We start from the raw sequence: 236,544 nt of genomic DNA on the forward strand, positions 1-236,544 counted from the left end.
GCCGGTGCCAACCCCATTAACCTAATTGGCGAGGCGCTCGGCCGCCCCGGGCGGCGGCGGCAGTGGGACCCCGGGGCCCGGGCAGATCCCAGACCTGACGGGCAGGGGGGGACGGTGCCCCTGAGGACCCGATTGTCCGGTAATTGGCGCGGGCAGCCGAGCCCGGCCGGCAGCTCCGCGGGGCGGGGATGCGGGCACGGGCGGGAGCTGTACCGGAGTTCCCGGGGGTGCCCGACTGTTGGCCACCTGGGGGTAGGGGACAGGGGGCGCGTGGCGATGCAGGGGCGTGTTTTGGGGTACGGGGAGGAGTGGAGAGAGTTCGGAGACCGCGAGTGGGGGGGACAGTGCCGGGTACCAGACTGGGGAGACCCCGGAAGGGCGGAGGGTTGGAGGTGTGGACTGATTCGGGCGGGGAAGTCATTGTGGGGTGCTGGGGTGGGGCTTGGGGGGCGGTGGAGGGGACCAATATGGGAGAGCATTTTGGGACAGAGGCCGTGACAAGGGCGGGGGTCTGTGGGCGGGGCCTCGATGGTGGGCACGACGGGGCGGGGCCTATCAATGGGGCGGGGCTTATCGGAGGGGCGCGGTCACGGGGCGTGACCCAAGTGGAGGGTCGTGGGCGGGATCGTGTGTGGGGCGGGGCCCGGCGGGTCGGGACCGGGTCGGCGGGCGGGGCCGCCGGGGCCGGGGCCGGGAGCGGCCGCGGGCGATTTTCGGGGCCGGCGGGGCCCGAGCCGAGCCGGGCCGGGCCATGGCGAGCTCAGAGCGGAGCGCGCTGCTCACGTACCGCCTGTGCGGCGGCTCGGCCGAGGAGGAGCGGGGCCGGGAGCGCGGCCGGGCCGCCGCCGCCGCCGCCCCCCGCAAGCTGCCCACATTCCTGGGCGTTGTGGTACCCACGCTGCTCTCCATGTTCAGCGTCGTTCTCTTCCTGCGCCTCGGTGAGTGCCGCCGCCCCCGGGGCGCCCCCTGCTCCCGGCCGCGGCCCGGGGCCCCCCGAGAGTCACCAGCTCTACCTGGTGCCCCCAGCCCGGCCCCCGTCTAATCCCGGGGCCTCCGCCTCTGGAGCCCCGAGCCACCCAGTCTGGGTCACCGGTGCCCTCCCAGTGCCCTCTCCTGAGCCTGCGTCTCTGCTGCAGTGCTAGTGTTCCACTCCAGTGCGTACCCCAGTGCTCACAGTCTGGGGCCCCGTGCCCTTCCCCTTCCTGCTCAGTTCCACCCTGGGCGGGGGCCCCAGTGCTGTGTGCCCCCACCTGACCCCACTAGGCTGGGGGCTCGGGTCTCAGGACCCAGAGACAGGAACCTGCAGGACAGAAACGCAGTTACGACCTTTGGGACCCCCGTAAGGGTCCCTAGTTCAAAACCCTGGTGTTCCTGGAGTAGGACCTCTGTGTCTTCCCAGTGCCTTCCCTAAACGGGATTCTAGTGCCCCCATGTGCACCTGTCCCCTAGTGTTGGAACTCCGCTGCTTCCCAGGCATCCTCCAGTGCCAGGCTCCATCACCCCAGTTCTCTCCAGCACCCCAGCCAGCGTCCCAAGGGCAGAACCCTGGTGTCCCCCAGCAGACGGAACTCAGCTGTCCCTCTATATGTGTGCAAAGGACACGTATTGTTTCCCAGTCTGCCCCCACTTTGGGTTATGAGTCTGTTACTGTGACCCCCGGGAGAGGTAGGGGGCAGGATGGGCATGGACCAGGGCAGCTGGCAGCCTTTGGGGAAGCCCTGAACGGGGTAAGTGCCCCAACATGGCCCGGGGCAGGCGGGGGCGGGCAATGTTTGCCCCGGTCCGGGAACGGGAAAAGCTTTTCCTCTTTCGCTTTCCGCCCACGGAAAGCCCAGGGCGGGAGTTGGCTGCATGCCCGGGGTGCCTCGCTGGCCCATGGAGGTGGTCCTGGGACATTCCCCTGTCATCATTCGCTCCTTTCCCACAGCCCTGCTTGGGGTCTTTACACAGGCTCGGACTCTCCCAGCCCCACAGCCGGCACCGGCGTCTCCCTGGCAGACCTGGCCCCCCTGCCCGGGGCTGTTATCCCGGGACCACGGAGCAGTAGGGGAGGAGTCGGGTGGAGGGAAAGGAACGCTGCCAAGAAGAGGAACTTTCCCACTCTGAGGGGCCAAGGCTCTCTCTGTCCGCTCTCCCCTTGCCTCACACTCCACACGTCCCCCAGATCTCCTGGGTTAGCAGCCCCTCCTACTTATGCTTTTTGGGCATCCCTTTATTTCCACCAACACCCCCACCCATCCTGCGGGTCTCTGGGTACCACAGCGGGTGCCCCCAAACCCAGTCTGTCGCCTCAAGGGCTCCTTGCGGTGCCGGTGCCCCGGTCACCCCTCCTTGCCTCTCCCGCGGGCACATCCGTGGCCTGGCTTGTGGCTGAGATAGGGCATCGCCCACAGCCGCGGGCATCCCCTTCCTGCCCGCAGTGTCGCCAGCCGGGACCGCTCCCTTCAGTCCGGGCAGGGCGGGGGGGCTCTGGGCTCCCTTTCTTCGGGAACACCCATCCACCCTCCCCGGGAGCGGTTCCGTGGCTGGCAGGGACATCCGGACTGCTTCTGCTTCCTGCTGTGTTGTAGGGCAGCCACGGGATCCCTGTGGGGAGCTCCTGACTCCACACTCTGGGGAGCAAGAGAGGCAGCAGGGCACGGGGGTCCCGGCAGCAGAGCCCCTTCCCTGTTTGTTTGGTTTTTGCGCACACCTGGGTCAGACATGGGTGGAAGATGGAGATAACCCTGAGGGAGGGGGACACTTGTGTGTGCTGCTGTGGATGGGGGGTGGGAGCATCCTCACCCTGGAATGGAGGGGCTGGCAGGTCCTGGGGGAAGCTGTGGGCACAGGGATGGGAGTGGCTGTGTGCCTTAGTGGGGTGAGGTCTGTGTGGTGGCAGTGCCCAGGGGCTCTGTCCTGCAAGTTGTCCATGCTCAGCTGATGGGCATACTGGCCTCTCCCATCCTTGGCAGGGTTCGTGGTGGGTCATGCTGGGTTGTACCAGGCCCTGGCCATGTTTGCAGTGGCATATTTCATCATTGGCATGACGGTGCTGTCTGTGTGTGCCATTGCCACCAACGGCGCACTGGATGCTGGAGGAGCCTATTGTATCCTTTGCTGTGGGTGACAAAACTGTGGCTACCTAGTGGCCTTGGGGTGCCATGCTGAGGCTGGGGCCCTCTTGGCCTGGAAGAGATGGGTGGGAGCATCTGATGGTGGTTCATGCTGCTGACATCTTCCCTTGACTCAAGCAAGATATGATCAGCCGTGCCTTGGGCCCAGAGTTTGGGGGCAGCATCGGGATCATGTTTTTTCTGGCCAATGTGTGTGGCAGTGCCCTCTATGTGCTGGGGCTGGTGGAGGCAGTGGTGGACAGCTTTGGGATCCCTCCTGGTGAGTACCGCCCTGCCTGGTGGCATGGGACAGCAGGTGTCCCTTAACTGAGCAGCCCTAGTGCTGTGCCAGGCATGCCAAGCACCATGCCAGCAGAGCCAGCCATGGCTCACCCAGCCCTCTGGCCAGCCAGTTGGTGCCCATCATGCCTGACACGATGCTGGTAGCTCTCAGCTCCCAGTGATGCCTCCTCCATGCCTTGCTGATCCTGACTTGTCTCTGCCTAGGGCAAGAAACAGGCTCAGGAGTCCACGTCCTGCCCCAGAGCTACTGGTACGAGCTGCTCTACGGCACCCTGCTGCTGGCACTGTGCCTCCTCGTGTGCCTCGTGGGTGCCTCCATCTACGCCAAGGCCACCTTCCTCATCTTCCTCATCGTCGCAGCTGTCCTGGGCACCATCCTTGTCAGCTTCTTCGCCACACGGCCCCTGAAGGTGCCCATCCACCTGCCCAATGTCAGTGACAATGAGACCGATAACGGCGTCTTCACCGGCTTCTCCCTCGAAACCCTGCGACACAACCTGGGCGGTGAGGAGAGGCTTCCCCCACCCTGTGCTCACCATGCCCCTGGCACTGCCACATCACATGGGGCTTGCTGGAGGGTGGGGACAGCTTGTGGGCACAGAGCAGGTGCTGTGGGGTGGTTTCTCCTGTGGTTTGTGTGTGGAGACATGGATGAGAGGGCCTGTGGTGGGGCTGTGCCACCCTGGACATTCCATGACAGCCCCTGCCTGCGTGTCCTGCAGGTCACTATGATGTGGACTACACCACCGGGCAGATGATGAGCTTCAGCTCCGTGTTTGCAGTGATGTTCAATGGCTGCACAGGCATCATGGCAGGCTCCAACATGTCAGGTATGGACACCCTGGCAGGGTGGCACTGGGAACAGGAGCTGAGGCTGGGACAGATCAGGGGTGTGCTGTGCCTGTGGGCACTAATGCTGCCTGCATCTGCCCACAGGAGACCTGAAGCGCCCAAGCTACTCCATCCCACGGGGCACCATCTCTGCTGTGCTCTTCACCTACCTCGTCTACAACCTGCTGGCTTTCCTCATGTGTGCCACCTGCAACAGGTATGGCCACCTATCTGCATGCCAGGGTGTGCCTGGTGCTAGGGTGTGCTGGTCTGGGCTGAGACAGATGCCAGTGTGTCTGTGTCTCTCTCCAGGATCCTCCTGCAGAAAGACTATGGCTTCTTGCGTGATATCAGTATCTTCCCACCTCTGGTCACTGTGGGCATCTATGCTGCCACTCTCTCCGCAGCCATGAGCAACCTCATTGGGGCATCCCGCATCCTGTATGCTCTGGCCCGGGATGATCTCTTTGGTGAGTGCCCAGAGTGCATGGGCACTCGTTGGAGCCCACTCAGCAGGTTGTCCCTGCTGGGGATCAGCCCTGACACCAGAAAACTCCCTTCTTGGTGTGGAGGTGATAGTTTGTGGGTGGGTGTGTGCCCATTTGGGTCACCTGCATGCCCTGGAATTTGCCCCCGCCCCAGCACTCAGGGTGGGGATGGGACTCCTGGCTGATGGTTGAACCTGTGGCTGCCTGCTGGGGTGTCCCAGCCCAACCTCCCTGCTCTGCCTTGCAGGCCGGGCACTGGCGCTGGCCAAGAAGACATCTGCCAGTGGGAACCCAGTGATGGCAGTGATCCTCTCCTGGCTGATGGTGCAGGTGAGTTTGTCAGCGATGCTTCTTTCCAGGCCTCACTGGGTGAAGGTTGGCTGTCCCCTGGGCTGGGTGTTGTGGAGCCTAGCACATCCTCCTACCCCTCAGGATTCTTCCCCCAGTTCCCCTGCCCTGGGTGTCCTGCTGCAGTTGTGCTCTTCCCTCCCTGAGGTGGGAGGTATCCCATAAATTAAATTACAAAAAGGGAAAAGGACTCCTTTCTGTATGCTTACCCATCATATCCCTAGGACACACCCCAAGTGGATGGGGATGGCTTGGCCTGACGTGCCATCCCAGGGTATGCATTCAGCCTGTGCTCTCTGCAGGTTGTGCTCTTTTCTGGGAAGCTCAACACCATTGCAAGTGTCGTGACAATCTTCTTCCTCCTGGTTTATGCCACTGTCAACCTGGCCTGCCTGGCACTGGAATGGGCCTCGGCCCCTAACTTCAGGTACCCACTGGCACAGGGGAGAAGAGAGGCTGTGCTGAGATGCTTGGCAAATACCCATCCCTCCATTCTGTCTGTGATTCCCCTGACATCCCTGTGCCTGAGATTTATGATGAGATAGTGGTGAGAGATGCTGAACACCCCTCTCCTGGCCATTAGAGGGGCAGAGGCACCCCTATCCCTGGGGAGGGAGAAGGGGACAGGTCCTGGAATGGCACTGGCTTGGCTCGGTTCTCATGCACTGGCACTGCTTTGCTGAGTGGGTACAGATAAATCCAACACCACTGGGTACCACCCACCCCCTCCCCTTAGGCTTTCCAGAGGTAATTTATAGCCTGTGCCCGGCCGGCATCCCCCGGGCAGTTTGCCAAGCAGTGATGGAGCCCACTTTCCATTAGCACTAATTAAACTAACAGAGAAGGGGGAGGGAGGAAGGGGAATTCTGGGTGGAAGGAGGAGAAAATATCTTCCAGGAAGAAGGACTATGTGTGGCAGACAGCCTGAGTCTGGGGTGCAGGGTACTCTGGTGTGAGGCTGAGCTGGTGCCGCTGCCCAAATCTGAGGTGCAGGGAATAGCCGGGGGGAGCCTGATCTCCCTGCTGGGAGATGCCCACTGCCCTCAGTGCAGGATGCTGAGTCCACAGCAGGGAGAGTCCCCCAGGTGGGCAGAGGTGTTGCACGAGTAGGGCTGGGCAGCACTGCCTGGGAATCTCCATTCACAAGGCAGAGATGATGCCTGTGCCAGGCTGTAGCTTGGTAGCATCCACCCTGCCCAGCTGCTTCCTTGGCTTGGCACAGAGTGGGGCAGGATCAGTGCCTGGGAGGAGCCTGCTGGGATGGGTAGCAACACACCCCTTGCCCACCCCACATCTGCTGCCTCCTCCCTCCCCTCACTGAGGTCTCCATCAAGCACAGCGGAAAAGGATTTTAATTACCTTTCAGGAAAAACAGCAATTAGAGAAAATAACAGCTTCTCGACTCCCTGCCTCTGCCTCCCTGTGCGAGAATGAGCGGGCACCATGGCTGCCAGCACTGCCATGCACTGCCAATGCTACCTGGGTGTGCCAGGGCAATGCCAGCCCCATGGCCATCATTGCCCTGTCTGCCCAGGGCTGGCAGCAACAGGCTGCTCAGTGCCCTGGGAGATAGAATCTCCTCTCCATAACTTCTCCTTCAGTGCATGGGGTGCCCAACGTGCCCTGGGCTGGCACAGCGGAATCACTGGGGGTGGGTGATGTGGGCCTTTGGCACAGCACCCCTTGCTGTGCCCTACAGGCAGCATGGGCGCCACTGACAGCAGGTGTCTCCTCCTTGCTGCAGGCCCACTTTCCAGTACTTCACGTGGCACACGTGCCTGCTGGGCATCGCAGGCTGCTGCGTCATGATGTTCCTCATCAGCCCCGTGTCGGCCTCGGCGAGCCTGGGCTTCCTCCTCCTCCTCCTCCTTGCCCTTCACTACCTCTCACCCAGCAGCACCTGGGGCTACATCAGCCAGGCCCTCATCTTTCATCAGGTAAGCTCTGTCCTCTTGTTGTCTCCTTACAAGGTGAAAACCTGGTGTCCCCGTGGCAGCTCAGCTGTGTCCTGGGCAGCATGTCCTCAGGACTGGCATCCCCAGGGGCTGGTTTGGTGAAACGAGAAGGGTTCCTCACCTGTTTCTCTGTCTCCATGCTCCAGGTGCGGAAGTACCTGCTCATGCTGGATGTGCGGAAGGACCACGTCAAGTTCTGGCGCCCGCAGATGCTGCTGATGGTGCAGAACCCGCGAGGCAGCGCCCGCCTCATCGACTTTGTCAATGACCTCAAGAAGAGCGGCCTCTACGTCCTGGGCCATGTGGAGCTGCAGGACTTGGGTGAGGAGCTGCACTGTCTCCTGTGCCTCTGCACTTTGCTGTGGTGCCAGGCTGCTCCCAGGCTTCTTGTGTTGACAACTGCTGCACAGTTGATGGCTGGGGAATGTCAGTGTTCTGAGCACATGTGGCACATTGGACTTGGCTGCTGTAGGGGACATCAGTGAGTTGTATTTGTCCCATGCCTCCTGTTCACACACACTTATCCAGTGTGTGCACAGGGGTCCATCCCTACATGTGCACACGAGGCTCCTGAGTGTGTCAGTGTTGGCATGCACGTGGGGCATGTGCTGGCCAGGTTAGCACCTGCACACACCCAGCATACACATGGGCACACACTTGGCACAGCCTTGCACACGTGTGCCTGTGTCTATCCTCACCCCTTGCCTGCAGATGTGTGTCCAGGTGCCTTGGGGGTGTTTGCACCCTCTGGTGTGTTGGTTTGCACACACGTGCGCTCCCTGGCACACATCATGGCTGATGTACAGGCTCTGTTCCCCCTTCCCTGCTGTTGCTGTGGTGACTAATGGCCTGAAACTGGGGAGTGGGGATGGGGCTGCTATTTTTTTTAATACATTTATGTATAATTTTATATTTCTCTCTGTGAGCACTTGCATCCCCCTCTCCATCTCATGGGTGCTGGGGTAGGCACAGGGTTTTACAGTAGGGATGGAGACCAGGGTTAGCCCCACTATGGGATATCTGTCCCACTGATGCTGGTTTTGCCCCCCACCCAGACATGCTGCCCTCGGACCCACTGCAGCCCCAGCAGGACTCGTGGCTGAGCTTGGTGGACAAACTGAATGTCAAAGCCTTTGTCAGCCTCACCCTTGCACCCTCAGTGCGGCACGGCGTCCGGCAGCTCCTCTTCACCTCTGGCCTTGGTAAGTGGTGCCTGATCCGAACATAGGCGAGGGTCCATCCTGCTGCCCCTGTGGGCTGAGAAGTGCCAAGGGGTTTGGAGGCAGCTGGGTGGTCGAGGCCAGAGCCAAATTTGCTCTTGGGGGCGTCTGGGGTGAGCAGTGCTATAGGCAAGTTGGGGTTTGGAAGCATCACTGTTGGGAGTGTTGCGGTGCTTGAAGACACCTGGATGAAATATTGCCAGGGGGTTTGGAAGCACCCTGTATGGGCAGTCCCAAAGCTAAGTGGGAGAGGTATTGGGTGGGCAGTGCAAAAATAGAGTCAGGTCTTGGAGATACCTAGGTGTGATCCTGAGGGGTCTGAAATCGGCAGGGTGGGCAATGCCAAAGTCAAGCTGTGGCTTGTTGACACCTGCAGTGCCAGGAGGGCTGGTGGAGCCCTCTGCCTCTGCTTAGCTGGGCTGCCACCATCTCTCTGGCAGGCGGGATGCGCCCCAACACTCTGGTGCTGGGCTTCTACGACGATGAGGCACCGCAGGATGGTCTAGCCCGGCACCCTGCCTTCACCAGCGCCCGTGAGGAGGTGCCCCTGGGCTTCCCCCCGCTGCGGGCACCCGCCAGCCCCAAACTGCTGTCTGCCCGGGAGTACGTGGGCATTGTGGCCGACGCCCTGAAGATGCTGCGCAACGTCCTGCTGGCCCGGCAGCTGGAGAGCCTGGACAAGGCCTGGGAGCTGCGGCGGGCCGCCAGCCCCCCGCCCACCATCCACGTCTGGCCCGTCAACCTGCTGCGGCCCGACAGCGCCCGCTACGCCGACACCTGCAGCCTGTTCCTGCTGCAGATGGCCTGCGTCCTCAACATGGCGCGGGCCTGGCGCCGCGCCCGCCTGCGCCTCTTCCTCTGCGTGGAGGCGGGCACCATGCCCCACGCCCAGGAGGAGAAGCTGCGCCAGCTGCTCAAGGACCTGCGCATCCAGGCCCAGATCCAGCTGGTGCCCTGGGATGCCATCACCCACCTGCACTGGCAAACCTGCCAGAGGCCTCCGGGAGGGCCGGCGGAGGAGGAGGAAGAGGAGGAAGGGGTTGTGAACTTCCCGACCAACACCACCCAAGTGTCAGATGAGTACGTGCGTGCTGCCAACAAACTGGTCCTGGAGCAGAGCCCCGCGCCGACCGTGCGCTTCCTGTACTTGCCGCGGCCGCCGGCCGACACCAGCCTCTACCCGCTGTACCTGCACCAGCTGGAGCTGCTCACCCGCGGGCTGGGCCCCACCGTGCTGGTGCACGGGGTGAGTGCTGTCACCAGCACCCAGCTCTAGGTGACCCCCAGCTCCCCCCCTGGCTCCCTGCACACTCCTTTGCCCAGTGCCTTCAGCAGCCTGAGCCTGAGGATGGTCCCAGTGTCTCCATACTGGTGGGCAAAGAGGGTGGTCCACAGAGAGAGGTGGGTGCAGGTAGGGGGTTTGGTTTTTGGGGATGTCTCCTGCAGAGGGTTAAAGCTGCCTTGGCAGGATCCCAGCACAGCTCTGGGGCTGGACGGGCAGCATGGTGCATTCACGGTGCCTTTTCTTTGGGATAGGGCATAGCAGGGTCCTGGGGGGGCAAGCACTGGGTGCCCCAGTTGGCTGCTGGGAGCCCCTTAGTTGCACCCTGCAAACCCCTCTGTCCTTCCTCCCCTGCCGCAGCCCCCATCCTCTCCTCCGGCAGCTCCTCCGGGCACCCAGCCAGCAGCGGGGATTGATTAAAGGCAGCCTCGACCTTGGTGCCCCAGCTCCCCGCCATCCTCCTGCCTTTCATTAGGAAAAATTAAATGGGAAAGGCTGGGGGAGGGGAGCTTGGAGGCCTGGGTTCCCTGTGTGAGGCTGGGTGGGTGGGGGAAGCAGCCGGGTGCTGGCCCTAATGGCTGCAGTGTATGGCACCCTGGATCTTGCTCAGTCCCCCCAGTGCTGTTGGATGGGGGCCAGCCAGATGCTTTCATCTGTGGTCCCCTATTCCGATGGGTGCTGACCCCTGGTCCTGGCAGGAAATGGGGAAATGATTTGTGGGATCCATACCCACACACCTGGGTCTCCTGACCTGTTTCTTGGGGCATTGTTATTTCCCCACACACATCATAACCTGCAGGGGGGAAGCTGGCCTTGCCCCCTGCCCTCTCTTATTGATTAGAGGAGGGCAGGAAATTGCCTGGGTGCTGGACGATAAATCCACTGGGTGCCTGGCGGGTGGGCAGTGTGCCCAGTGCTGCCTGATGGATTGCTTCCTATTAGCCCCAGCACAGGGGGCTGCTCCTGGCCAGGCTGGGCTCCAGGAGGGAGCCTGCTCTCAACCAAACTTGGCGCTGCTGGCTGGCAGCTCAGGTCAGCCAGAGGGCTGGAAAAGTCCAGCTGGTTGGGTGCAGGTGGGGGGAAAATGGTGGAGACCCACATTTTGCAGTGTGCCCTGGCTGGGGAGGAGGGGGCTGGGGCTGGCTTTGCTCCCTGCAGCAGGAGCTGGGTGCCCTGGGATGTGCACTGTGCATCCCGTGGGATTTATTTACAAACAGTTGGAAGCTGGCACAGGGCAGCCTGGCACCAGCAGGACCCGGAGGCCTATAATGTTAATTATCACCACGTAATTAAAAGCCCATAAAAAGCCTCACACTTCATTAAATTAAATCTTCCCCTCACTGTGCCCATGGGCTCCAGCAGAGTTAACCTTGGCCATGCCAGGCACCAGCACCTCTACAGATGGGGACCCGGGGCTGGGGGTATATGGGGCCCCAGGTTCAAGACCCTGCAGCCCCCCACAGCATTGCAAGGGGTTGCAGCATTGCACATGCCTGGGCACCCTGCAACACCATTCATGTCACGCCTGGGCCACATGGGCCTGGGCACAGTCAGGGCTGCTGTCCCAGTCAGATGTGGACACATGCCCATGGCACAGCTGCAGACACTTCATCATGGCATGGGCAGGAGCTGACACGGGCACACACATGCCCAGCCAGGTGAGTACAGGCACAGCCAGGTGTCTACACGTACAACAGATGTGTGCAGGCATGGCCAGATGTGTACATGCACAACAGGTGAGTACACACACAGCCAGGTGTGTACCTGCCCAGCCAGGTGTGCACACACAGAGCCAGGTGTGCACACGCCCAGCCAGGTGTGTACCTGCTCAGCCAGGTGTGCACACGCACAGCCACGTGTGCACACACACAGCCAGGTGTGTACCTGCCCAGCCAGGTGTGCACACACACAGCCAGGTGTGCACACACACAGCCAGGTGTGTACCTGCCCAGCCAGGTGTGCACACACACAGCCAGGTGTGTACCTGCCCAGCCAGGTGTGTACCTGCCCAGCCAGGTGTGCACACACACAGCCAGGTGTGTACCTGCCCAGCCAGGTGTGCACACACACAGCCAGGTGTGTACCTGCCCAGCCAGGTGTGTACCTGCCCAGCCAGGTGTGCACGCGCACAGCCAGGTGTGCACGCGCAGCATCACGGCCACTGCAAAGGCAGCACCGCACGCTCACAGCGCGGCTCCAGCAAACCAGCTCTGGCACGCAACACCCACGCAGAACACACCTACACAAACAGCATTTTTCCTCTTTCCCAACAGCCAGAGGTGCAGATAAACCATCACACTCACCCCTGCATCTCCTCCAGACTCCCACCCCTCACTGTGCCCAGAGGGAAGGGGCTGTGTAGAGCACCCCTCTGTGCCTGCCCCTCTGTGCCTTGATTTCCCTGAGCACTGGGCTGTGCTGGGGTAGAGCGGGGTGAATGGGGGACCCCCAAACCCTCAGGCTGGCTGAGCTCTGGATCAGGAGTGCTATGCCAAGATCTGGGGGGGATACAAAGTGGGGAGGGGGCACACTAGCACACAAAAGGGGTGTGTGTGTGTGTGTACATGGTCAGGCAGGGGTATACATAAACTAGGAGAGAGATGTGTGTGTGCATGTGCACATGGAGGGGGTGCTGTGCTGGGGGCTGTGCACATGCACAAGGAGTGTCTGTATGTGCACACACCTTGGTGTGGGTGTGTATACCCACCCCTAGGTGTGACAATCTCGTGCACACAGGGCTCCAGGCAGGGGGAACTTGGGGTGTGCAGACTGGCACACCAGAACCCCAGGACTCCGTTGCCAAGCGGGGCCGTGGGCAGGGGGCTGCGGGGGTGGGTGCCCGTGCCCCGGCCCTGCGGGGGTGGGCAGCCAACAGGGCCTCGGCTATTTCTTGGAAATTTTGCAGCATTCATTTCAGTGCAAATAAAAGCTGTCATTGCCGGAGAAATGATACTGATCGGGGTCTGAAAAGACAGCAAATTACCCGCCTGAAAATGCACCGCTGGAAAAAAATGCATATTAAACACACAAAAAGGCACTTTGCCATCAGCCGCGCTTCCCCCGCCGCTCCAGAATAACCACACTTTACATAATTCTCCCTCTCCACCTCCGAATTAATTTCGCAGACAGAGGCAGAGGCAACCCTCTGACAATAGCGGAGGGGAGACGCGGCGGCATCCGGGGGGAGTGGGGCTGGGGGCTGCTGGGGGAGTGCCTTGCTCTGGGCTGGGGGCACCGCAGTAATGGGGTACCAGTTTGGAGATGGGGGGAACCGAGGGTTTTTTGGGAGGTGGAGGGGGACTGAGGGGTTTGGGAAAGGTAAGTCCATGGGTGAGGGTTGTGGGTACTGGGTGGGTGTACCCAGGCTGACCCTCCCAAACCGGCACCCCTCTAAGAACCCCCCGGGAACCTGCCCTGTTTTATTGGGTGTGAAGGCACCGTGCCCTGCACCCCCGCACTGCCGAGGGAGCACGGCGATGGAGCGGGGGTCCAGCGGTGATGGTGGGGGGGTTCATCTGGCTGTGTGCTCAGCACTGAGGGGCTGACAGAGGTGAGAGCGGGTGGCGGAGGTTGGCACCGCGCTGCTTTGCATTTTCAATGACAGACCCATGCCGGGTGCTCGGGAGAGTGGAAAAATCTTATTTGTCACCTGCTGGCGATGCGCGGAGGCTCCCGCGCCGCGGCTAATCTTGGGGAAAATGAGGATGCCGGCGGGGTGGCCCGCGGGATGGGCAGGGCAGAGTGGGGCTGGCGAGCTGGGTGCTGCCCGGGGCCTGTTCGGGGCCAGATGAGCTTTGGGCCACGGGATTGTCACACCCACCTGGTCATCTCTGGGTGTGTTGGCCTGATGGCAGGGATCCTGCCGCTGGGCGTGCGTGGGCTGAGCATCCAGCAGCAGCTGCCCTGTCCCCCAGCCCAGCCTGCAAAGGGGTAAACTCTTCCATCCCAGCTCCAGCAGCAGCTTCTTGCCTCGCAGTTCCAGAGGTTGGCACTGCCTGCACATCCTCTCAGGGCACTCAGTGAAGTTGTTTTGGGAAAGTCAGCATTTGGAAGCGGGTGCAGGCCCTGCCTGATGCCCCATATTTACACACAGGTGCCCATCCCGCACCTGCTGTACCCTGGCTTTTTGAGATGCCAACACCTGCGGGACACGACAGCGCTCTGCAGCCAGCTCAGATTTATCCATTATTTTATATCCACACGCCTTTAATTTTTACAGCCCTGTTGGAGCAATACCCAGGGCTGTGAATATCACCAGGTCTTTCCCCACCCCCCATGTGCATCCATCATACTCTAACCAAGGTATGAAGTGTATCTCAGGGCTGGGTAAGTGCAGGCATGGGGAGGCTGGGGAATGCACCCAGTCCCATGCCCCTATCTTCCAGCCAACACCCTCATGGGCAGCAGGGTTGGATTCCCTGTGCCCACCCGTGAAGCAGCCTGACTGGGTGCCCTTGCATCCCACTGGGGTTGGTGATACCTGGCTGGTTGGGATGCCCAAACCTGGGGTGTCTCTCTTGTGGGATTCATGATTCTCTCTGCCTTGGCGTGTGCCCCGTGAAATCTGAGCTGCAACACCTGAGTTTCTATTCAGTGTGCCAAGGTATGTGTGGATGGCAGTGAATGCTTGAGTGTGAGAATGTGTGTGGAGGCAGAGTGTATGTCTGTGCTGGTGCATGTCAGTGTGTGTGGGTGTACATGTGATGTACATGTGTGCCACTGCCTGTGCCTGTGGTGCTGTGTCTTGCTGCTGCAGAAGGCACTGTGCCCAGGCCATGCCCAGCACCCCAGCACAGGAAAGCTGAGCCTCAGCAGCCCCAGGCATCGAGAGCTGCACCTGGGGCCAGCCCACAGTGCCCACAGGACAAGACAGTAGGTGCCACATCCCTGAGCCACCTGTGCCATGACATGCAGGGCCCCATGCCACAGCACAGCACCCAGTATATGCTGTCCCTCCCCAGCACCCAGGAGGCCCAGAGCCCTCTCTGAGCACCCAGGGATGGGCTGGCATGGGAGGGTGAGCGTAGCAGGGCACCCCAGAGCACGATGGGCAGAACCAGAGTAGCCAGGCACTGCAGGGGGCCACCATGGGAATTGCTGGGCTATAAATCTCCTTGCTGGGCCCCCCCGTGGCAGAGCAGCTCACGATATTTATGTTGGGGATTTATCTGCAATGCAGTTTAATATTCCCGGACCTTCGCGTGTGTTTGAATGCACGGCTTTCTCCTCGTGCCACCCCCGTGCCCACCCTCTCACCCGGAGCCTTCCAGGCTCTGTCTCCTGCCCACCCACAGTCCTGTCCCCTTGCACCACCCTGGCAGAACGGCACCGGGACGGGACGGGCGCCCCAGGGTGCCCAGGCAGGGAGGGGGTGCCGCGCCGCCGGGATGCTCCCGGCACAGCCGTCGGCCGTGCCCACCCGTGCCTCTCCTGGGTGTCCGGCTGCCGGGGGGTGGCGGCAGGGTCCCCGGACGGGGAATGCCAGGCGGAGTGGCACTGCCAGCCCTGTGCCAGCCCTCCGGGTAAAGGGGCCCAGGGACCCCCCCGCCCTACCTCCCCGCCGGCAGGGATGAGGTAAGGCTGGCGGGTGGCACTGGGCTGCTTCTTTTGCATAATAATCTCGTTAATGGAGCCTGGCCTGCGGGAGAGCCGGGCTGGAGACACCACCCCCTCCCCGCCCCGCCGCCTCCCTCCGGCCCCGCCGTCCGCCAGCCGCGGCGCGGGGCGCGGAGCGGAGCGCGGGGCGCGCAGCCGGACGGGTGGCGCGGGGCCGGCCAGCCCCCGGCAGCTTCCTGACACTCCCCGAGAGAGCCGGGGAGAGCCCCCAGGGCCCCCCGAGCATCCTGGACAGCATCCCCCAGCATCCCGGCAGTGTCGCCTCAGCATCCCGGGAGCATCCTCCAAGTATCTCGGTGAGCAAACGACGAGCGACCCCCGAGCACCCGCGTACTTCCCGGGCTGCAGAACGAAGATCATCCCCCCAGCATCCCTCGAGTACCTCGGTGAGTACCCCGCGAGAAGCTCAGGAAGCAATCCCCGTGCCTGCCGGCGAGCATTCCGCGAGCATCCCCCGAATATCCTGAGCATCATCCCGGCGAGCACTTCCCGAGCATCCCTCGAGCAACCCTCAAGAATGCCCCCGAGCACCAAAGCCATCATCCCGGTCGGCATCTCCCTAGCACCACCCGAGCATTTCCCTACCATCCCGGTAAGCACCTTCCCGAGCTTCCTGGGCAGGCAGAGTCCTCCGAGCATCGCGGGCAGCATCCCCCGCGAACCTCTGAGCATCCCCTGAGCATCTCGGGCAGAGTACTGAGCAGCATCCCTCGAGCTTCCTGGGCAGCCCCCTGGTCCCCCACGCCTTGCCGTGCCGGCTGCCGTCCCCTCTAACTTTCCGACAGCAGCATCTCCCTGGCACGGGCAATGCCGGGCTGCTGCGCGGGGCACAACTTTGCCCAAGTTGAGGAAGGAACGGGGGCGCGGGGAGCCCCGCTGTGAGGATACTGGCCACCTCCCGAGCGGCTCTTTGTCCCCAGCGCATCCTCTCCCACCTGCAAATCCGGATACCGTTCTGCACCAAGCAAGAAGCAGGGTTTCCTTCTGAAGCCCCCCGCCCCCAGCCCATCTATGTCCCCACCCTCCTTTCTCCATGGACAGACCCCCTCCTCCCCAGCATGTCACCCTTGACAGGCACCCCTGCTGTCGGGCACCAGCCAGCAGAGAGGGGTTGGGTGATGGTGGTGGTGATTGTGGGGGAATGCTGTGAGGTGTCCACGGGGTCCAAGGCTCCCCCCAGACTGGAATTAACTTTGTTCACACATCACGCACCACGCCATAATTTGACACAACGCAATGCAACACGGCGCACCACCACCCCACACAGCACAATGCAACACCACCCGCCATGGCGCAGCAGCCGCCATGCAACCCAACGCGGGCCACACCACCTGAGCCAGCCCACAGCACCCCAACCCAGCTCCTTCTCTCACAAACCTCCCCAAACCCTCCCTTCCCCAAGATGCTCACCCCATCCACACCCCACCCAGAGGGGCTGACAGCTCTGTGCTCCTCCTGGTTGGGAAAGATTCTCATGGTGCTGAGTTTGGCTTCACTGGAACACCCTGGACATGCACCCAGCATGGGTGGAGCACTGTGTGGATGGGGGGTGTGAGATTGGGACTGAAACCTGCCATCATGCAGGCAGGACCCTGCCCTGTCACCAAAGGAACTGGCAGAGGGGACAGCCATGGGGTAGAGGTGCCACCAAGCTCCTGGCACTATGGTCAGTCCCAGTGCCAGCAGTGGGACATACATGGGGATGGATACACAGGTAGCAATGACGACAAGAAGCAACCCCCCCGGCCTTGCTCCTCCCAACCTCCCCTCATCCATCTCCTCTGCCTTTCCCAGGAGCTTCCTGACTCACCAGGATATCAGCACTTCCTCGTGGCAGGCACGGCTCCAGCATGACCTGCGGGCTGCCTGAGCCTGCCCTCCACCTGCCCTGAGCCCCCTGCACCCGTGCTGCTGCTGGGGAGCCCCATCGCGGCCATGGAGAAGACCTACTCGTTGACAGCGCACTACGATGAGTTTCAGGAGGTGAAGTACGTGAGCAAGTACCAGAGCGGGACCCTGCCCAATGGCTTGGCCCTGCAGCTGGGCGCAGGGGCCAAGAAGCGCCGTGGGGGGCTGCCCCGCTGGAGCCGCCGCGAGGTCTGTCTGCTCTCAGGGCTGGTCTTTGCCGCGGGGCTCTGCGTCATCCTGACGTGCATGTTGGTCCTCAAGTACCTGGCGGCCGAAGGGGACAGCTACTGCCTGGAGGGCTGCCAGGAGAAGAAGGCCTTCCTGCGGGCATCCCGCTTCCTGAGCGCCAACATGGATGCTTCTATCGACCCTTGCCAGGACTTCTACTCCTTCGCCTGTGGCGGCTGGCTGCGGCGGCACGGCATCCCGGAGGACAAGCTGGTGTACGGCACCATCGGGGCCATGGCCGAGCAGAACGAGGCCAAGCTGCGGGCGCTGCTGAGCCGCCCCGTGCGCCGCCGGGCCCGCGCCTCGGCAGAGAGGAAGGTCAAGGAGTTTTTCCGCTCGTGCCTGGACCGGGCTGAGATCGACCGGCTGGGCCCCCGGCCCATGCTGGAGGTGATCGGGGAGTGCGGTGGCTGGGACGCCCCGCCGGAGCGCAGGGACATCAACGAGCTGCTCTACAAGACGCAGGGGGTGTACAGCGCTGCCGTGCTCTTCTCGCTCACCGTCAGCCTGGACGAGAGGAACACGTCCCGCTACGTCATCCGGGTGAGGGCACGGTGGCCCTGTGGCTGCCCCTGCCCCAGCCGCCGCCGGGACCGCTGGCACCCGCCTGCTGTCACTGTCCTCGCTGCAGTGGCACCGGGTGCCTGCGCAGTGCGTGGGCTTGGCAATAGCAGATGGCTGGGGTGGGGACCCCTCCTGGCCCTGGGACCCTCCTGTCCTCCCAGCATGGGCCCCCTGTGCCAGGCTGCCCTGGGGTGAGGGTGGCACCTCCAGGACAGGGCTGGGGACAGCGGCGGGGGATGTACAGAGTGAGGCGGTGATGCCTGCCTGGGTGCTGAGGACAGCCCAGCAGGGCACCAGGGTCTCCAGAGTGCTGGCAGCCAAGCCCCTCACCTTGGCATTGTGGTTGCCATCTGTACACAGGGGGCAAGCCCCAGGCAGAGGAAGGGAGATGCCCACCACCCCCCAGCCCTGTGCCAAGGCATTTTTCCATGGCTTTGTCAGTCTTTCCCACCCCTGCCGGACCATGTCCCTCATCCTGTGGTGCCACCAGAGTATAGGGGGACTTTTTTCGGCTGGCCAAATCTCTTGGTGGGTGCGGGGGTGCCGTGGTGGGCTGGCGATGGGCACGGAGGTGGGCATAGAAGGGGCAGAGAGGGCACGGGTGTGCATGGGGATGGCGGGGTGGGGAGGAGGTGGTGATGGTGGCGAGGGCAGTGGGGGGACACAGTGGTGGGGACGAGTAGCCCCGTTCCCTGTGTGATAGGGGCGTGAGTGGGTGTGCGGGCACGGGCGGCGCGCTGGCGGCTCCGTGTGTGACACTAGAGGGAGCGTCTGTCCCAGGGAAAGGGTGGGCGGGCTGAGCGGGGACCGGGAGCGCCCGGGGTGGGACACCGTGGGCGTGGGGGGGAGATGGGTTTGACAGCCAGGGCTGGGGGTCAGGGTTTGGGGTGTGGGGGGTGTGATTGGGGTGAGTGAGTGATGGGTGTGAGTGCACAGGGTGTATGAGAGGGCTGAGGGTGTGTGTGAAGGCTGCGGGTTTCAGCACCCGTCTGGGGAAGCAAAGGGGACAGGGGTGATGAGGGAGGTGGGGGAAGAAGGTTGGAGGTGCCCGTGGGTGTGCTGTGTGAGTGGAGGGGCTCTGGAGAAGTGAGTTGAGGGAAGCTGAGACAGAGAGAGAGGAGGGCGTGCGTGTGTTTGTGTGTGTGTGCATAGAGCAGGGTAAAACGGATAAAGCGTGTCTAGGGATGTGAGCATCCGTAGGTGTGTGTCCAGAGGGGCGAGTTACCTGGGTGCTTGTGTGCACATCCGTGCAAGTGTGCTCAGGTGTGTGAATGGGTTGGAGGCTGTGCCTGTGGTTACAGCACAGCAGGGTGTGTGTGAAGAGCCAGGCTGTCCATGCAGCTCACCATGCAGGCTGCAGCACAGGAGGGGGGCTGGCCATGGGCAGGTTGGGGGACACTGGGGAGCAGGGATGGGGCAGAGAGTGGTGGCAGCATAGGGCAGACCCTGAGGCAGGCCATGGAGCAGGGGCCTGCTTTCTGCCCAGCACTCCCAGCCTGTTGCATGCTGCCTGTTGCAGCTCCAGCAGCCTCTAGCAGGAGGGAAACTGAGGCACCAATGTGCCCATGGCCGGGGCTGTCCCAACACACTGCCATCCTTTGGCTCCAGGGACACCAGGGCACTCTGTGACATGGGGAAGGTGAAGGGTCAGCACAACCCCCCTCCCTCCACTCACCCCATCCCTGTCTTTTGCCCCCAGATCGACCAGGACGGGCTGACCCTGCCCGAACGGACCCTTTACCTGGGGCAGGATGAGGAGAGCGAGAAGGTGAGGGGAGCACAACAATGCCTTGGGGACACCAGGAGAGGGAGCAGCACCCAGCATGGTTGGCATACAGAGGGCACCCCACTGCCAGCAGTGCTGGGGACTGGGCACACAGGACAGTGCAGGGGACACTGAGCATCCCTTCCCTCTGAACAGATCCTGGCTGCATACCGAGTGTTCATGGAGCGACTGCTCACCCTCCTGGGGGCTGAGCATGTGGAGCAGAAAGCCCAGGAGATCCTGCAGTTGGAGCAGCACCTCGCCAATGTGAGGGGATGTGTGCCATGACCTTTGGGGTGTACAGCCTTTGGATAGCCCAGTCACAGATTTTTGGGGATGTCCATATCTGCTCCTGAGCAATTCCATTCTAATCCCTTCATGGGGACTTCCACTCCCAGACAGCCCTTGGGGACCTTCATACCTGGAATTTGGGGATCTCATGGTCCTCTCTGGAGGACCTCATGGTAGAGCTTCAGGGACCCAGTTCCACATCCTAAGAAACCCGAGTCCCAGCCCTTGGGACACCACTCTAGCCCCACTCATCTCCTTGAGGCCACTCTGGGCCCTTGTAGACTCCATATCCAGTTCTTGGGGACCTCAGTATGGACCTTGGGGGGGACATGTGTGCCCATTCCTCAGATAACCCAATTCCTTGGGGACCTTTTGATCAGCCCTCAGGGTCCCACTGGCAGCAGAGGGTTCTTGTGGCAGGGAGTGGGAAGGATGTCGGTCGGTACCCGCACCAGAGATGCCCTGTTGCCCCAGAGCTGTGCCCCATCCCAGTGCACTGTCCCTGTGCCACCCTCAGGGTGGGCAGGGGAATGGTGATAGCCATGCCCACCCTGTACAGATCACAGTCTCTGAGTATGATGACGTGAGGAGGGACGTTGGCAGCATGTACCACAAAGTGACCCTGGCCGAGCTGCAGCGCATCACCCCCACAGTGAGTACCCCTGGTGCCACCTGTCACCCTGTCCCCCACCTGCCTGTGCCCCCTGCTCCATGCCCACCGCCTGTCCCAGTTAAATCCACCTGAGGAAAATGTACTGCTCTGGTTTGGGGCTGGAAAGCCTGGAGAGGGTTCCCTCCAGGGTGGTGTGGAGTGGGGGTCCCCATGCCCCTCTGACAGTGCCTGCCCTGGCAGCTCAAGTGGAAGCGCTTGCTGGACCGCATCTTCCATGACAACTTCTCAGAGGAGGAGGAGGTGGTGCTGCTGGCCTCTGACTACATGCACAAGGTGTCTGACCTCATCCGTGTGACACCCAGCAGGTGAGGGGGCTGGCACCCCCTGTGCCCCTGCACCTTTCCCAGCCTGCCAGTGGGCACAGGACAGCTGTGGTTGGAACTTCCCAACTTGACCCTCCTCCTGGGAAGGTCGGACTGGGCACAGAAAATCTAGGAGAGCTTGTGGGAAAAGACACTGTTGTGAGCTCCACAGCATCCTGGTTGTGCCTGGGCACCTGGTGAGCTACTCATACTAGAGGTCACCAGACTCATCACACATCAGGGAGGGACATGGTGCCAGACTGTCCCTGTGCTCCCACCAGCCATGGCCTCCCTGTGTCCCTGAGCAGAGGTGTCCCTGAGCATGGGTGTCCCCATCCTGGCACATGCTCCCACCCTCCCCTGTGCCTGGGGACAAGCTGAGGACTGATGCTGTCCCTGTCACAGGATCCTTCACAACTACATGCTGTGGCGCATCGTGGTGGTGCTGAGTGAGCACCTCTCCACCCCCTTCCGTGATGCCATCCACGAGCTCTCCAAGGAGATGGAGGGCAATGAGAAGCAGCTCGAGCTGGGTAAGATCTGCCTGAGCCAGGCCAACAAGCACTTCGGCATGGCCCTGGGAGCTCTCTTTGTCGAGGAGCACTTCTCCTCTGCCAGCAAAGCCAAGGTAGGTGATGCTGCCTATGGGCATGAAGCCACCATGATCTCCCATCACCTTGCCGAAGTGCCTACTGCCCCCACTGAGGGCTGTCTGGCTGGTGATGGATGGTGGGGATGCCATGTCATCATGGTGATCCACCATAGGTGCAGCAGCTGGTGGAGGACATCAAATACATCCTTGACCAGCGTCTGGATGAGCTGGACTGGATGGATGAGGAGACACGGAGAGCAGCCAGGGCCAAGGTAGTGGCCCCCCTGCATGCTCTCCTGTCTTTGGCCCTATCACAGCACAGGGGCACATGGGATAAGGGCCTGAACCCACCACTCATTTTGCCCACAGCTCCGGTATATGATGGTGATGATTGGGTATCCTGATTTCCTCCTGAAGCCAGAGGCCATCGACAAGGAGTATGAGGCAAGGGATAGCCCAGGAGCATGTGAAGGCATGGGCACATGGTGGGGGAAGATGGTCACCACATCTGCATCAGGGTCTGTGGAGATACTCCCCCAAAACAAGCCCCATGCTGGTGTTCACTGTGCTCCCTGCTGGCAGGGGGCTTCACACTGGCAGTGCCACACAGTCCCCGGGGTCTGCGATGGTGTCTCCTTCCCCACATTGCAGCTTCCAGAGCTCAGTTTTGGCAAGGGCTGGGGGTGCCAGCATGGCCCAGGGACCTCACAGAGAAGCAGCTGACGCTGTGGGCACACAGCAATGGGATATGAGCACACACTTGGGACACATCCACACAGTCACCAAGGCTCACAGGGGTGGGAGGACACCACAGGCTTGCCCTCCACACTCTTGGGGCTGGCATTTCTTCTGATGTGGCTGTGCCCTCCCAGTTTGAGGTGGATGAGAAGACCTACTTCAAGAACATCCTCAACAGCATCGCCTTTGGCATCAGGCTCTCGGTGAAGAAGATCCGGCAGGAGGTGGACAAGTCTGCGTGGGTATCCCCGTGCCCTGGGGGACATGGAGGGGTCCAGCATGGTGCCACCAGTGTCCCCTGTCCCCATGCCCGGATGCACCCCATAGGGTGTAGGCAGAAGGGCACAGGAATGTGCAGTGTCCCCAGCTGTGCAAAGGGATGGCACTTCCGTGTCTCTGGGTGTCCTGCAGCCCAGCACTGCTGTCCCTCCTTGCAGGTGGCTGCTGCCTCCCCAGGCACTGAACGCCTACTACCTGCCCAACAAGAACCAGATGGGTAAGCACTGCCCACCCCCGATCCACCCCCAGGGTGGGAGCAGGAAGAATCTGGGATGGGGACAAAGCCCAGGGTCCCCTGGTGCTGTGTGATGCTGTGGGTGGGTACAGGGCAGGGTGACACCCAACTGCAGTGTTCTCCTGTGTCCCCAGTGTTCCCTGCTGGCATCCTGCAGCCCACCCTCTACGACCCCGAGTTCCCACAGTGAGTGGGGGACTGGGGGATGGCTGGGGGGGTTGCCATGTTATGGGGTCACCCCCGTGCCTGCCACCCTCTCAGCTCTGCTCCCAACCCAACAGGTCACTGAACTATGGTGGGATTGGCACCATCATTGGGCATGAGCTGACCCATGGCTACGATGACTGGGGTGAGTGTCCTTCCCGTATCCTGCCTGGTGTGAGGATGGCGTGAGGCAGCCAGGCAGGTGCCTGGGGCCCCTGGGGCTACTGGAGGTGGTGGTGCCTTGGCAGGGGGACAATACGACCGGCACGGGAACCTGGTGCACTGGTGGACAGAGAGGTCGTACAGCAAGTTCCTGAAGAAGGCACAGTGCATTGTCAACCTCTACGACAACTTCACTGTCTACAACCAGAGGGTGAGACCCCTCTCTCCTGCCAGGCAGTGCCCAGCAGGGCACAACTGTCCCACAGTGGGGTCCCTGCTGCTCCATCTCTTAGGGCTGGGTGCCTGCAGGAGAACTGACCCTGTCCTGCCCAGCCCTGAGACCCAACAATTCATCACACCTTAGCCTGGAGATTCCTCAGGGCACTGGGTGCAGCAGGGTGGGGATGGGGACACCTGTGTTCATGCTGTCGTTTCTCCTCTCTTGGCAGGTGAATGGCAAACACACACTGGGAGAGAACATTGCTGACATGGGGGGGCTCAAACTCGCCTACTACGTAAGTGTCCCCCCACCCTGGGTGTCACAGCCTGGGGCAGCTGCTTATGCCATCCCTATTGAGTGGCAGGAGAGCCCCCAGCCCTGGGCGTGATCCTGATTGCTGGCTGCTGGGGCCTGGGGGTGGGTTTGGGGGAGTGCCCAGGCCATGCTGAGGACACCCCTTGTTCTCCAGGCCTACCAGAAGTGGGTGAGGGAGCACGGCCCCGAGCACCCCCTGCACCACATGAAATACACACACGACCAGCTCTTCTTCATCGCCTTTGCCCAGGTGAGCCCCTGTCCTCCTCACATGTAACATGTACTGGGGCAGGGGGGTCACCTTGTATGGCCCAAAGGGAGGGGGAGAGAGGCCTGGGGGACCCAGGGCCCATGGCCAGGAGCTGGGCTTAGCTGCATCAGCAGGGCCTGGGCTCAGGGTACAGAGCTCAGCCCTGAATGAGCACCCCACACTGTCCCGTTGCTCCTGTGGACCCTATAATAATAAATTTGTGTGTCCCCAATGACTTCCAGAGGCTCCACAATAACAAATACATATGATCCCAAAATTTTAGGGAACCCTGCAGTCAGGCATCTTACAACCCCGGAGAGCCTACAATAACAAACATGACTCCACGCTCTCCCAACCCACTTATACAATGTACACAAGCTCCTGGGAGACCCTACAATAACAAATTCAACCAGGGCACCACTGCCCTCAATCCCTGGCAGCCAGAAGGGCCATCATGCCCTGGTGGTTGCCAGGACCCAGAGTGCCCCATGAGGCTTGTCCATGGAACCTTTCTCCCCTGCAGAACTGGTGCATCAAGCGGCGATCCCAGTCCATCTACCTGCAGGTGCTGACAGACAAGCACGCCCCGGAGCACTACAGGTACTGCGGGCTCCCAAAATGGGGCAGGCTAGGGGCAGGGTGGGTGCCAGCCTTCCCCACAGCTGGCAGTGCTGTGCAAAGTGGGATGAGCACCCTTTGGAGTGCTGTGCCAGCAGGCTTTGGGCATATCCCTGCTGCAGGGGTCAGGGTGAGCATGTGCCCTGAGTGGGGTGCACAGCAGCCATGCAGGGGGCAGGGGGTGCCCAGCTCTGAGGTCCTGCCCTCTCCTGTCAGGGTCCTGGGCAGTGTCTCACAGTTTGAGGAGTTTGGACGGGTCTTCCACTGCCCCAAGAACTCGCCCATGAACCCGGTGCACAAGTGCTCGGTGTGGTGAGGCTGATCCCCCTCCAGCAGGCTGGGACCTTCCATCCCCACCTCTGCCTAAGTGACACCCTGTGCCCACTCCCCAACTTCCCATCTCCCCTTCCTATTCTTCAGGTAAAGGGGGCACCCTCGGGTGTCACAGGGGGTGCCCCAAAAGCTGCCATAGGGGTGTGGGCAGCAGAGACACTTGGGTTGGGCAGCTGCCTCCTGCCTATTGCCCTCCTACACACTGCCCTGTGCACTGCAGGCATGAAGGTTCCCCATGGAGGAATGACGGCACGCCCAGACACCCCTGTACCCCCTTTCCTGTCCACCCATCCCAAACCTTCACCCTGGCCTACCACACCCATCCCATCATCAGTCAAGGCAGGGGGAGGACTCCAGAGTTACCATGGGGTTGCCCCATGCCAAAAGCCTCCCCTGCACAGTGCCCTCCTTGGCATTCCCTGTGCCAGCCCCACCCTGCCGGGGTGGGGCACAGTGGTGGAGCAGGGCTGGGCAATGCCAGCCTGCATGGGGGTGTGGGCACACGGACACTGCTGTATTTTTCGCTGCTGTTTCTGGTCAATAAAGCACTGGATATGCTGGGTGGTTGCCAGGGGCTGTGGCCAGGGGATGGGAGCAGTGGGCAGCCCCCCCAGCCCTGCCCACATGGCACAGGCACCCCCACTCCACGATCACACCTGTCCCACCATTGTCACCTGTGTTTATTTAGCACCCCACTGCCATGGCTTCTGCATCCAGACCAGAGATGCTTTAGAAAGCTGCCATCTGTCCCGTGGGGTGCCCTAGGGACATGGGATCAGTGGAAGAGGGGCAGAAGGAGGGCAGGCAGGAGCAGGGCCAGGGGGGTGGCACGGATGCCAGGGGCAGCGTCCCGCTGGCGGCAGTTGGTGTAGGGCTCGATGCAGGCGGCGTAGGCCATGACATGGGCCACATAGGTCTGCTCCTGCACCCCGTGGAAGAGGTGGGCCATGGGGCCCTTGGCCAGGATGGCCACATCCTCACCGCCATGGGTCTCTGAGTCGAGGGGCACAGCTGCCTGCGGCAAGTACTCGAAGTCGACTGGGGAGGGGAGAGAAAGGGGTGAGGGGGGGGCAGTGATGGCCCCCAGCCCCACCCCACCACCCAGACATGGTCTCTGTGCCCTCACTGGCTGTGTCCAGATCCACGTCGGGTCTCTCAGGGCCTTTGTATCCTGGCCCATTCCCGTAGAGGATGGATGTGTAGTTCTTCCCATCAAGGGCTCTCTTGGGGGCCAGACCTGGGGAGGGGGCAATGGAGGAGGATCAGCCAAGGAATACCCGTATCACCCCTCTGGCCACAGCAGGGTGCCACAGGGCTGGCAGTACCCAGAACAGGGCAGAGCCCCACCGAAGATGGAGGAGCCACGCAGGGTGTAGCCCCCGAAGGAGAAGACGTGCGAGTGGTCAGCAGTGACGACAGTGAGGGTCTCATCCTCGTCTGTCAGGGCGCCCGCCCGCTCGATGGCCCGGTCAAACTCCACTGCCTCCGTCAGTGCCTTATGGGCTGCACCATCGTGGTGGCCGTGGTCGATTCTGCCACCTGCAGATGGGCACACACAGTGGGCTGGGGACCGACAGCAGCACGTCCAACTCCTACCCCTACCCTACACCCCCTCCCACTGGCTCCAGGGGCATGAGCCCCAACTTATCTTCCACAAAGAGGTAGAAGCCATTGGGGTTCCTGCTCAGGATGGTGATGGCTGCCTCCATCATCTCGGTGAGTGATGGGTCCATAGTGGTGTTACGCACCAGGCTGTACTTCATGTCCCCAGGTTCAAAGAGACCTGTGAGGGAATGTGTTGGGGACAGCATCAGTGTCCGGGTGTCCCAACGCCTGTTGGATCCTGCCGCAGGGGCCATTTGTTACCCATCAAGTAATTCACGCTGGAGTTGGCAGCAGCAGCCAGCATCTCTGTCCTGTTCCAGACATAGCGGGCACCCTGTGGGCAAACCCCTCAGGGGGTTAGTGGGTGCCTGTCCCTGTTCCAGGGGCAGTGGGCAGAGGAGTGTCCCTGATGCGTCACCCACCGGCCGTTTCTCCAGCCACATGTCGATGAGGTTTTGCCCATCCTTGCGTATCCCATCCTGCTGGCTGTTGGTGGGGTACTCAGGGTCCGACGTCCCCACCGGGGTCATGTATTTCCGACCACCACCCAGGATCACCTGGAGGGGACGAGGAGGATGAAGCCTTAGTGGGGGTTCCCTGAGAGGTCTGTCCCTGCTCTGCTCCTCCCATGCCCGCTCACGTTGATGTCGACGTTGTGGACCAGCTGCCAGGCGATGTCCTTGCAGCCCTGCTGCCGCGCCTCCTGGGGCATGCTGGCGTCCGCGTACCAGTCCCGGTCCACCACGTGCGCGTACGTCCCCGAGGGCGACGCGTGCTGCACCCGCGTCGAGGTCACCACGCCCACCGCCTTCCCTGCCAAACCCCGCTCGTCAGAACGCACAGGGGCAACGAAGGGTCCCCACCACCGAGCTACGGGATGGTTGTGGGGGGAAAGCCCCCACTGTGGCACCCCAGCCCTGCATCCCCTGTTACCGGCTTTGCGGGCTCGCTCCAGCACTGAGATCACCTCGTTGCCGGCCGTGGTGTTGCACTGCGAGTGGCGGGCGGCCGCGCTCAGCCCCACGGTCTGGTAGTTGCCCTTCACCCCACAGAGATAGGCTGTGGCTGTCCCTGCGCTGTCAGGGACCTGCCTGTCCACATTGTAGGTCTGCCGAGGAGACAGGGGCTCAGGGCAGGGGTCCCCAGTGGGGTGTCCCCTCAGCACCCCCTGCCATGCTCATCCACTCACCCATGGACACATGTGGGATCGGGAGGCTCCCCATGCACAACATATGTGCAGCCCTGGGGTGCCAGCAGCCCCAAGCCTGGGATAACCGTGGCCACATGCCCAGGATCACCATGGCCTCTTACCAGCATGCTGGAATTTACCTTAGAGAGTGCCACGTAGGGGAAAGCATCCAGAGCAAGAGGGGTCTCAGGGCCTGTTTTGTTCTGCTGCTGCCCCTTTAGGATGCGGGTGGCTGTGATGGTGGGGACCCCAAATCCTGGGCAGAGAGAGGGTCGTGGTCACCCTCTGGACCAGGTGCCCTCCACACATCCCACTCAGCAGAGTACAGGCCATGTCAGCCTGCCTGCTAGAAATGCCAGTGCGACTCACCATCCCCAAGGAAAAGGATGAGGTTTTTGGCTTGGCGTATCTTGGGCTGGATTTTGAAGGAGGCTTCTATGGCTGCAGCTGCCTGTGCGTTCCAGAAGGATGGTTTCTCCTCCTCCTCTGGGACTGTGCAAACATCCATCAGTCCCAGCTCACCAGCACCTGCATCCCTGGGGTACCCCTGCTGGGTCCTCACACCCCAGAGATATTTGTTCCCTGGGCATTCCCATGCTGGACCCTCCTCTCACATGGACCAAGTGGTTCAGGGGGCTATTTGGGGTGCAGGCTTGCACCGACTGCCTGGCCCCAGGGTCCTGGGGCAGGGAACAAGGGGGGACAGCAAAACCAGACATTATGTAGTTATCTGGCAAGTGGGATGGGGCCACAACCATGGTAGGGAGTGGTGGTAGAGGATACAGGCACTTTCTCCAGACCAGCCACCAGAAGAGAAGCAAGTGAAAACCTGAGAGAAAACTGGTTCAAAAACACCACAAGGGCAGAGGTGACTAACCCCCATTAATCCTTGTCCAGCTGGGCAGCCGCAGCTCCCCTCCCCAAGCCCTCCTTCTGGCCAGCCAGGCTTACCCCCTGCTTCCCTGGACACCCACTGCCACCACCCTTCCAGACACCCCTCTCCATCCTTGTCCCCACCTGGGATGACAGTGGTGGTGCTGAGCCCGGCACAGAGGCAGAGGGTGAGGGATGCCAGGAGCTGCATGGTGAGATCTGACAGCCCAACGCTGCTGGCAGTGTCTATAAATCCTGGGAAGGGACTTTGGACAGGGAACAGTCCTAGCAGGGTGCGTGAAGGGGATCAGCAGGTCAGGCCATGGGGCTGGGCTGATAGCACCTCCTCGCCCAACATCCTATGCCTGCTGGGCACAGATGGGCTTGGGGCACAGAGAGCTGCAGGGACAAGAGGATGTGCAGCGCTGGCAGGAAATCCTGCCCTGACCATGGAACTGTGTTGCCCTGTCCCAGGGTGCCATGGGCAGCTCTGAGCACTGGACCTGGGGTTACAATGGGTATGGGGAGCACCTGGGGTCATTTGTGCACTGAGCACCCTGCTCTCTGCCCAGGCTTTCTTGAGCAATAAATCCACAGAAGAGGACGAAAACTCTGCTCCTTGCTCAGCCCTCGACAGGAATGTACCAACCCTTGTGTACTGTGCCCCAACCGGGCAAAGCTGGGGAGGACATTGCCTCTCCTCACCACATTTCATCATTTCCTTCAGCCCAGTGCCTCCAGTGCTGGTCCCAGGGGAGAACCAGGAGCTAAAGCCAACAGGGAAGGCTGGCATGGGGCAGAACCTCAGGAGGTAACCACCCCTGTGACCCTTTGCACAGCGGATGGAGACAAACAGCCTGTGCTTTATTGCATCCCTTGGTCCTGTCCACAGAGCCAGAGCCTCTCAGCCCCTCACTGTGAGGGCAGCCATGCAGAGGGCCAGGAGGGCGAGCAGGGGCTGTGGGGAGCACTGTGTGCCACGGGAGGCCCTGCGGGCTGCCCTGCACCCAGGCTCTGTGGCGTAGGGCTCCAGGCAGGCAGCGTAGGCCATGGCATGGGCGATGTAGTGCTGCTCCTGCACCCCGTGGAAGAGGTGGGCCATGGGGCCCTGGGCCAGCACCACCACGTCTTCCCCACTGTGAGTCTCTGTCTCCAGGGGCACAGCTGCCTGCTGTCTGTAGTCCTTGTCCTCTGCAGGGGGGAGAGGAGAGATGAGGCTGGGGGTCTGGCTCCCTAACATGCCACACCTTCCATCATTTCTGCATCAGTGTGATTTGTGCCCAAGTGACTCCTGAGCTGCACAGTGGCACCAGGACCTTATGTGGCACCCATGGCTATGCCAGCAGGACGCTGTCCCCACCCACCCTGTGCCTCCACCCAATCCCCAGCAGACTCACTGGGAATCTGTCCCCAGACACCTGGTGGCTCTGCCACACCCCCAGCACTCGCACCTGCAGCAGGGAGGCTGGCAGCTGGACGAGCCCCATCACGGATGCTGTAGCCAGGACCATTGCCATAGAGGATGCTGGTGTAGGCTCGCTTGTCCTTGGCTTTCTTGGGGGCCAGCCCTGGCACAGGGAAGACACTGTCACCCCCTGTCCCAGCTGGGTACTTCTCCCCAGCTCCCTGCCTGGGCATGCTCAGCCTTCCATGGAAGCTACAGGGTGAGGTGGAAAGAGGGATGCTCACTGCCCCTCTCCAGGACCCACCAAAGATGGAGTTGCCACGTGGTGTGCTGCCCCCAAAAGTGAAGACGTGGGAGTGATCGGCCGTCACCACGGTCAGGGTGTCAGCGGGGGAGGTGAGCTCGCCCGCCCGCGCCACCGCCCGGTCCAGCATCACCGCCTCCATCAGCGCCTGCTTGGCCCGCCCGCTGTGGTGGCCATGGTCGATTCTGCCACCTGCGCGGGGAACGCGGCTGTCACCCTCTTCCTGGTCCCCCCGGATGGCCACCTGCTCCCAGGAAACACATCCCACCTCAGCCCCAGCCACACTGCCCGCCTGGTGCTACTCATCTTCCACAAAGAGGAAGAAGCCGTTGGGGTTCCTGCGCAGGATGCGGATGGCCTTTTCCGTCATCTCCACGATGGAGGGGTCCGTGGATGTGTTGCGGTTCAGCTCGTACCTCATGTCCTTGGGCTCAAAGAGGCCTGGGGGAGGAGGGTGCAGGGGTCCATGCTGGGACTGCCTTGTGCCCTTGCCGACACACCCAAAGAAGGGAAGAGGAGGAGGAAGCACTGCCATTGGTGCAGGCAGTGATGCTCCTACCCATAAGGTGGCTCACAGAGTCATCTTCGACCGCATCCAGGCCCTTCTTGTCCCAGACATAGCGGGCACCCTGCCAACAAGAGCAGAGCCAGTGCCGATGGCACACACCCTGTGCCTGGAGCCACATCCCCTCTTCCCTGCACGCTACCTGCTTGGCACTCAGCCACTCAACAATCAAATCCCGGCCGTCCTTCCTGGTGCCATTTTGCTCCGGGTCCTCCGGGTACTCGGGGTCTGGAGTGCGCTTGGGGGTCATGTACATCCTCCCGCCGCCCAGGATCACCTGCCGGGGAGCTCAGCAGACCCGCCCGTGCTGCTGGTGCCCCTCCCTCCCTCCCGCTCCCGCTCCCCAGCTCACGTTGATGTCAGTGTTGTGCACCAGCTGGTCGGCGATGTCCTTGCAGCCATCACGCAGAGCCTCCCTGGGCATGTTGGCGTCGGCGTACCAGCCCCGGCTGGCCGAGTGCGCGTACGCCGCCGCGGGGGACGCGTGCTGCACGCGCGTGGTCGTCACGATGCCCACAGCCTTGCCTGCAGCGTGGGCGAGGGTTTACAGGGAGTTTGCCCAGCTCTGCACGGCACTGGACGGCCGTGCCTGCTTTCCCACAGGGTTTCCTGCAGCCCCGTACCCGCCAGCCTGGCCCGGTGCAGGACAGAGTCCACCTCGTTGCCAAAGGTGCTGTGGCATTTTCCATAGACGGCCGCCCCGCTCAGTCCCAGAGTCTTGGCGTTGGCCTTCACCCCACAGAGGTAGGCGGTGCCCGTGCCAGCGCTGTCGGGCACCTGCCGGTCGATGGTGTAGGTCTGGAAGCGCGAGGGGTGCAGTGGGGTTTCGAGCAGGGCAGCAGGAGTGTCCCCCCCATGGCTGTCCACTCACCTTGGCCAGGGCCATGTGGGGAAAGGTCTCCATGGCCAAGACGCTCTCCTCGCCCGAGCCACCGGCCAGCTGCCCCTTGTAGATCCGAGCCGCTGACATGGTGGACAGCCCCATGCCTGTGGGCATGTCCGAGTCACTGGGTGACCAGGGACAGCCCTGCCCTCCCCAGGCACTGCCCAAGGGCTTGCCCCAGCCCCATCTTCTCATCAGCCATGTCCCCTGGCTGCTGGGGAGCTGCAGGGCCTGGCAGTGACCCGGGCACTCACCGTCACCCATGAACAGGATGATGTTTTTGGCCCGCTGTGCTGCTGGCTGCAAGGCCATGGCCAACTCCAGCCTCCTCCTGGCACCTTTATTCCAGTAGCCCGGGGTCTTCTCAGCATCTGGAGGTGAGAGCAGAGCTGGGAGCCCCCAGGTGCACCCCCAGGGATCCAGTGTGGCCATCTCTACCCGAGGTGAATTTAGCTCCTTTAAGCCACCCACCACGGAGGACCAGGAAACCCTTGGAGATCAGCATGGTCTTCTGCAGACCAGTATTGCTCAGAAAACACCTGCAGAGGGAAACTGAGGCACAGTTTGGCAGGGAAGTCCCTTGTGGCTCTTGGCAGATGAGGAGCCTGAGGATCAGCCACAGCAAGCGTGCAATGGCTGGGTAACCACGGCTGGCTGTGGCTATTGGGCCACTTTATCCAAAGTCAGGGATGGGGTTGGGAACAGCAGGGATGGGGGGACAGGGCCTGCTTTGAAGGGGGGCTGAGACCAACCCATTCAAAGGTTGAGGTGTCAGAGCACCCTGAGGTGGCCGAGAGGGTTCCCCTTTGCTGGTATCCCAAGGGGAGGGGACATGGAGATCCCTGGGGAGGTGACACCAGCCCCAGCATCCCCCACCAGAGGCTCTTACCCCACTGTCCCACACGTCCCCTGTCTCCAGAGGCTGCAGCAGCGAGCTGGGCGAGGAAGCAGAGGAGAAGGCAGGTTCCAGGAGAAAGCAGCTGCCCCATGCTGCCCACCCTGGCTCCCTCCTGGAATGCTGCCTAAGTCCAGGGTGAGGGGACAGCCCTTTATGGCTCTTCCCTGTCCCGTGAGACGATGGGCTGATAACATTCACAGACTATCTCCCAGCCCTCCTGGGGCCCTCTCAATGCCCTCGCCCCCCCTGGAGACATCCCTGCCTCCAGCAGCAAGGCAGGACCTCCAGCCTGTCCCTGAGGACCGGGGCACCTCTGGGCCCCAGCCCCCTTGGGGGCGGCTGCCTGCAGGACCCTGGGGAGTGGGAGGGAGAGCAGAGGGCAAAGGGCTGTTTCTGCAGACAGGCTGAGCTGGGCCAGGCTGGATTTGCCTGGTTTTGCCTGAGACAAACCCAAGGAGGGGGACACTGGGCGAGAAGTAGGGGGGTGGACATCCTGGCTTTGGTGTCATTGTCCTCTGGTCCCCTCTCCCAGCAGTCACACACTGCCTGTCAGTGCCTGGGACAGCTGGTGCCTGATACACTGGATGCCCTGGGGCAGCCCATGCCAGCACAGCTGCACCTGCAGGCTACCTGCTCTGGGCAGGGAACAGCCCCATGTCACCAGCACCAGGTGACATCCATCTGTGATCGCTTCATCTGGAAGGATGCTGCAGGAGCACAAGTTCTGGGCACCCCAGGTGTCCTTGATGGCTTCACCACCTCCTAGGAAGTGTGCTGTACCCACTCCTGATCCAGGCAGTCACGGTTTGGCCAGCTCCTGGCTCCTGCAGAGGGCTGATGTGCTTGTGCCAGGGCCATGGCTGTCACAACTGATGGAGCAGAGTGATGCAGGGCTCCCTCCCTGCCTGGCACAATGGATCCATTCCTTCTTGCCAGAGTCAAACTCTTCACCAGCCACTGCCTGTGATGATGTGGAGGCTGCCAGAGCAGCCCAAGCCCCAACACATCCTCACAATGTCGGTGGGGACATGGATATGGGGATGGACAGTAGGCAGAGGTGGCTGCAGATGGCAGAGGTCATCTGGTCAGTGAGGTGCTGGATGCAAGGACATGGTGCCAAAGGGTCCCTGAGCTGGGTTAGGCTGGAGGCCAAGGTGTGAGAGACTGCAGCAGACACACAGGGACTCCTGGTGAAGTCAGAGGGACCTGCTGGATCACGAGCTGTAACACCTGCCTTGATCTCACATCTTCTGGCCAAGGATATCTGAGGCTGGGACAGGCAGTGAAGCTGCTTGGATTTCATAATGCCTGGGAAGTGGCAGGCAGGGGAAGGCAGGGGGTTTAACACAGATGAGTTACTGCTGGGATCCCCCAGCTGGGGGAACACAGAGGGCACAAAATAAAACCTGCAGGAACTCCACACACAGCTGCTGTCCCGGCTTTTATTACACGACACACAACCCTGAAAGAAGCCCTCCTGCATGACCCCATGGCTGCATCCCACTGCATCCACATCCCACCTGGGATGGTGAAGCCAGCTCCTCTCCACTCCCAGGGACACATATCCCCTCTCAGCCCTCACCACAGGCACTGAAGGTGCAGATGGACACCACTGCCTTAAAAAACGTTAAGAAAGCATCATGCTAAAAATACCCGAGAGTAGAAATGTTCTGCCTGGAGCCGGCTCAAGCCCTAAGCCCTGCTCCCAGGTGGAGTTAAAATCCAAACAAGAAATAAAACCACAATGGTTTTAAAACTCAAAACCCCAAAGTCCTTGTGGGTCCCTTCTGTCTCCAGCAGGTGCTGGAGTGGGGCCTGGGAGGTGAGGGAGCAGCAGCAGTGGGGAGCCCACAGAGCCAGGGCTCTCACTTGTCCAAGCTTGGCCTCTTGAGCAGGGCACTGTACTTGAGGGGGCCACTATCCGCCGTCAGCACCACCTCCACCAGCGTGAAAATGGTGATCACCTTCATCAAGGGAGAGAAAGAAAAGAGAGTTTTCAGGCACCTTGGAATCACACCAAGATTTGCTTAGAGCTGTGCTGGCTTTTGCTAACTCCATCAGTGCACCAATGAGGAACCAAGGAATGGGGCAGGATGGTTTCAGATAGCTCTGCTGGGGTCCAGGGTGTTCTCAAGGCTGGAGGCAGCATCCTCAAGGGCAACACCATGAGCTCCCAACCAGGGCACCCAAACCAACCTGAATGAGCCTCCCAAAACATTTTCACCTATCCCAGCCTGATCATGGCCCACTCTTGCTCTCCACACAGCCAGGGAAGAATTGTGGGCATTTGTGCCTTGGCTTGGGTCCCAAGCTCCCCTCAAGGGCAGCCGTGCCTTCCCTCTGCAGCCGCAGCACCACGTCATCCCTAACGGAGCCTGGCCCAGAGCCAACGCCGGGCTGCAGCCACAGGGGTTTTCCACATGACATGGAGCATTTCATCAGCATCCCACGGGGAGGGAACAATCTGCCTGTGCTCCCACAGTGAGAGGAGACCCAGGGAGGGAGCACAATAGGTAAGAGATGCAAGGGAATGAGGACGCCAGAAAATCAATCCCTCCTGTTGAGGAGCTGTGCTGCTGCTGCCACCTCCCCGCTCCTCTGACCCCAGCTCTTCCTGTGATTGGATTACAAGTGGAAAGTATTGATCTGGTCTGTCCTTGAGGCACAGTTAAGGGGCTGGCTGGGACATTGGGAAGGGTTGTCCTGGGGTGATGCCCAGGCATTTGGGGACTTTGCTTGCTGGAGCCTGTCCCCAAGCCCTGTGCTGTAGCAGGGCTCGATGGGGCCATCTGCTCAGGGCTGGCTCCAGGAGAAGCAGGCACAGAGCTATCAGTGTAACCTTGTCCAACCCCTCCCAGCTCATCCAGTGCCAGCTGCTCCAGAATAATCATTCAGAACAGGAAAATCTCATTGAGACTTAAAGGTACCAAAGTAGCCAGTGAGGAGCAACCTACAGGAAAATCCTATCACAACTGGCTGCCAGAGAGCTGAGAGTTACTGAGCACCAGCCCCTGCCCACCCCAGCTGGCTGCAGTGCAGAGGGTGGTGCTCATGGGGAAGCCCCCCACATATTGGGGAGTCAAAGGAGGAGTATCAGGATTCTCCCTTGAAATCCTGCCTCATCCCTTTGCTGAACTGCCGTGAAACAGCACAATTTCACATCACATCCCCTGAGTCTTAGATCCACTTCTTATCCACCCCCGAGTGATGTCCACTGAGGCCCTGGTCATCTCCTGGAGATCAGAGATAAATGGGGGCAACATCTCCCTTCTGAGGCAGGGCCAAACAAACAGCCCAGACCCTGCAACAGCTTCTCACTAACAGCCTTCCCTGATGCTCCCACTGCCTGGCCAGGCTCAGCTAAACCAGGAACCAGGAAGTGCTGGGGCCAGGTGGGGAGCTGGGTGCTTGGTGCTGTGGGGTGTCCAGGTGACATCTACCAGACCAGCACGGCTCACAGTAATCTGGCTGATCCCAGAACTGGAGATTTATAAACTCAGGGATCTGCTGGCTTGGAGGATAGCTCACAGGCACTGCAGAAACTGATCCCATGGGAGAGCTACGGTGTTTTGTTAGGAGGTGTGGAAGGTTTGTGGAGGAGTTTCCTCTACCAACTGTTTGCTTAACCAAAATGGGCCCTGCTCACACTGGGGCATCATTTTTCATCAGCTCCCTGCTAGGGTGTAAGTGATCCCTGCTCCTGTAGGAAAGGGGGAACTGAGGCCACTCCAGGCTGCATCCATGGGGCTTCTCTGAGCCAAGCTGAGAGAGGAAAGCTCAGATTCAGAGAGATGTCTACAGAAATGTTTGCAGAGCCAGATTCTGCTCTGATCACAACATCCACCCTGGGAAGGGAAGGACTCTCCAGCACATGCATCACCCCAGCTGGGAGGGTCAGCCCACTCTGGGCCAGGATCCCTAAGTGGGCAAGGATGGGATGTGCTGGGCTTGGGTGGAATTGGGGTTCAAGTGCAGAGCCCCTGGAGTGGTGCAGGGAGAGGCTGGGATTCAGCCCTTCAGGCAGGGATCACAGCAGACAACACAGCTGGGGTTTTACAGCCATGCCAGACAAAAGCTGGCAAAGAAGCACCACTTAATCAAGCCAGACAAACATGATTGCTCCCTTTGATTGAGTTACCAAGTTAATAGATGACAGGGACACAAGAGAGAGATTTCTAGATGCTGTTAAACCATTTGACACTGCGTCTCATGAAGTCTGAATTTTTAAAAATTTCTTCTAATTGAGGCTCAACCCTGTCACAAGACAGAAACTCCAGGAAAAAGCCATGTCAGGGGCAAAGAGTGCCAGGATGGGGGAAGGGTCTAGACAGAAGTTGCCTTAGGCCTGATGTTACTCAACATCCTAACTGATGATCTGGAAGGAGGAAGTGAACAACATGTTAATTCAATTCCTGGAAGAAAATGAATTGGCAGGCAGGGCACACAGCAGGCAGGGCAAAGACTGAGGGCTGGAGGGGTCAGATTGCGAGGGCAGTGATGGGACTGGTCTGGATGGCAAAGGAAGATGAGGCTGAAGTTGGGCTCACTGGGAAAGGGACACAGAGGGGCAGGAGGACCTGACACCCTGTGAGGCAAGTCCTGCCTCCCAGACCTGTCCCTGCAGACATCACAGGATCCACATGTTGCCCACAGCTTCCATGCTAGTCCCATGGTATTGTGAGTCTGTCCCACGTTGTGGGGGTCTTACCTGTGGCACAGATTCCTCCTCCAGCTCCTCTGGTTCCCACAGGAGTGTCAGCTCTGGCTTCTTCCCTGCCTTCTGGAAGCGGAAGTCCACCAAGGGCAGCGCCTGCAGGCAGGGAGACTGTTGGGAATGTGTCTCCCCAGCTCTCCTCCACCTCACCTGAGGATGGGGCTGAGGCTGCTTTGCCCAGCATTCTGCCTCTGCAGCCTTTTAACAACTGGGATGCAGCAGCCCCTGAGCTGAGCCTAGCACGTAAATCAAGGGCTGCTGCGATACACCACCAGCCCATATATCACACTCTATGTCCTGTTTAAAGATGTCATTGCCAGCCATATAACCAGGTTATTAAGAGAGGATGCTGTCACCAACTGCAGGTGCTGGCCCACAGTGCTGCTGTCACAGCCCCAAATAAACTGTCTGATTAAATGAAATGAAAACCAGCCACGCTCCCTGTCCTCGCTTCAGATCCATGCTTATCTCTGCTCCCCTGAATATGGCTTTATTCCCTTTTACCTAGGCTTGATCAACCCCAGCACATCACAGGGAGAAGCTGGTCCTCAGAGACTGGGCTGATCCAGACCCCCCAGTCTCTTGTGCTTGCCTGGGCTGAGGGATGGAAGGCAAACTCCGGGAAGGTTCCCTCCCCTCTGGCTGGCCCAGCTTGGGCACAGCTCCTCCTGTTGCAGGGCTGGCACAAAAGGGCACCAGGACAGCCACTGCCTGCAGTGATGCCAGGCTGCTCTGGCAAGGCAGCATTGGCACTGTCTCACACTGGTGAGGTACTTACATTGCAGTAGATGCGCTTCTGGACTCCAAACTTCAGCACCAGGACATCAAAGGCCTTGCTCAGGACACCCATCACCATGGCTTCTGACTCCAGAGGACCACATTCCTGTGAAGAGACAGGGCTGTCACTACACAGCAGATCTCATTCAGCAATCCCCAACGGGAAGACAGTGTTTCCAGGTCCTGGAATCCAGCACTGGTGGTTGCTGTGTCTGTCCTCTCACTGTTTGCCATCCCTAAAGCCAAGTGGGCAGACACAGCCCCCTGCCCAGTAGCACATAGGCTGGGCCTTCACAGAGAAATCCAGAGATGCCTTGGGAGAAGATAGCCTTGGGTCTTACCCTGACAAAGATGGAGAAGAAGAGGTCAGCACTGAGCTCCTGCACCCTCTTGGAAGCCATCTTCCGGTCATTGCAGTGATCTGCCTGTTTCTGGATGGCCTCTTTCTCCATCTTGATGGGGGATGTGGCTCCTGCAAAGGGGAAGAGTGACAATAGTGTGCCCATGCCCCTGCTGCGGGAGCGGTGGGCCGGCAGCGGCTCGGCTCCGCACGCACCGAGCGAGGCGCAGAGCAGGCGGTGCACCACGATGTCGGCGTAGCGGCGGATGGGAGACGTGAAGTGCGTGTAGAAGGGCACGTTCAGGGCGTAGTGGTGAAACAGGGTCTCATCCTTCAGGACGCCGGTGCAGAAGTAGAGAGCCATCTGAGAGGGGGGAGAAACAAGGGAAGGGTGTGAGCAAGGGTGGTGCCACGAGGATGGAGACACAGCCAGCCAGCAGCCAATGGCCCTTCTGAAGGTACCCTGTCTGCTGGTGGTCCTTCACCTGCTGCTCAGTTTGGGCTGCACAGGCACTGCAGAAACTGAGCACAGAATAAAATGGGCAAAACCCTGCTGGCTGCCAGCTGTCCCTACCTGGCCCCAAGGACTGCATCAACTTTCAAATCACCATGGGTCTAAGCAGCTTCCTGCTTCTGCTCAGGTCCTGGGGCTCATCTACCATCCTCTCACATTTCAGGGGAGAGCCCACCTGGTTCTGTGCCCACCTCAGATGCTCTCTCACCATGGGGCCTCACAGAACAGCTTCCATGCTGGCTCTTTGGTTCTGGATCTGGCTGCAGGCTTTACACATCCATTGTGCATGCCTGGAGAGCACTGGGGGCAGGTATCAGTGGTTTCCATGAAGGAGAGACAGCCCTGCTGTGATCACTGCTGCTCCATCCCACCAAAACAGCTGAGGAGCTGAGTGGCTGAACTGCCCATCTAAACCAACACCAGGGCAACAGCGGCACCACTGCTCAGCAGCCTCTTCAGCAGGAACCTCTCCAGTGTCACCCCTGTTATTCCACAGGTTACAGCTTTTATTTTTACATCTGTGAAACACCAGCTCTTGGGGCTGGGAAAACACTGGGGGCTGGGCCCAGGCGGGGAGGGGAGGCTGTGCAGGTCAGGGGGGTGGTGGCGGGGTCACAGCACAGTGGCGATTGAGTGAACCCATTTAAAAATAAGAGCAAGTGATTTAAAAAAAACAGGAGTATCCAGCTCTGATTACAGAGCCGTCCTGGGATCCTTGGTTTGGGCAGCTGTATCCTCTGCTCTCCAGGCCAGTGGCGCAGCCAGCTCCTGCTGAGCAGCAACGCACTGATCCGGGCAAGTAAACAGAGCAGGTTAAAAAAAGCAGCATCAGTCCCAGCCTTATTATGAGACCCAAGAGCTAGGATAGGAGCTGTGCTGGCTGCCAATTTCCACAACCCAGAATTAAATTGTTTCTGATGGACTCCACAAAGTACGGTCTCCACTCAATTAGCTCAGCTCCCACCGAATGAGGCTGGGCACAGAGACACGCCGAGCTCCAGAGGCTGCTGCAGCAGGGGATGAGAGCTCTTGTACTGACAGACAGCATGGAATCACAGGGAGCTTCCAGGCACTTGTGCCAGCCTTCTGGGCAGAAGGCAGGAAGGTCTCTATAATGCCAGCCAGGCAGAAAGCAGAGTCAAAATTCCTGCTCTGAGAAAGACACTGGGAAAGGCCCATCCCTGCCCTATGCCAGCAGTGTTTCAAGTTATACCCCACATTGTTTAAAGTTAGAAAAGATACTGAAGGTTCTGTGCTGGTTGCTGTTGTCTGGGGCATTTTGTCTTGATTGATAAGCTGTGGGGTCCAGCACCATTTTGGACACTCTTTTTGCAGCCCATGACCCTCATTAACATTTGCAGCAGCTTGAGTATCACAGCACAAATATTCCCCTAGGTTGCACCCTGCAGAGAGCCCAGTCTAATATGTATCTGACACCCATCCTCACCACTGTGACAGCACAACCCAGTGACATCAGCCTGGCATGAAGCAGATGTTTTCTCCTTAACAGATCTGACTCACAAGAGGTCTCAAATCCCCAAAGTTTGCAATCCCTGGAGAACTGCAAATAAATTAGCCCCAGCCAACCAGGGGCAGCTTTGCTTTCACGGACAGATTGAATCCCTGAGTGACTGAGCCCCTGAAAAATGGTGTGTCGCTGCTCCTTCATCTGTTACAAGGCTCCTGGCATGCCAATCCAGGCATTCCCTCAGGTACACACATTACCAGTTCCTTCCCATCTCCCTCCTCCTCAGAGAGGCTGATGTCTTGACCACCAGCATGCAGTGAAAAGGGAGGATACAAGGCTTGTCACAACCAAGGGTTAAACCTGTGGACAGGCTGTTTAGGCTGATTTAGCTGCAGCCTTGTCCCTGAAACATCAGCTTTATCACTGGGAGCTGCAACGTGAGCAGGGATACAGGTGACTCTCAGAGGCCTGACCAGACAGCCTCGCTGCACCATCTGTCAGAGCAATGGCCCAGCCCTCTTCACCAGCCTGGGCCCCTCAGTGGCTGTGCTCTGCAGCTGCCAACCTCAAATCTGTCCTCTCCCCATGAGGGACCATGACATCCAGCAGGATGGGGCTGGTTCTTCCATCTGCTCTCATGCTGGTGGCAGACAGCAAAAAAAAAAATACTCCTTGCAGTGGAAAGCTCTTTCCTCCTGGAAGCTGCTTGCCCTTTTCCAAAGTGTTTTGCCTATAATGGGAGTGTGCAACAGGTTTGCCATGCATGAGTGGATTGCACAGCACACTTGAACATACAGGCACCTTTGTCTTCTGATGATGGAATGAGACTAGTTCCTATCAAAATCATGTCTTGTGGAATATCTCCATTAAAAGTGCCTCTTTCTCTGTCTGGTACCTACTCTGCAGAAGACTTCATCCCCAAAACCTTGATAACTCTCTCATGTAATGATCTAATGTATCCACAAGGCTAAATCATAATGAGAGCCACTGTGTGGTATCTGAAAGCACTGCCACCACTTCTCCAACCACAATCTCAGGACAACACAGTGGCAAGATCTCAGCAAGTCAGTGGGTCCCCAAAAGCCAATCCCCTCCTTGCTGCCACTGCAGAACCTTCTCCTTGTTCATCCATCCTGGCCAGTAGCTAGGCCTGGTCCATGTGCTGCTACTGGAAAAGCTCAGTCTTGTTCCACAGTCAGCAGGACCAGAGAGGGACTCAAAGGAAATCATGTCACCAGTGCACCTTCCACCAGAAAAGAAGGATGTGGGGAAGGAACCAGGATAACCCAAAGCAGGACATGGGATCTGAGACAACACACCCAGCTCCAGAGGACACTTCCTGCTCTTTCCAAAGCAGCCCTCCTGAGCTGGACATACATGAGAGGGTGATTTACTAAATGGCCTCAAAGCCCAGTCCCAGTTGCAAACAAGCATTAAGTCCCGGAAATACAAAAGGACTTCAGGCAATTGCTAATGAGTAAATGAAGCAAATAAGCTAATTAGAAGAGTGACAGTCAAATGAGTGATGTTGGAAAGCTGATTCATTCCTGCAGTGATAAGCAGGCCACAGCAGAGAGATCATTTCAGGAACATGCCCTTCTCCCCATGGAGTAGACTTTCCTCAGAAGAGATTTTGTGATGCCCAGCTGCAAAAGGAGCTGATGCCTTACAAAAACTTTTTATGATGGTGATAAATACCCAAATAAGTGTCCTGAGCTACAGATGCACCAGACAATTTGTGTGAGCAGCACAGCCTCCATTGCAGAGACTGTTAAAGAAAGCCACCTGGGGAGAAGGGAGACTGAAGGGTTTCTAGAACTTTCTTTCTTCCAAGAGCAGGCACCGGGCTGTGCTTATGACCAGTTTCACACCCCCAGTCTTAATTCCTTCTTTGGACCAGTTGGGACACCACAGTGTGAAGAAATGGCAGAAACATGAAGCATGGAGCCCACCACCAGCTCTTCACAGGGCTGGGTCCTTGAGAGTCTGCTAACAGCCCTCATGCAACTTCAAGGGTGAAATATCCCAAGCAGTGATAACAGGGACAGTGTGGGCAGTGAGGAAAGACTCAGCCTGACCTTGTTATCCAGTGGAGCTTTTGTTGCTCAAGGGACACTCCCACTACCAGCTGTACAGGAAGCTGCTGGCAGCCCTGGAACACCATGTTCAGTATTCATTCACTCCCTCTGTGTGCAACAACCAGCTTGGTAACACAGAAGGGGCGAGGGCTGAAGATGAGCCACAGCAGAAAGCTACAAGCAGACATGCCTGACAGCACAGCATTGTTCTCACCTGCATGGGCCTGGAGAACATGTAGGTCAGCACTTCTTTCCTTGCTCTGGAATATTTGTCAGCACCAAATATTTCCCTTAAGCTTTTCTGGAGGAGAAAAGAGAGAGCATTCAGTGTTGGCATGTTATGGTGGTAAAGGGACCCAGGCAGACCTTACTGGTGCTAACAGAAGCTTGTCAAAGCCAAACTCCCCTTTTTCCTGAAAATCCCCTTGTAAACCAAAAGGTGCACATGAAATTGGTCTTTGCTGTGGTTTCAGCAGCCCCAGTAGGATTGCATACACAATCCTGAGCACTGGCTCTCCTCCTGGGGTCAGTGGCAGATAGCACTCAGAGCATGGGGACTGCTGGCTCTGTCCCTAGCTGTGCTGTGTGAGAGAGAGCCTGTAAACCCTCTCTCAACCTGTGCCTGGCTCCCATCCAGCTTCTGAGAGCTTCAGCACACAGACTAATGGGACTCTGGGGAGACATGGATATGGGAGGTCATGCCTGGGGGTAGCAGTGAGGAGGGGCTGGAGGGTTCAAAGTGCAGGAGGGGAGCTGATTGAGCAGCCCTGCATCTGCTGACATAGGCTGGGCACAGCCAGCAAGCAGGGAAAGCAGTCCCAGCTGATGCAGGGGCTTGCAGGAGGCCAGCAGGGATGGGATTAACAGAGGATTATCCACAGTCCAGTTGTGGTGAGTAAAGAAAATCCTGGAACCTGCGCTGTGCTGTTCAGCTGGAGTTCAGCCTCAGGACATGCTCAGAGAGGAGTGGTTGGATACTTCTCAGGCTGGCTGCATCTGACCTTTCCCAGCACTGCTCTCATGTCCTTCCCAGTCACCCCACTCCCCACCCTGCCCTCCCTGAGACCTGCAGCAGACCAGACACAAACAGCCCCTTGCAGAGCTGCTTTCTTTGTGGTATGGAGCAAATTCTCTGCCCAGAGAACGAAATCTGGGTGGCTCAGGGATTGCTCCTGCACTGAAATGTCCTTCCCATTGCAGAGAGGGCAGTGCAGGGTCACTGGCAAAGTCTTTCCCACCCTGCTCTAACCTCTGAGCACAACATGGCTGACCAGGACAGGCTGGGCCACCCCTGCTCAGCACCAAAGGGATCAATAGTGAGAGAGGGAGTGCTTTGTTTTGGCATGGCACAGTTGTCAGCTTTGCTTGGGACAGGGAATAAAGCACAGGCTGCCACAAACACACATCACCCAGAGCACTCACGTGCAGGGTCCCCGCGCTGCTGAAGTCGATGTCCAGCCCCACTTGGCTGCAGAAGTCCATGAGGTCTTTGAGCAGCTTGTTTTGGGGCGGGGGGTGGCGGCGGAGGAAGGCCTGCTCGGGGAAGCAGCGGTAGATCCGATGGGCCACGGCCATGTTCGCCAGCAGCATGAACTCCTCCACCAGCCTGAGGCACGAGGAAAACAAGCCCAGGGCCCAGTTACACAGGGGAGGCCCCTGGGAAGCCAAGCCAGTCCACAGTGATGGGAACTAATATGACACAGGGGACAGGGGAGCAGCTTGCAGTTGCTGTCATAAGCACAGATTAGCTGTGAGACTGCACCAAATCCCCCCCAAATTCTCACTTTCTAGCTGAGGCTTCCCCAGGGACTCAGAGTAAGCTGTCCTGCTGGCGCAGACAAGCAGAAGTCAGTGATAAATTGACAGCTTAAATTAGGATAAAATAATCTTCCTTTAGGTCATTTTATCTCCTGAAACGCTTGACAAGCAAAACAAACGCCGTGCGAAAGATAGCACGGAAAACAAACACACACATCTGTCTTCCTGGGCCAGAGCAAACAGCGCTCGCCCGCTCCCCCAGCCTGAGCTCCACATGTGTGGTCAGGCCCAGGCACTGAGCCCTGCCCCACCAGCTCCCAGCACAGCACAGCACAGCACAGCACAGCACAGCACAGCACAGCACTGTCCCCGGGCAGGAGAAGCCACCAGGCAGGGCTGCCTTTGGCATCCAGGAGATGTAGGGACTCTACAGACTCCTCCAGACAACCTCCAGAATGAGGGAGATGATGGGATAAGCACTTCCCATCTCTCAATGTACCTGCACTGAATGGAAACCTCTGGAGTCACACAGTGCTCAGGAAAGCAGCCCCAGCATGAGAAATCATCTTTGGTGTGTGTATGGGTTGTGCTACCAGTAGCAGGGCTGTCACAGGGGACTTGTTTAACTGGGCTTGATAAGCAAGAGACGTGCTTAACTGGGCTTCCTGCATGTATTCCCAGGGCTCCTTACTGGTGCTAATTGCCAAAAAAGATAATAGATTTACAGAAGTAACCTCATCCTCCCAGCAATGCCTGAGTGAGCTATTGCTGATTATGCCAGCTCAGCCTTGCTGCAGGCAAAGCAGTGATTTTGCAGGGCTGGCTGGAGGATCAGGGCTGGAGCCACTGTTCCTGCAGCTCCCAACCCTGGCCACTGCTGGGGAGCCTGGCCAGGTGAGATGTGCAGGGCTCTGCAGTTCTACAGCAGTCACACATTCCCAGCCTGGGAGTACTTGCCAAGAACTCGAAAGAGAAAGGAAATTAAGAGAAGCCCAGAGGAGGAATAAGCACCTGACAGTGACCATCAGCAGTAGAAATATCGGTCTTTAATGGGGAGGAGCTCCCTTATTAAGAGCCCTGTGGATTCTCACAGAGGGTTTTGTGCCAGAGGCCAACACTTCAGGCCCCACAGGGAGGGCAGGGGGGATATCCTGGCCCAGGGGCAGAGCGGGCAGGGCAGGGCAGGAACAGCACGGTCCAAATGGGAATGGGCTGCTTGCTCTGTCTCCTGGAAAACCTGCCCATGGGTCATGGCTACCAGAGACCAAGGGCTGGCTCATGGGTGGGCAATGCCCTGTGAACCCAGCAGGATCAGAACACACTCCTGAGGGGACTCTTCCAAGAGGGCTGAGCCAGGCTCTTGGTGTTCCTGTGCAGCAGAACCGGCAGATGGCAACCTCGGTCCCTCTATGGCCACGGGCGCCAGGGGGTGCGGGACAGCGCGGCCGGGGGCACTGGGCACCCCGTGGGGCAGCCAGGGACAGCCAGCGGGCTAGGGCATGGCCATGCCCATCTCCTGACCCTGGGAGACACGCCACTGTCACCGAGCAGCACGGGGGGAACAGGGGCCTGAGGACAGGGGTGAGCTGGGCCAGCCCATGCTCACCTGGGAAGCCCTTCCTGCCCCAGCCAGGTCACAGCCAAGCATAGAAAACAGGGCAGACTGCAAAAGGCAGCACCTCCCCTCCCCATGGGCTTTGGTGCAGGGGAAGAGGGAATTAGCCTGAGCTAGACAGATGCACACCTGGACTAAGGTTGGCCATGGAGGCCCCCGTGCATCTGCCTCAAACTGCAGCTTCTACAGATGCAAGCCCGTTTTCAAGGACAAAGCAAAACACCTGTGAACAAAATCTCCTCTTTGTCACAGGCACGTGTTCATTGCAGAATGAACACTATGAGCAAATGCTGCAGCAGACCCTGCCATTCCTGTTCCTGCTGAGCACTGGAGTGTAAAACCTTCCTATCTCATCTACAGTGACACTTTTGGCTGGATGCAATTTCCACCTGATTATTAAGTTCTGCCTTTTGTTTTACCATTCTGTGGTTTGGGCTTTTACAGTTTCCTGGAGATATCCTTGTTCTGATGTTGGAGGTACTGAATGGAAGCTCATATCTGAGCATCTTCCTTTCAGGGATGCTTTTATTCTTGAAGTAAAACTAACAGCACATACTACCCACTTTGCTCTGCAAAATCCCATCCTGGGAAGCACCCAGGAACTTTGCACCCATAACAGGGTGTGCAGGATGTGATCATGGACATTCAGAATTGAAATGCTACTCTTGTTCTCTCACCCAAAGGCAGAGGCAGGCTCTGGGAGATGCATCTGCAGTTCAGGCTATCAAGGATCAGGTAACACAGGTAAGGTTGGACACTCTCTTGTATCTGGGGGGAAAAGAAGCCCCAAGATCTGATGGGTTGGTTTGTGTTAGCTCAGGGTAATGAACCAGAGTGCCCTGGGAAGGCTGCAGTGCCCTGTGGGCTGATGCCAAAACTTGCAAGGACAGAGGTTCCTTCCCAACTCTGTACCACTGGGGGGTCATGGAGCTGTTCCCCAAACGCACCCTGCTGCAGCAGTCCTGCAAGTTTGAGAGGAAAGAAGAGTGTGTAGCTGCTCTATAACTCCTAGTTAGATTTGTTCTAAACATCAGGAGTTCAGGGAGAGAAAAGCAGCTTCCAGAAGGCACAAGTCACAGCTGGGGTAATCCAGAGCAAGTGAGAGCTTGCTATGGTCAGAGGGAACATGCTGGGGACAGTGAAGGAGCTGACACCTGTGCCTGGAGTTAAGCCATGTTACCTCTTCCAGCAAAGCAATGGAGTCTGGGGCTCAGGACACAAGGAGGAAGACAAGATCTGCATGGAATATCTTAATGTGACCTCCTTGCACCTGAAAGGAAAACCTTATTCCCAAGAGGAACTCATGCTGAGATTGCAACTGCATGGGGTACTGGTGACTCAGGAGGATGAGCTAGGACTGCCCATGAAGTCAGCAAGGCTTCAGGTGCTGAGGAGCTGGAGGGCACAGCCAAGCTGCTGCCTTCCTGCCCTCCCCACGTGGCCTCTCAGTTGCACTTTTAGCTCATGTTCTCACCAGGGCTTCAACTAAGCAAGCACCACACTGGGGCTTGGAGAAAAGCACTGGATGCTGAGGCTGGTGGGAGCAGAGGGTGGCTGGCAGAGCATGGACCCAGCCCAGTGCTGGTGCTGATGCTGCTGGGAGCTGTGCTGAAGCCCTGCTAACTTGTCGGCAGGTCAAACGACAAGAGATTTTGGGGTTTCTGTGGGTTTTTTTCTTAAAACAGCCTAGCTTGGAGTCTGGCTCAGTGCATCTGGCAGACAGGAGTACAAAGAAAAATATTTCATGGCTAAAAAAACGGAGACAGAAAGACTGGTCCATCTGAACGCGCGCTGAATGAATCCCATGTGAAATGCATTCTAACGCCATCGCTACAGTTTCCTCTGGATTAGCTGAGCTATCCTTGGCTCCTGGCTCCATAAAATCCCATAAACAATCTGATCTGAACTTTTGCCCTTTCTGTGCTGATGTGAGGCTTCCTCTGCTGTCTCACAGACAGGGCTAGGGTCAACAGGTGGCTGTCCCTCCCATAGGTGCTTGCAGGTCCCAGCCATCCTGATAACCACACTGCAGGAGGGAGCATTTCCAGACCTGTTCCATGCATCACTTAACATGTGCACATGTGAGGGGAGAGGGAGTGATGGGAGGGCTTCTGAGCTCTGTAACATGTACATCTCCTGTCAGCTTTTTCAATGCCCAGATCTTGCTTACGAGTTATGTGGATGAAATTCATCCTCAGCCTGCCTTATGCAAGAGGTCAGCTGGAGTGTATGGCTTACACTTGCTTCCGAGTTTCAAATGTGACCAAGGCATGCCAGTGCCTAAATGTCACAAACTTCTGGAGAGATTTCAAGCTCCTGAGATGCTCTTAAACACAAATCTTGGTGCTTTTCAAAGTATCTTTGATAGTCACGGCTTCTGTAGGGCAACAGTCACCTATGAAACCATCCAGCTGAAGAGGACTGATGACACCTCGACTATAGCATCAAACTCAAGCTAGTGGGCTGTAATTCCTCTCAGACAGCTCCTGCCAGTGCCAAACATCTGTGGGATGTGGGAAGAGAAGCTTCACATTTAGACCCTTGACCTGCTTTAGTATCAGCATTATTATTTGCTCCATTAAATGTTAGGTCGACACTTTGCAATCTCTGGATAGCAACCTTGAAAAACTACCGATGTTTTCAGAAAGTTGGTTGGTCAAGGCAAATAAAATTATGGTTTCTCATGGCAAATTGCAAAGAAAGGCAGGGCAAGTAAAATGCCTGTTTGGCTGCTTGTCACCATGGTAATGCAGCTAGGCTGCACAGCAGCCATCAAAGTACCCACTCTCCCTGATTAACTTGACAAATGACATTAGCTAAGAAGGGTTCACTGAAAGAGAGAGACAAGGGGTACTTTGTGTGCAATCCAGTAAGTGCAGGAAGGAGGCAGGCAGCTTCCTTAAAGCAAAAGGACACTAAAACACCTGCTGTTCCAGCAGGGTAAGACCCAGGGGCTTCAGAGCAAATGGCAGTGAGGTGGGGCTGGACAGATGAGCACAGCTGTTCCCCTGTAACACCTTCTGCACCTCCATCCCCTCCTACAAGATGTAACTGATGGGTACAGCCAGGTGTTGGAACAGTTACCACAGCTGAGGTGTGATAATCCCAAAGCACCACACAGCTCTTCCATGGCAGGGTTCTTTGCTTTTGACAGGCTGGAGAAGTTGGTCTTTTCTTCACGTGTAGCTGATTGTGGAAACCTGTCCTAAAAGGACAGGGCTGAACTGTTCTGAGCTGGAGTCTGAGCTCCCCCTTCCAACAGTGGTTCCTCTGGCTGGCTGAGATGCCACCAAGTAATTCCCCAGCACTTTTCCAGCAGTTCACATTAGCGCCAAATGTGACCAACCTCTTCTACAAGGGTTACCAAACTTCTTTCTCCTAACCCATTACAATATCTCATCTGCTCCTCTCCATCTTGTCTCTCCCTCCCAGCATTTAATCCCTCCTGCAAAGGGAACAAAACTTCTGCTGCTCAAATTTCTTCCCATCCCACATCAGCATGGGTTAGTGCTTCAGCCTGCAGTCACAGGCTCTGGTTTCTCAGCCCGTATCTATAGGTGTGTCCAGCTCTGTGCTGGGTCCAAGCATGGTTAGCAGCTTTGTCAGCATCATGCTTGAACCAAACAGTGTCACCAAAGCTTGGTGCTGAAAAAGGCAGCCCTGATGTGTCTGTGTGTGTGTCTGAGAGACCTCTGAAGACATGATGGATTTATGTCCCCTTGCTAAGGGCAGGACACTGCTGAGAGCCCTTGCTCTCTGCTGGTTTGGAGGGGATTATTGTTACAGCAAAATCTCATACCAAACAGGAGATCTACAGCCACCTCCTGCAAATGGGACTCTAAATCCTGATGCATTCACCCACAAAGTCACCTTCCACAAAAGGCTGCAAATAGTCATGCTCACATCCAAGAGGAGCAGCATCAGCTGAAGGAAAACAGTAAAGAAACAGACCACAGCTCAAACAACAAACCCTCTCCAAGGTGTTAAATCCAAAGATACTGGATGTGGTATGACTTTTTCTTCTTTAAATCTTGTTTATTAGTTTATTTTTGATTACAGCTCTTCCACGAAGCAGAGAAACTTGAGAGGCTTCTATAAAAGCTCTTCTAAAACCAACATTAGCTAATCCCACATCTCCTGAGAGCACAGCCAATGACAGAATCATGTTCTTTGGTGAGTAGCTAGGCTGGCACTTGCAACGGCTCTTCTCCATGCAAAATTATGCAAGAATAGTGTGCTATTTTCTTAGTGACACTCTACCTATCAAACAAACATGAGCATCTTCAGCCATCCACTCTGGGACAGCACTGCTGCCTGAAGACACATGAAAATCAAATCCCCTATTATAAAAAAAAATTGGACTGCAGTGTTACATATGAGCCTTGAAATATTGGTGTGGAGCTCCTGTTGCCAATGACAGTTGCCAAAAGACCAAAAGACCTATTTTTTTTTTTTGAAAGCAAAAGTAGTAAAAGGCAAGAATGCTGGCGGTTCCTGGCTTGATGAAAGTCATTTGTGCTCCTCTCACAGCTAGCAGTAGCCTTGTACAAAGCATAGCTGAATAGTGGAATTACTCCACTTTCTGAGATTGCTCAATTAGCTCTTGGTTAAAACTGCTAACATTGAAACTTGATGAGAATAGCAGCTCTGAGGCAGTTTTAGATTCATTTCTTACTAAGCTAGAATGGCTTTTCCCTATAATGAACTCCCTTTCTGGGGTATAAAGAATGCCCTTTATATTAGCTATGGTGCCTTCCCAGTAATAGATGCCTACAACACAAATGCATGGGAGGGCTCTCTGAATACAAATGTCACTTACAGACCACTCTCACACCTTGAGGCTGGAAATGCCACAGGACTGCTCTCTTTGCTTTATCCAAATTATCAGTGGTACAGTGGAAAACCGTTTTTAAGTTCTCAGTACTGACGCTGGGCTCCTGAAGGTATTTGGCATGATTAGGAATTAATTGCTTAAAGCCTGATGTACTGGTTTGCACACAGGGATTTAGACTGCTGGAAAAACCTCAGCCATTTGCTGGAGCTTCTTTGAAATTATCAACACCACTTTGCAGCCCTGTTAAATGAAATTGCTGACTACATCTGGCAGCACAACGTCAGGCCAGACGTCGCAGCGCTGGACGGCACAAGCGGCCACAGGGCCTTTGGGATCTCTTGGCTCTCAGCTGTGTGGGTGGAAAACACACCCTGCCCAGCCTGGAGCTCCTCACCCTCCTCCTGGTTCATATGGAAGGGACAGACTCAACACCTGCCCATCCTGCCCATCCTGCCATCCTGCCTCCTGCCTCCTGCCTTGATTCCAATGGCAAAGGAGGCACCATTGGACTGACGTGTTGGTGTTGCAGAGGACGCAGTCACTGCAGGCTGCACCTCTTCATTAAAGGTTAATATGACTGCAGTCTGCTCCTTTTTATGCAAACTGGTGACAACCTTCAGATTCCTGGCATGCTGCTGAAGTTCCCCTCTGTGCCAAAACACAGTCTTCAGCTGCTGTGGGCCAGGGGTGAAAGCTCAGACCTGCATGCAGGTGCTGGGTCACACAGGATGTGGAGGCACAACCTCAGCAGGCTCCCTCAGTCTCAGCTCCACTGTTCTCCACAATTTTCTCATGAGAAAATTCTCATTCTGGGAATGCACTAGGATGCTCCCAAGCAAGGGTGCTGCCCAGCCACCTGGGCACAGCAGGGACCTGAGACCTGCGTTTTCTCCAGCCTATGGTAATTCTTGGTGGGTAAATGAGCTCAGGCTGGGGCTGGAATGGGGAAGAGGAGAAGGGAGACACCTCACAGCCAGTGTCCAAGCTGGACTGGCAGTCCACATTCCTGAGACGTGCAGTCTGATACGCCACTGGCTCCAGAAGCACAGCTTATGACAAGACACATAATATTAATGTCATCCAGAGTCTGGCTAAGAGGAGAATGGAAAGAATTCCTGAATGAATGCAGACAGCCCCTCTGCTGACGGGAAAGTCTCCAGCCCCACACATCAGGCCAGCACCGCCTGTTATCAGACTGCCTTTCCCACTGGAAGGAGGAAGCAGGAATGAAAGGCACTTTTCCTCACCATTGAAAGTTTATGCAAGTGATTTATGGGTCAGAAAAATTAGCAAGCACATTGCTGAGTGCTCCATACAGCAGCGTGTGTTACGTGGCTGCTGACCAGAAATTCCAAGACCCATTAGGTGGAAGCAAAGGGCAGCATGATGGAAAGTTAAAGATGCTTTTTGTCGATTTAATTAATTAGCTAGGTATTTTCTCCATCCCCTGCAGCCTTTATTAATGCAATGTTGGAGTGAAGAAATATTAACAATTTAGACAACACATTAATATTAACACAACACCTGCAAAATGCAAGTGTAAGTCCATTAGGTAAACATGATCTTAAGGCATTGAGGCAGAAATAATATTCTGATGTTTCCTAGCACAAGTATCCTGCAGATACTGTCCATCACTTATGCTCCATTTTAAGTCATGGCCCCTGGTACATGGGGGACTCTTCACCTGTTACTAGTCCCTGAAATCCTGAGAAAAACTTACATTTCCATTAAGACATTTACCCATTTCATATGGAAAGTGTCTTACTAAAGCCATGTCATGAACCAGGAAGATCAAAAGGGATTTTTAAAAGGATTTTATCTCTGTGCTAGCAAGGGATGGAGATAAAACCTGAACCTGATAGCTTGTAAATATTAACCTACACTTGGGAATGCTCCATAACATCAGCTTTCTATTATGGTGGTTTCATCTGAGACAAGTTTTCATTAAGGGAAAAACAAACAGTTAATCACCCAGAGAACTGATAGTGCTGCAGGGAGTCACAGACTGCTAGAACCAGCCTTCCTGTTCCACATTCCCCATCAGCTAATGTTCCCCCTGACATTTCTGCTGAGGAGACATTCACACCCTGTGTGTGATACACTCTTCAGCCTTTGGACTTGCTTTTTCCCAGTTTACCTGGAATTAAATAATTGATTACTTCCAAAGCAGGAGACAATCTGATGAACAAGGGGGAAATGAAGAGTACTGGATGAACATTCCAGACTAGAAGCATACTCTGAGATGGTCAATGACTGGGAGAGCATACATCTACCAACCAGGACCTGACCCAGGGACAAACAAGGAGTCAGCAAAAACTCATGAAGAGATGAACAACAAAAGATAATGAGAAAAAAAAAAAAAAGTTTAAAATACCAAAACCATGCAAAGCAATCTACATAATCTGGTAGCCAAAGGCAGTGGTGGCATGACAACATAAATCCCTGATGTTCATGAAGTGGAAGTCAGGCAATGACTTGCTAAGTAATGCCCTCTTTCTGCTGCAAGTCTCTGGTCCAAGCAATGCAGAGTAACTTCAAAGTTGGATTAGGATGGCACTTTCCAGCTCAGTTCTAGCAATCTCCAGCTTCAACTTTCTCAAAGCCTCTCTGGGTGTGCCTGTTCTTAACCATGCTCAAAAGTGTTGTTTGGGCTCATGGGAAGAGACCTCTGGGAGAAGCAATCACCAAGACTGGCCAGCCTTCAGCAAGGGCCTTGCCAGAGGAGAACCCTCAGGAGAAACTGGCTGCAGATCAAGGGACTCAAAATGACCACTGGGACCACTGGTTCTGAGAGGATCTGTGTCAGAAAAACACATATAATACAGAAGGTTCCCAAGGACCCCAGCAGACAAAACCCAAAGGCAGCTGCTCCCTGGCCATGGGATGCTCTGCTGGGGCTGCTGCTTTCCAGACAGGACCATGGATCAGGGCTCACACCACTGCCCAGCACTGCTCTGGTTCAACCTCAGATTTGCAGTTGTAGCACTGAGTGTGGGCAGGTTCAGGAGAACAGTTGTATCAATACAGAGTGAGGGATCCAGCTGGCTCTGGCTGTATTATTCTTGGTCTGAAACAATTGCAAAGCAATCATGAACCTTCTGGTTACCAGGACTTTCAAAGACATGGAAACCTGAGGGGGAGGGAAGCAAGGTACAGAGGACACTGATAGCAGATCAGGGTTAAAACAACCAATGAAAGTTGGCAGGGAGATGAAAGGGAAATGGGCAACACAGAATTTGGGGATGATGTTTTCTAAGTATGCTACTGAAATACTCTGGATAACTTCTGCTTTCAAGCAGCCTCTTGGCAGATTAAAATGTCCCAGAAGGTTTTATATCCAGCTCCTATGATCTTAAACTAAATATTAGGTGAGAAAAACATGCTTCTAAGGAAAAGTCAAACATAGCCCTGAGTGAAAAACAATGATCAGGAGAATGAACATATTGGGTTTGTTGAATATACAACCAACATCAGTTTTCTTGCCCAAAAAATAAAGCCAAGGGAATAAAATGCAGAGATGAGCAGAATGGAAAAGCTGCAGGAAATTTAGGCAGTCTCCCCCCACCCCACATATTTCCCCAGGCAGGACTCTCACCCTGCCTGGCCTCAGCCAGCAGGCTTGGAGCTTTGCCTTGAATTCCTAAGAGAGCCTTCCCCTTCTGCAGCAGGACAGGCTCAAGGCAATGGGTCTTTTCCATCTGTAGCTTCTCTCCCTTGACTTTTATGTGCATCGATTCAAAAGCTGTTTGATTTACTGGTGCAGGGGCTGTGAAGAGTCTAGTTTGGTCTAAGGACAGCCTGAGGTCAAAGGCAGCAATGCAATTTCACCACCCCGTCCTTTACAAGAAAATGTTCAGATCTGGATTTACAGTCACATTCCAGTGAGCCCACACATCATGGCAGGCTGAAATGAGCCTAATTTACACAATGGGATTGAGGAAAAGCAGATAAACATCCCAGTGGAGGTGGAGAAAGCTGATCAGTGTAGGAGTGGGTCCTGAACAGCATCTTGGAGGGTGTGTGGCTGTGTGTGACACAGAGCTGCTTGTCTCTAGATGGAGCTACTGCCAGCCAGATGGCAGATGAGAATAGATGAGGCAGTTTCAATGAGACCATAACAGGAGAGGATGAGTGACATGGGACCTATCACTTTAAGCAAAAGAGAACTGCATCCTTCAAGTCCAGAGATGGGTATGATGACTCTCCAGGGCTGCAGTGTAAGAAAGGACTTTGTTTCATATCCAGCTCCCCTACTGAGATTGTACAGAAGTGAGAACAAGCTCTCTCGATGCCAAGGTCTGCAAAACCTCACATGCTGCTGGGTGAATTTAGCAAATACCTCTGTCCCTGATTGTCACAGTCATAACCTGGTTACTCCAGCTAGTTCCTTCATGGACTTATATGGATCACTCAGTTCCATCTAAAAACAGAGAAACCAAAGATAGATCTGTGACAGTACCCTTAAACTGCTCCTTTGAGCCAGGGTTTTACTAGACTAAAGGAAGCTTGGTTAAAATTAAGACCCAGGTGTGATGAAGAACTCTTGCAATGTTACCTTCCAACTCATCCAGAGTTCAGTAGCACAGATCAACCTCCTGAAAAAATCTACCATCTCCAGAAAAGCACACACACAGATCTGTCAGCACATTTGTGTTGCTGAAACCTACAGATCTCAGCACTGGATCATGGTAAGATTTGCAAGAGTGTCATCTGCAAAGCCTTGGCAATGCCTTTTAATCCTTGGAAAAGGAGCACTTCAGGCATCAGTTCCTGACTTTGCATTTGAATGTTGCAAAGCCAAAACAACATCTCTTGGAGCACAGGGTATATCCTAAGATGCCCTGGAGCTTTCTTGTCCTACAGACATTGAGTAGCAATCTCCAAATGACAAAACAGAAATAAAACCATATATCCTCATGCTTTGGTGAGCCTCCAATCCAAGCCTGACAGATACCTGGCTATGAGTGCTGCGTCTCTCATACTGCTTAACCCTTGAATAAACAGAGGAAATATACATTTAGATGAAGCCTGGTTTTATCCCTTTCCCCCCTTCAAATCTAGTTTAAAGCTCTTTCAATGAGCCCTACTAACTCTTGGGCAAAAATTCTTCTTCCCCTTTGAGACTCATGTACCCTGTTTGTCACCAGCAGGCCTGGTGTTGTGTAAAGCAATCCAGTCTTCTGTGACCTCAGGCCTGGAGCCAGGTATTGACCTGTTGGTTCTTTCTGTTTCTTGCCTTATAATTTCCTATAATTGGAAGAATAGGGAGGACACTGCTTGTTCTCCTGATCCCTTAATCATCCCAAAGTATTGAAGTATCTCTTGAATGTTCTTGGACTTCTTGTTGCACCATCATTGCTGCCTACCTGAAAAATCAGTAATGGATAATATCTGAGGGCCATACCAGGGTGGGAAGTTTTCACATCTATAACTTGGCCCCAGGGAGGCAGCAGACTTCCCTAAGGAGTGGGTCCAATCTATGTATTGGTCCATCAGCTCTCTCCCAAGGGTTACTCAGTAACATCCAAGTAAAAGCTTTGGCAGCTTCCTCCAGCTGATCAACCTGTTGAATCTGGACAGCTGAGAAGGACAGTGAAGCTCCATCAGATACCCTTCAGTGGCCAGTTTCAAGGGGACAAACCCACACAGAACCACTGCCTGCAGCAGCAATGTGACTGTGCCAAGAGGTATTAAGAGAAAGGGGACACAAAATAATTAAAACAGACAATCCAAGTACCTGGAAAAGGATAGGGATTACAAAAACCTGGTAACCCAGCACAGGGGATACAACAGCTTCTGTAACTACCCACACTTCATGTGCTAACTTACTGCTGTCTGAACAGGATAGACACCAGCAATTTCTGTGGATGCTTGTGGGAGTGTGCCCCTCCACAGCAAGAGAGGCACCAACCCCATTTCAGCCTGGGCTTGCTCCATATCACACCAAGACAGATCCCATAGGGAAAGGAAACAGCTCGGGAGTGAAGCATGGACAGGCTGAACGTCAAAGCATGGGAAACAGAGCTTAGGGTACGTGCAATCCAGGCACATTATACCCTCTTTGAAACTCACTCTCCCATTGTTATTTAACATCCTGCAGGTTCCAGCCAGAGACTCCCATCCGCGCCCCAAACTGGCCTGGGTATGGCTGGGAAGAAGAAAGGGAGCTTGAAATGAACTGTGGAAAGATTTAAGTGCTCTAACTGCTGCTTTCCAATACAATTTTCCACTTGGGGCAGGGGAAGGGAAGGAGGAAAGCCTGACAGTAGTTTAGAGCCAGTCACAACTGTGACAGGTTCTTCTTTTCCATTTCCAACCAGCTCACAGGCAGAAGGAGCACTTTAACTTCCATTAATTATCACAGCCTTATTCCAGCCCAGGGATTCAGAGCAGCAGTGGCAAACTCTTAAGACCTGTTAGGAGCAGGTCCTGCCTCAAATTGTGCTACACTGCTCAGTGCAGTAAAACTCTATAATTAATGGAACCAAGAGGTACTGCAACTCTTCCTAGAATATCTCAGTTTGCAGCTAAGGGCATCTCCTGTAGGCAGTACCAGTTCTGTCAGAGAATAGGATCACACAAACAACTTCTTGCACTCCAGACTCTGAGAACAGGTTAACAGACATTTAACAGATGGATCTCTTGCACACTCAAGCTGTACACACAGAAAAAAAAGGAGATTAACAGAGCAGTGCATTACTTGTGTCTCCTCCCTGACTACCAGAGATTCCTGTTGTGTTGTAACTCTACCACCATGTGAAGTTAGTTTATGGCATTTATCAGTACTGATCACTGGATGTGCAGCTTCAAAGTGTGCACGTGGTGTTTAGGGAGATGCAGACAGCTCAAACACACAGTCCTCACACAACTGGAACAAACCTATTATGAAATACTGCTACATGGTTTTTCCCACTTTTTGGCTTCATTACAAACTATCAATGAACATTATTTAAAAATAGCTGTAACTGAGATGTCCTAGCTCAGCATTTCAGTCTATGGTGCCCCATGTCCCTTCCTGCTCTTCTGCCAACAGGGCTGATCCACCCTCAGCTGGTCTCCCCTGCTGAGACCCAGACCCAGGCCCTGCTTCCACTCACTCCCAGCTCCTAGCTGCAGGTACCATCCCTTCATGCTCACTGATGACAAGATGTGCCATTCTCCCTTCCCCAGTTGATACCAGACCTTTCCAGAACTGACCCCTCTGACACTCATGGCTTGCAAAACACTCCCAGGTATTTTTGGCACTGAGTAATGAAAGCAGGGACATGCTGCTGCTGCTGCTGGATGCAGACAGATCTGCTTCCCAGGGACCCCCCAGCAGATGCTGATGAGCTGTCTTGGGATTCAGGTACTTCATGGCTCTGAGTGTAAAATGAGCCCAGCCACAAGCATTGTTTCCCTCCCTGCACCACTTGGAACAGCTGATGCCTCCAGCTGTGGCAAATTTACCAGACTAGAGCAGGTGAGCAGTGAGCCTGTGTCTGCATGGACACATCCAAAAGGAGTAAGGAGGACTGACTATGAATTCAAATTCAGAGTGACTGGAACATACTGTGCCAGGCTGCTGAGGTTCACACAGCAGCTCCACATTCAGTTCTGAGTCACTCAGGAACTATCCTGGGGAGCAATTACTGGTGCACAAAAGCTCTTGAGCTGCCACAAAAGAATGGAGTTTCTCATTGAAACCCCTTGAAATCTTTATCTTGCCCACTTAGGCCTGGGAGGATACTTCCTTCTACTTAGACAAGTGAAGCCTCAGCAGAGCATTTGGGATGCTGGAGAGGAAACACTCAGTGATGTGAATCAAGGGTGAGCAGCAGTCACAGCAGCAAGGAGAGCCCTGACAACATCACCCCATTCCCATGCCAGCATTTGGGACTGCAGGAACTACTCCATTAGGAACAAGCTGTTCCACTAATCCAGTCCTCCTGACTCCTCTGTTAAAAGATTTTCCTGAAATTGTGTAGGGCTTTGACTAGCCAAATGTACTTTGACATCTGACTTCAGCCCTCTAGCTGCCAGTGCATCATCCCCTGCAAGCCCAGCCTGGGCTACTGAGAGCCACAGGACAAGAGGAAATCCCCACACCACAGCCTGCTCCCAAATCACGTCTGCAGCATCAACAAGCTCCCCACATTTCCATCATCCTCCCTGTATCCTCACATACAGATGATCTTTTTATTCTAGAAACCTCACAGACTACTCTAGGACTGAAAGGGAATTATATTAGAGCAAGCACACGCCCAGTTGTTCATTTTGCATGTGCTGACAGTCTCGTTTTGACTCTACTTTCTACATTTAAGGTGTTAATGGGAACCTTGATGCATTTCAGAGGGAACGTGCACAGATAGAAGACAGATGCATGAGTCTAAAACCTGGCTCCCAGATTTCATATCAAGTGCTGGATTTGTTTATATCCATATGATGCAATCTCCATAAAAGCAATCAACCACCACCAAAAGGAGATGTTTCAATATCTGCACAGCCTTCATGGACTAGGCATTAGGTTTGCTTTTATGATGCAGAATAATATAATGGATTTCTTCCACAAGTTCCCAAATGTTGTTATTAAGTGTTGCTTCTCTAATAAAATATGCTGCAACATACAGCAGTACATGATGTGGCATTTACACGAGTCTTTTCTCCATATAGGACTTGCTGGCTTTTAAACAAATCTGTCTCTTCTATACACTACAGAAGCACAAGATGAGTAATTATATTCTCTGCTTAATAATGTTTTTGCACTGGCCAATTTAACAGCTAATCTCCACAAACCTTTGAGATAGTCCCCCAGCAGCTACATTTGCATGTTGTAATCAAGTCTTGCTATTAAATCATACTTTGCAACAATAGCTGAGCTGTCAACGACAAGCAGCAGCTCTCAGCTCTTGCACTGGCACCGTGCAGGAGAAAGCCCTGGATAAACATGCACAAAGCCTCACTGCTCTGCCAGCTAGGAGAGCATCCCTTTGCCCTTTTGGGAGCTTGGAAATGGCTACACCCATGATGGATCTCAGGACAAGCATCCTTTGTCTCACTCAGCTCTCTGGTCACTCAGCTTGCAAGCTGTTTTCTCCCAGCCTGCCTGCTGTTCTCTGCAGTGATGCAAAGCCAAACTGGTTTGGCTGTGGTGTGCTCTGTCGTACTTCTCTGACTGCTTTTTATGGTCTCCTTAAAATTTGAGCATACTGAGTGCAACAGAGAGATACAGCCCTTTGTGACAAAGGTCCTGCCTTGGCTGCATGGGCAGAACAGCCTGTGTAGCCACGCTGTGATCACAGCCCTGCTACATTCAGGGTTAACCACACTCCTTGAAAATGCCTTGATCAGTTTTCCAGTTTCTTTGCTGTCTTTGATCACAGTGCAGCAAGAAGATGTGGCTGAGAGAGAGGGCAGATCAGACCCAGCTCAGTTAAGTGTCCCTGATAATGTCATCACAGTTTGGCTGTGGAACCCTGAATAGCTGGGCTGACACACAGCATTAAGTAGATGCTTGATCTTGCTCCACTGGCTTCAATCAGGGACTGATCCCCTGCTCTGCACTTCCCATTTGCCCTCCCAAAATCTCATCCCCAAAGAGACCCACTTAAAATAAACTCCAGCTTAGTTCCACACCACATTCCTGCTCCTGAACATTCACTGAAGCAATGTACCCCTTCTCTGCTTTCCCACAACCTTGGTTTTCTCTCAGTGATATAAATATCTGAGTGACCTGAGTGCATCTGTCAAAGAACAGCACCAAGGGGCAATTCCTCTGAATTCCCTGCAGCAAACATCACTGCTTCTGTCCAGGCTGTTACTGGTGCCAAAAACTCTTGCTCTGAACCAGATTCTGACTCTCTGCAAAATGCTGCAAATGTGCAATAAATAGCAGAGTCCTTTTGAATCCTGCCTTTTGCAGCAGCCTTACCAGAGACAGAGTTTCAACACAAAAATGTGGATCAGCCCCAGCCTGGCCACATAGATGATGTCTTTCTGTCCTAATGATTCTTCCTACACATTAGCACAACATTTATTTCTACCTTGCCCTGTTCTTCCCATTTATCCAGAAATCTGACAAGGTCTCCTTCCTTTTAATGCAGAAATACAGGGAAAGGAGAATTTCTAGCTGGAATTGGCTCACTCTGTGAAAGTAGACAGATCAATCTAGATTCAATCTGTCTCACTAATTGTTGAAGGCTGGAGCTGACCTGGGGCTGGCCCGGCTGGAAGTGAGCACAGGCAGCCTGCTCCAGCTCCTGCTGCTTTATGCTGCAAACGAGTCACACCAGCCTTCTCTGTGCATGGTGGAGCCTGTCTGCTCCTGTCACCTGGACACTTGTGCCCAGCCACACGTCACCAGGCAGTGCCTGGCTGTCAGCAAGATTGCAAATGAGCACTGAGCTTAAATAAAACATGAAAAACTCATTAATGATGACTTCTCCTCACCTCACTTTAGGTCTATTAATACTATTTTACCACAAAGTCCCTTCCCAGGAGTACTTCCAGAGGGACTAAGCCAGTGTGGTCTTTTTTGAAAGCCAGGACAACTGCACTTGTAGTTGATCACTAAATTGATTATGTTGAGATGAGCAGTGTTTGCATCAACTCTTTTACTACATCAGACTGTTTAACCTGAACTGTCTCAGCAAAATGGGATTATGCCAGAGATGCAATATGTACAAGAGCTCTGCCAGGGCTGGTTTTCACCACAGGGATGGTGTGATGAGCAGTCGAGATGTCGGTCTCTGCTCAGCTCAGTGGAGACAGAAGGAAATATCTACAAGCAGCCCAGAGGCAGGCAAGAGCTCTGCTGTACAAGGCAGGAGTGAGCTGTGAACTGATCAGGGAGAGATGTACAGCAACTCTTAATCACTGCTGTGTTCAAGTGTCAAAGTTACTGGAGGAGCTCAAGGGCAGAGAGTAAGGACAGCAGGAGGGGAAGTGAGGGATCCCATGTTGCTCAGCTCAGTGCCCAGAACAGTGTGGCCCTGCAGAAGCAGGAAAGCCAAACAAAACCTGAGTCAGGCTAAAACCCAGGCTGGGCTCTGCACCTGCCTGTACCAGCCAAATGCCATGTGCAGGTAATTGTGCCCACAGTAGCAGAGCTTTGCAGAAACTGAGAGTTGAGTCGCCATGATAAAAGATCACTATTTTCTATTCCCTTCTGTTTGATGATGGCAAAGTGCTTTATAAATGCTAACAAAAAAGTCCCTGAGGATTCTTGCTCTTTTTTGCTCCACAGATGGTGGTGGAGCAGAAACAGATGACATGACCTGCTAGAGACCACAATGAAGGAACAGCCTCTGAGCTGAGAGCTGACCATGGAGTTCCTACCCCACGTGTGGTGAGCTGGTGAGGGGACCAGTGGGATCAACAGAGAACAGGACATTCCCAGAGGCAGAAAAAGCCTTGCAGAACATCTTGGCCAGTAATGAGGCTGCTCATTTGAGAGTGCTGCATTTCAGATGAGACAGGTGAAGGACACAAAATTTAAGATGTTCAAAGCTGATCTGAGGAATTTCAAACAAGTTTCCATTAAAATTAATGGAAACATTAATGCAAAGTACACTCAGATCCTCAAGCAGGTTCTTTCCAAGCAAGATCTTTCCATTAACTTGAAAGCAAGTTGTGCCCAAATCCTCTTACATCGCTGGGAACATCTGAGACCAGCAAAGTCAGGTTACAAACCCATTAGGCTCCAGACTGACTAATACATGGCCAATTGAAAGAGGTGAAAGTGCTATGCTGTAAGAGGAACCCCATTTGAGGGTCACCTTGAGTGAGGAGCTGAACACAAAAAACATGCATGTAACTTGGAGTTCCTTTTTTGATGGAGAAGAAGTAGGGAGGTGTGGAGAGAGTGGAACCCATTGCCAGACTGATGTGGCTGCTCTGAACTGTGGAAAAAAAACCACTGAAAAAGCAGCAGGACCAAGAACAATGCACAGCAAGAGCTGGAAAACAGAACTGGGACCTTAGTTGCTCAGGAGAGGGCAAGAAGAGATAGTTCTACTCTCACCCTCTAATTTGTGAGGACTAATTTCAATAATGTCTGTGGAATACCCAACTCAGCAGAGTATATGGAGAGAGGAGTGGTGTCAGTGCAAAACTGGTCTTCTACATTAACACAGAGCAATGTGTCAGGGATTTAAGACTGGGAAGATGATTTCACCAGCTGATGCCTGTTCCTGGAGGCCTTCAGGTAGCTACTACTCTGTTAAAAAAGACTTGCAGGATCTAAAACACATTCCAGAAGTGCATTTGTCCTTGAAAGAGAATTCCCTGTTCTTCTCTTGGCCCAGTTTCCCAGTTAATCTCTCTTGCCTTTCAAATGCGTGCTTTATTTCCAATCTGAATGCTTCAGCTTTCAGCCAGTAGCTCTTTATGAGAGAGCAATCCCAGCTGGCTGACAATCCACCCAGTAACTGCAGCTCAGCTGCCATGCCCTGGGGGATTGGGGTACTTAGTGCTGCACAGACCACAGAGACCCTGCCTGTGGCAAACCCAAACCCTGGCTCCCTCTGGGCAGACAGCACAGATCCAACAGCAGGATGTTGAGCAGGAATGGCAGGTTTATCCCCAAGCACAGCATCCCTCATCACAGCCAGCTCAAGTACTCAGGCTTCCCTTCATCACCTTTGGTCTTACCCCACTGTCTGTCCTGGCAAGCAACTCTCCATCCTTAGTTTGTACCCAAAGCACCTCCTGACAAAGCAAAAGAAGGTGGCACATCCTCTCACCCACTGTCCCAGCATCCCTGCTTGCAACATCCCAGGATGACCAGCAAAACCTGCTACTGGCACAGAAGTCACTTTGCACTATGCCAACACATTCAACAACACAGAGATGAAACCAAACTTTCCCCTATTTATTAAGATAAAGATATGCCTAGAAATCCAGCTGGGAGAGGGATAGCTAGGGGGTCTGGTGATTTTTCTAGTCATATCCCAGCCCAGGAGAGGGCCTTCCTTGACACAAAATCAATTCAGCAACTTGGGTTCAGGATGAAATTGAGAGGTGCTTCTTGTGAAGGGACAATTATTCATTCTTTCTCACATTGGATCTGTCCTCTTCCATATTCCTAAGGGCTAATCACAGACTCACCTAATTCAGGGCTGCTAAGAAACCCATATCCACAGGTTAGCAATTCCAGTCCAGATATAGCACACTGCCTTGAGCATTAGTCAGACACATGCAGGCCAGGGAAATGGTGCCCAAATGCTGCTGAGGGCTTTCAAACATATTGTTAAACAAACGAATATGTAAACAGATCTCTGGGATGACACATGGAGACAAGCATCTCCAGCTCAATTACAACTGCAGCTGATTTTCTCACCTACCTGATTGTCAGCAAATACCCAGACACCTAACACTGACACAAGGAGGTTTTACAGCTCCTTCTCAAGCAAACACTGAAACAAGTAAGATTACAAACTCCTTTGATTTCAGTCTAGGGAGAGAAGTGCCACACTCACTGGGATTTAAGACCCCAGTCCTTCCTACCTCTTGTGAGTGGGAGCACACACTGACTTCTCTGAAACCTTGCTGAGGATTTAAAGAGAGCCACTGGTCACTGTGGGATACTGTGTAAGTCACCAAAGAAAGCTTCAAACATTTGTTTGGAAGGGATAAGGTTATGTTCAAATCCCTTCAAGGAGAAGGTAGGTTTCCTTGATCACCTTTTCCATTTGCATCCCCCTCATTGCACCGACATTCCAAGGATTTGGCAGTTACTATTTCTACAGTTCTGATGGACTGGAAACCTATTATTAAGCAGCAGGATGGCAGGAGGAGACAAGTCTGTGTCAAGAAAAGCAGCTATGTAGTACCTGGGCAGAGCCTTTTGCAATAGGCCTTTTACCTCAGCTAGGAATGGCCATATGGGCCCCTCTGGAAGGAAAGAACAACTCTCTGCTCCTTAAAGTCCCAAGTGACAAAGGCTGTTTTGCAGCTTATGTCCCAACAGCCTTTGGGGGTGCAAGACAGAAAGCCGAGCTCATGCCTTAGGCAGGAAGGATTACACATCTTTCAAAGTTTTAAAGGTCAACATCCAGACTTACTCTCCTGGACAATTTACCCTTCAGTGAACCAATGCCAAAAGCAGGAGGGCTGCTTTATCTCCATGCACAGTGACAAAATAATTCACCAGCCTTGCTGGCCAACTCCAACGCTTACCTTTAGCAGGTGAAGGGTGCACTTGTGTAAAGTTTAGTGTCAACAGTGAAAAAACAGCATATGGTATAAAAAGAAAAATTCCAATGCACTATCTTATCTTTCGGGTTTTTCCTCTAATAATTGCATTAATTTTATTTTGTTCTGAAATCTAAACAAAGCATTTCACAAGTTTCAGGTGAGTAACTGTTGCAAGAAAGCATCTGTTCAAGCCTGTGATGTCAAGGGACATGTACATGGATTTCCCTCGTGAAATTCCAGTTTATCAGATGAGATAAGCAGGAGCAGATGCCACTTTCAGAGACTTCCCTTGCAGGTTGGGGGGGGGTAGAGCATGAACACTAACTAGGAAATCAGACACCATCAGGAGAGTTCCCTTACACCAATAGGAGCAGTGCTGCTTCACTGGGATGTGTACCATGAAACAACCATGTAATAGGGCAGGTCAGGCAGCCAGGGACTGTGTGAGCTGTGCAGCAGCTCCTTGTGCAAACAACTCACTCTGCAAGCTTCGGTTTCTCAAAAGGAACAAAACACCTTATGGTAAACCTGCCAGCTCACTGCAGAACAACCAGGCCCATGCTAAAGTCCAACACATGAGCTGTACACCTGGGAAGTATCACTGAAAACAAATCAGCAGCTGTGTCAGCTGCTTTACATATTTTCTTCCAAGCACTGCCAGTCAACAGCTTATCTAGTAAAAAAGAATAAACTCCAAACAATTCTGCTTTGCTCTTTTTCAGAAAAACAAACCCTCCCAAACCTCCACCCAAACTCTGTTTACACCAAAACTGCAGCAGTTCTGAATGGAAGCAATAAATGGAGTGAGCTAATGTGTTACTGACAAATAACCCATTCAAACAATTCCAGCATAATTATAGGTTAGCTCTCTTGATGTAACATTGGGTACATCACTGCAGATATTACATTCACCTTATGAAAAGATTGCAGAGAGAGCTTGGTTGGTAACCCAAACAGCATTATGTATCATGAGCCTGTCAGCATCAGAAGTGCATGCACCCTGGCATTTGAAGTCCTGGGGTTTTAAGTGATAATCCAATGTACCAGACATCACTGATCTCTATATAAAAGGGGGCACCACTTTTCCTTTCAACTGGAGCTGTTTTTCACTTCTCATTCTGAAGAGTTGTGTGGTGCTGCCCGCAAGTGGCTACACTGCACAGCAGCTCAATCTGCAGCACTCTGGGTCCCCAGAGAGAAAAAGTGATCAATACTCCAATGCTGCTTTTCTAAGAGGTCTCTAAGTGCTTCCATGCAAGATGCTGCTCCTCTGGGTTTTGAAATTACTCTAAAGAGAACATAAAACCCCCCACTACAAATTCCTAAACCAGACACAAACCGCAGCTGCAGCACAGAATTAAAATGAAATTCATTGGTGAGCTGCAAGCTGGTCTGTCAGCAAAGGTGGAATCTGGGATGTGGGGAAGTGGCCTCAAAAACAGACCAAAATCTGAACACTGAGGGAGCAGGAAAACCATATTAGAGAAGTACCAGCTGGGGACAAGAAAGTGTCATGCTTGACAGGGATTTACACCTCCCTGGTGGGTCTGGCATGGCAGAGACCCTGAGCACTGCATCATCTGAGAAAGGTGGCAGTTATCAGAGAGCCTTGGGAGGGAAGACAAAGGCATTTGAAGGATCAGACTTGCTGCGGGTAGCTGGGCAGAGCCTAGGAGATCTCCAGAGAAGCATCTGGATAGTGATGGTGAGTGTAGAGAACAGATTGCATTTTCTATTTCTTGGATACAGCCAAAAGACACTGGACTCCTTGCAATTAATTTCTTCCAGGGGGATCTTGAATTGGCTTTGGCTCTTCCTGCACACAGGCTGGAAGAAGTCTTTCATGCTGAGCCATAACCTTTATGAATCTCATCCTTCCTGCTGCCTGGCAGCCCACAGGAGCAGCACCAGTCATGCCAGGGTGGCCTCAGAGTGGGCAGCTGGTGCTTCCTCAGCACAGCCCGTATCACATTCCTGGAGCAGGGACTTGGTGAGTGCATCTTGTAAGACAAGATTCATGAGCCATGGTGGATGTGAATGAACTTGATGGTCTTTTACTGCCTGGCTGGGTTTTGCAATTGGATCCTGTGCAGGATCTGAGAAATTCAGCCAGTGTCAAGGAGCAGTGAAAGAAAGCCAGTCCCACTGTCAACACCTGACATGTGCTGTGTCAACACCTGACAGGATATCTGGCAGGCTGTCCCCTCCCTGTCACTGTTCTAGGGCCATCTGAAGGTGGACAGTATGCTCCTGTTCCAAGTGTCACCCAGCACCCATCATTGTGTGTCCCTGTGTCACAGCACAGTGCTCCCCTGGCAGGACAGCAACCCAGCTCAGGGCACCATCCTGGGGCTCTGCCCATTACTGACTGATCTCCATCAGGGAGAATTTAAGCAAGATGATTTAAAAATGGGAAAGCACACTGCTTGCTTCTGTCAGGTCAAGCCACTTCCCCTGGGGCCAGGAAGGACTGACAGGCTGGGAAGGACTGGTAGCCTAGGGGCTGAAAATGCCCAGGTCTGAGCAGGAAGAAGAGAAGTGATGTCCCCTGGTCACCCCAGTGACTGCAGGAGCAGTGACAGCCCTGCTCCTCCACACAGCTCCAAGCTGCCACTGGGACTACCAAGTGCTACTGGATACCTATCTATTATAGCAGGGGTTGGAAGGGCAGAGCAAGCAGCTGCTTGCCCTCTTCTGCTCTCAATCCAAAGCTTCCAAGACTTCCAAGGTTCTGCTGAGTCCAGTCCACCCAAAGTGCTCAGCACTGAGGGTGCAAGAGTGGAGAGGGCGAGTGCTGTGCCCATGAATGTTCCTGCAGACAGGCACGCAGGCAGGCTACAGAAAGCTGTCAGCAGCAACAACATTTCCTTGGAAAAGTTTTATCATTTTAAAGGGAACAAATTCCAATTGATTGCCCTTGTAAGAGCCTGCATGGTACTTGCACTTCTAGCCTAAGCAATAGAAATTTTAATTGCTCTGGTAATTACACTTTCAGCAATGCTGCAGTCCTTTGTTCTCCAAGTGAGAGACCAATATCCGCTGTTCTCCGGTGGCCCCATCTGGCTGCAGCTTGGAACAGCATTTGCCACTTGGAGGGGAAGGGACATTCCTTCAGTGACCAGGGTGACACTGAGCCCTGAGCCTGGCTCATGCAGGTCTCTGGGGCACTGGCTGCACTCCCCAGGTCAGAATGGGTTTCTGCCAGCCAGAATCACCTCAGCTTCCTCCTGTTAAAGCTGCTGCTCAAGAGCTTCTCACACCTGCACGCCTGCCACATCTCTTTACCTGGAGCAGCTCCCAGGTGTGATGCTTTGCTGAGAGCTGGGATCTGGGATGCACATTTCCAGTCTTTCCCACACATGAGCTTGGAGTGCGTCACCAGTACTTCTTCTCTGGGCTAGAAATGGTTCACAAATACAATGTAGACACCAAGGTCATGCTGCTTCTGGCTACATCTTTAGGAGGCAGAAGAGCTGTTGTCCCCTGAGTCCTGATGGGTACTCTCAAAGCCTGACAACACTTGGGAGAACACAAGCCCTAGAAGTTACCCTAGAAAATTACTATAAGGAAAAACTATTGTGACAAGTGCCACGTTACTGTGTGGACATCAGATTAACCCTATGACAGACCCAGTGCTTGAGAAGAACAATCTCTGCTTGGCTGAACTAAGCTGCAGCACATATGAGCTCCTCCACAATCACCCAGGGCACTACCAGAGGCAAGCACATGTTTGGCTCAAGGGCATTTTACCTGCAAGAATGCGTCAGCTGTAGCACAGACCTTCACGCTTCAGCTCACCAGCCAAGGACTGTCAGAAGTGCTGGCCTGCACACACTGGGTTTAGGGGGAGAAGCATGTGTGCAAACCTAGAAAGGCTCTCCCTGGGAAATGGGATCCTGCTCTCCCCAGGTTGGTCAAGCAAGCTATGAAATTCAAAGTATTTCATTCATCCACGGAGGTGTAATTGCTGTTTGGATTTGTCAGGCACACACACAAAGTCTGGATGTACTTGGAATTGCACTCATCCTGCCCACAATGCATTTTTTCAAGCCATGATCCTGGCTGGCATGGCCAAGGGTGGCTCAGCTCCCCTGCTTACCAGAAACACAGGACAGAGCCATACATCTCTCAATCAACAGCTGTTAACGTGACACAGCTATGTTGTCACACACTGAACCTCTCACAGCCAACAAGGCTTCCAAGAGGAATTGCTACTGGCCTTAGCATTTAAACAAAATAGCTCTACTCATGTCCCTGGAGTTTCCTTAAACAATGGCAGAAAATACCCACTGGAGCCTGGGGAGAGTCTATGGCAGAAAAAACACAGCTGCTGATTTTTGAGATATACATCACACAATTAGAAACACTGGTCTATAAACATCCTTAACAAAGCCCAGCAGGTCTGGGGGGTTTCTTTTCCTCGCTGTCCATTGTGTGCCACTGCCTTTAAAACCCTCAAAAACAAATGCTCTTCCCTTGCTGATTTTATCCTTTGGCGCTGAACTGCACGTTGCCCTGTGAGCTTGGTGGTGCTGGAGGAACCAACTCTGCTCACACAAGGCTCTGGGGCTGGGATACTTGGGATGGCACCACATGCTAATCATCTACCCACAGGCAGGAAGGAATCTGCCACAAATGATCTCCCTTCTTGTTTAAATATTAAGATTTCTCAGCTAAGACACTGCTCTGTGCATTTGCAGATGTCCCTCTTCCTTGCTGGGACTGCCCTTGGTGTTTCTGAGCAGATCTAATTACAGACTGTTCTGTTCATTGACAATTTCATATACTCTCATTTTTTAGGTTAACTTGAATAACTGGCAAGAAAGCAGAACTACATGGGTGGAGTAACAGGCCATGGATTTATGACATGCTGGTATTCAGGGCAAACACAGAAATATCCTGAACTCTGCTGCTGCTGTCAATTTGATAATGAGAATGTGATTTGAAATAAAAACATCTTGGGTGCCAATTCACTACAGCAGCTAGTAAAAATAGGCAGAATACCTAGAAATAGAGGACTCTGTGCTCCGAACACATCCAAAGCTTGAATATCATATAGTACCTTACAAAAACAGAGCACGTGGCTGCACTGGGGCTCTGGTACCACAAAGGCCACTCAGTGAACCCATGCATGAGCTTTAGCAGAGAGAATGGGGTGCTGTGTGGGTCTAGCTAAGCACAGGCGAGGGCTCTGCTTTCAAGCAGAGCAGTTTTTTGGGTGCTTGCCCCCAGGCCATGCTCTCAGAGTCACCCCAGCACCAACAGGGTGTAAATTGCAAACATCCCTGGGCAAAGCCTGGGTGAGCTCTGCCAGAGCCTGGGGTACCCAAGAGTAGGCCTTTTAGACAAATAAAAGCAGCTTTTAAAAGCTAGAGAAAAGGAAAAAAAGGGGGCTGCAGGGCCTTGTGCATTTTGAAGAAACTGGCCTTTACAGGAGCTGTTTCCAGTTTCAGGTCAAGCCTGAGGCCTTCTTTAATCTACTTTTAAGTGGTGCAAGCAGTGGTGATCCCTTTGCCAGAAGGCAGGGCAGTGTCTTTTCACTGCAGCTCCCTGTGTTTGCTGTGTGGAACCTTCCACAGGACTTACTTGTTGCTGTCCCGGTACTGATAGATATAACAGCCCTGAGGCATCCCACTCTCCTGGTCCAAGGTAAACGACAGCTTCATCTGCACAGAGGACAAGGGGTGTGGGACAACGAAAAGAGAGAGAGAGAAAGAAAAAAAACCAAAACATTTTAGTCTCTCAGTCATTAGAACAACTTCAAGCAAGGCTTGTGGGAGAAAGCTTAACACACCAAGGCTGACACGCAAACACCGTGGCCTGGAACATACTGTGGGGTTCCAAACCTCAGGGAAAAGTCACATGCATTGCAGAAACCTCTTGCTTTTTCCACCCTTTGTTACTATAAAGTGTTCGTGGTTCCTCTGAAATGCACGGGTCGTAAGAGCTCAGCCCTCCAAACCCACCCACACACTCCACCCTCCCCAGGGCTGCGGTTCCCCTCAGGCGCTGCGGGAGCGACTTTCTCCAGCGGCAGCTGCAGTTCCCACGAGTCTTTCTCTGAAAACTTTCCCGGCTCCATCTCGTTCCTCCAGTGCATTAGAACAGAGGAGAAACCACAGAGGGAAAGGTGACAGATTTTTCCTTCTGTGCAGAGTTATTAAAGAGCTGTTAGAAGGGTTTGCAGTTTGGATCCGCCTGCGGCAGCGGGCTGTGATGGGACCTGGAAGCTGCTCTGATTGCAGCTCCAAGAAGGCATTCAGCAAGGGTTTTTGGATTTCAAAACCAGCTTGCTTTATTAAGGGGGAAAAATTAATCCTCTTTCAACAAGCAACAGAATGGTTCTGTGGGGAGGCTTTTTTTTGCTGAGAATGTCTTCGGTGATTTTATACACTGCACTGCCTAGAAAACAGCACAGAAGTGAGTTCTGCAACAGCCCTGCAGATGCAAGCAGCTTCTCATTAGCCCGGGGAATGCTGAATCCCCAGGTCACCACTCTCACAGCCATGAGATGCAACCCCTGGGCTGAGCTAAAGAGCTGCAGACCCTGACCAGAAGCCAGCAGGGAGGGCAAGAGGTGCAGCATCCTTTAGAGGAGGTAGCTGCTAGTCTTTGTGCAATTTTTGTGGTCATGGAGATTACTATCAGCAGGGCTATTGCTGGTGCTGGATTGTGCAGGACTCTTGAAATGGTCTGGGAAGATCACCATAAGGGCTAAAGTCAAAGGAGGTTTCTAATGATGAGCCTCAACCATTTTAAGCAAGGAAAGGAGGAGAGAGCAGTGTTGAGCCACTGCATTTGATGACAGACTTCTCTCCTCTGGGCTCCAAGAAAATTGCTAACTCAAATTAATGGCTTGCTCAGGAACAAACAGAATTAAAACATCTTTCTCCTGTAGGCTGTAAGAAAACCCTGTGTGCTGAATCACTAGATGATGCACTGATTTTCCCTTCCCTAAAGAGTGGCAAAGTCATACACTGTGCTCTCACTGACCCAAATAAAACTGCATGCCATGAAATCATTGAGAAATTCACTGCCTCGAATACTGAGTTAAGAACCAAGTACTAGGCTGAGGCCAAATTCAGCTGAGCTCCCTTGATTTCTACACTCCTACCAGTGTAAGCCATTCTAAAACACAAGCTTGTGCAACACCACAAAATGTAAGTGTCCACATATCACAGTTCATACCAATGACCTCTTAACACTCTCCACACTCCCCTTCTCGCAAGCCCTGACCTTGCACTAGCTTAGCAGATCACTCAGATCCACTTTGAAGAGCAGTGTCCATGGCAGGACTAGCAGGGCTGGCTGGGGATGCTTCTGGCCAAGATCCATGAAGCCCCTGGCTGTGGATCCCACAGATCTCATCATAGCCTCTCCTGATGCTATGATGGCACATGGGAGCAGGAGGTCAGCAGGAAACAAAGGAACCTCCCCAGGGGAGACAAGCAAACACCTTGCTGGTCATATGTGCTCCACAAGCAGAGTCCTCCCAGGAGAGCTGCCCTGGTTTGGGGAATTGAAGGAGGAATTGGGAACTGCTTAAAGTCATGTTTTCTGGGTGAGGTTTTCTACAGCTTTCCTGCTAGAACATCAGGAAGCACCTCTGAGGCCAAAGGAACAGCAATTATAGCAGACACAGATCCAGGAGGTCCTTTTCTTTATGGAAAAGGCACTGCAGAACAGAATCACTGGAGATGAAGCACAAAAGAAAGTGCAATATTTGGCAAAATTGTGGCTTTGGAAACTTTCAACAACAATTTTGATCAGGACAAACTCACGAGTGCCTGAAGCTCTTGTTTGCAGCTCTCAGCTAAGTGGGCTTTGGGGTTGCATTAACTGAGCATTTCTGGTTATAGCTCACCTGGGCTCTGGGTGCCCAGCACAGCTCAAGGGTGGAACCACCTCTGTGCAAGGACACAAGTCCAGGGGGAGGGAAGAAAGGAAGGAAAAGGGCTGGGAAGGAAAACAGCCTTGTTTTTACAGGCTGCCAGGGAAAGCCTTGGGGCAACCAGGTATGGGAAGGTGACCTTTCCACTCTCTGGGGGGGCGAGGTCCCATGGAACTTGCCTACCCCAAAAGGAAAGATTACAGTTCCCAAAGATTATGGGTTTTCAATTTTCTGTTATTTTAATCCTTCTCTATCTGCTCATGGTATTCCACACAAATAAAACACACCCTGCTTGGCATGCTCAGCCATCTCTGCATCATCTGCCAGCTCCAGCAAGACCTGGCAAATGGGGTCTATACACAGTTTGACCATCTGGGTCAATGCTGTCAGGCCAAGAGGATGTTGCCATCACCCACAGTGACAAGAGCACCACACTCAGAGAAAGGTCAGGTCAGGCTGTGACACAGAGAGATGTGTAACTAAAGGTCTGTCCCAGCAACCAAAGCTCAAGGCAGCTGTGCTTTCACTGATTCACAAGCCATGCAGATCTGAAGATCTGCCCTCCTGATGCACTGTCATCGTCAGCCAGGAGGGGGAAGAGGGGACCTGTGCTTGCCACCAGGAGTCATTCCAGCCCTCAAATGAGCAGTCAAGCTCTGACTGTGCAGCCACCGGCAGTGGCCTGCCTGCCTTTGCTCCTTTGGTGGCATTTGGCTCTGCAGAGAGCACAAAGCCCTCAAGCAAAACTCCTAGTGGGGTGGAAAGACAGCAGGTACGGCAGCTGGGGAAGGACTAGCTGTGCAGGGAGCACGCTGGGAATGTAGAGACCACTTCCTACTAAGCTTAACAAGGTTGCCCACACCCACTCAACGTCTTGCAGTGGATCCTCTCTGCCACTGGAGCCTCAGGAGAGCTCCACTGACCAGACTCTGTCACTTCTGCACTGCCCTGCTCACTGCAAAGGCACTCATGCCTCCCAGCACCTCAGTGCTTTGGAAGGTCAGCACAGATTTATTTCTCTCATGCTAAAGCTAATCTAAGAAGTGCCTGCTGCCACAGACCTGCAAAAACAGAACCCAAATGTCCTTTCCCAGCTCTCTGCACCCCTACAGCACTGCTTCTCCCTGGGCCTATCTCCTCCAGCAGATGCCCTTCCCTTTTGCCTTCATTCTACCACACACAAAACCTCTGGTTACTTCTGAATCACAGAAGGCTGCAGGGCAAGGCTGGGACAGATGTTAGGAGTGAACAACCACTTCATCATTCTTCTATCTGACTTCTGCTGCAGCAATGTCAGAACCTCCTGCATACACAAAGCCCTACAAAAGTAGCAGCCTTTTGCAATCACCCCTCTGGCACAGCTTTAACTCTTAACCAATTTGACAACATTGCTCCAACACCACATTGCTGCTTTGAAGCTCCTTTTTGTGTGTGTCAGTGTTCCTTGTCAGAAGGAGCTTGCTGTAAAACCAGCAAACAAATACCACAGCACAGGGCAAGGTACTGCTCCCCAAAATACTGCATTTTATACCTGCAAGGCAATGGGGGGTTTCTTAGAGAAATGCAAGTGCAGGGTGACCCCCATCACAAGGGAGGTTCATCAGATCAAAGGATCTTCACCATTAAACATATGAAATAATTTCATTTTACAAGACTCTGCTGGGCTTCTCTGGGAGAGGAGGGGGAGAGAAAATTTCCCAGTGCCAAACTGCAGTGTGATTTGGCTTGCACTGCCCCCTTTGGTTGTGTAGCCCTGGAGCTCACATGCTAATAAAGATCCCTTTCCACTTGAGTGGCTCTGCACATAAAGAAACGCTCGGCGCGGTGTGCGCGTGAACTCAATGGGAACGGGAGCTGGAACACAGCCATGCTGAGAACAGAGGGCTGCCTACCAGGAGAGCCCCATCAATAATTGAGATGTCAGAGGCACAGAGAGGTGTGTGAATAAGAGCTGTCAAAAGGAGTAATTTGGATCTCTTTGGATACAGTGATGGATAGGCTCACTCATCACCAGACACAACTGCAATACTCCCGAACAGAACAGGAGCAGAGCACTGAAATTCAAAGGGGCTGGGGCAGATTGTTTGATGGGCAGGATGCTGTTGACTCCATGGATGAAAGTATCTCATTTAAGGCACCAAGCAGGTGTGAGCAAACTATCCTGTAACTGGTTAATGCTGCAAGAAATGTACTCACAGCACACAGAAGCCGTCACAGATCCTTGGTGAGGTTTGGTGCAAGCTCAAGGTGAAGGTAATGCCTGCCACTCCTCAAGGAAAGCCACCTCAAAGAAAGTCATCTCCTGAGCCCACAGTACTGAGGGCTTGTACATAATTGTACAAACATAACACCTGTTTGTACAATTACTCTACTCTTTGGATTAGTAACATGCTCTCACTCTCTTTCTTACATCCTTAAATCCAGCAGAGGATGCAGCTGGCTTATTGCAGGATCCTTCTTGTTCCCCCATCTGCCAGACACTGACATGCTTCATCTGCACCCAAAGCTCTCACCCCACCCTCAGCAGAGGTGAGCAGACACTAAACCAGTGCACAGGTAGGAGACACAGATCGGAGTGAAGCAGAAGAAGCAGCTGCCCCTCAGCTTCCACTGCCATGGTGGGGGTGTCGGGGAAGCTCCCTATATCCTGGGGCTTGTTCCACCAAGGCTAAAAAGAGATTTTCAGAAAGAACAAACAGTGCTTCACATTGTCATGGACCTCCAGACTTGTCTGGGTTTCAGTGCAGGCAGCAGCCATCCTCATTGTAGAGAATGTTTTAGAACTGCAGCAGTTAGGGGCTCAGTCATGTGATAAAGCCTGGTAGCTCCAAGGACAGAGGATGGAGAGCACTCTTCTGGCTGCTGAAACGCTGCCAGTCCCTACATTGACCTGACTGGACAAATTCTGCATGCCCCTTCAGTAAATGGCTTGGCTTGGATTCTCTGTTCCAGCCTTGGCTCTGAGCATCAAACCTTTGTCATGAGATGAAAAGTTTTCTCTCCCCATGCACTGTGTCAGAGGGGTATTATGGGTTCAGCCCAGGAACCAGGTCACAGATTTGAGCTGTCCCACTTGTAGGGCAACGTAAGGGCAGCCTCGGTTGGAACCGGTCAAGGTAATTCCACTGATGTGGGGGGTATTCAAGCAGAAGAAGTTCATCCGGGGCAGGGAGGCAAGGCAGAATACCAGCCTCCAAAACTAAAAACAGGGAACTGCATCTAAAGATCACATTGAAATACTCTCCTCAAAGGCAGGGCTTCTTTTTCATCCTGGGCACTTAATCATTTTTTAACCCCATTTGCATGGAAGTTCAAAAAGACTGGTATCTGCTCTGGGTTGGAATAAAGACTCCCCTCCCCAGCAAGCTCTAGAAAGCTTTTTAAGAATAAACTTAGTCATCAAGCAGGTTTTTATGCCCCGCCCAAACTTCAGTTTTGACCCGAATAAGAAATAGTCCTGAAGTCCTGACACTCACTTTTAAAACCACAAAAAACGAGCCATGCTCCAGTAACGTAATCACTGAGTTTTCTGGCACCTCATCCCTTAAAAATACATCCATCTGCCTCCACGCAGGCCATCAAACTCAATCTTGTTCACAATGGATTTCCCAATTCCTGCGTGCTGGCAGCGCTGCAGCGGTGCTGGCTGTGCCGGCTGGATGAGCCCTTACAGCAGCACAGGCTGCAAACCTCACAGCTGTGTTTTCACTTAAAGAAGCTGCTCTGGAGACCAAAGCACTTCTTCCATGAGCTTTTCTATTTGTGCTGCAGCTCAAAATTGCTGGAGAAAGACCCTGAGTAGTGGATAAAGAACATGTGGTAAGGACAGGATGGGGGTAATAAAGGACAAACTAAAAGTCCTACAGTGGAAAAAAGAGGAAAGACAAGGAAACTTGCTACCAGCTCAAAAAGTTACTTCTCCCACTGGGTTGGAGCAGTCCTTTCTTTCTGGCTTTGTAGACAGCAAATGTTTGGCCAATCTCAGCACCTGATTATGGGACTACTGTTGCTACTGGTTGTAAGTCATGAATAGGTCCTAAACTGGTACATCACACCTACTGCCTCCTCACTGAGGCTCCTTTCCCCACCCCTAAGAGCAAAACTTCCAGGTGAAGGTTTGAATTCTCTTGGAGGTTCCTGAAGCTGTCCCTGCTGCCCCATGCCCTCAGCACATTAGCCAGCAAACTGCCTCCATGCAGTGATCCATGCATGTGGCTAAGGACAATGTCAAATCAAACCCCAATCCAGCCTAGGAGAAGGAGCTAAAACACATTTTGGGTATTATCCTGGTCTGAATCCTCTGCTTTACTTTTAAATATAAATCCTATCACCTACTTAGCTGCTGCCTGCATTATACAGCTGCATAAAACATGGGAAATACCAGTGAATTCCTGACATGGCAGATGGAAGAGTAAGCTCTTCCCCCTTAAATTAATGTGGAAACCCAAAGGTTCCCAGCCTGGGACCCAAAGCCACAATAAACTACTACTAAATTATCCCACAGGCTGCAACAACCCTTGCTCTCCAAACATCAGCCCTGGGATGCAGTGAGGGGGTCTCCCTGCCACAGAAAAAGCAAAGTCATCAGCAGATAAAAGGGCTGTCCTGTTGATGGCCTCTGCTATGGGTGGTGGGGCAGCACAGCAAAACCAGGAAAACTGTGGCTGGATCCTTTGCAAAGACAGGCAGATGCTGACACCAAAATAACAGGCTGGCATCATACCCTTGGCTTTTATGCCACAGCTACAAGTCAAAAGTGAAGAGCCTTTCTATAAAGAAAGGGTACGAGACAACTTTCACCACTTGGCAAAAATATAAACTGCAAATGAGTTTATTTTTAAGCACTCACACTTGCCTGCATCGGAGGTTTCAGATGTAGTCCATGAAGAAATGGATCCAGATTCATTTAGAAAGAAGAGCTGAATACTTCCGTTCATTTTATAAACTGGATGAGCTCATTCTCTGCATGCATGATTAGGAAACCACAAAACTAAAATACAGATTATACAATTGTGAAGAGTTTAAATTTGTGGATTAAAAATACCTTCTTCAGAAGCTAACAAATTATGACACTGCACTGCATGCCCTAGACCACTAGGGAACTGTCAATGAAGTTAAAAGAATTTTCTACACAACTTGAAAATAGAAGCAAAACATCCCTAGGAAATGCCACATTAAAAAAATGTGACACTAACAAGACATATGCCAAGTTTCACTGCTTGGCTGTTTCATTTTCTATTACTCAGAGCTTGTCTCCCAGCCTCCCTTTAAAGCATTCCCAGCTCTTTTGTCCCAGTCCCATCCATGCTCTGACAAAAAACAGTTTCACTGATTTCACCTTGTGCAGTAAGAAAACCTTCATAAGCTGGGCTTTGCCAGCTTCAATTGAGACAGGAGATTTTGGGCTGCAGAAAATTCTTGCATTTTGAAAATGATGATGATGACAGGCTTAGAAGAAAACAGCTAACAGGGGAGCAATTTCATCTTGCCCAGCCTCAATGGTCTCTTCTTTACTTGAGAGATATGGAAATTCTCTTGGGAAACCAGGAATTTGGGAGAGGAAGATGATCAAGACTCTAGTAAGAAGGTAGTTTGCAATGAGGAATTTGAAACAACCCCAGAGACTCCTGGGGAGGTAAGACTGCCCCTTCTCAAACAATTAAGAGTTGATAGCAAGTAAAGTTTCTCTGTCCATTAAGCAGTTGAAGGCTGGAGGGCAGCACTCAGATTCATGTACTTATCAGAGGGTTAAAATTCCCTAGGAGAGAGCAGAAGCCAACAGCCAGAGGCCAGGGAGCAGCACAGGGACCTGTAACTGGTGTGAACAGGAACAGGCAAGACCTGGGTCTGCTGCATGAGGAGAGAGGTGGGAATGGAGCTGCTGACACTACAGCTCCAAAGCCCACAGGCACCTGCAGTTGGTGCAGAGCCTAGAGGAGAGAATGACACCAGCAGCATCCATTGATATCCAGGACTGACACAGATCCTGGGCCTCAGAATCCCTGGCTCATCCACCAGGGGCTGGCAGAACAGAAAATACATTGACTGCTCTGAAAATCAGCAAACAGATCAACCACAAGTTAAAGTAGCTACACGAAAAAAAAAGGAAGTATTTCTCACCATTAACAAGGAGAGGAACCTTGGGGGCACATAAAATTTCCCCTAAGGTGACCAGTGCCAGCAGGCACAGAAAGGCATTTCTGTGCAGCCATGGAACCTGTGGCCCATTGGTCAGCCACAGCCAGGACTGGAGGGGTCTGTGGGACCAACACCAGCTTTGTCCTAGGTTGGGTGGTGTTGAAGTCCATATATCAGTCCTTGATATGACAGAGAAAAACAAAACCTGATCAGAGAGAGATCCCTAAAGCGTTTCTGTCCCAAAATGGTATATGAGAGCTTGAAAGAAAAGCAATTGGTGTGTTCCACATTTGCTTTAGATGAAAAGTGACAAAACCAAGTAGAAACCCACTCTAAACTTGCTGCTTGGTATGCTGTTATTGGAGGGTACTACAAGGTAACAGGTTATTATCCAAACTGCTATTATTTCAGACACCTGACAGCCATGCCTGAAAACATAGTGACTTAACATAGTGACCCCAGGTTTAAGCAGCCTGAAGTTTAACTTCATGCTTGGCCCTGCTGCTTTGCCAGGGCCTGCAGTCAGTAGAGAAGAGCCTGGCAGAAATCAGCAGCTCCCAAAGAGAGATCCAGCTCCTGATGGATGCACAGCTCTGCTGAGGCACACACACACAAGGGAAACATGATGGTGCCCCACAGGCAGTTTCTTTAATGGAAAACAGATCAAGAACACCAGCAACATTGGATGAAATGTGAGGGGGAAAACAGCCCTTCCCAAAGCACCACGTGGTTTCTGAGAGCTGCCCCAGCCTCACACCAGCAACAGAGCAGATGGCAGTGGTTTCCTGGAGGAGGATGTGACACTATGCTGTCTTCAAATGGCTCAAGTCACAGGAAAAGGCAAGGTAAGAGCTGTGGGTGCAGATGTGTCTGGGAATGTGGCAGGAGGAAAGAAAGGTTTGGTGGCTTTTACTGAACCTGACTATAGCACAACTTCCCCTCAACCCATGAGCTCTGGAGGATGCTGATGCATGTTTTACAAATCAGCCTATTTTGTGTCTTCTCTATGACTATTTTGTACCTTTCCGTAACGTGCTCAGTCTTTGTCATTGCTATTGGGAGGATACAGGGAACTGAGGGCAGATCAAACACAGCAAATCCTATTTTCTTAAGTTTGTTAATGCAAACTGCTTCCTCTGCTAAGCCTCTAATGGAGCTGTGAGAATCCAGGAGCACAGATAAATTCAGCACCCAGGTACTGCCTCACGCCTGGAGGGATTTCCGTAGAGTCTCACTGGAAGACATGAAAGCTTGTAATACCCTCCATACAAGAGATAAACCCATTAAAATATGAACAGCCCCTGTGCTGACATGGTAAAAGCTCTACCAGGTAACAAGTGCAATCACAACAGTAATTCTAGGTTTAGTTATATCTGCAACCCATTAAATTGGGACTATGAAGAGCAGAATTCCCTGATTACACCACACTCATCTCAGTTTGATAGACACACCATTCTCCCCCATCCCTTGGGCTGCTGCTGTGACAGACCTGCTGAAGTCCAGACCTAGTGCTGCTGACTCAAGCTTTGCTCAGTCTCTGGGGACAACCTGGACTTTCTTGCAGCATGTTACAATCTGCCAGGACTGCAGGCAGCTGCATTGTGTCCTTGGTCAAACTTTTTCCCCCTGACACTGCTACAGCTTGGGGATGGGAAGACATCTCCTGCCACAAACACTCAGATCTGCAGAGCATCTTCTCCTGAGGCTGCATCCCACAGAACACCAAACCTCATCCCACACAGCAGTGCTGGCACTCTCCTCCCTGGGCACAGGTCAGCCATGTGCCATGACCTCCTTTCCATGACTTCACCAAAATCCTGTGGTATGTCTAAGCACAGCTGCTCAGTGCATGAATAGGAGATCCAAAGCTTTCCAAAGACATCCCTCTCCATTCCCAGGGAAACAAAAGCTGCTGCTGTTAGCACAACTGCCAGGCTCCCCTGGGAAGAGACTGGTTGTGGCATGGTTGAATTCTTCTGGCAGCAACCTGCTCCTGCCCACATTTTTCTAGAAACTCCAGGCTCCTTTGTCACAGGAAAAGAAGGAATCAGGAGAGGACAGTGGCCAGGATACTTGTCCCAGGCACCTTGCTCTCCAGCTAACCCATGGCCAGCTGTCCTCTGGCTCCCACACAGCTGTGCTTCAGCTGAGAGGCAAATTCTGCATGTAGGCACTTCAAAAAGGGCTCTGGCAAGGTTCACACTGAAAAGGTGTAAATTCTGTACCATTTTTGTGGGGCCAAATTGATGTCAGAACCTGTGATGCTGCTGTGGATCCCTGAGTTGGAGTGTAGGGGGCAGGATCAGGGAATCTTCTTCCAGTCTTAATGCACAGCAGGCTGTTACATCCTTTGTTTTGCACTGTGACTAAATCTATGTTAAGGGGCTCAATGTGGTTTATGTTCAGTAGCTGTGGTTTCCAAGCAGTATTGCATTTCTTTAAAATGAATATACATAATATATTAAAACTGTTTTTAAAACCAGCCACAAATCTGCAACCTTTTATGTCATCACTCCCTCCTCCCATCAAACCTAAAACATAGCAGAGTCAGAGAAGCTCAGCAAGATGTGTGAGAGCCTGGCTGCAGGGATCTCACATGTGCCTGTGCACACTCACACACAGAGCAAAACTCAAAGCTGTAATTCAGGTGCAATCTCTGTTTAAGGTTTCAAAGACATCCAGGATGCATTCCACTGCTCAGAGGTGTGGGTACCAGCATGCTGAATGTGCAGCAGGAGAATCTAAAAGCTGAACCAAAGAATGAGGTTGTTTATTTAACAATCTGCCTCAGCAAGTGTAAGGTTTCCTGCCCACCTGAGAGTTCAGCATACAAGCAACCTGACTGTGTACCACCCTAAAATCTCATCACAGCCTTCCCTTGCCAGGACTGCTCCCATCCACGCCTAGAGCAAGTCACAATACAACTGAATCTCAAATTCCTATTTTTAACATACCCCTCCACAATGCAGCATCAGCTGGAGCAGGGAAATCTTACCAAAACATTTAGAAATTATCCTTATGACATTCTGCAAAGGTCTGCTCTCTAGAACTGCCTGTCTGCTATGGAGCACAGCAGCTCTTTTGCAGAGCTTTCTGAGTTTTGCAGTAATCTTGCATAAATCAGGCTTTCCAGTTTTCCCAGCTTGATGGACTTGGGTCTTTGTTGGGTTAATTTTGTCCAGTCAGCCCTGGAACAGGAGTTGTCCATACCAAAGCAGTACATTTTAAAGGCAGAAACCAACACCATATTTTACAGAGACACTCAAGTTCTTAAAATCAGTTATTTATTCCAACAATATTAAAAGGAGACACACCGCTTTTTCAGTCATTTTTCCATTCGTAGTATTTTTATTTTTTTAAACCCATGAGCCTAATCCCTAATTTCTCTATGGAAAAGCTGGAAGGAAAAGATCACAGGGAAAAAGGATCAGCCTGCTATAGCATCCACTGTGCTTGCTCTCCCTTCGGAGAGGCTGTTTGGCTTATAGTTGAGATTATATTTTTAAATACTTTCTGAAACTAACTAACTAAATAAATAAAAATATCTCCAGGCATCAGAATTAGCTTATGAAGGAGACCCAAACAATTCACAGGAGGCTAGAAAGAAGCCAGTAAATTCTAAGGGTGTAGAACAGGAGAGGGGATTAAGGCTGGTGATTAAATTAGGCGATGCATGAATACATTCCAATGCACAACATCATTCAAGCACTGGACAAAACATATGGCAACAATGGAGAGCGCTGCCCACGAGGTCACCTTTAATATGATTAGCCATGGAGGGCTGAAAGGAGATCTCCCAAGTACCAGCGTGGTAACCCTGCTTTGTGCAGGCTGGAGCAGCTCCCTGTGAAAGCCTTTGAGGCTCCCTGCACCCGCACAAACGGCTGCTGTGCTCAGGGATGTGCCCGAGCCCATTGTGCGCAGGACACAGACAGAATAAGAGCCTCGAGGCCAGGCGAGCGTGCTGAGAGTGGGTTTTGTTCCCCCCTCCCAGGACAGCAGTGGGAGCTGTCCCCAGGGTGTCCTGCCTGACAGCTGGGTCACCACACGGGCTCCCCTGTTCCGCCTGGACTTTTCAACTCGGCCGCCCCGCATTCAGCGGCACCGCTCGCGCTTTGAACGGGGAGAAAGCGCCTCATCCATCACTGACACCAAGGCACTTAATTCACTGCTTTACAACTGGAAAGGCTTTTGCTGTGAGCAGGAGGGAGTGCAGGAAGAGTAATGAAATCCAAAAGGGAGCCAAATGATGCTTTCCTCTGCTAGACGCCAGCGCTGGCAGCGCTTGCTGCTGGCACCGTCCGTGGTGGGTGAAAGGAGACTCTTTTGTGGTATGCCATTAGCTACTTCCAAGGCCCCAGTTCATGTTTACCACAGCCACTGTGTTACTTCACTTGGTATTTTTTTCCAGTCCTGTTGATCATACTGCAGAACTGACCGAGTCCGTTTGGAAGCCTTGCTCACAGAAAGCAGAAACAAATTACTTTTTGAAAAGACTATTTTTTTTTCCTTCTGTAAAACAAACCTCACGCTGCTTTCCATAAACCCAACCTAAAGCTGAAATCCTCACTTAAAAATGAGGAACAAAAGTCCATGCTAGTCTTTGTCCACACTGGTGGGCTCAGCTGTGCCACTTGCCCATGGAGATGCCACAAGCCATAGGAGCATCCAGCTGTGCTGTCCAGACTGCACAAGAGGGCATCTCACACTCTGGCACTGCTCTGCAGCCCCATCACAACTGCAGCCAGCAGGTTGTCACAGGATCACAGAATATTCCAAGCTGGAAGAGATCGACAAGGATCACCAAGTCCAGCACTGAAGTGAATGGCCCATAGGGGGCTCAAACCCACATTATTACCATGCTCTGACCAACTGTCCTGTCAATGTAATGGGAAAAAAACACACCATGACATCAAAGATAATCTCGAGTGAGTCACTCTGCGTGACAACCTTGCTGTAAACAGGTGAGCCCTTCAGACTGCTGAACTCTACCCCAGAGGACCTTGGCACACTCAGCTGAGCTCCCTGCAAGGTTTCTGCAGGCTTTCAGCATTTCAGATTCCAGGCAATGACTAATTGGGGACACGTGAGGGACAGGTCCAACAGCAACTTCCTTCACACACTTTGTATCTGCACGGTTGGAAGGTGCAAGTCATGGAGACAACCCCAAGAGCAACTTGCTCTGGCTACAGAGGTCACAGCAGCTACAAAGGCTCAGTGACACAGCAGCAACAAACATGGAACAGGACACCAGCTGAGCTCCTGCTACTGCCAGGAAAAGGAAAGGATCATCTCCTAAAGCCCTTTCCAGTTTTACATTTCCAGCATGCCATAACTGCAGAGCCTTAACACAACACATGCCAGGCACTGCACTGTCACAGCTGACATTCAATAATCTGGGAGATTCCTACTCTCATACCACAGAGTCACCTTTGATCCTTCTAACAGATCTCTTAGACTCTTGTGGAATCTGCCAAGGCTGAAGATCAAGCCAGTTTCTAATGAGACAAGGCAGACTGTACAGCCGCACGCTAGTTCTAAAAACATTTGGGGAAACAGGTACATGAAAGGTTTGGGGCTTTTTTTTTTCAGACAAACAAAAAAAAACCATCTCCAAACCCTTCCCTCTTTCACAATGAAAATTAATGAGGGAGAAAAGCCTGAGGTAGCATCCATTTCTTGGCCATTCAAGCTCTTTTCAGTAAATCTTCCTCTTCTGAACTGTTTTGTGGCCATCATTGTGGCTTTATCATCACTATGACAAAGGCACTGATCCTCAGTGCTGAGTCTAAAGTAAGTTACAGACAATTTTCCTGAAGGGATGATGCCCAGGTGATGTTACTTTGTTCAACTGCTTGGGGTTGTGGCAAGTCCTGCGTCCCCTGCAGAGCTCAGCTGCAGGTGACAGCTGTGAACTCTGAAGAAAGAAGATTATCCACTTCACTCCTGAGCAGAATCCATCTCTCCCTATGGAGTGGGCACACAAGGACAGGTTAAACACACCTCTGTCTGCTGGATTTCTCCATCTCAAGAAAAATGTACAACACCTTGTTGGTCCTGGCATGTAGAGACCAACTGGCTTTTGTGCTGGGCCTGCTCTGTGGAAACTCCATTCAGATCCCATATTTCTATCTGGCATCTCCCAGTGCTCATTGTCTGCTCTAGTCTTTATCTGAGAACTCCTGGGATTCTGAGCAATAGCATTCTTCCAGCATGGAGAACCTCAGAGTACTTTCTTGTACTTTAAAAAAAAAACACACCTGTTCACTATCTCAGCAGGTTGCAACAGCACCATGTTCATGGTCTTTAAACTACAAATGCTTGAGAATCTGAAAAGAGATGACCACACTACCAAAGGATTTCAAGGCTGACCCCCTGGGTAAAGGATATTTGTCAGGAGCTTTTCCTGGAACAGTGTTATGGATCCATCACTATACCTACCTTTTACTCCTATCTAAACATGAGAAACCAACTCCCCAACTCATTTAACCACCTATATATTGCCCACTGTATTATTTAAAAAAAAATAACACAACAACTAAACAGCAAGGCAATGTGAGCACAGCATTTACTTTCAGTAATGTTTGGAAATTAAAAAAAAACAGGGAGCTGAAGTGAGAATTCAAAACCTCAAAGTAATTTCAACCATACATACAAGAGTAGGGAAAAGTTTATACATGATGCAACAGAAAAAATGACTTACTTTCTGAAATGCCAAAGCCTGTTTTAGCTCATTTTGTCTTCTATACCTGCTAAACACATCAATGACCAAGAAATCATGTAATAAATTCTATTTTTTAAAATCTCATTTCAGCTATTTAAGCATTTTATTTCCCAGTATTGTGGGTCAGGTTCTACTCTAAAATGCTAATCAGCAATAAGGTGCAAGCTGGATCAAGGCGCTTGTTCCTCAGAAAAGCAAGTATAGTCTTGAGATTAAAACAGAGACCTTGAAACTGAGGTGAAACTATAACCCTAAAGTTAATGCAAAACCTCCTGCTGACTCACAGGACTGTGAATTTTTCAGCATTGCCATGAGACACTCAGTAAGTGACAGCTCTGCAGCCCCCCAGTTCTGCAGGATCAGACAGATCAAATCCATGACAGGGCAGGTTCACTTCAACTGTCAAGGATGGCACAAATTAAATTCTGCTGTACTCAGGCTAGGCTGGTTTGTAAAAAAAAAAAAACAACCAAAAAACCAAGCAAGAGCAACTGCTTATATTTCTGTGACAGAAACAAGTTTTTCAAGCCCAGTTAAAGGAATTACCCACAAAAACCCCTCCACAGTGATTTTGCATGGCTGGTTTCTTCCATGTGTCTCAAGTCCCTCATGCCACTCGAGTCCAACACTTTCTCACTGCCTCTTGCTTAGTTTTCAAGTGACCACCAATTTAATGGCAGCCCATCACATACATGCAATATGGACTGTGGCCAGCTTGGTTGGCAATTAATTAGCACAAATGCAAGATATTAGCTATCAGATGAGATCCAAAATAGAAATATTCCTTCAGAGGGCAAAGTTTAGTAGTGCTGGCAGGTTTAAGGTGTTGACAATGCAGTGACTTGTGAATACACAACTTTGGGGAGAGATGGGTGTTTGTGTCTCAAGATGGAAGCAGGAAAGGACAAAGAATGTGTCTCCCACAAGTGAATGCAAACTGCACAAAGAAGGAGCACACTCAGGGATGAGGTCTTCCTTAAATCCCACCTAAGGAAAGAAGTCCAACATGGACCAAAATCCTTATCTGAGATGTCATGCTTTATGCTCCCATTTTACACAATTCCATATTCACTGAAATCCATACTCTGAATTATGTTTGTTTGCTTAAACAACTTCTCTGTTACCACATGAAGATGCAGAAAAGGGCAAGATAAATGATCCAGACTACTCAAGACAGATTCAAAGCTACTTGCTTTCAAAACAAACCCAAGAGGTTGCTCAACAAAATGTTCCAAATGAATCACTGCAAACTTTAACAGGACATATAACTTCAGAAGATGTGGGCTTGGACTTGGAACTTTTAAAGATAAACCCAAAAGTGGACTTCAGCAGGCACTGGTGTCCTCAGATGGGGCAAGACCAGCTCTGTCCTCAGCTCAGCTGCTGAGATCTTGGCTAAGGCTCCTGTAGTCTCATTTCAGAGGGCTATGAAAACCACAGGTGCTCCCTGAGCTTCTTTGTACTTCAGCATCCATACGCTATAAATGAGAAAAGATGAAATATCCAGGACTCAGAAGGAGTGATCATGCCCAGAAACACCTGATAAAATGAGTTGTGGCCATGAATTTTTTCCCTTCTCACTTTGGAGTTGAAAGGAAAAATCACAGAACTGTAATGTCAGAATCTTTCATCTCTTTCCAAACTTTGTCTTTTGCCATTATACAATTAGCCTTTCTTCTATATACTGTTGGGTGAAACTGAAATGGCTCTGACAAAAAGCTGCAACATCTTCACCTATGGCAGACTGATCACATTTACAGTTATATCAGTCAACAACCAGTGACTCCATCTAAAGAGGATGATGGATTAGCCATGCAGTCAACTATAATTAATACCTGAAAAAAAAACCCTTGTCAAGTCTTTGTTCAAATACGTGATAAACAGAATCTGGAACAGCAAGAGACTTTCTGATGACGTCTGTTCATCACCAGAGAAGAAAAACACCATCAAGTGGAGGGCAAGACTCTCAGAGCAAGGATTGTTCCCTCAGCAGAAAATGTAATATAAGAATTTCCTCCCAGTACTCACCCCACATGCACCTCTACACAAACATGTGTTTTCCTGGGTTTTATTTATCTTGCTATCAGAGACACTGAAGAACCAGTTTGTTTCTGCTTCATTAAGAACCAGTTTTTCCATTGTGAACCTTTTTCAATATAGCCAGCAGAAGCCACTACTCTCCTTATCAACCTCAAAAATACCAGTGAGCAGCTTGCTCAGCTGGATCAAGCACTGAATCCTCTGTTCACCTCATCTACCATCATCACATTTGGTACACATTCCACCACAGTAAGCCAACACAGATGCCCTCTATTTCCCCTGGACATGCTATTTGGCACTGTCTGAGGTCCCCATGAGCAGATGACACCAGGCTGTCTATCACAAGGCAAGGGCAAGACCCATCTGTGAGCAGCTAATCACGGAACCAAGAGATTTATACTTCATGTGTGAATTTGGAGTGCTTGCAAACACCTTCACCTTGCTTGCAGGTCAGCATGTGATGACATCCAGCTCACCCCTATTCTACAATGGCTGATCACCAACTGGATTCAATCAACAGAAAAAGCCAAGCAATTTGGAAGGTCTGATAATGTACTGTCCACTGTCCCAGGTAAGCAGGAGGGACTTCCATGGGATAGCACTGGCTCAGTCATGGCACATACAGGCAAGCCCAAGAACTGAAAAGAATGGGGAGAGAGGCTACTTGTGAAACACACCAATTGCTTCTGCACTGCAGAGATGTGCTGGCTACAGTTCAGCCCTCCTGGGCTGAATTGTGAGACATATCTGATGGGGAACCTGGATAAAAACCCCCTGTTCTTAACTGGGCCAGCAATACACTGCAGAAACAAAGCACCACCAGTTCTTATTCAACAGCAGTCATAAACATGAGATTAAGAGAACAGTCAGCACTGGCCCAGGGCACTGAATTGGCAGAGGAACCAGATGAAGTCCTGCCAGCTCTGCCACCAAGTCACCATGTGAGCTTGGGCAACTGCTTCACCTCCAAACCATTCCCATTGTCTGAGGAAGGAGCCAGCCTCCCCTCTGATACTTGCTCTGAGGCCAGCAGGTGAAAGAACAACACTTTTGCTGTGTCACACAGCATCTCAAAATTAAAGCAAAATACCTGTTTTTCCAGAGAAGTTTCTCAGCTTACACATCTCTGATAGATTTAATAAAATTCAAAGGTTAAGCTGTGTTTGTTTAGAAGAAAACCACTCGTACATCACCGAAGGTCTTGAATATCTGAGCTAGTGGCTGGAATACTTTCTCCAGGAAGAAAAAAGTCATAACCCACTCTTGCATTACTGATGGTAAATTAATGCCAGAGCACCACTGTGTGGGGAGCTCCTTCCTGGCTGTGTTTGCCCAGACATCTGGCTGCAGTGGCTCCCAGCACAGCGCTCCAGCATCCAACCCTCCCCTCCTGCCGGAGCCGGCTCGAGCACTTGAGCACCTGCTCCTGCTGGGACACAGCTGCTGGCTCGGAAAGAGCCACCGGGAACGGCGGGACACGGGCAGGAACATCAATCCTGCTCACACCCCTGGGAAGACTTCATTAAAATCCCAGGGCAAAAGACTAGATTCAGACAGCTTTCCACTCAAAATCCTAATTTAATCAAATTATTTTAAAACCTCCTGGCAATGCAAACATCTCCAGCAAGCAGAGAGATGCTCAGCCAACAACATCCCCTCCATAATGTGATCCCATAGCACCTCCATCCCATGTGGATCCTTGGCCTGTGTGCAAACATCCTGACCTAAGCTGTAGCTGCTCCTGACCACAGTGGTGACATCTCATATTTCCTGCCAAGCACCATGTTCCTCAGTGGTATTGCAGGAAGACATGCTGAAAATCCTCCCTCCTTTTCTGACCCACCTTTGCACATGCATTTTGGGTACTCCTGCAGGGAAGAGCAGCATTCCCCAGGAAGAAGCTGCAGCCTCAGATGCTCGTTTTGATGAATTAACTGGGGCTATGCAAAAGACATAAAATCCCCAAAGGAAATTAATCTCCAAGTACATCCAACATTCCCCCAGCTGCCTTATGTATCACACAGTATAAGCAACTGTCCATAATGATCATACAGCACCTGCTGCCCCCATTCTGGGTTTCAGTGATGTCTCTTTAACCAGACATCAAAGAGAAGGAGCAGACAATGGTGGAATTGTGATAGGAAGTGAATAGTGAAAGCTCCTTGTCAGTCTGAGTTTCCATTTATCTCACAGCCCTGTACATACATCCCACCCTGCTACTGCTGTCATGTTCATGCACTGTTGCTGTAAGAGCCTCTTTAGGGAGGTATCATAGGAGTTCTCAGGCTTTTATAGATGGGCCTTTTGGATTCTCTCTTGTGCCAAAGACAGGTATCTATGTCTCAACCTTGATAGAACCAAATCTGAGATGAATTTGGTACCAAGGTCACACGCCATGCAATGAGCACCACAACTTTCTTTCTGAGACTGACCAAGAGATACAGCTCCTGCTCCAGTGAGGGGCTGGAGCAAAGCCATTTACTCCTCCCTTAAATACTCCATGCACTCAGTGTGTAGGGGTAGCACATACAGCAACCTTGGACAGAAACCTAAGGATCACTCCAGGGAATAGTCATGTCAGGATGAACCTTTCTGCCCCACAGCATTTTAGCACAAAAATTCAGAACATGCTATTATAGGAAACACCTCAGACTGAAGCCTGTGAAACATTATAGTCCTTTTCTGTCCCATCTAAATATTTATTCCAACCCTAAGTCTTCCATTTGTAGACTAATTAACTGTATTTTGCACACAATGACTGTTTAACGAGGGTAGAAATATTTATTACTTTCACAAAGCAAGAATAAAAGACCTCAATTCTTACTATACAGATATGAAGCAGGAAATATGACAAAACAATTTCCCATAATTATTTCCAGTAGTTGGTCATATTGGAAAAATTTAATAATGAGAGTAATTCATTTGTGGTTCTTGAGATTTACAATTAAACAGGACAACTGTTTAAAAATACATATTTCTGTCCTATCCCATTAGTCACAAACAAAAACAGAATTTCCCAAACTACAGTGTGACATCCAGCACATGCAGTGTCCTTCATCCTCCTCCTCACTTTCCATGTGAGTGGCTTGAGCCAACTTCTCAAAGCCATTTGCATCAAGCAGGCAGACTAGGTTCTGAGGGCTTCAAAAACTGCACAGAGCTGGCTACTAAATCCTGTATGTCACATACCTGGGTGGTTTGGAGCTGGCATTCTGCACACATCTTGGTGTTTGGGACCTTGGTGCTTGTTTCCCTAGGTTTTCTGAAGCTCTGTTAAATGTTCTCTTACTTTAGCAATACCACCAGACTTAAATAAACAAAGCTACTCTCAAAGATCACAGTTTTCATTATCCCCAGCAACCATGGGACAAGACCATAGATCCCCTCTGTAGTGTGCTACAGAGCTACAACAATACAATTTTTACTACCTTTAAGTTACTCAAAACAATACAGACCTGCAGGGAACAGCAACCCTTGCTCACATGACAAGACCATGGCAACATAACAAGCTGGGAGCAAGCAGAAGTGACACCATTTCACTACCAATTCAACACTTACATTTGTGTAACACTCATCTCTGTTAGTTTTGTCCTTTTTTTTCCTTCCCTTTTCTCACACACCTGCAAAGCTGAGTGTCTGTTTTGCAGAATACAAGGAGAGAAGATATCCTAGCAAACAATTCAGTGCCATTAACTAGCACAATACAAATGCTCTTGGGGTTGTTCTCATAAAGAACTTTGGTCAATGCTGATGTTTTGAGCACCCAGGTGTAAGTGTGCTGGTAAAGACAGAATCACTGCACAACAAAAGGAAACACTCAGCTCACAGACAGTTGTCATAGAGACAGATCAGGATCCTGGGGTATTCTCATTTTAAAAAGGCACAGAAATCCTTTTTAACCTGTCTTCCCGTAGGCATCTGTCCTCGTGATTCATTTCTAAACTGCTGAGGCCAAAAGAGAACCATTTATCAGCATGTCTCCTCTAGGCAGGCTGGAGCTAAGGAGCTTTTCTGCAAACTTGATGGTTTTTGTTGAAAGCAAGTTTCTATCTGATTCTCTGGCTACTATTTCTAAAAGCTGTGGGCTGGGGAAGTGATCCAGCTTCAAAGTAACCTGGCCAGGAAAAAAAAAGGAAAGCTGTGGGTTGTGCTCACTTTGCTTTTTAAACCAGGTCAGATCTCTGCTCCAATTTTTGGACTGGGTACAATAGGAGCTGTGAGAGGACAGCCCAGGGGTGGCATTTCATGGGTCTGTGGAGGAAGGAGGTGTTGGGGGGACAAGACAATACTGTAAACACATGAACATTTTTTCTTAGTCACATTTAATACTTCTTGCCTTTGCACCTAAAAGCTGCAGCTCTGAAGGGGAAGGAAAAGAAATACATTAATCTCTGTCTGTGTAGACAAAGTTTCATAAGCTTCTTAGCTGTTGAAGGTGCAAAGTCTTTAAACCTTTAAAACTCAGTTCACCTCCTTTTTGGAACTGGGAAGCTGGCAGGCAGCACAGGAAACCATATTCTAGGGGAAAAAAAACCCCAAAAGGGGCCTATAGGGACAGCTGGATCCCTATGGAATGACTGATGTGTGGCTCTGGTTGCAAAGATGATCCTCAGAGCCAAGGTCCAGTGCAGCAGGATTCCCTGCAATCCCACCAGGATTCCCAGACTTCTGCAGAGGCATGAAAGGAGCTGGGGAGTAGGGGAAAGAGTGGAACACAGGTATGTAGGTTAAAGTCATGGCCAGGATTAAACTAGAGCAGGAATTCAAACTTACACAGCCCCAAGAGACACACATATACTGACATTGAACCCACAAATCCTAAGCTTTCCAGACTGTGTACTATCTCTGCAATGTCTCATGGTCTTCTGTGTGATCCAGATATGTAATTCCTAAATTATATATATATATATATATATAAATATATATATATGTATATTCTTCATCCGTTGAGCTATGGAGATATGCCCATGAATGGCTTCATCTGAGAAATGTTTGTATGTTGGGGGATAAATCCTAAACCACATGGATACTGTGGGACAGATGAGTATCATTCCAAAAAGAACACTGAGGCAGACAGGGAGAGAACCTGCCCAAGGCCACTACAGCCAGTGGCAAAGGAGGATGGGAGATTCTTTCCCCCAGGATTTCATTAAACACCAACAGAAAGCACAGGAACACTTCCCACTGAAAAATGGCAGGGTGGAAGTAAGCAAGAAAAGTCATCACTGTTCAATCAGGAGTTACCCCATGGTAGAACTCTCAAACATAACACAATGTGTAGGAAGAGGGCTCACATCCTTTGGAAAAAAAGGCACAGGAGTCATCCATGCCCAGCCACTCCCTCCCTAAGACTGTGAGATGATTGTTTCCTTCGCTCACATATTTATTTGGAATGTGATAATTCACTGCCCCAAGCTTCCTGCTGGAGTTTGTCTTCCATTGTTCAGGATTTACATTACTCAATGGGAAATCAGTGAGAGGTCCAGTGATTAGAAAGGTGTGTTTCCCATTTGGACCCACCCTTGCTTGCTCACTTGGGGCTGGAAGTGGGACATGGCACACAACTGTGCCCATGGGAACCCAGGGAACTGGGGAAGCAAGTAGAGCAATTTGTCTCCTTTTATTAAAAGACACAGATTGCTTTGTTCTGCCATATGTCACTGGCCATGTCCACAAACCTGGCCTCACACACTGTTCATACTCAGGCCTTGGAGCAACCACTTCCTCCATGGGCTGGGGAGGGTGTAGTTTATCAAAATAAAGCTATCAGGGCAGTACTTGACTCGACTAAGTGTGGTGAAAGTGTCCCTTGATTTAAAATACAATTCCTTCTCAAAGACCATTACTTCGACATTCTTGCCAGGGGAGAGAGATTCTGCACAGTGTAAAGTGCCACTTGTGAGATATAACTCAGTTTATCATGATGGTTAGGAACTAAGCTGAGCAGGAATCAGCTGCCTCTGGTCCTCTTAGCTGTGGCTTTTAATCCCAATCTCACAAATGATGCTCCAATATGTTCTCTTTAATGGCTCCTCCTAGGAGCACAGAGCAAAACAAAACACAGCTAATCTTTTATGGGCTATCACTGGAACAGGATGTTTCCCAGGCCAAATCCTCCCATTGAAAATGTCACAGATGGTTTAAAACATATTTCCCCTGAGGTTGATTTGATAACAGGTAACTCAACTCAGGGGCACACAGTGAACACTCAGCACTATACTGTAACTGTGACTTGTGGAAGGCAGCTGGTGACCTTTCTGGGCCACAGCTCCCAGTCACCATGGACTCTTTTTCCAAGCCAGATACCTCCAAGGCTTCCCAGGTGGCTGATCTTGTGCAAAAGCAGTGATTTGTATGTTTCTCTAGCATTCTTGGTGTGCTTGGGAACAAAGGCCCAGTTTATTAGCCACTGTATGCTAAATCTCAAAGAAGAAAGTCACTGTTCCAGAAGATGTTTTAAAAAAACTTCAAAGTGGAAGCTTGATTTCCAATAATTATTTTAATATAATTTAAAAATTAATTTAAGGGGGCATTAAGCAAATGCCCTTGCTCCAGGCTCACTTATGTGTGCTGAACCAGTCCTGTGAGAGCTCCTACAACAGATGTAGGCAGGATAGCCTCAGACACCACACTGCCTACAGCAGAAGGTCTACCCTAAAATAAAAACTCATCTGCTGAAACTCAAGATACAAATTTGTCATTCTGTCCATCTCAGACATGGGGGAAAGCACATTGCCTCCTCTCCACAGCAGCTTAACCAGAAGAAGCCGTGTGCTCTGTTGGGGAAGGTCAGAGACTACAGACACTTCTTGCTCCTGTTGCTCTGCTATGATTTCTCTAAAATTAGACTTTCCTGCAACTGCAGGCAACACTATAATGCTGAGTAAAATGGAAGGGTAACAACATATATCTTATATACAATAGCCCTGTTTACACCACTCCTAGCTTCTTTCTCAGCAATATCCTTATGTTCCTTATGACTCATAATCATTTTGCAAAACTAAACAATAGAGCTTCCTTATAGTAAGAGATTATTTTGTCTTCTGCTCAGGAAGACCACTGGGTTCTACAAATTACTGGAACCTCCCATCCACAAAAACTATCAGAAGCCACCTCAGAGCAGTTGATTATCATGCAAAAGTATTTTTTGCTGTGATAGCCTAATATCTGGATCTCCTTGTAAAATAGAAATGACACATACCACCACTGATACAAGATTATTTAAATCACCCCATACAGAAAACCTCCTCACTAGCATTTTTTCCTCTGAAACACACCCAACACTTACAGTATTAGCTTAGATAACATTTAGCCATTTTCCCAGCACAGAAAACTGCTATGAAAGCCATAGAAAACAAGAATATTGCAAGCACAGAAAGAAATGTGGAGGATGAACCTTTCCCAGTGAAATGTGCACTAATATCTGAACTGCATGATAATGAACGACACTGTCATGATTTGTTTCACTGTATGAATTACTTACCCAGTCCAACAGGGTTTTAGGATTTTGAAAAATGTTGGAAAATGGATCACTCCTTAAAAAACAGATTTTTTTCTTTTCATCCCACTTAATGCTTCTGGTACATAATTTGATGCCGCTCTTAAGAAGACATTGGCACTCAAACTCGCATTTCTGTTCCAGCCTTGATTTTACCCTTTGAGTTTTTAGACTGGCCAGGAAATTCTTAGAGAGCAGAAGGTGAAATAGCTTTGGTGAGGCCTGAAGGGGCTGGACTCACTCACCTGGTCCAAGTGCAGGGCGCCCTCGGTGAAGCGCTGCTTGCGCAGGTGCTGCGCCACTCGGTGCAGGTTCAGCACAGCCCCCTGGATCTCAGCTATGGAGTGCTCAGGTGAGACAGGGGGGAGCTCTGCAGGACACAGCACCTTCCCAGGGCTGTCAATCATGCTCTGTGCATGGTCATAGCTGAGCTTCACGCAGGAGCAGATGACCGTCCGTCCAAACCACTCATCCAGGATCTGCAAAATTGCAAAGTGTAAACGGATCTGAGGATTCATTCTTCTGGTGCACAAAAGCTTGGGAAGTTGTACAAACACTGGGAGGAATTACTGCAGACTTCCCCACTACCTGTGATCTTCAAGTGAAGATCTTCTCCTACTGACACCTTCAGTCAGGCCTTTTGCCCATATAGATTCTCCAGCATCTAGTAATGTGGATATGCAAGTAACAGACAACAATACACTGTGCATATACATAGGAGACTGCCTGGATCTTCCTCTTCTACCTGATTTCCCTCCTTCACAGAGCTCAAAGAACTGCAATCCACCTGGGAGTTGAAACCAATCTGTTGACTTGCAGGTTACCAGGTGCAGGAATGACAGCAGGCAGATACACACATGCCAGAGAGGTTCTCCTGCTCAAAACACATCAGAATGACTTAAAGTGTGGCCACCAGGGCACGAGGGGTTGGCCTTAAAATACTGTTTTCAGGAGCACTGCATGAATCCCAATATCTGACTAGCACTTGTGAAAGTGCCTGAGCAGGACTTTGGTGGGTCTGGAGGAGAGATGGACCCTGAGGAGTCCCTGACCCCTTGTTTCTCTGATCATGTCCATGGTACTAGGTCCAAACTCAAGCCAGGAACTTTTCTGGGCTTACAAATTACTTTGGAATTGAAAGGAAAATATTCAATAAATTGGTTATAAAATTAATTTATTTCAATCAGAAGCCACTTCCATTTTAAACTCCCTAAAAGAATACTGGTGCAAAAGTAGGAATTCAGAATTATTTCCTAAAGCAGACAGGAAAACCTATTTTCAGCTGAGATATATAAGAGAATCTGACAGCTCATCAAGGCAGTGACAAAGCACCGAGGGACATGGGCAGAAGGCTCTTCACAAAAGTGAAGAGCATTGGCATGAGGACTCTGGAGACAGATGCAGTTTGTGATAAACCATTCAAAGCACAAGTGCTCAGAGAATGATTGGAGAATTGCAATTCTGCCTTACCTACCAATGCCACCTTAGCCCTTCATCAGCCCAATAGGACAAGGTAAATTCTGAAAGCGACAGTGTCCAGGGAGAAGAGTGAGCTCTCTATGACAGCCTCATCAAGGGCACTGCTTCAGAGACAAACCTTCTTCTTAATAGGAAAGGACTGATTCCCAAAATACCTTTGCTGCCTCCCTCCCTAATGCATCACAAAACGTATGTGCTGTATAACTCAGCAACTCAGAGCTCTGACAGTCACAAGGCTTTTAAGTTTTTTCCTAATTTGAAAGTGCTTTAACTGCAGAGATGCAGCAAGTAGCATCTTGCAATGTAAAGTGCTCTGACCAAGAGTACTTGCTTATTTTCTGTGTGTCTCTTCCTCTGTGCTGTAGAGAAAGGAAGGAAGAGAAAGCCACAAAGCTGGACAGAGATGCTGTGACAGTTCTGCTGCTCTGCTGCATCTGTTCAGTGCAGTTCAGCTTCTTGTGGTGATGGGGGATGCCTGTCCAGTAGGTCAGTAGCCCCTGCTTTGGAAATCCCACCAGAGGAATGGGCAAGCTCCCGTGGGCTGGCCAAGGCACAGTGGAGGAGCAACATTTGGGGGCTGTGAGCTGGGACTTGGAGATCACAATGAGTATGCCATAAAATCAGTCTGCAAGATCTCCCTCATCACAGCAAACCTGGTGCACCCAGAGTCCACGCAGAGCACCAGCACCTAAATAATTTCTGAAGTTATGATAAAGCTTCCCCAGTTCTGCATGCATTTGAGAAAAATCCATAGTCCTGAGCACCATCCTGTCCTCACTGCCAGTGCTCTCATGGCTCTCCACCAACAGCTGAGGTTCAAGGGCTGTGCTGAGGCCTTTGACTCACCCCCCTTTCACCCAGCTGAGTGTGAGGGAGCATGTGAACCTGTTTGCACTGAGATACAGGTACAGTAACACCTAGAAATACCAGCTTTTAGAAGAATTTCCTCCTGGGCAAAAGCCCTACAACCACTTTTCCTCTTGGAAAGAGTAAATTCTTCTCCAGCCTTCACCTGTCATCCACATCAAGGGACCTCGAGTAAGACTGTAATCCTAAAAGGCCTTGTAGGAAAAACCAGTTTGCTGAGATGGCCACAGGCAGTCTGCTCTCCCAGGGACATCATGGCCATGGCCCAGACCATTCCAGAGGTCTGCTCCCTGAGCTGAATGCTGCATCTCCTTTATTTTCTCACTGATCAGACAGGGTTGCACTGGGCACATCTCTTTGAAACACAATGGATAGATTGCATGGGACAAGAGACAAGATTCAATTAAAGACATTTTAATTAGGACTTGACTTTCAGCTGTTCAAAGACAACTCAGAGTCAATAAAAGCTCCACCTAGTAGCTACTGTTAGAAGGCCTAATGAGCAATCATGCTGTTGCTATAGGAAGGGGAAGACTTTTCACAATGGAAAATACAACCCACCTCAGTGCCTGAGCAGGGACTCACTGCAGAAATACAGAATCAGGGCTGCAACTGTATTTTGCTAAAGCACAAAGATAGATTCAGCATCCTTCAGAGCAGCTGAGACAATAATAAGGAGGTGAATCTTTGTGAAAAATTACCAAATTGGCACAATAAATACTGTCTATAGAAAGAACTGTATATAAGCACAACAATGGGTAAAAAAAATAAATCTGAGTACAAAAAGTGTATTTTACACAGACTAAAGAGTGTTCTGGTACTGCCAGTCTTCAGCCCTCCTTGATTAGTAAGGGGACCCTGCAATCACCAAAGAGATTTTAAGGTAACAAAGAATGTGGAAGAGGAACAGGGACAGAAACACCTGTGGAGTGGTGGCAGGCAGCTGAGTGCACCAACAGACAGCCTCCACAACTGCTCCCTGGAAACAACATATGCAGAGGATGGAGCCATGTCCTTGCTGAAGGGCTATAATGCTTTATTTGGATGTAATTTGCAGCTCTGAAGAGGAATTAAACTGTCTGTTTAGCAGAGAGGCCACAGAGGCATTCTCAGCAGCCGCCGCATTGCACAGGTGCCTGCGAGCACGAGGCAGGGCTGGGGGAGAGGGCACATCTCAGCCCACCCAAGGAATGAGCTCTAAACTGCTGCTGGAGAGAAGACATGAAATGGTTGGGTGACCTGGCAAGGAGCAGGACATTCTCAATTTCTGAGATTCATATAAATATTCATCCTTTCCCAACCATGTTGAGAGATTATTCCAGTTAGAAATTCCGCAGTATGTCACTGGCAAAACAAAACACAGGGACAGTTCTACATCCTCCAGTATTGTTCACATTTGCTCTCCAGCTGAGTGTTAAGGGAGGACATTTTTACCACTACAAGAGTAGGGGCTGGCCACAAGGGAGGACTGACTGAGGTACCTTGCCTTCTGGAGTCAACTTCCAAATCACAGAGAATGTCAGTCTGTCTTGCATGGGATTGAGACTGCAGAGCTCCTCACAGAGCAGTCTGGGAAGCATTGGGATCACCTGGAAGAGAAGAGAGCCTTGGTGAGATACAAGATTTTAGTGTGGACTAGCTTTCCTGACCAGCTGGTAAAGACAAAATGTGTTAAGCTGTCAGCATCATGTTCTCTGTGGCAGGACCATGTCACAGCTCTGTGCATCACCCCTGCCAGAGCTGCATCACATGGCAGACAGTACACTGGCATGGAAAGAGGAAATAAATCAAATCCTCTGAAATGAGAGGAGTTCAGACATGGCTAAGTCCACCAACATCCACATCAGCCCCATCCTTTGATGAAACCAGAGGCAGTTGTAAGTCTCCAACCTGGGAATCATTCCCAGTGCTCCCCTGTGAAGAATGGGGTAAGCATCCTGGAGTAATCTGCATCCTTGGTTATGCAAACACTCACACTGCAACTTCTAAGGTCACAAAGTTTGCTCTGTTTTCCATTCTTTCCCACTGCCACTTTGGCACTGGGAAGAATGAGGAAGGCAGGACACACCAGGAAATTTAATGTTGAAGAAACACAGTCCTGGCAGTGAGGAGCTGAAGAGGATGGATTTGGGAGCTGTGGTTCTTGCTTTCTCACTGAATGTAACCAATAAGTAAATGCAAGTAAATCTCTGCAAAGCATAAATGAAGCTTCTCCCATGCAACACAAGAGCCATGCTTGGCTTCAATACAGATTGAATCATGCTTTACAGAACAGACAAGAACTTGCAGATGTAGGTGAGATAAACAAAAATATCTGTTTCATGACTATTGACCATGCTGTTTGCAAATGAAGAACAATTACTTCATTATACTCAAAATTTGAACAAAATGTCAGCCAACATAAATTTCTGGCAGGATTTTTTAACCCATGTCCTAATTCCTTACAACTAATCAATATTTCTGCTGCTAAACACTGAATTAACAAATCACAAATTACTCACCTGACTACACCAATGAAACTAAAGCTTTTGAGCATATTCATGCTAGAGCAAACCTAAGTAGCTCCAAGTGTTTCCACCATCCCTGAGTTATTTTCTAAGTGAAGTCTGTATTAAAGATAATCTTTAGCAGCTGCTTAATGAAGCAAAACTCATTATTTGAGTTTCACTTCTGACTTCCCTTCTCATTGTTTACCTTTGTGAAGAAGCAATAACTGCCCTCAAAGAACCACCACGTTATTCCTCTAGTTTATTTTGAGTGGCAACATGGAATGGTGCTTTTCAGAAAAACAGAGAGAAACTCTCTACTTGTGTGCCATAAAGTCATTTAGCTATTTAATTTAGTTTCCGTTTTGACTGCTCTGTGCCAGCCTGTAAATATAGGACCAGAGGAAACTGACTGGCATACAAATCCCAGCTCTTCCAAACTCTGACACCTATTTAGTGATTTCAAAGATAACTTTTTCTGCCTGGAGGCAGGAGAACCACTGTTCTTCAAAACAATATTCAGGTGCCCATTTTCTCCTCAAGTGCAGACACTTTACATTTACCTTTTGCTTTGAAGGAAAGACTTAAAATATTTAATCACATTTGTGGCTTGGCACCAGAAAATGGCTATAAATCCTTTCTAACTGCAGTACACAAGTGCCAGAAGGTTAACTGGATGGTCTGGGGCTGTCAGGGAGTCACACCATGAATCAGCAGCCCTGCTTCTCCTGGAAGGTCACAAGGGCACAGCCCATGATAAGCTGCTTCCCCCAACACAAAGGCTGCCAGCTCTGTTATTCCATTTGTGAACAGAATGTTAACAATACTGCTACATTCATAACTCACTGAGCCAGTACGTGAGCTTGGCCATGCTGCCTGGAAGGACCCACACCACAGGGGCAGAAGTTTAGTGTAAGTGATGCCAACCCAGAGACAGAAAATAGCTTTATAGACTCTTGGAAATCCCTGCCTACCTAAGATCAACCATGACCACCTAAGGACCCCGAAGTTCAGGTCACAGTGAACAAAGGGCTAGTAATTTAATAAAAGCTCCCATGCCCTTTCCCACCCAAATTAAAAGCTGCTTTTATCTCTCTCCAACTCTGACTGATCATCTGATAATGGCCTGTACCTACTAAATATTTGTGTATCTTTGCACATCCTCTTTCCCTTCATATCTCCTGGAGCAATACCAGTTTGCTAGAAAAATGCCTACATGGAACACAAAACCCCACGCTCGCTTTAAGTGTACTTGAGCAGGATTAATATCCAATTCAAGAGGCTGTAATTCAGTGGAAGGGCTTTCAACGATGTGAAACACAAGCAAAGCTTTATCTCAGATCATAATTACAGCACTAAACAGTCACAAAGCAATTAGCTGTAACAAATCTACTGTTAGGGAAGCATCAGCCTGTGTTACCTTTGTTTTACAGGAGAGAAACTTTAGGCAAAGTAACTTAACTTAATCCATGGAAGAAGTCTCATGAGAGAGTAAGAATGCAATCAACCTTTTCCTGGGCTCAGCAAACACGTACATACCATAACATGACCTTGCACTGAAGGTATTTCAGTTTATTCTACCTTACTGAATTAAAAGAAACCTGTTTCCCACACCACAACAGTCTTGGCTGACTGCCTCCTGCTTTAATATCATGATTCCTCTTCACCCTCTACATGGAGAATAAGGCAACTGTCACAAGGCACAGGAGTTTAAGTTATAAATACACATTTCCTTTTCTTTAACATGATATGGTCTCAGCCTGAAAGGATTCCCAGTAATTGCAAGCCCAGCATTTAACACACAAAGATGTCACAACTGTGTCACACTCAGAGAGTGAGATGATCCAGGAGTGATCCCAGGGGCTGCCCAGAGGAACTCTGGCAACAGGATTATCTCCATCTCTTTCTGACAGACACACAGGATGAGAGGAGATTTCCCTAAGCACATCTTTAATGTCCAGATTTGCAAAATATCAGAGTTGTGTAGAATTGCCTTGAATAATCCAGAGGTTGCCCGGCACATTTAAATGCTTTGCCCTTCCCATGACTGTCTGCCAAGAGGCAGCAGTGTCTGCCAGCTGTCCCCTGGAGTGCCAGGGCAGGCAGGAATGCAGGAGCTGAAATGCTGTCGAGGGACAGCACCTCCAGTGGGAAGTGGTTTCCTTGGCAAATTGCTACGGATGTGCCTATGCTGGGGATCACATCATTCAGCTTGATTTTACTGCAGATGGAAATAAAGTCACCTGGGCTTATACAGGGGTCATAAACCTGGAATAAGGACTTTATAAATGTAGCTGAATCCAGAAATGCAGTTGGAGAGACACAGCAAGGCCAAGGAAAAAAAAAAAAATGTTACAATGTAAAAAAAGAGCTACACCCCCAGGAAATCCTTTCTAATAAATGTGTCATAGAAACCAGGGTTTGGGTGGTGAGAGCTTGTCTGGTTTTAATGCCCCTCTATCAGTCAGGCTAATAAAAGACATCACCTCTCCCCACAAGCCTAGCAGTGCCCAAGAGATACTGGAAAGAGCACTTCTTTGTGTGAAAGGCTGATACTCACAATGCTGGCAGCTGTAGGTCTGCATTTTCAATCAAACCACAGACAGAGGATTTCTCTCTCCCCATTACCAAGTCCTAAATGCAAAATCTTCAGCACTACCCTCAAGACTCAGTTGTCCAGCACTGTCTGACAGCCTGCTCCGGCTATGGTTCTCCCTGCAGGCAGCCACAATCCCAGAAAGCCAAATGGCACCACTGGAAAACCAAAGTGAGATATGGCACTTCTGGGGCTGGGGGTTGTCCTACAGACTGTCATGCTGGCATCATAAAACAGGTGGGCCTGTGACCATGGCTGGTCACACTGCTTAGCAGCAGTACTCTGCACAGAAAGATCTAAATCCCTGCTTGTGAGAGCCCTGGGGTCTGTTTTGTTTTGCCTCTGCAACTAATAAAGTGCTTCCAGAAAGCAAATGTGAGTTTCCAGTCTCAGACTCATTCCTAGGGAGCTGGGCAGTGGGAGGGAGCAAACACATGCATGTTGGCATGATAAAAATCCTTGTTTCCTATAAAGTCAGAAACATCTGCAGGCAAGACTAACTCACTGGCCAGGTTCAGAGCAGGTTAGCCCAGAGCAGCTCTGGGCTCAATGGTAGCAGCTTTTCAAGGAACAGAAGGGGAAAACTGGTCAGGAAACCAAAGGGAAAAAGAGAACAAACCCCAGTCAAGCACTGTCCTTTATATTCACAAAGTTACATGAGCAGTTTTGCTCCCTTCAAACAACTTCATTCTGCTGGCATCCTGCTTTGGCTGTCCCTTAATTCTTGGTTCAGGTTGGTTATGATCACCACTGACTCCCAAGGTGATCCTTCTCCCACAGTCAATCCAATGGGGAGGGATTGTATTAACCAAGACTTTGCACTAGAGCTGGTAGGAGGGTGCTGAAGTCTAACAAAGGAGTGGACTCAGCAAATCTCTTGCTTATACACTACAAGACACTCAAAGGAAATAGGCAATTTGTTTATGAGCCAAGATTTCTCCTCAGGAGTTGTATCAACACTTCCTTGAATTCAGATTTCGAGCAACTCTTTGTTACTCAGCCTGAAATTATCAAAATACCAACACCCTGACAACCTGCTGGTGTCAAAAGTGAATGTCTTGAAATCTTTGGACTCAACATGAATACAGGCTTACAGTTCTGATCTTTGATCTCCAGTGTAAAATAGGACCAGTAAAATATTACAGGGATTTATAGCTGAACTCTTACTCGAGCTGCTTCACACCTAAAATAACACTGTGAGATGTGCCAAAAAAGAGGAAACTGTTTAGGTTTTCTTGATTCTTAAAACCTGATACATTCTTATTTCAAAAACTTTTGACTTGTATTAAATAGACCACTAGCAATTACACAATAACTCCCTTTCTGGGTCAGAAAAATTAAATATGTGGCTTTATTTAACTTCTTTGGGAGGATTAGCATGGTGCAAACCTCTCACAGAATCACAGCTGTCTTAGGAAACAGTTTCATCAAAAGAAAGCATATTTTCTAAAAGAGTCATGCTACCATCTTGTTTCAGACAACCTTTGTTGTTCCTTTGCCCATCCCCTCGCTCCTTTTCATCTCTTGCAATTAAAATATTGAAAAATTCATAATCTAACCTGATTTGTTTTTTCTAAAATGTGTTTTCACCAGGGAAGAAGTGTGGGTAAAACACTAATCCTGACTGTTGGGCCACAGTAGTTGAAGATTAATTGAAGATTAGGGGCAGCAGGTAACTTATGCTGGCATTGCATAGGACTGGCAGTGCTGAGGGGTAAAAGCACTTTAAAAGAAAATTCAATTAGCTTCAGCATCCAACTAGATTTTCATGAAAAATGTCTCCTTTCTTTATAAAAATCTTCCTTCTCCCTTGACTAAAAGAATCACATGGCCTCAAATCACAGTATTTTGACTTGGAAATACTGCCACAACATCCTCCTGGAGTGCAGCTTTGCTGCCCCAGTGGCATCCCCCCTAGGCCAACCCACACCTCCCATCATCAGCTCATCCATCAGAGGAGGAAGCAGAGCACTGCAGAAGCCAAGGGCTTATCAATGGGAAGACTGGTGCCAGAACTGCTGCTTCCAGGAGATACAATTGCTTCCCACTGATGGAGAACAGCAAGCACAGGGAGCTGGGGTCTCCCAGCACAGAGCAGCTGTGTGCTCTTGGTGTCACCACCACTGAGCCAGCAGGGACACTTTGGCATTGCTGTCACAGTGGTTCCACAGGGAGCTAAATCCCACCAGATTCCCTGAGCCCCCCAAAGCTGTGTCTTGCTGCTTCTACCCAAAGAAAGCTACAGAACAGCTGCTAAAGGTAAACAGCTTGATATCAAACCACTAATTGGATTCCATTAGTGTAACATAAATCATTTTCTCATCCAGAAAGTGTAGAGAAGACACAGGAAGCTACTGGAACAAGCATCATTACAAAAACCTCCCCAGATAACAGTCCTGAAAACATCCAGGAAGGGAAGGGACAGGAAGAATCACTCCTAATCCTAAGTAGTAAGTAGGATATGTCTATTTATCATAGGAAAGATGTTCTGTCATTCCAGAAGGGGCTGTGGAGAAAAGCCCTTGGAGTGTGGGGAAAGGCAGATAAATCTGGTCCATGAGAATGCTTCAACACTCATCTTCATGCAGCTGCCTCAAGCCTGCATAGGACACTGACAGCCAAGTTCTCCAGCTTCACTATGAGCACAGTGCCAATGCTATCTGATGGTCTATGAAGTGTTTCTGCACATTCAACTGAAAATGAGACAGCCACAGACAAAGCCTACACGTTTCCTTTCCAACAATGTTAAACCTGAACCTGTTCAATTGTAAAACTTAAAAGTCAACTTGAAACTTGACCTTAACATTTGATTCTGATAAGCTAAAATCTGTATAATTTCAAGCATCTTTTCATTGCATGATGAAGGAACACTATTCTTCCATTATTTGGGATACCCAGATAAAGTAAGTGTGTGAATCTTTTGTTTTACCTCATGATCATTTGTTTGTTTGTTAGGATGTTTTACATCCTACTCTGACACAAATCCATTTCTGGGAGGGATTAGTTGGACTCTTGCATCAAAGGCAAGACAAAATCCTCCACATCTGCCAATCTGAAGTCCCCAGGAGCAAAGCAGAGGAGCCAGCTTGGGTGTGTTGGGCTTAGCTCAGGTCAGCACTGAGCTGGTGAGCCCTGGCACATGTGGGGTATTCCCTGAACACAGACACAGGGTCACAAGCTGCTGCTCCATCCCATCCTCTCTCCATAAGCTCCAAGGTAGTGAGCAGATATGTCAGCTTCTGTGTTTCCATCAACCTACTCATTTTTGTAGGTGTTCTGCAATAACAGGACCTTGATTGGGGTTTTGATTTTGATTTTGAGATTCTGAAAATGAACCCTGAAAATGAATTTATGGTAAATGGAAGGCACAATTATCAGACAGACAAAGGAAAAGCTGTCCTTACCTTCTGCACCAGATAGACACTGGTGGCCCTTTCGCTTGCTACTTTATCCAGTGCTGTTTCTTCCAGTACAAAGTAGCTCACATCTGCAATGTGGACTCCCACTTCCAGGTTCCCTGGAATTGCACAAGAAAGTCAGCAGGCTGTGAGTAGAAATGAACTGCTGACATATTTAACTCTGATTCTTCTCCCCCTCCCCCAGTGCTACAGAAACCTTGTTGCTTTATGCCAGAATCTCACAAAACTGATACTTATTTCCATTTCTTCCACCTGGGATGAAAACCGTGGTCTCTGAGGACACTCAAACTCACCACCACATGGTTACAAAATATGAGTGAATATACATAGAATGAATCCTCAAGTACAGAGGGGGAAGTGTGAAAACCCTTCAAAATCATGTGGATGTATCTTTCCAATTAGAAGCTTGTAAGAATGAGGCCAGTCCTCATCCCTTTGCTGCCATAAAATTTCTTTGCATGAAAGAAAGATGGAACCTCACGTCCCAAGCACACAGGCAATGCAGGATGACATTTCCCTGGTATGGAGCAGTCAGTCACACATACTTTTGGGTTATCAAATCTGCACCAACCTGGTTGAACCCCATTTGCTACTGAGGACATGGGAAGTCTTCATTTACTTTGGTTCAGCCTATGCAGAACTGCAGCTTTCCACTAGAAGAGTATTTCCACTGTTACCCTGCATTTCCTTCAGGTTTGGCTTTTTATCCTTTAATTAGAGTCCGGTTTAAAAGCATCTTAAGTCAAAAGTTAGGCTAGAGAGGAGTACTACTGAGGTTTATCATGAGGTTTTGGCAGCAACTCGGATTTGGAAGTAGTGATCATCCTCAGCTTTGGAAGTAATTAGTACCTGAGTCCAAGAAATTCTGGTTTGCTAATCCTCAAAGCAGCCTATTGACCTTTGTTTTCTCTGGAAGGACTAGGCTGGATTTGAGGTGCTTATTTGTAGAATACTTCTAAGTGCAGCGGGTTCCTAATTATAACACTTGGTTCTTTAGAGGAATTCACTAACCTCTTGGTATCTATAAATATTTTTTCTTTCCTTAATTTTTTTAAAAGAAAAAAAGTAATAAGATCTCACGCTGGTGATAATCCTGTTTATTTATACACCTTGCAAAGAACATTATCAAAGCCTTTCTCTCGAGTGTCACGTTTTTGAAGGATAAATGGTTTGTGGCTGTTGTCATTAAGCAATACATTAAGCAAGCCTTCTGATGGATACCAGCACAGGATTTCAGCAGAGTAGGAGTGGAAACAGATGAAGAGGAAGTATGAGAAGGTTCAGTCTCCTATTAGTGGGAGACACCCAGCCCACTGTGCCCCAGCTGGGAGCTCAGGGAAATGAGTACCAGCCCAGCCTGCAGAGCTGCCTGACTTCATAACAATTTAACTTCATTAAGCCATGTTTGCACAGCACTGTATGTACAGTGTAATCTTGCTTTTTGAGCAGCTTTTGTGCACTTGACAGAGCACAGATGTAAAGGTGGCAGACATGCACACAGAAGGCAGGAGGGATGGGGTTTAGATGTGCCCACAGAACCTCCAGTCACTGGAAGGGCCTGCAGAGACTAAACATGATGGCAGCAGGGAGAGAGGGCAATAATCCCATGGCACACCAAGGGACAGATTCCACCACTTGTCAGGAAGCTGGGAGCAAAGACAGCAGATTAAATGGTTCACCTCAGAAAGCTGCCTACAGCTGTGTTGTGATATTATCACATGCCTTGAAAGCTGCTCTACATGGATTAGGCATCCAAGCCTGAAACTACTTAGACAGTAAGTCTTAGACCAACAGTTCAACCAACAGGTTTAATATTACACACACTTAAAGCCAACACACTCAGAAGGTAAAAAAATACTGAATACTTTGAAGTCAATATTGTAATGTATTGACCCTGCAGGCAAATATTGACTAAAGGAAAAGGAGAGGGGGTCATTACATCATGCCTTTAATCACACTTTAATTCAATATGTGCACTGTTACATACATGAACTTTCTGTCCTCAACAGAAAATCGACAAACCAAGAAAGATCTCATTGCATGAGATAATAAAACATGGAGTCAGCCAATGAAAACACACTGAGCAGAGTTAAATTTCATTCAGGTTTCCCACCAGAGCTTCTAAAAGCCAGGGTCAGAGTGAGCCCCTTGCTTTTGAACTTTTAATGGAAATTCTATCAAAATATTTTCTTACATACATTGACATAATGCAAACTGGCAGCTCTTGGGTTTGTCTTGCTCATGTATGAATCACCCTATCTCCCTCACCCCCAAAATATTCAGATCAAGGCAACTTGAAGATACAGCACAGTGATCAACCAATCTGATTTCTCTCAATCATTTTGAATGTGTTAGACAAAATACCAACCTAAGCTTGCACAGAAATACCTGTCTGCTGCTCTCTCCTGGTTTATTTGCTGATTAAAATGAAAGAGCATTGTGGATAGAGAAATACTATTCACTAGAATTCTGTTCCAGGTCCACAAACTGTTTTTCTACTCTCATTAATTTTTATGACAAAGACACAAAAGGAACATTTCACATTGTAAGTCTCATGTTATTTCCCAAGGAAAAAAAGAAGAAAAAAGAGAAAAAGTGGCCAGAAAGGGAAAGAGAATTTAACCAGCAGTCATGGAGTAAAAAAGTCTTGTCGAAGAGATCAGGGAAAGGGTAGAGGGTGGACACCACATGGACTACACACCACAGCCTACTACTGCACATTGTCTATTTGACCTCCATTTTGTTTTTAAAAATCTACTTTTCCAGCAAAGAGAGACTTCAAACCTTGCCATGCAGCTCTCTATTATGATAGACTTTTTATATCCTAAATTTCTTGGGTAAATAAGTACTTTAACAAACTACATATTTGTTTCATCCCAAATTCTCTAACTTACAGCGAATTTAAAGCTGCACAACAACCCCTTAAGCTAGGTATACACTACCAGTTTAAGGTTAGGGTTTTTTAAAAGGAATTTACATTAAAATGCACAGAAGATTAAGCCAGCATTTCACATGCTGCTATTAAAGCAGGAGCTGCAGGGGGCAGCTATTGCAATGAAAAATGCTGAAGGCACTTGGATGGCTTCTTTCATTTAGGATCTCTGGGACTCTTTCATTTAAAATCATTTCATATTAAAGTGGATGCCAAACTGTTGTGCCATTCAAACTCTAGCACTGCAAATCTGCTCTTGGGAGATGTTTAGCAACAGGGAATGCAGTTAGAACCAAGCAAGGCGTGTTTTATTAACCAGCTGAACCCCATTAGCTGCTCTCTGCAGCTACAGAGATGCAGCGACACGGATGGATGGGAGACAGGAGCATTGTCTGAAATCACACCACAGCACTGAAAACCCAGAAAAGAGGCCCTTTGCAATGAGGAGCTCTCCTGAGGTCTGCAAGCAGAAAGGGGAAAGGCTGGGTTGTCTGAACCCACCCCAGAATCTGTGCATCAATATGATGCTAAAATCGAAGGAGAGCAGTGGCACCTTGCAGAAGAACAAAGAACAGGCTGATCCTTTTGTTGTTGTTCTTGTTGATGATGATCTCATTCTCTTTGACAAAACAGTTCAGAGAATTTCTTTTCTTCTTTTTTGAAAACAATTATAAACAAAAAGGGATTATTAAGAAGGAGTTTGAAGAGAAGGAAATGCATTTTCAGCCTGCAAATGCTTCATAAGAACCCAGGAGGTCATATCAAGTATTTGCCCCTGGAATTAAAAAAGTTGAGTTGAATGTATTTGAACAGTATGTGAAAGAACACACTGGAAGCAAATCCCTCTTCCCTGTCTTCAGCAACCCTACTCAGTCACAGCACAAATCCAGAGATGAAGCAATTCCAGTTCCTACCCTGGCATATGTGAATTTTAGGGCCATATAACTTAAAAACACAGCTCTCCAAGGATAAAACATCAGAAAGTATTTCTCTACCATGCAAACACACTCCCATTCATTTCCATCTCTTCAAGCATCATCATTCTCAGGAGGGATGTCAAAAGTCATCTTTAAATCAAATACCAGGGGTTTTGTATCAATCTCTGTTTCCCACACTGTCTTCACCCTTCAGTGAGACACCAGAAGAGTTCAAAGAAAATTGCAAAGTGTTGCTCTATCCAGGAAACAGCAAACTGCCAGCAGTTCAAGGCAGTCCCAAGCTATTTCCTGGTTAGACCAAACTCTTGCAGCAAATAATTACACATCTTTCCCATTCCATAGCCCTGGGGGTATCATGCTGTTACTCTTATCTACTAAGCAATATTTAGCACCTTGCAAAAGTATGAAAAACTTGCATAAAGAGAGAGAAATGAGGCCTTTAACTTACATGCACATTTTGGTGCTATTGGCAGTGCTACAGAACATCAGGAGTCTTCATCAAGGGGGAGGACAGTGTCTGCCACAGAGGGTCACAGTCAGAGGGGCTGCAGACCATAAAGGGGTGGAGATAAACCCAATGAAAGCTGCACTGAAGCAGGAATTGGCACCAAAACTTGGGGAAGCTGCTGGAACCAGGTAGGAGCCATCACAGACCTTTAACACACCTTTAAATGAACAATATGACCCAAATATTTCTGCTTCTCTTTGGCATGTCTATGAACACATACAGCTCAAAGGTTATTGAAGTGACCACCTTGTGATAGAGGGAGAAGAAAAGAAAGAAAAGAGAATGACTGCTTAAGAGAGAAAAGCAAGTGAGAAAGCAAAGAAAGCACAAGATGGAGAAGGGGAGGAGAAGAGTTTAATAAAAAATAATAGTTGAACCAAGGAACGAGAAAGTTTTTTGTCTGCTCTGGAGTCTTTTTGAAGACAAAAGTGGGTGGCTTTAATTCTCAGCTGAGGTTACTTTTCCACCAAAGGAAGCCAAGCTGTTGTTCAAAAAATCAGACAGTGTGTTTTACTTATTTTAAAATAACAAGGAAAGTGCTTAAATTTTAGTTGTGTGCCCTAGGGCCATTCTGCTTTTTGAAGACACTGTGCAACTGATCCATTAACTTGTTTACCAAGAAACCAAATTTTTAAATTATCACATGATGTCTCTTTAGCCAACTGACATGCAACTAATTGCACCCTTTTTCTGAGCAAGTAATAGCTTTTTCCTTCTCTAAAGGTCTCTTCCTTGACAAAGCCTCATGAGAAGACTCTGGCAAAAGGATCAGATCCTGTATCTTGAGAGCAGGACAAGTCCCCAGGACACAGAGCAGCAACTTTTCCATCCAAACATTTCCATCCACTTAGTAAATGTTGCAACAATTTCAAAAAGGAAAAAAAAAAAAACTGTCTGCCCAATCAACCAACAAATACCTTTAAAGAACAACAATAAAAAAAATGCTGTTTTACTCTGGTCAGCTACCCTGACCTTTGGCCATTTTATCCCTTGCATCAACTGAATGTTACAGTGACCACTACAAGTTTACAAACCAATATGAGACTGGCTCTAGGTGAGGTCCAAACTAAAACTCATCTGTTCATTAAGTGCAGCAAAGGACAAGAGAAGATGAAAAGCAGAGATATTTTCTAGATTTTTCCATAAGCCATCAGCAATCCTTAAAATAGTTTCAGAATTATGAGGAACTCTATCACTAAATTAAATTCTGGAAGCAGGTCTTTCATGTGAATTGATAAAATTTTTGTCTGCAACAGCTAATAAATTCAGTAATATCCAAAAATTACTCAATAGAATTTATACCTCAAAACAAAGCCAAGACACTTTCAAAAGTTGGCACTTCATGCACTGTGCATTACAGAGCCCTGAGTTTCACACACAAACCAGCACAAGCCCCTGCAGGAAAGGTGACCCCCCACATCTGAAGGGGATGCTGAGGTGGCTCTTGGTCAGCAGGAGGCTCTCTCAGGCTCTCAAGAGAGCAGGAAGGTCAATCCTCCCATGGGAACACAGGGCAGATCTTTGTGCTGGGGATGTTCTCCCAGCTTCCAAACTCCCATGAGCTGGAGACTATGCTGGCATGACCTAGGTCTCCAGACCTCACAGATGATATCACACCACTGAGGCAGAGTAACAAAACAAGTTTCCTGTCCTGAATGAATCCAAATCAGCTCTTCATCACCTTGTGACAGAAGATGCTGTCACCCAGATGGCAACTACTACCTACACCTGTCCTGAAAACTCCCTTAAAACCTGATGCAATACCTCTGGAGAGGAATGAAAGAGCTCTTCTGTGCAAGTGCTACTACTGAACCATTAAGATGGGCACTTAGATGAAGAAGAAATTCTCCTGCGAGAAAACACTAAATACTCAGGACAGAATTCACACAGCATGTACAAGATAAAACATTTAATTTCAGACTGAAGGACACAGGCAATGCTATCCAACAGAATAAGCACACTAAATAAGGATTTTTTCACACTGCTGAGCAAGATACAAGCAGAAAAATGCAGATACAAGCGGGGCACAAATATTGCAAAAGTAAAAAACAAGAAAGAGCACAGAACAACTGGGGACAGACAGTATAATGATGGAAAATGAAGGGAATGTGACATTTCTTTGATATATCAAAGGTGTCCATTGGAAGATGGAGACCAGACACAGGGGTTCCTTATGCAGCAATGCCTGTGTCCCACCTTCTGACCATGCAGGTTTTGTCCCCATTCCTCTGCTGGTACCTGCTTCACTGCAGAGGTTCACAGCAGAGCTGGTTTCCTCTGTGCCAGCATGAGTGCTTAGCAGAACTTGGGAGGTGCCAGAACAGAAAGTTCCACTCGGAGGTATTGTAAATTGTATTGATTTCTTTGTAAGACTCAAGGAATGAGCAACTTATGAGGAGCTATAAACCCCAAACATCAGATTTATCCACTGAATGCCATGAGTTATTATATAGTCACATCTGGGAGAACCTCTAGATGACTACTTACAACTTAGACCCAGCATTTTTGTCCTGCAGATTCAAATGCAGCACTTGGTGGATGGATCTTCCCACCCTTCATCAAGACAAGATGTCAAGCAGGACACAGAGGCAATGGCTGTGCTGCTGTGACTTGGATTCCTGGCAAAGAAAGCAATCTCTGCTGATGGGGAAGAGTTACCAAGGCAGACTGCCCTGAAGAGTGAGGTTTGCAGCCAACATGATGAAGGCAGAAGGATAATTTCTGGTATTTACATCATCAATTATTTGTATTCCAAAACTGACTCAAGAGGCTCTATCAGGAAATCAGCAATCTTTGAATTTATAGAGATGGGAAGTGACACCCAGCAGCTTTCAAGATGAATTATAGTATTCTTGGGTGTAGGATGTCATCCTGTTCCTGAAATGAAGGTTTCAAGTGGGGAGGGACCTAGGTCAGTCCCTTTTGTGATATCTCTACTGTACACAGTAGTCCAAGGCTGAGTGAGCATTCCCAGGCATTCAGAGAGACCTTGGGATGCAGTGCTAGGCCAAACACACACAATGTACTTCCATGGAACAGCCCTGACATTTCTTCAACTCCTTTGGAAATAGAAGGAAGTCGTTGAGATTTCACTTTTAGCCATCCAGCTGCTTTGTTTATTTTTGGAAAGATTTCCAAAACACTTTCATTTGCACCTGGTTTTACTCTTTATGTGTATCTAGCATAATAGTCAATTATCAAGAAATACTGAAATGAATTACAGTGTAAGATGCTTTTCCTGTTCATCTGGGTTCTGAAACCCTGCACTGCAATAAATAACAAGTTAAAACAATAACTCAGTGATTCTGAGGGATCCTGCCCTAGGTCTGTCTGGTCATCCCTTATCATTTGTGGTTCTTCTTCAAAGACTCTCCTGGTCTTTGGGGTCCTTTTTCATAAATGGAAATCGTAGGCAAAGTGCTTTTAGATCTGTTTGCATAAGAATTTCTAGATCTTCTTTCCATTATCCAGCTACTTAAAGGCATTCTCTCTTTTTCTTTTTCCTTCAATACAAAATCAGACACTCTCTTTTTTAAGTTTGTATCCACAAATACCAGTGAGACCCACCAGGACACAAAATCCTGTGCCTCTACATCTTTGGGGAATTGTCCCAGGTCCTGAATTCATGAACTGAAATGATCTGGAAGGCAACTTTGCCCAAAGCATCCCTCCTCCCTGCAGAAAAGTAAACTCACTTGTATGAGCAATTCCAGTGGTATTTGCACATCTGTTTGCATGTTCTGCAGCCACAGCCTTTGTTACCTTAGTCCTTCTCACACAATGTACCTTCTGTTTTAATCCCACGTCTCTTTGCCACAAGGCTTTCTTTGCATTGAGTAAAAAAAAAAAACCACAAACAACTTTTGGGATAAGGCTGAAATATTTATAAAATACTTATACCTGACATAAAAGTCCAGTACAATAAATATGGATTACTAATCACAAACCCTAATTTTTACTAATCACAAAGCCTAATTTTGCTTAACCAAGCTTTTAATCAACCTTCTCACAAGCAGCTTCCAAATATATGCAAAAAAATGTTTCAACAAATTATGTTCTAGCAATCAATGTTTTAACTAAATCCAAACTTCCTTAACCACCCCAGTACCTCAACAGCCAGTTTAATGCACTTGTCTGGGGATTTGGCTCAGTCTATCTTCCTTTCAGCCACCAGCAGTTTGGAGCAACCTGCCCCATATCATCAAGTTGTCCCACCAATTTCAAGAGAGATGTTTGGTGGAGGAAAGCTGACTCAATTCAGCCCTCTGATTCCATTCAACCCTGCACTTGGAAATTGGAAGTGAAGTGTGTGTTCTGCACACAACCTCACATTACCTCAAAAGAAGAGACAAAATATCCTGTGCACGCTGCATTTCCCAGCATTGCACAGGAGCACACTGTGGGGCACAGCAGGGATCTGGATTTGGCAGAGATATGACAGCATTCTGCATATTTCAATGAAGCCCTCAATCAGAAGAAAGAACATGTACCTCTTTCTAATCACTGCAATGTGTCTTTTTCACTCTCCTAGGGACACAACAAAACATCCCCAGATTAACCAGCAGGTAAAAGGAGAGACAAGCTAATTATGACTGATACTAAAGCAAAATTTGACCAAATGTTACCCACAATCTAACTCCTTGTAGATCTTATTTTCCCCTTATTTGACTCCTGCAGTAATCTAAGCAAATTGCAGTTTATGATCATTTGACATTTGAATCAGATGTCAATGTGTTTCCGTCATTTTCTCTGCAGGTCTGGTGTCTGTTCATCTTAAATGGCTTACAAAGAAGGAAGCATAGTAATTTCATAAATCATTTTTGATAAATAAGTCCATACTCATTTCAAAAGTAACTTTTGATCCAACACTAGTTCATTCTTCAGTGTTTATCTTAAGCAAGTCTGCACAGCAAGACTCCAGTTACAAACTCTCCTGATACTCTGTCCTGCAGGGACCAAAGGGATTTGCTGAAGGGTCCTGTACCACGTTTTGCTAGAGCAAATTTCATCCTGCGGTGGTCAGGGAGACAAAGTTGAATGGAAGAGGGAATATTTACATCTTAAATAGCAAAATAAAGGTGTACAAAACTTTGCAAAATTAAAACATCCTAAGTGTTTGCAAACTACACCAGGAAAGAATGCAGGTCAAAGGAGAGGAAGACCAGGTGGTCACCTGAGATGGCAGAGAACATCTCGAGGCTACCAGGGCTCTACAGGCGTTTTTAGGCACAAAATTCTGGAGCTCACACACCAGGGGATGTCTACTAAGCTGTCCAGGTCTAAGAAAAGCAGCCCCAGAGCCTGGATACTCGCAGTGGACAAGAGAGAGTTTCATCAACATTTGGCAAAACATTAGTTGGCCCTACCAAAATGTGTGAAACAGGCTCCTTCAAAAAAGAGATCTAAGCCTCTGCAGATCTGTTCCCAAAAACTGCAGCTCACAAGAAACTCTGTGCTAAGCAGAAAGGTCATGCTGCACTCTTCCCAGATGTGGGTCACAAAAAGAAAAGTTCTCTTCTTTGCTTATACCCCATTTTTACCACACTTTTAGAAACACAATGTGTTTGACTCTTTTATCCCATTGCCTTTAAGTACATTTGATTAAAATTCACCAACAGATTGAATGGATTTAAGGGAAACAGAAAAAAACAGGGAATGCAGAAGCATCATTTGTTTAGGTCATTGGGCCAACACTGGCAAGAGCCAATGGTTGTATCTACCTATGGCTCACTCCAAAATGCAGACAAGCAGAGTCACTAAGGACATGGAAACCAGAGCAAACAGTCTGCAGAATGTATTTTTATTCTGCAATACAACAATTCCTCCTAAAAAAATATAAGATGTAAATTACTTGAACTCGAATTACTTTGTAAAAGACTGTAAGAATACAGAAATGAAAGAAAAACACAACTGAGAACCATATTAGTTATTTATATACAATAAAAGATGTACAGAAGCTCTGTCAGTATGGCCCAAAGCACTGTTTTGAGATCAGCATCAAAAGACAACCCCTCAGAAATACTTCCCCATAATTTCTGCTTCATCTTTTCCCATCATAGTCTAACCTTTCACTAGAAGGAATTGTCTGCCTTGAAATGTGCCAAATTCCACTTCTACCATTAAGCAGCTTTCAAACACAACTGCATCAGTAGGGTACATTACCAGAAATACAAGCACCACAGACAGATAATTCCCAGAAGAGGTTTGGAAAGCGTGAGAAACATTCCTGGTATCACTGGGACACACAGGTCACCTGCCATGCTGAGATCAGAATAAATCTCTAAACCCCTGCACCCTGGGTGAAAACACTCAGGCTTGAAGATAGTCCAGCTCTTTTCTGTGATATCCATATGACCTGAATGGCTCTGCTGTGCCCTCCTGGCTGCAGCAGTTTGCTGGAAGACATGCAGAAAGCATCACAAAAGAGCATTGGCTGAAATTAACTTGTTTAAAACCTCAAGCTACCCTGAAAGCTGTACAGAGGCTGTAGAAACTAGGTGCAGGCCAGAGCCATCTTTTACTCCAAGGTTATGCTGAATCATCTAAATGGAGTACAGTTTGTTCATATTTCTGCAGCTGTTACATAAATAACCCTATTTTCCTCCTTTATTGGAGCTGATCTCTTTGAAAATATACACTCACAAATGTGAACAGCAAGCTCACCTCCCTACTGCTATCATTAAACAATAACGAGGAGCACGGCTGTTAATCAGAAACAGACTCAATATAAAATCCTCTCAAAACCAGACTGGCCCACTTAAAACATATATCCCTGGAAAAGTTTCCAACTGCTGCAATATCCTACTGTGAGTTCCATTAAAAATACAGCTCTTCCCACAGCCATCCCATGCTTCCTTTGTTAGTGACACTCTGCTACTGGGTAGTTCTTCGTGATAGATTTGTGAACTACTTCAGCAAAAAAAAAAAAAATTTCCTTTCTATCTTTTACTGAGGATGTAGCATGGCTGAGTCCTCCATCCATTGACCAGGTTTGATAAGGGTCACACTGAGAAGGGCTGAAACTTCACAAAAGTGCCAAGACAGTCCCTTATCTCTCTGCTTATTGCCTAAGATCCTTCAAGGCAAAGAAACTGTCACTGTCTCGAATAAATTAGCAAGGAATGCTTGAACACAATCTAATTCTCCAAAACCTTCTGAAATGCCCTGATTTAGCTGTCTGATAGAAGAAGTGTGGGCAATGAATGAGCTTTTTTGTAGAAATTCAGTGTGCTATACACCAACAGAGAATTCTGAATTGAGTTCTGCATTCTCTGTTGATTTTTGGAGATCTCCTGACATCATGAGGATGCCAAGATTTGTGGTTTGCTTTGTTGTGATTTTTTGGTGAGGCTTTTTAAGTGTTTTACATATGGGCAAAAGAGATGGAAAAAATAATAAATTCTTGTAACCACGTTTACATTTGGAATAAAAGCTGTGTTAACTCTTAACACCACTTTGTCCTCATGAGAGATTCAGCCTTGCCAGACCTGGACACGCTCCTAACTTCTAAAACAACTCTTTGTCATAATAATTGCAGCTATCATAGCAACTTTTAGAGCCAAAGGTTCACAGGGTACCTCCAAAACATGTCAGAAGGCTCTACTAAGCACAAGATTGAGGTTCCCATAGGGGCTCTCCTAAACACCAAAGAGCTGGGAAGAGCCAAAGCTTTGCAGGCAAGTGAACACGAAAAAGTGACCCCAAAGGACTCTCAGCACTGTTTTTGGACCTAAGTCTGGAAATTCCTGAAAGAATTTTAAGTCAAAGTACAGATATCTTAGAAAATTTTACAAATTACCCCTGCTTTTACCAGCCTCATTTCATGGGCTTATAATGATACACCACATAGTGCCACAGGGGCCAGGGGACCAGAGACTGAAAATCACTGAGCAAGATACTCAGCTCACACCAGGACAAAAAAGTAACAAGTCCAGAGAGATTCAATTTGCATGCAAGAAAATGCCCCAGGAACTTGTGATACAAGATGAATCTGGGTGTCTTCTGCCAGCTGCAGGTCTGTGAGCTGAAGTCCTCTGTGCCAAAAACTGAAGAGAAGAATGACCCCAGCTAGACAGAGCCCAGTCCCAGCCAGGAAATGGCTGATGGAATGAATTATCTCTAAATTCCCCATCAGGTGCAAAATAAGGACTGCAATAAAGAGCATGTGTCAAGTAATATGAACACACACATTTCTGTTTCTTCCTCCTGCTAGGAACAGAGACTATGTGATGCTCAAACCCTGGCTGAGGATCCAACACCTGGTCTCTTGAACAAGCTCTGCAGCTGTATCTCTAAAGTGACACCTTAGAAATGGGCACAAATACATCTTATATTGCCAGCTGCATGCAAAACAGACATCCCTTATAGAAGGCTTGCAAAACAATGTTACAATTGAGTTCTTCAGATCAGGAAGTATTTTAAAAATTTAACCTTTACATTTTAGCACAGTAGGCTGAGAAAAAGGTCCATGAGATGCTGCATCAAGTTTGTGCCTAAAACAGCACAACAAAACAGCAGCACATTGAGAGGATAAAGGATGAGAGTCCATCAGTACAGTTCCTAGTTGCTGTTCTTACTCATTTTCACTGCAAAGACTCTGTAGGCATCTCCTTGTATGACATCAAGAGCCTTATAAATGGGGATGATTCCAGCTACCAGACTGGATATCTCTGCCTCAGGATCTCTCATGTTTTAAGCCAACACTGATGTACAGTTTTCTGATGTGCTGAGATTTCCCTCCTCTGCCTGCTCAGGGACCTGGGCTGAGCCAGCCACCATGCCTGTGTGAAGGATGCAGCCACTCCCACCCCACTTCCCAGTTCTCTCCTGAATGGATCATAACTGCACCAAAGACCATCAGGACCTGGTTTCCTGCCTGTACTTCCTTCTCAGCCACCAGGTCTTCTCAGAATAAACACCACAAACTTTAAAATAAATGAAAAGGTATTTCCACAGTGGTTCTTTCCACAGCAATTTAAAACCTGGTCCTTGGGATTTACCAGCACCAAAACTGGCCTTTCCAGAGAGTAAATTTCAATTTCTTTAGCCAAAAGCTGAGGTGGTGATGGAGTGTGGGCACTCTCACAGCAGATCACAGCTGAAAGGAGAGGCTGAGCACATGATGCCCAGGACAGGCACAGATAAGGAAGGCTCCAGCTCAGAGCATCTTCTCATTGAGGGGAGAACAAGGTAAAATGAACCCATGGAAGGATGCATGGCTCCAGCCAAAAGGCAGAGATCTGGCACATAAAGGGCTGCTCAGAGCAGGCTCCCAGCTAATGGCTCATGGAAAATGATCCACAGGGGTCACCAAATGCTTTTGGGATGGGACCAGCCACCAGTGAGTGCATTCACTCTACTGCCTCTTTTCTCCTCTGCTGGAGGTGGAAAGACAAGGCAAAATTCAGGGGTGGCCACAATCCCCATCACTACATACCCACAAGCCCCAAGCACGAGTGACAGGGCTGCAATGGCTTTGGAGGCTTGCTGGCAGTGAAGAATTCTTGTTCACACTGACTCTTTCTTTGAACACTTTCTCCAAATGGCTAATGGATAAGAGAACAATGCAGATGCATGTACCACAAACCAGCTCACTGAATGATTCCTGCAGCATCTAAAACCCATATATATGTGAACAGTAAATACTCAGAAGCCAGAGCTTCAGCACTTTAGATCTGAGGACCTATGGGATCACAACACTGCCATAAACCTACAGGGATTCAGATGCCAAAGTGGAAAGAGGGAGAACACAGCTCAGCTCAGGATCTCTCAAGAAGACTTCCAATTTTCTGTGAAACAGAATGGTAATATTTCCTTAATCTTGCCTCAAAACTGCTATTGTATAGTATAATTAATTTTATTGGCCTCAAATTGTCTTTCACCTCTGTTTTTTTTATCTTTTTTATAGCACTGTTATAGTACTCTGTACTTGGGACTAAATGACATTACAATGCATTGGCCACATTGCACAGTATGAAATCAACTTCAAAAAATGAAAATTATGTCTTGGATGTCATCATACTGTGATGATAAGCAAAAGCAAGAAAAACTAAACCCACACCAAAAAAAAAAACCCTTTATCTTCATTATAAGGGGTGGATAGGCTAATCTAATCATGCAATATTTCTAACCAAGCCTGTTACTGGATCTTATCAAACTAAAGGAGCAGAGCTTGGATGGCAAAGTAAGCTTACAAAAGAGAAGTTCCTTTGGTCATAATCATCAAGACTTGGCTTCTGGAGCTTTACTTTCTGTTCTGTTGGCTTACAGCACAGTAAAAGTACAAATAAGGCTGAAGAGAAATCTCAAAAGGCAATGAGAAGAAAAACACAACTTATAAGGCACACTATGCTCATCTGACAATTCCCAGCATCCCATAAACACCAAAAACAATTCAGCCAGTGACCTTCAAAAAACTGGATTCCTTTACCCATGGACTGCACACACAAGGTCAAAGTTCCACTTGACTTTAGGCTGCAGGGTGGTGTATTAGCTATTCAGCTTTAACTCCCATAACGACAGGAGACAGTTGAGAGCTGCTCAAATCAAATTACAGCTCTGATTATGCAAAACACTGTGCCTCTGCATTTTCTAACACCAAGACTGAGTGCAGCTTGAAGAGGTCTGCTCCAAGATTTCTAAAAACAAGCAATTAAAGCAACAGGAGAAGAACTAGTTTATTACTCTACTTATATTTGGCAAAGAATACTTCAGGACAAATTATAGATACGAGTGTGTCAACAGCTGAATACAAACACTAGAAGTATTTTGTAAAATAAATCTCATACCGTCAGGGAGTTGTTTACAGGATAAAGCATCATCAAGATCTCTGGCAGTTGATGGGTCGATGGTGAAAATGCATTCTTTCCTATCCAAAGAAAAAAAGAAAAGGAAAATTTATCTCCCAATCATGAAGAAGGTATCAAAACACAGAGTCCATCAGAGACATCCAGACAACAACAACCATGTTTTCAGAAGACTCTGCTGAAGCATCTTCCAATCTAATCTGAATACTAAATCTAATCTATTTTTTAAAAAACTGTTTAGACAAGTGAATCTCCTTGGGCATTTTTTCATGTTTCTTTTTGGTTTAACTTCTTGGTCTTAGTAGCTTTCATTTCATTACAGATATTCCCTCACAAAAACTAAACAATTTAGCCCATCAAGTTCACTCCAAAGAAACAAGCAGGAAAAAGTCTAGATGCCTTGCAGCTAGAGTAAAAATAGATTGTTCCTAATTACAAAGCTAAATGGAACACAAATAACCCTCATGCCCATGCCAAAGAGTAGATGTCACACCATCTGACACTCCATGAGCACAGCTGGCACAGAGCAGAGGCACTGAAACACGTACAAACCAAGCTGAATGTGACAAAACCGAGTGAGAGTTTTGGTCCCAGTAAAGGCAATCAGAAGATGCAAGACTTCATAAAATCTACACTGCCAATTATGGACCAAGGGAAAATCAGGTTCAATAGGAAAAATGTGAAAGTGATAGAAAGGGACATCAACTCCTTAGATCTTACAAATCAGCTTGGTCCTCAGGAAAAGCTGAACATCCTTTTGCATGTGCTGTACCATGTGTGTACCAGTACTGGGATTTGCAGCCCTGCCCTGGAAGGCTCACATATGTATGTCCTGCAGCAGTGGGTGGCAGGAACACTGGGAGCACACCAAGCTGGGCCACAGGTATGGTCTAGGGCCACACAGATGGGGTAAATAAAGCATCTGACTCAGGAATCATCATTTTAATAGAGCAGAGCCTGGCACCAGTGAGACACAAAACCTGAAGCATTCAACAAATAAAACTTCCTGAACTCTTGCTTCAGGGCCTCCCTTCATCCCAAGCTGTCCTACAGCAACTTCTTTCCCAGACCTCTGGACTATAGCAGAGCCCTCCCAAGCACTGGGAGGAATGTGGGACCAGAGCTGAAGAGCAATGAGGTCATTACAGAAAGGGGTTTGCTGGTTTATTTTGCTTTTATCTTAACTTTTAGAGTAAGTTCAGCCCCTCCCTAGTTAAAAGATCCCCAAGCACAATGGCATAGGCTGAGACTGCCATGGAAAAGATAGACCACTGCTTTTCTTCTTTTCTCTTTGCCACAGAAAAGACTCATATCATGATAGCAACTCCCTTCTAGAGATGTGCAATGCAAACACACATTGTTTTTCTTACAGCATAAACACTGGTATTACTCCTGGGGTAGGAGAGGTGGGAGGAGAAAATTATAGCAAATTCTTAAACGAGCAAGTGTACATGGAATTAGAAAGTCTTAGTCTTTTTGTACAGGTGCTATGTCAGTGAGAGCAGTGTCCCCAACTTTGCAGACCTACCACTTCCATACTGAAATGCTCTGGGTGGTATCTGCTGGTGTCAGACAGCTGGCAGCATTTATGTAATTCCACCAGGCACACTAAACAGAGATTTTCAAAGACATAAAAATCACTAAAGCACTGAGACTTTGAAAACATTTTGGAATATGCTGGCTTTCAGATTGGATAGCAAAGCTGCCTTAATCCCCAGATGCACATTAGTTTCTGATCCTTTGCATGCATCTAAACAAATTAAGAGACTGTGACACTGAAAGATATAAAATCTTTCAACTACACCAGGACTTTGATCTGCTGGTGCCAGCACTAAAAACCAATGAATTTTTAAAGGTTTGCAAACAACCTTACTTCCATAAATATATATTCCTTAAAATTCCACCTAAGGATGGAATTTCAGCATACCACCACTCCAAGGCACCGTGCAACTCTCTTTAGAGAGCTGTGCACATGCAGATAGACACTCCCATACAAACAGTGGTACAGGACAGAGACACACACGTGTGCCAGCCTGGATGTATTTGAACCAGGTCCCACTAATGCACAGGGTATAAAGTGCCCTCCTCAGCCAGTAAATCTTTAAGTTATTTCATTTAAAAGAGTCAACTGAATGCACACAAATGGTTTGCTTTATCTAGCAAGTGAGCAAGAAAAAAGTTAAGAGCTGCTTCAAAGAGAATGTAGGTTCCTGTGTCAGAGGAACACAGAGCTTATCCCAGATGTTCAGGGCCTGCTACCACAAGCATCTGCCATCCATTGTGAATTGTAGCTCCAGGCAGTTAAAAAATTCACAGATTGGTTTCTACAAAGTGCATATTTGCAGCCTGCCCTAAATAGAAGTGAGCAGAAAAACAGGGGTGCCAAATATTTTGCCACATTTATACAATGGTAGCAACTAATGGGCTGTTTTGCTGAGATGTATTTGGCCAGTCAAGTCTACTGCAGAGGCCAATGGTGGTCCCAGTTCAGAGTCCAAAGCTGCAAGTCTGGTGGGGCAGCCCCAGCCTCCCTTTGTGCTCAGCCTGCTGCCCTTGGGGAGGTGCAGGCTGGCTCTGAGCTGCTTCTCAGCACAGCACAGACACAGCTCACAACCATCTGAGATCCATAAACTCACAGATGCAAAGCTGAAGTGAGGTCCAAATTCTGATTTAGCATTTCCCACCAGCTTGGATATGTTCAACCACCAGGCTCAGATCTGTTTCTCCTTTAGAACTACTCAAAGCACTTGGACTTGTAGCTTGTCACAGGCAGTTTATTCTGGGCACAGACTGCAAGGTGAGGTAAGAAAGGCACTGATCAAGTAAAACAAGGCATGATACTCCTTGGCATAAGGATACTTGAGAAGTGTTGCAGAGTCAATGGCCAGGTAGTCAATGGGACAAGAGAAGCCAACCTCACAGCAAGAGCTCCAAGTCCACAGCAGTAAGATGATCCTGGCACACAGGCCTACACCTAGATGAAATTTTCTGAGAGAATTCGGCTCACCAGTAACAATATTAAGTGTGATTAATTGTATTTCTGGTTTTCAGTTTTTATTACTGAAGAAGTTTCAGATGGCCATAGGGATTGGCATGTGGGACCCCTGGAATGATGGGACTGCAGCTCTGAGCCACAGGGCAGCATCCTGCACACGTGCTCCTACAGGGTATGGTCTGGTTCTCAGCTGCCTCCTGCTTTTCCTCTAGGTCCAGTGGTACCACTTCTGTCTCCAGGACCCACAGAGAGCTGTCTCTCATCCTGGAGAATCAGGCAATGCAGTGGAAGCAGGGGTAGGAAAGGCTGGGTGTGGGCAGCACAGCCTGCCCACTGCTCTGTAAATTGTGCCCTCCCTTGGTACCTCCACCAGCCACCCCTGGACACACCTCAGGGAGGACCCTGGGGGCAGCTGACAAAAACCATCTGGGTGAAGAAACAACACTGCACTCAGCTGTGTGGCAGGTCTGTCCTGTGAAGAGGAAGGGGCTGTTCCAACTCCTGCCCTGGCCATACTGTCTGGCTGTGCAATACCCAAAGGCTGTGGCAGGAGGGAGCTCAGAGAGACCAGACCACATTTCTGACTGTAACCAGACCAGCCTGCAGCGAGTTGTGTCACTAAACCACAAGGGACAGACTGTTTCATGCACCTGCTGATGTTACTTAAATCCACAGTAACATGCACACACATTTGCATGATTGACTACAAGAATATAGAAACTGGCAGTGCCCCAGCTTGTGGGAGCCACCAAGGTGACCTTGTGGGTTAAAGAGCTTGATCATCCCCCTCTCTCCCTTCTTTCAAGGCCTCAAAGGAAGCATCTCTCAATATCATCACACCTAGTAAATTATTAATTAATTATTAATTTTAAATTGTCAAAACATACTTTGTAAAAGTAATGAGATGATCTAAGTCCAGTTGTTGCAACATACACACAGTTTGGTTAAAAGAAAATGGTTTAAGAGACAGAGACACAGAGTTAAGAGATTTTCTGGTCTTCATGCTGGAAAGGACTGGAGATAAATATGTGCCTTTAAGAACCCCCCAGCACTGGTCAAAAAAACCCAAAGCATTTCAGTGTGGCAACTTCCACTTTTTACAGGACTATCTTCATGTAAAACAGATGTCTAACACAGCTTTACAGAGATGAACTCGCTCTGGCATGGAGTTTCTGCCAATGAAAGAACAAAATCTTTCCTCCCTTCTCCTTGTTTCAGAGGTTCAGCACCAGAGCAAGGCAATGCCTGCAAAACTTTGGGAGGATCAGGGGAACTGCTCACAACTGGCCATGGTGGACCTGCAAGCAAGAATCAGGAAAGCAGGAGCCACCCAGACTGCCCAGGCCCTGCCAGCCCCCAGCAGCACTGGCCAACCTCCAGCCCCAAGGCAGTGACAAGGGCCCTGCTAAAGCTGGCTCTGTCTGGCATCTTGCAAATCAACCACCTGGGGAAAAAAATTACAGAATAGAGCACTTAGTTTATTAGACAGTAATGACGGTGTCAACCTATACAGGCTGGTATATCAATCCTAATTTAAGGAAAGCTAATTAAGTGCAGTGCTCTTTGCACAGCTTCAGGAAGACTAATTAAAGCAGACAAGCATGTCTGCAGAGCAGTTAGTCTTTTTACCTTTAACAGGACCTAAAATAAATGGCTAGTGCAGCAGTAGAGGTAAGATAAGTAGTTTGTTGTGAGCTGGAATTACCATCATGGAAATTAAAATGTTCACAGATCACAGGACTGCAACAGCAGTTTGTTTTACTTTGTGCAAATACATACATCTATGTATACATCTATGCTAAGTTATTCACAAGACTCAGCAGAGAAAACACTGAACAGTTTGTGCCTTTAAGATTGGTAAAATATATTCATTTTTTCCAGGTAAACTGTTCAGAATTAAACATATCACTTAGTTTAATCATAGAATATGAACACCTACGACATTAGGAGATTACAAATTCCAGTGGTAAGGGCTCACTCTTTGCTCAAGAGAAAGGCTACCTGCATCAAGATGAAGCATTTCAATGGCAAGCCATGGGCTCAGGCTGTAATAGAGGCAAGGTTTCTGGCATGACCATCTAGCTGAGCAAAGCTTGGGTGTTAACAGTGCAGTTATCTTGCTGCTTGGAGAAAAGTGCCAGTTTTGTACACAGCTGCTTTTGTAGACAAAGCAGCACCCTACAGATCCTCCTGTATAACTCAGTGATCTTCCCAAGCAGCAGCACATAGATGAGTCAACTCACCAGTGGAGACATGGAGCCCATTTTTTCACTATGAATAAATGCCAACAACATGAAATACCAGTCCAGAGAGCTGCATGTACCCACTAGAGCATCAGCAAACCCTTCATGAAGCAAGATGTTGTCCTTACCAGCTGGTGTAACTTTTCACAGCAGGCAGAGACCTAAAGAAGCAAAGTATGACCCAGATATTCAGGAGCCAGCCAAAGCAGAGGATGGAGGAATTTCACCCCAGGCAACACAAGCACAAGTCAGCTGGCAGCCAAACCATGTCCATGCCCCTGTGTGATACAGATCACCACTCTTCCTGGTCCTGGCAGCAGCCACCACCACCTCAAGTCACTTGGGCTGAAGCACCAACTTTGGCATTTGTCTGAACTTGGACTGCTCAGGAATGGGGCTGTGGGCAGCCTCATGAGAGGAAAGGAGAGAGATTCTTTGCAAGAAAATCAAAGCACCTAAGGAAGGGGCTTAGCAGGGAATCACTGAAAGTCTTCCAACAGGAAAGCCAGACACAGGGGCTAAAATAGAAGGATGTGGAAGTGAATGAGAAGAGAGAAGAGAGAAGTATTTCAATTGGAAGGGGTCAACAATAATCATCTGGTCCAAATGCCTGACCAATTTAGGGCTGACCAAATTAAAGCAAGTTGTAGTTAAGGGATTTGTCCAGATGCCTCTGGAACACTGACAGGGTTGGGGCATTGACCACCTCTCTAGTAGACCTGTTACAGTGTTTGATCATCTCCTTGGTAAAGAAAGGCTTCCTAATATCCAATCCAAATTTCCTCTTAGCTTTGAACCATTCCCACATGTCCTGTAACCAGGGTGAAGAGATCAGCACCTCCCTCTCCACTTCCCTATCTCAGGAAGCTGATAGAACTAAGGCACCTGAACTTTAATTAGCTTATTTACTCCCCCATTCTAAATCCCCTCCCATGGGCAACTTGCAGACCAAGAAGTCTCCTGTGATGTTCACTAGACATTTACAAAGACCAACACATCCAAAGCAACTACAAAAAAGAACAAATACACCAGAAGCCTGAAGGTGACTGAAACTTGGTGTCTGTGAATTCCAGCACTCAAGACTCAACCAGCTCAGTGACACTGACACCCTGCCCAGCCCCAGGCTCAGCTGTCATGACCCACTCGAGCCCCTCCAGTCATCCAAAGGCTCCTGAAGCACCAAGCTGAATCTTTTGCAGAAGCACCAGTCCATTTCCAAAGTCCAGACTGCTTCAGCTGGAGGTGAGACAGGAATGACCATTGTTTATTACAGTTTCAGCAGTGCAAGCCTTCTTTAAACTTGAATATGTCAGTGCTAAGACATTTGCAGTACGAGTGACTGCATGTCTAGACACTTGCAGTGCATTTACATTCTTCTAGGGACTCCTTAGATTGTCCTGTTCTCTCCACTTTGTGAATACACACAATAGCCTGGTGGGAGTGAAAGCTCAGCCTCCTGGTTTACCCTTATTAACTCCAGCTCAAAGCTGGATTTTTAAAATTAGGCATAGCAAAGGCACTTTTAAAATCTTCAGGTCATTTCTAAGACCCTGCTGAGCACCATCTTACAAAAGCTAAGCAGACACCATTTCTCAGAGCTGGAAACAGTTGTTTTAATTTGGGAACAGGCATCCTAGAGCTGTCAATTCACTCCAGTGAATACTACTAACATTTTTTCACACACCAATCCAATTGTTATGGCAACCACAAAAATCAATCTCATTCTTCAATCACAAGTAAACCCAGCTCGGCCACGGTGTCAGCACAGGTTTGTTACAAAGGGCCAATAAGCACAGGACCAATTCTGCCAATATTCATCACTCAAACTGGGATGAAGCACCCTTTCTCCAAGAGACATTTCAGAGACCAACCAGTGCCTGAGCATTTGAGACTTCAACATCTCACTCCTAAAGACATTTATTACTTGTAGTGTCTACAACATTTGTCACACTTGATGCTGGCAGATTTTAGCTAAAACCCAAGAGTGGCTGCTTCCAAGACAGCCTCTTAAAAGGAATATATTTTAAAAATATGCCTGCGAGAGAAGTACCCTGACAAATCTCTGATGAAACTCTGAATGCTCTGTAACAGACTGACAAAGATACATGACATATCACAAAACCCTTTTGGCATGGTGCATAAATTTCAAAATTAACTAAAATTATAAAATAATTGGAAGCAAAAACTAATCCCTCCAAACACTGAGTATTATAAACCCCCAAAAATCCAACAGAGCTCAAAATACATTGGAAGCCCTACTTCAAACCAGCACTACTCTTTTTAATTTCTCTGTGTTTGTGTTTTAGCTAATGTCCTGTCCTGGTTCAGAAAACAGACCTCAGTCCAAGAGAGCAGCTGACAATGACTCCTGGTGTATTACACATCTACAACAATAAACTATTACATTTTCACCAGGGGCTGCTCACTGGATTGCTGAACCAGAATCAATTATTCCTTCTATTTATCCTTCTATTATTTCCTCCATATTTATGGTCTCCAAGTAAGGAGGAAGAAAGAAAAAAGAGCACTGCAATCTTATACCTATATGGCTTGAAAAACCAACATATATTTATAAACAAGATCAGAGTCTCTGAGAGGCCAAGTACCAGCAGTATTTCCTACAAGTCATGCTGTAATTGTGCCACAAATATAATGAGTTCTCAGCACCACCACTATCCCACGCAAGAAAGCAAAGTGTAATTGAAAATGCACTTGCATGATATAAACTGCTTTAATCATAGATGCACAGGGCTAGAAATGGAAGAGACAGGTCATCCAGCCCCCATAGGTATGAGCCAGGCTGCCCATGACAATATATTTGCAAGGACTTTCTCCTGTATGGTATCAAGCATCCTTAGTGATGGAGTTTCCAGCCCTTTCTTTCACAGTCTACACTACAGTCTATTTTGGGTTGGACAGGAAAGGCTTCCTCTTTGTTTTACATTACTTGTCCTTATAACACCCCTTTCTATCCTCCCACCATCATAAATGATTCTCATTTTTTCATTTTGGTCCACATATTTTTAACTATCAACTACTATATCTTTCACAACCTTCTAGTTTCAGTTTTGGCAGATACACATTGAACAGTTAATCCTTCCTTGTAAATCAATCCCTTATCTCACAGAATATTTTTGCTAGTCTTTTCCAGACTGTCCCACCTCTAATCCATGCTGTGATATCTCCAGGACAGCTCTGCCTCATACACTTGCATTTGGGCCATCTATATTATGATTTATGGCTTGTTCGGTTTTTTTATGGAGTGATCTGAGAATAACCTGGTAGCAAAGATCCAATCACCCAAAAAGTGAGACAGATGGACAAGTTAAATAAAGCATGCTTCAGATCACTCCATCAGAGTGGAACCACAAGGAAAATATTGTTTCTTATAATGACCAGCATGTCCTGGTGATTAGCTCTGAAATACCACACAGGGATGCCCCACCTCACCAATGCAGCAGTTCTGGGTTTCTTCAGCTACAGCACCAGAGACAGACACCTGGGCTGACACCAGGACTTGGACACATCATCTCTTGTCCACCCTGTGTTATGTGACCTGTAGTGAGAGCAGACACCAGCAAAGCACTGTGACATCAAGCAGAGACACAGTATTTGGCACACTTGAACTGCACCACTTAACATCTATAAACATGAGAGGATATGGCACTTTCCTCTGCTCATCAAAAGCCCACCTTGTGATCCAGTGGAATCCAGTAAGAGACAGAGACATTGTCAGACTTGTTTAAGATTTTATCCTCATCTCCTTCTGCTATTCCCTCCACTTCTCTCCATAAAATAAGTATCCAGGCAAGAACAAGACTGTATGTAGAACAATCTAGTGCAAAAGTCATTGCCGTTTTCCCCAACTAAACAGATTCCTAACAAAGCAAGGTTAGGTGTGATGGCCTACAAGACCAGAAATCAACCACACACCATCAACTCTGCTTGAAGCATCACTTCCAATGATCACATGCATCTTCCTATAAGGAAAAAGGTGAGATTGCCCTGTGTCTATGTACACCAGGCACTGGTAACAGCATGCATCATTTTGTTCAAAACAGAGTCACCATAATTGCTGTAGCTATACTGTAGTGGAAAATGTTCTGAAAACAGAGGGGAGGACCAAAAGAAACCAACCAGAAGCAAGGAGCTGAATAAGATCACTGATCACTGGCAGCAGCACCTTGAGCATATTTAATCAGGAGTTTTACTTACTCAGCTAATGGCAGAGAAAGGAGCTAACATGAGCTCTCCTCATCAGTCCAAGAGTGGTACAGTTCCCAGACTGCCTGGGGAGCAGAAGTAGCCAGAGCAGGTACAGTCACCAGCACCAGGTTCTGGAATCAATCCTATTATAGAGGAACTGGATCTGATATGCTTAGACACCTCTGAGTAATCCTTTGTATGACACCTATGTATCTAATCCAGTGTATCTCTCTATGGAGAACATTTAATCAGTCACAGAACAGCTCAGTGAGACAGCAGAGATCATAATCTGACCCTTTTCGTGTCTCCACTCCAAGATAACAGCCAGTTCTGTAGCAATGTTGCTTATACATTTGCTAAACAAGTCATTTCTCAGTTTCCATCAGAAACCAGAGCATTTTTACATATCCTATTATAGCTGAGTAAAACTTGCTCTACTTAACACCAGCTTTTTGTAGTGGAAAATCTCCAGGAAACAAGCTGTTTAACAATGTTTTATCTGCCCTGCACTCATTCCTAACTAAAGTTGTCCACCTGCCTTGGAAAGACAGCTGTTTCAGAGGCTGACTGCTTTCCTCCAACACCCTTTGCACAGCTCAAGTCTGCCATTTTTACCAACACTTCTAATTTTATCAGCCAATAATCTCCTTGGGCATCTACAGCAAAGACCATGCTGTCAAACCCTTACTATACACAGTGCTAATCCCTGTTACCAGCTGTAACACTCCTTGAGAAAGAAATAAATGGAAAGTAGAGCTGCAGAGCAGGTACCAACAGTGCTGCAGAGCTTCCCTCTCCAGTGGGCAGAGGGGGACAGCACAGCACCTCTGCTTTTCTTCCCTTATCAGCCAAAGGAAGGATGCCACATTTCTGAAGGCAATTGAGGTCCTGTGCTGAAATACCAAGATGCAAATTTTAGCTGAAAGCTTCATTGCATTCATCTTCCTGCAGGAGCAAAGTTCAGTAACTCTGCCCTGCAAGGGAGTCAGGTGAGCATTAATTGTCTCCTGCCAAAGCAGTGGATCTTGGCTGGCCCCTGTGTGCAGCCACAGCACAGAAACACTCTGATGGGAATCTCATGAAGCTCTAAGGGAAAAACAGAGTCCTGCACACAGGGAGGAATAACCCTGTGCACCAGTACAGACTGGGGAAGAATTAGCTGGAAAGCAGCTTGGCAGAAAAGGATGTCCTGATGGACAAGTTAAGCATGAACCAACAATGTGTCACTGCAGCAAAGGTGGCCAAGAGCCTCCTGGGCTGCACTAGGAGGAGCACTGCCAGAAGGCCAAAGGATGCATTCCTTCAGTCCTTCCCCTCTGCTTGGCACCACTGAGACCACAACTGGAGTGCTGTGTCCAGTTCTGGGCTCCCCAGTACCAGGAGATATCAACACAGTGCTGCAGGCTTGCTGAAACACCTCGGTGATGATGAAGGAATCAGAGCATCCAACCTACAAGGAGAGGCTGAGAGAGCTGGGACTGCTCAGCTTTGAGAAGATTTAGGCAGGGAGATCTTTTCAATGTGAAAATACACCTGATGCAGAGAGCAAGACAGCAAGGCAATTTCCAGTGGTATCCAACAGGACAAGAGACAATGGGCACAAAACACAGGAGAATCAATTTGAAGGAAAAAACCACACATTTTTCTGAACCCCAGAATATGTTCCTCAGAGGGGTTGTGGAATCTTCATCTTTGGAGCTATCCAAACCCCAAATGGGCACAGCCCTGAGCAGCCTGCTCCAGCTAACCCTGCTTTGAACAATGGGGTTGGAGTAGATGATCTCTAGAGCTGCCTTCCAAGCTGAACAGGCTGATGATTCCTCAGAGTTTGGCCCTGCTCTGCTGAAGTCAGTCAGTTTCTGCTCCTCAGAACACATCCATCTTGTAGATATTTCAGAGTTCCCTGCCACAACACCCTTTCTCTGCTCAGTATTTTTAGCTCATTGTTTTGTATTTTGCCAGCTGAGAAACTGCAGTTTGTAATTTTACCTCCAGCTTCATATTTCTTCTTAAAAGTGAATACAATGTCCTGTTTATAATAATAAAATCACTAGTTGGCAGGATGACATCAAATGGAAAAAGAGAAAGCAACTGGAAAATTTAGAGCAAGCAATTTTGAGTGCCAAGTTTCACATTTGTAATAGTCCAGCAGAGGTCAACAGGCTCACTTATTATTAGGCAAATGGTAAAGAAATAGATATCCTCTAGTTCTTCCATGTTAGACTATATAAACCATCTCTACTTGAACAGGTTCTAACACTTTCCAAAAAAGTGATGCTATACATTTTCCACAGTAACACCAACAATGGAAGACAAGCAAAAGGCAGAATTGCTTTGCAAAGAAAAGCCTTTTTTCTCCCTCCAATATTTAGGTTTTTGTTTCCCACTATGATTGGACTTTCCTGGCTTTACTTTCTTGTCCCAGTTAAGCAGTAAAGGAAACAAAAAGATATGAATGAAATTAGAAACATTTGGAATGAGTCTTAGAAATAGCTTTTGGGTTTCTTAGATTCCTGGCTAGACCTATTCAAATGGCCTCCTCCTGCTGCTGCCCCCAGCTCCTGCACCTACCTCTGAAATTTGTATTTCCCTCTTTGCCCTCACCTCTCTTTTCTTCAGGGGCTGCAGTTTGTCCCAAAGCAAACACGGAAATGAAAATTACATGTTGTAACACTGGGAAAGACCAGAAAGTGGTTGAAACTTTGCACCCATCAACATTTGTCTCTATGACATTAATCCTCCAATGTTTCCCTAAAAGCAGAAACCAAACACTTCACAAACTTCTAATGAAACAAATACCAATTCCAGTCAACCTGAATAATAAAATGAGCTCTCCAGTCCTATCTGTATTATCACATTTAAAGTCTTTGGAAGAGATGTTTCCTGAACCACATACTCTGATACTTCATGAACCTTCATGCTCTCTGTAAAATGCAACTGCAGGATGCAATGCCAACACCTAATACTTGCCTAGTGCTTTTCATCAGAAGTTTTGGGTGCTCTTTGGACACAAGTAGGCTGGAAATGCCTGTGAAATACTTGTCTAATTTTATAAATAAACCCAAGCAGGTGAGAAACAGATGTCCATGGCAAAACTGTGCAAAAGTGGCAGAGCAGAGTGTTAAGCCAGCTAAATCATTTCAAAGTCATCCACAAGGTTTGAAGCTTTTCTGCCTTAAGTAATATTGAAATATTATGTAAACCCTTCTTTGAGAGCTATTACTGGAGAAATGAGGGAAAAAAAAAAGATCTCTTGGAAGCAATGCATGGCAAGAACAGGCTCCCTGTAAAACTGAAAGACTTGCAGGAAGATCAAGGAACATATTTACAAGATGGCATGGATAAAATGCCTTTCCCTCTTGCCCAGGCTCAGCAGCTTAGTGAAACACATTGTCTCACTTCCATCTATAACCACACTCACAAACACCTCTGGTGCAGAGCCCCTGTCTCCACACTCCACACTCTGGCTCCCAGACCACACCTTGGACATGGTCAGCAAAACACACAAACTGCCTTTTGAGGAGGAAAGGGTCATTTCCCAAGATGAAAAGAAACAAGGAAAAGTTATCTCAGGAAGAGGAAACACACAAAAACACAAGACATTTTTTGGGTCTCAGTTCCAAATACCACAACTTTTAGACATGACACTAGAAAATTTACAGCCCTGTGTTACAGAACTGCAGAGGATTTACTAGAGGTGAAAGTACTTTAAGCTAAACTCTAACAAGTGTTTACTCTCATCCAGCAAGCAATGTGTAAACTGAACTAGGATGAGCTATTTACAAGTGTTAACATGGCTGTTTTAGGAGAAAAGATGAGTTTTTATTTCACTCTAATTAATTTAAATCATACTCTCAGACTACTGTACAGTAATCTGGGAAGCCTGACAGATCACCATGCTCAAAGTACAGCAAAGAAGGGCACTTACAGAGGCAGGTGTGTGAGATCCCCTTGAAAAAAAGGCTTAACTCAGATGTGCACCCAGAACAGACACCCAGGTTCAGGTGTGTTCCTCTGGATGCCATCATGAACCAGGTGTCCTGGCCCCTTGTAGGACAGTGCAGATCACAGTACACTTGTTGCTGACAATATGAAAGCTGATATCTAATAACAAGTTAAGGACAAGCTATGTTGGGACTTGTCAAAAACAGTCTCAAGCTCTTCTGGTCTCACCCATCACATGTGCCAGCCAAGTCTCCAAGCACCTGACATCCCCTTCCTACAACTCACACTGCATTTACTAAAAAATCTCATATTTTTTCTGGGTAGACAAACCCCTTTCTGTGAGGAAACATAAGGAAGACTCACCTGTATTTTATTTTCCATAACTAAAAGTCTCATGTTATCTCCATATGTGTTTAGACCACAGACTGGTTAGTCAGCAGTGTGGCAGTTGACATTAAAAGGATTAGCAAATTAAGCTCAAATAATTGTCTTAAAAATTTTGACTGTTAAATGTTTATATTTGAGAGGATCAAAAGGAAATCTACTTTGTAGTGTGCACTGTGGTCAGGAAGGGGCAGAGAGGGATTTAAATGGCTTAACCACAGAACTGTTATCACCTTGATAAGTCTCAGTGTAATAATTCAGCAATAAAAGCAAGAAATGCACTTGGAATTTGTTTCCAAAACTGCCTGTCTGACTGGAGACAAGTCAAGCTCTTTATTTGCTTAAAAGAACTCGGTCAGAAGAAACAGAGAAGGCTACTGAACTGTAGTCAAGAATATAAAAATAAGCATTTTCAAGTGACATCTGAACAGCAGCATTCAGTACCTACTTTTTTTTTTTTTTTTTTTTTTTTTTAATCCTACCTGAAGCCTGCAGTCTGGAACTGGTGAGTGTTAGTATTAATCAATCAGGAATGTGATTTTCTGCTAAGTTATTCCACTGTATAGCGGTGGAAATCCAGAAAGCTGTAACAGTAAGGAGGCTGCAGGCTCCAGAGCAGAATTAGGTCCAAAGTAACACCTGGAGGACAAGTACAAATACATTTTCAGCCTTGAAATAAAAATGGCTGCAGTTTATCAGCTTATCTGCTCAAATTGCTAATGTCCATGCCAGTAACACAGCTGAATGAAGAGGAGCTTGCTGCATACATGCAGGTGCTTGTACCAGTGCAGTGTCCAGAGGAATCAGCCTCCTAGGGCTGTTTCTCCTCAGCACTACACAAGACAGCAATGAATCCACCAATTGAGCCAGGATGCTCCAGCATAAGCAAGGCTGGAAGCAGAACACATTGTGCCTTCTTAATAATGTATTTGTGTTTGCCTGCACCATCCTTTATTGCCAAGTGAGCTTCTAAACAAATAATTTTTATCTGGTCTTTAAATCTTTTCTAGTAAGGACATCTCTATAATCTGACACTTAGGAGTGTAGCAAATCCACTAGTTTTGGGTAGTCCAGCAGTGGCCATGTCTGCCACTCAGCAGGCTGTGGAGCTCCCAAAAGCTTGTTGGGAGCATCACTACACTGCAGGAATGGCTGATGTGAGGTAGGTGGACAGTCTTCATCTGTCTTAAGTCTCAGAGTAATGATGTCCCAGATCACTGATCTGCCAGGCATTCAGAAAATCTCTGCTATAAAACTACCACTAAAACACATAATACATCCCAGACAAAACCATAAAGCTTTCAGATTAGGTGCCAAACACCAAATTTTCAATTTTCAATAGTTCTTTTGAGAAAAAGCCTCTCTGACTCATAAAATAACTACTTCAAGTAACTGATCTTCTGGGTTTGTCAGTACTTTCAAAAAGTAGTTTCTTTCTATGCTTTCTAGCACAGGTAAAGAATAACATGGTACATAAATAACATGGCAAAACATGGTACTAAAGTCAGTACCTTTACAAAATGTGATGAAAGCAAAACAAAACAGCACAACCCTGCATCAACCCAAGGAGTGTCAGACCATGCTTTTTGTTGTTACCTTAAATCTCTTCTTTTGGCCAGCTCTCCTGGTGAGATAACCCAGGGCAGGTTCTGGGGAAGGCATTCCAGGACTTCAGGAGAAAAGTCAGAGAAATCCACACCATACTCTGTCAGGATCCCTTCTGATTCTGGCTCTATCTCTCCAGCCTGCCCAAGACTTTTGCACAACTGCCTGCAGAAAGAAAAGGATGCTTTTTAAAATGTATAATTACTATTCTCATGTTGTTACTGTCCCTGCAGAGAGGCTGCTGAGTGCTCAAATACACTCTCACCCATTCACTTCTCCCTGAGTTTTGGCAGAGGACTTAGCAGGAATTCAGACCATACCATGACTTGTGTCTGCTGGAGGTGGAAAACACTCACTGGCAGTACCCTTGGCTGTTTTTGTGTATCTCATTTGAAGCAGATATTTTAAATTATTAGGTTTTTACAAAAGTAAGAAAGTTTCCCATTTTAGAGAAAAATGCATCCAATGGGGATAAGAAAAGCACAGCCATCCACACAGGCAGCTCTAGCATTACACATGGCTGCCTTGAGACCCTCCTCTCCTCACCACTGAAAAAGGTGACTCACCACCACTACAGAGAATGAAAAATAGATTCACACCAAATACCAGACAGCTCCACAGGGAGCTCAGTACACTGCCCTCCATCCCAAAGGATACAGCTCTGCCTGGGCAAACCAATGCCCTGTGAAGACAGAGCTGTGAAGAAGCCCTGATACCTCCCTCCCTTACAGGAGTCACACAGACAAACCCACAGATCATCTTTCCAATCATTTTCCAGGCTCCTTCCAGGACCTGAGCATTCCCAGTCATTTGTTCCTCCTCTCATGGCTAAACTGAAGCCTCTGAACTCAGAGCTAACTGGAGAGGGGCCAGTGATCGAGAAACAAGTCACAGACAGGGAAAACTGCTCCCCATGCTAGCAGTGCTTGATGAAGTATTCTGCACACATCTATGGATGAGGTTGCTGCTCTATTATGCTTGGGGAAAGTTTCCATCTGCTCCAGTGCAAACCCCAGCATGGATCTATCCAACAGCTCTGACACTGTGCAAACCAGGACTCCAAAGGAGCAAGACATTTGTTCCCCCTCCAGCTGATTACAAATATCCCGTGAGAACCTGTGTCACATGGTGGCTCCCCTGGCCCCTTTCTCACCTTTAGATTGCTCTACAGTACACAGAGTTAAATTACAGTACACAAAGTTAAATTACTTTTCCTTTTTTAATATACTGCCATTAGGCCAATGCACATTACAGTCAATAGAGATAATGTTCCTGACCCAAGAAAATTACAACTGAAATTAAGGCAAATCCATCAAAATATGACACAAAAGAGAGGGGTAATAACACAGCACAAAAACAGCCACTCTAATAAGTGTTTTTCCACTGCATAAAATACACAATCATTATATTGATCCTTCTGTTTTAATTCCAGTGAGTGAAAACAGACACTAATTACTTTCCTAAATTGGGGCCAAAACAGTGCACTTGTTATTTGGACAAGCAAGATGGTCTCAAGGCTTCAAATGTGCCATAAACTCATAGAACAAACCCCAAACTCTCAGCACAAGCAAGCCCATCTTCTTTATGGGAGCAAAGCTCTTTCTTCACAACGGGAAGGGCTGTGCAATAAACCTGTCACATTGTGTAATATGCTGGAAAGGATTGCTCACTTCATGGTGTGGTAAATTGTAGAGTTCACATCGTCTAGCTTTAAAATAAAAATGAAAACAAGGATAAAAGATATTTCCCTTTATTGTTTCAATTTTATGTACAAACTGTATGGCAGAAATACGTGCGCATTTGGCATCGTGGCTGAATTCTCTCTTCCTGCAGCTGGGTCCCAGTCTAATCCTTATTTTCATGTAAATAAATGAAGCATCAGTTTTATCTCCCTCTCTCTCAGCAGCAACAATAAAACAGAGAAACCAGCATTTCCAAAGTCTGGTGCAGAGCTGGGACTGAGCAAGGACGAGCCTGTGGGTCCGCAAAGGATGGACTGCCAAGGATGGAAAAACAAATCAGAAAAAGAGAGCACACATTGCCCTGCCCAGCAGAAATGTCAAGAACTTGAGTCTCAGGTGCCCCTTCTCTTGGCAGGGCAGATCTGGGAAGTGCACTGGGAGGGCAGCTGGATATCTGCAGGACAAGGCATGGCAAGCACCTCTGAATGCCAGAGTGCTTTCCAGCTCGGCCTTGAAACCCATGCTCCTCTTGATCCGTTTACTGAAATTAGATTACAAACCATAAGGGGTTTACCCAGAGGTTTGATATAGGACTAATATTTTTTTTAATAGTAATTAACATTTGATTTACAGTGTTCCAGGGAACATTTCCCAAGTACCTTGAAATAAAAAGTGTATAACTGACTTTAATTGGGGCCATGTTACAGTCACGCAGGCGTGATGACTTGCATCAGAGCAAAATCTGACAGGACAGCATGTGATCAAAGGTAATGCATATAGGATCACCAATGGCCCCAGAGTAACAGCCAGGCTGCAAAATCATTCCTGGGGCTCCAAGGCCACCAAGGGTAGCAGGAATAGTTCAAGAGGCTTATAAACAACCAGGGGCACCGGGCCCAGCAGCACTCAGACGTTCACTCCCAGGGAGTCACGGTGTCTGTGACACCCCAGGCTTGCGTGCATTTCTTTTTTCCTTTTCAAATGTCAAAAGGTAAAAAAAAGTTACAGTGGTTACAGACGTAAATATTTCTTTTCTGTGACGCTGATGGGGGAGCATTACCTTGAATTCTTTGAATACCCTAGGATTGATGTCAGACACGGTGGTAGAGTGCACTGACTGGAACATGCCATGGTTGGGGCACAACAGAGTATTCCCCAAATTAGCCACAGCTGCAGGATCACTGAACTGCTCCAAGGTGCCCACTCACCAGAGTCTAACCTGCCATGGATGTGCACCTGGGGCAGAGCCACCCTCAAGCTGCCATCTTCCCTCTCATGGGGACACTCATCACATCTATTCTGCCACCCATCTCCAGGAACATCTGAGCTCTCTCCACTCCACTACAACTCCATTGAGCTGAAACTGGCCCATGTGTTCAAAGGTTACATGATAAGAACTCCCCAAAAAGACAAAGCAGGATTACATAAGGCTTGTTTCCTTTGGAAAGCCAGGCAGGCTCCAAAATGGAGTAACTTCCATTGGGAACTTAACACCCTTGCTCAGTTTCTCCTGGAGCAGATTTGTCCAAAGTCATCCTACATGAAGGGTTTCTTTCAGCAGCAGGAGAACATATCCCACACAAAAGCCACCAGCCCTTAAGAAGGCTTGGACAGAAGAGGGGACAGCAAAGAAGCCCCACCTGGGTGCCCCAGTGCCCAGGGCTTGAGGAAGGGCACAGGTGCCAGTGGAGATGGTGAGAGGTGCAGAGCTGACATCAGAGGGACAGAGCTGTGCCATGGAGCCCCAGTCCAGCCCCAGTCCCATCATGGAGCTGCCCTCCTCCAGCTGCCAGGCCATGTCCCATGGAGCACAGGAGCAGGGATGGGGCTGCCCCACACAGTGATGAGCTGTGCCAAGGGAACAAAGCTTTATTGAGGAACATTCCCATCTGCAAGGTGCTTTTTCAACAGAGCTACACTGCTCTGTTGAGAGGACTGGACCTTCCCTTGAGCCTTACAGTGAACTACCCAAGGTATCTGGTTATTTCCCCTCACACAAAATACACTTTTGAATTAAAAAAAAAAAACCCAGAATAAAATGCCAGAGATGAAAAGAACTCAAGCCACTCAAATGGCTTTGGAAACAGCAGCAAGTGAAATAACACCCTGCAACATTTCATTTTATTGCAAAAGCTGGAACAAATCATGTCACCTTGACAGACCAGTATCTAAGACCCTGACCTAGAATGGCCACAAGCCCAATGTGACACAGAGGGAGTCAGTGATTCCATGCTTTTCTACTAGTTGTTTTTAAGAAGTCTCATCCATCATCACATGTGGGGACAAAAAAAATTCCACCTTAACCATCTGCAAAAGTGCAGAGACGTCTGGACTAATACTCCAAACAACTCTGGACTCCAACACTGAAAAATGTCCCCAGAAAGTAACAGTACATGGCAGCACTTGCAGTATTTATCTGGAAAAGGAAAATGCTTTGGAGTTAATTTGCTTTACCTGTTACCTGAAGCAGGGACAGTTATACAGCATTCCACTGCCAAGATAAAGTCACTTCACATGCAGGAGGGAGCACAGCAGCTCAACTCAGGGCATGGCCAGCATGACCTGGAGCCATGAGTTCCTCCCCACTCCTTCCCAGCACAGTTGGGGTGACAGGGTGGCCTCTGGAGGGGACAGTGTCATTCTGGTGACCACCAGGTGGCAATCATGACACAGAAACACACCCCCCTCCCCAGGGGCACCCCAGGGGACTCTCAGGTGCCCCTGTGCAGGTGAGCACCCCGGGTGCCAGTGCCAGCATCAAACTCTCAGCAGGGGCATCTCACTTCTCCACCCACACATGGTCACTGTGAAGACCAGTCTGTGCCATTAACTGTGCTTGGAAATCAGGCACTGAACTTCCCAAGGGAAAGGGAAAGCAGAGGAAGGTGCATGACCAGTCTGGGAGAGCTCAGCTGCAGGATGGAGAGTACCTAGAAACACCCAAGGCATCCAGGGCACATGACTGCCAACTCTGGAGGGAGGTTCCCTTGTCACACTTCCAGCAGACAGTGCAGGGCAATGACCAACAGGCTCTTTGTCCAAACACCTTCAAAACCATGGTGGTGGTGCCAAAAGCCAAATAGGAACTTTGTGGGCAGAACTAAAGGGTGCCCTAAAATGTTCCCAAAAAAAAGTATGTAAAGAGCTGCAGATCACCTACTCTTATCTCCTTCAGGGGAGCCATGACCAGCAACACAACTCATTATAAACAAGGCATCATGGCTCATAAATGAACTTATAAATGAGCCTAAAAGCAAAAAATAATCTTTTGGGACTTTCAAGAGGTTTCCTTGTCTTTCAGTGTTTAAACAAGCATTATTTATGGCTAAAAACAAAAGGGGTCACCAAGGTTTTATGCTCCCATCCCCACAAGGCATTTACTGAAGGGCAATCAACTCCCAGAGGAAACGACTGTATGAACACAATCATGGACATTTTCTTTCCTGACAGCACCCTTTACATCTTGGAAACTATCAAATCAGACAGATGAGAATATCCAATATTGTCAGAAGTACAGACTAAAGACACACACACTAGCCAACAAAAAAGATATTAGCCCATCCTCCTAAATTCCCCTGGTTTTGCTGAAAAGGGGGGGTGTTCATGACAAGAAGCCAAGGAATACAATCACCCTCCAGTCTTTTCTCAGTTGGAGTCAAAGAAGACAAAGCAAATCTCTGCCAGTAAGAAACTTATTCTCAGTGAAGTTCACAGCACAGCCAGACCCAAGTTAAGTGGGGCTCAAAGGGAGGCCACTGCAGTTCATGCACTGCACTTTATCTAGGAAACACTGAGTGACTTCATGGCTCACGTGGCTCTCAAGGAGCACACATGAAACTTGCTATTACTGGGCACACAAAACAGCTACAACTGATAAACTCTGTGAAATGGGGACTTCAGCTTAGTTTACTTCTAGTTCTAGGGCTGATAGATCTGTGCCAATACACTTACTCTTAAGAAAGTTTTCTCTAAGTTTTAAGCTTTCCCAGTAGTTTGAGAATGCCCAAAGCTGACACTGTACATCAGCTGTGCTACCCCATCAGAGCTGCTTTGCAAGGGGAAGAGAAAAGCTGGACTTTATGAACAACTCCCACTACTGCACATGCTCCAGATTACATCCAGATGCACCTGTAAAACCTGACCACAGTATGGCCACAGTTACCTACTCTGGATTATCAACTAAACTGGGACTACTAAATATTCCCAAGATACCTGAATAGATTAACCAACATCCTCCATTTCTTACTGAGACCCATTCAAAAGAAACACTGTGGCCACTCCAGGTGGGAGTTTGGCACTCCACAGCAGTTCCAAAGAAAAAAGTGAAAATGCTGAAAACCACTGTCTTCTTCATGGAAAGGCAAAATGAACTTGCAATCTGGATCCAGCCCAGCACAGACCACTTGTGTAGCACTGGCTTAAAATTTCCTTCTTCACAGCACTGCCAGCAATTTGAACTCTGGACAGTGATGACTTTACAGTGCCTGATGAAACACACAGTGCAACACCCTTCTCACATGCTTTAGGAGGGAATTAATCTTCTCTTGATTTCAACTATTCCTCCTTGAACCAATGCAACTTTAAAACCACAAAAATCCGTGACTTCTTTCTAATTCTTACCAGCAAAGGCGTAAAAACTAATGACGAGTCTCACAGCCACTGATCTTCCCCTGGCAGAAGGGAAATGTCTGCACACTGTGCACTACTCTTCCAAAAGGGAGGAAAGGCAGTAAGGCTGCCAGCACCCCATGGTGCCTGTGCTGGTCAGGCTGAGCTCGTGTGTTCCCCCTAGACCATGCACTCATCAATGCTGTGGTGCAGCAGCACTGAAGCAAGCACTCAAAGAAACTAACATTTAAGAGATTAACTAGCTATGAGCTGTCCTTCATCCCAACATAATTTATCCACCAGACAGACACAAGACAAGCAGCTTGTTAACAGATTTGTCTCGACTGTTTGTAACAAACTAAGTGAAAGCAAAAATTCTGACTTATTTTAAGAATCTCAGTCATCCCTATTCCAACATGAGCCACATACCCTGATGCAAAGTTGCTGTCGTCTTTCCAGTCCACGATGCGACAGATGAAGAGCATCTGTGCGTAACTCTCAGGCTTGGTCACAAAGTCTGCAGGACAATCAGCCAAGGGCACATAGATCCTGGGCACTCTGTGGTCCACAGGTGAGAACATGGCACACCTCTTGAAGAGTTCACTGTTCCTGTCAACCAGAAGTTTGATGAACCCTGTAGCTGCTCGAGAATGCTTCTTCTCCAAAATATAGACCACCTGGGAGAGGCAAGAGTTTCTACAATTAATACCTTCAGAGAAATTACTTTATTTAGCAGAATAAGGATACACAAAGGCTCAGCAGAGTATCTGGAAAAGTTGCAAGGTCTATATCTGGTATATCTGTGTGTGTATATGTGTATGTTCATTTTTTAACTGAGTACCTATTTACAATGTATTTTTCTTGCCATCTTGCTCATGGCTATAGAAGAGCTAAGTGCTTTCCAAGTGCTAGCTCTCTACAGCAATTTTCTTGATTACAGAACAAAACCAGACAAGAAGCAGATGCTTCCAAATGCAGGGAATTAGCCACAAAATACAAGCAACTCCTGTAAAATCTTTCATTTGTATTCTCGGCCTGTGATTTCAACAGTCAGCACAGAATAAGCCAGTCCAAAAATGGTGCTGCTGGCAGATCCAATGCTAACCACAGGAAAGGATGTGCTGTTGGGAATTTGGCAGTTCTCTTCTTCTTTCTGTGCTTTCTGAAGTTAGGGGTTATTTTACCTTTATACAAGATGGGTTTGAAAAGAATAATAAATTACAATATCACTAAATAATTGTTCCAGAGAGGTGTTCATCCAGGCTGTATTTTTGTAGACCATAATAAATCACTGGATAGCAGAAACATTATAGCTGATTTCCTAAGCTTATACAGAAGAGTCCTTCCAGAATGTTTCAGGAGCTGCACCTCTGCACAATTCTGAGTGCTGGAATTGCCACACTGGATGAGACCAGAGCAACCCAGCCAACAACAGGACCAGAATCAGAGGCTGCAAGGGAAAACACAAGATGTGGAAGAGACCTGACCCAGTCTGACCCAGCAGCCCTTTTCTGGTCTCTTAACATTCAGAGATTGACTCAAATCTTGAATCAACAGTACTAGCAGCCTTTCCAAAGTCTGTAAGAATTAATTCTGACAACTTTGGATATCCTGACAGTCATATTAGTATCCAATCTTTTTCCTGAATCTTGCTAAATAATTTTGCATGACAAACAAAGGGAATTTAACCTAGGATAATTGGTAAAAACAACAAGTCACTTGGTTTTTATCAGATTGGACAATTACTCTCTCTGAAATGGAGAATGAGACTCAAAGACCAACAGACAGAGGCTACAGGGAGGCCAGGGCTGGTCTCCTGCAGCCTTTGGGAGCACACACGTGCTTACTTGTCACTCTCCATGGATTTACCTTGGCTGTCCTTTGAAGAAACTCATCTGGGAGGAGCCTGGGATCATTGACCTTGGGTCCATCATCTTGCTTTGTTCTGTGCACACCAGTGACCCCAGCAGCCTTCCCTGCATCAAACACAAAACAGTTACTGTAGCACACTTCCATGACAAATTTGTCTCAGGCATTTGCTCTGAAGTACAATATGCACATCGTAAACTTATTTTAAAGGAAAAAGATCTCTCAGGTGTTAGAATTACCAAGTATGAAGTAATTATTATTTCTCTGCATTACAAGAGACAGCAGATACATGTTCACTTACCATGCAGATGTGCTGAAAAACAACAAAAATCAAAGTAAGTCCCAGCTTTATAAGGAGGACTATATCAGTCATAACAGACAAAGTGGTAGAAAACAAAGTTGCATTTATTAAGTACTAAGGGCTAAGGATTTAGTGTCATTTCTTAGTTGAAGTCATTAATGTTACATAACCATCCTTTCCGACATACATCCATTTAATATTTAATTTCCTTTAATAACATTATGCACGGTTGTAAAATGTGTGTTTATCTTTGAAACTGAAATCCTATTTACTAAGCTGATCCTCTTCAGCTTTATGAAAAGTCTTTTAGAAGTAATCACTACATATGATCAAGAGCTTCCTTCCCCTGAGATCTCTGGACTAGATACTGATTAATATTAAAGTTGAGAGTCAACTGATTTCTAGTTTGCAACTTTCAAATATTCAGGTATGTGAGTTTGGGAACATCTGCTACAGATGGCTGGCATTTAATGTTTACAAACATCCAGAGTGATCTTTGCCATGGATAAGGCTGGGACTGGGCTGTTCTCGAGCTGCATCCCTGCTGAGAGCCTGTGGTTACTGCTCAGCCAGAGTCTTTGGGATGGAAGCATCCATGTGCACTTGTCTAGAGGGCTCATTTGTATGGCAATCACATCCATCTTGAGCACATGTGCTAAAATCAGCCCTAGAGTGTTCAAAAGAAATCCTGCTTTCCTAAGGAGAGACCGTGGCACCGAATGCAAGTTTCAAGGGACGCAGCTGTCACTTCTTCCCTTAGAAGACACGAGATAAAGCAAGGTTTTGCTGAGGTCTGTGCTGCAGGAGGCCAGCAGCAGTCACCCATGTGAGAAAGCTGCAGAAGCTCAGTGGTGACATGCAGACCCTGGCCCCAAATGCTGCCCATGTGTCTCAGAGCCCAGCATGAGGATGCTGCTGACATGAGTGGAGGGGCAGGTGGGAGGGGGGTAGTGGGACAGCAGCTTCCCCAGGGTTTGGCTGTGCCCCACCATCACCAGGGCACGTGCACAGATGGCTGTGTCCTCACAGAGGGCCTGCACTGCTCCCAGGCAATGTTACCCCAGCAGTCACTTGACAATGATGGCTTTGCTCTAATGACAAACTCTGGTTCTCATATGCTGCTCATTATCCTCAGCTTTGCCTTCTGATATGCCCTTCTTCTCCCCAGAGATCTTTTTCTAAGTGACTCTACTTTCACTTTTTCTTCATTGACTTGCTAAAAATGTTGAGAAGAGAATGAACAGGTATTCAGGGGTTTAAATAAAATTCCACTTTGCTTAAAAAAGCCCAAATAATACAAGCAGCAAAACCATTTCTGATATACATCTACTGAAATGAACTCAGACTTGCCAAAACCAGCACTACTACAAGAAAAACCACCCAGAGTTTCCTGATGACAAACAAGGTAGGGAAAAAACTGCATGCATAGTTGTAAACAGTTAAAAAGGGGGGGATACCAAGGTTACCTCATTTGCTAACGTCCTCTAAGGTTTCTGCTAGCTAAAGGTCATACCAGGCAATCATTTAGCAAAGAATGAAAGCCAGAAGCCATTTTGTTTTCTTATAAATTTTCAAGTGATCAGTTAACAGTTTATGATGTGTCAATCATAAAGACAGCCTGGGCAAAGAACAAGATGATCTGGAACAAAGAAAAACTGGATGGGGCAGAGGACAAGGAGAAGCTGGGAGCCTTCCAAAGGCCATGCCTCCAGGCACACCTGCCACAAGCCCAGGGCTTTACTGGAGTGAACTACCCAAGGAACAGCACATTCTGGTGAGAAAAGAAACCAGAACTAAACATGTTTAGGAAAAAAAGCAAGAGCTGCGTTCACTGTTCTCCCAGCATAGCAGAACAGCAGAGTGACTCAAGGTTCAGCAGGCAAGAATGAAAAAAGCACCCAGAGTCACATGAGGAACATGTCCTTGTTAGCACTGCCTTTTTTCCACTTATCCTTCCAACACCCATCGCTCTGAAGTCACTTGGAAATTTTCACTGAAGCAGTTTTCTCAGTCAAAAAGAAGCCAGCAGGGATGTCCTGGGGAAATAACACATACACACATGCAAAAGCACAGGAGCACCAGGATGCAGCTGGCACAGGGAGAACAGCAAATGGGTGGCCTGGGATGAAGAATATTCAGAACTGAAGCACTGTCCCCCATTCCTGCTGAAGATGAGCCCCATGTGAGCAGGTATGAGAAAGCACCATGATAGATACCCAATTACCACCATGGCAGATGATACAACTTGCCTTTTCCTTCACAGCCACCCTCAACTGGCTGTGAGGATATCTTCTTCAGTGGTCTCCCCAATTTCAGCATCCCTCCCACAAATCCTGGGAGGATTTTGAGAGACTCCAGCTGGGATCTACAACTACAACTGTTTCCTTTTGAGAAAGAAAAAAGGAAGCCAATCCCAGCCATCTACTTCTTCTTACCCATCTTTTTTAACCAACTTCAGTATCTTAAATGCCATCACACACCCTTACTAAGGGAGAATGCTCCTGAAACAAAGGGAAGAAAAGACATTAGGAACACTGTACTCCTGGAGCTAAGAGATGCAGACTTTCCTATAGCTTGTAGCTGCTCTTTTTGAAGTCAAAATTCTGTTGGTACCAGGCTACACCAAAAGCTCAGGGGTCTAAAGCAGCAAAGCACCACCCACAAGGAATTCCTGTGACAAAACCTTCAGTTCAGAAGAGACAACTACCCAGACCCAATGTACACCTGGCTCAGTTGTCAAATTACTGCACAGGAACCTCAGTCACAGCAGCAATAATCTGCCACAGGAGTATGATACCCCAGCACCCTGAGTACATCTCTGACAGCCCCTGCCCTTCATTACACATCCTCCTGCCCTCCAGTGGAGCTGAGCAGAGAGGGGCAAAACAGGGCCCCACCAGAGACTGCTGGTCTAGAAAATCTCAGCTGGGATATACATGTATCTCCCACAACAGGGCAGAGGCATGGAGGCAATCCTAAAGGAGAGTTAACTTGTGAGAGGAGCAGGATTTTGTGCAGGGAAGGTGGGAAGAAACTCCTTGCATAATGCCAAACTAAAAATGAATTATTCTGACCCCTTTACTGCAGTGGTTATCCAATGACCATTCAATATTTCCACCCTAGGCAAAGACATGTTTTCTGAGAAAGATTTACTATGTTAGCTTGGGCAGTACTTCACAAGCTTATCTTACAGTGAAAACACACTTCAGCAACCAGGATCCAGTGAAACTGCATTATAATCTCAGTGTTTTCCTTTCAGCGATTATCTGACAAACCAAAACTGTAATAGTCTTACTCAAAAAAAAATTAGGCACTAGACACAAAAAGCAATTCAAATTAGTTATGTTATTACCAATGAATAGAACCAGGACACTTGGAATTTGCCTCCCTCTCTAAGAGATCAGTTTAGGCAGCTTCAATACACACTTAGATTTGCCTGACAGGCACTCCTAGGTCAAACATTACTTCTTTTTAAAGCCCCCCAAATTTCCTTTTACAATTCAATTACCATTGCATTAAAAGGTGGCCAAAGTGGACCAAAAACCATCAGACTAGAATTCTGATTGCTTATGACAGATCCAAAATTATTTTCAGTAGGTTTGCATTGGTCACTGTGGAAATTTGCAACTCTGTCCAAAAAGAATACAATTAAAGATGCAATATCCACTTGCAAATGAAAATATATCATAGTTTCAGATCTCAAACACAACTTACTGAAAAAAAAAGTCTCCCTCCCTGAATGGAAAAAGACAAGTTTTTTAAGAAAATAGTACAATGTTTGCTACTTCAGCTAGAAAAAAAATGTACTTGAGAAACTGGGTTACTCTACATGGGAGTATTTAAGAATCCCAACAGAAAATATTGTTCTTTATCTCAGTGTTTAGATACCAGCACAGCTGTAAACCTTTCAATGGCAAAGCCAACTTCTTATTAATGAAGCAACAACATTTAGGTTCTCTGATATCTGCTTCAAGGAGCAGTTTTCAGTATATTATGTCTTAGTACCAAAATCATAAGTGGTGTAAAACAGACCAATTTATTATAAATATCCCCAGGACTGTGTCACACGCACAAAGGATGTGTTTTTGCAATTCTGTCTATATCAGCACACAACAGACATTAGGAAATGAAACTCCCTTCAACCCAAAAGTGATACATACATACCCAGAGATTTGCTCTGGGCTACACTACTCTGCTACAATTTTAATTTTTAGGGATAACAAGAAGGAAACGTTGCTGTTTAGAAGAAAGGGCAAGGACTCTTCATACTCTGCAAATGGCTTCTTGGCACAGAACAGCTTTTTACTTTCAAACACAAACCTACTAAAGGTAAGAAACAAGGAAAGTGCTGTTTCACTTGGTACCAGGTCCTATGCAAAACTGGAAGCTATTTTAAACACTCTATAAGTAGGGTCACCTAGGAAAGTATAATGGAAAAAGCAGTACCTTGTATTTATACCTCTACATACAGAGCTTTCCACCTGTGATGGAGGAAACACAGGTATTTCACTGCAACAAGACTGTTAAGCCAACAGCCTTGGAATTTAACAGATGCAGCCTGTCCAAAATCAGCCTAGGAGCTCCCATGTGCAATAGAAGAGGGCTCTGCAGTAAGAAGCAAAGCAGCTCCAAACATGCAGCACTCCTGAGTTGTCTCATTGCAGAGCTGTGTGTCTAATGAACAGGACTAACCTCCTCAGAGATGTTTATTTTTGAATACTCATCTAAGCAAACTCACCCTGCCACAGCTGTTCATGTCTTAACACCTGAGCACACAGACACCTGCCTGCCCAAGGGCACTCTGAAGAGGACTGGGAGACTCAGATGATTAGCATCAAGATTTTTGAATCCACAGGCAGGAGGAGACCCTCAGAGAGGGAGAGGAAAGCTGAGTAACAGATGTGTAGAGCACAGACAAGCATCTGCAGTAGCAGAGCAAAGGCAGTGTGAGAGCTAAGTGCAGCTGGCTCCTCAGACACACAAGGCAGCCAAGCATGTAATTATTTACTTATATTTAGCCACCTCCACAAGGAGAGATGGAGGAGATAGTAGAATGATGAGACAAGAGTGTAACTTTTCCTTAGAACCCTCCAAGCCTGATCCACAGCAAAGATCAACATAATTTTGGGAAGCTGCCATCTAGCCCAGCAGATCAGTCTCAGTAGCCACCTAACATTACTACAACCACAGCATGGCTACACAGACCTCCTGGCCTTCTCATGTCCTTGAGAAACAGTCAGTCAGCATTGGGGTTGGAAGCCTTATTCCAACAGAATTAACCCCAGCCCTAAAAAAAAAATCAGGTGATGCTGCAGTCTACAGAAATACAGTTCTATTACATTAATGACAAGCAAAATTAAAATGTTACAAAAATAATTCCATTGAGTATTTTGCCTATTTACTTAATGTTCTTCCTTCCTGCAAGTCCATTTGTTCCTAAAGTCTGTGTGTCCAATATTACTATTCTATGGAAAATATGTTAGCTGAATGAATCCTAATCTGCTTCATCCTGGAAATCTTGCTGCTAACAATGACCATACTCTGTTTATCTCCACACCCACCATTCACTCTCAGATCATGCCCTCCCATTTACTTGACCTAAACTTGCAACTCAGAGGAGAAACATAGGTGAACTCAGGAACATATGGTAATATGCTGAACTTAATCTAATTCCTGTTACCTAATTGTCTGAGTAATTTATTTTTTCCAGTACTTAAGAAGTCATTTGGGGGTCAAGATAACTTACTAGGGAAGAACAGGGTAAGGAACTTTCCCAACATTAACTTCCATTGAGGCTTCAGCTTTACAACAAAAGAATAAGTGGAGCTTTTTCAGCCTGTTGTATTTAATCGGTGCTACCATAAAGCCCAATTTGTTCAATACCAGCAGAACACTTTTCTTCAGTTGCTATACTCTTTATTCTGCTAGAAATGTATGCTGTCATTTAAGAAAAGTTATAGCAACAACAAGAAGAGAGTTAGATCCAGAGACCCACAAACATGAACTTAGGATAAACTAACACAGAGCTGTCTCGAGCAGCTGAAACTGCTCCAGCTTCTCTGCTGGCTCTCCAGGCTTCAGCCAGTGAAACTGATCCGATTTTTGACAGTTCCACCTCAAGGATTTCTATTAAAAGCCATGTAACTGAGAAGATTTCCTGGTGAGCTTTCACTCTGCTGTGGCCTAGAAATTTTCAGAGCTATGCAGTGGAGATGATCCATCTCCACAAAGCTGCAGGCTAGGAAAGAACAGTGAAGCTCCTTAAAAGCACTCAGAGTGAACAGGAGCCTCTGAAGAGGAGGGAGAAGAACACTTGTTACTTCCAGGGGCCAGTGATGTTGGTGAACTCCAAATATGCCAAAGTTCATGGCTGCTCACCTGAAAGAAGGGTGAGCCTGAGCAGAGCAGAGGTTCAGCCATAATCCAGTATTTTGTCACCATCATTTCCCTACCAGACCTGGCCAAGGAGAGGAAGAGCAGTAACTCTGAACTCTGCCTGGGCCAATATGAGACACTGGTAACTGCAGGACCACAGGTGCCAGAGGGAGGCACAAAATGCAAATAAGAACCTGGTCTAGCTTAGAAGACAGAGGACACAAAAGCACTAGAGGGGATGTGGAAGTGCATGAGAAGTGCAAAAGTGCAAAACGGAGACTAAACTCTACATTTCAAATACATTTTTCTATTTTGCTAGAAGGATCCAAAAACCCTTCTAAGCACTGACTCTAGAACATCATCTTGGAAAAGGCTTGATACCATTTATTGCACAACCATAGTGAATTTACCAAACACACCATTTCAGTTAAGCCAAGCAATCCTGAAATACTGAAAATACAGCCTCCAGTCAACAGCAGTGTGGACACCAAGCAATTTTAGGTTATCATTTCTAACCTCATCACGACTACCAGAGACTGACAGTCACATTTGACTTGCCTGAAATCAACCACTGTCCACCTGGTGAATGCTGAACAGACAAGGAGACACAAGCAAAGTCTGCAGCAGTTTCCAAATTTCTGTTGACCCTACCCATTAACCATTGGTTACTAAGTTCATGTGAGTCTACTCTGCCTGTAAATGAGCTATTTCTGTTCAAACTTCATTACATCAAGGCAGTGAGCAAGCTTCAGACATTCACATATCCAGGCTCTGATTTGCAGTAGTGTAGGTGTCAGTGGAAATCCTGAACAAACACAGCTCTGATTGCTGCCAGGGCAGCCAGTGCACCAGCCTGATGACTTCCACCCCCGTGGGAAGCAGGATATTTCGTGTATCTGGTGTAGTAAGATCTCCCGTGAGAAGAGCTGAAAAAAGCCGAGCAAACGAGTTTGACAAGGAAAGCTTTTGGCATGGTAACACTGTTTTACAAACTTTTATTTGAATATCATTTTGCTAAAGAAGGGCTGAGGCACTTTTATGAGAACAGCTGCCATTCTCATGAGTACAAGTAGCTGCTACTGTTCAATTGCTGATGTTTCTTTATCAGAGAAATCTGATTCCAGTATTTAACAAGAGACATTTGTAGGAAACTCAAGCGACACACAGAGAAGTGTAGGGATACAGTATCATAAATCATTCTGTACAGAACATTTTGCGCTTTTCCCAGGTTGAGAGACATAGAGAGTTTCAATTTTTTTATTACATATTGAAATAAAATATAAAGAAAATCCTCCTACTGCAGTGAAAAGTCACAGAAGTAATGTATTCTAGGTTAGTAGTAAGTGATAAGATAAAAGTTACATGACCTCTGTTGCAGTAGTCAATGTGAATGAGGATTGAGAAAAAGAATTACAGACCTGGCAAAGGTCATTTTGACTGGTGAATGACACAGAGTAAGCTGAGGTCTCAGGGTACAACACAGAGGATTTGCATGTCTGTACCAAGCACTACAGAGATTTTTCTGTGTACACACTGGTGGTTCAGACTACTGCCAGGATGCTATTGCCTCGTTCTCTGCCTGCATTTCAGTAGGGCACAGAAATCCCAGAGAGGGTTTCAAGGACACTACTAGGGAAGATGACAAACTTTATTCAGGATCCTCATTCTTACTGTCTTTTTAAGGAAAAAAAAGCAGACAGTTGGTTCAGCTTATAGATATTTACACTTTGGAAATACAGCTGAAAATCCAAGACAAAAAGATATTTTTAACTTTGCAAGACCAACTACCAAAGCCCAACATTCAGACAGTTTAACTGTGAAACAGGACAATATTGGTCTGTGTAGGTCCAGGTCCTGAAGAGAAGAATGGCTGTCACTTCCTCAACTAAAGACTTTTCAAAGATTATCTTTAAGCCCACTTCTTTGCAAGAAAAGTCCAGATAAGCAGAGCAAACTCGTTTGACCAGGACATCTTCTGGCAGAGTGATACCAATTATGAATTTCTATTTAAATATCCTTGAGCAAAGCAAGACTAACCCACTTTTATGAGCACAAGAAAGTACATGGGCTGAGAATTAGGCTGAATGCAATGGTCTCTTATTTCCATGGACTTCCCTCTTGCCTATCCCACCCCTTCTAGGGACTCAGGAATAGAAAGGCAGGAAGCACAGCTCTCACAGCAGCAGCACTTAGTGAAGACAGATCCAACATCTGAGTCTAAGGCTGCAGACTTGTGCATAATAACAATTTCTACCAGTTTGCCCTAAGCTCCACAGAGGCACAGGAAATCCAAGGTACAATGACTTCAGGGAAATTCAGTCCCTCAAATCTAGGCCATAATCAGTGTACACAATGTTTCACGCTTCAGAGCTTCTGACAGCAAGGGCCAACCCCAAAATTCTTTGCCCCAGCGTGTAACTGGAGATGGGGAGGGTGACTGTGCTCTAAGAGGAACAGAGCCATGAGAAGGGATGGGACACAGGCCAAAGCAGAAAAGACATCAAAACAGTCTGCACTCCCAGAGTGCTCTCATACAAATGACACGTCTACTTTTATTCTTCATGGTTCATTTTGACCATCAGCATCAGAACAAATGAGCCAGCAGAGATATTGTGCAATCCTACTCCTACACCAGAAAGGACAAAAGGCATCTTGCAATTGAGAGCAGAAAACTGCAGGGCCTGTGTTCCTGAACAAAGATTTGAACACAGTCTCAACATGGCTCTGGGGTTTTTGCCCAGAATAAGTAAAATGTAATTTTGATTCCATTATCAATTCCATTTTATTACTGATATCCATACAGTAGTTATGGGTATGTTTCACCTCCAAAAATCTCGTGGGTTTTTCATTTAGTTTGAACTTTGGGTAGGTCATATATATAGATCTTTTCCTAAATATACACATAAACACACACATATGTATGCAAATACATACACTAAGTGCACATGAGAACATGACAGACTGTTTCTTGATTTTGTTTCATTAATATAGTATCTTTGATAGAATCTTTGGCCAGCTTGAAACCTTCAAAAAAACCCTTCCAAAAAAAGGAAGAAAGCCTATCACAAGAGTTCATTTAAGACTTGTGCTGGCCATAGAAAATTGCTCCTGCTCCCTTCTGTGCATAAGGCCATGCAGTGGGAGTGTGGGATAAACCCTGCAGAGAAAGGCTCCCAGGGAAAGCAAGTAAAGCACTTGGTTTGGTGGGTCAGGAAGAAATCCCCCTGTGAACCCCAACTTCCAACCACCTCCCTGTTTACTGCAATAGCTGTTTCCAGAAGAAGGGATGCAACATGAAAGAAAAAGCTCATATGCAGAAGTTCAGCTGCAGCAGCAGCCAAGCAGCTCTCCCAGGAGAGGCCACATTACTCAGGGAAGGGCATCTCCACTCCACAGCACAACCCTCCAATGCCCTCTGCCTCCAATGCTGGCACCATGTTCCAGTGGATGGCCTTAGGAAGTTCAACTGATTTTACCCTCTTGAGGTTCAGTTCTGCCTTGAAAAAGTGTATGTTTGGTGCTTTTAAAAAAGCATTTTGAACCATACCTGTGAAGGCTGAATTTGGTAGGATTTCTTTTTTGCACCATAGTTATCAGTGATGCTAGAATAACTATAGCTGCTTTCCAGGCAAGACTGAGAATCTGGATAAGTGATGATATGAGAAATTGTATGGAGGACAGGAAACAAGCCAAAGAAATCATCAACTACTCAAAAACACCTTCAGAAACATCAGCATCGTAAACTTTATATGTACAAAAAAAGGGAGGGTATTAAAAAGCAGGGAAAGAAGAAAGTAGGGAAAACTCCATATGGGTTATATGGCCCAAGAAGCTGAAGCAAATATTGAAAGAGGTGATAGCAAAACACAAACTCAGAGGAAATCTAACTGGCACATCCACACCAGCCATAAGGCTTGTTAGGGATGAACATGGAAAGGCCTTGAAAACAAAAGAAAACAGTTGGCTTAGGCAACTGCAATGGAATATTTGGATTTCAACTGTGCAGACAATAAGTTGATCTCACATTTGTCCAAGAAATAGTCTCCAAAGACAGAATCAAATGGCAAAACCCACTCAGATGGCACAGATTTTGAGAGATTACTTTGTAACTTCCAACACAGGTCACTCCAGAGCATCTCAAGAAATTATGATGCACAAAAAAAAAAAAAAAAAAAGCCCAACAAAAAAACAAACCCTCTCATCAACTCTTTAAACTAAAACACAGTCAAACAACTGAAGTAAAATACTGGCTCAAGCCTGTATTTATTTCAGATGCTGGAATCAAACTAGAATGTACTTCTACAACATTACATTTGGCATTGCTATCAGAAGCAACAAAGATGAAACAGACACAACAGTCACCACTCAGGAGAATTGTTGAGTCAAAGTGGCCCAGTGGTGTGCAGCTGCAATAGACTGCAAAACAGCTGAGGTTAAAACCACCTGTGTAAAACATCCACAGACAGATGACTAACTCCCAAATCAAGCTGTATCCTGGAAAGGAATGGAACAAGATATGAGTTACTTCACGTGCCTTGGCAGGAACTCAGCAGTGGAGATACCCAGAAGGAAACAGCATCACAAACAGGGAAGGTGGCAGCTCTGATCATGAGGTGAAACCAATGGTTTGTCCTAAAAACTACAACACTTCCATTCAAATATTATTTCCTGTTTTATTAACAGATGGGTGTGAAAAATTGAAATCTACCAACAGTACAAGCAGGGGTCTGTGCATCTTCAATATCTCAGGAAAACATGAGGTATTAAGTAGGACAGCTTTATAACCACCACCAAGATTTGTCAGAGTTTAAGAACTTAGTCCAACTCAGGTCCTTAGTTACTGCTGCCTATTCTGGACAACTGGGGCAAGCAACAGGAACACAGCAGATTATCTGTCCCAGCAAACCTTCCATGAGCAGCTGAAGGCACACGTTAAATGTGCCAATTTTCAGAATCCTTTCAACACACAGCTCTTCAGGAAGGGATTTAATACTAGAAAGGACATGCAAAGAGCTGTATAAGCGTTAGTTTTGGGACAGGGGAGCCTATTTTATTTTGCCCTAAGCAACACTTGATGGTTTGGATGGAATTCAGATTCAGAATAAAATAGGTTTGCCTTCAAAACAGATCGCATAATTGGCTTTAGGTTTTAGTGCAATTTTCTTTTTAAACAGACCAAATCTTTAAGTTGCTCATAACTCAACTGTTTGAAAACAGCAACAAACTTAACTGCCCCCAAGGAAATATATTCTTATCCCCAAACTGAGACACACAGATTGGCCAGCCAAGCTGCAAGGAAACCGCTACAGCAGCATCTTGAACTAAACAGCAACCAGCAGTCCCCAGACAGCCCCGAGAATTGCAAATCTGAAGGTGCGACTTCTGTTTCGCAGATTTACTTTGCACCAATCAAAACTACATAAACCCCAGCCATTAATATCCATTCCAAACCATGAAGACAGTTTAGCAGAAGTGATAAGGCATTAAGCTTTTATGCCTGTATTTTATATCTCACAGCAAAGCGAGGCAACCAAGTAACACTTCAATGCTTTGCTCAAATAAAGGCCTAAAATCAGCAATCTGATCTACTCACCCTTTTCACCAGCATCCAGGGAAAGTTTCTTAATGTCATCAGCCAACACATCCTGCAAGTGGTCTTGTCCATGCTCTGCATCATTATCATCAAATTGAGCTTCTATAATGACATCTGGACTTTGAGCATCGCCTTTCGCTGTCTCTTGTGGAATGCAAGTCCCCAACATATCCTCAGGGACATCTGATTCATGTGTGACTTCTGCTTCTTTGTCACTACCATCTGGCTTTATTACCTGAAGGAGCAGGGGATTAAAAAAAACAGAGGCAAGTTAAATTACTGGACTGCAGAAAGAAAACATTATCTTTCCTTTTTCGTTTGCATCCCCAAGGAGCTGACAGTGAATTGTGGGTGGCTGGTGGCACACTGCAATTGCCGTGTAATTAGCCACAGATATTGCACAATGAAAAGAGGCACCTCAGTAGGATAAAGACTGGCACGGCATAGCTTTTGCAATACCTCAACTGTGACAATAATGTATCCAAAGTGTATCTAGAGCATAACCATACAGTTCCTGCCAAGCCTCTAATCAGCTCTGCAGAAGTTAGGAGTAAACACAGGCAGGAAGGAGAATACTCTACAATTTAATAGGTTGCTTAGACCATTGTTCACCAAGATACACTAATCATCCTAGGACATCCCAAAAGTTAAGCAGTTCCAGTGAATGCTGGGATCATGTCAAAGCTCCTCCACACAATTAGGAACAGACTGAAAAAGCAGAGATTACAGAACGTGGTGCCCTGTGACCTGTGGAAGAACTGGCCTGTGGCAGCTTGGTAAGGCACCAAACCTGACGTTTATTTTAGGCTGTTTTTATTGCGAAGGGCACTCATTATTGCCATTGTTATTGCCATTACTTTTACAAATCTCCAAATCAAATCACTGAAGAAGAGCCCAGCTCCCAGTGAAGCAGACACCAGGCCTGGATGGCATCTCTCATTGCATGTGACAGGGGCAGAAACTGCTCCAGCCTGGATGTAATGACCAAAGTGGTCGACCCCTTGGACACACAATCCTTTACCAGCATCCTTCATGCAACCAACAGTGAGCTGCAAACACCCACACAGCTGGGGAACCTAGACCCAGGATACAGTTCCCAAAATGTTTATGTTTCACTCAAGCTATGGTACCAGAGTGAGATGGAAATCAGTACAGAATAAGAAATAAGCTACTAAACATTAAAATCACACAGATACTGAGTGACTCCACTCCAGTGCCCCCCCCAGTGACTGAGCTCCCCTCCAGCTGGTGCTGGTAATTCCCCAGAGATGCTCCTCCAAGGACTCCAGTCCTCAGCATCACAACCCAGTACATGACAGCAGCAACTCATGCCACCAGCAAGACAAGTGAAGGGCCCTTTATAAAATGCAATAAAGCAAGAGAAACAACTTTTAGGTAACATACTTTATATGATCTATATAGCTGCTAGAAATAAATATAAATAACCTCAACAGGTTGAGGCAGGTTGAGTTACCTGAAGGTAACTGTTCCAAGTAAGAAAATATAAGTCAAAAAAGCTGCACAAATTATTCCTTAGTTACTAAAAAGCAAATAAATCAAAATCAGACCCGTACAGAGAAAACTTTCACAGCTTTACATACAAAGAGCTACAGTCGTGCTTTCAAGCAGTATCCATTTCTTTGTAAGCTTTTCACAATACATAACAGAAATAAAATCAATTTTAAAATGGGGCTGAATTCAAGTCTTTAAAAATACAAAACTCAAATGACACTGCTGTGAACTCTTGTTACCTTTTGTGACTCTTCTTTCCATTTTTATTTTCATTTTTTAACATGTATATAATTTGTTACCATAGCAGATTTTGACTCAAACATTAAATTGTGACCAAAAAAAGGGAAAAAATTGGCAGAAGGTGGGAAAATGGCTGATTATTAAACCTGGCTACATTTGGTACATAAAATACTGACACACAATGGTCTGGGCAAGAACAGTCTATTAGATTAGAGAGCTGACAAAGCTCCACACGCTAGTGACTCTGCCAGTGTACCTATCCAAAAGAAAACCAGTGTCAACAGTAATATTTGGACCCTACCATGGTCAGATGTGGATGCATTCAGCTCTTAAATTTCAATTGCACCAGATGTGTGCAAGTGTGCAACTGCAGCAGGAGCTCATTTCCATCAACCCCTTCAAGTTTTGTCTGAATTTTTTCTCTCCCAGTCTCTCTTGGAGAGTGGGAGATGTGGTTGGATCCTAAATGAGTATGTTTTCTGTATGTAAAGCAGCAAGCAACATCAAATCTATCTCACAACAGGAAACACTTCTCTAAAGATGTGGCACTGGAAGGGTTATGCTTGAAAAGTTTATGTGGTTATTAAAGAAGGCAGCAGATACAGGTTTCATTTTAAATGCTCTACGCTAAAATTGCTGTGCTTCCCCCAAGCTAGAGGACACACACTGCTGCCACTAGCAGCATAATACTCCAGCTGTGACTACCTAAATCCCCAGTAACACTTTTCCCTTATGGATTTGCAAAAGGATTTTTCAGTAAAGTTTTCCAGAGTCCACAAAATCATAACCTCCACACAGAGTAGATCAGCAGAATGACCAGATGCTGGCAAGCCTGGGCAATAGGATTTGTTTTCTTTTTATGGCCAAGACAGATCATTTAAGCTGACCTCATACATAACAGAGCAGGGAATTTCACCCAAAATTTCTCATATCACACCAAAAATTTAGGGAAGCTGCATATCACAAGACTGGAAAGCCATGTAAGATTTTACAAAACCAGGAGCTCGGTGGATACAATTACTCCATTTAAGAGGATCAGGGGCACTGGCCAACATGAGCTCATCACACAGCTTCCAAAGAGCAGGATCCTTCTGTCTATGAGCTGCAGAAAATCCAACCATGACATATTAAGCATTTCTTACAAGTGGCATCTCAGATTCAAGAATCTGATGATACTGCACTCTCCTGCTTCTTCTAACATTATTGCAGCTTATCCATGGCATAAAGCACACAGCTAAAATGAGGCAGTTCTGATTACAGGCACAGAGTAAAGCAAATGCACAATTGGCTCAGTCTATCTACACATATACAATCATATGTGCAGTACAGAGTCCCATCCCCTGCTGGCAATGCAGCTGATGCTGCATGGACCTAGAAAAATTGGATTCCCCCTTGTGACACATGCATGAAATGTATGACCCCACTGACACCCAAACATCATTAAAGACCCTTAAAGGAACTAAACTTCCTGATCTGGGAAGTAAAATGCCAACCTTATGGTTGTTATTTTTACATGCTCTTTAATAACAATTTAAAACAAGTTTTAATAAACATTTTGATGAAAGTCAATTGTTTGTTTGAATGCCTGATCCTGAAGACAGTGTCTGAAGTGTTCTTCCAGCTTAAAACAGACATCTATCATTGAACAAGCATCAAGTTTATGGCCCACTGGTGACTAGTTTAGTTTGCAAAGTCACAGCTGACAGAACATAAGATATTTGAATGAAAATCCCATTTCAACCATAAGTACAATAAAAACCAGCTAGTGGGCAAAACCATTCTGGCATGGACCTGTAAAATGGAGCATCCAGCCCAGTCTTGAAGTAGCAACTGAATGACCAATTGTCCTTACTCAGGAGGAATTTGTTCCAACAGAAAACTGAACTGGGAATCTGTGCATCTGAAAGCACAGGGGTTCCCTCCTGTGCTACAGAAGAAATGACCTCCTCTGCTGGGACCAATCTCTTACCTGTCCTGCTAGACCCCAGCTTTTCACAGCCCTTTCACCTAAACCTCCACACAAATACAAAACCCAGGCATGGTTACTCTCAGATAAAGTTTTTGCTGCTGCCTCCTCAGTGCCTGAAACAGCTGAACATGAGCAGTGATTTTCAATAATCTTTGAGCTATTAACCCCAGTCTCTTTCCAATAAATGCACCAAGCCCCTGAAGTGTTTAAGCATGACACTAATAGGTTTGCTCTTCCTTCTTATTCATCTCTGATCCTGACAAGCAATCTGTGAATCCTCATGGATCTGATGAAGTGATGTGATTGCTGGATGACTGCTGGACTAGACACAGCTGGATGAATGCACCTTGCATGGCTAAAAAATGCTGAAAACTTTCCATGTAGGGTCACTGCTTTCAATGGAACCTTGTGGAAAGAGACCTCCTTCACTGAAAGCATCTGACAGGTAAGGAAGGAGGCTGAATTATCTTCACTACAGCCAGTTTGGACATAGATTCAATAAAAATTAAATTCTTCATCTCACTCCAAAAGCTGGTATTAAAAAGAGTATTTCCAGAAGGATACTGAGGCAGAATGGTGATTATATTTTTACATAAGTCAGTCAAAACTCTGGAAAGTGTCTTCTAATGAGTACTCAAACCCAGGATGTGTTATTTGCCCAAAAGATTTTAGAAGTGACAAGCTATTAATGGCAACTCTCCTCCCTGGGGCAGGCAGATGATGCACAGATGTTCCTCATGCTTGCACAGAAAGGTGCAGTTGATTCACCAGCAAGTGGGAACTGAAGAAGGTTCACAGGACAAAGAACTCACATAAAACAGGGAGGACTGAATGGGGGAACAGCTAGAAGGGAAATAAGGTGTTACCCAAGCCTATCTTCTGAGGTTTGCAAACCAAAGTAAGATGCTTTTCTTCTGAAACACACTTTGATCAAACACAAGGTCTGCTTTAGCCAAACAAAGTTAATATGATCAATACTGGGTAGGGAGACAAAGTTTAGGTCAGAGCTGCTGGTCCTCCCTGCAGTTGAGCCTTAGTTAAGCAACAAGTCTCAGAAACAGGTTAAAAGCAGCTATTTCAAAGGGAGGAAAGCTGAAAACAGGGGCTTTGGACCAAATTACCATCCCCTCGTTAAAAGGACCGTTGCTACCACAACAGCAACACAAACACCACATTTCATACCAGGGCTGTGAACACCTGCATCCATTCGTCTCCCAGCTTTTGCCATATTAAACAGGCTGCATTTAAAAGCTGGTTCCCTAATGTTCCCTCACGAGGAGTAGGAATGGAGCCTGGCTAACACAAGGATGCTGTCACAGCTCATACATACATACTAGAGCCAAGCTACCATAAATATTGTGAGGAAGAGCTTTGCTTTTCTGAAAAGAGTAACCAAACAAAAGCTGGCTCACTCTAGCTCCTTCTTGGATAAAGAAAGGATGGCACTTACTAGAAAAGAAACACCTGTCCCAAGCACCCTTCCTTCTTTTCATAATTCCACACACACTGGTAAGACAACAGCTCAGTAAAAGTGACTAGTCTCAGTAGAAGCAGTTATGGCATCACTTTAAAAATAACAATAATGTTATACCGAGGAGGTTTGTTGTGGTTTGGGATTGGATTTTTTTTCATTACAATCTTTTAATTCTAAATCACTGGAAACACTTGCTAACAGCCCCCAGGATAGCTATTTTATATTAGCAGCACATTATAGTTTACATTTCAGACATCACATTGGATGCAATAATCATACAAACACCAATATTAAAATCTCTCCTTCTTGATTAGGAAAAAACTACTTGTTCCTCTCCAATGGATTCTGTTGTTCCCAGATGTCACACACAGTTTTGTCACAGCAGTCACTACAATACCATCCTGCTTGTGGATTCAAAGGGTAAATGATCTGAGTACACAAAGGCTTCTTGGAAACAGAGATTTTTTCAGAATCTGCTCTGACTTGTACCCACTGCAGCAGGTAAGAAGGGAGAAAGAAACAAATGAAATATAAGGCTTGTGTTTTGAAAACAAAACATTGCGACAGATCTTCAGTAAAACCTGCTGAGCCCCCAAAGCCAACTTGCCTGTCCTTCCCAGAATCCTGCAACTCCTCTGCTCAGTCACCTGCAAAGTGTTAATTCAAACTGCAGAGTTAATTCAATAATTGGACGGATCATCCATGTTTAGTCCAACCTGAGCAGACAGCCCTGCATCTAGGCTAGTCAGGCAGCTGCACAAGAAACAGAATTAACTGTAGAAAAGAACCCCATATTTTGAAACAGCCACCTCAATTCCCTACTTCCTTCTGCTTCTACCAATAAACCTCATTCCTGAGCTGTTCACTCATCTCTCTGTGCTTCAGGCTGTACCAAAGCAATCTAGGTTACAGTGTGTTCCCTCCAAGTCCATCTGAAGTCCTTCTCCTACCATCTCACACAAATAACCAGAAAAACAAGTGGAAAAGCATCAACAAGGAAAATTCTCAAGACTGACCTTTCTGAATCCTAAAGCCAAAACAAGAACTGTCTCCTCACCATGTATTTCCACTCCCTATCTGGTCTCTGACCTGTCATTTGTCTCTGAAAGCTCCCCATTCCCATTCCCTGGCCCTCATCCCACACCTACAGTCTGCTTCCAAACATATCTATCTACACCTCATTATCACTGACCAGGAGACAGTGGCCTCTGCCCCTGTCTCTCCTCCAGTCTACTCCTGCCTTCACTCCCTTCCTGCCACCTCTCTGTGGTCTCCCTGGACCCATCTCTCCCAAGTCTGGCTCTTGCACCGCTGCCTGTAGGACACACAGCCCTGGGACCAGGACCATGTTTCCTCAGGTCCATTTCACCTGGCTCTCCTAGCAGGATAAACAATTCCATCTGTACACTCCAGCCTTTTGTGCTCTCTAACACCTGCTGAGAGGCAGGGAAAAGCAGCTGCCCCTGACCAGCACAAGCATCCCACACCTCATGGATCAACCACTGCTGAGGGTAACAGTGTCAGAGACACGGGGCAGGACAATGTCTTTGATTCCCTTGCAGGGAACACTTTGCCATGGTCCTTGCAGGGAACACTTTGCCATGGTCCTTGCAGGGAACACTTTGCCATGGTCCTTGCAGGGAAGCCAGCCCTGCTGGGAGTCACTACCAAAGAGCTGTGTATTGCTATAGCCAGACCAACAAACTCATTCCACACTTTCCACTCCTGCTGCCGCCCCCGGGATTTGATCTGGTGCTAAAAAAACTGCCTCTATTTCCAGAATACCTCCTCTTACTGCACCCACACACATTTCCCAAGGCACAGAAGTCTCTGGAGCAGAAGTGATACAGCAAACATCTCATCTCCCAGCTTCCCAGCCCACATGCTATTCTATACTGGAAGATGCTGTCACACTTAAAGCACTGATGAATCCTTAGCCATAGCCCATCTCTCAAGTGAGAAAACTCTGACCCCAGAGAAGCACAAAAGACTCATTTCAGCATCCAGCTTTTAACAACACCCAGGAATAAACCTCCCCCTGCACACTCACAAAATTCAAAGGAGCACAAACAGTTTCTTCACCTCCTACCAGCAAATTATTTTCATAAAAGAGGCCCTTAAGCTGGCAGCCTCCCTGCTGGACCCCAGTGAAATGTTCCTTGTACCTTGGGTCTTTGTGTTGCCTGCTCCTCACAAGACCTCCCACTTTGGTGCATCTCATGAGCTGCGTGTTGCACTCCAGGCCACAGCAAACTGGAAACAAGAGTGCAATGCACAGGGCCCAGCTCTGAGGCTGCCAGAACATATTGGTTTGAAACATCACAGAAAATATTCGGCTCCATATTTTCAACAGTAGCCAGGAAGAAAATGCATGGAACAGTTTTGAGAACTGTTTTTCAAAAGTAATTTAAATCAAATTATGCCCCATCCACACCGGCAGCAAAACCCTCTCTACTAACTGGAACTGGTTTTCTTTTTTTGTGTGTGTGTTCTTTTCTTTTTGGTTTGACTTTTCTTTTTTTTTTTCAAAAACTGTTTCCCAGCCATCTTTTTTTTTTTGTAATCTGCACAGGCACTGCAACACTACAAGAATGGGTGCCAGGACAAAACCTATGATGTACAGTCCCTAGAATAAATCACTCAAGAGGGGTGGATTAGAAGAGAGCAACCTAAGGTTACACCTTCAAAGGTATGATTCTCTGAAATCCCTGCATTTTCAGCAAAAATTACTGCAAAAAGATACCCAGTTTGCATCTGATGTAAAGAAGCAGACAGGCTTTTGGATCATTTGCAACTTCAAGACAATAACATGAATCAATACATATTTTAAAAGATGCAATAATTACACAGAGCATGGATGTAATCAGGAAAGAATCTACTTGTGCTGAGTGTGTATCATTTGAAAGCTGCAATGCCAAGCAAATCCACACCGTTGGCTTGCACAAACCAAAGTATTATCCATTACTGCCTTTTTTTTTTAAACAATACAAGCATGTACAAAAACCATATTTCCTGGAAACAATGATTCTCTTTGAAGATTTAATCAACATTTCACAAACCAAACAAGCCTGTACCCGCACGTGCCTGTAAGAAGAAAGTGGGCTGACAATGCAAACTAATCAAAAAGTACTGGAAGGGCTATCCAAGATATTTGCATACCCATACTTCCCAAGGGTTTGAAGCTTTCTTCAGAACTGTATAAAAATTATTTCCCATGTGTCTAAGAAAATCTCTTACTGATCAACACTTTAACTCATCAAAGCAGGAAACAAACAAATCAACCAAGCATCTACATGTTGGGGCTGATAGCTTAAGCCCCTCACTTGCAGTTTTTGTTCCTTTTGATTGGGCTCTAAGTGCCAGCTCCCAGGGGTCTCAGCCCCACACAGGCTGTGACACACTTTCAAAGCCCAGAATGGGACACCTGGGACAAAACACACACTGTTCAGGAAGTGCACAGGGGCCAAGAAAAGCAATAGAAATTTCCACAGTTAACTTGCTTTACTGTTTACCAGTAAGCCTCTTATTATGAAAACCCATAATTGGAAACTGTCATATTACAGAACAATTTATGGAAGTTTTAGGACTATGTATGCCCCAGTGGGAACTTCCTTTGACTGGTGTGTTCCATCAGCCCAGATCTGCTTATTTATTCACACAGTGGGATAAGAGCATCAGGAACCTAAACAAGTCATCGCTGAAATGTCACTCCCACTCCCACTCTACAAATGTTCAAATAGGTTTTAATTTCTTAGCCTTTCCAGTCTTCATTCAGTCAACTGCTGGACTGCCCTGTCTTTATTTCATCTTCTACAGGAACATTCTTGCATTTATTTTGTGCTCCACTGCTCCTCTGAGGATATGGAAGGCAAAATGCAGCTGCTCTGGGTTGAGTGCATCCCACTATGCCCATCCCAGCCCCATGAAAAGAACTTGCCAAAATAAGTTTCCACTCCTGTGGTCTCTACCTTGTTCACACCAGGGAAACTGGCATCTACATTAATTTCCAAATCAGATTTCAACTGGATTAAAATATTACTCCAGCCAAGAACAATAGCCTCCCCCAATGCCAGCATGATACTGTTCTAGTCACCTGCACAAATTCACCCAGTGCTTGCTTTGTAAACAGTTATGGTTTGGTGTGAAGGTAAGGAGATCTGGTAACAAGTGATAGAGACACATTCCAGGAAACTTTTAGCAACAGAAGACTGGAAATCCACTTTAACACCATATTTTCCATGCAGGAGCCAGCAGGCACCATCTGATAGAGTGGTTCTAACTATGAGCAGCTCCATCCTCTAGGAAGTGGACTGAGCCATAACTATACCTGTGTTTTGCCATGCTGTACTGCTGCCACTTCCAGTCATGCATGCCAAGGCCACTATGAATCCAGTACCTTCCTCATCACCCCAGCACAGGCTGGGAAGGATTTATGCTCAGGGGAGGCTGTGGCAGAACAGGGGCAGCCAGGCTGAAGAGGACCACCTACAGACAAAAGGAACTGGAGGAGATAATCCCTGCAAGCACGGTAAGCAGAGGAAAAGAAAAACAGATGATTCACTGGGGATTAAAAGAGAACAGTTTCCTCAACTTTTGAGACCTTTCTGTGTCCCTGTAAAGTAGTTTCTGAAGAAAAGACAAGCTGTGAGGCAAATGTACTCCACTTGGCTTGGTATCAGCAAATTCTGACCCTGGACAGAACCTCACTGCAACACAGAGAACCAGGGACTGTGGAAGAGAAGAGGGAGATGACAGCAGCACAATTTTGCTCAAAGATTCCTGCAAATAAACAGGCTGGGTTATCACACTAGGAAGGATCATCTGTGAGCTAAAACTGCTAAAAGTCCATTTATTTGAGCAAGGAGTCCTTGAATGCCTACCTAGAAAGTGGAGGTGGGACTGATTTAATATTAAATCAGGCAAGAAATCCCAGGCTTCCATATCCATCTTAGACTTTCAACAAGTTCCTTTCAAAGTACATAAAGAAAATAATCCTGCTCTCAGTTGCCCATGACTTCTGGAAACTCAGTCAAGCCAAGTTGCTCAGTTTGCAACACTTGACACTGTGCTAGGCAGACCTGCACTCTCTGTCCTGAAGATGTTACACTTGAATTTCACACAGCTGGAAAGGCAAAGTCCAAGTGTGAAAAGAAGGCTGAAAATAGCAAAACATGCACATGTGTTAAGGCAACAAACACAAATATCTGAACAATTTTCATATATTAAGAATTTATTAAGTATTTCAGGTCATTCTGCTCCACAGGTATTAAAAAACATGCCAAAAAACCTACATTAGGCAGAGTGGGAAAGAAGGTGTCCCAGGAAAAAGTGAGGGTGTATTTCTCCACTCTGAAAATGGGAATGACATTTGGTTTACATTCACATGTGAGGATTAATGTTTCAAAGCATTACTTCACTCTTGAGGTCTTATCAGAGACAATAACACCTCAGTTGGGTTTCTACAAACAGAGGGAGGATTTCTCTCTTCTCCCCACCCAGGGACCAAGGCTTAACCACAGCCCATGTTCAGGGTTTCAGAACCCCAGATTTCACAGCAAAACCTCACATAATTAAAGACTAGCATTAGTTTATTTACAGCTGCTGCTTGAAATCAAGACAGAATAGAAACAAATGTCACACAGTTCTAAAAACAAAACACCAAATATTTTTTATGTTGCTGGGATAAAAAAAAAAAAAATCATTCTTATTTCCACACACAAAGCTGACAGGCTCATCACTATACAGAGCAATCACTGAATTCCTATTTAAAGATGACCTGAGACATCATTCAGTTGTATCACACCTGGAAATATCACTAGGACAGCAAAACAGATGCAAAATCATTAATGACTCCACAGTTATAACTATATTATAGCTATCTCTTCATAATTTTCAGGCACTTACTAATAAGAATTTTTGATAATTTGGTTATCCATGCCTTTCCAAACTCAGTTCATATCTCAGACAGAACAATTAAAACCGAAATTTTATCTAGTTTAGAACCAAATTATCTAATTCCAAAATGTTTAGATAATTGTCTATTATACTAACAAAAGTCCTTGCAGTTTTCATTGAAATGTATTAACTGAACTTGCCTCCAGCAGCAAAACTAGCTCACCAAGGTGTTCACCAGAGCCTGTGTAATTTATTGATATTATGCAGCTTCATCGATGAACACACAATAGCAAGGGCACCAAAAACTTATCACTTTTTTAAAGTGAGCACAAAACCTGCCACAACAGAAGAAATTCTAAAAGGAAAGGCAAAGAGCATCACTGATCTGTCTCCAGGGAATTGGTATGTCTGCCTATTCCTACTGGAAGGCACAAAAACACCCACTGAAGGCACAGGCTCCACACACCCCATCTCCTTCCCAGGGTTATTTGTTTTTCAGTTGTGTTCAGCTGCCCTGGTCAGAAGCAGGAACACACCATGCTGAGTGCTGCACCAAACCATACACAATGCTGTGGATGCTCAACAGAACTTTCAGGAAGCTTCTGTCAAAGACAAAGCACATTAGCAGAGGAGAATAAAGGAGCACAAGGTGACAAGGTGCATTTCAAGGGAGCACATCTTAATGGAAGTTAAAGCAAACTAGGATCTCAAGGCACAGTAAAGATGAGTGATGCTCAACATTTTGCTGAGGACATATATTGCTGCAGTGTTTTTCCTTCTCCCAGTGCAAACAATCAGTATTAGCAGGTTTCCTCCTGACATGGGGCAGGGAATGACTGCTGGCATTTGCGTCACCAGGATCTGCTCACGTTACTCGGTGACGAATCTCATTAAGCACCAGCACCTCAAGCAAAGAATCCATAGCTCAGTTTGTTTGCATTTACCTTTAGCAACATGGCATACTTCATTAAATTGGGAAGCAGTGTTTATTAGAAGAGCAAAATGCATCAGCATCACCATCAGGTTTCTCAGCTTATTTTCATGACGTCAATATTCAGGTTTATTTAATCCAGCGAAAATATACATTGATTGAACATGGTCTCAGAGCATCTCCTGCAGCACTGGAAAATGGAGTAAGTAGGAATGGCATATTTTTATGGCTTTCCTTCAGAAATAGTTTTACCATCACCATAGAAAAACCTTTCCCAGTGGTGGGAAGGGCTGGTCACTACAGAGTTCCCTGCTTCTTGATGCCAGGTACCTTCTGCCCTGTTTCTCCTGTTCAGCAATGAATGCTGTTCTGTCAAAAGCTTCTCCATAGAATTAATCAAAAATTACACTCAACTGTTATAACTCAACTTAAAATGTAATGCAGAACATGGGACTAACACTGGGTTTCTGTTGTGCTACTTCCTTACAAGCTGAGTTTCATTTACAAGAGATTTCACTGTATACTTCACCTGTGTAACTTCAACTTACAAATTAATTCAGGTTTTCCTTTCCTCTCTCAAAATTTATTCAAAAGTCTTACTTGAGCTGAGATGTTGTACACAACTTATCTGCCAAGAACAAATTTTTACAACTTAGTTTTAAGCTCCTTTTTAAAAAAATCCAGAAATTTATAATGGAAACACTGACAAGTGCCCATAATCACAAGTACAGAAACTTTATTGCAATAGGTAGTTTGCATTCCATCCAAAAAGAAAGAAAATTTGGTCTCTCAACCAAATTCCACATGCATTCTGTAACAATGGCCAATTATGTAATCAGTAAAAACAGGTGCAAATAAAAAAATACTGGGGGTTTAAACACTGATTATTGTAGCATAAAGCCATCACCTTGGTCATTAAACACTGATTGCACAAGAAGTTTGTTGGGATTTTTTTCAGAAATTCTTGAATTACTTTATAACTCACTTCTCCTGGGCAAAAACTCTTCTTCTAGTGATCATCACAGGCTGACTTGGCAAATCTTTGAATCATGCTTCCAAGTCCTAGCAGCTTGGCCATTCCCAGTTATTAGTAATAGAGGATTTATATTCAGTTTTGTCAATTATGTCTCTTGGTTTAGCCTGATGAAGCCTCATGTGCAGCTCAGCCACACAACAGCCAGATATTCCCAGTGACAGACTCTACCCTGCAGCTTATCCTAAATTCTCCCCCCTGCCTCAGGACACTTTCTGTGTGCCAGCAGGAAATGGATGGCTGCACACTGCAGCAAACTGCATCTCACAGGCTGTATAAAAACAGTGATGGGCTTCCTACATCACTGTCCAGAAGAGTTAGCTGTACCTCAAATAGAAAGCATCAGGATTCACCTTTAGCAATACATTCCTCTTAATATTCTGAACACACTCCAACTCTTAAACATGCAGCAAAGACAAACACAAAATGCAGGGATGCAAGAAAAATCATGCACTTGGTTAAATTAAAAAGGTACAAAGCCAAGGTGCATGTGGGCAAGCAGAACAGCATCAAGTGTTAAGCTCATTCAACACTCTTACAAAATAAATCTGAGAAACACAAAATTCAGAAGCATGGCTCAAAAACATGTGACTGTGAACTAGCTTTGACACCTGCTTATGTCATTAATAAAATATTTAATATATGAAAAACACTGGGTTTTCCAAAGTGCCCTAACCAGCGCCGAAATGTGTTAGTCATCCAAGAAGAACACTCACTTGAGCACTGGAAATTACAGAACAAGGAAATCAAACCAAATCTTTACAAGGAAGCCAGCTCAAATGCTAAATCTGGACTGTGCTACCTGAAAACATTCATTACCAACAATGACAGATTGCAAGTCCTTTTAACCAGAAAGGAAAAGACTATCTCTCCCCTGCAGTACATTGTGTACAATTATTGGATCTGAGACAGGCAGCTACACTGGGCATTCAGTATGTTCATTAAACAAGCCCAGGAAATTCAAAGCTGCTTCAGACAGATCAAATAAACTCAAAGCAATCTTCACTTGTGCAGTCTTTCCCACTGGGTAAAAGTAAGGGATTGCATTTAATATTTTTCCTTACCTAGAAGTAGTTAGTTGAATAATATTTATGAAGTTAAACTGTAATACAGTAAAAGTGTTAATGATAAATTGTTTAAGCAATTTCACAAAAGGAAAAAAGCACCCAGCAAATAAGGCAGGCTGTTCCAAAAAAATGAAGTAAATTTATGTTCATTATAACTGTTTAGATATAAATTAAATAAGCTGATTCCATAACAACTTCTCCCATGTAGCTTAAAAGCTCTTCAGAAGTATATTCTTGAAACACCACAAGTGACAGCACTAAATCTCAGTTTCACTTCATCTCAAGGAAGTTTGGAAAGCAGCCTCTGGAAACAGTGCTGCTGCTCTGCAACTCACCAATGAGTTTATCTTGTTAAGAAAAAAAATTAGCCCTTTTATATACACATACTTTTAAGATAACAAGATTTTCTTCACAGCTTCAAGTTAGGCACTGAAGTACTTTGTTATGATTAGTTTTATCACATTGAATCCAAATGCTCTGTATTCCTAACCAACTCTTCTGACAGGTCTCCAATAATGAAACACACCATACAGCTTACACTGAGTCACCATTCATCTTATCTGATAAAACAGAAAAGGAAGATAGCAAAATCTCAGAGCCTACCCAGGCAGCCCACAGCTTTAGGAAACCCCTTTCATTTGCTTTCTCACCAGCAAGAGCAGTTTATTTGTTGGCTTTGATATGGCAAAGGTCACACCTGCCTGCTCCCATCCTACCCACTGATGACAGTACCATGTCTAATTCTATCATACCCAAAGCACCTACATTGTCTTAAGGACACGTGAAAAGCAAGTTAATGCCCTCTCAAGTAAAACATTAAGTCTGCCACTTCCTTGTTTCTTAAAACCTCCTTGAATTTCCTGCCTCATTTTGAAATAGCTGTTGACCCTTGAAGCTAATTTGTTGGTTTACCATGTAACCCTGCTACAGCTGTGCCATAACACAATTATCAGGAAAAGAAAACAATTCACACAGCAGTTTGTCCTCAGTTTGCTGAGGATCCAAATTGAAACCCTCACTGCCCCATTTGGGACCCAAGGTACCACTTCCACCTCCACAGTTTGGCCATACTGGGGCTGGCACGAGGGATGGAGGATGTGCAGACACAAAGTCAGTGAAGGAAGTCACAGAGGGGCAGAGATTGGCAAGGTGAAGGTTGAAACATGCACTCTCACCTCAGTCTACCCATCCTCACCCACAGAGTGAGGAGTAAAGCACTTTATAACCCCTACTGCAATTACACAGCACTGGTGGAGTCAAACGTTGCACGTAAGGCATTGGGAGCATTTCCTGTGCTTAAACAACTCTAACAAGAGGGAATACTTGCTCGATCCCAGCAACACCCCCTTTCCAGACATCAGCTTTTACAGTCCCTGATCCAAAACAAATTAAAAGGGACACAAGGTACACAAAATCATCCGGTGATAAGCGGTCATTCACAGCGAAACAATTGAACGGAAGGATTTGTCTCCTTAAACATACAAAAGGTTATTGATAACTCACCAGTTCACACCAAAGCCTCCAGCTCCAGGGAGGGACCAGATCCCACCCCACAACAATCACCTGTGCTGCCGACCTGAGCTGACACAGCCAGGCACCTCCACCAAAGGCGTCCTTCCCCTAAGGAGTCAAAGATTCAAACCCTCCAGAGAGGTTTCTGCAGAACAAAGGCTATTGGCAACACAAACTTCACACCAAGTGCATCATCAAACCTGCTTCCTTGTCAAATATTAACAGCATCCCACCAAAATAAAGCTAAGCAAGTTCTCAGTTCTTAACTAATAACTTCCCTTCTAATTTGACCACACTGTAAAGTTGCCTTAAAACCTCCCACAAGTTATTTCACTGCACCTTGCAGAGTCCTTGGAGCACAATTAAAATCTTCTACACAAGCTCTGCGTTTGAATGGTTTTCATAAATTCTTAACAGAATATTACTTTATTTGCCTAACACAATCCATACACCCCCAAATCTAGGCTTGTTAAAAATAAAGCCAATACTGCAAAAACTGGATGAAAACCAGTTTCACTTCTCACACCATTCAACTGTGTGCCTCTTATTTTATTCTCTCATCATGACTTTATGAGCTGCTCCCACCAAATTACACTGAACAAAGCTATGAATTTGTAATTGAAAGACGCAACTGAAACATCTAACAGCTTCAAAACTACCAAGAGTATTCAACAATGAGCCAGGATCAGTGAGCCCTAGAAGCACTGAGACCTGAGCTAAAAGAAAAACAGAAAGCTGCTTTGAATTCAGGGGTTAAGGTAAATTAATATATAAAACAGTCTCACTATAGAAACTTTCTCACCTTTATATGTGCAACAAGTCATATAAAACATGTGAATATTGCAACTGAGGTACTGTGAAACAAGCATGCTACAGTCCTCCCAATACAAAAAGTAGTCTGTTTTTGTTTAATGGAAAACACTGAATTTTTAGTACTGTAAATTAGTACAGCACATGAGCTTGAAACCGCACAAGCTTCAGTTCATGTAATTATGCATTGTTTAGGAATTTAAACCACTATTGTTTTCTTGGATCAGTCAAGAATTGCCACACAAATGCCAGGGTACTCTTGACCTCCACAGGGAGTGGCTCATTCCCATCCAATATGCCAACAAACTGCTCAGGATGAGGTTTCCCCATCACTGGCCTAACACTGGCTTATCTCTCCTATCAACGCTGTCACGTGCATTTATATGATTTACTACATCCTAAGGGTATTCACCTCTAATGAACATTAACTTTTCCAAAGCAACCCCTAAAGTTTAAACACACCTAAAGACTATGAGCATTTCCTTTTCTTTTCATTCCCTGATAGTGTGCAAAGATTCCACCCTGCAGTCACCAGCTGCAGTCTGTAAGAGAGAATTCTTCAGGGAAGTCCTTCCTCAGGTACAACATGATGAAATGAAACCCCTTCAACACACAACATTTTACTTTCATTTGAGAAAAATCAAAGAGTAGACTTACCAAACATTGCCTATAAAACACTGGCTTCAAAACAAACCTCACAGCTCAGTTTTCTGTCCCAAACAAGCTTTACTGTAGACCTGCACTTACTCCTCTAATTCTAACACAAAGGTTTGACTGACCTCAGCTTTACAGTGTTAACACAAGCATAAATATCCTGTAATGTGTCATTCATTAAGGCATGATTTAAACATTCTTCAGCAAAAATTTTTAAAAATCATTTCTGTCTATATTAATTTTCAGTTATCAATGATACATGAACAGCTCACTCATTTATTTTGTATTTATTTCTGCACAGTCAGAGTATCAGAGCAATTGTGCTGGAAAAATCTGACAAATATGGGGTAGAAGTTTTTTCACAAGCATGGATCAAAAACAATTAATGCTTGGGAGGGCATACTTTTATTGTCAAGAAAAGATTATGTATTCCTGGTAAAGAAATAAAGCAACTTCCCTGGCATATCTCAGGGAAGAGCAGTGATTTTGCTAAGCCCATGTTACTTTTCATTTCAGAGCTATGGGGATGCAACACAGGCAGGAAGATATTTATTCCAATGCTGTTGTGACAAACCCTGAAAAACAAATCTGAAAAATTTTAAGAGGTGGCAGCAACTAATAAAGAAACACCTGTGGCAAATTTTAAATGTAATGTTGACGTTTTTCATCCCTTGCTTTTTAGTAACATAACTCTATAATGTACAGTACATTCAGCTATGGATTCAGATGGAAGAACATTTTACACTAGAAATGGTCAACAGAGTTTAAACAAAGAGCATTTCCTGGGCAGTCTTCCTAGCCAGGACATAGGATCCATGCTACACAGGGGAAGAGGTTTTTCCTCTAACACACTCAAGGGCACAGAGCTGCTCATTACAGGCAGCTATCTTCTCTCATTCTGGTCCCTCACCCAAATGACATGGATCAACCTGTGCAGCAGCCATTTTTATGCAAGGATTTAAGGCTGAGGCACAGTGCAGGCATGGCAGTGGGGCCAGGGGGAGGGCTAGGAGGGAGCACAGCCAGCCTGCTGAGAAGCAGAGGTGTTGAGGCAAGTCGGGGAACACAAAAGGTTCCGGATGTCAGGCATCCGAAGGAAGAGTATTTGACAAATACTTAGTGCTTTCTAAAGTAATCAATCCTGAGCTGGTGAAACCACAGTGTTTAATCAGAGAATGATGTGCCAGTGTTAGGAGCTCTATTTCCTAATACCTCAAAACCCTGAACAAAGAGTTATGTATATTTTGTTGTCTGTCATTTTGTACAACGCCCTTCCCTCAAGCACCGGCCCTCAGAACGCATTAGACATTGTTAGAGGAGATTAATTTAACTGCAGATTATTTTTTGATTATTTTTTCCTTTCTTTCCCAAAGCACTTAACAGAAACCAGTGTTGGGAACTGGAGCTCTGAAGCACAGTCTATCCGTTTATTTGTGATCATAGCAACTAATTGCTCAAAGACAAGCCTCAGGCCCAGCACCATTCTCATGTCATTGAAGTTGGCTGCTGCAATGATGTGCCAAAAAAAACAGTGTTGTTAAATTGCTTGGGTGGCTCTGCTGGTACAGAGGGCACACAGCTGGAAAACTGACCACTGGATAATGCTGACTTCTTCAGTGGCAAAAACACAATGGCGGGAAAAATAAAAAATCAATTCAGACATGTGGCAGTGGTTTTGTTAGCAAAAGTCTGCTCAAGGTCTCAATCAGCTCATAGGAAATTCCTGTGTAGCTGGAGACACTGCCCTGACAAGGCCAGCCTTCCCCTCCCAGCTTTTCCTTTACTTGACAGCCATGGCTACCACCACACCTAGTCTTTGGGCTCCATTATATCTCAGCACTGATAGGAGTCACCCATGGGAAAGCAGGAGAGTGGGACTGATGTCAGGTACCATGAAGAGCATTTTCCTTTTCTGCTTCAGAACTTTTGAACCTTACAGAAGGGGAGCCATCCGCTTCTATGCTTTTTTTTGAGCTCCAACAAATGAATTTTAACAATGCATATCCTGTCAGGAAATGTTACCATGCATTAGTGATACAGCATTAGATAAAAAGGTAAATTAAGTTTCCAAGACACAAATTTCAGCTGATAAACATATTACATCCACAGCTCAACAACTGTGCAGAGAAGAAAAGGAATAAAGCATTTCAGAGAAAGCTTCAGGAATGGGGAGTAGGGGAAAGGGGGAAACAGGAAGAGTAAAGTAATGCCATCCTGTAAAAATACTGCTCAGGTTATGCATGAAGCACAGCTATGAAATTAAACCAGATTAAACTAATGGCCATCCATTAACCTTGGGTATGTCTTTATGGTGCAACACAGACCTGAAGAGGAGCTTAGGCACCAGATGTCTTGCCAACAGAGCACTCACTCATGGCACCAGCTCTCTGCTCAGCTGGATAAATAAACTAGAGCCAGAAGAGCCATTTATTCTCCTCCAGTGGTGATGCTGCACAGCTCTGCAGTCCAGCAGGAGCAACTCTGCTCCCAGCCAGGTGACACAGCCCAGCACAGTCACCAGAAAGGAGCGCTGGGACATTCCCTCTGGATGCTGCTCTAATATGGAGATCCTGCAAGGCAGCTGCCTCTCTAACACCAACAAGCCAGTTGTACATTTAAGGGACAGCTGCAAGACAAAGGCTGAAGGGAAAGGCATTGCAAAATGCCTCTGCAGTTGCCAGACTCTTCTGTCTGGAGCACGAGCCTAAAGGTCAGGGTAAGAAAGAGACTGTTCAAATGGGCAGTGATCTGTTCCCAAGGCAGTCGGGCTGTGCAGGACATTGGTCCCACAGCATTGTCAGGTACAGCTGGGTATGCCCAGATCTGTTGTTCACAAACCCTTTAGAGAGGATGCTTGTCAATGGATAAGCTCCCAGACTCCCACCAAAGGCAAAAGAGCTACACATACAAACCTAAGCCAGACCATCAGCAGCTGTAGCTACTGCAAGAGGCTACAGATGCAAACCTGATCTTCACAGAAGAAAAAAAAAAACAACCTAGGCAATATGACAACAAAAGGGGTGATAAAACCTAGAGGAAATTTACTTTACTCCAAAAAAATTCAAGGAGGGCACAGAGGTGAGTTACCTAGCTACTGTCCTTCAGACTTTTACCAGAACTCCCCACGCCCTGAACAGTCATTAGGTCAGGAAGAAAGAGAAGCTGCTGAAATATTCCTTCCACTCCACACAACTCCTTTGGACTTTCCCCAGACAGCACCAACCTGGCAAACATTACACCATGAGGGATTTAAATAGATCACAAGAAGAGAGATGCCAGTTTCTATAGAGCTTGCCAGCAAAAGTAGCCGATGCTCATTCCAACAAACAAGCCAGAAGCAAGGAGACTGAGAAGAAAAGAACATCCTGGCAGCTAATTAGTGAAAGCATTACAGTCAGGACTTCCAAGCACCAACAAGAACTGAGCAGGATATACAACTTTATGCAGGATTTTTTTCAGACAGAACAGAGAATGTGTCTGGGGAATTCTTCGCCAGTCACTTTCTTCGACCAAAATACACAAGCACTAATTAGATCATGCCAAGCCTTCATTTTCACACTTCTAAAGCTGCTCAATTAAAAGTATGTGTTTTGGCACTGCTCTCTGTTTCAAAACAATTTAGACAAAGCTAGAAACAAAGAAATGCTTCAACCCTAGGAGGTGACACAGCTGAAGACGGATGAATCAATAGCATACTGGAAACCTAAAAAACTCATAAGCAACACAGACAGACCTACTTTCATGAAGCAGATATTGCCTGATATGACAGAACACAGAAAACAAAAATAAACCAACAATGAGAAAGAAATAAAAATAGTGAGAAAGTAAGGTAACTCTGCCCTTTTCTGCAGAGTTGGTTTATCAGATCTGCCTTGCACAATTTTCTTAGATTGTTCCCAGCACTTTTTAAAGAGCCTCCATGTAGTGAAGGCTGGGATAAAAACTGGAAAGTGCAGGTAGAACCTGGGACCTTCAAAAACCCACACCAGATGTCTTATCAGCAAACACATCCTGAGGAATGATACCACGTCCACAGCTAGTGAAGCTGTGAGTAATGACAATCAGAAGGAATTTAAATTTCTCTTTCAGTGTTTTGAGTAGCACTTTGTAAATAACAAGCTTGATTGAAGTATCAGTTTTAATTCTTCAAGATGCTGCAGAAACAGAGACTGTCACTGTCACAGGTTCCAGGACATTGATTTATGTATTGAAGGGAAATACCTTGAAGGAAAACAGCAAGTAATAAAGACTTCTTGTGTTAGCAGTGTTAAGAAAACTGCTATTTATGCACATAAGTCACTGACCACCTTGCACTGCATGACAGTGCACCAAGTTCAGATTCATTCCCAGCTCTTGCAATGTGCACAGCAGTTAGGACATAAGCTGCAAAAATTTGAGGAGAAGGGATCCCCCTCATAGCAAGTAACATCACAAAGCCAGGACAGGAGAGATTGGGAGGCCAGGAGATCTCAACCTGGCTGCACTTCACCTCATCTGGAGGAAGACACAGGAACAGTGTCTGAGAAAAGGCACAACTATTACAGCTCTCTGAAGCAGCAGCATGCTGACTCAAAACCTATCTATTAGACTGTAGATACCTTATCTTAGATGATTACAAATTACCAACAACAAATTCAAGGCATCCCATCCCTGATGACAAACATCCTCCTTATCTCCAAAAACCACATGGTCGTAAGTGAGGTCCCACATCCTACCACAAAGAGTCTGTTGTAGAAAAGTCCCTGTCACTCTTCCAGCTGCTGCAAATCTTCATTTACATAAATCACCTCTATTTTAGATTCCTTGTCCCTCTGATTTATGGCTTTAAGAAAAATAAACAGGATTAAGAAAACAAGGGTAAAGAGTTAATGAGCCAATCTCAGTAGCTTTGACCACATGTAAATACTGCAGCCAATTGCTGTTTCTCTGACAGCCAATAACAAGAGCAAACATGCAAATAGATATGTAGCACTTTTCCTATTCTTCAGAACTTAGGGATACAATCCAAAACCACATCACTTCAGGACTTAAAGATCATCAGGTTTTTAGTGTTGTAGCAGCTCTTCATTTCAACAGCTATTAAGCTGAACTAGGAATACAGTCTCCTTATAAAAAACAAAGTATGACATTCACTGCACCAAGTTTAAGCCAGACAAGACTTTCAGTATTAGTACAGTTGATTTAAACTTATTGCTAGTTATGCAGATCAGAAAGAAACTCAGACTACAGAAGATGTGGACAGCCTCTGAAGACGCTTTTATAAAAAGTTAAATGAGTTTAATGTGCATGACTTTCTAAAAACCAATCCCATCACAACAACAGGTATCCTGACTCTTATAAGGTGCAGGCTCCAAATACTCATGTGATATCATCAAATAAGTCTCCCAACTGGCAAAAAACAAACAGTTCTAAGAAATACTAATTCCACGGGAACCAAGAACTAAGAAAAGTCCAAAATGATAGTGGTTATATAACAGATTGGATTAAGAATAATCTACTGTGATGTGTGCATATTTACAGAAGACTTGGAAGAACAGAGTTTAAAACAATCACTTGAAGAAAAGTTAGTTGTTAAAGGAAACAATTTGCTGTACTAGATTATATTTATGTGACCAAGAAAAAAGTAGTGAACAGGAGCAGACATCAGGTATTTAATGTTGGCTTGACTCCTCTTCTCAAGTAAGATCAGATGCCCCAAGAGCACTTCTCTCAATGCAAGATGAAGCTCTTTGAGCAACACTGAAATTTAGCAGTATCTCACACAGCCTGAACTCACCCTCATCTGCTGTTATTACACTGGAGATGTAACAACTGACCACATGTCATGAATGATTATTTAATGTTTAATTGTTCACCTAAGAGTAACGTTTTTATCTTATTCTGTGCCTGTGCAGCCAAACCACAGCTGCAATGTGACTCTGTCTGCGCTGGTAGGACAGGATGCAGACAGTCAATAAAAAGAAGTTTGTCTTCCTACCTAACCAAACAATTTGCCTTTTAATATCACTCTTACTCAGCACAGAAGGAGGAAGAATAAAAAGAATATTAAACTGTTCAAAAACTCTGTATTGTACCTTTCTTGTGATTTTATTATTCAGGATCCTGGTTTTGGCTTTCCCATCAGACAGACAGAGCAGGAAAGGCCCTTCTCAGGAAGGCAAGGTTGGTTGCAACATCCAAAAGCCTGGTGTTTCTGTCTCCTTGTTTTCCACATGCAGGAGGGGCAAGGGCTGAATGCAGCATTGGGTCATGGCAATCTCACAGAATCCAGATCATTATGGTAATTTTATCATTATACACCATAAGAAAGCATGCCAGTGCTTGCTATTCAACTGACTGTGTTAAGATGTCAGTTGATTCACTTCAAGTGATATTTGATTAACAAAATGTGCTAATGACATCTGCGAGAAAGCAAATGCAATGCCACAGATGTGTCACTGAGCAGCACTTCCTATTCTCTCTCTATTTTCTGCTAGCAATCTACTGCACTGCTACTCCATACCCAGTCAGTCTGCAGCTAAGCAGAGCCTGGGAAGAGCCATGCCAGCTCACAGCAAAGGCCCAGCACTGTGGAACAACATGTGGCCAGCCAAAGAATGGCACAATTAGAAAGTTAGCATGTAATGAAGCTTTTCCAGATTCCACCAATTTGTGGTTTGGGGATTTGCCAAGATGGGGAGGGATATGCACGCACTTGTGTGTGACCATCAACTTACAGCCCTCACTGTAAAGCCTACAGCAAAACAAATTTAAAAACCAAAACAACTGCCCTTCCTCCCTTACAGCATCCATCAACCTTTCAGATTTGCTAGAGCTCTGCTTTTCTGGACATCTTCCTAGCTGGCTTCTTAGGCTTCCCACTTTACTCCTGAATATCATGAATTACACTTGAATGTTTTTAGTGTGCCAGAACACTTACTATTTCAATAATGACTTCTCCAGAACTTTTTTTTATTATTATGAATGTAATGTTTCCAAACAACATTCTTGATTGTTAGACTCAAACAGTGTTGCTGTGATAACCCTCTAAGAACCTCATCTCCTCCTGAGTTACTGTTATCCTTACATTAGATGCAAGATTTTGAAAAGAAACTGACTCTCAGAAGAATTTGGTTGAAATGAATTATTATTCAGCAGGCCAAATCCAAAACTAGCATCCCCTCTGGACAACTAATGCTTCATAGGTTTTCACCAACAGTGGGAGGCAGTCACTTGCCAGGATACGTAGCTTTGTTCAAACTATACGTGGTGATATTTGTGATGACTGCTTAAATCAAATTGTTCCTTCTTCACATTTGTTTGTAATTATGCCAACAACAGTCACAGCTGGGAAAAGTGAATTATACTTTATGTCCTCTGTACAGAAAGTGTTTAAATATTTATCTGTGATGTATGGCTCAGAAGAGGCAGCTTGAAGATCTCCTGCTGCACTGTATTGCATCTGACAGCTGAGTGTTGAACAGAACATGTGCTTTCATGAGCTATGAAGCATTACTATTTCTATCACTGTTGGACACTTTGTGACTAAAATGTTGGACCCATTATCCTATTATCCAACAACACACACTGGACATAATGAACAGCTCTACATCCTTGGCCTTCGAGACCTTCTGTCAAGATCAAAAGAACTGGAAATTGTGCACAGAAGTACTGTAAGCTGATAAGGAAATTACTCATAAAACAACAACAACAACACAGGCACTGATTTGCACTAATTTCTGAGAAACTGACAGGTTAATGAGAAATTATTTTATCTACATATACAGCATATTTAGTCAAAACTGGAGATCTCACTGGCATATTGTAGCAAGCAATAGGGAGTTAGACCCCAAAACTCTATTTTGTAAGTTTTGGGCAGCACCAAGTCCTTGTCTGGGTACTATTTTCAGACTAAGACTAAAATTTCAGCTGTAGCGTGCAATACATGAGACGGTTGTCATGAAAAACATTCCACGTTATAAACTACTACTCTAAAAGCACCAGGGATTGGGCCAGGAATCCAAGCCCCAAGTGATATCAAATGACTTATTATGCTATTTCCCTCCACTAAAGAAATTACATCTTGCAAGAAAAACCAAAACAGATACCTGAAATTAAACAAATTCTGTCTGGCAATTAAGCAGGCAGCAAAAGAGCAAAAAGAGGCTGTGAGGAAAAACAGGTTAGGTTTATTCTCTATACTGACACATTGCTTTCCTCCTTAATGAGCCTACAAAATGTTGATGTAATAATAATATCAGCATTTTCTTTGACTTCCAGTAATTATGCCACCGTATAATGGAAGCTTCTGAAACTGATGTAAGCACAACTCCATAAAAATATAACAAGAACCCAGGAGTGGGGGTTAAAGCAGTGAAAATCAGTCAAAAATTAAAGCACTATTATTCTTCTTTATCAGAGCAATTGACAAGGAGTGAGGTAAATCCTGTCACTGGCTATCTTTTATTGTGATGTTCTTCCAGAAGATAAAGGCAGAGACTCAGGGAAGACCTATAGCTCAAAGCTGGGAGACAGTCTTGCAAACTGCAACGACACTCTGACTTCATCCACTAAGAGTAGGTTAAGTACCTGGAAAAACAGCCTAAGTCAAATACCTTACTTTGCAAAAGCTAAATATTTGAAAGTTACCATAGCACCTCAATATTCCCAAGATGTAACACAAGAGGACAGGAGAGGAACTTCTGAAACGCAGCCTCCAAATGCGGTCACCGCAACACACACCACTCAAGCCTGGCAGGAAGCTGATGGCCACCTCCTTCAGGAGAGCAAGATAACAAATTTCAGGGACAAAAACTCTGTGGTGCCACACTGAAATTGTTGGCTCTTGATCAGAACTAATGGTTAGCAGAGAATTATGAACTGACAAACTGAGCATCACTGAACAGCACCCAGCTCTCCCAGCGGTCGCGTGAACAAACAGAATTTTAACACCAGACAGGGAGGACCAGCAGCTCATCCAAGCAATTGATGAACATGCTGGGAAGGACACGATGTTGAGAAATTCAAGCCTGATAAATTTCCTATCACTGAGCCAAGAAGTGGAAGGCTGGAGAGAGAAAATATTGCTGTCTCTCTCAAGAAGGTATTACATAAAATATAACCACACATCCAGAGTATTTCACCATCCTCTTACATTGCACTGTGGCATTTATACCTGTGTGTAGGGTATCACCATTACAGCTCAGTGGGACACAATATATCCTTGAAGAAACTGCTCTTCAGCTGGTGGCTCTTCCCTCTCAGGCACTTCACCTGCAAAGATGACCAACTCACCAGGGACAGGGCAGCTCCTACTTTTCAGCAATTCCAAACACACGGTTTCTCTATCCAAAACCCATCATTTGTTACCAGTCACAGATTTTCCCTTCTCCTCCCATTTACACATATAAATTGAACCAAGGTGCCAGCTCAGTCCTGCCTTTTCTGGTACACAGCAATACAATGTGACTGTGGGAGAAGGTCCACAGAACCACCTGCAAAGGAAGATCTTCCCCCAGAGCATCCAGAGGCTATTCAGGGTGCTGGAAACCCAGAAGGAACAGACTCAACACACTGCTGAAACAACAGCCTTATCTTGGGCAAGAAACTGGTACAACAGCAAAAAAACCTAACCCAGTTCTCTGTGGGGCTTGGGAGTAGAAAACCATAAAAATAATCAGCACACACATCTCAATCCTAACAAACCAATATGTACAGAGCCTGTAAAGCCTCCTCTGAGAGCATCAGTTATACCATATATCTGATTAACATTTTTCAGAGAAATAACTGAAGCTCTTCAGCTTGTTCCAAAGGCCCAACAGGATGGAGAAAACCCTCAATACACCTAAGTGGCAGCTTTGCAGCACCATGAGACTAAACAAATGGAAAAACCTAAAATAGGTTGCAACAGTTTATCATTAATCAGTATGAATAACTTGGCAGAAAGCAATATCTTTCAGTGCAACTTAGTGGCATCTTTCCCAAAGAACTAATACAAACATGAGCACATAGCAAGAGATTTGGGGAGCAGGGGAAAAGGGATGCCATCACTGATTGAGTTGCTGATGGCAAGAAACAAAAAAATGAGACTACACAGGGCAGCACCTGTGTGGCTCAAAAACATGACTGGCATGTTCCAGCTACTTCATTTGGCAAAGTTAAACTCACCACAGAAGAATCATAATCATATTACAAAACACTCAAGTATTTTGAATGGCTTCCTTGCAGCCAGATACCACTTCTCTAACAGTTCTATTTATTCATGCATTTTCCCAGGACAGGGATAACATTCTGAATCCTGACTCTTGTATTCATAAAAGATCATTACTGTTGAACATATGAAGGTATGAGAATAGGAGAGGGAGAGGCACTATCTTTGTTTAGAGACAGATACAAATGGAAAACTGCAGACAAAGCTTCCAAGCTCAGGCAACCTCTATCAAGCCTACAAAGAAGCCCTTGTGCTGGCAGGTCCTGGCAAAGGATCTAAGCATCTAAACTATTCCATTTTTCCATCTTTATGAAATGGTTTAATACAAAAGATAAGTTGCATATACGGATTTGGTGATCAAAATGCATAGTTATCAACATAGTTTTAGTGAACACTCACTTGAAGTCTTAAATAGCTATTGAAGAAATTTGGCTTTGACCCTCAAAACTGGTTCTCAGAGGTTACCAAGACAGCAGTAGATGTCTTTATTTTATTTGTATATGGATATACCTGTAATACCTTAGATCCCACCTATGATTGCTTTTTGCATTAGGTTTAGTTTCGTACTTACGTGTGTCAATAAATACTCAGGTAACTCACTCATTTTATACATACTTAAAAGGAAGAAACAATTTCTAATATGTTTCAAATCATCATTTTAATTGTTGTTAAATTTAAAAGAATAGGTAGACGGTTCAGCAAACAACCAGAATAAACACCTTACACTTTCAAGTCTAAAAACATATTGCTTCAAACAAAGACAGGTAGAGAAGGTAGCTAGACTGAGTAAAAAGCACCAGGCCAAAGTAGTTCAGACCAGTCCCCACTCTGCTGGAAACATCCTTACTGTTATTTTTGTCTGAAAGATTTACAGTTTTTAAACGCTCAAGAAGATATCTAAAACCGTGTTTGGGAAACAATTTGTGGTGGTTCTGTAATGTGTGAAAACCCATGTTAAAATTGCTAACATTTTAACCCATGTTAAAATTCCATCTCTCAGCAACCAGAGGAAAGGAGTAAAAACTGCCTTTGCATAGTAGTGTTAAAAGATAAACCTGCAGACAACATAAAATTTGAAAGGACAAAGTTTGATTAGAGAAAGAAGTTTCATCAGTGGGGGGAGGGGGGGAAACCCAGACAGTGATCTTAGTGAAATCCTCAGACATGAAAATGAAAGCAATTGTCCCATATTTATATTGCTCCAGTCATTTCACACATGCTTCATTCATGTAAAGAAGGGTATTACCACAATATCTGGAGCTGTGACAAGATAAGCTTTTCACGGACTGAGGACCCAAAAATTAGAGAGAATTAATCATAACTAAAGCTTTGTGAACAACACTTGTCAAATACATGAGCAATTGCCAACACCTACACAGCACTATCCAAAACACCACAGTATGAAGACAGCCAAACAGCAGATACCAGAAGTCACCTCTGTCAACTGTGCTTGGAAGCAGACTCATCATCAGACTTTTCCATACAGTGATAATGAAGGCCATTCCATGCAAAGAATGAGGTTTCAACACCTCAGGTATCACTTCTTCCAAACATCGTAATGAATAAAGTCTTTTAATCAACAGCAGTATAAATTCAATTTAGCTAATCTGATTTGTAGGAAATTCTGTGTTCTCTGTCTCAGGCCTTACAAGTTTAGTGATGAAAATTGTAATATGCTCTTTTCTCTCAAATCACAACAAGAATACACAGAACTGACCTTCCACTGATCTCTGGGAAGCAGTTTCACCACCACGATGTCACCGTTCAGGGCTCTGTTGCGAGAAACCACTCCGTCAATAAAGATATCACGACTTCCATCCTAGTCAAAGAGGAAGAAAAGTAAGTGCCAGACCAAAACATACTAAATCATGGTTGTTACAAGGTTTAGAACACATCAAGAAAGACACACACCCCAGTGAGGAAAACATCCTGCAGCTGTGCACAGGAACAAAATGGATTTGCCATGTGCCCTTTAACATACAGGATCTTTCAGCAAATGAGCACCTTTGTATGGATGTGCCAGTACAGTAGTTCCACGTTGCTTACACAAGACACAGCCAAGCCCTCAAGATGTGCTGTCCCAGTTCCTCTACAGTTACTCTTGGGAACAGGTAGAGAGTTTTCTGCTGTAACCACTCTTGACACATTAATTTCCCACCTCAAACATTCAAAGCCAGTGCTCAGAACAGCCAAGTGTTCAGAAGTGTTCACAAGACACTCTGCAAAGTGCTCCATGCAGAGCTCCAGCTGCTCCCCTGGGAGCAGGGAAAGCAGGGACATGCTCCCAGATCAGCAGGGCACTCTGTGAAGGTGGTCTGGACTGTGGATAGAGATGCAGTCTCTCGTTTTTCAAATGAGTTAACACCATATACTCTGCATTTGGCACAAGTAATGTTAGAAGGTATCCCAAATAATGACAACCACAGATGCCAACTGCAAGCAAGGAGATCTTTTACTGTAACAAACATGTCAGGACATCTTCTCTGAATATTCTGGGTTAGCATCCTTGCACAAGAGCCTCTATTAATTGCACACATTATGATTATCCACCTCAGACATGTCTGGCATTTGGTTACTCTACATTTCGTTTGAGAGATTTTCTTCATGGGGTGAACAAAGTTTCCTGAAGATGCCAACACAAAGATTTTTGTTTTTAAAGGATTGCCAATTTTGTCTTTTTTTTTTTTTTTTTAATCATTGACCGTGCTCCTGCTGCTTTCATTTGTGCCTTCCCATAATTCAGTATACAAAAAATTCCATGTGTCTGTTTACAGTGCAATGAACACGTCAAACAATATGAGCATTTAGTAGCTATATTGCCAGTTTAAATAGTTTTTTTGAAGAGAGTTATCTCTGCATAGTTTTGAGGTACCAAAAAGGAGGTTGAGTTTCTTCAGATTAGTACTTCACTGTCTTTGAAGAAAAAAACAGCCTCACAAGATTTAAAGTCTTAATCGCAACTTCAGCTGTTTCTCAGACACTCCTGAGTCTCATATACATGAATAAATCCAATCAGAACTACCAGCATGCTCAGTGTCCAAGAAAAACTTCTTTTATAACCTGAAAACATGAAGCCCAAATATCACATAAGTATCTTACTCTGCTTAGATACCAAAACAATAAAAGGAAGAACCCTGCCATGATGTGAAACTAAGGCTGTCCTCCAAGAGACTAAATTGCTCCTAGAAAGAAAAGCAGCAGCAGCAGCTCAACAGCTGTGTGAAAGCTGCCTCCCATGACAAGATGCAGAAAAATTGCAAAGCCTCTTGGACCAACATAATTCAAATTGGAAACTGTTCTTTTCAAAAAGCCAGATTTTTTACACATGGTATTATTCCTTACTTCTCCCCACCCTTTCCCTTCAGCTCCAACTCTTCACCTAATTTCATCATATACATAAACATGGAATGTTCAAAGTCACTTTCTATGGCAAATTCCTGGTTTGGGTTAGGGTTTTTTTTTGTCTGTACCTGTAGCTGCTCTGTGCTGCAAGACACATGCATTATTATTCACAATAATTTGCTCTATACTTTTTTTCCCTTTTCTCCTGTGTCCATGAAAATATAAGATGTTTTCTTCCAATCCCTGCAATGTATCACACCAACTGGTTAAAGCTGCATCTCCACACTCTTTCAAGATATATATATACACACACACACTCAAATTTATTTATGTGTATGAACACCTATTTTACAGCAGTAAATTGCAACATCTGCAACAAAGCTGTAATCAGAAAATTGCCATCAGTTTTGGTGTTCCCTCCAAAAAGAAACATCTCTGTATCTTGAGCTCCAGACTCACAATTGTTGGGTGAACTTACACACTTCCAAGAAAATTTATGCATCCCACTTTTACTCTGCACAGTTGACACTTCAGATTACTAATGCAATTAAAATGTCACTGAATAACAACAGAACACAATCACTTGCAAAGTCCCAGCTGTCCCTGGGGTGCATCTACTCTACTGGCCACAATGGCCTCAAGACTTCTACAGTCCCCTCCAGTGAGAACAGGGCTTTCTCTGCAAGTATCTCCAGCAGTGCTCCCTCTCCCCCTCTGATGAGATCTGCAGTATTCCATCTGCTCTGGAAGTGTCTCCCACAAGCACAGCACAGCTCCAGACACTGTCACTCATGCTCAGGAGCACCATCCTTCACACTGACACATCAAACCACACCACCCTGTGCAGGGAACACATGAGATGTGAGGCAGAGATTTAAATTCTTGGGGTCTGTTTTCTGAGTAGCTTCAGGAAAAAAGCCCTGGACTTTCCCCTCAACTCTTCATGCAACAATGAGATGTGAGCAGACAGAGCACATGTGCAGGAAGAAACACACAGGGACTTCTGGTGTCAGAAGATGAACAGCTGTTGCACTGAACTCCATGAAGTCATGGCCAAGTCATAGCTGAAGTGAAAGGGGTACAGTGCCCTCGTCAACAGCAGGAAAGAAAGGGTGATTTTTCACAGCTGCAGCTCTTGCAGCATCTGGCAATGATGGGAAGTGCTGCAGAACACCAAGGCTGCAAGCCCTACATTATGACAAATAATGTTACACAAAGGATAAGCTTCCTAAAGCAGCTGTCTTAAAAGACTATGACTACACAAGCCAGTCATCTTCACCCAGGTGTTGATTCTGCTGGTTCTGGTATTTACCTCCATAAAGGGCAGAAAAGTAAAAAGATAGCTGAGATAACCACCTCTGCTAGCCTGCCTAATGAATGCATTCCTGTACACAGAACAGGCACAAGGCAACAGCTGGACACCAGAGGGGCGATTAGGGGTAAAGCCTCACATCCAAATAGCTCATGAGAGTAGCTGAACTTCTCTTTTAACCTTAATTTTGTAACTTCAGAGAATGTATTTAACAGCTTACACTTGCCACACCTACAACAACACCTGGTAAAAGAAGGATCAAAGTTCCTTTCACTTACACACTTCCCTCCTGATGTACCAGAGAGCTGCTCTGTACTTCTTCCTTTAGTTAATCTCAGTGTATTCTGTGCAGCCCCAACATTTTCCTACCCCTGTAATGCCAACCTGCTCTAACAAAGCTCCAAAACATTGCCCCAAATCAACAACATGAACTGAAAAACACCATGAATTTGAAGGCTTTCCCAAGCCCCAAAACAATAGTGCTGTCAGTAGCCGGGAGAACAACATAATCAGTGTTTCACTGTCTCAGGGCAGGCTCTGCCTTCTCAGCCCCACACCAGCAAAACATTTAAATACAAAACTCTCTCATTAACAGCAACACTTTGACCAAGTCAGTTCCAGATAAAAAACTTTGTCTGTGCCAGCTGTGAGGTCACCTTCCCAACTGGAAGGCCCTGAAATTGCAAGAGTCCTTCTTTTCTGTCAAAATAAGGAAAGAAGAGAGAAGAGGTGCAAGCCAGTCCCATGTGACAGAAGCACATCCCAAGCCAACCAAGATGCAGCCCGTGCCAAGGCGGGCACATGAAAAGGAATCACGCATATTATTTCTGGAATGACTTTTCAAATTAGCTCATGCAGCAGATCGAAAATGGAGAGCATATTTGTTTAGGGAAGATTAACTTAAATCAGTGGAAAATCTATAAAACCTCTACAGCCATAAACCAAGGGTTTCTGATTACGCTATCTGGTGGTCCTCAAACCTGACTTCAGCTGGCCTCTGTGGGACCCTGCAGTATCCCCAACTTCAGCACAAGCAAAGTGTTTCTTTGAGGCATGAGAAAGCAGGATTTGGTTGGGAATATTTGATATAAAAGAAAATCCAGATTGTGTTAATTTATTCCAAGTCATTCACCTCTGAGTGACCTTCTGTCTATAGCATAACTCCTATCTTAATGCACCTTTACTTATGAACTTTAAAGCATTATGAAATTACACTTACTGGAGATGGAATGAAGGCTTCATGGTACTTCTTAGGATTTATTCTCAACGGTCCCTTAAAAAAAAAAGAAAAGAAGGAGAAAGATTATGCCTGAATCTTATTAATTTTATTTAACACCAGTTAAATTAGAGAGCTGTGGGTAATATATCTACAGTGAAACATGAGAGATACATCTAAATTTCCATTATACATTTCAAGTCTTGACAACTTTGCATCCAAGCAATTTCAAGCCAAAAGGCAGTTTCATGATAGGCTTAAGCTGATCTACTGCAGTCTGTCATCAAAGAGATGTTGAATCATTAGTTGTTGCTGCTACTGGGTGAACTGAGGATCCAAGTTCTCCTGTTCCTTTCACACATTTTCTGCTGAGCATCCACCAACTTCGTTAACAATTGGATAACAGAAACAATTTGGCTTGCTCTGTCTTGGAAAAGGAGAATGTTGGGTTTGCTTATTTTGGAGGATGCAAGGAAAGAGGAAAAGAAAAGCTGAGCTTGCATGGCAGCAGGTGTCATTCTTATGGGGCTCTGGCTGCTTAGGCTGTTCCTGCAAGCAGACAGCAGCAGTAACTCTGTGATAATAAAGTACTTTTCCAAAAAAGAATTAAAAGGATTTTCCAAAAATAAACATTTAAAGTCTACAGGATTAAATTCTGTTTAAACACACTTAAAGGCAAACTATCTTAAATACATTTGAAAATTCCATGGTCTATCTATTTCTCCTTTGTTATCTGCCAACTTAAAGGCCAAGTCACCTGCAACAAATTCATATCAACTCTCCAAAGTAAACCAACCAGTTTTGCTGCTTGCACTCAGGTCCATCCAAGAGAAAGGCAGAGCCAACCAAAGCCTTACAGGCTACACATTTGCATCCCAAAAGAATCCTGGAAATTGAGATTCAGGTGACTGCAGTTCAAATCACAGCATTTGAATCTTATGGGAATATAACTTAGGTATCTGCCCTCCAACAGCTTTCTGCTCTGGGAAGAAAATTTAGAAATTTCTCTTCTTGTGTATTTGAAGTAATGTTAGTCAATTTATTATATGAACAGATTCCATCTGTTTGCACTTCTGTGTTAAGCAATCATAGGAGCATCTCACAGGAATTGCTTCTTTAAAATTTTACTGCAGCAAATGATTTTTTATGTATTCTGTGAAACACTCAGACAATAGGAAAATAGAGCTGACTACATATGAAAGTTTTGCTGCCTTGAAGAATTCATAGATTTATGAAGATTTTCCATTGCACTTATTTGCTAAAGTTTACCAGCAAATACAGAATACCAGATTACCAGCAGCATGTATTCCATACCTTTTAGATACTATTTGTGGACTTTGGTGCACTCATTTTATGTCTCACATAACTTTTACTAACAAGGACACTCACCCCCATGGCAGGCACAACCCAGAACAGCATGGAAACAAAGATGACCCACTGAGAGAAACCCTGGGGTATTTTATGCTTAAGCAAAGTGAGAGCTGACTTGCTGTCATCAATTTCTATTAGCATTGGTACCCACTGATGGAAAACTCTCAATAGTTGTCCTCCACTTATTTCCCAGAATCAGTCACCAGAAGCTGCTACAGAGAGAAACAAAAAAAATGGAAGGGGATTGCTGCTCTGTCTGACAGTGAGTCAATTCCCATATGTGGATCTATCCACCAGCACTAAGCAGATGAGGGGATATCTTGTTTTCCTCTGCCCAATCCCATTGAATAGCTTGGGACAGCTGTCAATCAGCACATGAAAAATCAGTGATTGTGTCCATGGCCCAGAGGTGCCAGAGCAGCAGTGCCCATGGAGGCCCAGCTCCAGCAAAGGCACAGAGGAGCATGATGTTACCACATTTACTGTGCAGCCTGTTCATCTGCATCTTATATGCACTACCTAATTATGATCAGCATTAGAATTCTTACGTCAAGTAACATTAAAAAACTTCAGCTCTTTCCTTTAAGCAAGAAACTCACAAAATCTATCTTAGAAAGCAGATGGGCCCTATTATCTGTGCCCATGAAAATCCTATTTACAATGTTGTACATTTCACGCTGTGATATCATATCTGGAACCAGTCACTCTCCCCATCTGCAATGAACAACTGTTCTCATATGTGTATTGGGGGGTGAGGATCTGGCTGCAGAGTCTCATGATGTCACACTAATGTTGTATTATTTTACAATAGCTTGCAGATAATAGCTGCTATATTTATCAGTGTTTTTCTGTCATTAGGGCCTTTGTTATGAAAGGGAAGAACAAGGTCTGCAGGAAGGTTTCTAAAACATTTTTGGATGATTCAAGGCAGCTTCACAGGCTCTTGCCAATAAAGTTTTTAACCTTATTGAACTTTTCCAGTGAGACACAAAAGGGTCACGATTTCTCAAGCTGCTCTGCTTAACCCAAGGCAAGCAGTACTCTGACTAAACTTCAAGCATCACAAACCAAGCAGTTTATAACAACTATTATAACACATATGCCTAGATTTGTTTGTGTGTACAAAACACCAAAATAAGGTCAGGGTTCACAACTATCTGATGGCTACCAAGGCTCCCTGTGAAGAAACTATCCATGAAAATCAGGGAAACCCCAGCTTACACATCCACAAAAGAACAGCTTCCCAAGGAAAAACACCCTTTTAACAGCAAAGCAGGCTCTGCATCTGTTGGCTCTGCCTGACCCCAGCAGTCCTGCAGGGAGGGGCTGGGAGACACTGGAGGCGTGGAGCAGACATGAGTTTCTGGCTGATGCTTCAGAGGATGATTAGAGTCCTTTGGGTCAATGCTCTTTAATACACAGCCCGATTTCATCTGTTGTGTACAACCATCATCGTGCACCGGCGGAACGACGCAGCAGTTATTCAATCCTGTTTGCCTTCAGGCCATCCACTGTGATTCCAACCAATGTGATTGCCTGGTGTTTGCTCCTGCAGTTCTGAGGGCAGGGAGTGGGAATTCTACATATTCATAAGTGTCTGAGCTCAGATCCCTTTTCCTGTAGAATGACACTTCTGGACACGTCACACGACTCCACGAATCCGCAGGGCACCCTTCTTGTGCTACTTATCAAAACATGACCTAATGTCAGATGCAGTACCAGAAACCATTAAGATCAGTATTAATGACAGACGTCAGCACCCATAAAGATAACCCTTCACTCCTCCTGATCTAGGGCTGCCTAATCTTCACTTGTGTGTCATCTGAGCAATTTCCAGGTCTGTCAGTAGTTTCTGTGGGTTGGGCTTTCAGGAACATTTTGTTGCACAGCTGCATTGCCAAGGTCCAGCACGAATCTCAGTGTTATGGTAGGTTCTTTTCTCCCTAACAGAACTCTCAAATTCTCATCCAAATATAAGCAGATCCAGTGTTTCCAGGATGCTCCAGGAGACAGCCCATTTTCAGAGAGTCATGCTACTGCCTGGGAGCACTCAAATTTCCTCAGGACCGTCAGATTCAGACTATTAGTCTGGCCTCCCCTTCCATAGGCTCTTGTGGAGCCTTTTTGCAGGTTACCTTGCCAGAACAATGCCCTGCTTTCGGGAATTAACACAACAGTGATTTGTTCATTGTATCTCTTGCCATTGTAGAGAAAACACTGAATATTCACCCATTCACTAAAGCTGCTCTCAGGATCTCACCTATCCTGGTTGAGGCTGCAGTGATGAACAATCTTGATGAAATCATAAGGATGAATGAACTGAAGATGAGAAATACTGTGCTGGGATGCCCATGATCTAACACTCAGCTCTGAATTATTAAATCCAGCTTCTACAGCCTCCATTGTTTCCCTGAGACGTGGAACTGGATGAAAGGAAAACAGAGCCTAAGAAAGCACATATGACTCTTCCAGTTACGCAGCACATGACCTGGAGTAGACACTACACATTTACAAGAATTAGGGATTCTTTTGCCAGGGATCATGCAATCACAGGTCCATGGGGACTCAGCATTTCAATGGGATTCTCAGGTAGTAGTCATAGCCTGATGTGCCTCATCTGCAGCTGCACTTGACCTCATAGGCAGTCTGCACTGCACTTTAAGCTATCAGGCAGTGCTACCAGAAATGGTGCCAAAAACACTCCTAAAGGTAAGACAGAAGCTTTAGTTGATGTCGTATGCCAGTGCAGCCAGAGGGAAGTCACAACTTAAGGCTCCCATTTCCTCCCTCACCATTTGTTTCCCATTGCAGGTGTCTGTGATGGTCTTTAAAAATGCATTGGCCTAAGGTCCAAGTAGCCCAGTGGACCATGCTGATCATCAGCAGGGATATGATTTCTCTCAAAGCTAAGTGTGCATGAGGCTGGTTTTCAGGATGGAATCAGGCAGTCTTTTACATAAAAACCTCATCATACTTCCAGAGATTATGCCATTATAATGATATACAAGAATTATTATGCAATCGTAACAAAAAATCAGACAAAAATTGAGGTGATGTCATTTCAGACTCCAGTGTATTGATGAAAATAAGTATCACAACCTCACCAGCAGTATAACACCAATTAAATGGCAATGGACCTGTGTGTGCTTGAATAAACAGTCAGTGGATGTCATGCCCTCATTGATCTCCACCTGCCCTTTTTCACCAGCCAGTCTGATCTCACTGGGATGCCAGGTGTGTCCTGAAGAACATTACACCATGTTGAGGACTGCTATGAATGTGCAAGGACACTCTCTTCTTCTCCATCTCAGCCCTGCCAGCATTCATATAAACCTCATCTATCCAGCAGACAGGACAGCAGGTCCACCCCCACATTCTTTAGAGAACAATTGCTGCCTAATGATAGCTGCAGTTTTGCTGCTCCAAAAAGAAGCATAAACATTTTTGTGAGAAATTTCAGCAAGAGGTATCTTGCTAAGGGCATTTGTTTTCACTTACACAGACAGAGTCTACCAGCAACTGTTGCTGTTTTGAGCATCATTTGTAAAAAGAAGTGTCCCCAGTAATGACCATCACGGCCAGCAGATTATTCATCTAGAAATGTGCAATTTATCCCTAGTGTGGATCAGGAATTTAACAGAATATGCAACCAAAGAAAAAACTACTTCAGAGGAATGTAGAAAATTCCATCCCACTTGTAGAACATCCTGAGAAAGGGAAAATATCTTCCTCTGGCATCTACAAGTGCTACATCAATCCCTGTCATCAACTGCTGCTGATTTCCAACAATTGCTTGTGATTTCCACAGACTTATCACAAGACCATGGACACTGTACATTTCAGGCACCTGAATTAGCTCTCCCCTTTTCAGTCCTGCTGAAACATCTTCCTTTGACATGTAGGCTTCAAATATACTCTTCTTCCTCCCTCGAGTGGGTTTATTTAGATTCTTTCTGTCACTTGATGTTGGGACAGCAGCATAGGATCCTCCTGCAAACAAAAATTCATAAGTGTTACCTTGCCCACCAAACATGTCTGTGTATCTTAAGAGAATCTGTACAGAGGTTTTATATTCAAAGTTGAATTTCTGAGAACAGTTTGCCTAGAAATACTGGCACCCGACTTCAGAACACCGAAAAGCCTGGAATAATCACATTTTACAAATAACCAACAGTCTTTTACAGCTCATTTTAAAGTCAACAGCATTCATCCCAGCCCATCTTTTAAAGCACAGGCTTCAAGGCAGCTTATTCCTGAAGCGTGTACACACATTGCTTTAATACCTCTGGGAGTTCCCAGTTGTCTGGGATTTACTCTGCTGTCTGAATTGTTCATTGTTTCTGTCTGCGATTCAGAGAGTTGTCTCTTCCTATCGAAGTTCTGGGGAGTTCTTGCAGATTCAGAGTTGTTTCTGGTCCTTGCAAACCCTCTCTTTTCTGCACCTGAAATCAAATACAGGTTTGAAATAACAGGGAAGGGAAGAGGAACCCCAGTGCCAGCTTGTGGTCCTGGTGAAGCTCACGGTCTCTAGTCCTTCAGTACAAGTTACAACCATGAGTCATTGCCTTTATCCAAGAGAAACAATGTCTTCATTAGTTCATTTGTAATCTGTTGGCTCTTTGGGCCTCATAATACACCACTAACTTATTTTAGCATAAATAAAACGTTGGAAATTACGATGCTAAAGTTGGATACAACCCTTCCAAAATCCTGGGAAATTCATTAGAGCATATAAAATGTGAAATTGTTAAACTGTTTCCAAAGTCTCCACCCATTAAGCCCCCAAGTAGTGAGAAAATATAACCTCCCTACAACTTAATTAAGCAGGTCAGGAATCAAGGAGGCAAAAAAAAAAAAAAATCTTAACAACCCACAGTGGAGTTATTAACTTTGGAGCTACTAGAGGCAGCACGGTACACAAGGACATCAGAAAGAAGTGCCAAAGCTCCAAACGTCCAGCCTGTTCAGAATAGGCCACAATCACATGAAAACATTCTGCAGAGACTCACCCCTTACTTCCCTGCCATCACCTCAGCCCCTTCCCTACAGCCAGGAGAGCAAGCAGCAGCTTCCAAAGCGTATGCCAACGCTGTTCCACGGATCAGCACATTGGAATGCAACCCAGCGCCGCGCAGCTGCCCTCTTGGCCCTCCACCTGGATACTGAACATGTCATCACAGCTTTGCCTTCCAGCCCCTCCTGGCTACGCTCCCTGGGTCCAAGCTTGTACCTGCAAGTCAGAAAACGTGCAACGCCAACTTATTTGCTACGGTGCTATCCAAGTTACAAGGCAAATTTTTTTACCTATGGTATCCTTCTCAAATGAAATAGCAGATTGCTTCAGGGCAATGAGAAAAAAAAAATGTTTTAAAAGTTGTACTTAAGCAGAGATCTTTTAAAAAATATGGTGCAACACGAGAAAATTGCTACTTTGCCCAATCATAGAATAAAAGCAATTTTCATAGATATAACACCAGGCAAATCAGCAGGAAGGATGGATCCTCCTAATTCAGGAGGGACAACACCAAGACAGGCAGAGGGACAACTGAAGGTGCCAGCTCCAATCAGGAAGAGATTACACAGCACAGCAGTGTCTCCAAAAGGGAAGCTGAAACAAAGAGGAGGCTTCTGTTTTCAGTCACAATAACACAACATAGTTGGGCCCTTTTTCTACACAATCAAGCTTTTCACACTCTGAGTGCTTCCAGGGTGGAGACTGCAGAGAGCACAGCAGCAAGTTTAGGTTTCAGCTGAGGCAACACAACCTGCATGGCCCACGTAATGAGATGGAGCTAAAATTAACTGATTTGCAACTGCCTAATGAACTGATTTACAAATGTCCTAAGGGTCAAGTTAAGTTTAAAAACAGACACCAAAAGTAAAAGTACAGACTAGAGAACTGGCAACACAGTTTGCTCCTGGATATGTTTGCAGAGACATTTTGGTGAAGGAATCTGACTTATTAAACTGCAACAGGCAGGATTTTAGGCTGCTCACCCAGAGAGGTCATGCAATCTGCTTCGTTGGAGGTTCTTAAAAATAGGTGAGACAGACGTCTGCCAGAGCTGGTCTAGGAAGAGTAGTTTTTTCCTTGAGGTAGTGAAAAGGATTACACGAGCTCATAAGGTCCTCTAAAGCCCTCGTTTCTATGACAGCAAGTCACAGAAAATACTACTATGAATTAAAGAGCCTGGGATAAAAAGGAGGCTAAATCTTAACATATAATTAAGAAGGAGCTGAAAAAAAAAAAAAAAAAAAAAAAAAAAAAAAAAAGAAAAGAAAAAAAAAAAAAGAGCAGAAAATTAAAATGCAGGGGGAAAGCAAAAAAAAAAAAAAAAAAAAAAAAAACTCATGAATTGGGCAGTGAGCTAAGAGCCAAAATTAAACACAACAGAGAAGAGTTTTCCCAGCGCTTGGCTTGTCCAATGGTTCAAGAAATGTGGGGCCCCTACATCCAAAAATAATGTACAGCAACAGCAAAGGATGGAGAGGCATCTTTCTGTGATAAAAGGTAGACATGCAGAGAGGCATCTGCACATTTTCAGCACTTAAGCCTTGGGCTTTGCTCTGTGGTGGGATTTTTCATCTGCTCAAACTCAAATGCAAAACTCAAAGACAAAATTCACTCAAAACAACAAACTGCTTCACCACAGCTGGCCTGCAAGGCAGTTTACACACAGCCACTTCAGATAGTTTCTGACCCCTTGGCCATGGCATTTATGGCTAAACAAAGCCACCCCTATTACAAAGCCACAGACAACTGTCACAATTAGCATTCAACTGGAACACATCAAATTCTGCATGACTGTGATTTCTTGTATTTCTTCTTTTAAAAGAAGGAGACCTAACTACAGGTCACCATCTGTTTCAACTAGAGTCAGTATTTGTTTCTGCAATGCACCTGTTCCTTAAAACTGGAAGTTAGAAATACCTCTCAAGATGGGCTTTCCTGCATAAACAGAAATCATTCCACAAACTCTATAGCATAGGATATATTAAGACTATCCTTTCTGAAAAATCTCTCACAAACATGGTTAAAGTCTATTCCAGCACCATGTGTGTCAGTCTTACTTTTTCCTTGGTGTTACAGTTGAGTGATTTGTAAGACAGAATAAAATCTCTCATGGCAGGATGTCATACAAAGTAGTAACACATTCTAGGTATTAAAATAAACTAATAAGCAAATGAATATGAGAAAAAATTTAAAATAATTTCAGTGGCAGGAAGACTAAAGGGCAGGGAGTAAGAGTTGAGGTTGGCTGATCCATCCTAACAGGAGACTTGATGCAACCACAGAGCACCAAACACATCTGCTGTGCAGAACCACTCAGGCCTGACCACAGAGCAACTCCAGTGCACAGCACATAAATATTCACAAGCAGCAAATGCAACACATTTGGGTGTTTATCTGGCTGCACAGATGATGTAGAGCTGCTCCCTGTGGATGCAGCCAAAACTTGCCTGAGATTTCTAGATATTCTGCTATTTTCAATGGGATATGACAAAGATCTAATGATTTGAAGAAAGGTGGTTGACTGTTCCATAACTGAAGTCCTCTGGAGGGAGATTTAGGTTGAAAAAATCCCAACACCTGTACCAGGCATGGAAGCCCCCTACAAAGACAACAGAGGGACACCAAAATGGGACCAGCAATTCCACTCACAGAACAGGGAAACCTTTCAAACTAGCCAAAGGGAAGCACCTGTGAGAAGCAGAAACACACAACTCCCACCTCCTCAGCAAGACAGGCATGAAAGAAAAGTGGGTGCATTCATGGGCTTTCAGAACAGTTCACAGTCACTCACTTTCATTCTCACCATGAACACCAGGAAAAGGAGCAGAAAGGATGCAGGGCTGGTTGAGCTCTGCTGAAAAGGACAGCAATGGAGCTCCATCTGAAATCCAAACCACCTCACTTCATCTCCATCACAACAGTGACATCACACAATAGCACATTTTGGTCTTTAAACCTAAGTACCTATTAATCTTTTCTTATTTGGGGGAGAAAAAAAGCATGAAGGCAGCTTCCCAGAATAATTGATCTGGCTTACAGTAAGAGAGGAGGCTAGATGTTTTAAATCAGCTTATTTTGACATAATTTATACAAAATCACTCTGGAGTTTAGCTTCTGAAAAGTACTGCACTTAATTAAATTTACATCTATTAGTCAGTTGATCAACTAGATGGTCAACTAAATCAACTAAAATGCTCAACCAAACATGAAGTTAGCAAGGCCAGAAAGTCTTTAATTTTGTATTAAAATTTGCATATTGCTTTATGTAAGAAAGAATCGAGACCCTCAATTTTATTTACCAAAAAATAAAACATTCTAAGTGTCCTCTCACACCTGACAATCTCTTTGATTACTACCAGCAGAGAAGGAAAGTATCACTGGATCTTCATCAGCACATCCATGACAACTCCCATCCAGGATCCAGCAAGAACCAGTTTTGCTTGAGAGATCCAAGTGAATTTCAAGATAAGGAGATCTTGGTACAGTTTCTCCCTATAGGGCATCGACATTTTCACCAGACATGTTTACCTCCAAATTTCCAGCTTTCTCACCATTTATATTATTTATGTAGATCACAATGGTGATGGTAACACCTCTGCAGTGTCTGACTCCTCCAGACACTATCTCAGCATGTAATAGCTCCTTTTACATTAAAATAAAAAAAAAAAAGAATTTATGTTGAAAGCATTGGACAGAACAATATTGTTACAAATTTTTTTAATACAAAATACTTGCATCTGCTATTGACTTTTATCAGTCCATGACTGGACACCACTTCCACTAACTCTGCTATTGCAGGCTAAGAGGATTTTCCATTGCTTCCCAGCATTAGATCATGGTCTAGATATGGTGAGGAATCTTTGGAAAACCCTGTTTTCCAGTTAGCATAAGCGTGAGAAGAAACAGAAGCATATCTCCACAATATGCAATAGAACAATTTGTTATCAGTTAATGAGACACTCTTAACTCACAGTTCCTAAATATTTGTCCATATTTCTACAATGTTCCATTTCATTGCTGACTCATTTCAATTACTTAAGCCAATTTCCTTCAAGACATCCAAGTAATTCTTCAAGAATACCCAGCTGTGCTCTTAGAAAGATATGGTGAGGACAAACCCATGATCTTGGAGACATGGCAGCTACCAAAAGAAGGATCACCCAACACTGCCCAAGCCCCAAAAGCAGAAACTAACCAACCAAAGACAACAAGAACTACCCTGATATCAGCCTGTGGTTACTCCATATTCCCATTTAAATCAGACCAGGTTAAACACAGCAAGAAGTTAAATAAAGCATGTTCTTACTCATCCTTACTAGAGATTTAATGAATTAGTGTCCAACCATGAGGCAGCCCAAGACATCACCTCACAGATCTGTAAATTCAAGTTGGCCCTTGACTCCTGGCAGAGCTGACAAAGCAAATTTTAGAAACCATCAAATTTGGTCTTTTAGCAAATGAATACTCTCCAAGAGCTGCCAGGAAGTTCTATCTGCAACTTTATGAGGCACTATGGATGCTGATGTGTAACAGGGTGTATTAATAGTCTCAATACTAAAGTTCAGCCAACACAAACTCTGCCTTGTTTTGGAAAGACATCTGGGACATAAAAAATCCACAGTCCTACATAGCCCCTGAACAACTGATCTCAGGTACTTTTGTGAATCTGTCTCTGCACAGCTTTGATGAGCTGGGGGATGCAGCTGCTGGCTGGGAGCTCTGGACAGGCACAGACCAAGTGTTGGCACTGTTGTACCAGGCAACTGCCCCTTTCATTCTCCCAAGTCAAATAAACTCCCAGCAGAAGATGCTTTGCCAGTACAAACTGCATTAACATCAGGGTGGTTTTGCAAGGATCCCTGTGCCTGCCCCTTTCGTGTACTTAAACAGGCAATTCCAAAGCCACTTGATATTTTCTGCAGCTCAAAGTAGTCTCTAGAATAAATCCCACTCAAATTTTAAAAGTCGAAATAAGTTTGTTAGATTTTTTTGAATTTCTAATGCACCAGTGACGTCCAGTAGATGCCACAATATAGAAGTGACTAAGTCAAAAATCTCCAAGCACTTAAATGACTACTACAATATCCGGGATCAAATTACCACACACAGGCAAAACAACAGGCAAAACCAACAAACACCATTGAAGTGATCTCAAATGTGAGTTATGACAACAAAAACACTGGTCACAGACAGGCCAGAAGTAACAAGCTATTTATGTTTTGCAAAATATTTTGCAGATTTAAGAGATTAAATGCCCCGCTAATGGTAACAGCCAAATCCTTTTTTCTTCCATTTAGTTTTAAAAGGAAAAACACAAAGACAGCTGTTGGTTAGGGAAGGAGTTCTGTACCAACAATTAAAAAGACACTCCTTGGAATCTATCACTGTGCTAGAGCCCAACAATACACACACAGGACCAAAGCCCATCCACCACGCTCACTGAAAGCACAGCTCTGCTCCAGCCTATGGTAGGAACAGTCCTGCTTTCACATTTCTCTACACATGAAGTAAGGGTTCAGAGTTCTTGGACAGTCTTGGAACAGAACCACCTCCATGCATTTTACAGTATCTTGAAGCCAAGAGCTTAAATAAAGTAGATGGCTCAAGATTAAAGACAAAGCAATAGAGACGAATGAGGATGTCATGGGAAAGAATTCATTAGGGATGTAGGAGTGGAAAGGCAAGACTTGAAGATATGTTATCAGTTCAGTGATGTTTCATTGCAACAGAGACCTGCAGGAGATAAACATGGTAGGCAATATTTCAGATGCTCAATCTGGAGTCTAAGAGAAAATCTGAGTGTGCTCTCCTTATCACAAGTAAATTAAAGAAGATCCTTCTTCTCTCATGAAACGCAAATTCAAAGAATCTCAAACTGGAGGATCTGCAGCACATTCCTCCACTTGGTCCAAGCCAGACCATAAAGCTAAGAGTTCCCATAGTGTTGCTGTGAGTCCTCCTCAAAAGTAACCAAGGAAGTGAACAATTTGAAATTATCTTAATCATGGAAAAATGGGGAAAACTTCCAGGAAAGGGAGCATCTTTGTGGAAGTCATGGAAAAGAATGGTGATACAACAGCACTGTAAGGATTTAGGCAGATGGCAGATTGCATAATTAAGTTTAAAGTTAATTAAACAGTCATTCAAAGAAGAGAAACAATGCAAACCTACATTTACATTCACTGACTCCGCCAAAATGCAAATTCTATGCAAATCTACTGAACTGAGTGGATGGAGCTTAAAATCCAGCTGTCAGAAGTAGCTCCCAGGCCCCCCAGCCTCCCTAACTGACCCATCACGATGGGCCACCAGAGTCCAGCCACAGCATAAATTTAAATATAACCTTCCACCATCAAGACAAAACAAAATAAAATGAGAAGACATTGTGTTAAGTGAAGGCATGTCCACAGAGCTCCAGCAGTAATTCAAAGGACTAGAAAAGCCTAACTGGTTACCAGCAACTCTCTACAACATAACAGAGCTCTGCCTGTGCCAGCCAGCAGGTTGTCTAGAGGCAGGGCTGTGTTTGTGCATCAGCACACTGTGAGCCATCAGTGCAGCCATCCAGGAACAAACCCAGAGAGCTCTCACCCTGCCTCTCTGGGGAAGGTGATTCTCCAAACAGCTTGGCAGAAAGTCTGCCAAAAGCTGCACAGAATTGAACATCCAACAGCAAAAGAACAAAGGGAATCTTCACCACACAGGGAACAAGCTGGCTGCAGACAGGCAGCCTATGCCCCAGCCATGACTCCAGGTGGGGAAACACAGACTGCCATGGTTTGTGTGGGAGTTCTTGGGGCCATGAGCTGCCTTTGGAAGTGACTGTGCCACTGCAGCTGATCATAAGACTCAGATGTGCAACATTCTTAGAATTAAACACTGAGGAAGAAACACTTCTACTAAGAAACAAAGGTAGCAAAAAAGTGGCACGTCCATGGATATTAAGGAAAGTTGGGAGTAGAGACAGATGCTCAGTTCCAGACTCATGCAAATGATGTGGGAAGCACACATATGGTGGAAGGCACATGTTGTCACTGCTCTTTTGCTTTAAGCTGCACATACTTATTAAAAACTCTTGTGCTGCGTGTCCCCAGATTTCAATATGGAACTAGGGGAAATGTTCTTGCTGACTTTGGCTTTCAGAAAGGGCCTAGGCTTTGAAAAACTGAATTGAAGAAAAATGCACAATGGATTCTTTCTGCTGCTGAAAACAATGCTGTGGAAACCGCTCCTGACCGCCAAGATCATGTGCTCACAACACCATGCTTCCACTTCCAAAACACTTCCAAGCATCCTCATGCTTGCAGGCTTTTGACTTCAGTAACTCAGACAGTAATTGCAGTTTTATTCAATTCCTCAGCAGGGTTTGTGCTGTAGGAATACTACAGGAGTGCAAGAGCCAAAGATACCATTCCAGGCTCTGAACGAAGGGCTGGTGACGAAACTCATTTAGTAGCAATAGACTAAAAGTTTATCAAAATAGTTCCTGTGCTCCAGCTGCGTGCAGCAGCGCAGTGGTGTTGTCAGGGAGGGGGTACATCTCTTTTGGTTTTCAGGACTCTCTGTGAACCTGCTCCACCCTGCTCGTGACCTCCTCACTACCTACTCCGCCTGATGACTGCACTCCTCCAGCTTCCACCCCTGCCTTGGGATGTGGGTCTGGGCAGCTTCCACCCCCCTCATTCTCCCATCTTCCCTAAACATCTGCCACAATACCTTTTGCTCTTTGTTTTATCCAGCGACCACACTTTGAAAAGGCTTCTTCAAGACTTCAAGAAACACAATACTGTGGAAGTTCTGACTTTGATTTTTCTGGGTTTCAGTAGTTTGAGAGAAGCAAGTTGTTCAAAGAACAGAAGAAGCTAAGAGGCTTTGAAAAGCAAAATACCTGACAGAAGGTGCTAACATACTAGAAGACATTAATAGCTGAAAAAATCAAAGAACTGCCTTCAGATTCCTACACATCCTGAGGTAACCCAAGGTGCTGCTGAATGTGTTGCTCTGCTGATGAACCATTCCCCATGCTATCCACTCAGTGCAGTAGATACATAAATCACAATCCCTAGTAGTGTGAGGGAAAATGCCTAAAAACATACAAATTGAACAAAACCACATTTTGGCCGCTGGCTTTTATTTGCAGAGAGCCTGGAATATTCTCCAAGGCAGGACATGCCCCACACATCTGTGGGCTGCAGCTGCTAGTGCTGACATTTTCCTTCAGCACCCTGGAAATTTTTATTTTTGTCACAGAAGACGTTCTTTTATGCAATAGATCACAACATTTTGTTCTCCACCCTGCCCCAGCCAAGTCTCAATTCTCTGTAGCTTGGCTTCCCCCACAAGAGGGAGTTTGGGACATGCAGCCCACAGCATTTCATGGTGCTGGTTAGCAGGGGATTGGGGTGGGAGGGCAAAAGATGGGCAGCAGCATTTGGGACAGGAGAGGTAGGAGCAGAGTTATAGAGGAAGGCAGCAGAGAAAGTCCACAGCAGCCACAGGCTAGAGAAACCACAAGAATCACTGAATTCAGATGCAAAGAACTTGTCCTAGCTACCTAGATTCCATGGTGAAGGAGAAACTTGGACATTACCTGAATAACAGGCCAGACCTGACAGAGGTGTCCTCATGGACAGCTGAGGAGAGAGGGCTTTTACAAATTAATTCCTGTTTAAATGGCAGTGTTTTTCAGGGGTGGAAATGGTTATCAGGGCTTCTAAATGTGCTGGTGACAGCCAACATACCACAAGCCTTGGTAAAACTGTTGCAATGGTCATTCACCCTCACTGCTAAATTGTGCTGTATTTCAAGCCTGGATTTGTTTAGCCTCAAATGCATTATATCATAATCTGCACAACTGAGTAGCCTATTACTGAACATCTGTTCCCCATGTAGGCAATTTAGTGAAAACACCCCTCCCCCAAGCATCTCTGTGATAACCAAAGCAGGGTTCCTCAAATCACTCACTCACCATCCAGCATTTTAATCTTCCCTATGGCTGTCCTCTGAGCATTCATCAATTCATCTGCCTCAAACTGAGGGCATCACCACAGGATTCAACACTCCAGAAGCTGCTGCTGCTGTGCCAAAGACACCCAGAGTCCCTACTCCATCTTCCAATTCCCATGCTCATACATTACCCTTTTGGCTGCATTTCACAGGAGGAGGACGTTCAGCTGATTAATCCATCAAGAGCCCAAAACTTTTTTCCAAGCTGTTGCTTCCCACACCAGGTTCCTCACACTGCTGTCATGGCTCTATGCTGGCAATCCAATAAATGGATTTTGTTTTGCCTGCTCCCAGTCCACCAAGTGATCCAGATGGCTGCTAGTAACTACCCCCACTATTCAATACTCTGCAAGTCATCAAAAAAACCCTTTTCAATCCTACTTAGGTATTTTCTTCCTGATGACTGATGGACATATTAAACAGCACAGGGTCAGGACATGACACTGCAAGAACCAGATACACCTGTTGGTAGCAATTCTAAATTTATTGCTGCATTTAATTAGTTTGACTAAACAGGTTTTAAACCATTGCACATGCGCTGTGATTTAATTAAGTTCCCACACTAACATCCATATTCACACCTTTGGCATCAAAACCCTAATCTCATAAGAAACTGATACTGAAGAGCTCAACAGGACCTCTGTAAATAAACTGATGACAATCACATGAAAGAAAAGATTTAAAATTAATTAAAAATAAATTCAATTCTTCTATGAGCCTATTATTTTACTAGGACCAACACCACACTGACAGGCATAGTACCCTGCACTACATAATGAGGGCTAGAGAGTAGGGAAAAAAAAGAGTTTAAAACAATAGCAGGTTAACAGCAACAAGCTGCTATTTTTTACTGAGTTAACCTGCTATTTTCCACTGAGGAACACTTTCAGCTGAGCACTAGTAGGTGGAGAAAGCTCCTTCACTCACAGAGGTGAGAGCTTTGCTGCCAAATGCAAGGGCTCCTGCTGCAGCACAGTGTGCTAGGGCTCTGGTAAAGGGCATGGCAGACAGTTATTAGATCACATATAAAAACACAGTCCCTGCAAGGGCAAGATCTCATCTCCCCAAGAGAGGATACATCAGATATTAACTCTCATACTATAGCTGCTGGTTGCCAAAAACATTAGTTGCAAAAGATTGAGGAATGCAACATTTTTTTCTATCAAAAGCAAGAGAAATTTATGTTAGTGATGACGTTGCTAAACCATTAGAGAAAGGAGCATTCTATTTTTCATGTGTTTCTCAGATGGGGCCATACAGTAAATCCAGCTTTCCCTTCTCTCCCATATCTTATTACTATGATTAACGTCATCTAAGGAACGTTACATTGAACCTGGCAAGATTAGCTACATTTTAAAGATTTCCACAGCAACCAACATTCTCCATTTATTGAGCTGATTCTATGGCCTTTAGTAGATTGCTGGCTCATGTTTACTGGTGCCAGATAGGGAGATAACAGCATTCTTCAGAATTTAATTTCACCACACAAGAATTGGAAGACTCACCACTAAAAAAGTATCATTATCCCAAATTAGCCTTACAAGAAAGGAAAAGCAGAAGCTGTGGTTCTTCTTCCAAAGTTCCCCCAGAGAAATAAAGACAAACACACAATTATACTGCAGTGTACCATGGGAAGACAAAATACCTGAGATTTTGCCATCTTATTAAGGTTGATATCTTTTGAGCAGCTGTGCCCATCAAGCACACAGGAAAGCCAATCCAGGATATTTCCTTTACCTATCCTGAACCTTTTAAATGTCAGGATTGCAGCCACAAGCACAACACCACCATCCAACAGCAACAATTGTTTTTAAGGCTCTGATGCTAAACACCAGCCTGCTTGCCAGCACCACTCCTCCATGGAAGCTGCCCAAGTTGGTTAAGTACCACAGGCTGGGCAAATAAATGCCAAGTGTCAGACAGATAATAAATCAGAAAGGGCTGTGGAAATCTTCCACTGTTTCAGATGAGCCATGTTGTTAGCCAGGAATTGTCTGCTTCTACTCAGGGGGCATGCTGACCCTAGCAGATGGGCAAGATACCTCCATCACATCATAAACCTATGAAGGTTTTAGTGAGAGAAGCCTCAGTAGGACACCTAGGGGAGCTGACTGTTCTTCCCAAGGAAGCTGTCTGCAGACAGGCAGTATATCCAGCCCTGCAAAATCTGGACTTTTCAGAGCAATCAGCCTTGACCAGCATCTTGCTCTATCAAGTTTTCAAAATCAACAAAGCCACCTCATTCCCAGGTACTCTAGCTCCCAAGATCCTCTGAAATCAAGTGTGGCTGGGAGATGGTATTCCACATTGGGAGGACAGTCCTCTTCCATCAGACCTGGGAATGTGTTATCAAACAGCAACTGTCCCTCAAAAAAACAAGCTAGCAAGTGCATGTCCTCAAAATGCGACTGAAATGTTGCTGTTCCAAGTAAAATACAGCACTTTTTCTAAACTACTTATTGACAAAGCAAAGCATCACAAATATTTAAGTTCCACACAGCAGCCATGCAAATCTCAACTCCTAGCATGTGACAGTTTTGTCCTCAACAAAAAGGAGGCTTTAAGTCCTTTTATGACAGCAACTTCAGTCAGTCTGAAAAAAAGATTTTGATTGCTAACTATGGATTGAAATAGAAAAACCCTAAGAGCCTTTGATCAAAACCAGAAAACAACCCAAGGGACTTGACAATTTTCTGTTAAGGAAGTTTAACCAAATTTTAGCACCCAAAGAATCTAGAGCATTTAAGGGAAGATACCAGGAGGAAAATTGTATTAGATTAAAAACTCTAAGCACCACAACTTAAAGTGATATTTTAGGATTATTTTCTGATTTATTGCATTTACTTGGGAAGAAACTTCAGAACAGGAGATTTAACAGCAATTCTCCTCACAGACGTTAAAAGTGCACAGAAGGGAGGAACTGTGGGATTTCCCCATCTGCAGCTTCACTTTCCCAAACCCAAGAGTGCTGATGCCATAGAGAGAATTCAACCTGAAGTCTAATGACTATGTCATATTTCACACAAGGGAGAATTCTATTCACACTCAGCTCTCTCAACTGCAAAGCCTCCACTAGTTAGGAAAAGCAGTTTCTATATGAAACTCCAGACAGGAACACATCAGCAGAACTGAGCTCCAGGGCTCAGAGCTACCTGCCTGGGGCTCCATAAACCCCTCTGCTTTCCTCTAAAGCCAGAGGAATCATCACTGTGCCACTAAAAGGACATAAACAGGAACCAGTCCCTTACTGCCTACAGCCTGCCCCAGGGCACTCAAAAGGTTTTCAGAGATCACTATATCTGCCTTCATTATTAGTTCTGCCAGTTTTAGGGTCATTGCAAACCCAACCATAGCTAAGCCTGAGCTGAAGAGCTGTTAAGAAGAAGACAATGAAATGAAATGGTATAAAGAGAGATGCCTGCCTTTGAGATTAGCTCAAAGAGCCTTTTGAAAAGCCTACAACAGCCTGAAGAAAGCTAATTTGTGAGGAAATGTCACTCCTGAAAAGATGATATGCCTCACTGCTATGGCAGAAGCAATTCTTGCCATCACAGCTTCACAAGCCTTGATTTAAACTGATCAAAACAGACACCTGCCTATGCAAAATAATATGACTTATATCAGCATCAAGAGAGAAATACAAGCTTTGAAGTGAGAAAATATTAATCTGATATTGTGATGTGTGAGTTCTTACACCTAAGCACTTGCCCACTGCAAAATCTTCATTTCACTTAAACAAGAGTCATAAAATATACTCAGACTGAACAACAGAAAAGACATGTCTTTAAAAAATTGACTTTTTTTGGTTTTTTTCTCTTTCTTCCCTCCCTAAGAAACTGTTTTCACATCCCTGCAAGCATTCTGGAGGGTAACCAGTTGCAGCTACTCAGGAGAGTGGCTAGGGAGGCATGCAGGGGAAGAGGAGGAAAGGTGTCACTGCTGAGCAAATAACTTTCCAATAATCTTTCCCACAGTGTGAGTTTTCCACCTGGGAAGTCAAACACAAGGGTCAACATGTTCTGCTTTAGGTGTTTACACTAAACAAACAACCAGTTTTTAAAGGGTTTATGCAACCCCATTTCCAACCAGAGCAAGAGGTCACTGGGGGTGTTTGCTTTTGAAAGCCAGGCTATTTTTACTTTATCCATGTAGGCACCTGCAATTTTCCTGGATATAAACTGCATGTCTTTGAGACTCTTCATCTGTCATCTGCTCTTCCTACGCTTCAAAAGCTGAAGGAAGTGAAGTTTATTATGACAGGCTAGCACAACAAATAGTATTACAATGAACCATATTAAAAAAGCCCTCCTAAAAATCAAGCTCATCAACAAGTTTTACCATAATGTGCATTAAATCTCTATGATCAATCTTGCAAGAACTCGTAGAAGTTTACCAACTTTAGCACATTAAGTATTGCCACAATCTCAAAAATAACCCAGAAAAAAAGCATATTACTTGCTCCTCTTGAGTCTTAGGGCTTAGTTTTTAAGACAGATTTAGCTAAACAGTTATTTGATTTTCAGTTTAAGAGTTGTGATAGGCCCCAGGCTGATCTTACCCAGCTGAGAAATCGATCTTTTTCCTACTTGTTACAGAGAATTTAACATGGTGACATTCATGAGTTACTTCAGTAGTAGGTCATAAGATCAGGCTATCAAAGTGTTTCAGCACAAATAACATTCAGAGAAAGCTTTAACCCATTACACCGAGAAATGGCATTTAAACTATCTGGTTTTGGTTCCTTGTTCATGCTGTGTATCTTTTAATAAAAATTTTACTTATGTCCCTCGTAGGCTTTTTGCCTTGAACATCATATTTAAGAGGCACATTCACTTCAGTACTGCATAATGTGGTCTCTTTGTTTCTAACGGCAAAATTTCCTGGAGTCAACACACTCTATCAGGAATTGGCCATTACACAGACATTTTAGGCCCTGAGTATTGGATTTACCTGAACCAAAAGCAAACCAGCAGTCCAGATTCAAAGAAGCACTGCAAAGCAAAGCATGACTGCACCCTGAGTCAGCTCAGATCCAGTGGTCTTATTAATTTGGACTCTACACCACAAAAATTGGGCTCTTCTAGACCTGAGCTGATCCTGGAAGCAGCACAGCCACAGTCAGAGTTTAGGCCAGGGAATTAGGTCCTGCCAACACTGACTTGGCTCCACATGAAGGCATTTGCAGATGCCACATGGCTTACTTGTAAACCAGGACAAAGCCACCCACAGGTAACCAAGGGCTGACTAACTTGGACAGAGCAGGACTGGCTGCTATTAACTCATTCTTGACTAACACATTGCATCCAATTCCACAGTAATAGTGGCAAATGGACCAAACAATTCATTAGTGAACTCACCTTGGACTTGACCTGGAGACAAGTGACTGTTTTTTCTGGCATTCATTGCCAGCATATCCTCACCAAACTGTTCAGTCAACAAGTGTCCAGCTGCTGTATCAGTGTTGGCAGGACACCTGCCTCTTTTCTTATGTTTCTTTCTCCACATCTCCTCCTCCTCCCTCTCATCAGAACCAGAAGATTTCTGCAGAGCCCCTCGGTGTCTCAGGCTGTTTGAAACTCTCCCACCAAGGGCGTCACTCACATTTAACAAACCAGATGCAGCTCCACGCTGATACCCATAATAGTCTTCCTCCACCTCCAAGTCTCCCTCTGGACTAACAAAGGCATTTTTTTTAAGATGACACCTGTTGAGAGCACTTTGGGGTTTATCGTTCTCAAACCCCGGCAGGGGCTGTTCCAGGTGAGATGTTCTGACTGGCGAATAGCTGTGCATGTTTATCCCATTCCTGGCTGGGTTATCCATCACCAGGCCCCTCCTCAGAGGCAGGTCCAGGTCCAGGTCATTGGAGAAACCTTCTTCCAGCTGCATCTTCTGGGCAATGTGGTTCAGGTAGGACTGGAAGCGGCCGCTGTGGTGCTTTTGCACCAGCCTGGTGTACGCGTTCTTCTGGGGGACAGCTGCCCTGCTCACCCCCTCCTTGGCACCCTGGGCAGAACCTGGACTTCTGGCATGCCCCAGCTGATCCATAGTGCAGGAAAAGGCTCAAACTACACAGAGTTATAAACAGACACAGAGGAAAAAAGGTTTATTTTCCTGAAACAAAGCGTCAAATGTTAATTACACCAAAAGATACAAAAATGTAAAATTTTTGTAGAAAAGGAATTCTGGGTTTGTAAATCACTTCAGTGTGAGGAAGGGGTTTCACAATGTACTCAACATCTGTCCTGCACCAAATCCCTGTCCATAACCTAGGAGTGACCACAGCTCATAATCTGTACTTGCCCACACATCACATAAAACAGGGATTTTGTCCCACCCCAAATACACAAGATTCCTTTAATCTGTTCTTCCTTGACTTTGAAAAAGCCAGGAAAATTAAAGCAGCAAATGACAGACTGTACCATAAGCATCAGCTTAGTGGTTATCAGAAGCAAAATCTTGTCATGTCCAGCCTGGAGTCCTCAAAAGTAACTCATCCTTACTGAAGGCTTCACTGTTGCTGTCAAAAGCAAACACTGCCTTGTCACCACCCTCCCACAGTGACTGGCACTTCTCCATTGCAAAGGACAGCTCCTTCAAACACCCAAGACTACCCATTTCAGCTTGTCTTCTTAGCCATGAACTCCCTCCCAGTAATAATTATCTTGCTAGAGCTTCTAATTCTTACTGACTGAGACACACTGCCTGCAGCTCCATCCAGCACCAATTCCTGTAGATGGAATCACATCTCCACCTTTGCTGCACAAGTAGGAAACTTAAGCAGTTCAAGCATCTTTCAATCCTTTTTCAGACACCTTAGCTTTTAAGCTTTTTGGAGCAAAACAATCTACTAAATAATGCTCAGATACTTTGAAGTGAAATGTAGCTATAGACAGGACATAGCAATGATTTTTGCTGTATGTAAAATCAAAGAAGAACATAAGAATTTCTTGATAATGGAGCCCAGTGCAACTGCTGGCTTTTGCAGGTTTTCAAAGAAATGCCTCTTTTTTACTTCAGGACAGGTTTGAATCTGAAGAGCTGAATTTCACCCCAGCTGGTACATGAAGAATATCAGGCCTCATGGTCATCTCTGCTATCCCAGAACCATGGGGCACTGGACTATAAGTTTAAATAAAGGATACTGCCCATTAAACCTTTCCCTTTCCTTCTCTAAGCACAGGGATGTTGGCAGGACAGAATACAGAGATCAGCAAAAGTGAAAATTATATTTGCTTCCCTACTCCCACCATGCTTGGAATTTTTCTTTGCCTTTATTCAGCCCTCTTCTCCCTTTCACTGCTGTTGCACAGAAGATAAGCACCAGGCAGTCTCCTCCATGCCCTGGGAATGGGGCATTATCCAGCAGGGACCAAGGGCTGCAGAGCCAGCTCCTCCTCAGCGTGCCTGTTCCAGCCCTTCTGGAGAAACATCACACCTTGCACTGGGATTTACTTTAATAATTGACCACGGATGAGAGCAGGCCTCACAATGCAAAGCAAAAATTAAAAATCCCTGAACAAATAGGAAAATTCTTTATGTGGTTTGCAATTCTCATTCCTAAGATTTTCCATTGGTGCTGGCCAATAGCTAAACTAGTCTAATAGACTGACCTGCTACCGAACTATTACAAAACACACACGGGTAGGTCTACATGAGCTTTCTTTGAATGTCACCTTCTCCTGTTGCCAATGCAACAGAGGCAGATAACATTTATGAAAGCCAGTGAGACTAATCTCCAAACAATAGTTTGCTTCCAGGAGATAGGAATTTGTCATCTTTATTTACCAGTAAAGAACAAACATTCACAGCTTGCCTTCACTATAATTCTAAACTTTAACCACGTAAGGAGTCAGCAACTGCAGCACTGAAAAAGATACAAGTCCCTACACAATACAGTTTCATTATCAGCCTTCTATGGGCAACCAGGAATTGAAATATTCCGAAGAGAGCAGAGAGAAGGCACAGGCGGGTACAGGTATATCCACCTGCCTGGGCACGGTGATGAGGACGAGTGAAATGCCAGGATGGACGCGCAGAGGGAGGAACTCGCTGAGCCGGGCCGAGGATGAAAACAGCCTGTTACTGTCACCCGGCCGGCTCCGAGGGTCACCACCGGCGCCCATCGCACGCCCCCCGGGGTGTGCAACTCGCCAGCAGCGCAGAGCCCCCGCACCCCCGGCACCGCGAGCAGCCCCCCGCCCGCCGCCTCTCCTGCCGGGCGCCCCCGCCCCTCACAGCGCGGCCCGCGCCGCCAGCGCGCTCCTGCCGGGCCCGGAGCACCCAACTGCCGGGCCCGGCCGCGGCGGCGCTGCCACGGGGCTGAGCGGCGCTGAGCTGTTCCGCTGTCCCCCCTGCCCGGCCCCGGCCGCTGTCCCGGCCCCGCTCTCTGCCCCGCTCACCGGCGCCGCGGCCGCTCCGCTCCGTTTGAATGTCCCAACGCCCGGTCCGCTTCCGGGGCAGTGGCGCCTACGGGCCGCGGCGGGGCCCAGAAGGGCTCAGCGCGAAGCGCTCGCTCGCACCCGCCGCCACAGAGCGGACGGAGGGATCCCAGGCGGGGCTCGGTGTCCCAGCCCCGCTCCCTGCACTGGAGGGAGCTGCCCGGGCTCTCCGGGGGGGACGGGAGCGGCCAGGCAGCCTTGGGCGTCCCGGCCGGGCACAGCGTGTGAGGGTGGGAGCCCAGGGCGGGCTGAGCTGGGCAGCGCGGGGTGCTGGCAGGCAGGAGGTGCTGCCCCCGGCCCGGCCTGTCCCCGGCCTGACGGGTTCACCGGGATCCCTGCGGTGTTTTGGCGGCCACTGCTTCCAGCCGGGGCCAGCGGAGCCTCCCGGGATGGGTTGCTCCAGCTTAAGGCTAGCGCTGCAGCTTCAGCCAAATTTGTAGCCAGATCATTGAAAAAAAGCACAGGTTAACTGGTCTAATGTTGTAAAGATCTGAGTCTGGTGTTGTCCCCGAGGAAACTCACAGCTTTGCAAACACCTGTACCTCCAAAAGCCCCATGGGGAAACGGCCTTCAACACCTGCACTGCAGAGAAGAGCAGGATCCAGGATCCTGTCCTGAGCTCTTTGGGATCTTGTTCTCTGAGCTCTTTCTTTGGGATCCTTTCCCCAAGCTTTTTCTTTGGGATCCTGTTCCCTGAGCTCTTTGGGATCCTGTTCCCTGAGCTCTTCCTGCTCCCCTGGCACTGGAAGTTGGGCAGCAAAGCTGCTGTCCCCTGCTCACCTGTGTGACAGCACCGAGCAGTGACCAGCCCTTGGTGCTGAGCAGCTGTGCCTGACCTCCTCCAGGGTAAATCAGAGCCTGTGGATCTGAGGGTGACATTAAAGACCAGGGTCAAGAGCTGGCACTTTCATTACCTCCTCTTTCTGTGAGCACAGACCTCTCACAAGGCTTTATAGCAGAGTCAGACCCAGCCTCTGACTGACTGAGAGTCACCCTTGTTTTACCTGCAAACTCAAACTGTGTTTGCCAAAGAATTTCAACCAAAAAAATTCTGGAGAGCTGTCCTCATGGCACCCCCAGTCAGTCCCATTTGAGATGCCTGCCTGGAGAATCCCCTCAGTAGATGGAGGAGAGATCCAAATGGACTAAAACTGGTGTCTTCAGGCAGGGTTCTGATGAGGAAAGGCTGTTTAGTCTTCATTTTGGCAGGAACATCTAAGCAGGCATCCATGCTGCCCCTTCACTAATGATGGGGAAGACGCTGGCCCCATGGTGCTTGTTTTTCACCCTGCATCCTGCAGATCAGTGTGCACAATGCCTGCTATCAGTCACTCTAAAGGCCATGAGGCCACATCTGCTCAGGGTACAGCATCACCTGGCTCCCAAGCACAAGCTGTCCCCTCAGCCATTCCCACAGCCAGCCCTGCTGAGCTTCCACAGAACCGTGGCAAGCCCAGACCACTCCAGCCCCAGCCCTGGGGTGGGTCGAGGGAGCTGCCCTGAGAAAGCACCAGGCTTTTGCTGTGGCCCAAGGGCAGCAAGCACAGACCTGCCTGCACAGGGACAGTCACATCCACCCCAGTGCCAGGATGCCACCAGCAAAGGCAGAGTCTTGCTTGCATGAACCATGCCGAGCCAGCATCCTCTGCCCACGATCTGCTGGCACTGATGCCAGCTCATCAGCTGCCCCACCCTGGCAGCTCTGGCCACCTCAAGGAGCAGAGTGAGGACTCAGCTCTGCCCTGGCATGGCTGGGAGGCAGCAAGTTGCCCCATGTTAGCCAAGAGAAAGCAAGGAGCTGTCCTCTGTCACACAGCAGCTGCTCCCACAAGACCCAAAGACAGAGGCAGGAGATTGTTTCTGCTGGAGCTGGCCCCACGGGTAGCATGGCCACATGGGATCACCCTGTCAGACAGAGGATGTGTGCTTCCCTGCCTCCTCCTGCTCTCCTGGTTGCTGATAAAGCAAGGTGGCACCTGCTCTGTGAAGGTGGCACATCCCAGCTGTTCAGAGCTGATCCATGCCATCCATTCAGGCTGCCCTTGCTGCATGGAGGAGAGCAGGGATGGGGTGAGGGGACCCAGGGCCTCCAGCCCCACTGTTCCCCTCCCTGTGCCAGCCAGCTGGGAGCAGCAGCTCCTCTCCATGTTGCTGAGTCACGCTGTGTCTCTGCTCTTCTTCACTCCAGTGGGTATGAGCTGAGCTGGGAGCTTGGCCAGGCTGTCCCCTGCACCAGGTGGTGCCACCAGCAGCAGTGGCTTCAGCATGCCCTGGTTCTTCCACACACAGGAGAGGAAGCAGGGAGGATTCAGTGTTTGGTGGTGCTGGGTGGCACTGGGGCCTGTGGCTTGCAGTGATATCAGGCATGGTGAGAAGGACACGGCTCCATGGCTGGATGCCTCTGTCACCCTCAGCTCCTGCTTCCAGTTGGGGCCCTGTTGCCCAAGGGGCCACAATCTCCAGTGGGTCAGCAGAGCATTTCTCAGCCCTGCTCTCCTGGTAGCAGCCAGGGATTTGGGAATCTTGACTGCTCCATGGGACAGGGCCTGTGTTTGTGCCCTCTTTTGCTCCACCCCATCACTGGCCCAGATACATGAGAGTTACAGCAAATCTGTGTTTCCCTCTCTGTGCCCCATGGGCACACAGAAGGTTCTGAGTGGCTGGGACCAGGTGCATGCCCATCCTTCACAGCCTTTGGAAGAGATCACATGCAAACATCACAGCAAGCTGGTGCCTCATGCAGATCTCAAACACATTCCCTCCCAGGGAAGGGCTGGACTGCTTCAGTCTCACCTTTGGCTCCATCTTCCATCCACACTATCCTTGTGGCTGCTGAACAGAAGGGAGCCATTGCCTCACTGCTGCTTCCATGACCCTCCATGGCATCTCATGGGCTTTTCAGAAGGGAAAGGTCCCTGAGCAGATTTTTCCCCTGCACTCTCATTTCCTGGGGTCCTGTAGCAGCACGCCCAGCCCGGTGCCCTGGCTTGCTTTCCCACAGCACAGGATTATCTCACCATCTTCCCCCAGGCAGTGACTGGTAGCTGCTTCCCGGCTTGGAGGCTGGAACGTGTTGTGGCACCTCGGCCGAGGTGAGAGCACCACATGGCTCCTTGGCCAGGAGCTGCCTGCTTACGAAGGCTTTGGCTCCTCTGCCTGTGGTTTCAGGGAGCACCGAGGGCCCGCCCAGCACTCGTTTACATCAGTGCTCATCAGGAGTGACTGGCCAAGGGGCTGGAGCCACCCCGAGATGACTCAGCAAGGGGAACCCTTGGATGGAGAACAGTTCCTCTGACACTTCCATCCGCTCCCCACAGCCCACCCGGTGTGAGCTGCACTGGCTGCACATGGAAATGCCACCCCTGCAAACCCAAATGTCACTTCTCACTGAATTTCAGGTTGCAGGCATGGCAGAGGGATGAGGACAGCGGGGTGCTCTGCCTCTGCCTCCCTGCTGTTGTCTGCAGGAGAGACCCATACGGCACAAGGATGTGCTCAAAGGCAAAGCGGGGCTGTGAGTTAGCTCTGGAGCCTCTGAGCACCCTTAGAAATGTCTGGATTGCAGCAGCAGCACCCAGAATTAAGCCTGAGTCTGTCTCCTTTTGACATCTCTCAGGCACTGGGAGTCATCTGGGCACTTGCCTGGAGGACATAAGCCATGCTCAGGGAGGATAAAGGGGAGCGCCACAGATATATTACCATAAAGCTAAAAACCATCCCTGTCCACAGCAGATACCATCTGCTGTGTCACAACACATGTGGTCTTGCCCCACCAGTCCTTCAGCTTCTCCAGTCTTCTCCTGAGCCCTCCATACCTCTGGTTGGGAAACATGCCACCCAAGATCAGGACTGATGGGTTCCCATTGCCTTCATTGCCGGGAGGAATGTCTGCAACTCACCCCAGGCAGGGGGCAAGGTCTGGCTTGGCTTTGTTTGTCCAGCCAAGGAAGAAAGAACTAGACCCCAGCAAAGAGGGACAGGCAGGCAAGAAGCAGGTGAAGGAGGCAGTGGAGGAAAGAGGCAAGAAGCCAGGGTGGGAGCAGGGTTAGTGCCTTGCAACTGATTTAACTGAGAACAGCTGATTTGTCTTTTGGATGCCTCTAAATCTCTTCCTCAGTAGTTCTGAATGTTGTAATGGTCGAATCTCTTTTATAACATATCCCTCAGTTTTCAGTGTGGAAGGCCTTCCAGTGGCAGGACTGAGCTCCACAGGTCACATCAGGAAACTTGGGAAAGTAGCTGCTCTTGAACTTGCTGAGCTTGTGGGCAGCAGAACCAGGGACAGAGAGGGCAAGGACACATGGGGCAAGGGATGGGCAGTGAGTTCAAACTTCTTCCGAGGCTCTCAGGGAGCTGGAAAAGATACTTTCCAGAAAAGCTCCTTCCTTCCAAAAAGGCAGGAACTAAGGAGCCACATCTGCAGCCCTACGGGTAGTGAATCACCCCACATCTCCACCCCTGCATCTCCCACTCCACACACCGGGATGAGATTGAAACAGCCCCCATGGGGACCACTTTGGAGATGGGTGGTGAGTGGGGACAGCACAGGGGGGCAGTGCTGCAGGGGGGACCATGGGCTGAAGGGTCGGTGGGCACGTCCCAGAGCTCGGCTCAGTGCAGGCAGGGGCTGCTGCCGCCCGTCTGGCAGGCGGGGCACAGAATGAGAGCCTCACTTATCAGTATTAGCTCATGTGAAAGCTCGGTGCCTTTGTATCTCAAGCAAACACCGGCCATTATGCCCAGCAGGCCGGCATTGTTATTCTGTCTGGTTGCTAAAGGGTAGGGCTGTGGAGCTCTGCACGTCCACAGGGGTGGCAGCGGGGCCACCGTGACCCCCTGCAGCCACCTCAGCTGTTCCCAGGCTTGGCCAAAACCCAGCCAGACCCTTATCATCTCCACAGGGCTGCCCCACCAGTCGTGGTGCTCAAATCTTCCTCTTCCAATGCCAGCCCCCTTGCCCCAGCCAGGGTCATTCAGTGCTCCTCAACTGGAACCTGCACAAACTCCCTCCCGAAAAGAAAAAAAAAAAGAGGCAAAAAGCCCAAACTTGGCTTCAGTGGGATCACAGTGGGATGACTTCCTTTTAGGAAGTCAAAGGCTTGACCACAAGCACCGCCAAGACCAGCCACATGTTTGGCTGTCTACATCCCAACACTTCCCTGGGATTTCCCACATCCAGGGGCTTTAGGGAGACACTCAGGAAGCCCAAAATTTTCACCCAGAAGAATCGATGCCAAAAGGGACTTCCCACCACCTGGAGTGGGTTCCCAGGAAGCCAGTTCAGAGGAGCTGGAGGGTGTTTGTGTCTGGCAGGGGGGGCTGCAAGGGAATGCTGCTGATGGCTTTTATGAGGATGACAGGGGTTTGCACAGCCAAACCAGGTGGAAGAGGCTCCTGCCAAACTGGGACATGTGCTGCCAGAGCCGTGGGGCTAGTGAGGACCTGCTTGCCAGGCTGGGCGTGCACGTAGCACAGGAGGGCACAGACATCCATCCCCCCGGGGCAGGGGTGGCATCCGGCTCCACCTCTGGGATGGGGATTCCCTGGGGGTCCATCCCCACAGGCCTGTTGGATCCCTTCTCAGGATATGCACACAGCATGGCTCCCTGCAGGGACAAATGTGAAATCAGTAACTCATCCTGTGGCCTTTCTGGGCCATCACCACTTTGGGCAGTTCCTATTCCCAAAGGGAAGCTCAGTGCCAAAAACAACAAGCCAGGAATGATGTTGGGACCCCGAAGCTGTGGGTGAAATGCTGCCAGACCCCCATTTCTGGGGTGAAGGCATCTGAAAGAAGGAGGAAAAAGACTGTGGCATTTAGCTTGGAAAATCCCAACAACCTGCCCCTACACCAGCTGCAGAGCTGAGGCTGCTGGGAGCTGGAGGCAATGCAATTCATATCCTCTGAGGACTCGTGGTGTGGAGTCACCCGTGTGTTAGAATTGCTTCATTTTATTGACATTCAACAAAACCCTGAGACATTGTGTTCCTGCTCCCACCAGAGCTGTGAGGCATCCCAGCTCCAAAGCACAGATATCCTATTGTAGCCCTGGGAAAAACACCCAGAATGTCAGGAAGAGATTGTAGCATCCTAGGAAGCCCAGGAGAAATGGCAAATCCCAAAAGGCAAAGTCCTGGGGAAAAAACACACTGTGCCTGTCAGGATATCAGCACTTCATTAGCAGAGACCTGTGAGTCTCTGCCTGGGGCTTATCCTCTTCTCCTCAGCTTTGCCACACTGGGAGATTTTTGGAGGGGACAGAAAAGCCCTCTTGGTCTCTAATCCTTGCGGGTGCAGCCCCATTCTTGCCTGCCCACCAGGGCATGTTTTTGGGATGCCTCCCCATCACAGTTTGGGAAGAGGTGATATTTGCCATGCCTGTATCCTCAGCCAGATCCCTCTTCCAGACCCAAAGGAGACAGGGGAAAGTGCAAAATCACACAGTGTATCCTGTAATGCCTCATTCAGTAGCAGCAGCAACCAAAACAAACACCAGGGATGTTCAAACAGGCCAAAATCTCCATCAGTGTTTCAAACAGCACCCCAGGAGCATCACACGCCCGTGTGTGGAGCCATCCCATCCCCATTGCAACCTGGTGGCTGCTGGGACAGGGGGCTAGTAATGGCCAGGTCTGAGCTGTTGGACTGTGCTCCTGCCTCAGGAGTTACAGAGTTATTCCCCAGAAAAGCTTTCTTCAAAGCATCCTCAGGAGGCACATCACCATAGAGGTGGGACCAGAGGCTGCTCATCCACCCCAATAATCAAAATTGAAATCTCTCTTCAAAATGCTTCTCACTGAATGTGTATCATCAGACTCCTAGAGAGGTACTCTAAATTCTGTGAAAAAAAAAAAAAAAAAAAAAAAGAAAATCAGCTGTAAAAAACCCCTCCTGTTGCAACACAACAAACCCTTGGTGACATTCTCTTGGTGAACACAGCACATATCATATTCCTATTCCTGGGAACTGGTAGTTGGTGGCTGTGCTGGAGGGCAAGTAGCTCCCTTTTCCTAGGAGCTGCTCCATCTTTGTACTTCCTCCATCCCACCACCTGGGATGGTTCTTAACCAACAACTCCTTGGCTGCTGGGTATGAGAAAACATCAGCCACTCTGGCATCACCATCACATGGATTCAGCCTTCTGATATCTCTTTTTACAAAGGGATGATTGGCTTTCACATGGCATCAGCTGACAACCCTCATCCTAGGGTTATGCATCTCTTGGTCAGGAAATGCTCTCCTGGCCCAAGGTAGCAGAAGAGACATAAATCTGGCCAGTGATTTCCCAAATCAATAGGAAACAGGCTCCCTAAGGGTAAGTGAGTTGAAAAAAAAGGAGATGGATTACTGGCTGTTCACTGCTACATAGCAGCATACTTCAGAGTCCACATTTCTATCCTGTGAACCCTCTTGACATCATCTGCCAGAAGGTGCCTGGAACCTGGAACCTGGCACCTAATTTCAGCCAGGAGAGCCAGAGCCCTGCTGCTGCCCAGCAGAATGCAGCCTCACCCACAGGCATCGCTCACCCCTTCCTTGTGATGGGGCCAGAACACTCCATGCTGCTGTCACACATATCCCCATGACCCCTCTCCTCCCACTCTCCAGACCATGCTGGCCCTGGTCACACTTTGATGAGTCCCTCTCCATGCTCAGACAGGGACATGGGTGCCCTCTCTCACACACACAACACAGTCTCTGCTCCCTTCCCTACTCCCTACACACCAAAAGTGCCCATGTTCACCCCATTTCGCCAAGATTCAGCAGCATGTCCCCATTTTTATCCCCACAGCAGCCCATTCCCCATAATCCAGGTTTATGCTGGTGTATCTCTGGTGCCCCTCTCTCTCCTCCTGGCTCTCTTTGGGCCCCTGGGTGCAATGGGGAGGCGAGTCACCCCCTCCAGTTCACCCCACATGTCTCCAGCCCTCCTTGTGCAGCTGTGCAGGATCCTCTTTGCTCTCCAGTGCCTGGGGAAGACTCTCTGAGCCCAGCCCTATCCCTCCACTTCTCATTTTCCACACATGCCCTGAGTCTGCCAGTTCTCATGCTGGGTGATCATCCCACAGGGCTGTGAACTGATGAAGGCCCATCCCTTTAAGGGTTAAAAGCTTTCAGACCCCCATCCCACCAATTAAAAGGGTTTCCCACTCTTAACCCCTTCCTGCACACCTCTGCTCCCGCTCTGAGCTTTTGCCACCCCAAGGGATCCGATCTGGTTTGAGTTAAGGTTTTGTGTGCGCCCGGCTCTGACTTCGGCAGAGTAATTTGAATAACAAGACTAATTGGATTTATAAAGCACAGCCCCCCCTCTCCCTCCCTCAAACCCGAGGCTCTGCGCAGTGTGACAAAGAAAACACACTAATGAAAACCACGCTAGCGAGAGCCGAGGGCAGGGACGAGCCTCCTGCGGGCGGGCACTGGCTGAGCCCTGACCGCGCTGTGGGTTCGTGGCCATTCCCGAACCCTCCGGGCCTGGAGGCTGCTGGAGCGGTCCCGGTACCGACCCCACCAACTGCAGCGTGCCAGGGGGGCTGGAGGCAGGCGAGGCGGCCCCTCCTGCCCACACCGTGGCATTTCTCCGCAGCCATCTCCTCGTCTCCTTCCCCATCCCGGGTCCACCGGGAGAAGCCACGGGGCAGGCTGCCCACAGCATCAGAGCCAGCGCATCCAGGACGGTGATGGCAGGATTCTGTGCGGGCTGCTGAGCTGCTGGTGGCCTCGGGCACCCCGACATCCCCAGGCTGTGGAGACCCGGGGCTCAGCTGCTGCTCCCCTTTCCCCTGCAGCAGCCTTGCTGATGGGGGTAGTGGTGCAGAGCCCCCCATGCCTTGCAGCCTGGAGAGGCTGGCTGTCACATTGCAGCTACATTTCGTGTGGGACAAGGGCTGAACCCCCGGAGAAGGGGCCTCTCTCTGCTCCTTGCCTGCACCCACGGCTCTCTGGCACCCGGGGTCGGCTCTAATCCCGACTCCATCACTTCGCTCTGCCTGCACGCAGACAAATGCCCAAGCACAGCTTCACACTCAAAAAAGTCCAAGTTGTCTCCACCTGGCAGGCACAATGGAAAAAACACCGAGACCTTCTCCTTCCAGCTCCCGTTCACATGGAGCTGAAAAGCCAATCTCGTTTGAAGTGTCCCGTGCCCAGTAGCCCGGGCTGTGGAGGAGGAAACATCTCCCTGCTCCTGAGCAGGGATACTACGGACCCCAGCTCCCCAGAGATTTGTGGAGCAGCAGAGCCCAGAAACACTGAATACAGGGCAGGAGGAAAGGGTCAGACTGGAACAGACCCCAGGGAGAAGAGCAGAGAATGTTTCCCTGGTCCCAGGGCAGGAATTTGGGGTGCAAATCCAGTTTAATGCAATCCAACCCTGGATGCTTCTGCAAAGGGGTGTCTTTCCTCTGGCCTCATGCCAGTAAGAGCATTCTCCCTGGACAGAGGGCCAGGAACAGTGCTCAACTCCATCAGCAAAAAGCCAGCACAGATTCAGAGCTGCCCTGCCAGCCCCAGCAGCAGCAGAGGCACAAGTCCTGCCCTGCCAGGCAGGGAAGGGAAAGGCTGAGGGCAAGGGGCCTCCTCAGAGACCTGTGATCCACTGGGGTTAATCCTGGGATCACGCATTTCTCCTGAACCCTCTAGCCCTGGGAACAGGTCAGAGAGAGGGCAGGCTGCACAGCCCTGCAGTGGGTCAACCGGTGAGGTCCTGTCCCCAGAAGGAACCCTGTGACACTGACTGTTCCCTGAAGAGGATGTCCCCAGGATGCTTGAAAATCCCCATCTTCAGGGCCAGGAACACCATCCAGGTCCTCACAAAAGCAGAGAGAGCAGGTCAGCCCCTCGAACTACTTAGGTGCCCCCAAGAAGCACCACTGCCCCCTCCATCCCTTTGTGTCCTCAATGTCCCTGTCACGGAGGGCAGTGGCCCTGCTCCTGCCAAGCAGAGACGTGGGAGGCACAGTTTCTGGTTTAACCCTGGATGTGGGGAAAAAATAAAAAAAAAAAAATTAAAAAAAAAAAAAAATAAAAAAAAAAAAAAAAGAAAGAACATTAAAAAAAACAAAACAAAAACCCCAAGGGTGCTTTTTTGTGCTCATTCCTGTCTTTTGGGATGAATCCCGCACTGGGACCACCCCCCCTCCCCGCCCGTGTCCTTCCGCGGGAGGTCAGTGCGGGGAGCGGAGGGGCAGCCGGCGAGGGGGGGCAGACAGCTTGCGGGGGGGTCCGAGGCGTTTGGGGGGGGGGCGGGAGCATCAAGCCAAATGCCCCCCGCTTTCCCTTTCGGGTCTCCAGCTCCCGGAGCTGGTGGTCTTGTGTCATTTGTTACTGCCAGGGGAGAGGGGATACCACCCCCCCACACCCCCCCCCCCCCCCGTTTAAATTCCTGCTATTGTGGAGCAGAAATCGGGTTGGACCTGAGTATTTAGATGACATCACCGAGCAGGTTGGGTTATAAAATGAATGAAGCAGAAAGCAGCCCAAGTTCACTAGCTCGGCACTTCGCAGGCGGCAGGAGGGACCTCGGGGCTCCGCTCTGAACTTTGGCTCCCGTCGGTGCCGTCCTCTCCCCGGGGCTGCCCTCGGCTCCCCGCTGCCCCCCGACCCCTCCTGCTCGGCCCCGCAGGATGCAGATCTCACCCTTGCTGGCTGGTGGACTTTTACTCGTGCTGCTCTCCGTCAGGCTGGAGGCGAAGCCGGCGTCTCAGCTCCCACAGAAGGTACGGCTGGAGCTTTTCCGGCTCTTCCTCCTCTCCCGATCCCGCTCAGAGTCCTGGCAGCACGGGGGGAGACGCGGGGTGACTGTGGGGTGCCAGACTCAGTGCAAAGAGGGGGTTTTCTCTCCGCACGAGCTGTTTGACTGCAAGGGGGACTCGCTGCTTCTCCAGGCTGTCCCGAACGTCCCGGGACATCAGCCCCTAAGCAGAGGCTGGAGTAGGACGCGGTGTGGCCCCGTAGCCCGCGGGATCGGGGCAGGGGAGGGTGGCAGCGTGCTCCGCGGGGTCACCCTGGGGTCCCCTCTGTGCCGGACAGCGGGGCAGGCAGCAGGTGCACGGTGTGACAGGGTGCGAGACCAGAGCCCTCCGGGCAGCGCTGACCAAACGGGCCGGGAAGGGCACAGACGAGTGCGCTCCTTCCCCTCGTGTCCCGTGGGGAAGGGGCGCCCCAAATGAGGGTGGTCCGGGCACCCGGTTGTCCCGAGATGCTGAGGTGGAGGGATGTGCCCGAAGCCACCGACACTGGGTGGCACTGCCCCAAGGTCTGGGCAGAGATGGGGACACGGTTTGAGGATTTCCCCAGGAAGCAGTGGGACGGGAATTGTGGTGTCACTGTAAGGCGGTGGGGTGCAGACTGAAGAAAAAGTGTTGATACAGGAGGATGTTGGGAAAATAAATGAGGATGGACATTTCCAGGACTTCGTGGGCAGCAGCTCTGAGCAGGGAGACAGATGGGAGGCCTTGGAGATGGGGGACAGTGAGGAAGGAGGTGTGTCCCTTTAATTGTGGGTCAGAATTGGAGGATTGGGAGGACGCAGGGAGCATTAACTAGGGGAGGGAGCAGCAGGGAGGAGGAACCCTGATTTCCCCACCAGTGCTGCGGACACTGTGCAAGAAAAGGGTTCAGGGGGAGCTGTGGGGCAGGACCCCTCCCCATAATCTGAACAGGTCTGTAAACTGGTGAGGGGTGCAGTGACCGAAGGGATCTGAAAGGAAAAAACCTGCCAGCTTTCAGGCCCCTTCAGATTATGGGTGGGGGGAAGGACGGGCCAGGACAGTGACAGCAGCACAGCTGAGGGATGCAGCTTCACCCTTTGGAGGGGCGGTGTGGATATGCAGTGACCGGGGCAGGAAAACACCGCTATGGTGTGGGTCAGGGGGATGCTCTGACCCCAGAGAGGGGAACACAGATTTAGGGAGGGGAGAAGATGCCCTGGGCACAGCCACGGGGTGGTGGACTGCACTGCGGGGCACAGACCCAACCGCGAGTTTAAATCGCAGAGGGGATACACCGACCCCTCTGCGCGTCCCTTTCGGGGCACCCCCAACACTGATGGGGTTCGCTAGGGACGGCAGCGCTCTGACCCTCTGCTCCCCACAGGCCTCCCGCGGGTCGGCAGCAGCAGCGGCAGCGGCGGCGGCGGCGGCAGCGGGTCCGCCCGAGGCGGCGGAGCGGGAGAAGGAGCGGGAGAAGGAGCGGGAGAAGGAGCGGAGCGGCGGCGGCGGCGGCTCGGGGCCGCGGGAGGCGCGGGAGGCGCGGGCCGAGGCGCGGCCGCGGGCGGGCTGGTCGCGGCTGCTGCAGGACCCGCCGGGCCGCCGCCACAAGGGCCTCCACAAGAAGGGCCTGGGCAAGGGCTGCTTCGGGCTCAAGCTGGATCGCATCGGCGCCATGAGCGGCCTCGGATGCTGAGGGACCCCTGGCGGTGAGTGCGCGGCCGGGCCGGGATGGGGCCGGGATGGGGCCGGGATGGGGCCGGGATGGGGCCGGGATGGGGCCGGGATGGGGCCGGGGGCTGCGCTCCGGTACCGCGGGGGACGCGGAAGATGCGCTGCCCCGCGAACGCGACATGCCAGCGGACGGGACTGCAGGTGTTCATCCCGCTGAGCCTCGCAGCTCCCGGCTTTGCTGGAGGGCAAAGAGGAGGACCCCAAAGTTGGCCTTATTACGGGAATCGACCGGCCCTCCTGCTGCCCTGCTCTGTAGAAGGGTCAGAGACTCCAGCTGCTCCAGCAGCAAGTCAGACTAGATTCCACCTAATTTGAGCTAGACCAGTAAGCTCCGGGGATGATGCAGGAGGAGCTCCAGGGCAGCCACATGTTCTCAGTTTCCCCCTGTGCCTGACACACACAAGTGACCTATGGATAGGTATCAGGAGGGCAGGATACCCCCTGTGTGCCTACAGTTGAAGAGTTAGTGAGGGTCCTGTCTCAGGCATGCTCCAGTGCTTTTAATTTAAGGAAAATCAGTATGTAAGTTCCCCAGGTGCCTTCTAGGTGTGGTGACAGCCAGGAGTAGCACTTTCCTAACTGCAGCTTTGTATCTGAGAAAGTTGTGGGAAGCTGGGAGTTCTTCCCACAGTGCCTCACACCACTGTGTAGCATAATGGATGAAGGAGTGTCACTTCCCCAAAGTGATGGGTTTGGAAAAAATATGGCAGTGCCTCCCCTGGCAGGTCTCCCTGCAGGTGCTGGGGACAGTGAGACACCGTTCTGGCCTGGCCCTGCCAGCAGGACACACACAGATGAACTCACACTTTGGGAAGCACTTACCACTGCAGCCCAGGCCACTTCTTCTTCCTATGGCACAGCACTGCCCCACTCACAGGGACATGCCTGGCCCTGCAGTAACATAACTGGGCACAGAGGGGACTGGATCCAGCATCCTCCTGTTCTGTAGAGTGATGGGAATAGCACAATCCAAAGATGCTTACAGGATGTCAGTGCTGTTCTATGGCCTGTCCTGGAGGCATGTGTGCTGTTTCTCTCTTCCCTCATTTAGAGACTCCTCAATATTGCCAAGTATTGCTAGCTCAGGGCTCCAAGAGGAATACACATACCCCATGTAGGCAGGTCACACCCGTTCTCTCTCACTAAACCCATTAGAACAAGAAAAAAACTCCAATAGACACAGGGGCAGGAGGAGCAGCAGCTTTCCTCAGCCTCTCCCCTGAACACCAGCCAGAAAGCAAAGGGTGCACTTCTTCCTTGCTTTAGCACAGGCAAAATCCCAGGGATGGCTTCTGCTGAGTCCAGCATCCCCCAGCCCCAGGCTACAGTTACTTTGGCAGGGGTTTTGGCTGGGGCTGGGCAGGGGGTGCTGCATGCAAGCACTAATGGGCACTTTGTTCTTGTTCCTCACAGGGCTTTGAATCTGTAGTCGACTTTTTCCTACCACGCGCGGCCAGGCACGGCCATCCCCAGGCAACACCTAGAGAAGCAGAGACCCCTTTGGAATGGACAAAAGATGTGGCTGTGTTTTTCTTTTTGGTACGAGGAGTCATGGCACCAACTGTTTTGGTTTTGTTATTTTTTTAACAAGTGTTCTCTATCTTATATATATTATATATACAAACACTCACTGAGACAAGGGACAGTGCTTTTCCAAGAGACTGATGAAGCCAGCTGCATAACGTTGCTGTTTGTAAATTCATGTCATGCATAAATGTATTTATGTTGTAAAGCTATTTATATATTGTTTATAAAGAGATATTTATAAAAAAATTATTTATGTAACTAAATGAAAAGTCAAGTATTGTAACATTTTTTGTCCTAAGTAGTTGAAAACCTTTAAAAAAAATCATTCCGTGTGGCATTTTGTAACCTGTCTTTATTTATCAAATTCACATACAATTTAAAGTGATTGATTTTAACAGAGCTAAAGAAGAAATTGTTCAGATGTTTTAGAAAAGTCAGGAGTGAGGAGAAAGGCCAGCTGATATTTTAAGCTTTGATCCCATATGCAAAAGTAAACTTGTGCCCAATCCTGTGATGCTGTGATGGACTGAATCCTGCCTGGTGCTGCAAGACTCTGCAGACCCCAGCTGAGCTCTCTGCTGTGGAAATGAGCCCACCATGGTTAACAGCCAAGCCCTGGATGGACAGCAGTGTGACAAGGGCAGCATCTGTCCAAGATGTGCTTTAACCACTTCCAGTCCAAGCTTCAGCCCATAACTACAGTTCTACCAGTGATGCTGGATGGAGATGCCATCCCTGCTGATAGCAACAAAGAGCCCGCCTGGATCTGGCCCCCAGCTTTGTGCTATTCCAGGATCCAGCGGCTCACTAAGAGTCTTGTTGATATTTCCATTTGCCAGCCCTTTGCCACTAAGCTGTAAAGTCCCTTCCTCCAACAAAGATTTATTTAACTGAGCCAGGGACAATACACAACAGACAGACCAAAATACACCGAGAGCCGGCTGGTAAGGATTCATGGACACAGCTGTTGCTGCAGCTTCTTGCTATGTAAAGTGCATGAAATAAATTGTTAAAATGACTCGGAGCTCTAAAGGAAACAGCAAGCGAGGGGGTGGGGAGAGCAGTAAACACACAAACTCCTGCTTGAAGGCTCTTTGGTCTCATTCTTCAAAGAGGCCTTAGAAAAAAAGAGAGTGGCAGGCGCCCAGCCCAGCCGTGACAGGAGTCACAAATTATGCCCTGGCCATTGTAATGTAGTGGGCTGGGAAACAACGAGCATTATGTTCCACTGGTGCCTAGGACAGGGCAAAAAGAAAGTCACCAAGACCCAGAGGCAAAGCGACCCTTTTCCTTAGCAACCACCAGCAAACCATAGAAACCTCCAGCCACACTCACCCCAGCTCTGACAGAACACTGGGTGCACAGAACAAGAGGATTCATCCAGACACCAAACAGCTCAACCATCAGGTTAGGAGCACCCAGGGGATGTTTCTGATCTTGCACGAGCATGGCCTCTGTCACAGACAGGTACCCACCTCGCAGTGTCCACAGGGTCCAGCTGGACAGGGAGCAGCAGCTGATGGACCACATAAGATGTTGCCTATGGGGAACAAAATCAAGACCCTGGCAGGGAGGGAGACAGGATGGGCAAGTGGCAGCTCCTATAGGGAATGACAACCCACTGTCAGGGCTCTGTAAGGCAAACACAAGGTTGTCCTTCCAGCTCCATAACATCTTTAGAGGGAAGGAGGGGCTATATCAGGAGCTCCTAAAGAGATGCCCATTACAGGGGATTGTCCACTCTCACCCAGGAAACCTAAAGGACAATAAGGAATCGCTCACTGTGCAGACCTTGCACAGCCAGTGGTGTAAGAAGGTGGTGCAGGTCCCATCCAGAGTCCTCATCCTTGAGCATGAAGCCAGAGTAGTGACCATGACAGAGTGACAGGCTGGGACCAAGGTGGGGACAATTTTTCCAGTTTTGGCTTTTTGCTGCATTCCAGAGCTGAAATAAAACCACCTCCCTGGTGACAGAGGGGTTGTCCTCAACACAGCAGCAGTGACTCAGTCTCAGGAATTCAATCCACACAATTTGACCACCTAAGTGAGGCAGAACCTGAGATAAGGTTGAGAGATAGAAGACACAGCCTGCGGTTATGTACAGTCTGGCTCTCTGTTTCTCCTCAGCAGCATTGTCCAAGAGAAAAAGCACAGCCCACAGCATGGGCCTCCTGGGAAAGAGCAAACCCAAGGAAAAGGGCAAAGCTGTACGGCAAAAGGCCATTAGCTTGGCAGAGAAGAGAAATCAGAGCTAGAGCTCCTGGTGCAGAGGGAGAGGATAACAGCTTGGTTCCTTGCTTTGCTGCTTCTTGTCTGACAGGGATAAGACACCCTATCCCTCAGGATGTGGATTTCCACCAGCAGGATGGGAATATGATGTCCATGTGTGGTGGAGCTGATGTGCAAGAGAGAAAGCAGCACTGAGGGGTAAAAGAACACTTGAGAAAGTTCAGATCAAGTCAATCTCAGCCCCTCTGTGGCACAGCCAGAGCAGTAGGTCTGAGTGTAGAGTAGGCAGAGAGTGGCACTGCCAGCAGAGGTCAGTTCTCAGAGCACTGATGAGCACTTTCCTGCTTCACTGGACAAGCAAGAATGGGAATCAGAAGTGGCTCATTAGAACACAGCAGTCACCCAAAATGGCCACAACTGGGTCTCCCTGACAGGGGCTCATCAGAAAACAAGGGCAGCAAGAAAGAGAGGCCACAGGAATCTAATTAAGAGGCAAGGAGGCATCTTGTGCAGCAAAAACAAATTCATCTCGCATCACTGCCTCCCCTGTGGGCCAGCTAGGTCAGATGCTCACAACACCCCATGAAAAGATCCATGGCCAGCCCTGGAAAACACCCCTGGCTACATCCCAGTCCCAGACAGCATAAGTGAAAAACAGTTGTTCTGGATGCAAGGTGCAGCCTCAGGAGATGGCATCTGCTATCTCAACCACAGTCTCAGACAATGGCCTTTAGCAGAGGTGTGTACACAACTGAAAGTGAGGGGAGCAAGAGTCCCAGGGTCCCCTCTCCATACTCAGGTCAAATTAACACTTATGGTACCTACACATTTGCTGCACCACCAGCTGAAGGAGCAGTAGCCAATGCAGCTTCCAAATGGGTACACTTGTGACATGACATAGCAACAGCCTTGATTTCTCCTCTCCAGGAGCAATTCCTAGCAGGAGCTGAGCCATAGGCCCCCAGCCTGAAAAAGCACACAGCTCTCTAGTGAAAAAGGACAAAGAGCTTCCTCCAGTGCTGTAGTACAAGTGCCTAGCAAAGCCCAAACAGGCTGGAGTAGACCTTGGAGCACTCACAACAGGGACACTGCTGCCTTCTAACATTCGTAAAAACATTTTTGTTCCTCCAGCCCATATTGCATGTTTTCCCTGGTACCATTCATGCAACTTTTCCCAGGTACTTATTGCTGAAGGGTTATAAAGCCCAGCTCAGATGACAGCAAATCCCAAAGCAATGAAGAAAAAGAAAAGCCCAGAGTCCTAGAGCAGGAGAGCAAATGAATTTCCATCTGGAAAGGGACTTGAGGCATGGAGCAGGGACTGCCAGAGGCAGCGACACACATGCCCCTGCCACTTGCTCCAGGACTTCTCCAAGCATGGGCTGCTTCCCTCAGAATGCAGAAAAACAAAGGGAAGGGATCACAGGGAAACTTCCAGAGGGAGCCTGCACCTGACATAAGCGTGAGTTAAAAACAAGAAGGGAATTGAATCCAGGCCCCTTCCTGTCAGTCAGCAACTAACCTTGTCAGGAGGGATGGCAGCACTAACTGAATCAGGCAATTCATTAGGTTGGGGCACGCAGCAAAAGCCCACACTCTCTGGAGCAGAACTACAGTGAAAATCCAGGGTAATGAGTTGCAAACTGCCTTTGTAAATGACACTTCTGCAACGACTCTGGCAGGATGGGAAAAGAGCTAATAGGAAAATCATTAGATAGCATCCCTTTGATATTGTTGAAAACTGCACAGGCTATTTTTCCTGCCCCCTCCATAATTAACCTGGTATATTACCCATAATACTCCAGGCTGATAGTCCCACAATGGACCACCTTATCTGAATCAGGGGAAAAGAAGGGTATGCTACTTAAAAGGAATATGACTTCTGAAGAGGCTTTAAAGGTGTAAGATTTACCCCTACCTTACATGCACAACTTCTTCAACTCCATCAGCAACCAACCTCTGCCCAGCCAGGAAAGCAAAACCCAGTCACAGTCAGCAGGCAGGAGCAAGGCTGTCCTGACAAATGCAGCTGCAGAGGAACTGATCTGCCCAAGGTTGCTCTCTGAGCTGCAGAAGAGCTGGAAGAGGACACAGCTCTGTGCTTTGCCCCTTATTTACAACACTGTCCTTGTCCTTGATTTCCTTTTCTAAGCCAGGCTACAGCCTGCACCTCCTGAGATGCAGAACAGCTCTGAGGAGCAATGCCTACCCACCTGGCTTGTCTGCCAGCAAGGAGAGGTGTCATCTCAGAGTCGTGATGTAAAAGGTACAGCATCACAGCTGGCAGGTGATCCTGAAGGAACTGGTGCCCTCTAACAGCTGTGAAGGTGACAATGAAACACCGAGACGTTACTGCAGCAGCACAGAGCAGCCTTAGGACTGTGCTAATCATGAGACAGTGAAACATCAGGGCTGGTGAGACAAACAGCATCTTTGGGAAGAGTCTGGAAGGTGAGAGAGTGCTACTTCCAAACCTCATACCCATGAAAATACAGCCTATGGTCAGACAAGCTCCAAATACTCACAAAGAGGCTGATCCCTGATAGAGAGGGCCTTGCTTACCCACCACAATCAGCTCTTCTGGAAACACAGAGGTATTATATGTGATTAGGGCATTTCAAGTACATCCTAATGATACAAAGGCTCCAAAGATCTCCAAAGGCTCTTTGGAGATATGGGGATGTGGAAGTGTGTCTCATCATCTACTAGAATCAGAGCAAGCAAGGACTACTGGCACAAATTCTTTTGTGCTCTGTGGGGAAATACACATTTCAGGACTCTTAAATGATCTTGTGGCATCCCATTACTACCTGGAATTTCCAGTGTGTATGTATCCATCATCACTAGAGCAGGGACATCTTTTCTTATCAACAAGGAAGAAGTCTGGTCACACCTGCCACACTCAGGGAATTCTGCAGTGGGGCATGTCATGAGATGTACACACTGCACAAAGAACCAGCCGTGCCTGTGGATTCATAGACAGGGAGCAAAGTGCTGCTCTGCCCATTCCTTTGCCTGGATCACCAAGCAGAGAGGGGAGTAGCACCACGGGAATGCTGAGAGGCAGGGTCAGCCCAGGCTAGGGGATAAACACACATTCTCTTTACAGAGTACAATCACTTACCTCTGGGAGCTCTGTGACAGGGCCAAACTTAAGAATCTATCAGCAAAATGTCAACAGTCCCTGAGAGACACAGATCTTCGTCATGGAGCAGAATGAAACAATGACATATTCTTAAAAACTCTGCTGAGAAATTCAGACTGTCAGGCTAAAATTCCATGTTAAGAATGCAAGGTTGAGGTTACAAGTAGAAACTGAGATCTCTCTAAACTTTAATTTACCTTTCTTGATGCCCTTGAGTCACTGTCTCGCAGCTCACACAAAAACATGCTATGCAGACTCAGGTTTTGGTTCCCTTGCATTAGGTCAGGTGTTATAGAGGACTTAGTGGGGTGGAAAAAAAACAACAGGAAACTTTGTGACCAGGTGCTTGAGATGGGTCTGTCTGGGTCTATTGTACTTGTGGGGCAGGCTCTTAGATTTCACCATTTCCCCATTATTGAGAATAATAAAGAGCAAGGTTGTTTTTCTGCATTGCAGTTTGCAACAGGCTCAGACCAAATATAACAATGCCCAGCACCAACAACCCCACAAATGCACAAGTTTGGACTGTTTACTGTGCAGGGGTGGGCTTTGTGTGGTTTCTAGCTTAGCTGAACTCATAAACCTGTACAGAACTGAAAGTTTAGGAAAAGTCTGGTTTACCCATGTGATTTATGTTCTAATACAGCTATCAAAGATAAGGGCAGTGTTTTTTCTGTCTACCCTGCAATGAATAAGCCCAAGTCTGCTTCACATACGTGGAAGAATGCATTTTGCCCTCATAGGATAAGAACACTAAAACAAAGAACACCATCTTGGGTCTGCATCCTTTCACTTTCTTTCAGGAAATGAAAGATGTTCAGCAAAATTCACTTTGCAGGGCTGGTGGGAAATGGCCATTTTTTCCCACCACTGTCTTCTGTAAGAAACAAAAGCTTCACTTTCCCCAGCTTCACTCTGGAGAGCAGCTCTGCAGGTCCTACTCCTGTACATGATCCATGGAGAGAGACCTGCAAGCCTGAGAGCAGCTCCACAAGCATCCATGGGATTTCCTAAGTCTGCACATGATTGATTGCAGGACAGGTCTCAAATCTGAAGACCGAAGGATGTGTCAGCATCACTGATTTTCCCTCCAGCTCCCAACAGAAGAGTAAGTTTGCAATCAACTTAGCTAAGAAGGTGAGGAGGGAACTAAAAGAAGATATTTCAACTCAAAACTTTTTTTTTTTTTCCCTGTTAAAGACTGACATCAGCATTGCTTTATCACGTTCCAGAACTGCCTGATGTTAGCTGGTAAAAACTGAGTCTCGGCAGGAATGCCAGGGACATTTGTTAGCATGAGGCACAGCTTGAGGGCTAGGGCAGCCTACCAGCACTGCAATCAGCTGAGATCCTCTCTTCCATTTTCCAGCTCAGTGCTCAATTCCATATTAAACAAGCACTAGTACAAGTGAAGCTGCAGAACACAAAGCTAGACAATAAAGCACTGAAGAGCAGAGGGAAGGCAGTTTCCATCCCTCTGGGTGGAAAAGGCAAACAGAAGTTCAATAGCTCAAAGTCTGTCCTGCTGAAATGTTGGAGTGAGCTGCAGCTGGAGCATCCCATTGCTGCCATAAACCAGAGCAGGGCAGGATGCTCGCCCTGCACCAGGGAGCAGCATCCAGCAGTGCTCAAACTGTATTAGCTGCCTCCAGCAGGCACAGGCAATCCATAGGAGTTTGCATCAAATCTCCCTCTGCTTCCACCTCCCTCTTTTCCCCATAGCAGTTCAGCTCCCTGAACAACTCCCCACTCAAAACTGCCCAAATTCAGCCCCTAATTCACACAACTCTGCTCTGAGTTGTTGCCCTTCCTGTAATCACAGGGTGTCAATACAATCTTTATGTCTTGTCCTTCTCAAACAGCACAGCACCTCCTGCATCCTTGCCTGTTAACAACTCTGCCTTCTGCTTCATTCCTGGAATAGCTTCTAACTGTTCCTTCAAGCCAGATTCATTAACCAGCTGCTGCAGAGCTGTTTGCCTCCCCCAGGTACTCTGTGCATGTCATTTGTTAATGACTCATCTCAGCTGGGCTCATTGCAGACGTCCCCCTCCTTTTGCAGCACCAAGCCCTTCACTGACACACCAGGAAAGCCAAACATGCAAACAGCTCCATCCCCTCCAATACCCCAGTCCCTTCTCTGTCCTCTGTCACCATCAGACACAGGACAGCTCTTTATTCAAAGTGCTACTTCCTCCCTTGCTGTTTTCCTGATCAAAGGCAACACAAACCAAAACTTAAATAAGATCCTCACCCCCAGCCAGGCTTTGAGAACAGCAAAAACATAAGAACAAACTCAAAAACCTCCAACACTAAAGAAGCTTCAGCAAACTAACATGACTCCTGTAACTGGTAGGAAATAAACACCAAGTGTGCCAAACTCCCATCTACTTCCCTAGCAGCCTGCAGCTTGATGAGGAGCTAAAATGATTCCCAAAGGCATTTCTATTTCTCCTCCTCTTTGCAGGACTGATATTAAAAATGGAAAGGAAAGAGGACCAAAGAGCTTCCCCTCACTAGTCAAATCCAGTGAGGAACTGGATGACCAGCACATTGAAGCTGTCCACGCAGCAAGCCAGAACAGGCCCATTCCATCTCCATGACAGACTTGGGGACAAAAGGTCCACCTGCACCTCCTAAGACACTATCAGCTGAACACTGGGAGAAGCTGAAACAAGAGCTAATACTGCCACTGCTTGGGAAACAGTTCCCTTGAGTTACTGGTAAAGGCTTTGTGCTCTGGGCTTATCCACTTAATATCCTTGTTGCATTTCTAGGGGGAGAGAGAGCTGGTAAAGAATCAGAAGCCTGACCAGAATCAGAAGTTTCTGGGACTTGACCCAGAGGAAGCTGGAGGGAAGGCATTTAGATCTTCCTCTCCAGATTAAAAACTAGTGTGCCTGCACTGCAGGAGAAGAAAAGGAGAGGGATTTACTTTCAAAAGTGAGCAAGTCCTGTGACTGAGGACTGCAAACATGTACATAGCAGAGTCCTGGTAGCAGTGAGAGGAAGGCACGTGCGTTGCACGAGCAAATGCAGGTGACAGCTGGCTGCAGGACTGAAGCATTGTCACAGTCTCTGGTTAAACAGCTCCCCTGCCTGCTCAGGGAAAGAGCTTCTCTTTACAGAAGTGAAATGCAGGGGCCAAACTACAAAGCAGCACTCTGCTAGATGCAAAGGAAGGAACTGACTGGCCTAAAAGCACAACTAGGAACCTTCCACAACCAGGCATCAAAGCTTTTTAGGCTCAGGACACGGGGCTCAGCTAAGAGCT

General features: G+C 47.5%; 5 protein-coding genes across 7 annotated transcripts; 3 read left to right on the plus strand and 2 right to left on the minus strand.

Annotated features, from left to right (window-relative positions):
* The first annotated feature begins 672 nt into the window (after positions 1 to 672).
* On the plus strand, positions 673 to 10,834 carry SLC12A9 (solute carrier family 12 member 9). Its single transcript, XM_079314765.1, has 13 exons — positions 673 to 938; positions 2,955 to 3,089; positions 3,238 to 3,375; positions 3,603 to 3,902; positions 4,121 to 4,228; positions 4,335 to 4,446; positions 4,542 to 4,699; positions 4,965 to 5,047; positions 5,368 to 5,492; positions 6,810 to 7,002; positions 7,167 to 7,341; positions 8,076 to 8,222; positions 8,681 to 10,834. Exons 1-13 carry the CDS (start codon positions 752 to 754, stop codon positions 9,514 to 9,516), a joined length of 2,697 nt encoding a protein of 898 aa, XP_079170891.1. The 5' UTR covers positions 673 to 751; the 3' UTR covers positions 9,517 to 10,834.
* Positions 10,835 to 15,055: 4,221 nt separating this feature from the next.
* Positions 15,056 to 25,476, plus strand: ECEL1 (endothelin converting enzyme like 1). Of its 2 annotated transcripts, none has more exons than XM_079314767.1 (18): positions 15,056 to 15,730; positions 16,933 to 17,817; positions 19,538 to 19,606; positions 19,760 to 19,870; positions 20,454 to 20,546; positions 20,748 to 20,872; positions 21,275 to 21,497; positions 21,635 to 21,733; positions 21,831 to 21,905; positions 22,334 to 22,437; positions 22,637 to 22,695; positions 22,848 to 22,899; positions 22,995 to 23,062; positions 23,166 to 23,290; positions 23,529 to 23,594; positions 23,769 to 23,864; positions 24,388 to 24,464; positions 24,699 to 25,476. In XM_079314767.1, the coding sequence occupies exons 2-18, from the start codon at positions 17,074 to 17,076 to the stop codon at positions 24,796 to 24,798; spliced, it is 2,286 nt and encodes a 761-aa protein (XP_079170893.1). In that variant the 5' UTR covers positions 15,056 to 15,730; positions 16,933 to 17,073; the 3' UTR covers positions 24,799 to 25,476. The 2 variants fall into 2 exon arrangements, with proteins under 2 accessions (XP_079170893.1, XP_079170892.1); XM_079314766.1 differs by having other exon boundaries at positions 15,056 to 15,524.
* Positions 25,477 to 25,519: 43 nt separating this feature from the next.
* LOC306806716 (intestinal-type alkaline phosphatase-like) lies at positions 25,520 to 28,941 on the minus strand. The gene is made up of 11 exons (XM_079315697.1): positions 28,627 to 28,941; positions 27,979 to 28,101; positions 27,750 to 27,865; positions 27,354 to 27,528; positions 27,061 to 27,233; positions 26,843 to 26,977; positions 26,682 to 26,754; positions 26,464 to 26,598; positions 26,163 to 26,354; positions 25,942 to 26,052; positions 25,520 to 25,853 (listed from the first exon to the last, which is right to left on the minus strand). The coding sequence occupies exons 1-11, from the start codon at positions 28,691 to 28,693 to the stop codon at positions 25,591 to 25,593; spliced, it is 1,563 nt and encodes a 520-aa protein (XP_079171823.1). The 5' UTR covers positions 28,694 to 28,941; the 3' UTR covers positions 25,520 to 25,590.
* A 12-nt stretch (positions 28,942 to 28,953) lies between these two features.
* On the minus strand, positions 28,954 to 213,952 carry DIS3L2 (DIS3 like 3'-5' exoribonuclease 2). Of its 2 annotated transcripts, XM_079315695.1 has the most exons (32): positions 213,887 to 213,952; positions 210,842 to 211,598; positions 195,748 to 195,906; positions 195,312 to 195,454; positions 190,097 to 190,150; positions 185,941 to 186,042; positions 156,938 to 157,172; positions 144,669 to 144,775; positions 143,229 to 143,476; positions 136,501 to 136,674; positions 121,114 to 121,193; positions 105,934 to 106,046; positions 98,929 to 99,036; positions 95,347 to 95,580; positions 70,397 to 70,476; positions 43,851 to 44,034; positions 42,643 to 42,729; positions 38,585 to 38,732; positions 38,370 to 38,500; positions 38,030 to 38,134; positions 37,246 to 37,347; positions 32,529 to 32,574; positions 31,894 to 32,010; positions 31,628 to 31,743; positions 31,380 to 31,554; positions 31,109 to 31,281; positions 30,899 to 31,033; positions 30,751 to 30,820; positions 30,498 to 30,632; positions 30,192 to 30,383; positions 29,934 to 30,050; positions 28,954 to 29,673 (listed from the first exon to the last, which is right to left on the minus strand). In XM_079315695.1, exons 2-32 carry the CDS (start codon positions 211,530 to 211,532, stop codon positions 29,387 to 29,389), a joined length of 4,848 nt encoding a protein of 1,615 aa, XP_079171821.1. In that variant the 5' UTR covers positions 211,533 to 211,598; positions 213,887 to 213,952; the 3' UTR covers positions 28,954 to 29,386. The 2 variants fall into 2 exon arrangements, with proteins under 2 accessions (XP_079171821.1, XP_079171822.1); XM_079315696.1 differs by lacking the exons at positions 28,954 to 29,673; positions 29,934 to 30,050 and having other exon boundaries at positions 30,269 to 30,383; positions 30,460 to 30,632; positions 30,751 to 31,033.
* A 10,466-nt stretch (positions 213,953 to 224,418) lies between these two features.
* Positions 224,419 to 228,233, plus strand: NPPC (natriuretic peptide C). Its single transcript, XM_079315053.1, has 3 exons — positions 224,419 to 224,644; positions 226,023 to 226,344; positions 227,783 to 228,233. Exons 1-2 carry the CDS (start codon positions 224,552 to 224,554, stop codon positions 226,329 to 226,331), a joined length of 402 nt encoding a protein of 133 aa, XP_079171179.1. The 5' UTR covers positions 224,419 to 224,551; the 3' UTR covers positions 226,332 to 226,344; positions 227,783 to 228,233.
* Positions 228,234 to 236,544: the final 8,311 nt, after the last annotated feature.

The sequence above is a fragment of the Erithacus rubecula genome (assembly GCF_903797595.1).
Source record: "Erithacus rubecula genome assembly, chromosome: 11".
In the NCBI taxonomy this organism is placed as follows: Eukaryota; Metazoa; Chordata; class Aves; order Passeriformes; family Muscicapidae; genus Erithacus; species Erithacus rubecula.

Excerpts from the sequence above, each read along its gene's own strand:
- SLC12A9 (XM_079314765.1), top strand. The coding sequence starts at position 752 with ATGGCGAGCTCAGAGCGGAGCGCGCTGCTCACGTACCGCCTGTGCGGC. Across the intron at positions 939-2,954 it reads CGTTCTCTTCCTGCGCCTCG|GGTTCGTGGTGGGTCATGCT; the intron begins GTGAGTGCCGCC and ends CATCCTTGGCAG. Across the intron at positions 4,229-4,334 it reads GGCAGGCTCCAACATGTCAG|GAGACCTGAAGCGCCCAAGC; the intron begins GTATGGACACCC and ends ATCTGCCCACAG.
- NPPC (XM_079315053.1), top strand. The coding sequence starts at position 224,552 with ATGCAGATCTCACCCTTGCTGGCTGGTGGACTTTTACTCGTGCTGCTC. Across the intron at positions 224,645-226,022 it reads CGTCTCAGCTCCCACAGAAG|GCCTCCCGCGGGTCGGCAGC; the intron begins GTACGGCTGGAG and ends TGCTCCCCACAG.
- DIS3L2 (XM_079315695.1), bottom strand. The coding sequence starts at position 211,532 with ATGGATCAGCTGGGGCATGCCAGAAGTCCAGGTTCTGCCCAGGGTGCC. Across the intron at positions 42,730-43,850 it reads GCAGCGCGGGGACCCTGCAC|AAAAGCTTAAGGGAAATATT; the intron begins GTGAGTGCTCTG and ends TTTCTCCTCCAG. Across the intron at positions 30,633-30,750 it reads CTCTGTGAGCCACCTTATGG|GCCTCTTTGAGCCCAAGGAC; the intron begins GTAGGAGCATCA and ends CTCCTCCCCCAG.
- ECEL1 (XM_079314767.1), top strand. The coding sequence starts at position 17,074 with ATGGAGAAGACCTACTCGTTGACAGCGCACTACGATGAGTTTCAGGAG. Across the intron at positions 22,438-22,636 it reads CAGGAGGTGGACAAGTCTGC|GTGGCTGCTGCCTCCCCAGG; the intron begins GTGGGTATCCCC and ends CCCTCCTTGCAG. Across the intron at positions 22,900-22,994 it reads TACGACCCCGAGTTCCCACA|GTCACTGAACTATGGTGGGA; the intron begins GTGAGTGGGGGA and ends CCAACCCAACAG.
- LOC306806716 (XM_079315697.1), bottom strand. The coding sequence starts at position 28,693 with ATGCAGCTCCTGGCATCCCTCACCCTCTGCCTCTGTGCCGGGCTCAGC. Across the intron at positions 26,755-26,842 it reads TGTGGCTGGAGAAACGGCCG|GGTGCCCGCTATGTCTGGAA; the intron begins GTGGGTGACGCA and ends GTTTGCCCACAG. Across the intron at positions 26,053-26,162 it reads GCGTGGCTCCTCCATCTTCG|GTCTGGCCCCCAAGAGAGCC; the intron begins GTGGGGCTCTGC and ends CCCCCTCCCCAG.